The sequence below is a fragment of the Lethenteron reissneri genome, chromosome 30, assembly GCF_015708825.2.
Source record: "Lethenteron reissneri isolate LAM-NWPU_2019-01 chromosome 30, ASM1570882v1, whole genome shotgun sequence".
Classification (NCBI taxonomy): Eukaryota; Metazoa; Chordata; class Hyperoartia; order Petromyzontiformes; family Petromyzontidae; genus Lethenteron; species Lethenteron reissneri.
Window position 1 is genome coordinate 4,216,244 of NC_083808.1, and position 288,358 is coordinate 4,504,601.

Consider the following 288,358-nt stretch of genomic DNA (forward strand, 5'->3'; position numbering starts at 1 on the left):
ATGACACTCAGTGGAACCTTGTTAGACATTCACCACTCACACCACAGTCGATCTAAAAATGGATTCGTTTTAACGTCGTAGTAGAAATTGAGCGGCTGGTGGGAGTTCAAACGACTATGCTTATACGCGATTTGATTTTACACGTGGTGCTACCCGGGCAGCAATGGACGAGTTTGTGGTGTGTGTGTGTAAGACGTTGAGTGTAAATGCAGTCACGAAACATTCTTAAGCCGCACGTGTTGGCTTCGCTCGTGGCCTGTTTTACCTCCCGTTGGTGGATCGCACAAAATGTCGCGAAACTCCCTGCCCGAGGTCGCTTGTAATTCGCCCTGGAATGCTACAAGTCGTCAGGGGCCGTCCATAAATGACGTCACGCGATTTTTGACGATTTTTGACCCCCCCCCTCGTCACATGGCGTCACAAAAAGCCAGACCCCCCCCCCTCAAATATGACGTCACAAAGCTCTGCCCCCCCCCCCCCAAAAATAAAACATGCTTCAAATCGCTTTAAACTATTGTCATTGTAGTGCGTATTTAATGTGGCGCTGCACTCTGATGTTGTAGGAGAAAATGTATTAAAAAGTCTATTTAATAAGTAGAACGTGTTGTCTATATTTATTTAAAGTTGCGCATTTTGATGTGACGTCACATTTCTCAACCCCCCCCCCCCCCCACGTCGTCACACATCGTCACAAATGTCTGACCCCCCCCCCCCAGGTGCGTGACGTCATTTATGGACGGCCCCTTAGTACAGCTAAAACAACGCGGACTTTCCCCTGTATCCGTCTGCGCGGGATAGATTGGCGTTGTCTCCCTGGCACCGCCTGGGTTTTCTCTCCTCCGAGTGCTCAAACATCTCCTCTCACGTGCACAAACACGCATTCATTGGCCGGTGAACAACTTTATGCTTGTAGGACCGCAGAGCTAGCAGTCTCCTCCTCCTCTCTCAATCTCTGTTCGAGAGAAAGAATAGTGGGGAGGCGGCTGCTTTACAAGTGGACATCATTTGTTAGCATCGTTGTCGTCTGTCAGAATTTGTGTTGTAGTACGGAGTTAGACTCATGGCTTTAATCTAAGTTGTCTTGTGGTTGTTGTTGTTGTTTGACTTGCATCCCACTGGGATTTTTGCACAGCGTTGGTGTACGGTGTTTTTTTCTGTAAGATTTTGCAGTTTTTTCCTGGATTTTTCTGTTTGCACAGGGTCACTTTAAGATGTTTTCTTGTTCATGTTTTTGTTTTTTGTTCGTTGCGGTTGCACCCGATTCAAGAGCCGAATGGCTCACAGGGCTATACCTAATAAATGCAACTAAAAAAACTGTGTCCATCTTAAATACATATCAATGTAAACGTGACAACCGTATCGGGTGATTGGAGGTTACAGCATAGCAACGATACCGCTTTTTTTTCATCCCCGGAATAAAAACCAACAACATAACCAACCCCGAAATAATAAAAAATAAAACCACCCTCACCCACCACCATGTTAGTATCAACCCAAACACAACGTTTTTTTTTATATCTTAATTTTGGAGCTTTCGTGACTGCACAGAAACGACCCCTCTCTTTGTGCCGATATGTGTCCTCTCTCTGTGTGTCCTTGTGATGTCTGTCTGCTTGTATGTCTGTCTATAGTTTTCTAGTTAGATTTTTGTTGCTATTTCTTTCATGCCTGATGATGATTGCTTGTGTTGCAATCGAAACGTCGTAATATGCTATTATTTTAATTTATTATTTCATCTTTAGACGTGACTCAACCGAAAGAACCAAAGAATACGTTTTTTCAAATATTTATACAGCTGCCGCCACTCCACGCAGGCACCTTGGGCTTGTGCTGGCAGCGCCACGGCCACCTAAGAGGAGGCGAAGTCGTGGGGGGCGGGGTGAAGGGGGGTGAAGGGGGGCGGGGTGAATGGGGGGGGGGGAGGGGGTTGGGGTCCTGAGCCTCCCGCCCACAGGCAGCAGCAGCAGCAGCGAGCGCCGCTCTCCGCCGTCGTCACCGACACCGTTCACATGTCGACCGCGGCGAGGAAGCGCTCCCGTGAGTAGCCCACCCACCACCACGGGCAGCTAGCGTCTCCCAACACCACCCACTCACCCCCTTAACACACCCAGCCAACACCACCGCTCTGCCCGAGTTTTGACGGTGTGTGGTGGTGGGGGGGGGACGCGGCCTGGTCGCGAAGGCTTCGACCTCGTTTCCTTGATGCTCTAACATGGCGGACCCGTGTGTGTGTTTGTGTCTTTTTTTTTCTCCCTCCACACCGTCTCGGCTCCGGGCCTCTCAAGCCGCCGTGTAGTCGGGCACGGCTCGTTCGCGCCGGGATTTTTGTGTTGCCGACGAATGCTCTCGATGTTGTTTGCGCGGGTTGTGTGACACCTATCACGGTTGTACCCCCCCCCCCATCACCACCCACACCATCACCACCACTGCCGACTACTACACATCCACCGGCGGTCATTCGCTCCCGTTCCTTTCCATCACAATAGACCGCCTGATTGCTCCCCACCCGTTTCGTGCTCTCGCCGCGAGTTTAAGGTAGTTCGTGGTTGGTGGTGGTGGTGGGGTGCGGGGCAGCAGGCAAGGGAGAAAAGGAGGCGTTTTGAGTGGCGATGTTATCGGTAACGTGGGTGAGTTTGTCTGAATGCGTCGTTTAGGTGGTGTGTGCATGTCCGGGAGGGCCTCGGTTGAGTCTGCTGCGAGGAAGTCGGTCCTGCGTTGCTATGTTTGGTCAATCCGTGTTTCATTATTGGACATCTTAGTATCCGTAGAAAGCCCGCCGACACACAGGACCCCGGGGGTGGCACTCAAATGTCCGTACAGACGGGTGCATTAACCCATTTGCCGTATTGCAATGCCCTGACCAGCTTGCAACTCTGGGGAGTTTTTAATATTGCGTGATCCATAAACTATTGCCGCCAAAAGGCTGGAGTTTACTCGTGTTTGCTGTTGTGTACGAGTGTAGGTCATATAATTCGTTGTGATAAAAGCATAAAACTTGTTTTATTCAAGTAGCAATTTTCGTCTGCCGATGACTGCCTCTTTTACAATTGAATGTCTTCAGTCTCGCTTTTACCACTGTCATTGAATTTCGCCCTATTGTCTTGTAATTATTTTCCTATCCGCTTTGAAATGAATGTCACTGAAAAAGGCTACCCTATTTAAACAGCGCCTTCAAGAGAAGTTATGTAGTTGCTATATGAATCCAAGTTGTATTCAGATTAACATTGCACTGCTCGTTTTTTGTGGCTTTACAGGAAAGAGCGGGTATGTGGAAGGGACGTTTGTGTGAATGACCCTTTCAAGCAAAGAAAGGTCATCGCTTGAAGGATTAATCAACTGTGTATATATTTTTATAATATTAAACACTGCTAATGATTGTGATAGTATGGTTTGTATTTCTACAATACTCCAAATGTAGACAATTGTATTTTAAAGTCTAAAGTTCTTGCTTCATTAAACTTGTACTATAAGTATGCGGACGGAAATGTACATTTCTTTGAGACCAGGAAAGTGCCCTGGAAAGTAATTAGGCAATTGTTATGTTTATTGGCCAGTGTGTCATGTTCACTTGCGTGAGCCTCTTGTGTGTGTGCGTGTGTGTTCCCACTGTGCTATTTGTTTTTTTGCTCGCAGCTCGGAACCGACCTGGGAGCGACAGTGTCGCTGTCGTCGCCGCCGCTGCCATGAAGCGCGGAAACCCTGATCGGGGAGGGTCCCCGTTGAAGGGCAGCAAGAGGCCCCGAGGCTTCAGCGACGACCGTGAGGGCAGAGGAGGGGCAGGGACGGGTGGGGGCCCCGGCCACAGGGGGTCATCCGGCGGTGGTGGCGGGGGCCCTGGGTTGCTGGAACGCGGCCGCAGGTCGAGTGCCGAGCGTGGAGGAGACAAGGGCCCCCGCCGTGACGACAGAGATTATGCTTCCTCCGCCCTCGCCGGGGTTCGCACAAAAAGAGGTGATGGTGGCGGTGGCGGCGGTGGTGGTGGTGGTGGTAACGCAGGTGGTGGTGGTGGTGGTGGGGGTAGCAGTGGCCGGCCCTCGGCTCCCACTGCGGAGTACAAAACGCTGCTTATCAGCAACTTGGGTTCTCAGCTGTCAGACGAGGAGATCGAGGATGGCCTCTTCCGCGAGTTCAAGAAGTTTGGTGATGTGAGCGTCAAGATCACGTTAACACCGGCCGAGGGCAGGGTCGCCTATGTGAACTTCCGGCGTGCGGACGACGCCCGGGACGCCCGGCATGCCAAGGGCCGCCTGGTGCTCTACGATCGCCTGCTCAAGATTGAGGCCGTGTACCTCCACCACCAGCCACAGCAGCAGCCGCAGCAGCACCACCATCACCACCACCACCGGCGGCGCAGCCCGTCGCCTCCGCCCACTGACTACGGGCCCTATGGGGCCCCGGGTGCGTATCCTTACAGCATGCCGCCCCCGCCGCCGCCACCACCACCCCCGCCCAGGGGTCTGTCCCCCAGCCCGGGGGCACGTGGCATGCGTGAGCCGAGACCCCGGCGTGCCAGCCTTGGGAGGGAGGAGCCACTGGCACGTGACAGGGGAGGAGGTGATTGGGGAGGGGAGTACGGGACGTACGAGAGCAGGATGAGGGGGGGCAGTGGTGTGTACCCGCCAAATAGCGGACGTGGCGCGCTGCGGGACGATGACGACCTGCACATACTGCCTGAGGATGACCAGAGGGCGACTCGCACGCTGTTCATAGGCAACCTGGACACGGAGGTCACCGGCGCGGATTTGAAACGAATTTTTGAGCGCTTTGGCGTGGTGGAGGAGGTGGACATAAAGCGCAACATAAGGGGCCACTCGTACGGGTTCGTCAAGTTCCAAAACCTGGATATGGCGCACAGGGCCAAGGTGGCTATGTCGCACAAAGTGATTGGCAGGAGTCAGGTAAAAATCGGTTATGGTAAGGCTACGTGCACCACTCGCTTGTGGGTGGGTGGATTGGGCCCTTGGATCCACGTGGGGGCCCTGGCCAGGGAGTTTGACCGTTTTGGCACCATTCGTTCGATAGACTACAGGAAGGGCGACAACTTTGCTTACATTCAGTACGAAAGTCTCGACGCTGCCATGGCCGCCTGGGCACAGATGCGTGGGTTTCACATGCCGGGCTCTGATCGCCGGCTGCGCCTAGATTTCGCCGACATGGAAGGGCAGATTCGCTACCCCGACCCGCAGATACACCCTTACCAGCCGCCCATTGACGCCATGCCGGACGGCTACACGAGCCACTTTGATAACAGGGGCCGAGACCGAACTAGTCCTTTGATGGCAGGCCCACACTACAGAGGAGGAGACCGTGGCTGGAACCACCAGGATGGAAATTGGGGGAGCCCCAACAAGGCCGGAGGGGGCAGAGGAGGAGGAGGAGGAGCAACCTTCGATGTGTATCCTCAAGCCGATCGCGGCCGACACAGAGATAGCTGGCCGCCGAATGAACGGATGCGCGAGTTCGGTGGCGTTCCTGGCTGGGAGGACAGGCGCCGCCGCAGGACACCACCACCCATACCGCCCGATGGCTACGGCCATCGTGACCGCTCTCCATTTGAAGAAAGGAACCGCGGCAGGCGCCGTTACGGCTCGTTGGATCGCGGCAGGGATGGCGGTGGGCCCAGTAGTGATTCTGAACGTCTGGCAGGTCCTGATGGTGTCCGCGGGCCTGTTGAAGACAAGCAGCGAGAACCAAACGGATGTGAAAGCGGCAGAAATGCTTCCCAAAATGTTGAGCGCTCCCGCAGAACTAGTGATAGTGAGCACGAGGGCAGGAATAGAGTGGATAATTCCTTAAGAACAGAGAGTGGGAAGACCCCTCAGGTGCTGTCTGAATATGCTCAGATTCTGAACCTTGCTTGGCAGGGTGTACTCGTCCTTAAAAACAGCTCGTTCCCAACGAGCATGTACCTTGTCGATGGCGACTTGATCCTTGCGCGAGGCCTGCTGCAAGACAGCTCGTCTGGAGCACCAGCGACGCAGTTAAAGATCACGCAACGCTTGCGTCTGGATCAGCCGAAACTTGATGAGGTGACTCGACGTGTTAAACAGGCGGGGCCTGACGGCCACTGCGTCCTCCTCGCTTTGCCCTCCCGTCCAAACTCGAACGAGGAGGCGAACAAATCGGGCGACCCGAGGCCGCTGCGCAACCTGGTGTCGTACTTGAAGCATAAGCAGGCGGCGGGAGTCATCAGCTTACCCATTGGTGGAGGCGGAAGCAAGGAGAAGGAGTCTGTTGGCGTGCTACATACTTTCCCGCCGTGCGAATTCTCCCAGCAGTACCTTCAAGAGCCCGCCAGGACGTTGGCCAAAACGGACGAGGACCATCTCATAGTCGTCATCGTTCGGGGAACCGCTTAAAGCAACAGAAATAGAAAAACAGCAGAAAAAGGCCAACGTCGAAATCTTATTTTTCCACATCATGACAATTTGTTATGCATTCAAATCCAGTTGTCTAAAGAAAATACTCCCACAAAAAATATTAAACAGAAAAAATGCCTGTCTGCATATCAGTGGAAATTGATTATTGTTTCTGAATGTCTAAATTTTGGCTACAAGGCTTTTTTTTTAACTCTGCAAACATTCAGTTCCGATAAAACAAAAGTTGTTAAAGCTTGTATGTTGTAAGTGTCAAAAGGTGTGCTTCTATTTAGTCGTATTTGTTTATTCGCTGATATACAGAATTCTGAAAATATGACGGGCAACTTTGAAGCATTCTTGGTTGCATGTATTCTGTTAAATATTGTCCACAATTGTAAAATGGTAGTTAAAAAAGTATGGTGTACAAACATTGTGCAGTTGTTAATGTTATCCATTTTGGGCACTGAATAACTTTAAAGAGGAAATTGTGTTAATGTAATATTGGCACACCTATGCTATATTAATCCAGATAGGGTCATGAAATTCCTTAACATTTTGCTAATTATTTCTAAATGATAACTCATTTAGTTTTATGTATACAAATAATATTGTGGGTAGATACTGTTCTATAGTGCCTCCGTGAAAGCTCAACAGTGGATTTGCTTACCTTTAAGAATTTGAAGCCAAGTTCGATACCATTTGCAAGAATTTTGTTTACTGAAATTTTGAATCTTCACAAGCAACCAATCGACGCCACAAAGTTCTGCTCTGTCCCATCAACATGCTTCAGTTTGTTTCTGCAACACTCTACGCCAGTGAAAGTAATGCCTGTTTGTAGTCCTGCCCTCCTGCTCTTCTGCTTGCCCACAACACCAAAAAGCATAGAAACCTATGGCTCAAAGAAGTGAAACTTGCCTTCATGAAGAAAGAAAAGTGCACGTGAAATTCAAGTGAAATAAAGTTATATTTCATTCCTTCCCCAAGTGTTCCAACATGCCACCTGTAGTTCTTCAAAAGTGAAATGCGTTCTCCCAGAAAGCCTGCGCCACTCCGTATTGCTGTGATTATTGATGAACTGTTCTACTGCCAACAACCTGTGCTTGCCACAAGGAGCAAAGCTGCATCTTGATGCAACGAGGATGACCCCACCCAAACCCAATCAGCGGTGCCCCAGAGAGCAAGGTGGTGCATCCATGCGACTCGCACCCAGCAGCAGACCGTGCCAGCGTCGCCTTGAGATGCCGCCGTTGGATGCCGGGAGTGTCGGAGACGTCCGGAGTGGGTGACCGGCAGTCAACACATCCAGCCACACAGGTGGGATTTGTCGGTATTTATTGTGCTTGCAGCTGTTGTACTTGCGCAGAGTGTACAGTAAAACCGGGCCACTGCTACATTGCACCCACACTTTTAAATTTTACTTAAAAGGGTTTTTTCTCATTTTTAAGTTGGCACTTAGTGCATTTGTGACTGCTAAATGTCAGGTCGCTACCAATGCAATTACCATCGCAAACCTTGCATACTTTTCACCGAAACGATTTAACCTAACACCCACCACATTGGCTTGATTGACTCTCTCTGGGCTAATTTAAATTTAATGCATGACTTTTCAGAATCTTTCATTGCAGAGAAATCTAGATGCTGGAAACTTGGAAGTGTGGGCCAGCTTAACTTGGGGGCTGCAATGCCACACAGCCTGGTAGTTGATTTGGCATCAATGCCAGAATGAGCAAAGATCCAGTGCCCCTCTTTTTCTGAGAGCTGTTGTGGTAGTTGCCTGCAATTTGAAACGAGGTGCCCCGGTGAGTTGCCAGATGGATGCTGCTCGCATAAGAGTTGTCGCGGAGGATTACAATGCGTTGAATAATGGGTGCATAAACGTTTGTTTTTTGTTGACAGGCCCGCACATGTTCCAGTAATAGTGCTTAAAAGCATCAGGTTACATTAAAAGTGTTGTATGAGTTAAAGAGTTATGTCGGTTACTGTGATAAACACTTACACTGGTCAACACACTTTTTCTGGCATAAGGTATTCCAACGGTTTTAAGGTAATTTTGGGATGCTGATTCCAAATCTGGCATCAGTTTTTGTCTTATCACATCAGGTTTTTGAGATATCAAATATTGCATTTTCAATAAAAACTGCAGAAGAAAAATATTAAATAAATGTGGATATCTACATAAAATTCTATTATAAACACACTATCCTAAAAATACAGCACCATATTTTAACACTAAAGCAGTCACTGACTCGCAACTACTTGCAATTAAGTGACAGAGTTAATTTTGGGTAAAATCAATGAAAATGGAGTATGCCGATAGCATATAAATGAGATGTGATAGAGCAAATCTGAGATCAGATTTGGAATCAGCACCCTGAAATTGGTCTAGAACAGCTGCAAAAGTCCAGGCCAGAAAAAAAAAATTTTGTTGACCAGTGTGATAACTTTCGATTTAAAGCTTTCGTGACTGCAGGGATTAATCTTCTTGGTTCTTTCGGTAAAGTCACGTAGAAGGGAAATAATAAAATAATAAAAATTAAACATAAAATAATTCTCACGACGTTTTGGCCACAACGCAAGCAGCCGTCCTCAGGTGAAGAACAGGTCTGTCGGAAAGACAGTGTCTGTTGCCAGTGTTATAACATCAAGAACATTGCAAATGAAAGTTTACTGAAATTAAATCTTGAGGGTGCACCCTGTCTGATTCGATATTTCCTCACGTGTTGCCTTTCATTGCAGGGCTGTCGCCGACGCTCACCCCGAGGCATCTCCCCGCAAGCGGCAAAGTGTGTCTGCGTCCACCGCAGCTTGCCAGCACCAACAGTTCCGCCGGCGAGCATCGAGTCGACGGGCGAACAGCTGATCCCAACGCACGGCTTCTCCGAGGCCCCCTCCTGCTGCTTTGCGCAAGAATTTCCTGCACCTCCGCTGCATGTGATACCACTTTGTTAGTCCAGTGTGAAGAGACCAAGCACGCGTGCAGCGACAGATTTCGAGTTTTGCTTGTTCCGCGTTGGAGTGATCTGCAGCGATTTTTGAATACAGCCTTCTACCAGGCTCTCTCCGCTCTAGATGGCTGTGCGGAAAAGTTTGTAAGCCTTGTCCAGTCAGCTGTGCACAGAAGTTGGTAGTAGAATCAAGTTCATCAAGAGGTACATCTTATTTGTTCTTACGCTTAAGGCGTCTAATTCATAATAATTTGCATGCGCAATATAAATATTGGTCACTACAGCTTAAATTCTGCTTCATTCAGTTGCATTATTTTTTTTTTATTCCTTTTTCAATCAGTTTATTGCACCTGCTGGGAAATACTAGCTCAAGGTGGAATGAAACATACACATTTAAAATTTTTTATTTTGTTAACAATTTAAAAAACACTGCAGTTGTGTTAGCCTGTTGAAAACCGCATTCACCATAAACTGCACGGAGGGACGAAGGGAAATTTTGCGAAATTTGCATTCTGTTTGCTCAACTCCAAAGACTTCACGTTGATGTAAATCGAAACAACTGCTCGACCATTGATGGCACTTGTGTGGTGGGGGTTCTGTTGGCCAGCAACAAGGTTTGTGTGTGTGGGTGGAGGGGGGGGCAAAAAAACCCATCCTTTTGTTCCAGCTTCCATCTCAGGTGAAACATTCCTGGAGCCAAGGTTCACGTGTGGCAAAAAAAAAAAGTGAAAAATCCAGCACGTGGATGTAGAGAGAAGTGTTTCATCGTTGATGGAGAGGAGATTTAAAGAGGGGCACGGCCGCTTTGCAGGTCTCATGTTTGGCCAGTTTGCCCTCCCCGTGTCCTTTTGCCCCAAACAACAAAAAGCTGATGTGCGGTCACACTCCTCGCCTGGGATGTCGCGAGCGCTGGCCGCTGTTGAAAACAATAACAAAAAAAACTTAACGATGCGAAATTGGGCCCGCTGGGGCCTACTTTTAGACTGAGAACAACCAGGAAATACTGCCGTGCCCACCCAAGATTTTCAACGCGTTCATTGAACTAATTCTCGTGAAGCCAAGGGTCAGGTTTTGACAAAGGATGATTTTATTCACAAATTTGCTGTGATGTCAACAGCAAAGCAGAAGGGCAGGTGTCTTGATAAAAAAAGTAGTTTTTTGATTTGTAGTGATGTTTTTTGGTACCTATGTCTTCATATTTACATACTTTTTTTTAATTGTACTTGATATAGATTAAAGACTTATAAACATTTTAGTGATCACGTCTAAGAACATGAACGGTTGTGGGTTTTCTTTAGCCCATTTTTGGCAAGTTTTCCACTTGTACAAAGTAAGCGACACCTTAATCTTTTCTCAAGTTCGAAGAACGAAACTCAAAGGTTCTATGGAATGACCTCGCGCCCCATCTACAAAAACCGATGGAATTTGTGCAACATTTCGAAGACATTGATTTTGCAGCCATAAACTGAGCGTTTATGATTTTTCAAACTATTTCCTCTTCAAAGTTGCAAAGTGTTGATGCTTCTGACGATAGTTGATACCGGACGTTGAAACAGATATGGAACCGTTTATGGCTTGAGGCTGTAGTTATTAAAGCCTGATGTTGTCTAGTGGTTTTGATGCATTTGTACTGCTTGATTTTAGCCCCAGTGTTTAGAATCCTCTGTAATAATGTGTGGTTTTCTTTGTTGCTGTACAGTTAAATGCAACTATCAGATGAATATTAACTCACAGATTGAAAAGATTTCATCTTAGTATACAAACCGAAATAAAGATCATGCAGGCAGGAATTCTGGAGTGATGAATGGTTGAATTATTGTACACATGTAAAATGCACCTTATGGCTTCAGTGTCACAAATCACTTAGCGCTCACATTGTCACTTCTCCTTTTGTGTGGCATTTGAGAAAAGTCTGCAATTGTATTTTAATGTAAGCCATTCTGCAACATCCATGATAGCTGAGTCGAGTACGCTTGTTCCACTAAAATTTCCGCGTCGTTTTGGGCAGTCATCAATGATGTACGCCTGATGAGTTGCACCTTAATGCATTCGCAAAATTGGCAAAGCCCTGATCTTCCATTTATGGAGGAAATATCCACCTTCCATGTGTGGGTCACTGACTTGTTCCTGTCAACTTTTGGACAGTTAAATTTCAAACTGGGGATGGAACAATACATTGATGGAATTGATTAATATTGATTATGCTTACGATACATGCATTCATTGTGTAAAAATCGGTGTGGTTTTATGTTTTAAATACTAGGTTCATGTCACCCATGCAGCCATTAGAGGCGCGAGCACTGCAGTGAATGCAAATATTGCATGGAATCGCCACCCACAGTTTTGACTTGTATCAATTTCCCGCGTGGTTAATTTCTGCACCACTAACATTGAATAAATAAACAAATCTTAAGTTGTACATTGTCCGTACACCTTTTCACATGCGGGCAAGGCAACATTTAAATATTGGGCTTTCTAAAAAAATAAGATTCCACTGACAATACAGGATATAAACCTTGCACTGCCCATGACGACCTGGTAGACTTCCCTCAACTGAACCCCAGTGACATTTGTCACATTTTCGTGTATTTCGCCTGAAGCTAAATTGACTGGTAAATTAAATTTTAGATTCATTAATGGAGCTGCCCTTTCACACCCTGGTCATGTGGTAATTTCGAATGAACAAAGTTCAGGCTCGCCGAAATCCTACAGCCGAAACAGCATCGTTCGACATGATCCCCATCCACTGCTGGATGAAATCCCCAAACCGTCGCAAGAAGCTACCAAACAAGATTGAATAATATAACGACGACATCACACGACAAATGTAGACTTAGTACCATGATGTATTTTTTAAAGTGAAATTCGCAAAGCGATTGTTAATGTAGGTATCCTTCCAAGCTACACTTTAATACCATGAACCCTGAATAAATTATTGTATTTACACAAGCCATTAAGTCGAACGCTCAAGTGTTATATCGTCAATGGTTAACTTTGTTTTTCATATTCACGTGCGTTGCTGCGGGGTCACGGGTTGCACTTGTGGACGCCCGTGGGAGTGGGGATGTTCCTTGCATGAAGTCCACTCGATGATGGGCGCCCAGTGGCCGTCACATCCCAGGTGAAGCCAGATTGTCAGCATTCGGTCCTCCCGGTTACCTGTTAAAGTATTCGTCGGAACACGTGGACGGACCAATTGCTGCCCCACTGAGTCTGCAGTGGTTGGCGGCGGTCAGCATCGTAGCGTTGGTGGGCCGACGGGAGGCAGTCTCCCCCTTCTGGTTGTTCAGCCGCCCCCTCCAAAAGAAAAAAACCCAATTATTATATCTTATATCCCAGTGCAAAGTATTGGTATAATATTTGTACGATGGTGGTATGTTTTTTTTTTGCATTTGGACGCCACCGCCGTTCCTCGTTATAATTAGCAGCAAGTGAGAGAGAGTGTAGAATGCACGATAAACCAAAGTGGATCGTATCGTTAAATCACTCCCGACTTAAACGACATTCACATTTGTTAAGCTTGTTTAACATTGACTGTGTTGTGCTGATTCCACCCCCCTCTCTTCCCCACCACCTCCAGTGTCTGTGTACCCCCCCCCCCCACCCCATTTACACAACAATGTATATCTCTACAAAGCTGGTTTCAACTTCCTTAAACTGACCTCCCCGCGTTTTGTTAATGTGTTTTTGTGAACAAAAAAAAAACAACGTTGCAGCTTTCGGGAACTCGAGCATTATTTCACAACCTCTTTCCAGGGACTTCCTCGTCGCCTTGAGAAAAACGAACGCCATGAAACCCGCGTGGCGAGCTTTTAACACGTTGCACACGTGCCGCGGACCTGAATGCTAATCCACTGCTGGATGACTTGGTAAAAGTGGGGGGGGGGGGGGGCATAGACGTTGTTGGAGTATCGTACAACAATGGATTGCGTTGAACTTTTTTTTGTTCTGCTAGTTTAACACGTAGGCTTTCGCGACCAATGTTAGACATAATAAAGGGTTTTTTGGGGCGAGGGTTACATCACGTACATGTGTCGTTAAACCCCGCCACCACCTGACAGCCAGTAAGCTTTGTCAGCTAAACAAAACGTAACAATCACTTCACCAGCACACACACGGTGTGTGTTGGAGCAGTAAAACCCACAACAATTTACAATTCGAGTACGTTTCGCTGGCGATTACAACAACAGCCACCACCACTAGCTTCGTCGGGCGACAGCCAGATTTGTGAAGGAAGTCTTCCTGTCACCCACCGTCTTTGTGCTCACGGCAGCCCCGCATCTGTTTCGTACGAGACCGTGGGCACAAATGCAAGAAGCTATCCAAAGGGCAAACCTGCTCAGCTTCTTGACGATCGGACGGATTGGGGCACTTTCAGGATGGATGATTTGGTCATCATTAAGCCGATGAGATAATAAAAACAGTCTTTACCTTTTTCTGCCAATAAAACAGGGGGCGTTCAGATGTTCACACGACTTTTGCAAAGGATCAAGTTTGCATTAACCACGCATGTGGCACAATAATCAAACAAACATGGATTGTCTTTGAAACCGATTGTCCTGCACCAGAGACAGCCTTCTTGAGAACGGGTTAAAGCCTATCTTGATTTGAAGCTTTCGTGACTGCAGGAAATCCATACCCTTTGGTTCTTTCGGTAAAGTCACGTAGGTATAAAATAAATCACGACGTTTCGGGCGCAACACAAGCGTCCGTCATCAGGTGGGAAAGCATGGTTTGCTGCCGAGGCAGACTGTTTTAAAAAGCCGACTTTTGTGCTAATTTTTAAATCCTTTATATTAAGTTCGCTTGCTTGCGTGCTTGCTTGCTTAGGACCGTGCAAATCTTTCGGTCGTTTTTTAACCCACTTCCCGTGATCCAATCGAGCTGACATTTTGCACACAGACTCGTTGTGCGTGACAATTAATTTTCGTGAAAAATTTTTTCCCAAATTTTACACTGTTTAGGGAAAAAAATATTTAATTACCAATTGCTTAATGCTGGCAGACAATCATCTGACCCATAGGTGGCAGCCATCTCAAGACAGAGGACGAGAGGACTCTAGCCGCCCCGATGCCACGCATATAAAGGATTTATAGTGAAAAACTTTGTTTTTACGGCTTAATTTTTTTCCCATTATTTTGATACCGGCAAAAAGAGGTCCCATAGACAGCAAATACGCCCTCTACTGTCCGCGCTGAGCCATGCATCTACACGGCGGCGTGGCTGCTCTGATGGGTGGCAATCTCGATTTGAAGTTTGATGGGTGGCAGTTTTACATTTGAACACACCGGTGCTGTATCGCACTGCGTGTGAAGCGCCTGAAGACTTGTCAATCGATGAATTGCCAGGATTTGAGGTTGATGTTGAAGAATGGATCACACTCTTTCAGAATCAGAATATGTATTTATATACTGGAGGGATCCGATGAGCGATACCGTTCTTTCATTTGTATCATCTTGTTTGTATTGTTTGTTTGTATTGCCTGCTCTGCACGTTGTCCCATTCATTTGTTATCGTAAAGCGATGCAACATTTTTGTGTGCGCCATTTGCTTTAACCGTAATTGGGTCTCACACTCGACGCTGCGCATGGCGTGTCTTGAGTGTAAGAGTGTATAAACTCATTTATTTGTTGAAAACATCTTTATTTACAGATGACTGCAGAGCTTGAGTAAATGTCGTTAGCGCCGGCTCACCACCGCGTGGCTGCTTGCTGCCTCTCAGCTTCGTCTGTGGTTCCTCGGCGATTGCAATATTCCATTTGCATAAATAATTAACATATAACTTAACGTCATTTCAACCGATCCATTGTTGTACGTTGACTAGGTAGTAGTAGTCGTAATAATCTGTGGCATAGAATAATAATGCACAGCCCTTTGTCAACCGACTGCGAGACGAAGGGCTTGCCAACGCCGTGACGGTGAAACTAATTGTTAGAGACCAGAACTTCCCCGGCGTGGTCAGCGGGGACAGGGGATGGATGAGGTTCGGAACCACTGGCAAAACCAGTGGGGGGTCGGGTGGCACGTCCCCCCCCCCCCCCAATGATCCGATCGAAATCCCTAATTTCGAAATCCCTAATTTCGATCGGATCATTGGTTTTTTTTTTCAGTAATAAATCGGCATTTTGCGACCCCCACTGCCACTGTGTAGCATAATATTACGTGGCCAGGGACTGTATGAGATGATAGGGCAATAGTCTGAGTCTATAATTGGCAATAAGTAACGGCAAATCGGTTATAAGTGACTCAGAATTGTGCGCAGTTGCGTTTACAGTACACGACTTCCCTGAAGGCATTCACCTTCAGCGAGCGCGATGCCGATCACACCACGCGGCTCGAATTCGACCCTCGATCGATGGCTGCGCCATCGCCGTACACGCGTCGAATAAAAAGCAAGGGACAAGCCCTTACTAACAACTCCTCTATCATTTTTCATTGCTGGAGGGGTTGCCCCCCCCCCTACCTGAAAATCTCGGCTCCCTCATTGCTCGGAAGGATCCTGTTTCACATTTCACTCGCCAACGATTTGTTGGTTGTGGCCAGGAATCGTAACTCGGATTTCCGAGCTGTAAACCCATTACAGCAACCCTGGCCATTCGTGTTGTACGATGCGGTTGAGTGTGAACATTGTATACTTCGTTATAAGTATGATTCAAAACACAAAACATGTTGCGTTGCTAGAGGTAGACAAACGCAAATGACAACATTCGTCAATGCCTTAAAAGGAAGAGTACTGTATATAATAGTTGACGTTTCGGGCAATTGCCCTTCACACGAGAAGTATCATCGCCCAAAACGTCGCTTGCTATCTACTGTTCAATTGCATGAATACTAAAAGCTATAGTTTTATCCGTTCAGAAAACCCAGATTAAGGAGATGGTTTATCTTTAACGAGGCTTAAGGGTGGTGTACATGGAATCGACGCCACGTTTTGCGAGGGGTCGTGGGAATCCCATTGGAAAGTGACACAACTGAGAAGAATCGAAGTGACATTCCGAGGAGGTTCAGTGAAATCTTGGAGATCAATAACACGTTTTAGTTCCGAGGCCTTACCTTGAAAGGGACATCTCCGCCTCCACTTCGTTTTCCAGGATCGTGGCTGAGAGAGGACCTGGCAACACGGGTCTTGACACGGCAATGGTTTCACAGAACCAAAATGTTGAAGACGTTTTGGAATTATACTCCAAGTTCAGCGCTCTTAATGTTTTAATGTTGCCGTTCCAGTGTAGCCTGGCCTAAAGCACTCTTTACTTTCATGCGTAGCCTTTCACGACCAATACGATTCGTGTTTTGAGATGTATCGTGTGGGCACGCTGCTAATTTGGGCTGTGCGTCTTCCACCAGCTGTCACAGCCAAACAAAGCGAGCGTTAATGTCACAATGTTGTGCGACGTATGTGTTGAACTTCTTTCGCGCCGTACGTAGCCAACCGCGCCAATCGGAGGTGTGGCAGCAGCGGGGGGGGGGGGGGGGCAATAACACACACAAAAGCAGTCCTAAAGAAATGACTTTCAATCCAGATTTAAACGTGCATCGCTCCCAAGAGCTCAGAACTCAATTGAATGGGCTTCCCCATCTGGGTCCTTAAGTCGGTGCCCTGATGTCATCAGAACAGCCCCTGCAGGTGAATCGGTTTAGATAATAGTCAAGAGTTGATTGCAGATTGATTTCGCCAGATCCATCTGGCGCTCCGACCAGTGCCGGATTATCCTCGTAGCATAAGTAGCTACATATGTAGTCAATTCCGGTTCAGTGATTCTGCACTTGCTCTATTACTATAGTACTAGACTGCCTTCAACTTTTATGAACGACTGGGTGTTTCAGGTTAGCGATTTGTCGTATTATCTGTATAGCAAATGAAAAAATACAATTACTTTACTATGCAAGTTAAAAAAAATTGTGTTATAATATTTACGTGTTTTTTTTTTTATTCAGGGCCCCTTGATAACATAAAGCTACAGGCCCCGCACTAGCTTAATCCGGCACTGGCTCCGGCATGACAACTGCAACAAAGATCCGCCTCGACAGGGTGGTCTAGATGTCTTGTGACCCCCAAATCAATTCAGCCCTAACATTTTTTTGTTCCTTTGAATATTAGTTTCTGTTTTAAATGCACCTTACTTACAATATATATTACGTTTTAGATAATTAAATGTCGGGGGGAGGGGGGGTCACAAGATATCCACAACGGCGTACAGGCTGGCACAGATGTCACACGAGTCGTGTGACGTTCCTTTTAATTGAAGTCAGCGCACGACTCCTGGTATAGGGCCGTCCATAAATGACGTCACGCACCTGGGGCAGGGGGGGGTCAGACATTTGTGACGATGTGTGACGATGGGGGGGGGGGGGGGGTGAGAAATGTGACGTCACATAAAAATGCGCAACTTTAAATAAATATAGACAACACGTTCTACTGAATTAAGTAAACTTTTCAATAAATATTTTCTCCTACAACATCAGAGTGCATTGCCACATTAAATACGCACTACAATGACAATAGTTTAAAGCGATTTGAAGCAAGTTTTATTTGGGGGGGGGGGGGCAGAGCTTTGTGACGTCATATTTGAGGGGGGGGGGTCTGACTTTTTATGACGCCGTGTGATGAATGCGGGAGGGGGGTCAAAATTCGTCCAAAATCGCGTGACGTCATTTATGGACGGCCCCAATGTCTCCGAGACGCCGCTCAGTGACAGTGCCACCGAGCCAGAAGCCGAACGTCTACGGCCTTCGACAGACACCCACCGCGCTCACTCCAGCGAAGGACATCACTGACGCCGTGGGGGGCGGGGGGGGTACCGCCTTCACAGAGAGCGTGCCCCCCTCCATCGGCGTGTGACACGTTCAGCACCACAGAAGACTTGGGGGCTTGGGGCACGTTACCCCATGGCAGAGGTCGCAACCGGGTACCCGATACCCGTACCCTACCCGATACCCGGCTACCCGTACCCGGCCGGGTATGGGTACAGGTAGCCGTTTGCGACCCTGGTGCGGCCGGGTACGGGTAAGGAATCAAAACCCGTTTGCGACCTCTGCCCCAGGGCGGTATGCCTCGGTGGGATCCCAACACCAGAGAGACCCACCCCCACCGCGCACGTGGTCACCGTCGACGCCGGCGGCGGCCAACCACCGGGTGCAGATCTCCAGCCACCGCCACCACCAACCACTGCCTTGTGGGGCTGCTTCTCAGCGTGACGTTACGCCACGAGGAGGTTCAACGCAGCTGGCAAGCCATGCGGGTTTATCCGTATTCTTGTACAGGGAAATGTAGTTTTCAGGTCCATACGGTGTACAGCCGTTTCAATGCGGGCAAAAAAACGAAGTGTTTATTTTTTGTATTTCTCCCTTGTGATGGGGCTTTGTCGGATAATTGTTGAGAATTTATGGAACGGTGGTGACCAATAAGATCTGAATTGGTCTGTCATAAGGTAGGCACTGATAAGGGGTTGATAATGTATGGGTTCATCGCACCTGATTGATGATGATGGTGATGCAAATTGGTTTTGATTTACGCCATGGTGACTAGATGTTAGCTCCCTCACCTGGTATACAGGTCGTGGGTTCAATCCATATTGTATATTTGGAGTTTGCGTGTCCCTCTCGGTGGTCGGGTAGATTTTTCTCCGGGTCCTCCGGTTTTCATCTCCACATTTAGAATCAACGTCACGCGTTCAGGGTATTTGGCACATGGTCTCATCGAAAAGAAAGCAAATTGTGAAACGGACTGTAGTCTGTTATTGCAAAACTAGTCAATTCCTGTGAAATGTCATACTTGCAATTAAAGTCCCTGCCCCCAAAAGGGTCCATTTGTCTACCACCGTAACTGGATTGTTTCATTTTACAAAGCTATTACCATCATAAACTCTGAGCTATAATATAAAAGCTGGAAGGGGAAGAGAGTTGATAAATATATAACATTGTATACTCGATTAGAGTGGAGAAAAGTCGTTATTTTTTACACCTAGGTCAAAGGTTAACTCATAATCAATTCCGTAGGGCCCCTGGTTCCTTTCGGTCAGAGCGAGCCCTTCCTTGACTCCGTACGACACAAAAAATGACAAATGCCGTTTGGCTGACCTATTAACAGGCGAACAAATAGTTTCATATCATGCGGTATATGGTCTGTTACCGCACACACACACACACACGCACGCGCGCGCACATCGCTCATCCGCGGCAGGTAATGTTCACGATCCCCGCAGTTGGGATGGCGATGAGTCGTGTGAATTCGCCAACGAACAAGTTGACGTGGCAGCTGACGTGATGGATGCATTTTCCAGGGAATAGTGTGGAACGCGTCCAAGATGGCTTCCTCCGTGGAGGAGATGCGGCGAAGAAATTCATTTTTTGGGTGCAGAGGTGCCAGGTGGAACAAACCTTCCCCCCTCCATGTTCAGCAAGTCATCTCGTCGCTCACCAGTTTCCGATCCTCTCTTCAAAACTCACCTTTTGTCCCCCCCCCCCCCCGAGCTCACCCCAACGACCGCTTAAATCTCCCCCTTCTAACCACTAACGCCGTTCCTACTCCCTCTTCGAAATCTCTCACTCATTCCCCATCCATGCAATTAATTCACCATAATTATGTCAATCTAGCTTTGACTTAATTCACGCATCACAGGTTCGCCCATTACTCCCTCCCATCAATTGTATTCACCTCACCTTCACCGTTAATACATCTGTAAAGTGTCCTCGTCGTGAAGGCGCTACGTAAATGACGTGAAGATAAGGTGGATCGTTACATCGAAGGGTGGTGGCAGCAGCGGCATAGGGAGGCCTTCATCCAGCAGTGGATTGACCATGGCTGATGATGTTATGGTCACTGCTGGAGATAAGATACAGACCACAGACTCCAAACCCCTTGAAGAATTTTTTTTTATTTTGTCATTATTTCGTTGTTTAATAACCTTTAAGTTAAAAACAACCACACGTTCACAGTGCAACAGTGTTAAAGGTTACAGTAGGGTAAATTTACATAAATTAAGACCTACTAAGTTATTTTTAGTCCACTGAGTACGTTAAAAACCCATACAAATTGACAAACAGACGACGTACAATGGCTAGATTAGAGGTTATTTTTCTTTTTACATGTGGTAAATGTAACATTAAGCAGCTATATTTAGGAACAATGGTGAACCACATGGCTCAATTTAATTTGGGGTTATGGATAGACATCTCACATTAGAAATATGTACTGTACAGCATATTAAAATCTATGTCACAAGGGTTAGGGAATTTATGGTCCCGAATGGAGATCAAGGAAATTTATTTTTGACGTCTTTTAAAAAAAGGAACTGTGCATTATAAATAAACCCTTATATTTCACAATGTTACCATTATGTACACACACAGTGATTACTTGTGCAGGCTAAAAGGGAAAATTGTGTTAATTTTGCTCCCAAAGTAAGTAATATACATCGCTATTTAAAAATGGGGGGGGGGGGGGCAGTGGGGGGAAAAAACACATGACTAATGTTACAAAAAGTCATATAGACCCTATTAACTCCTCGATATAGATCAAAGTTAGTATACGACCAGCATAAGAGGCGAAATTACGCCACGCATTTACAGAGCATCATTAGTAGTGCCGTCTAATTACGCCGATCCACCAACGGGTTCACCGATTCCCTGACTTTTGAAGCGGCTGCGTTACCAACTTGGACGATTTTAGTTTTTCCTCCCTCCCGCCCTGGCTTGCGGACGTCGATTTCCGCTGCCGAATGGATGATCCCACGGTAACCACGGTAACCGCGGTAACCACGGTAACCACGGCAACCACGGTAACCACGGCAACCACGGTGCAAAGGAAACCGATTCACTCACGAACGCGCGTTTGCCACTCTGTCGATTTTTTTTCCCCGTCTTGTTCAAAAAGAGACGGAAGGGAGGCAGGGAAGAAAGGAAAACAAATAAAGAGGCCAACTGCGTTGGCTACCTTCGTGTGCCGTGGTCGACAGCTGTAAACAAACCCTTCTGGAACTGCACGCGCTCCTTCGCAAAAAAGCAACCTCTGCCCGTCGCGGACGGGCGATCACTGCGAATCGTCTGAACGTGCAATTATAATATTTTTTTCGCGACTGGCTGCAATGGCAACGACTAAAACTCCCCTGGCTTCGGACAAGGGGTCCCCCGTTTCGATTCTCAAACCGTCGATGATCGCCCTTGCCCCCCCAAAAAAAAATAAAAAATATTGCATCGAACTCGTCGCGCGGCGTCGCACGAACCGCTATCGCTTCGCGCAGGACCCGGCGAGTTAACGCCGGGCCGGCTGCGGGAGGACGGCCTGTTTGCCCCCGGACCTACAGCAAGTCGCTCACTTGGCCGATATTGTTCTGCGACATCTTGCGTGGCAGCGGGCTGGGCTGCCGTTCCCCGTGCGGCTTCGCGGCACTCTCACTGGCCCTGCGGGCGTTCGTCCCCGCGCGCCCGCTTGCCGGCTTTGGCGGGAGCGCCGGCGGAGTCCACGCCGTTGCCCGGCAGCGAGACGCTGCGGAAGCCGCCGTGGCTGGGGGACTGGCGGGGGTGCACCGTCCCCTCCGCGCCGGTTATGCGATTGGGCTCCGATAGGCTGACGCGCACCGGCAGCTTCGGAGGGCGGTCGCCGTCGTCGTCGTCGTAGCCGCCGTCTCGGTCGTTTAGAACTTCGTAATCGTCGTCGTCCTCGCTGTCGTGAGCCACGTACGTGCCGCCGGCGAGCCCGGCGCTCCCGCCGTCGCCGGCGGACGCCGCGCGGCCCCTCGCCGCCTCGTCGCGGCCGCACGGCCGATGGCGCGGCGCGTACTGCGACGCCGGCCTCGGCAGCGGCGGGCCGCGGGGCGAGGGGACGCGGGCGACGTGGCCGGGCAGCGGCGGAGTCTGGGCGCCGGGCTGCGAGAACGCCGCCGCCCTCGCGCGACCGTGGCTCCCGCCGTTGAGCGAGCGCGGGTCGGTGGGGGAGGCTGGGATCGTTCTGAGGGGTGACTGGTGGTGGCAGAAGAGGTGGGTCGGTGGGGGGGGGGGAGGGGATTTGTTTGGACAAAAATGGGGGCAAATTACAAAGCTGAAAGGTACGGTTCGAGCGTGTGCCGATACGGAAATACGAGCGTCTGCCAACGGGGAGACGCCGCGCCACTCTACCTTTTTTGATGACCTCAGCGGGAGGGCGGGAGGACTTTCGCCGATGGGCAGGGAATCTGCAACGCAACGAGAGGCCCGAATGGTTATTCAGTGGCCGTCCGCGTCCACACGCGGCAAACCACTTGCCCATGCCACGCGGTTCATGGGGGTCACGTACTGGCTACAACGCGCAGCACAACAATGGATGTGCTGCACTGCCCTCTGCTGCCCACTACCTAGCCCCGCTGCTGATAACAGCCAGTCGCGCACGGTGTCCACCCAACACGAGCAACCACTAACCGGGTCTCCGGTTCTGCTGAGCTTCCGAGATCTGCCGAGATTGGGAACGTTCTGGGCGACAGACCCTTGTTCACCCAACACGGTGGCAATGTTAACTATCTCGCCTGGTATACAGGAGGTCGTGGGTTCGATCCCAACCCCGACACCTGCTGCTGTATATTTGGAGTCTGCGTGTCTCTCTCCCCGTGGTCGTGTGGATTTTTCTCCGGGTCCTCCAGTTTTTCTCACCACGTTAAGAATTACAATCGCGCGTTTAGAGTATTTCGTTGCTATAAATGTCCACACGATTGAACTATAATTTGTGATGACCAGGTTGCTTCTGAAAAAGAGCTATACTATAGCTTAGTGGGATCTAGGTAAAATAAAAATATAGATGACTCCCCTGCCTGCTCTGATGAGCCCAGTGTGCCTGATCCCATCGATGCAACTGGCAATGCCGTCCAGAACGTCAGGATGTCGCAATGAATGATGCGAGGGAGGGATGTGGAATAAATATTTTATGAAAAAAAAAAAATTTTGTTTTTATTTTAACTCTGTAAAAGCGTGAACGGCAGCCACTTTGGGGAGGGGGGGGGGGGTCGCTGTGCAGGTCCTCGCCTGGTGTCGTCGCGGGCTGCCGTGGGGGCACGGGGGGTGACCCCGGACCCAGCTCGGCATCCGTGCGGGCGAACGCTCGCGCGGGTTGTGGGGTCGTGCTCTTCTCGTCCAAGCTCCAGCTGCTGGGCGCCGGCGGCATCGCTTGAGAGGAAACGACGACGAGAGACATGGGGGGGGGTAGGTCGGTACGGGGGCGGGGGGCTGTTTTATATTTACATGGGAAGTTGCACTGCTCCGTGAGAGATCCAAACGGATTGCTCGGTCTCAGGAAGCCAAGAGTATGATCGGAATAAACAAAAAAAACGCGTGAAAAAAAGCACGCAGTATTTTATTCCAGAACATTTCAAGAGGCGCCTTCTCAGCCTTTACCTTTCTCGCCGGTGGAGAGGTTGGGATCGCTGCACGGTTTCATGGCTCCGGCCACTTGCTGCAAGCTCTGCTGCAGACGCACGGCACATGCAGGCACGCAGCGGCACGCATGTAACAGCCTCATTACATTCAGCACGAGCAGCAGCATCAAAAGACGAACTGCATGGGTTATTGCTTTTCTTCAGTTTTCTCGATTCATTTCTACAGTGCATGGACAATTTGCCACGCCATTGCCGGCAGGCAGCAGCTGACCTTCAAGTGGACTTTGTTTTACTCCCCTCCACGCACTCTCCTATCCCTCTCCCCTCTCATCTCAATCCCCTATACGCGCTCTCCTACCTCTCCCCTCTCATCTCACTCCCCTCCACGCACTCTCCTACCTCTCCCCTCTCATCTCACTCCCCTCCCCTCCACGGACTCCCCTCCATGTCCCCTCTAATCTCACTCCCCTCCCCTCCACGCAATCGCCTACCTCTCCCCTCTCATCTCACTCCCCTCCCCTACATGCACTCTCCTACCTCTCCCTCTCATCTCACTCTACTCCCCTCCACGCACTCTCCTACCTCTCCCCTCTCATCTCACTCCCCTCCCCTCCACGCACTCTCCTACCTCTCCCCTCTCATCTCACTCCCCTCCACGTACTCTCCTACCTCTCCCCTCTCATCTCACTCTACTCCCCTCCACGCACTCTCCTACCTCTCCCCTCTCATCTCACTCCCCTCCCCTCCACGCACTCTCCTACCTCTCCCCTCTCATCTCACTCCCCTCCCCTCCACGCACTCTCCTACCTCTCCCCTCTCATCTCACTCCCCTCCCCTCCACGCACTCTCCTACCTCTCCCCTCTCATCTCACTCTACTCCCCTCCACGCACTCTCCTACCTCTCCCCTCTCATCTCACTCTACTCCCCTCCACGCACTCTCCTACCTCTCCCCTCTCATCTCACTCCCCTCCACGCACTCTCCTACCTCTCCCCTCTCATCTTAAATCGTTTCTCGCTTCACGCGGCGCCTTCCAGGAACGCATCCTGCTGCCGCGTTAAACGAGGAATCACAGTCGTAATAACGAAGCGTTACAATGTACGGCGGAGCGCCACCGCGGCTGTGAGTGTGCGTGGCCACGCCGGTGGTCTCACCGGCCGCTGCTTGGAGCTGGGCAGCACGAGGGCACTGAAGGGGCGGTCGCGGGGCAGGGGCAGCACGGACGGCGTGGGGCCGAACGTGAACGACTCGCGGATCTTGTCCGACAGCGACGGGGAGCCTGGCGTACACACGCACGCACACGTACGCACAAGCACGCGCACACGCGCACGCCACACGCCGGAGATCGACGAAAGGTCAGAGGGAGGACGTGTAACAACGCGGATCGATACGGCAAGTATCAAAGTCGGTGGGGTCTTAAATTACACTCCCTTTATTTTAAATAGCGGATTGCCAAGCGTGGTGATAATTGCATGACGTGCCGTTGTGGGGGATCGTGGGCGATACGATAATAAAATAATCGGTACACAAACCCGGGTTTGTGTTACGATGGCTAAGAGGTAAAGGCGCAGGCATGCACACGCTACTGCCGGCGGACGGGACTTCAACCAATGGGAGATCTCGAGGGTATTTGGCCTACTCTTCCACGCTGGACAGACGTTTTTGTAATGAGGTGGGTGGTACACCCACACTTTAACCCCCCCCCCCCATCACGTAACCTGCTGTTCGGCTGTCTGTTTTACGGCGAAAAGATAAAAACAAAATAACAACATTCATTCCGAGGTATCCTGCAGCCGCCACGGTTTGTGCAGTGGATGCGGTTCAGGGTGGACCAATGTTCATAAAAGGTGCGGCACAGAAGCCAAAATATAAACCGGAGCCGATAAAAAAAAGCGAACCCTGTCACGTGAAAGAAGAAATAAGATAAACACGGTGCATTTAAATTCCTCCTCGGGACGAATTTGCTTTCGAGGTGGGTGAAAGTCTCGGATGCAATCGCCACCTCTGACGCTCGAGGGCGCCGGGCAGTAGATGCACGCCGGCGCGGAGCGGGTGGAGCTCAGGCTGGACGTGGAGGGGCTGCTGGCCTGTTCACCCCACACAGAGGTGCCGGCGGGGGGTGGGAGGAGAAGAGGAGTTCACGCACGTGAGCTCGCTGTGTGTGTGCGCGAATTTCTTTCGCGCCGTGGTGCGGGGGAAGGACAACAAACTAAAAGACAAAAAGCAGTCGTAAAGAAATGAGTTTTCAATCTAAATGTAAAAGTCCACCCCCCCCCCAACTCCCTCCCATTCACTCGTTCCACGCTGCACGCGCCAAATGATCGTTCAGCACCTCCCACGTGATGCGCTGAGCGGGTTAACGCTTTATTCAACCACCGGTCAAATCTCTTGTCTGCTACTCGCCTCGCAGGCACCTTGCTGGACTTTGGAATTTATTCGGGCCCCCAGAGTGCAAACGGTTCCCTCTCTCCACCCACCCAACACCGCCCCTGTCTGGTCCACAATGATACAATGGGCTCATTGTATGTGCACTGCACTTCGTATAACATGGTACCTTTTTTGCCAGTATCAAAGTATGAAAAAATAAGAATCGGTTTTTCACTTTCTGGCAATAAAACAGGAGGCCTTAAGATGTTCAAACACCAATTAGAAACATCTTGCAAGGACAAGGTACTTGGTATGTACGCTGAACTTGTTTCACAATGTACGTAGCCAGTTTAGCACGTCGGCTTTCACGACCAATATCATCCATAATAAAGGTTTTTTGCGTTAGATCGTGTAAATATATAAATATGTCGTTAAAACCCGCCACCACCCGACACGGCCAACTAGTAAGGGTTGTCACGTAAACAGAATGTGCCAATTCGTCACTAGTACAGCACACTGGTGTGTTGAAGGGCCAAGCCTCAACATTTACAATCTGAGTACGACGTTTCGCCAGTAATTACAACTAGCTTCATCAGGCGACAGCCAGATTTGTACTGTAGCCAACTGCACCTAATCGGAGGTGCGGGGGGAAGGACAACAAACTAAACACAAAAAGCAATTTGAATAAAAATCCATAGCTCCAGTGACTTCCTAATATCCGAAGGAAGAGCGTTCCAGACGGCCGCAGAAGAGCATCTGAAAGCGCTCGATGCGGTGACCGCCTCTGTTCAATGGTGAGCCAAAAGCCGCTGCTGCGATGATGATCGGAGTTCACCCTCTGCTGGTTTACGTGTTCCTTGACGGGATCACCAAGGTATTATATTGTGCTTCATTTGTCGCAACAACATCGATGTTTAACGCAGCGGACGAACGACGGGGTGTCACCGAGCACGGAGGGCACCACTCCCACCTGCATGGGGACCGGGAAGGCCTCGTCCGGGCCCTCGCTGGGCGCCCCGTCGCTCGTCCACGGGAGGCCCGCCGCCTCCACCGACGCCTGGGACGACAGCGACGACCCCGAGAGGCGAGCGGAGCCTTCGGTGCTCAGCGGGCTGCGGAAAAGGACGGGCGTTTGAACAAAAACGCCACACGCACGGCGTCGATAATGGTGGAGTCTTAACGCGGCGAGTAAAGCGAGCCACGACACGATGTCCTTTCACCCTTTTACCCCCCACCGGGACTCTCCGAGCCAGCACGAGGGGGGGGGAGGGGGGTCTACGATCACGGTGTGAGTGATTTTCACGCTGGATATTTGATGTGCCCGAGCCAGAAGCGATCCGTGATCCGCCGGCCTCACGAGCCATCTGAATCCGGGCTCACGGTCGCCGTCTATCCATAGGCCACTGCGGTAAACTTAAGACGAGGCTTTTTGTTGCGTGCGTGATACGGGAACGGCAGCCACGACACGCTGGGCATGTGGGCGATTCGCTTACCCTTGGTTGACCCTGCCCGCCCAGGGTCTTTGGATAGAGAACCTCGTGGATGGAGGAGGTCACGGGGTGGGGCGATAGGCCTCAATGCGCCGTGGTGGTGAGATGTTAGCGACCTCGCCGGGTATACAGGAGGTCCCTGACGCTTGTATATTTGGAGTTTGCGTATCTCTCTCTCTGTGGTCGTGTGGATTTTTCTCAGGATCCTCCTATTTTCCCCTCCATATTTAGAATGAACACGCGTTCAGAGTTCTTTGGCTGCTATACATTTCCACACGATGATAAGCCACTTCGTTGAGCTATCATTTGTGGCCAGGTCACTTCTGAAAAGGAGATATCTAGCTTAGTGGAGCCTAACCTCGTAAAATAAAGAAATCGTAGTGTTTAAATAGTTTCAATGGCTGCATCAGATCGACTCTTATGGTCACGACTTGGGTACGGGAAGGGAGCTCGCTAGGGGGGCTTTTCCAGGAGGAACCCGAGGAGAGGTTGGTGACAGTGGGTGGATGCTGCTACCCACCGATTTTTACTGCGCATGCTCCCAAACGTGACCTAACACAAACGTACACCACCATGACCGTTCAAACGATTCCCATTTAAAGTTGAAATGCAACTCATGACCCTGCCACGAACGGGCTTCATCACAAGGGGAAGCGGTGTCAACACTCCACGGCAATGTTCACGACATCACCACGATCGAATATTGGGGGCAGGCCGCAGAGGCAAAATAGTCACCGTTTACGTAATTCGCAAAAGTCCACGAACGCTCACAAGGGACCGTGAGATTCCACAATCAGTCATGGGTGTCATGTCTCTGGCGTGTGGTGTGCACTTGGTGTTTTGAGGGTTTTTTTAGTTGCGGAACAGGTAGTGTAGCGGTTAGCGCGCTGCGCTTACAAACCCGGCGACCCGAGTTCGATTCTCGCTCACGGTCCAACACCAGTGATGATTATCTGAACCGGTCATGGGCCTCGCCTAGGTCGACTCGGCCTCAAATGGGTACCTTGTGCGGTGTGAAAACATTACCACTAGGGAGACAAAGCCGGTCGGGCGTGGTGCTGGCCACCCATCCCCTCGTGTGCTGTTCCGGCCTTCATAGGTGCTTCGCTAACAGCACTTACCCTAACAGTCTGTTAAGGCTATACAGGGGATCTTTGTCTTTGCACTTGGTGTTTTGAGTTCGTACGGTTGAAAACATCTTGTCCACAATACCGATGGGAAATGCTTCAAAAGATGACACGTGCTCATTTCTGGATGTATTGACCACACGCGTTCTACGATTGACGACTTTAAGGTGTGGGCTTGCCAAGTGATGTTTTTGGCCATATTTGATAGAGGCCTCCCGCGGTCGCACGACAAGACGGTGTGTCCTGTCACGTGATACTCGTGACTCCCTGTGATTTGTCATCGCCGCGTTTAAATTAACTCTTTGCATTGCCCATGAAGTGTGAAGCGGGATGGGATGGGCGACCACCAATGTGCAAAATTCCAGCGCAATAAAAGTTCAGTAGGCCAGTCAAGGACAGTGCAGCGAAAAACCCATCGTTGCTCCACACCCCCTCCCCCCCCTTCACTAACCGACACTGACCAGCGTGATGAAGTATGGTCAAACATCCCTCACGGCCCCCCGCAAGGCGAGATGGCGAGGTCCTCATCCGGCACTGGATTGACAAAACGCTCTGCGGGTGTACTACTGGGTAGGAACCTAAGAACCCCTCCTCTCTCCTGACCGCCAACGATGATGAAGACTGCGCAGGACGAACGGAACGCTTTACAACGGCCGCCCGCCCACGTGATCGTTGCGATGTCCTTCACAGCACGACGAATTTTTCCTTGTGGGCGAGCGACACCGTTGCCTGCTGAGGGACGTCGGTGCAAAATAGCAGACAGGGCACAAGGTGACCGGGAGAGGGAAGAGATGCCGGGAACGGAAAGTCCCTAAGACGGACAAAGAGCACACATGGCTCAAGACAAGCAGCAGGAAGAGAGAAGGAGGAGGACCGGGCAGGAAGGGGGGGGAAGGCCGAGATGTCAGGAAATGAGAGGGACACGAGGAGATACCTTTGCCTGCTAAGGAACTTGAGCATGTCGGTACTGATGGGGACAGTTGACGCCCGTAGCTCCGCGACCCATCCACACCGTCTCCTGCGGCCGCGCAACAGCACACACGCTTTCAGATGCACTTCTGTGGCCGTCTGGAACGCTGTTCCTTCCAACATTAGGAAGACACTGGGAGCTATGGCACATTTAAATCTAGATTGAAAACTAATTTCTTTAGAACTGCTCTTTGTGTGTAGTTTGTTGTCCTTCCCCCGCACCACCGATTAGCACGGTTGGCTACGTCCGGTGCGAAAGAAGTTCAATAGAGTGAATTTCCCATCCAGTAAAAAAAAAACCCACCGATAATAGGATTAACTTGGTGCTTTCGGGTGAGACGCTCCTCTTATTCGTTGTACAACACACGCGGACAATACGTAGAATCATCCTCGGCTATCAGGGGGCTCCTGCAGATCGAGTCCGCGACACACGGACAATGTGCGTAGCGGACAAGGGGGCCGCAGACAAGGGCGCGTTATCGCCGCACCTGCTCGGCCAGGCTGGCGCGCATCTTGCAGAACTGCTCCACCAGCCGCTTGTGCAGTGGCTGCATGTCGGGCGACGCCACGCGCTCGTGCACCTCCAGCCCCGTGTACAGGATGTGCACCTGCTCTCACACACACACGCACGTGCACGCAGGGGAGGGCTGTTCTGTTATTCCCCTTTCTTTCCCACGAGGCACATGCGACCCGCGACAGCGTGGGGCCCTCACGGCGCAGGTTTACACTGGCGAGTCGCAACCAAACGGTGATACGTTTGCTGGCCTCGCAATGTTGTTGAATCTGGCTCAGGCAGGGACGGCCGTTCTGTTATTCCCCTTTTTTTCCGCTGGGAACATGCGAGCTGCGACAGCGTGGGGGGGGGGGGCCCTCACGGCCCAGGTGGTTCTCGGGCCGGCTGTTTACACTCCCCAGGCCACGTGTACGCTGGCCTCACGAGACTTTTGAATCTGGCTCGGGGCCAAAGCAGGGCCAATGACTCATTGATTGCGTGTGACGTCATCAGCTCGGCTCGGTTTTTGCAGTGGATAAAACAACTGAGCCGGAAAAAGGTGTTTACCGTCCACCGGAGGTGGGAAACTATGTTGTTACAAGAGACAAAGGTGACTTTCGGGTTCCTTTGGAGGGTCACATATCGACCAATACCAAAGTGACGGTGACGTCCCCACGTTTGCTTGTGCCAGGCCAGGTGCATTTTGAGGCCACGTAAAAGTGGCGAAGGCTCGCAGACAAGAGGTCACGGGATAGACCCAGGTGCCATGGGTTGACTGAGTTGACTGACAGATGCACCAGCTGTGCCTCCTACTGTGCAAACTTTCTGCATTTTAGCCGCTCGGTGCTCCGCTCGTTGTTGCGAGCGTCGCTCCTCTGCCCTCCGTTGTTTTTGAAGGGTGACTGCCTCCAACAGAGTGATCATGTGTGGCTAGATCGCTTCTGAAAATGAGCTATATAGCTCAGTGGGCCTTACCTGGTAAAAGCAAAGTAATTTTTAATAGTTTTATGTCAGTATGTTGAACTTCTTCAGCGGCACCGCACCTGTTCCATCATCAGCTCCTTCAGCCGCAGGACTTTTTGCCAGTCGTCCAGGTGGCTCTCCAAGTAATCCTTCATGAAGAAGGCCTAAGGGGATCAAGGTTTACAGTGCATGTCACACATCCACCACACAACCACTACCGCTATCAGCAAACAACCATGCCATAGCATGCAACCACCACCACCAAACCACCACCACCAGCACGCAACCACAGCCACAAGGCCACGAGAGACGAGTTTTCCCATCGAGGGTCCCGTCGAGGGTCACCCCGTCTCGTTTAGGCACCACACCTCCTGGTAGCGGGCGATGCCCCCGTTGACGGCGGCATCGATGACCCCGTTGAGGCACATGCTCAGCGGCTGCACGCTGGGAACGCCACCTCCTCCTCCGGCGCCACCGCCCGTCGCCCGCCCGTCCGCGCAGCCCTTGTATTGCGCGATGAGCGCCCGCAGCTCGCGAGCCTTCTGCTCCAGCGCCTGCACGGCGTTCTCCAGGGGGCTCAGCTCCACCTGGGCGACACCCGCCGGGGGTAGCGGGCAGCGAGGGTCACCGCGCGTCGGTTCGATTTTGTTGAACGCTCCCCCCCCCCACTCCCCCGCCCACTTCCCCGAGTTGGGGCCGAGGGCGTTCGCGCGCAAGTTCCGTCCGTCCGTTCGGTCCGCCGCTGTCTGTCCGTGAAAGTGAGATTCAAGTGTTCGTAGAAAAAAGATGATCCAAAAACGATTCGACTTTGGTGTACGGTCGTGTTTCTCGTAGGGACGCAGCCCATTGCAAAAGTGGCGAGATTGATCCCCGAAAGGATTGCCCAATATTATTTCGTTAGTGTCAACTCAGTCAATCGGATTAATTAGAAAACAGACACTGCAGACTTGCTTGGAAAAAGGAAAACATCGAAATATCGCAAACTTACCACTTCCCTGCTCTCCACTTCGAACCAGCGGGAGATGCCGGGCAGACAGTGCGTCAACTTTAGGGTGGTCCTCTCGATCCACAGACTCTGTTGGGCGTCAGAACGGTGACACGGTGTGAGATGGCTGTGTGGAATCGGGTGGGAGTGGGGGGGGGGCTAATCCCCCACGTAAGAGACAGCGAGCCGGCACCGCCGACATGCTGGGTCAGACCGCCCCGTGATGATTGTGTGCGGCGGCAGCTACAAGCGTGGCCGACTCAAAGACGCTTCCAAGGCATCTTCACCGAACACGCTCTCTCTCCAGGAGGGGGCTTCTCTCCGGAGCTCGCTCCTAGTTGGGTGGCCGTTCCACCAGCGGCGTTGCATCGTCGTCAGCGAAGCTCGGCCCCGGGGCTCTCCGAACCTACAAGCGGTTTGTTTTTTGTGCTCAAAACGGATGCTATGGGGGGGGGGGGGGGGCTTCACCTTGAACTCGTTATCGCGGTCGCGCGGCCCGCGCTGGAAGGGGCGGTCGTAGCGGAAGCGCTGCACCCAGTTGGTGCGGTAGAAGAAGCGGATGCCTTCGTGCACCGCGTCCGCGCTCAGCGGCGCCGAGTCCTCGGGCACCGGGCTCACGGCCGACATCTGGAGGTCTGCGCCGAGCGACGGAAACGGAGAGAAGGCCGAAGCTCCCAACCACGCGGCCTTACGCAGGCGAGCGCTCGATTAAGGCCGGCACGGCGCACGATGGGGGTGGGTGGAGGTGGCCGGCACCACCCCCGGTCGTCTTTGTCAAGCTAATGCCAATGTTTACACATCGCACCGGGTAGCTATTTGAGGCTCAGTCGACCTAGGGGAGGGCCCAGGACCAGTTCGGATAATCGTCGCTGGCGGTGAACGGGAATCGAACTCAGGTGGCTGGGGTTCGTAGCGCAGGGCGCTAACAGTGGCGAGCGACGCACACTCACGCGCGACGAGAAACACGGCAGGGGAGAGAACGCCGTGCCTCACCGCCGCGCGTCAAGAACGCCAAAGCCGTTCGGCGATGAATGCGTTAAGGCCCGCGACGCACGTGGAATATCGTCCGTGTTAGAATCGGTTGCGCGTGAATTATACACGTGACGTGCAAATGCTTTGCCGATTATATACTGATGTGACATTTGGGGATTATTTAAGTGAACAAAACTGTAAAAAGGAAGCGGGGGTGAAAACGTTTGGAATGGAGATGCTGTCAAGAAAAATAAAAAGCTTGGCTGCATCAAGGAGCTTAGTCGAGTGGATTTTGTTGAACCAGGTGAGTAATCGAGATACCAGGATGAGTCTCGTTTGCCAGAGTGGCCCTGGGGCAGAATGTATGTGTGTGTGCACGTTCATCTTCTTTCGCACCATACGTAGCCAATCGTGCTAATCGGAGGTCGGAGGTGTTGGGAAGGACAACAAACTAAGCACAAAAATAAGTTCTAAAAAAACGAGTTTTCAATCGAGAATCAGTAGGTGGCGATGCTTGCTTGCTGCTGCAGTGTTATCCCAATTTAGTCATTTGCGGTGTACATTTTTTTAAAATTTGGCAAATTTGAGACCTGACGCTGGCACACAACTCCTTGCGAACGACGTCGGGCCATCTTTAACCTGCACCGCGAAGCAGACGGGCAACGTAAGCAAGCCATTATCACCGAATACATCATCAGATTGCGGTTATTACGTCACGGTCATAAAGTGGGCGTGCCCCTGTGAGCGGTGGGCGGGGCCAGTATGCGAACAGCCAATCCGCTCGCTGTGGGAGGGGGATAGTTAGTTAGGTGGGCGTGGCAATTGAAAAGTGGGAGGGGCTGCCAAGAAGGGGGCTGACGGGGGGGGTTTGACAGGGCGGGGAGGAGACTGACAGAAGGGGGGAGGGGCTGGTGGGGGGGGAGGGGGGAGAGGCTGGCGGAGGGGGGGCTGGATGGGGGGGGGAGGGGCAGGCGGGGGGTTGGGGGGGCTGGAGGGGATGGAGGGGGGGGAGGGGCTGGTGGGGGGGGGCTGGTGGGGGGTGGGAAGCTGACAGGGAGTGAGGTAGAGGACTGATGGAGATGGGACAGGATGGGGGGGGCAGGATGGAGGTGGGACAGGGTGGGGGGGCTACCAGATCAGTACCACGTCCCCTGGTTGAGCCCCTGGGAGGCAATGCGTGGTGGTGTTTAAGCAACGTGGGGGGGGGGGGGGGGGGTACCACACTCACACTGCGTGTCCGCCTGCTGCAGGCCGGCGTCGGGCGTGCCGGCCGTGGTGAGGATGGCGGCGTGCGGGAACTCGCCCAGCATGCGCTGCTGGAACGTCTCGAGGCGCTCGTAATCGTGGCCCCGGCACACAAACTCCTTGTTCTGCGCGCAGTGAGACACACACGGGGTGGGGGGTAAAGTCACGCACACGAAGACACAAAGATCACCCGTATAGCCTTAACAGACTGTAGGGGCAAGTGCTGTTAGCGAGCACCTATGAAGGCCAGAACGGTACACGAGGGGGTGGGTGGCCAGCACCACGCCCGACCGACTCTGTCTCCCCAGTGACGATGTTTACACACCGCACCAAGTACTCATTTCAGGTTGAGTCGACCTAGGGGCGGCCCAGGACCGGTTCAGATAATCGTCACTGGGTGTTGGCCGTGAGCGAGAATCGAACCTGGTTTGCCAGGTTCATAGCGCAGCGTGCTAACCGCTACACTACCGCTCCCCACATGGAGACACGTGCACGGAGACACCCTGTGTGTGTGTGTCGGCGCGCAGCTGCCTGTGGTCACAATTCACCGGCAGTGGCACCCGATTTCTCATCGGATTGTGGAAACCAAAGCAGAGTTGAGCCCGGGCAGCGCTTGGGCGGTCGATCGCCGTGTACGCAACTGTGTGTCGGAGGCAGGAGCACCCCCACACTCACCCGCAGGAAGAACGGGAATTTGCGGCCGTAGAAGCCGATGCGGAAGAACTCCGGCTCCAGCCTCGGCTGCTCCATGATGTGGTCGTAAAACACCGCCTCGGTTTTCTGTGCCCACGGCAGAGGTCGCAAACGAGTTTTGATTCCTTACTCGTACCCGTACCCGGCTGCACCAGGGTCGCAAATGGGTACCCGTACCCGGCCGGGTACCGGTACCCGTTCCCTACCCGTACCCGTACCCTACCCGAAATGAGTGACAAACGGTTACTCACCAGTGACTCACGGCCTACCCATACCCGTACCCGGCCGCACCAGGGTCGCAAACGCCTACCCGACTACCCGTACCCGGCCGGGTACGGGTAGCCGGGTATCGGGTAGGGTACGGGTATCGGGTACCCGGTTGCGACCTCTGGCCCACAGCAAGGCGGTGATGATGGGGGGGAGGGGGGTTGGAGCGAAGTGACGAGAGGAGATAACGCAATGGAGATGTTTTTATAGTTGAAAGGTGAAATCCGACTGGGTGGCAAGATCGAGTGGGGTGGGGGCTTAAGGGGTGTGAAGTTCGTCTTCTGTAGATGTAGTTTCCTTGATTCTCTTGCCCCCATTATGTTTCAACCGCGCTACCAGCTTCGTGAGCTGCGGGAAATCTCCTCTCGGAACCGGACAGCTCGTAGGTGCATCACCAACGCCCCTGTCAGATAGCCGCAAGGAGATGATATCGCAGAACTAAACTTAAAAAAAAATTTTACCAGGTAAGGCCCACTGAGCTATGTAGCTCTTTTTTTAGAAGCGACCTGGCCACAAATGATAGCTCAACGAAGTGGCTTATCGCAGATATATTTATAGCAGCCAAAAACTTCTAAACGTGGAGGGAAAAACCGGAAAACCCAGAGAAAAATCCACGTGATCACGGGAAAAACACGCAAACTCCAAAATACAAGCGTCAAGGGTCAGGATCGAACTCACGACCTCCCGTATACCATGCGAGGTAGTTAACATCTCCTAGCCACCGTGGCTTCTAAAAGTTACGTCGACAGACATCGTTACCCACACGAAGGGCCACACAACCTTTCGTTAACCTTCAAGAATCGTCCGTCATAAGTCTGTCAAACTCAAAAACGCTCTCCTCCGACCGGGAATCAGTCAAATTAAATGAGACCACAAATGTAACCTCGCAGCGTTTCGCTGTTGTGGTGTGGACAGGGCAGAGGTCGCAAACGGGTTTTGATTCCTTACCCGTAACCGTACCCGGCCGCACCAGGATCGCAAACGGGTACCCGTACCCGGCCGTACCCGTACCCTACCCGGCCGTACCCGTACCCTACCCGTACCCGGCCGGGTACGGGTAGGGTACGGGTATTGGGTACCTGATTGCGACCTCTCGGATGAAGCCATGTTGCAGGCGCGGGTGGGTTGATTCTAGGAACTTGAATTGTGAGAAGAGACAAGACGTTGGGAAATGAGTGACAAACAGTTACTCACCAGTGACTCACGGTCTACCCGTACCCGTACCCGGCCGCACCAGGGTCGCAAACGAGTACCTGTACCCATACCCAGGTCGGGTACGGTTAGCCGGGTATCGGGTAGGGTACGGGTATCGGGTACCCGGTTGCGACCTCTGGGACAGGGCCGAAACGGACCGATTCACTTTGCTCGAGACACAGTTTAACCATGGGGCGGCCTGACACCCGGGTTCGATCCCAGGCTTCTCGGCGGTGGCGGTCCCAGCGCCCTGGGCCTCTGGGCCACCGGGGCCAAGTGGGAGAGATCGACGCTACGGCACTCACCCGGATTTTGCTGAGCTTGCGATACTCGTAGCGAACTTTGTATCGATCCGCGAGCTCCTCGCATAGCTGAATGCCGTTTTCCCAGCTCTGCCGAGAAAACCCAGGGAAGCGTAAACGCCAAGTCCTCGCTTAACGCGCGGTGTTTCACACAGCGGGTTTTAGCTATGACGCAGTTCCTTCCGTGAGGGAACCGCATGATACGAAACGTGCACCGTTGAAACGCGGTTTCTGAGTGGTTGACAACAAACGACTGACTTGAGATGCGCGGCTGAGCGGAATGATGCAGTACGTGGAATGATACAGTATGTGGAATGATGCAGTATGTGGAATGATACAGTACGTGGAATGATGCAGTACGTGGAATGATACAGTATGTGGAATGATACAGTTTGTGGAATGATACAGTATGTGGAATGATGCAGTATGTGGAATGATACAGTATGTGGAATGATACAGTACGTGGCAGCGTATCCTCATCTCAGTTATTTGTCCTGCCATGGGGATGACTGCAGGTTGATGTTATCATGCAAATGTGATTCAGTAACTCCGCAATTCCTCGCTTAACACGGTTTTTGCTGAATGCGGCACTTTTCAGGAATGCATCTAGCGCGTTTAAACGAGGAATTACTGTGTTTGTAAAAAAAAAACAATGGTTGGTCGACAATAACGGATGGCGGAGCGGCACCCAAAAGCCGAGAGAGTTTTCATCCACCGCGGAGATGGAGCGACAAAATCCGCCTCCGCTGCAGGAGCCAGGTGGATCTCGCGGCGCGAACGGTGCCGACCTTGCCACACTCGAAGAGGTGGATCATGTCGAGCAGCAGCTGCTCCTTCCGCTGCCACGAAGTCTGCACGGGGTAGTGCAGCAGGGAGCACAGCAGCTGCTCGTCCCAGCGCAGCAGCTCCGAGTAGAGGTTCAGAGTGAACGCCGCCTCTGTGGGGACACGAATCACCGTCACCACTACGTCACCACCACCACCATGTCACCACCACCACTACGTCACCACCACAACCATGTCACTGTTATCACGACGTCGCCACGTCACCGGCAGCACCACGTCATTGTCATCATCACCATCATCATGTCCACGTCACTTTCGCTGCTACTGAAATCACTCACCACGTCACCGTCATCATCCACATTACTATCACCATCATCTGATCATCATCACCACATCACCATCATCACTACATCACAATCAACCCCTGGACTATCACCATTATCATCATCGTCGTCAACATTGTTACGTTAGAGGAAATTTCCACTTGGAACTCTAGAATAGCTAACCGTGAATTGCCCTGTGTCAGAGACCAGCCTTTGACAATTACATAAAACAGAACTCTTTACGCACACTTTGAGATATATATATATTACATGAGGATTAGTTTGTTTTAAATATGTATAGCATCGTCCATGCAAATTGCATGTCATACTGAGTAGGAACCTCAGACAGCAGCTGGAAGGCTACCAGCCGAAGAGCCGGCGCCACCAATTGCTCTGCAGTTCTCTATATGTTAAGATGTTTTTTTCTTCCAGCCAATCAGTGAGTGTTGTTCGTACGTGTGGGAGGAAACCGGAGCACCCCGAGAAAACCCCACGGGTGGGAGGGAGCAACACACTATCCCATACAGAAGGGGACCGATCACATCGGCCCACAATCCACCGCCGCATTCTGCCGGCGAGCCAGGGTTATGGCTCCTCCGGTGCCCGCAGTGAACGGAGTTTCGCAACGTTCATCGTTCGCGCGGCGATCCGCCAACCCTCGGCCGCCTCCGCCGGCTCTGGATGTACGGGGCCGCGGCCCTAGCCACCGCCGGCTCGGCCCTCGGGGCGGCGCGTTTAGGACAGCCCAGCGCGGGAGGGTTCGTCGTCGGGCGTCGAGCGTTCGTCACCCGTGAAGTTGTTCGCCTTCCGGTGGAGCTCGAAGAGCTTGTGGATGTAGCGCACGTACATCTCCTCCTTGTTGATTTCGTTCTTGTAGAAGTTCTGCGCAAGCCCGGCGCCGACAACAGGCGAACCCGCGGGGGGGGGGGGGGGGGGGGGGGGGGGGGGGGGGGGGGGGGGCGTTCGTCAATCGCGTGTCGTGACCCACGTGCATTACAAATGATGATCACGTGGCATTGAGTTGCGATGTACTGCGAATGTAAATCGATCGAATGCGCGTGCACTACTTTAATGTAATTTCGCGTGACGGACGGACGTTTTTCAAGTTGCATCGTCGTGCACTGCGCATGTGCATCAAACATTGTATGCATCGTAATTATTGCATGCATCATCGTCATCAGCAGCAGCAGCTGATAATGATGATGATGATGTGGGGGTGCGTGGTGAGCGGGTGCGTGGTGAGTGCGTGCGAGCGAGCAGAACCGAGGTCCCCATGGAGGATGTGAACTCTCACCAGCAGACTCACGGTGCAGCCGATCTTCTTGTCTTCTGCCTCATTGTCCGTCATGCAGTCCCTGGAAAGCACGGGACGGAAAACCTCGATCAATCACCGCGCCGCTTACATCCAAACCTCCGACTCTCCCCTCCCGCCTTCCCCCCCTCTCTCTCTTTCTCTCGTCACGGCGATCGCTCACCATCGACCTGCGCACCTCGCTTATCACTCCCCTTCGTTTAACGCCATCAATCCTCCTCCTGCACGGGCGCCCTCTAAGTCCCGCTCGTGACACGTGGCAGCGCAAGGCCACCGCCGATGGCGATTCGTCAGCGCCCATTCCGGTTACGCGTCCAAGACGCCTGCGCCGTTTGTGTCCGCTTCCTTTGTTGTCCTTCCCCGTGCTTCCGATAAGCACGGTCGGCTACGGTCGGCTACGGTCGGTGTGAAAGAGACGTACATCCTCTGATCCGTCACACGAGCCTACCGGTAATCCAGTAGCCGCTCCATGAGCCGAGTCACCGACGTCACAAAAGACACCCCGCTCTCCCGCCACGCCTCCTGCTCCATCTTCTCCAGCAGGCTGCAAGTGCACACGCACCACACAAAGACAAAGGTCGCGCGCATAGCCTAATCAAACTGTTGGGGCAAGTGCTGCCACGGCACGCGAGGGGGTGGGTGGCCAGCACCAAAGCCAGGCCGCGTTCGTCTACCCCAGTGGCGATGTTCACGCATCGCACCAGGTACTCATTTGGGGCCGAGTCGACCAAGGGGAGGCGACGACCGGTTCAGATAATCGTCACCGGTGTCCGTGAGCGGGAATCGAACTCGGGTCACCGGATTCGTAGTGCGGCGCGATACAAGCGATAATACCGCTCCACACTCGTCTCTCACATACACACACAGGGGACAGGCACGCGCGCACACTCGCGCACGCCCACACACACGCACGGGCACCGTGTGCCCTACTGCCAAACCAGCTGAAAACGCCACGCACGAGGAAGCCTGCCCCTTACCTGGGGAACGGCCCAAACAGCAGGTTGCTGCATCCGGGCGGCATTGAGAGAGACAGAGAAGAGGGGCGGGGGCGGGCTATCAGCGCGCGCACACTCGAGTGAGAACACAACAGAGCGGCACCACACGGCGCACGCAGAGGGGATTCTACCGAGCCAGCAGGCGGCGGGGGCAGGGATACGGGGGGGGGGATAGGGTGGTGGAGGTGGGGGGAGGTGCGGTTGCCACTCACAGGAGGGAGAAGAGCTCCCGGTAATTCTCGTCGCCCTTCCCCTCGGCCACCAGGCTGTCGAGTTTGTCAATGAGCTCCGCCTCCACCTGCTCGCCGCACGGGTCAGTTCGTTCGTCAGTTAATTCATTCGCTCGCTCGTTCGTTCATTTACTCACTCTTTTGTTGGTTCGTTCATTAGTGGCTTGCAGCGCAGGGTAAAACTCGTCACACAAATTATTTTGGATCCCCCCCATCCCCCCCACCACCCACTGTGCTGTCGGCGCCGCGTCACGAGATGGAATATCATCGATTTTGGCCCACGGAAGCGGATATCGCAGAACTGCAGCTGAGATTCCGTCAAGCGACGCCTCGTCCCCAACAGGGGAGCGCTGCGCTTCCCCAACCGCCCTACCGCAGAAAGTCGCATTCGTCGCATGGCAGCGAAACGGATATTTGATTTCCGGGAGCTGGAATGTAGCATCAGGGCCGTATTATCCAATAGGCACAGAAGGCACAGGGGAACAATTTCCCCTGCGCAACAATTCAGTTTCTCTCCATCTCCGTGCGCCTAACGAAGAAAGCTTTCAATCGGCGCACATCGCCCGCTGTGGCGTGCATCGCAGACGCGCAAAAACATCAAAACCGAAACGCGCAACATCAAAGCCACTCCGTGATCCCTCTCTCTGTTTATCGAGCAATTCCGCCTGTTTGTTTGCATGATGCCACAACCCACCGGGCAAATTTTTCGAAAATTTTTAGGGTCAGTTTAACACGTAGGCTTTCGCGAAAAATATATCAGAAAGGTTTGTCACGTAAAAAGAACATGCATGGCACGTTCTGTTTACGTGACAAAACCTTACGAATTGGCTGTGTCGGGTGGTGGCGGGTTTAACGACACATTTGTATATTTACGCGCTCTAACACAAAAAAAAGAACCTGTATTGTGGATTTTTAGGGTCACGTGCGTGAAAAAAAATTCAGTAAATTTTATTGGTCGGGCACCAACCAAAACGGCCGAGTCGGGGGACAGTGGCAGGAACAAGAGACAGAGGGGAGGGGTAACGGCGTCGCGCGACCGTCGCTGTGTGTGGAAGGGCGGCTGGAGAAAGAAAAGGCCGTTGGCAGCAACCTGCTTGAAGTTGCCACGGACCCGCTGCTCCCAGTCCATCATGTCGTGGAAAATGGGGATCATGACTCCACGCAGCTCGGCCTGAGGGACCAGCGTGATGCCGAGGAAGGGTCCGATGAGGCCCGGGATGAAGTGCTGCTTGTTCTCGCCTTGTGGTGCAAAAAAGTAGACGGAGTGTTACCGAAGCACAGAGCTGTGGCGAGTTTTCTTGTTGCAACAGCAAAAAACTGTAAAACAATAACTGTACAGTTAATCGATATTTCGACATTACGTGAAGGGGAAAGGCAACAAAAGCACACGCACAACAGCGGAGTAGAAATTCACACACCCCCTGGCGCTTCTATGAATCATCGAAATTAGTTTCAACAATTCATGTTTTACCTTTTGCAGCAAACGTAGCAGCTACATTGCGACATCTACAAATCGAGAAAAAAAATAAAAACCCGCGTGTCCTTTACCCAGGCGTGTCACGGAGATCGAGAATAATCGACGCCGGATCGGCGAACCCCCCATTCGCATCGTTTCACCACCCCCCCCCCCCCCCTCACTTTGACAAGCCGCGCGGGTTAAAAAAACGCACGACTCTCGAGCGTGAGAAAACCCCTTGGACAAAAGACGGCCCACAACCCGACAAAAATGCGAATAAAAACAAAATGGTACAGCGGAGGGAGGGGGGGTGGGGGGCCGCCGCACAAGACCGCGGGTGGAACCGCAACGGCACCGCAACGTTGAAACCGAAGGACACGGGGTCAGTCGCTCGGTGAATAATTTCAGGCAAAGCGGCGGCTGGACGTTGCCCCCCTTTCGCGTGGCCCTCCCTGTGTCCGCGGCTGTCAGCCGTGCGACGGACGACAGCCGTTGGGCGGGTGGCCTCCTGGCGCCGTCCCTCATCTCGGCCGCGGCGGGGACAGCGGACGGGGTTTTTCTGTTGCGACGAAAAATAAAATTGACGACGGACTTCGGGGCTCACCGAGGTTCTGCCACATGCTGAAGAGTTCGTAGCCCATCATGACCCTCATGTCGTCGTACCTTGGACGGGCGAGGGTGGCGGACACACACGCGCGCACAGGGACGCGTCAGGCGGCTTCCGAAATTAAAACGCGGGACGGTTGGCGGGCGTGCCGTCACATCTGCGGCTCGCGCGGAGTGGAGCGCACTCCCGCTCGATATTCGCAAAAGGAAGTCCCTTCCACTGTTTATGTTCCATTTAAACACCTTTTTGTTTACTAAGGCCTTTAATTGAATTGACCTTGGTTTAGGTGTGCTACGTGTCTTGCAAGAGGCAATTTTGATTCGTTATTTAATTGCTGCTGTCTTACGTAACGTTGCGAGATGCAGTTTTGCATGAAGGACGCAATATAACAACATAACTATTCTTTATATCAGAACGCAGATGACCCGGACATCGCATCCGATAATTTTATGAAGCGTTACCGATGCTCTACGATATCAAGATGCTCGTGATCTGATGCTCGTAAGAAAATCTAAAGTGACCGTTGCATTACACATGGGTTAAAATGTTAACAACGATCACAAAAATGTACAGGCACACCGAATGCAGTGATGGTAATGGGGGGGTTGTTTGATCCTACTTCACCGCTCTGATCAGTGAAGGTGAAGGGGCCGAGGCCCAGGGACCACTTCAGCTATCACTCGCCACTGATATTAGCCATTGCCGGGAATCAAACTCAGGTTTCCAGCGTCACAGCGTATTGCGCTATGCACTCCGCCGCCACCACCTCAACCCGAGTTATGATGTAAGGTATAAAAAAACAACGCATTACATTGTTGCTGTTTGAGCTATTGCCAGAAGGTTCGTGACATTTTTATATCAATAGGAAATGGGTAAACGTTTCAGCCGACCACCTTTATAAGTAACGTGGGAGTATCTGCGTGTTTGCACGCGCCCACTTATTTATTCCCTAGGTCGACTCAGCCTCAATGAGTACCTGATGCGGTGTGAAAACATCATTACTGGGGAGACAAAGGCGACCGGGCCTGGTGCTGGCCACCCACCCCCTCGTGTGCTGTGCCGGCCTTCATAGGTGCTGCTCGCTAACAGCACTTGCCCCAACAGTCTGTTAAGGCTACACGGGGGATCTTTGTCTTTGAGTGCGCGTGTGCCCCTTTGCATTCGTCGCTGTCGGGTGATGTCCTACCGATCCATGATCTTCTGGCGCTTGGCCATGGTGAAGGCCTCCAGCTGCAGGCTCGGCTGGTTGATGAACATCACGGCCAGATTGAAATAGGAGCTCCACACCTGCTGGGCAGAGGGCATAGGCGATACGGCACGGCGGGACTCGGTACGGGAAAACCGCTTACAACAGTATACCACACAGAGCACCCTAAACCAAGTGATTTGACACTGTATACCTAATACACATGTATATATAACACAGAATGTGCTATAGAATGTGACTTGACATGATATACCCTATACAGCGTTATACCACACAGAGTACACGATACAATGTGATTTGACATAGTATGGCCTATATAGCAAGTATACCACATAGAGTACCCTATACAACGTGATTTGACACGGTATGCCCTATGCAATGGTTTACCACACAGAGCACCCTATAAAACGTGAGTTAATGTGGTAGAACTGATACCATGTGATATCACGCCACGCGTACTTGACAGTGTAATTCCGCACCAAGTTCAAGATGGTATCACTGCCAAAGCTGTCATTTGACATACTGATCCCAATACACAGGCATAGACCACCCATTGACAAGGCCTAACCCGATCGGCTATACAATTTCTGATGCAATGCCCACGAACAAAATCGCCCACAATGCCACAGATCTTGTCAAATCCTGGAAGCTAACTGGGGTTGAGCGGCGAGTGACATCTCACATCTGAACCGGTCCTGGGCACCCCCCTCCCCCTTCACCAACCCGCACTGACCGGCGTTGTGAGGTATGGCCAAACATCAACAATAACATCACACAACGTACATTACCACCGTTCGAACTCGCAAACATTCTGATTGCGAGCCGCGTGCTCTGATCCGCCGCGTTGGGACAGATGAACGGTCTGTAGTCCTGTGCCCAATGGCAGATCTTTGGCTCAAAACTCCCTCCCTCATCCTGTCCAATCTGGAGATTTCTGATCTGGAGATTTCTTCTCTCGTGTCATTGCATGGTTCCCCCTTTCCATCAAGTCGCGGAGCTGCTTTCCCGTGTCTCCGCCAGCTGGCAGGTGAATGGTGCTGTGCGCAGACACGATGACAGGCCACGGGGGTGCGAACGATGCCCACCTGAATGTCGAACTCCTCGCCGGCGAAATGGCTGTGCAGCGCGGAGGAGAGGTACTGCATGGCTGTGATGACCACGCTGGGATCGGGAAACGGAAAGAGGCATCAGCGGTCGGAAGTAACAAAAATAATAAACTAAACTTTTTTTGTTTTACTTTACCAGGTAAGGCCCGCTGAGATATACAGCTCTTTTTTCAGAAGCGACCTGGCCACAAATGATAGCTCAATGAAGTGGCTTATCACGTGGAAATGTATTGCAGCCAAATACTCTAAATGCACATTGATTCTAAACGTGAAGCGAAACACCAGATGGACCCAGAGAAAAATCCACGCAACCACGGAGAGAACATGCAAACTCCAAATATACAGCAGGTGTCAGGGTCGGAATTGAACCCATGACCCTCCTGTATATCAGGCGAGGTAATTAACATCTTGCAACCGTATAGTTGCACAAGGCTATCCCTGAAGACGCTGTGTTTCACAAACAAGTACGGTCGGTCAAATAGGTTGGGGGGGGGGGGGAGGGGGCATGTTGCAACGGGGCTAAGGAATGTGCGAATACTTTTTCTACATTTGGACCGTGACGCTGCAGCTGCTCGCCTCGTAAACGCGAACCTCGGCCACGTAATTGCCCGTTTAGAAATAGGAAAAAAAATACAAAATCAAAATCTCATCTCGACAAAGCGAGAAAGTGCTGTAAAAAAAAACCCAGACGGCAATTTTTTGGACCGTCACGTCGGCACACCAGAACACACACGGCGCCCACCCTTGTTCCCGAACGGCGCCACGGGCTTCACGTCCGCTGCGAAGCAGACGGCGTGTACTGCCGGTGTACTTGCGGTTCATACGCCGGCGGTATCAGCCAGGGCAGCCGCCCTGGGTCGAAACCGCGAACCTCTTGACGCTCAATGGAAAATGTGCTACCGCTCGGCAATATCGTTGTCCGTTTAGAAAGGAAAAAATGTAAAATCACATCTCGACAATGCAAGAAAGTGCTGTAAAAAAGCTGCACCATGCTAGGCTGGCAACATTTTTCATTAAAACTGCAAAGAAAATAACACACTTGTTGAGATGTTCAAACACCAAATAGGCACCTAATATAAGCCATCAAGTCTGCATTAACCACGCACGCATAACATAAATGCTTTGATGATGTACGCATTGTGCTTGAAACTGACTGGCCTACACCAGAGACAGCCTAGTGCATGGCTTTGCCTCACTGGTGCTGGAAAGCGCGGTGGGCTACGTACGGTGCGAAAGAAGTTCAACATACAAAGAACACAAACAGGTGAACAGCACAAGGACAATGCAAACGCCAAAGCAGACAAAGCCTTTTTCTAATTTATTTTTTGTCATCTTAATACTGGCAAAAAAGCATCCCATAGATTAAAATCTTCAACTCACTTGTTGGTCACCATTCGCATCAGCATCCAGTCCCGCGGGTAGATATCCTCCCGGAGTAAATAATTGAACACGGCAAAAATCTGCAGCATGAAATCCTGCAGAGAGAACATTGCATTACAGGGAGGGTACGCGGGGGGGGGGGGGGGGGGCCGTTTGACATTCTACTCACGTTGGAAAATCAAGAAAATCGCAATGATATTCTTGAGACCTGCCACGGGATCCTGCGGACGGCTGCACACAGCAGCACGGCTTCAATTCACCTCGTGGCGAATGTTCCGTTCTGTGTGATGCAATTTATTTTTTGGACAAAACTTGCCGACGGAGGAGGCCGTCACCAAAACCGGAGCAAACCGCCAAGGCGACGCGTTTTGTCCGTTTTGTGAACATGTACATCTGGTCCCATTATAATAATGTGTAATTTCCTGTAGTTTTCCAATTAAATAAATAGTATTTTGAATATATAATCCCCCCCCCCCATCCACCCCAATTTGTCTCGATTGCACAATCGGCATCATGTCACAAGAAGAACAACAATCCACCCTCCCAGAGCTCCCATTGTGAGATCTCCCATTGTCAGATCTCCCATTGTCAGATCTCCCATTGTGAGATCTCCCACTGTGAGATCTCCCATTGTCAGATCTCCCATTGTGAGATCTCCCATTGTGAGATCTCCCATTGTCAGATCTCCCACTGTGAGATCTCCCATTGTGAGATCTCCCATTGTGAGATCTCCCATTGTCAGATCTCCCATTGTGAGATCTCCCATTGTCAGATCTCCCACTGTGAGATCTCCCATTGTGAGATCTCCCATTGTGAGATCTCCCACTGTGAGATCTCCCACTGTGAGATCTCCCACTGTGAGATCTCCCATTGTGAGATCTCCCATTGTGAGATCTCCCATTGTGAGATCTCCCACTGTGAGATCTCCCATTGTAGGATCTCCCATTGTGAGATCTCCCACTGTGAGATCTCCCATTGTGAGATCTCCCATTGTGAGATCTCCCACTGTGAGATCTCCCATTGTGAGATCTCCCACTGTGAGATCTCCCACTGTCAGATCTCCCATTGTGAGATCTCCCATTGTGAGATCTCCCATTGTGAGATCTCCCATTGTGAGATCTCCCATTGTGAGATCTCCCATTGTGAGATCTCCCATTGTCAGATCTCCCATTGTGAGATCTCCCACTGTGAGATCTCCCATTGTCAGATCTCCCACTGTGAGATCTCCCACTGTCAGATCTCCCATTGTGAGATCTCCCATTGTGAGATCTCCCATTGTGAGATCTCCCACTGTGAGATCTCCCATTGTGAGATCTCCCATTGTGAGATCTCCCATTGTCAGATCTCCCATTGTGAGATCTCCCACTGTGAGATCTCCCATTGTGGGATCTCCCATTGTGATATCTCCCACTGTGAGATCTCCCATTGTGGGATCTCCCATTGTGAGATCTCCCATTGCAATATCTCCCATTGTGAGATCTATAATTGTGGGATCTCCCATTGTGAGATCTCTTATTGCGATATCTCCCACTGTGAGATCTCCCACTGTGCCGTGCATCGTGAGTTTGCGTCGTCGTTGCTGTGGCGCGCTCTCTCTGGGAGCTGGGGGCTCTCACGCGAAGGTGCTCTCGGCTGGAGAAGCTGTCGAGGAGTTGCTGGTAGTGCGTGTCCGACATCTGCCTCAGGAGCGACAGCAGGCACGACACGTACTCGCCCTGCATTACCACACGAGGCCACCGCACAGGGACACCAGGACTCGCCGTGTCACCAACACAAAATAAAAAAGATCCCCCGTGTAATTCTTTGCAGACTGTTGGAGCAAGTGCTGTTCGCGAGTAGCAGCACCGATGAAGCCCAGCACGGCACATGAGGGGGTGGTGGGGTGGCCAGCACCACGCCTCGCCGCTTTTGTCTCCCCAGTGGCGATGTTTACACATCGCAAGAGGTACTCGTTTGAGGCTGAGCCGACCTAGGGGAGGCCCATGACCGGTGCAGGTAATCATCACTGGTGTTGGCTGTGAGCGGGAATCGAACTCTTGCTGCTGGCTTCGTAGCGCAGCGTAGCGTTAAACGTTACCAATACCGCTCCCCCAGTGCTTAGTGCTCGCCAACACAAAGACAAAGATCGTTGTCCTTGTGTTGCCAGGCCACATGGACACTCCGATTGGGAGCACACAGACATGCCATGGCGGGTCACATGAACACACAAAGTCACCAACACAGACACGCCAAGGTAGGACACATGAACGCATCATGTGAGGACACACAGACGCATCGTGCCACGATCACATCGACGCACACCCTGAAGACACGTCCACGCCGTAGACACACAGACACTGCATGCCACAGAAACGCCACAGAAACGCCACAACACAATCCCGCCCGACACACAGCACCATAGACACACAGACTATGCCAAGCAGATCATTTAACAAAATCAGACACTATTAATAATAAATAAATAACCCCATAACAATTCCACTAAATGCGATGGTTTAAGGAAGACGCAACCAAAAATACAAACAGCTCTTACCCAGCGAGAGACAGAGCGCACGCAATCCGTGGGGTGGGGGGTGGGGGGGGGGCTGCCCAACGTTAACGTGTCAAACGTGAACGTGTCAAACGTTAACGTGTCAAACGAAGCGGTCAATATGGCACCCCGGTGACGTCATTACAACGTCGCTACAACGTCGCTACAACGTCGCTACAACGTCGCTACGACGTCACCCCCCGCTCGGATTTAAACGCAGCAGCGGCGCGGCGACGTCACTCCGGAGCGCTCGGGCGACGAGACCGACCGCCGTGGCGCGCCCACAGCTCGCGCGCCGTCGCTACCCGTCTTGCCAGCGACCCGTCGACTCCACGGCGACGTCGCCGCAGGAGAGCGCTCTGGGAGCGTCGCGGCGTACCCACCGTGATGTCCTGCGGGAGCTGCTGGGAGAGGGGGCGGCGCAGGGAGCCGTAGGCGAAGCCGAAGGCGTGGACGTGCGGGGAGATGGGGATTGCGCCGCCGGTGGTGGTGGTGACGGCGATGCCGGTGCCGGCGTTGGGGTGGTGGGCTCTGCTCGTGAGCTCCAGCAGCACCAGGACGAGCGAGTGCAGGAGGCTGCCCACGAGCATATCGAGCTCCTCCGACACCGGCGCGCCCTTCTGCTGGGCAAAACAAAGCACGAATTTGTCACCTACCGCTTGCCACCTTGCCGTCGATTCACAGGCGAGGTTCGGAGCGTTAATGCGTCTGGCTCTGTCCGTCTGGAGGTTCCTCCGTCGCGTCCGTCGCGTCTCGTGCCATCCGTGTGATTTCCAGGCAGCGGTTGCGACCGCAGCCATCGGTCCCTCCCAGAATGCCCTGCACGTCACGTGACATCGCCACGCTGTGTGTACAGCGCGCTCGGCCTGGTTTCAGACGAGCGGTGGCCGTAATTATTTTAGTCAACAGCAGCAGCTGGACGAGATGACTGCGTTACCGGTTTCATCCTCATCGTGAATCGTCAGTGCGGCGTAGCCATCATTGCCTCGTGTCTCAGGGGCTTTAGATGCACAAGCCTGCCCCGATGACTTGTGTGGACAGCTGCGGCAACGCGACACCTCAACCGACTCTAACGCTTTTCTGTAAATGATGAAAAACTCAACGGACAGAAGAGTGCGTGCAGGGCAGGAAACGAGAGTGGTCATAGCTAGAGTATAACTCGAGTAGTTTAAATAATTATTATAATGCACACGATCTCTAGACAGTGGTGCAGCGTTACTGTGATTTAGCGGCGGCTCGCGATAAGTTTCCACCGACTGAAAAATGAAACACTTTTAACAATGCTTGCCTGCCCATGATGAAAATTATAACTGCACACACTTCACTCCCTCTCGTCGTTGCTATGCCCCCCCCCCACTCTCCCCCCCTCACACATCTGGCTTCCTTGCCCCCACCAACGCAGTCGGCCACCGGCCGCCACCACTCTCATTCGTTCCGCAGCCTGCGGGCGAACGATTCCAACCTGCTGTCCGGTTTGCCGGGGGGGGTGGGGGGGGAGGGCGGAGTGCCATCGTGAACCGCTGGCGCGCGCTAGCGGGGGGGGCCGGGACGAACGCAGCGCGACCCCGTTGGGTCGGTTACGCACATCCTTGTCCCTTTTGACGAGCGAGAAGATGGTGCCGAGCACGGTGGCGCAGAGCGGCAGCTCCAGCTGGTGCTGCAGGTGCATCTGCATCGTACGCAGCACCACGGGCAGCAGGATCCAGCGCGGTTCTGCGGCGGCAACAAAAAAAACCCGGCGCGGTGCAGTCACTCTCACCTGAGCGGTGTTTTTAGTTTTGTTCTCCTTCACCGGCACCTCCGGTTAGGGCTGTTGGCTACGTGCGGTGCAACAGAAATTCTAAATGCAATGCATACGCACACAACAGGGTTCACGTGACATCGTGGCCACGAATCTGTTCCTCTTGTTGATCTCGCTTTTATAAAAAAAAAACCTTTGTCCCTTGCTTATTTCTCGGCGGGCCACAGCTGAGCTGGCCACCCCAAAAGCGTCCCCGTGGTTACGTGTGGCACGCGGACCGCCAGTTAAAGAACCCCCGACCCTACAGACTCAAGCGACGTGCGTTTCGTAAAAAATATTTTGTCATCCGAGCTCACGGCCCCAGCTCCCTTTCTGGAAGCGAGCGCCGGGTGCCAGGCGTCGTATCGCTCAGTCGCATCGCGTGCGGGGGGGGGGGGGGGGTCCTGGGGTCGTGGGGTCGTGAGGTCGTGGGGTCGCGCGTGTGGGGGCCGGGGGGTGGAGGGTGAAAGGGGGGAGTACCGGGCGTGTGGAACAGCTGGCTCTGCGTGGTGAGCGTGACGCACTGCAGCTGGGTGGCGCGCAGCGTGGGCGCGATGCGCATCACGGGCGGCAGGCAGCCGAGCGTGTCGCGCACCAGCGTCGCCACCTCCCGCACGCTCAGCATGCGCAGCAGCTCGCCAAACAGCGCCGGGAACGAGCTCAGGAACGCCGCCTGCGCCCAAAGCAGCGGGGGGGGGGGGGGGGGGGGGATGCACGACGAGCGACGTTTGCGCCACACGCGACGACATGCCCCCCGCGCTTTACAAAACTCGTAGCGTGCGACCGCGGCTACAAACACAAAACCGTGGACCGCGTAAACTTTCGCACTGCCCCAGTTATCACTCTGGTGGCTAAATCGCTCAGAACTGAACCTCTCTACCAATCGCTCTTCACCGGCCGTACGAAATCGCCATCGGCGCTGTAGTGCGGTAGCGGCACGAGCGCTGGTGCAAGGGGGTCAAAACAATGCGGTCGCGCATCCAATTCCGCCCTTTTCTTCGTAGCCCAGCGGCTGTGCCCCTTCCGTCTCGTGGGGGGCCCGGTGCAATTGCACTGCTTGCACAATCGACGGCTATGCCACTCACCAAACCATGAACACCTTCGGGGCTCCAGAGAGAAAAAACAAACTAAAAGTGCCGATATAATACGATCGATTGCCTGTGCCCTGCACCGTAACTCCGTGAGCGCTGGAATGAGCTCACGCGCGCTTGCACGTGTTCATCTCCAAAGGCCCCGCAGGCGTGCATGAGTGCGTGAGTGCGCTCACTCACTAGTCGTGATTACTGGTGAAACGTCGAACTCGAATTGGAAATGTTGTGGATTTGCTCTCCAACACACAACCGGTGTGCTGTACTAGGAAAGAATTGGCAAAGTTCTGTTTATGTGACGTGTTGGGTGGTGGCGGGTTTAACGACGCATTTATGTTTACACAATCAAACCCAAAAGACACCTATATTATGGTGTGCGTCACTGCAACGACGACCGCGGCGGGAGGGAGAGACCTGCGTGTAGGTGACGGTGTCGGAGCCCTTGCTCTCCTGCGAGAGGCTGAACTGCACGGAGCGGAAGAAAGAGTTCACCGACTGCCGGAAGTCGCCCTCGTCCTGACCGCCCGTCGCCTGCACGAAGAGCCAGCGCGACTGCACCACAAACTTGAAGATGTACTCCAGGGACTGCAACGCGGGTACGGGGAGCGGGGGAGACGCACAGAGATCCCCCGTGTAGCCTTCAACAGACCGCCGGGGCAAGCGCTGCGAGTGAGCAGCACCTACGCAGGCCGGCACGGCACGGGAGGTGGGGTGGCCAGCGTCACGCCCGGCCGCCTTTGTCTCCCCGGTGACGATGTTTACACACCGCACCGGGAGACACACGCATCCTGGGGAGGCCCAGGAGCGGTTCAGATAATCGTCACTGGTTTTGGTGGCGGTGAGCGGGAATCGAGCTCGGGTAGCGCAACGTGCTCGCCGCTGCACTGCCGCTCCCCGGCGGGGAGAGGCGCAGAGACGGGCGACATAAGAGACAAGCGGTCGGACGGACGCTCGGAGAGAGGGGAGAGCGCAAGAGAGATAACAAAAAGAGGCAGGCAATCGAACTGGTGGACTGGCAAACAGATAGTTAGATTGCCAGACAGACAAGCAGCGATAGGCAATCAAACATGCAGATAGACAGATAGAAATACACACACACACAAAATAAAACAAACATGCACACAGGAAATCAGACGGAGACAGGGGGGGACACTTAAATGGATAGATGACAGACATTCAGCCCCAACGAGAGACCGATGCACTAGTAGACAGCAGAAGAGATGGAGCGACAATCAATCAAGTAGACAGACAGACAGGTGGGGAAGCTAAAAAACATACCCACATACAAAGAGACGGCAAGACATCGTGTCTGACTTTATGAGAGATAAGAAGACACAATCGCCAGAGTGTGCAACTCACTCGGAGCATCTCCTGGATGTGATCTTGTTTCTCGGCTCCGACGGAGCGGTCCATGTACCACTGCAGGCAGCGTAGGAGCTCCCTGTGGGAGACAGAAGCTCGCTCGCTCGCTCACAGGGCAAGGACTGCAATGTCTACACTCACTCTCGTGTGTGTGGTGTGTGTGGTGTGTGTGTGTACGCGTGCTATGTGGAGCGGTGGATTACTGGTTAGTGCGCTGCACTACGAACCGGGTGACCCAAGTGAGATTCCAGCTCACGGTCAACACCGGTTACAATTATCCCAAACAGCCCTGGGCCTCCCCTAGGTTGACTCAGCCTCAGATGAGTACCTGGTGCGGTGTGTAAATATCGCCACTGGGGAGACAAAGGCGGCCGGGTTTGGTGCTGGCTACCCACCCCCTCGTGCCCTGCTCGCTAACAGAACTTGCCCCAACGGTCTGTTAAATGCTATACGAGGGGTCTTTGTCTGTCGTGTGTGTGTGTGTGTGCGCAATGGGGAGCGGTGGCAGAGTGGTTAGCCCACTGTGTTGCGAACCCGGCGACTCGAGTTCGAGCCAACATCAGCGGCATACACGTGAACCGGTCGAGGGATTTTCCTGGGTCGACTCGGGCTTAAACGAATAACTGGTGGCAGGGGCTTGGTGCTGGCCACTCCATCCCTTCAGGCCTTCACGGGGGTCTGCTGGACAGCCCTTGTATGGGTGAATGTTGAACTTCTTTCGCACCATACGTAGCCAACCATGCTATACTACTAAACAATTTCAGATTTTACCAGGTAAGGCCCACTGAGCTATGTAGCTCTTTTTCAGAAGCGAGCTGGCCACAGATGATAGCTCAATGAAGTGGCTTATCGCGTGGAAATTTATAGCAGCCAAATACTATAAAATGCATGTTTCTAAACGTGGAGAAAAATCCACGTGACCACGGGGGGAGAGAGAGAGAGAACACGCAAACTCCAAATATACAGCCGTGTCAGGGTCTGGATCGAACCCCCGGCCTCCTGTATACCAGGCGAGGTAGTTAACATCTCGCCACCGTGCTGCCCCTAATCGCAGGCCTTTCGCCAACAGTCGACGTGGACTACACCGGCGCCGTAGTCGGAGCGTGCGACGAGCGCGACGCGCGTGTGTGCTGCGTGCTGCGTGCGTGCTGCGTGCTGCGTGTGTGCGTGCTGCGTGCATGCGTGCTGCGTGCGTGCTGCGTGCGTGCGTGCAGGGACCCACTTGTAGGCGAGGGCTCCGCAGAAGTGTTTCTCGATGTAGGTGTCCATGACCGGGCGGAAGTGCTCGAACCGGCTCTCGCGCACCAGGTTTATGATTTGCACCTGCGAACACAAATCACTCCCCTTTTGACCGAAACGAGAGCACGGTGCCAAGGAGATGTCGCGCTCAAGGCGAGCACGTGGGTCGTGAGCTCTCTTCGCCACCCTCAGCGGGCGGCGTGTTTATCTCACGGCGTGCGCTGCGCCAGCTACCCTGACCCCCTGCGATTACCCCCGAGGGCGATTATTCCACAGCTGGAACCGGTGCACCGATTGCATCCTCATTCATATCTCGAAAAATGTTTCTAGAAAATGTGCTTGAATTTGTGCGCGTGTGTGTGTCACGGTTGTCTTTGAACTACACTTCAATTTTTCTTCTTGGTTCTTTCGGTAAAGTCGCGCAGAATGGAAATAATAAAATAATAAAAATAAAACATAATAAAATAATTCTCACGACGTTTCGGCCACAACGCAAGCAGCCGTCCTCAGGTGAAGAACAGGTCTGTCGATAGGACAGAGTCTGAATGACACGTCCTAGGCTTGGAGCGTCTATTTAAGCTGGGAGGGAGGAGGAAGAGCGCCTTGACAAAAGAATTTGCACGTCGCGTGCAATGTGAGCCGAGTGCCTACCAGAGACTGGAAGACGAGACGACTGTACTTCTCAGGGGAGTCGTCCAGGATGGAGAACAGGGCGTCCAAGATGTCCTGCAGGAACTGCAAAGAGGCGAGCGGGGAAACGGTGTTTAGACTCGGACATCATCTGTTCCAGTCTGGACATCATCTGTTCCTCTCGCCTGCTGCCAAGTTCACGGATTCACGGCCGAGAGTGCGCGGATCTATTGTTGGGGAAACGGTGTTTAGACTCGGACATCATCTGTTCCAGTCTGGACATCATCTGTTCCTCTCGCCTGCTGCCAAGTTCACGGATTCACGGCCGAGAGTGCGCGGATCTATTGTTGGGGAAACGGTGTTTAGACTCGGACATCATCTGTTCCAGTCTGGACATCATCTGTTCCTCTCGCCTGCTGCCAAGTTCACGGATTCACGGCCGAGAGTGCGCGGATCTATTGTTCCCATGTCTCGTTTACAACCGTCTCGTGCAAATATGTTTTTTGTTTTAGTAATTCTACAATTTTCCAGCCGCACCACAAATATTTTCTGAAACATTTCAATTTCTTGTTGTTGTTGTTGCTGTTGCTGCAAACAACACAAAGCAGGAGGTCCCTGCGGAAAAGGAGCCTTGGTACTAAGCGATTCCTTTGTATTGAAGAAAAATAATAACAATTTCTGTCCTCGGTAAATACAAATGCATCGGCCCGGTACGCGGCAAAAAAAATTTGCGCATTGTGTGACTTGCTTTGTCCCCCCCCCCCCCCCCCCCCCCGTCTCGCTCTCACCTTGACGATTTCCCCGCTGTGCACACCCTTGAGCTGGGGCAGGATGTCAACCACGTGGTTGGAGTGTGCCTTCCAATTCAGCAGCCCAAGCAGCACGCCTAAACGGCGGACGCAACACAGAAAGAAACAAACAACACGGACGTGTTCTGCGTTTGCGATTGACCTGCTGCGTTTTAACCGCCCGGTTATGGTATGAAACTATAAACTATTTCTTTTTATTTTACCAGATAAGGCCCACTGAGCTACATAGCTGTTTTTCAGAAGCGACCTGGCCACAAATGGTAGCTCTACAAAGTGGCTTATTGCGTGGAAATTTATAGCAGCCAAATAGTCTAGACGCGTGACGTTGATTCCAAATGTGGACGGAAACACCGGAGGACCCAGAGGAAAATCCACACGACTACAGGGAGAGAGACATGCAAACTCAAAATATACAACAGGCGTCAGGGTGGGGATTGAGCCCACGACCTCCAGATGAGATAGTTAACATCTCCTAGCCACCCCTGTCTGGCTGCTGACTTCCAGATGTTTCTGTGGTTCCCCAGCAATTGTGAGGTCTTTGTTACAGCTGCGAGCGTTGCTCCTACACTCTGCTTTGTGACAGGAGGATAGCTGCCTCCCGACTGCCCAGCGGCGTCTTTTACGAGATGCCGCACAGACAAAGTTCCCCCTTCCCCCATATAGCCCACATGGAACGTCGTGGCAAGTGGTGTTCGGAAGGACCTGGTGTGTCCAGTGCCCTACGTGGCCAGCTTTGTCTCCACAGGACTGATGCTTATCCACTTCACACACGGCACTCGGTACTTATTAAAACGACGAGTTGACCGAGGGCAAGTGCAGGACAGATTCCGATACCCCTAACGTCTGATGTTAGCCGTGTTCCTGACTCGAACCCAAATTGCCCAAGTTCGCCGAAGGCTGTTGGCGAGCAACTATAAAGGCCGGCATGGCACACGAGGAGGTGGCGCAACCCAGCAACGTGGCCCGGCCACCTTTGTCTCCCCCCCCAAAGCTGATGTTTACACACTGCAGCAGGTGCTCATTTAAAGGGGGGGCTGAGCCGACCCAGGGGAGGGGGCCCGGGACCGGTTCGAGATATCCGTCACCAAAGTCGGAGGTCGTGGAGCGGGGGAAGGGCCTCGGGTCGCCAAGTTCGCGACGCAGTGCGCTCACCGCTGCGCCACCCGCTCCCTGCTAAGTCGCGCACGCACGCGTATACAGGCAAGCACTCACGCACGCAAAGACAAAGATACCCCGTATAGCCCGAACAGGCTGTTGGGGCAAGTGCTGTTGTTAGCGAACACCTATGAAGGCCGACACGTCGCAGGAGGGGATGGGCTGCCAGCACCACGCCCGGCCGCCTTTATCTCCCCAGTGGCGATGTTTACACACCGCACCAGGTACTGATTTGAGGCCGAGTCGACCTAGGGGAGGCCCGGGACCGGTTCAGATAATCGTAACCGTTATTGGCCGTGAGCGGGACTCGAACTCGGGTCGCCGGGTTCGTAGCGCGGGGCGGGCTAACCGCCACTACGCCGCCGCTCCCCCACGACGCACGCACACGCGCACACACAAGCGTACGCACTGTTCTGCGTGAGCTTGCTGGAGCAGAGCAGCGTGGAGATCCAGAAGGTCTCGCGCTGGCTGCGCTGGAAGGGCCCGTTCTGCAGCACGGAGGGGCTGGGCACACTCTTCTGGTAGTCCTTGGAGCTGTGCAGGCCCAGGTAGTTGGCGTAGGCCGACAGGTCCGTGTACTCCTCGCACTGCGGCGCCCCGCGCAGAGAGTCGGCAGACAACACGCAACTCACGTCACGGGCGCGGGGTGGAGAGTCCAATTCCGTCATGAAAATGTTTAAATGTCGCGTTTGTTGTCGGTTATCCCTCGTTGTACGGCAACTGAACGTAGGCAAAGTCGTTCGAACGCGAGTTCTAAATTAGGGAACGAATTTGATATAATGTTATGTCGTACTCAGATTGTAAATGTTGTGGATTTGCTTTCTGTTTACGCAACAACCCCTTACTAGTTGGCCGTGCCGGGTTGGTGGCGGGTTTAACGAGACATTTATATTTACGAGTTCTAACCCAAAAAACCTGTATTATGGATCCCCCAATTACATAATCGACCTTAAATGAAAAAATGGGGGCTCGCTATACAAATTTTCTCTTTATGAACAACTTTTCAGGAACGTATCTGTTTCGTATATCGAGGGATGCCTGTATTATTATGAATACTACTACAACTACGCGATTTGCTTTTTCCCGATTGCTCTTTCGGCGTCACATTCACGAGATTCTATTCTTGCGCATGACGACAGCGATGTGCTCAGGAGCTCGATGCCAGGGTCGAGGTCTGCTGCTAGCGACCACAACAGGAGAGAGAGGGAGCCCATGTAGTTCTGCTATTCCTCGTCCACTGAAGGAGAGCATCACGAGATGAAGAATCCACTTGGTTCTTTCGCAGAGCACTGCAAACCTTCTGTGGCAGTGAATGGTCCACGGAAGTGGATGTCACAGATCTACCTTCTAGTGTCCATTAAAACTCCTTCTGGGTCCACAAAATAGTGAGCAGCACTCTGACCACTCACTCTGCCACTCACTCAGAGTAATGGTGACCGTCCGGCAGTCAAACTCATTTTTATTTCTTGACTTACAAGCTTTCGTGACTGCAGGAATTCGTACTCTTTTGGTCTTTCGGTAAAGTCACGTAGATAGAAAAATAATTAAAAAAATCACGTTTCGATCGCAACACAAGCAATCGTCCTCAGGTGAAAAAAAATATAGCCAGACAGCTGCTGAAGCAGGGTGTTATATAGGCCGGAGCAGATGGGTGCAGCCCAAGGGTAAGTGGGCGGGGTTAGAGAAGGAAGATCGAGGACACCCCAAAGCTGTTGGGCTGGCCCTTGTATTGTGAGAGATTCTCAGTAGTGCCACCTCAGCGCTCTGACCCGGCCACCTCGAGCAACAAAACATTAAGCTGGCGACCCAGGGGTCACCGCAGCGCTCGCACGAGTGGGCACAGCGGCCTCTCCGACTCTGCGTTAGCGAGAGCAGCGCAGCGGCCGGGATGCCCGCGGGACGCCCACGGGACGTCCGTGGGATGCGTCCGTGCGGTGCCCGTGTCCCCGTGCCGCGGTCACCTTGTAGACGTAGAGTTCGTGTGTGGCGTCCGCCAGGGTGCTGCCGTCTTCATTCATGAGCGGCGTGAACGCGAAGCCAAACAGCTTCCGCTCTGCCTTGTCCTTGGCTGCTCCGCCGCACCGAGCACACAGGACATAGACAACGTTACCCCCCCCCCCCCCCCCACATTAGGGCCAAACGGACCGCTGGGGCAAGCAGTTGTTTGTGACTAAAACTCAGAATGTGACACTCAGTATCTCAGCGGTTCTGGCTCAGCATCTGTGACCCGCGAACCATCCAGCTACCTGTAAAGGGGGGCCGCGGTGGTGGGATGTTAACTACCTCGCCTGGTATACAGGAGGTCGTGAGTTTGATCTCCACCCTGATGCCTGCTGTATATTTGGAGTTTGCTTGTTCCTTCCGTGGTCGCGTGGAATTTTCTCCAGGTCCACTGGTTTCTCCCTCCACATTTATAATCAACATGCCTTTAGAGTATTTGGCTGCAATACATTTCCACGTGATAAGCCACTTCTTTGAGATATCATTTGTGGCCAAGTCGCTTCTGAAAAGGAGCGATATAGCTCAGTGGGCCTTACTTGATCAAGTAAATAAAAATCAGTTTAGTTTAAATTTCATCGCTCCATCTCCGTGGTAGTCGGAACCCTCCTTTGACTGCCATTCCATCTCACAAAGCGCCCTGGCCCAAGCCCACTTACTTTGCTGAACAGTCAACGTGATTGCCTCTAACTTGCGTCTCTAACCGTGTCGGCTGTGGTCAGTGCAGGTTGAAGAGGTGGGGCAATCGAGCAGGATCAGTTCAAATATCGTGCACGAAGTGAATAAAAACAGTAATAGTGATGAGGATGATATTGTCAGAATCAGATTATGTATTTATACCGGAGGAATCCGATGAGCTATAAACCTCTTTTTCATAGAAATCCAGGCAGGCAGGTAAGAAGGAGTGCAGAGTATAGAAAAGGAAAAAAATCACCAAAAAACATACAAATAAAACGAAACTTACATTTCACAAGTGACCTGGCCACAAATGATAGCTCAGCAATGTGGCTTATCACGTGGCAATATATAGCAGCAATATAATCCAAATAATAACACAGCAACTGGAGCGGTGATCGACGACGACGATGATGACGATGATGACGGTGGTGGTGGCGGTAGTAGCGGTAATGGTGGTGGTGACAGCAGTGGTGATGGCGGCGGTGATGATGGCGGGTGACGGTGACGGCGGCGGTGACGATGGCGGTGACGATGGTGGTGACGGTGACGGCGGCGGTGACGATGGCGGTGACAATGGCGGTGACGATGGCGGTGACAGTGACGGTGACGGCGGCGGTGACGGTGACGATGGCGGTGACGGCAGCGGTGATGATGGCGGTGACAATGGCGGTGACGGCGGCGGGCAGTGCGCAGGCCTCACTGGAGCAGTGGCGGAACTCGAAGCGGATGTGCGCTCCGCGGAAGCGGTTGACGGCGAGCGGCAGGCGAAGCGTCTCTCCCCAGCGCGGGACGTTGTTGTGGTAGAGCACCAGCGAGCGGAACTCGGGGACGTGGCCGTCCCCGCAGCCGGGGCTCACGCAGTCCTGCGGGCGGCGCGGCGACATCGTCACCATCGGCGGCATCACAATTGTTCACCCCTTTCCCGGTCTGACGACTTACATGTACGTCGTCAGTTTTTTTTCCGATTCCACTCCATCGTACACGTACGTGGACGTCAATCGGAACCGGAAGTAAAAGTGAAATAAAATAACTTTGTCGGGACTGCATGTGCCCACGTTGAACTTCTTTCGCACCGTGCGTAGCCAACCGTGCTAATCGGAGGTGCGGGGGAAGGACAACAAACTAAACGCAAAAAAGCAAATCAGTTTGGCACCAGAGTGCGGTCGTGTCGTGGCAGTTCTCTGCGGTGAGTACGATGTCTTTGAAAACAACGGCGAATACGCCTCTCTAAATAAAATTGACGCTAACCGCTTGCGCGTCCCGAGATTCGGAACGGGAAAGGGTAAATAAAGCCATGATCAGCATTATCATTAGCAGCGGCATGGCGATAATTGATATCATTGTATACACGTGATTTTTTTTTCTCTATAAAACTACGCGGTGTTATTGACGAATATGTTGAGTGTTTTGTAAACAAGAAATATTTCCTCATTGAATAAGCGATTGAAGCTTGGCCATTAACAGTAGCAGTATCGTCATCACCAGCAACATCATCATCAGTATAACCATCATCATCATCAATAGCACCATCATTATAAGCATCATAATTATTAGCAAAAGCATAATCATCGGTATCATCATCATCATCAGCGGCAGCAGCATCGTGACGATCACCATCGCTCACCGTCACCACCTCGCCCTCTCCGTCCACCACCACCATGGTGACCTCCACGTTTTTCTGCACCGTCTTGCCGCCCCTCTCGAACTCGCCGCGTTCCAGCGTCACGTAGAGCTCGTTGCGCATGTCGCCTGCTCTCGGTCGAGACAAATACGGCTCCGTCGTGGCGTCTCGAAACGTTACCGTCACGGAGCGCCTCACCCAATGCCGGACTCGATCCACGCGCACGCGCTCGCTTGCACATACGCACGCGTGCTCGCTCGCACGCACGCTCGCACGCTCGCACGCTCGCACGCGTCACCGGTGTAGGGTCGAGAGCGCAGGCGGTGAAACTGCACCGGGCCCCCAAGGGCCGGAGGGAGGGGGGCCCAGGCAGCGGGCTACGAAGCGCAGGGAAATTGGACAAGGAAGGCCCTCCTGCCCCACAACCCCCCTGGCAACCCCCCACCCATCCCCTCCCCTACACCCCCCCTCCCTCATTCCCTACACCAGGGGCCCAATGCCAATCACGTGACCCCACACAGGAGCACGCACAGCTCTTTTTCTTGGTTCTTTCGGTAAAGTCACGTAGAAGGGAAATAATAAAATAATAAAAATACAACTATTAAATTCTCACGACGTTTCGATTGCAACACAAACAATCATCATCAGGTGTGATTATTTCCCTTCTACGTGACTTTACCGAAAGAACCAAGAATATGAATCCCTGCAGTCACGAAAGCTTTAAATCGAAAAATACAGCTGGATGAGGCCCTCCCCACGCCATTGAGGTGGGGGGGGGGGGGGGGTTATTTGACCATACTTCCCTACGTTAGTTAGCGATTGGTTTGAGCGTAGACGCGAGGACATATAAGTATGGTACGACAGCCTGGTATTGCCTGGTATTGCGTGGTATTGCCTGGTATTGCCTGGTATTGCCCGCGGTGACCTCTGCCGAGAAGGTAACCCTGCAAACCGACTTGTGTGCCTGTACCAAACCGACTCCCTCTCCCCTGTTCAAGTCCAACCTACAGACCTTCCTCCTTCCCCAGCCCCACGATACACTGCGTACGCTGAACTTCTTTCGCACCGTACGTAGCCAACCGTACCCCACGTGCATCGGGACCAGAATCCTCACTTAGACCGGAGGAGGAATCCGATGAGCTACGAAGCCCTTTTTCACAGATGTCCACGGTGTGGTTCGGGTCAGCGACACGGTGCCTTGAGGCGCGACGGCACTCGCACACTCCGCTGTGCGTCCGCATCGCACCGCACCGTGGCCGCCCCTACGGATGAGCCTTGACCACGTGGAGGTGACGCGATGACACCGGCTCGTGTGCAGGAGCGAGACGGACGGTTGCATCGCGAGTCCGCGACAGATGGCGATGGCTCGGAGACGCCTTCACCTCGTCGTGGGTCGAGCATGGCTGATGATAACGATGATGATTAAATGTACGTGAATTAGATTTCGCGTTGGCCTGAAAACCTTCACGATTTTCCGGACGGATTTTGACCGGCGAGGTCGGTTGGAGTCGCTACACGGGGGGAGTGCCGGCCTGTAGATCACAACCGCCGTCAACGTCACCTCCGTCATCGTCACCGCCGTCATCGCCGCCAACGATCACGACGGCGACAATGTCGGCAGCAACGCCGATGACGGTGGCGACGGCGGCGGCGACGGCAGCTAACGCCGCCTTCGGTTCAATTTAGCGCGACGTTTGCAGGAAGGACTGCGGCGGACGATCACGGCGGTCGCGCGGTCGCACACGAGACGGACAGACGGACAATTGCGTCGACCAGGCGGCGAGGGGCCGGCCCCCCGGACCGCTGCCTCTCAGCGCTTCAGGTGGCCAGGGCGACAGACGCACAGCGGCTTCGCGGATTGAAAAGGCCCCGGCCCCGCCACCCCGGCCCCCCCCCCGCTCCCCCCCGCCCCCTCTTCACCGTGTGCGCGCGGCTAATTAGGAGCCCGGCGTCGTTAGCGCAGCTATTAAGCGTCCGCTGCGTGCGCCTAACAAGGCGCGCGGCGTGATGCGGCGGCGGCGGCGGCGGAAAGCGAAGCTCCGAGCACTCGCACAACAAAGGGAATGGCTAATGACCGCTGAGTGTAGGGATTATTTTTTTTATCAAAGAAATTTTTTTTAAACAAAATTATATATATATAAAACGAGAGCGACACTTGAAAAGGAGTCGACTGTTAAAAAATTAAATAAAAACGAGTCGAGGCTAAAAAAAAAATAAAAATCGGGACACGTCGACTGAAGGGCAGCCGATAAATAAACTTGAAAGCGGCGCTCCTATGTGAAGCTTCGTCTGCGGCTGCGGCTGCGGCTACGCACGACGCCGTCGCGATGGCCCGCGGCGCCGCGTCCGGGGCCAAGGGACGGGCGCGGCACGGACCGCCACCCGGGGGGCCGCGCGGGGGAGCTGGATGCGACGAGGGTCATCGAGCGTCACCACATTAGCGCTCCCCCTGAGACACCCACGGCTGGCTCAAGGAAGGTTGGGTTCTGATTAGGACGGCTGCTACTATTGTTATTCTGCCGGGTAAGGCCCACTGAGCTGCACAGCTCTAGTTTCAGAAGTGACCTTGCCACACGTAATGATAGCTCAAACAGAACAAATACTCTAAACGTGTGATGTTGATTCTAAATGCAGAGGGAAAAATCGGAGGGCCCGGAGGAAAATCCAGCACGGTCACGGTGAGAGAGACGTGCAAACTCCAAATATGCAGGGTTGGAATTGATGAATCCACGACCTCCTGTGTAGCAGGCAAGGTCGTTAACATCTCGCCACCATGGCACCCTGTGCGTGGACGTGGGGGTGATCGTGTGGTTCAGAGGTTTAAGAGCGCCGAACTGGTACTGCTGAAATATCCTGGGTTAGTATCCAGGTTTCATCCGCACCGTGATTAAACCGGCTTCTCAAGTTGTGACGAGTTGATGGTCCCATCCTGGTCACCAATGAATGCACAAATAAAAACGATAACCTTAAATTTGGTTGTGCACTTAATTTGGCTAAGTTCCAGCTTTGATGACAAATACAAATTATTTTCAGATGGGTTTTCGTTGTCCTACGATGTCAACTTATCTCTGTGGCAGGGCAGGTGGGAAACGCCACCCACAACGGTGTGGACCAGAGGTCACTTGAAAGAAACTCAGAAGCAGTTCTGTGGTATCCGCTTCCGTGGGCCGTTCATTTCATCGGCCGCACCCTGTTCGCTCAATAAGCCCTCACCGCGTTGCTGCTACCGCACATTCGGACAAGTGCTGGCACAGACTGACCACTGACCTCCGAACTGATGGACCACGGATGTATGCATGCATGTACGCTGAACTTCTGTCGCACCGTACGCAGCCAACCGTGCTCGTCGGACGGGCTGACCTGGCATGATGACCTCCGCCGCACCGAGCTTGCGCGCGATTGAGACCCCGCGACCCAGCGCCAGCGGGTTCTCCCGGCGCACCACTTCCATGTCCCCGTGGAAGAGCTGCAGGGACACCAGCAGGCCTGGCCATGGGAGGCACCCGACAGGTCACGAGGTCACGCATCAGAAGAACCGTTAAACTAAACAAAAATCAAACGAAACTATTTTTTATTTTACAAGGTAAGGCCCACTGAGCTGTACGGCTCTTTTTCAGAAGTGACCTGGCCACACGCAATGATAGCGGCTCATCATCACGTGGAAATTTATAGCAGCCAAATACTCTAAACGCTTGATGTTGATTATAAATATGGAGGGGGAAAAACCGGAGGACCCGGAGAAAAACCCACGTGGCCATGGGGTGAGAGAGAGAGAACATGCACACTCCAAAATACAGGCGTCTGGGTTGGGATCGAACCGACGACCTCCTGTATACCAGGCAAGGGAGTTAACATCTTGCCACCATCTCACCCTGTCATGGGGTTACAAGTCAAAAAGTCTCCCGGCTTCATCGAGCAATGTGCATGGACATCATCTCCGTTGAGGGCGACGAGTCATCATCAGCTACTCGTGTTTCACCAACTGAGTTGGTGAGAAAGGGGGAGCGGGGAGGGAGGAGGACCCGAAAACGGTTAAGATATAATTCGCCACTGATGTTGACCATGGCTGGGAATTTAATCCGGGTCACTGGCTTTAGAGCGAAGTGTGCTAACCGCTGCGCCACCACTCTACCCCGTTGGGAAAGTTAACTTATATAACCGAGTTGCTTGACAATGGAATAACATTGGACCACGAGGTAGCGAGGGGGTGGTGTACGCAACTGCGCCATGAAGACTGCAGATTTTTGGGCGCTAATTTACTGCAAAGGTGAAATTCAGTTTTCAGAATTCGTAACGACTTCAAATAAAAACAAATCAATTTCTGTCAAGTGTATTTTCTTCTTCTCCTTCTCTAACAGAACATGTGCCCGCGTTTGATTAAATACAATGAGTAGTTGTGCACGGTTTGTTTCTGTCCCCTGATAGGAGTTGTAAGCGGTAATTAAAACCCACATCACAAGGACACGGACTCCACAAACGCGAAGCGTGCAGATGGCGAGCCATCGCCGTTCAAGCCCCCCACGCCGCACCGGTGTTCAAACCCACAAGGGCATGCGAGAACCCTCATCGTCACCATCGTCTTCATTACAGCCATGACTCATCCACTGCTGGATGAAGGATTCCCCCCCCCCCCACCCCCGCCAACTTGCACCCCAAGCTGTCGCCGTCTCTCACGTGCTCGCGACGCGACAGCCGCCCACCCGGCACCCTCGCGCACGAGCTCACTTCATGGCTCCTCGTGGTCGTCCTCATTCGGCGTGTGCCCTCTCCTTCGACTGCCATTCTGTCACGAGTCACGACCAGCGGCCTTCAACCCTTCTCGCAAAGTGTCCTGCCCAAGCCCACTTACTTCTCTGAACGGTCGCTGTGGTGTCTCCTCATTTGTGTTTGTACTCTTAACCACGTGCTCTCCTCTCCACGTCTCTCAGTGTCATCCCAAAGCGTGCTTCTCGGCTGAAGAGGGCACACGAGTTTTTGTGCCCTCTTCAGCTTGGGTTCCATTTTCCCCACCGATGTTCGCGTTTCTGATCTTTATCTCGTCGCAATCTCTCCATGGCATCTCCGCCACCTCTTCTCGCCTCTCTCGTGCACTTCGTTCCCGTTCTCTCGCTCTCTCTCGCTCTCTCTCTCTCTCGCTCTCTCGGTCCCTCCTTCCCCTGTGCCCAATCTCGTTTCCGATGCTTCTCACTCCTGGCACCCCTCCACTGGAATTCACTTCTCCTGTACATTGAGCAGCACTGCCCGTAGACTCAACACTGCCCATAGACTCAACACTGCCCATAGACTCAACACCGCTCACAGACTCAACACCGCCCCTGTACATTAAGCACTCCACCTCCGTAACCTCCTTCCGTTCCTCTCTTAAAGCCTCACCTCTTCTCCATTGCCCATTCCCTTCCTCTGCCCTCGCCCCTCCACTCTGTCCCGTCCCTCCCCTGTAGCCCTTCCGTGACCCCCACGTGCCCTCTGTTATGGTCACCTGTTCCTCGGCCCTTGCACGCCCCTTGCCGCCTAAATCACTCGGTTTATATGACCGTGTATCAACTATGCAAATTGCCCTGAGGCTTGGGTGCCCTCTATAAATGTAAAATAAAGCATCTTATTTATACCTACAGAGCTCCATCTCCGTGGTAGACTGCCATTCTGCATCTATGTATTGCTCATCACGATCAGTTCAAGCCTCTTGTCCACCTCGTTACTTCCTCACTTTGATCCCAGTCCACCACCTTCAAACGACAGCGCCGGGTACGACACACACACACACAGCTACGTGTTTGTCATGTCAGAGCGTTCCACCATTAGTATCCCCTCCGACAACGAAACGCCTCTGCTTTGCCGAGCTAACTCGCCACACGAGAATTCTCTTTTTGCTCACAATCATCCCCCACCCACCCCCACATCGCTCGTCATCCTGACTTCGAGCTGGCGCCGCCGCTCGGCAAGCTCCACACCGCCTGCCAGCTCGGTCCGCGGGCGGCCGACCTCCCTCCACACCGGGGGGGGTCAACGTGACTCCATGACCACGCGACCCCGTGACCCAGAGTGACCCCGCTCCGTGGACACGACCAGTGACGGACCGTGCCATCGCACGCTGCCGACGAGCGGCCCCTGGCCGGACTCGACGGTGTCTACATATGTGTGCACGTTGAACTTCTTTCACACCATACGTAGCTAACCGTGCTAATCGGAGGTGCAGCTCAGTGCCACGCTGCCAATGACGCGGCTGCCGCCTGGCTCAGCAAGAGGGGCAGAAGACGATGATAATAATGTCTTGAGCCCCATGAGCCCCACTCTATATCCTCCTTCATTTTGACCTGCTATCATTTCCTGTCGTGAATTCCCGTTGGTCACGAGCACCTGACGTGGACATCACAGGCGCTACGACAGCGGTCAGGAAATCAAGCTCACCGCGTGTCTGCATCGGAGATGGAGCCCGACTCCCGCAAGTTTAAAATTCCCATCAGCCAGAGGACAAACGAAGCTCTATATATCGTGAAGTAGTCACAGACACCTTCTGGCACAAGAGAAGGGGGAGAGAGGACTCTAACCTGAATAATTAAAATTTAATTATTCTAAAGGCTGAGCTGCGAGAATTCAATTGAACTCTAATGGGAAACACACAGCCGAGACACATCCACTCTGAGCCCAAAGTGGTCTGCCGTGCTCATGTACTGATTTATTGACGTTTCATTTGGCGAATTAACCAAAAGTGGCAAAGCTGAGAATCCCACAGTTGGTTTCGACCGCATTATCCATTACCCAATGTGTACTTCAGCAGCGGTGGAACGACGCATCGATGAACATCGATTCTTCAGCTTCACGATTCACCTGTCGAGCAGCATGAGCAAGAGGCAATGCTCTTTAAAGATTCGTAGATGTTGTACGTCATGGGGATAGGTCGCCCCTGCAACCACTAGAGGCGCTATGATATACTGCAAAGTAAAAATAAATAAATCCATTCTTGAATGAAATCGTTCCACTCTCGACTGACCTAAATTCCTAGACTGGTGCTGGATTCATAATTTTCAGCACTATGTAAGAGACCTGCTCATGCTGTGTTGGCCATACTTCACCAGGCTGGTCACTGCGGGTTCGCGGATTATCACCTTCCACTGATGTTAGCTACAGCAGGGAAGCGAACTCAGGTCGCTGGGTTCGTATGCCAAAGCTCCTCTGATCGGAGTAACTAACACTCCAAAGGTGTGCTGACACATCAGGAAGGCACAACTCTCATCACACCTTACACGCATGTCACGTGACCACCACATTGTATGTGCAATGCTCTCAGCCTTGTCGAAGCCACTAACTCGGAAGAGCTGAATGCATGGGCAAATTTTTATTTCGACCACCGACCCAAAAAAAGAGTTGAAAAAAAAGAGTTGAAAAAAAAGAGTTGAAAAAAGAGTTGAAAAAAAGAGTTGAAAAAAATGAGTTGAAAAAAAAGAGTTGAAAAAAAGAGTTGAAAAAAAAGAGTTGAAAAAAAGAGTTGAAAAAAAGAGTTGAAAAAAAAGAGTTGAAAAAAAAGAGTTGAAAAAAAAGAGTTGAAAAAAAAGAGTTGAAAAAAAAGAGTTGAAAAAAAAGAGTTGAAAAAAAAGACGTGGCCGTCCCAACAGGCAGACAGTGATACAGTGACAATTGTAGACCGAGTTCTTCCGTATTAGGACTCATCAGCAGTGTCCAGTCATCAATGTACTATGGGGACCCCCGCGTTGGCACTTGCCAAGAGGCTACAAGAGCCTCAATCCAACACTTTCTGTACATTCGGAGAAGAGCCATCGCAAGCAGGAGAGCGCGTCGTGCAGATTCCCTCACCGAGAATCCCACTCGCGAGCATCGCGGGGCACACTAAAGGCAACGCAGCGATGCCTTAATTGAAAAGGAACACTTTCAATTAGTGACTTATACATTATTTATTGCGCTCCAATTTATTTACCAGTCATACGATGTTACTAATGGGTAAAACACCATATACAAAGCCGCCAATTTCAATAGAATTTACATAAATAAATAAAAATGTAAAAAACCTTAACTACCGCTTCAAATGGCATGTTTGTGATTTACCTAACGCAAATGTCCATAATTTATTTCCTACTTAAGCTAAATTAAAATTTCACGAGGTTCCATTACTTTCAGTTTAGAGCTAATGAAACTAACAGCAAGCTGACGGTTCAGACAAAGTAATCGTTTTTTTTTTACACACTGCCTATTTCTCCGTCCCAACCGATGGCACAGCTGTCAACGAAACAGAATGCACCGAGCCGTATCCCACGCGGGGATCTGGTACGTTGTCTCCAAGCTCAACCAATCGCCGTGGAGATGCGCATCTGGACACAACCGCCGTCTCAAGCCTGCGACGGAAATGTGAAATTCCGACGACGGAAATCAGCCTGTCCACAGCACGACCCACCGGTGGTGACCTGCGAAGACTGTAACCCAGCGAGTGGCGGAGATTGATCCAGGTGATGCTCACTGCAAGACCCCCCCAGGAAGACGGACAGATGGATGACCTTTGCTGAAAGCCCACTGAGAGTTCATTGGGAATACGTCTTCCTTTGACGAGGGGCCTGATCCGCAGTGTTTGCCGCCGAGGTCGTAACGGGATTTTTCATTCTTGTCGTCCCATACTCCGGTACCGTTCCCGTTCTGCTGTAGTGTGCACTTATGTCACAGGCGGGGTTTGACTTCTATATTTGGAGGGGGGGGAGGGGGGGTTAACTTTGTCCCTCACAAGAGTAGATCATTCATTTGTTTAAATATTAATTGTAAACTACTGAAGATAAATTCATAAAGGTGCCCAGTTTGGGAGGGGCATTTAAATACGATTTTGACTTCCGTTTATTCGGGACCCCGGGGTCCCGCCATAAGGTTCATATGAGGGGGATACAAAAATGTAAACGCGGGCACAGATTGAACCGAGGCATAGTTTGGGTGGCCGAGTGGCTCAGAGTGCGGAGGTGGCACTGCTGAGATGCCTGCATTCGATTTCGGACAGCCGCCTGCGATTAAACCGGGTTCTCAAGTCTAGCAAGACGATGGTCTGGACTTGGCAGCCACCGTTGACTTGACCCAGTCACCACGTCGTGAGTTCGATCCTGACCATGACGCCTGTTGCATACTTGGAGTTTGCATGTTTCTCTCCCCGTAGTTGCGTGGATTTTTCTCTGGGTCCCTCCACATTGAGAAACATCCATTTAGAGTATTTGGCTGCTGCTATAACGTCCTCGTGATAAGCCACTTTGTTGAACTATCATTTGTCAAAAATAACTCTATGGCTCCGTGGGCCTTACCTGGTAAAATACAAGAATAGCTTACAGTTTAAAGAGTTTAAATAGACTCATGGTTCTGTGCTAATTTTGGCTAAATTCCAGGTCGGAGAATGTAAAATATCTCATTGAGTATCATACAAGCAACATTTCTCCCTGTGGCAGGGCAGTGCCGTCCCCGCAGTGTGGATCAGAGGTCACTTGAAGCAATCTGTTCTGTGATATCCGCTTTCGTGCGGTGTTCTTTAAAACAAAACGGGTTGTGGTACTGCTCTCCGAGAGACTCAAATGACTTTTCCGACATTACACCGGTAGCAAAATTAAGATTAAAAAAAAACGACATACGAAATTTTGGAATAAATCATAAACACTTGTAAATGTATGCGTGTTTGAACTCATTTCGCGCTGTACGTATCCAACCGAGCTAATCAGAGGTGCGGGGGAAGGACAACAAACTAAACACACGCAGTTCTAAAGAAAGATTTTTCAATGTACAGTCTAAAAGTGCTTAAGCTCCAGTGGTTTCCTAACATCGGAAGGAAGAGCATCCTAGGCGGCGCAGAAGCGCACCTGAAAGCGCGCGAGGCAGAAACCATCTTTGTTCGATGGCTACAATGACACTGCCCGAGTATTCAAATGACGACACCGACGCCGATGAAGTCTCACCGTAGTTGGAGCTCACGGTGTTGTACTTGCTGCTTGACTTACGGATGATGTTCTCATGGATCTGATGCCAATCGTTCTCATTACTGCATCTGAGGGGGCCAGAGGCTTCAATAAAAATCACGCAAACATCGATCGCGCATCGCCGTCCGTCGCAGGCGTCGATAACCGCGCGCTCCGCGTCACGCAGATGCCTCGGGCGCCCCGCAATGCATTGATTTACATCTATTTCATTATTTGCTTGCTTGTTTACATCCGAGGCAACCGCCGCCAGCGTTAGCGGACGCAACATTTGCTCGAACGACGTCAGCAAAAAAATCTACGATGAATGCGCAAGCTGCGAAAAATAATTGGCGAACTGAGCAAGACAAATAAACGGAACGGTCGATGTTACGCATTTATAATAATAGTAGAATACATTAGCGCCAACGACGTCCGGAAGACTACGATGAACGTGCAAAGTTCAGAAAATAACTGGCGAATTGAGCAAGCCGAATTAACGGGATGGTCGACGTTACGCACTTATAATAATGGCAGGAGTAGAATAACGCCCTTGGCCTACACAGGAAAGAAATTCCCTAGCCTAGAGACTCGAGCCTGCGAGTGTCGCTCGCCGCCAGTGGTGTAGCGGGGTTTGGCACGCGGGCCCCTGGTGGTGCAAGAATAACTTCGGCCCCCAAACCCTCTGTCAAAATCACCCCCCCACGCCCCTCTCTCGGTAGCCAGGGGGTCATTGTTTTCTGGTTAAACATTCAGGCTGCAATCCAGCACTGTGGAGGCGAGGGTTGGTGGATCGCACAAGAGACAGTACAGCAACATTTCGGACTCCTGCCTGAGATCGACAAAATGTCCTCCCTCGCATGCGTGGCTTTTCTCCGGGTGCTCCGGTACCCTCCGACGCGTAAACACTCATTTCATTGGCCGATAACACCTTCATACACATCGAGGACGGCAGAGCTTGGGCACAGTTATCGGCGCCGGCTCATCGCACGGCCGCCTTCCCGGCTCGTCTGCGGTTCCTCCCTGGCCCCTCCGAGACGTTCCCTCTCTCCCTCCCTCTCTCTCTCTCTCGCTCGCTCTCTCTACAACAGCGAACGAATGGCGGCGGCGGCGTTAACGAGTCGATGTTATTTTCCGTCGCAGACAACGCGCCGCCGGCCCCGCACGCTCGATAGCGGCGACGCCGCCGGGGCAGCGCTGCGGCGCTGCGGCGCGCGACTCACGTGTAGACTTTGAGCATGAACTCGCGCTCGGCGCGCCGGCAGGAGTCGGCCTCGTTGCTCGCGAGCAGCTCGGCCACGCTGAGCACCGCGCAGCCGTGCGGACGCCGGTACGGAGCACCGGTGGCGGCGCGCTTCGAGTCCGTCAGCATTCGTCCTGCGGGGCGCAGGGGCAGCGCCGGCGATTGGTGAGTTCCGTTATCGGTTCAATGTGGGGCAGATGTTACAAACGCCGGACCATGAGGCTGGCACACATGGCCTCTGTTTTTAAATAACACCACGAGGTATTTAACGTTGGCGCGCAACACCCGCAGTATTAACCAGGGCGGCCGTGGGGCTCGAACCGCGAACGTCCACAATAAAGCGGCAAAGGCGCTATCTCATCCTCACCATCACCGCCCTCTTCTTGATTGGCCAACGTGGAGACATCGGTTTCACCGCTAGGACAAGTTGGATTGGGCCAGGGTGCGTAACAAGTCCCAGGAACTACACAGCGTGGGGAAGCGCATCTGAAAGCGCGCGCGATGATTGACACGAGGGCTGCACGTACATGACACACAACATGTTGCATACGACCTTGGAGGGGAGAACTCCAGAATAAACATGACAAGCTGGAGAAGGCAGAGCGCTCACTGGGCACTCAGCGAATTCGCTTTTCAGACCGACTTCGTCAAACGCCGCGCGCGAGTTCATGCACGCCGCTTTGTTTTCACGGCGTCACGACATTACGTTGATTAATTATTTCACAGATCCAGCGGAGTCGATTCGGCCCTCGGCGCCCCGTGCGCCCCTTCCGCTGATGGGAGTCAGAAGCGGAGGCGGCTTGGTGTCGCTCTGTTGTTTACCGCGGCTGCTCTGGGCATAATGGATCACCGGTGCTTTGAATTTAATATTTCTAGATATCATTTTTTTTTAGTTCTGAGACAGGTGTGAAGTGCAGTCTCCAACTCATAATCACTCGACCTCTCGAGCCTCTCCGTGCTGCTGTGAAGAAGGGCTATTGCCCGAAACGTCACCTCCTCGGACGTTTTTTTTTATTTTGTTCACTGTGCTCGTGCACTGTCGCCAACGCAGCAGCACCACGTCGCCACGGTGGCGAGATGTTAACTGCCTCGCCTGGTATACAGGAGGTCGCGGGTTTGATCCCGACCCTGACGCCTGCTGCATAGAGACTGCGTGTCTCTCTCTCTCGCTCTCATCATCATGACGGTGGCGAGATGTTAACTGCCTCGCCTGGTATACAGGAGGTCGCGGGTTCGGTCCCGACCCTGACGCCTGCTGCATAGAGACTGCGTGTCTCTCTCTCTCTCTCATCATCATGACGGTGGTGAGATGTTAACTACCTCGCCTGGTATACAGGAGGTCGCGGGTTCGGTCCCGACCCTGACGCCTGCTGCATAGAGACTGCGTGTCTCTCTCTCTCTCTTATCATGACGGTGGCGAGATGTTAACTGCCTCGCCTGATATACAGGAGGTCGCGGGTTCAGTCCCGACCCTGATGCCTGCTGAAATAGATGGAGACTGCATGTCTATCCCTCTCTCTCTCATCATCATGACGGTGGCGAGATGTTAACTGCCTCGCCTGGTATACAGGAGGTCGTGGGTTCTGTCCCGACCCTGACACCTGCTGAAATAGATGGAGACTGCGTGTCTCTCCCTCTCTCTCTCTCTCTTATCATCATGACGGTGGTGAGATGTTAACTGCCGCGAAACATTTCCACGCGATAAGCCACTTCGTTGAACTATCATTTGTGGCTTCTGAAAAAGAACTACGTAGCTCAAGTGGGTCTTACCTGGTAAAATAAAATATAGTTTAATTTGTTGAAGATTTAATTGCTTCACAAATAACACAACGATGATGATGATGATATTGAATGATAATTACGATGAATATAATGATTTATGCATGTGTATAGCAGTGCCAAAAAATAACAATGAAATTCCAAAAGTGCATCCGGCACATACAATAAAATTGAAATCCATGCAGATTTGATCGATTTATACACAGTGCATTATAATGCAATGCACTGCGAAACAATCATGACTGATATACTAGTGGCCCACAATGCATTGTAATACAATACAATACAATCATGATTTGTTGACCACCAAAGCAAGCAAAAGCATTACAATTCACGCGTAAATATCTGGACAAACACTCAATTACGATTCAACACGCAACAATAAAACTATATGTACAGCGCAGTACGACACATGTGCCGCAATGTATGTGTGTATGTTGCACTTCTTTCGCACCGTACGTAGCCAACCGTCGTGCAAGTCGGAGGTGCGGGGGAAGGACAACAAACTAAACACAAAAGGCAGTTCTAAAGAAATTAGTTTTCCATTTAATTGAAAACACGATAATGCATTGCATTATCGTACACAAAATAAAACACACAAAATGCCAAACATGACGAAGGACCGTTCTATAATTGCATCCCTAACTCTATTAAAGCAACGCGATACAACGAATGGGATGCAATTAAATTAAGACGCCACATTTGCAGAGGTACTTCTATTGAAAAGCACGTAAAACTTATTTCCAGTGCTCCATCAAAACCGAGAGTGCTTACTTGCAATTAAAAGTACTACATTCATTTCAAGTAATCCAAACAAGCCGAGAAACTTAAAATTTATAACATGCAAACGAGCCGAGAGACTTTGATGTGGCTGCACAGAGCGGCAGGGGATAGCGATCGCAGGCGCAACTCTCTGCCGCCCGCTAATGTACCCCATCGGGAGGAGCCTGGCACAGCGGAGCTGTGTCGGCAAGGTGTGCAGGCGAGAGTTACGAGGCGGAGAACACAGCGGCATCGATTCATAATCAGGAACCCGGCTAGCTTCACACGCAGCCAACAAATGTCTCCACTCTCAACGGGCGCACGGCTGCGTGGGAGGTCGGGAATTATTAACATTTTAGTTTTTTCCCCCCAACCCTGAGTTTTATTCCGATTATATTATCGGGTGCCGTGTCGCGAAATGAAGAAACTCTCATGCAGGGCGTTGCCTAAACAAACCTGTGTTGGGAAACGACCCGTGGAAGGTGATATCATAGAACTACTGCGTTTAATTCACACAATGGTTTGGCTGACAATATCGCCTGCTCAGTGCTACCCAGACTGTGTACACCAGAAGTCATCGGAAGAGATCTCAGCAGTAATTCCGTGACGTTCGCTTCTTTGGGCCGTTCTCAAACACAGAGCGTTGCTGCTCTGGTCTCCCCAGACACTGCAGAGGACACTTCGTCTCATAACATGACGCTGATAGAATTGTGACATGAATATTTCCGTGGGTGGCTGGCTGGGTGGGAGGGTGGGTGGCTGGCTGGCTGGGTGGTTGGGTGGGTAGCTATGTGGGTGGATAACTTGGTGAGTGGGTGGGTTGATGGGTTGGTTGGTGGGATTTGGGTGAGTGGGTGGGTTGGTGGGGTTGGCTTGGTTCGTGGATTGCTAGGTGGGTGGATTGGTGGGTTGGTGGGTGACTGCCCAGTGTGCGAGCACCACTCACCAACGCGGATAACGTGCGCCACGACGTACAGGTCCTGTCTCAGCTCGCTGCTTCCCAGGTCCTGCACGAGAAGCGTACACAACACGGGAAGCGACACATCACGAGAAGCGACACATCACGAGAAGCGACACATCACGAGAAGCGACACATCACGGGAAGCAACACATCACGGGAAGCGACACATCACGAGAAGCGAGCGCGTGTGCTCGTGCTCGTGCTCCCGCTGAGGACGACGGGCATCCTCAACGGCAACGGCTGTGGCCTCACAGCGGCAGCAGCGGTACCAGCGGCGGTGGCGGCGGTGGCGACAGCAGCAGCAGGTCGCACGGCGAGCGGCCAGCGGCGTTTACTCCGAGCTGGGGTCACGAGGGTCGGCTCTGCGATTGTGAACGCCCGTTTCAGGCGCCTTAAAATCACCACGTGGCTCTTCACTTGGGCACGGTGTAACAAACTAGGGCCAAGGGGATATCAGCTGGGGTCCACGCAGCCAAACGTATTCCGATGGTTGATGAAATTAGATGTAAGATAATCACTACCGTTTCGTTGCATATTCACCTACGAGGCCGTCGTGGCAATGAAAGCTCTCGAATGAGTGAGTGCCTTGCTTGGGACGTTCAACAAGCTCCGTCAAAGAGCCATTATACCCCAAAAGAAAGATGTACCCGGAGAAAACCCAAGCAGGCCCAGGAAGATCTTTCAAAAAAACCACACCTACTTGCTGTACCCGCCACCTACAGGCGAGCATCACACACGTCGGTGGCTTCATCACTGCGTGATCCGCCGACCCTACTTCGACGTTGCTGTGGCCGACGGATGTGCTCCCTCCACACGACTCTAACCGGTGTGCCTGATAACCGGGTGACGCTTTCACCGCGCGACTGCGATTACGCGGCGAGCACCGCCCTGGCTATAAATTACGATGTGCGACTCTTCCCGTGACAATGATTGGCGTTGCTGCGATTGATGAAGTGTTGATTGGAAATATTATTACACAACCGAGGGCCGTCGAGGTTTTGTTCAATGGTATCGCTCAGGTTAATTTGCGCTTAAACTCTCCAGCATGCCTGGAGTGCGATTACTCCACACCTCCTTTTGTTTGTTGTTGCCAGGGTTGTCAGCCACCCTTCGAGAGCTGGGGAAAGTGTTCACACGCAGAAAGGCTGCTTATGTAACATTTCCGGTCTCACACAGACAGGTATGGGCTCAGTTGATGCCCACTGCGTGTCTGTGTGTGTCCGCGTGTTAGTTAGTGCCTTTGTCTTTTGTGTCCAAGTGTGTAGGGGTCATCACGTTGAGCTGCGAGTCTGGCGACCCGAGTTCGATTCCCGCTCCTGGCCAACACCGGTGAACGATTATCTGAATCGGTGCTGGGCCTCCTCTAGGTCGACTCAGCCTCAAATGAGTACCTGGTGCAGTGTGTAAACATCGCCACTGGGGACGCAAAGACGGCCGAGCATGCTGCTGGCCACCCACCCCCTCGTGTCCCATGCTGGCCTTCATAGGTGCTCGCTAACAGCACCTGCCCCAACAGTCTATTAAAGGCGATACGGGAAATCTTTGTGCTTCCGTGAGTGTGTGGGAGATATCGTTCGCAAGAGTGGGCCATCGAGTGCCGGCGTCCTCTACTATAAAAGCCCAGCGTTCCGTTTGTCCGTCAACTAAATTATAAGAGCCTTTCAGAAGGCCTGAATCAAAAAGTTCTAGAAAGTAGACCCCCTCTGTCCGGATGTGGGGGATAAAAATTTGATCCAACAGGTTTACAACAATTGTCGACCCCCCTCCCCCCCAAAGAAATGTATTTTGTAGGAATATATGCCTACACACCCTACATACAATAGAGAAATTCTAGCGGTTCAAATTTGCCAGATTTGAAATATTACCTGCAAATCACTCAATTGGGACTATCCAGTACAGCGTAATCGTTGCCGCCTACTGCCTGGAACTTGGCAGCGCCCTCCTGGAAAAGAGCCACGAGACTCAGCGAGGCTCTCCTGGGTGAAGAGGTCTACAGACGCCGCATGGCAGGATCTCTGACTCCCCGCGTGCCAAAGCCATGGCGCTGTCTGCACGGCGCCCGTTCCTGTCACACGTCAGAATTTGTTGTGCAGCGCCGAGCCGAGTTGACATTAAGCCAAATTAAATCCACACGGCTGCACGGATCACTCCGGCACCCCACGAACCGCACTGCCTGCGTCGACCCCAGACTTCACCCGACTCGCGCTGCCAATTATTATAGCCACACACAACTGGCAGCAGCAATCGCCGCAGCAGCAGCTGTAGCAACAACAACAACAACCGCCATTCGCCACTAAGTGGCGGTGATGTCACCACGGCGCTTGTGCCAGGCTATGTGCACGTTAAGGCTACACGTGAAGTGTCAAAACAAGCTTCGTTCTATATTTTTTCACGTGGTTTAGTGGTAGACAATTGAAGGTGGAGGGGTTACCAGACCCTCGCACCCATCCAGCTGTAGCAGCAGCAGTAGCAGCCACAGCAGGGAACAGAAGCAGCAGCTTCCGCAGCAGCAGTAGTAGCAGCAGCAGCAACAACAGCTACAGCAGCCACAGCAGCAGTAGCCGCAGCACTACCGCTGCTGCTGATGGAAAATTATAGACACGGGGCGGGGGGTCACAGGGGGTCACGTTGGGTGCAGACAATTTCCAGGTCGACTCGAGCCACACAACGAACTCCCAATCACTTGGGCTGCTGCTCTACCGCAGTCTTAGTTGAGAGACTAGAATACCTGAGTTCACAAAGACTAGCATGATGAATCCCTCCAAGCCACTCCGCTCGCTCCCATATCTGACTGGCTGTTCGTGCGTGCATCACCACTCATTTCATCATCTTCCCAGGCTCACGCTTCTAAAGCCGAGTAACTCGCCATCGTGTGCTTTTCGGAAGCTTATAATCCACGCGCAGAAATATATAATGGACTGCATTGGCAGCGGGGGTACACAATTGCACGCTGACACTGTCACCCAACCGTCACCCACACTGCAACGAAAATATGTAAAATAGGCCAATGTATCTGGATAATTGCCCTTGTATGTATGCATATCGAACTTCTTTCGCACTGTACGTAGCCAACCGGGATAATACTGGTAGGAACCTCCTGGTTACACCAGCCCACAGGGGATTATTGTATCCGTCCGTCCGTCTTGCAGGAAGGGGCTGGGTGGGGAGGGAGGGGCTGGGTGGGAGGGGAGGGTGGGGAGGGGCTGGGTGGAGAGGTTTGGTGGGAAGGGGAGGGTGGGGAGGGGCTGTGTGGGGAGGGTGGGGCTGGGTGGGGGGTGGGAGGGGTGGGGCTGGGTGGGGAGGGGCTGGTCACCCCGTGGTGCCCTTATAAAACTCAACGTTTAACCTACTCACTGCCGGCTTGTGCCCGCCCTCACAGTCGCGCATTTTTGCAGAATACACCATGCCGCCGTTGGCCCTGGCCATTAACCGAGCAACCCAACGTTCCTATCAGCTCCCTCCGCAGGAATGTGTTATAAATGGAGTGGAGAGTAGATCGACTGACTTCACAGTTCGAGATCACAGCCACCATCACCGCCCCATCCACTGTCAGATGAAAGCTTTCCCCCAAGCTGTCGCCATCCCCCAAGTTCACTCGCAAATGTCGCAACCCATGCGGTTCCCACACACCGATCTCAGTTTATTGCTCCATCTCCTCGCGAACGGGTCACCCTCCTTGCTGCGTTGCCGCGTTCCCTCCTTTGGCTACCACTTAGTCTCTTGGTCACCGGCCCTCATTCCTTCAGGCGACGAACTACGTGTGTATGTACGCATGTTGAACTTCTTTCTCACCGTACGTCACCGACCGTTCATAGCCAACTGTGTGGGATTTCACAGTAGGATTTTCATTGCTGGAATTTCACCGTAGGATTTCATTGCTGGGATTTCATTATGATATTTCTATTGCTGGGATTTCACTGAGGGATTTTCATTTCTGGGATTTAATCGTGGGATTTTCATTGCTGGGATTTCACAGAGTGGGTTTTTATTGCTGGGATTTCACCGTGGGATTTTCATTGCTGGGATTTCACAGAGTGGGTTTTTATTGCTGGGATTTCACCGTGGGATTTTCAGTGCTGGGATTTCACCGTGTGATTTTCATTGCTGGGATTTCACCGTGGGATATTTTCATTGCTGGGATTTCACGGTGGGATTTTCAGCGCCAGGATTTTAGAGAGTGGGTTTTTCAGCGCTGGGATTTCACCGTGTGATTTTCAGCGCTGGGGTTTCACCGTGAGATTTTCAGCGCTGGGATTTCACCGTGGGATTTTCATTGCTGGGATTTCACCGTGGGATATTTTCATTTCTGGGATTTCACGGTGGGATTTTCAGCGCCGGGATTTCACAGAGTGGGATTTTCAGCGCTGGGATTTCACCGTGGGATTTTCAGCGCTGGGATTTCACCATGGGATTTTCATTGCTGGGATTTCACCGTGGGATTTTTATTGCTGGGATTTCACCATGGGATTTTCATTGCTGGGATTTCACCGTGGGATTTTCAGCGCTGGGATTTCACCATGGGATTTTCATTGCTGGGATTTCACCGTGGGATTTTCAGCACTGGGATTTCACCATGGGATTTTCATTGCTGGGATTTCACCATGGGATTTTCATTGCTGGGATTTCACCGTGGGATTTTCATTGCTGGGATTTCACCGTGGGATTTTCATTGCTGGGATTTCACCATGGGATTTTCATTGCTGGGATTTCACCGTGGGATTTCACCATGGGATTTTCATTGCTGGGATTTCACCGTGGGATTTTCAGCACTGGGATTTCACCGTGGGATTTTCAGCGCTGGGATTTCACCGTGGGATTTTCATTGCTGGGATTTCACCGTGGGATTTTCAGCGCTGGAATTTCACCGTGAGATTTTCATTGCTGGGATTTCACCGTGGAATATTCATTGCTGGGATTTCACCGTGGGACTTCACTGTGTGATTTTTTTTGCTGGGATTTCACCATGGTGAAGTGCTCTATACAAGCCCACTTCACGTTTCTTAACCGTCAACGTGACATCTCTAATGTGCACGCGTTGTAGGATCCTCGTGTCTTTCTCTGTGTCTCTCACCGCACTTTCCAGCGTGCACCCCTGCTTACTTCTCCACACACTTGTCCGCTCTCTTTTCATATTTTCTTTGTCAATGTCAATGCTTCAGAGCCATGCCAAAAGCAGGCAATTAGGGCTGATTTAAAACTTTCCTTTCAGGAATATTTACAACATTCTTTGCATTATGTTCACTTTTACCAAAGCACTCAAATATTCAACCATTCGCCTACTTTCCTCACTCTGATCCCAGTCTGCCTTTGACAACTGTGCAAGGCATACTCCGGATATCTTTGATAATTAAGAGATATCGTTTGTACGCGACCTTTGTTTTGCTTGCGTTTCTCTCGAGCCTAACTTTGCCGTCTCCTCATTTATAACCTTCAATCATTATTGTGCCCCGAGATTTTTTATTTATAAAATTTTTTTTTACGACGTTATAAAGCTGACGGGCCAACAGTTTGACATTGACGTGTGTGTGCGTGTTTTTTTCAGGAGCAGACTGTCAACAGTAAACATGTCAAAATAAATATATAAAACGGCTTTACAATATAGATTTTTTTGCAACGAGGTGGCGTCAAAAGCAAACGTGGTGGGTTTTTACTTTTTTGTTGTTCCTATGACGTGCGTGTTTCTCATCAAGTTTTACTTAATTTCATTACAATAAGCATAGCAGCTGTTGTTTTTAAAGACATTGTCCTCACCGCAGAGAAATGTAGAAGGCAATGCTGGGAGGGCGTGTCACAGAGTTTGACACCAGCTATCATAGAGTGCGATCGTGTCACTACAGTTCTCTGCGATGAGCACAATGTCTTTAAAACAGCGGCGCTACACCTCTCTGAATAAAATTTACGCCGAACCGCTCGCACGTTCTGCGATTCAGCGTTGGACGGGACACCCACCCTGCAACTTCCAGATGTCTCTGACCGGCAAAGGGTTAAGATGTTTCTCTCAAGACTGTCCAGTAGTATTCATGATGCTCTACGGACACGAGGACAGGGAGACCAGCCTCTGACGGGGGGGCCCCTTCAGAATTCCGGAGTCACATTCCCACGTCTCTGAAGATCCCTGCACGCAGTCGTGGACCGACTACCTCGCCCTCGCACGAATCTCCGCGGGACGGCGACAACTGACGGGGGCCAGACTCTCTGCAGCGACGCTTGAAACCGTCCGTCGGTCCGCCAACACGCGGAAGGCGTGGACGTACAATCCGCCCCCTGCGCCTACCCCCACCCCACTCAAGCCTGCCGGATCGTTTCTCTGGGATCGTTCGCGGTCGCGATCGCCGGCCGCGCCCGCGGCGAGTCGCCGAACGCGCCGCCGGCCGTGTGTGCGGAGACGCCCGTTTGTCGGTGCGCGGGGGCGGTGACTCACGGTGAAGAGGACGCACTGGCGGTCCAGCCGTTCGCAGCACTTGGGCATCCCGTTGCGCTCGATCCGAACGAGGAAGCGCTCGCTACAAGGGGGGGGGGGGTCGGGAAAGGGGGGGGGGGACAACAAGACCGGGAGCTCGTAGATTAGGACGGCGCAGGCGTTCGTCGCTTCTCCCTGCATGGACACGACTTGGGTCAGCGATTAAAGGTCGGCATCTCGGTCGTGGGTCCAGCTGCTGACATACGGGGCGAAACGAGCGGATCGCACTCGTGCCCTCGGAGGACGCATCGGAGATGTTCCCACCGCACGCCGCGGCGATCGCAGTGCCACGGTACTGAGTAGGGATACCGCTGGGATTCGGCTGATGAGTCACGAGCATCACCATTCTACCCGTATCATTCCTGTACCTAAAGTCAGGTCCACAGCTGAGCGCTCTGCAACGCAATAAATGTTTGTGCGACTGCATTGGCAGTGGTCTTTGAGCACAATAAGCAAAAACTCAAAGGAGGGCAATTGTCTGAAACGTCACATTATATTTTGTTCATTGAGGGCAGTGCTATTGACAGAGATGTCTTGAGTTTTAGTTCAGCAACCAAACCGCACTCGAAATCGCGAAATTTACCCACAATGCCACATCCAGAGTGAGTAGTTGCGCAACAAAGATTTTGAACGGCGCATCCATAATTGGACCAACCCCAGTTCGACGAACGTGTCACTCGGTCATGAAACACGTCGATACAATTTTGCCATGCAGATTGATGCTTGGAAGTCGAGTCAAGCCTCTGCTGGGAACAACCATACTCTTTGGTTCTTTTGGTGAAGTCACGTAGGTAGAAATATAATAGAATAAAACAAATCACGACGTTTCGATTGACAACGTCGTGATTTGTTTTATTTTATTTCTACCCACGTGACTTTACAGAAAGAACCAAAGAGGATGGATTCCTGCAGTCACGAAAGCTTCAAATCAAGATGGGAGCAACCAGTTGCACAAACCAGTTCGCAAATAGTTGCAGAGACGTTCACGCTTGGGTGCACACATACAAGTCGTTCTGTCGCATGCAACCGGAACTGCTTGTGTGTACCTGGCCTAAGAATCCCGACGACGAGTCGGGGGGGAGTGGGGGGGGAGTGGGGGGGGGAGTGGGGGGGGGGAGCATACGACGTTGGCGGCTAACCTGATGGTGCGAGCTTCGCGTGAGTCATAGAGCGAGAACAGGACCTCGGCCTCGTCCCCGAACACGTTGCATGTGAAGTTGCGCAACGCCAGCTGTAGGTGGTGCGATGCCGGCGGCCGGGGGCCCTCGGGCCGACGGAGGCGGCTCTCCGACTGCCGGGAATTCCGGTTAGAGGGGAGGGGAGGGGCAAGGGGGGGGAACGGCACACGGTTAAGGAGGTGCCCACAAGTAAACGGTGCGATAGAGAAACCCACGGAGATGGCCCGCGGTGACACCCCAGGTATGAACATCCCATGGTGAAATCCCAGATATGAAAATCCCATGGTAAAATCTCGGCAATGAAAATCACACGGTGAGATCCCAGCAATGAAAATCCCGTGATGAAAATCCCACGAAATCCCAGCGATGGAAATCCCATGATGAAATTATTCTTATGGCAGTACCCCGAGTATACCAAATAATACAAAATTGCCGAGGCAATTAAATATTGTATTTCTGGGACACTATTTTTTCCAGGGGTGTACTTAACTCCGCGACTGGGGTGCCAGTCAATTCGAAATCAGTGCTCCTCCGCGATGTCAAAACGCTGCGAGGACGATTGCGCTGAAACCCTGAAGGCTCGTACGCACTGGAGCGGTGCATCGTGTACAGCTCGTCGAGATGAGTCGATTGCCGCATCGCCGACCATCAACAGGCTAAAAATTGCTGCATCACAGACATTATGCGAGAATCGGGGTACTATGGTACCCCAGGATACCGCCATGAGGTTCAAATCCCAGCAAAAAAAATCCCACAGTGAAATCCCATGGTGAAATCTCAGCAATAAAAATATCCCACGGTGAAATCTCAGCAATGAAAATCCCACGGTGAAATCCCAGCAATCAAAATCCCACGGTGAAATCCCAGCGATGAAAATTCCATAGTGCAATCCCAGCAATGAAATTCCCATGGTGAAATCCCAGCGTTAAAAATCCCACGGTGATATCCCAGCAATGAAAATCCCACGGTGCAATCCCAGCGATGAAAATTCCATGGTGAAATCCCAGCGTTAAAAATCCCACGGTGATATCCCAGCAATGAAAATCCCACGGTGAAATCCCAGCAATGAAAATGCCACGGTGAAATTCCAGCATGGTTGGCTATGTATGGTGCGAAAGAAGTTCAACGAAACATGCATACAATGAAAATACCACGGTGACATGCCAACATTGAAAATTACACAGTGGAATTTTCAACGATTGTACCCACACTGACAGATGCAGATGCCACAAAACACATGAGCACACAAAGCCTGTGTGGTCGCACAAACACGCAAGCTTGCTATCAAAGTGATGGGCTAAAATAAATGATTTCATGGTTACACTCCAAATGTTTTAGTTAAAATAAAAAAATGTACAACTAAAGTCGTGTAGACAACCATTTATTCTGCGTGTCATAAACTGTCATATAATGCTTAGTTATTGACTCTTAAGTTGTGTTAAAGTGCCTTCATAGTGATCCGGTGATGTTTCTGTCATATAATTCTATTCACATCAGTGCCATGCTACAGCATTGTCACGCGTCAGATGTTTCATAAACCAGAAAACAAAATAATTGAAGGTTATGGTCGAGTGTGTAATCATGTCACCCGAGTGACATCACTCCAGTAACCGTTTCTCTACCGTCGATGCAGTGACATCACGAAAGCAGAATCTTGCGTAAGCGCTCGATTGTTTACGCGGAAAAAATATTATTACCACTACGCAAATGCGCGCACTGATGCGTGAACGGACACACACCCAATGGCAAGCCCGAGAGAATCACCGCTCTTTGTTCCTGAACACAGAACGCCACAGCATTCCACGACAAAGCGAAAGCACATGGGGGGGGGGGGGGGGGTGGAAAGGGCATGCACAGAATGAAACCGTGCTCGCGGTTAGCGATGGAACAGGAACGGCACAGCCGGCGTGTTGACGACAACATACCCGGCCGACACAGTTGCGCACGCGGCACCGATTGGGAGCATGCTTGTGCGCGAGCAGGCATGCCCGTCGGGGGACCGTGGAGGGAGGGAGGGAGGAGAGAAGAAAGGAGAGGTCATCCCGAGGGACACGCAAACAGCGAACGTGTCGCGCGATGACAACAGCAGCGGCGGCTGGCGGCGGCGGTGTGACACTGACAGGGCCATCGTAGCTCGCGCGGGGAGGACACGGTGGGCGTTTAATCCCGTCGTGTTTGGACGGCTCCCGCTTGCGCCTGGACCGCGCCGGTGCTGCGTATTTCCACCCCCCTGATTTTAAGAGCGACCCATGGGGATCGTCTCGTCTGAGTATTAATGGATTCTCACGGGCATGGCTCGTCGTACGTATCGCGAGCGTAAGAATCGAGTTTAATCGACGAGTGGGTTAACCGTTACACTCCCGAGGAGGCTGTACGTCTCTGCTTTCTTTGCAGTTTTTTTATGTCATTATGCGTACACGTGTACACGATGGCAACCCTCCTGTGTATCCCCCTGCCAGAGGAGTACCTCTCCGTTCGATCGTAACTGTGCCAGTGCACGCGGGTGAAGGCGGGCAGCATAGAAGTAAGGTACAACCACAACGGATTTTGCCGCGCCGTCCTCTGTTAGCGCTCTTACGCAGCAGTCGCACCGCCGCCGCCACCACCATCTCTTGCATTTCGAGGGAATTCATCGGCGGAGCTTCTTGCATGCGGCACCATAAAATTGAAATCGGCGACACGGGAATTCGACCACTTGCAGGCGCGTGGTGACGGCGTGGTGCCCTCGCTCACGGCACGCGCCTGACGACCGTGCCTGGAACGCGCGCGCGCGCACGTGGTTAAAACCGCGTGCGCGCGCGTGGTTAAAACTGCGTGCGTTCCGGGCAGCTGATCGATGCCACGGAGCACACGCACACAAAGACAAAGATCCCCCGTATAGCCTTAACAGACTGTAGGGGCAAGTGCTGTTAGCGAGCACCTATGAAGGCCGGAACGGTACACGAGGGGGTGGGTGGCCAGCACCACGCCCGACCGCCTTTGTCTCCCCAGTGGCGATGTTTACACACCACACCAGGTACTCATGTCAGGCTGAGTCGACCTAGGAGAGGCCCAGGACCGGTTCAGATAATCGTCACTGGTGTTGGCCGTGAGCGGGAATCGAACCCGGGTGGCCAGGTTCATAGCGCAGCGCACTAACCGCTACACTACCGCACACACATACACACAGAGGCACACACACACGCGCACACACACGGACACACACACGCAAGAGGGTTTTCCAAAAATATCGGTTTGACCGAGATCCACCGTTGCCTGCAGTGTTAGTAAAGCATAATACAGTACAGTATATACAAAAGATAAAGACCCCCCCCCCACGTTATAGCCTCTAACAGACTGTTGAGGCAAGTGCTGTTAGCGAGTAGCACCTACGAAGGCCGACACGGCAAACGAGGGGGGGTGGGTGGGTGGCCAGCACCACGCTCGGCCGCCTTTGCCTCCCTAGTGACGATGCTTACACGTCGGACCAGGTACTCATTTGAGGCCGAGGCGACCTCAGGGAGGGCCCAGGACCGGTTCAAATAATCGTCACTAACCGCGACACCACACACATGCGCGCACGTGCACACGCGAGCATTAAAACCAGAAGCCGAGGAGGAAATGCAAAGAGGGGGGTAACGCAGTGGCAAACAAGCTCGTGAGATGTTCACGAAAAAAACCGCAGAGTTCCATCTTCTCTATATTTAAAAAAAATATCTCACCCGCTGTGTGTGTGCGCGAAGGGAGGCTGAATAATATCACGCAAGAAGGACAAAAAAAACCCACCCGAAAACCAAGGCTTCGTTTCCATATCGAATTATGAATATAATCAAAAGTAGGTCGTTTGACGGTTCGCTCTTGTGACTGCCGAGATGGCACAGGCCACAGTCAGGGCAGCTGGCGGTATAGCGGCACCAGCATGTGTGGCTGGCAGCCAAAAAAGACCTTTGTAAAATGTGCAAGCGCAAACAGAAAGAGAAAACAAAACGCACCACGCAACAGGGCATAATCGCTACCGTATTTTCAAATCCTTATGCTCCGCTGCTTCGACTAAGAGCCACTTGTGCCAGCGAGAAGAATAAAATATAGAGACATCTATGAACGTGCATTTGCGAGTCCCCTTCTTGTGAATAAAATTACGGATGTAGCGGAAGCGGCGGCAGCGAAGAAACGTGATGCTTGCGAGAGAAAAGATTAACTAACAGCCGGCTTCAGCCGCCTAACAAACCGCACTGGTTAATTAAGCCGTATGCAAATGAGTTAAACAAATAAACACCCAAAAGATATAGCAAATAAACCATCATCATTCTTAACTTTAAATTAAACTTTTAATAAATAGCCAACACAACGAATACATAAATTTGCATGTTTTTTTTTCAATCATAATTTTTGAACATTAAGGTGAGTAATTACGACAGCGGCTGAAGTGTGTAACCATTTATATTCCGCCTACAAACAATTCGCCCAGGACGCGGCCAGATCCTGCTAAGATTTGGGAAGCTAAGCGGTGTTGAGCCCGATTAGTTCTGGGGTGGGAACACTGCCAGGGAACGCTCCGCGTGATAATCTTGAAGCTGTGAAGAGGCCAAAGCCAACGGAGTCTTGTGTCCATCTGTATGGAGTTGCGAGTGTTATGCACCATTGGGGTAACCGTGGTTTCATCCCACGGGAACTAACGGCACCAAGTAGTGGCAGTGGCCAAACATTCCAATGCGGGGCCATCGTGAAAGTCTTGTCGCTCAGTGAGGCTTTTCCTGGATAAATAAAGGGCACTGTTAACATTATTTATAAAGTGGTAAGAGGCCCTGTGAGACACAAGGGCACTTATCAGCATCTCTCACAACGTTGTCACAGCCTGCGTTGAATAATGGCCTCCCCGGTCCACACTGACGCTACTTGCCAATGTTAAACATATTTAAACGCGTATCGCCTGTATCATAAGTTGTCATTTCGACGTATGTGTTTTTAAAAACCGTTTTGCACTTTCACGCTGCATCAGGTGTCGTATTCGCGCGCCGTGCGTGCGCTTTGCTCGCACGGATCTCGTTTGAATGTGACGGCTGTGATTGAAGTGGGCTGTCACCTGCTCATGACTGAAGCGTTCTGTCTGCCTGCCTGGTTGCCCAAGGACACAAACATCGTAACAAAGCTCCCACCTTGGGATGCTCCGAATATTTAATAATAATCCAAATGTATTTCTACACAGCGCCTCTCATCGGAAGATCACAAAGCACCGGTACGTGCGAACATTTCAAAATACTTCCATCGAAAACGTCAATCGGGGTGGAATCCAAAGATGTGAAAAACAAAAAACGAAAAAGGTGCGGCGAAAAGACGTGAATGAAAACGGAACGCTCCGAGCCACTGGGTCTAGGCGCTCCCAAAAATTACGGGATGGACAGACGCGAGTTTTCAGTCGTGCCTCAAGAACATCAACAACGGCCCCGCCGGCTCGCGGATTGATATCACGGTGGAGGAGGGAGGTCAACAGGTCGTGGTGGGTGGGGGAGGAATCAGAAGCTGCACTGCAGAAGAAGTTTCCGGGCCCCCTCAGGATGACAAGCAGAGGCATCCCGTGGAGCACAGGTTTGTGAGGTGGAACACACATCCATAAGAGTTTTTCGGTTAGATCGTGTAAATATATAAATGTGTCGTTAAAACCCGCCACCACCCGACACAGCCAACTAGCAAGGGTTGTCACGTAAACAGAACATGCCAATTCGTCACTAGTACAGCACACCGGTGTGTTGGAGAGCCAAGCCACAACATTTACAATCCAACGCACCGGTGCGCTGTACTAGTGAAGAATTGGCCACGTTCTGTTCACGTGACAAACCTTACTAGTTGGCTGTGTCGGGTGGCGGCGTGTTTAATGACGCATTTATATATTTACGCGATCGAACCCAAAAACCTCTATTACAGGTGATATTGGTCGCGAGAGCCTACGTGTTAAACTGTAACACACAGAGTGATGCCAAACATGTCCCAAACATGTGGATGGGTGCTAGACTCCACTCACTCGCCCTTTCAAAGTACCACCTGTCGTTGTGGGTCTTGCAATGGGATATCGAGCCATCTCAGAACACACAGAGCCACAGTGGACGCAGGTCATCCTTGACCTTCGCATCCCACAACAATCCCGCTGTGCAAGGCGTAAATTCAATCAAGCGCCATCCAGGCTCAACCCGTGCTTAGCTTCCAAGACCAGGCACACGATCACGCGCATTCAGGGCGATTTCACAAATCGTCCCCACAAAGTGAACTGATCAGACGATCGCCCACGTACTGAACTCCTGCCGTGAGAGATGCATTCCCGACGGCATGGCGACCGCTCACTCTGCCTCACCTGAAGCCGGTGAACGGATCGCTAGCCTGGACATCGAGCTAGAAATGCTTCCCCTATGAGGAGGGAGGGGGGTGATTTGGTCATCGGAGTTTCCCCCCCCCTCCCCCTTTAAAACGAACACCGTGATGTCACGACGTACCCAAACGTGCGATGAAATGATCGTACGTCCGTACAACGTTCAACGGCACCCCACACGTGACAGGGTCACCGCAAGCCTGCGCCATTATTCTACCGTGAAGCCTCTCTGCGCTGAGACTCAACTGAAACGATCTGCGTGTGTAAAAAAATAAAGCAATGGCAGTGCAAAAAATTTGCTATCCCTGATTATATTGAATGGGCGCGGGGGGTTAGTGAGGATACAATACCCGCCACCTACGCTCACAAAAAAAAAAAAGAGAAAACGCATCTCAATTCCAAATCGTGCAAAAGGCGAAATTGGGCTGCGTTTATCGAACAACGGCTTCGGTTGTGCACGGCGCTACGGCGGCTGAATTCCACATTCAGTCAATCCCAATCAAGCGTGGCTTCGAAGACGCGCTTTTGTTTTGCTCAGTCGAGGGATTCGGGGGGGGTAAAAAAAGAGAGCGGTTAACACGCGTTAATTTTGTGAACGAGATTCGAAGTGATTTTCCCGCCGCTCCAAATAATGAGCATTGAGCGGAGGCTTTGTAGCTGCTCTGCCCTGCCGGAGAGGATGGTGGAAATCTTCCAATGGTGGAGGGGGGCGAGTATTTAATTGGTACGGCTTTTGCGACCCCCCCCCCCCCCCGAGGGATGGATGAGGCAGAGTGGACTCCCCAACCTAGGATGTGAGCTCGCAAAACGTTCCCGATAGCGAGGGACTCGCTCAGCCGCTGAGCCACTCGGCCGGATTCAAAATGGGCGGTGGAATTATCCGTCGGTGTAGCGTCGTTATTTCAGCGTCCGATGACCATGATGAGCGGGCAGAAGTTATCAAGCGTGAGGATGACTGCGTCTACTTCCCACCCAATAGCACGATTACCATCATTGACACACCCGATACCACCACCACTACCATCATCATCCACCCATCAACACCACCATCATCACGTGAGTGCCTTAAAAAAAACACCCCAAACATGCAGCAGGGTTGAGGGTCGGAATCGAACCCACGACCTCCTGCATACCAGGCGAGGGAGTTAACGTCTCCTAGCCACCGTGGCGCCCCCAATCAAATGAAGGTCGACACACATTTCCTGCATACGGCTCACACTCCGCCGCTCGTCCTACAGTAGATCTGCAATGAAGAGCCCCCCCCCCCCTTTGCCCCTGTAGCTGGAATGTTGCTTCCCCCCCTCTTCATTGCACGGTATTTACATTTCACTGCCTGGTGATGGCAACGCCGTTGATGTGGGTGTGGGTGGGCCGATTTGCGAGGCGGCGACCGTATGAACCTGCCAAGTCCCGGACCGGCCGAGCGACAGACCGTCTCACGTGAAATAATTGGCGACAGGAGGCAAATAAATAAACAATAAACCCTCCACACCTCCGCAGCCTCTCTTCCCCCCCCCCACCCCCCAACATTGCCTTGAAGAAAATTGCATCGTCAAAGCCGCCCGGAGTCAGCATTTCGGAAGCCGCTTGGCGATTGTCATAGCGAGGTGTTTTTTTAAAGTTTTTTTTCCTTCCACCCGACCACACAAAACACGGCAAAAAGATGAACCCACCAGCAGACAAGTTTGAGCCACACACACACACACACAGTACCTTGCGCCTATGTCTGCGATCCACCACTCAAGCTTGTCATCATGGCCAAAATGCAAGTGCGGGCGAATTTGGCGTTAGCCGTTCATTCAACTGCTCGGCCAATTCGTCGATGATCTCTTATCCGCGAAAGGCAAGAGCTTGGCGAAAACACACGCGCACGTACGAGGGGGAAACACTCAAAAAGCTCGCACGGATGGATTCAATTAACTTGGGTGGACTGCCATCTCTTGGCCACCTCGCGATCCAGTGGGTTTGAGAGACCCTGTACTCTAATACGGCCCACGAGATTGAACTTTGTTACGGGAAGGGGAGGGGGAGGATGATAACCGGTGGTTGAGACGAGCGATGAAGTGGCAGCCAAGAGGGGCTAACGCGCCCGACGGGACGTCAACCGGGGAGGGAGCGATGCAATCAGCTGGAGTGCAGGTGCCGGGGGGGGGGGGCAGGAATTGTCACGTCGATTGTTCCATCCTCCTGTGGAAGAGGCTGGCAAAGGACGCTGCTGGGCCAGTTGAAGGCAGTCGCCCCCTCCAACAACAACAACAACGGAGGGAATAGGAGCGGCGCTCACAACAACGAGCGGAGCGGCGGGTGCGGATAAAAAAACACAAGCAAGTTGACACAATAGGGGGGCACAGCTGGTGCATCTTGACAGTCAACTCAGTCAGTCAACCCACAGCAGCTGGGTCTGCCACATGACCTCCTGCCAGCGAGCCTTCCACACATCAAATGGCCTCGGAGTGCACCTGGCCGGGCACAAGCGCCGTGGTGATGTCACTGCCACTTGTTGGCGAACGGCGACTGTTATTGTTACATCGTAGAACCGTGAGAGACGGCGACAACTTAGGGAGGGCCTTCATACAGCAGCGGATAGATCATGGCCGACGATGATGAGGCGGAGACAGGTGGCAACACTGCCGGTAACGAGACGGGCGTGGTGGCGCACGCCTGGAGGAGTAGAGTTGGTGGATCGTGCGAATCTGTGATGCTCCTAAACCCCCCGCTGGTCCACGAGGTGGTCAGATCACACAGCACACAACACGCTGATCGAATCCATCTGTGCGGCGCTGTTAGCGTCACCCCTCCCCCTCGTACGTGGGAGTTTTCTCAAGGTACTCTGGTTTCTTCCCACGAGTACAAACGCTCACGAGCGGAATTTACCAAACATCCCAACGCAGGACCCGCCTGAAAACTGGCCAGGTGGCTCAGCCAGGTGGTCTTCTTCTTCTTCTTTGCTATGGCTGATGCAGAATAACAACTACAATTTCACATTGAGGCGGTCAAGCCAGGCGACCGCATCAAGAGCTGCGGAGTGCATCGCCGCGATGTCTCCTTCGTATTTGTGGATCGGGCATTGCGTCGTTAGACGTTGTACGCTCTGTTCTGGATCACCATAGTAGCACACTGGAGAGTTTTCAATTTGTGCATCAGGGTATCCGCATCTGCTGCCACGGTTTTTGCAGTGGATGCGGTTGAGGGTGGCTCAGCAGTGGAGGGAGCAGGACCCTCTGCCGCTGACTGCCCAATTTTGCTTGAGGGTTGACCGAACTCATCTATCCAGGGAGTCAATACCACACACTGTGGGTAAGTCAATAGTGGCTGTCCTATGTATAGACTCGCAAACCCGCCACGGGAATGCAAACAACACTTCAACGCTCGGATGAGCAGGAAATGACTTTGTAGGATGCAAACTCACTGTTTTCGCTGAAAATAAGAATCCGATTTAACCCTTTCCCGGCACTAACACGGGAGTTGTTAATATGTTCAAACAACAAACAGGCACCGATTGCGAGGCATCAAAGCTGCATTAACCACCCGTGCTTGTGGTAAATCATGCAATCAAACATGCTCTGATAAAGTCCACATTGTCTTTGAAACTGATTGACCTACACCCGAGACGGCAGCTTGCTTGGTGGCCTAGTCTCACCACCGGCGTTAGGCCCGAGAAGGCCACAAGACAAGAAGGATAAAGGCAATGTAAGTATCAAAGCATGGATAGCTCGGGTCGAGCAGTTATATCCAAAGCCTTACATTCTTTCTTTCCATCATTCTGACACTGGCAAAAAAAGGTGACGCAGAGGCCGTTTTCCTTGTTGGGCCTTCAAGTGCGCAACTGCGCGTTTGTGCACAGCGCCAAGGGCTGCTTCTCGGGTTGTCCTGCGTGGCTCTCCGACGCATTTCCGCGTCGGATTCCTCGAAGAATTTCACGACAACGCGTGCAGAGCGACAGCGTCTGGACGTCGCTATCCGGCGGCGCTCCGGCAGGGTTCACGTGCGCCTGTCGGGAAATGTCCCCGTTTGCCCGCGTTCACTCGGCAAAGAGATCGACCGAAGGCGAGTTTGGACCGACAACAGCGGAAATTACGTCCACGATAGAGGGTTTTTTGGGTTAGATCGCGTGAATATAAATGTGTCGTTAAACCCGCCACCACCCGACACGGCCAATGAGTAAGGGGTTGTCACGTAAGCAGAACGTGCCAATTCGTTACTAGTACAGCAATACCGGTGCGTTGGAGGGTAAGCCCCACGACATTTACAATTCGAGTATCGTGACGTTTCGTCGGTAATTACAACAACCAGCATCATCAGGTCGACAGCCAGAGTTGTGAAATAATCCTCCTGCCTCGGTCTTAAATAGAGGTGGTAAAAACGTGACGTCGTCGCTTGTGAGCCAATCAGGTGTGAAGACCAGATGGGGGAGGGGGGGGAGGGTGCGGAGGGGAGGAATTTAAATGAAAATGGATATGCATTACCAGTTATTCATAGGGTAATCAACATCCATAAATGATAGTGTTCTCATTGATCTTTGAACGGCTCCCAGAGGCGATAATTTGGTCCATTTATTTACATCAGATGAGAAAATGCGCTCGCCCACCACCCCCCCCCCCCCCCCGTCTGCTTTAGGAAGAGAATGGAGGAAATAAATAAAATGTTAGTGGTAAAAAGTTAGTATTTAATAGCTAAAATGTCACAGCGCTAATTATATTTGTAAAACATACGTATATAGCATTAAGGTTGCTTTAGTGCGTCACGCGGCAAATGTCTAACAATCATCGGGGTCGTGCGACGTCGAATGAGTGAATTTGAATTGGGGGTAGATCGGTAAAAACGCAGAAATACATCGTTTGGAATATCCTGACTCTCACTGTGTGTTCCCACTCGCCGACAGGTTGAATGCTAACAATCCGAGCGTCTGTTGGCGACACGGTCATTAGGCGTGACTCAGGACTGCTGAGTGATGAGGACAGAAACCGTTTCTTTTTTTCAAGAGGAGCTCCCGAACAGCTGGCGTGTTTCTCACACGACCTCCACTCTCGCCGGCACTGCCGTGTTGGCCCGAAGCGAAAAAACACGCGGGGGGCGGGTTGGGAAAGATCGAGCTTCCAAATGACCTGGCAGGCAAAGAGCCCGCCGTGCTGGAATCTATTTTCAAATACGCCTCGAACACAAAGTTTACACTCAAGGTGGCCTGAAGCTCCCTCTGCATCCTGGCATCGAGTGCAGAGGGAGAAGTGAATCCTTGGCTGGAAGGGTTAAAGAGTTACCACCTGTCCTGATTTTCTTAAGATTGTCCGCTTGTTGAGGCAGCTGTCCTGGCAAGTCTAGGTCTCCGCGGGACAGTAAGAATGTCGTGTTTCGGTGAGCGGCTTCACACCGCTCGAGACGAAGCATTCGCATGCAGTTCTCTGTCCTCCTCCGGCACTCTGAAACATTCTTCCTCCCGCGATATGATTTGGTCAGCAGGTTGGTAGCACAGCAGTACAACCAGCTGTGCCTTACAGCGAGAAGAGTCCGAGTTAGATTCCATACTCAGACGCCTTTATATACGGATAGAGTTCGTATGTTCTCCCCCCAAATGATAGCTCCGCGAAGTGGCATATCACTTGGAAATTTATAGGAATCAAATACTCTAAACGTGTGACGTAGATTCTAAATTTGGAGGGAAAAACCGGCGGACCCGGAGAAAAATCCACGGCACCACGAGGAGAGAGACACGCAGACTCCAAACATGCAGGCATCGGGATTGGGATCGAACGTGACGACCTCCTGTATACCAGGCGAGGGAGTTAACATCTCGTCACCGACCAGAGGTGGTTACCCTGGGTCAGGGCCCATGGGTAGATAGGTAACCAGGGCAGGCGGCCGCAGAGTGCCTGTCTCAAACCTCTCCAAGCCCGTACGGGAATCGCCAACGCCATAAATGGGAAGGGTCATGTGGACGCCAACACCGATGTGATAAAAAAACGATCATTATGACCACCAGCTTTTTCAAGACCAATTTCACTCCACCCTGAGGCAATTCACACGGCCGTGACAGCGTGACGATGGTACGCCGTTACGTCGCGCCTAGCCGCGGGACGCGTTTAACGATCGCTGGGTAACTAGTGCGGTATTGCCGTACGTGCAATGGCACTGATAGATGCATGGAAGTGTGTGTGTATATATATGCATGCGAATGTATTTATGATTTATGCAAATCACATGCAAATTATACGCTAGCGTTGCATTTAGCCTACCTACTGGAGCGGATAAACCTGTGTACACACGCGCACACACACACACGCACATAAAAACGACAAATACCATAAAGAAGACAGTGGTAACGGGACAAAAAAATTATGGACTCTTGAATTAAACCGTGACCCCGAATCTCGACAATTTACTCGAATTGCTGTCGCGTTCAACGCGCTACATGCCCATCAATAAGTGTTGCCACTCGTGCATAATTAGTGCGGACGATTTCAGATTTTGGATAGGTCTGGCTCAGCACAACTGTTACTCTTGACCCATTAAATAGCTCGCATGCAGCTTCACACGGTCGTCACACACACAAACAAAGGCATTTTATCCAGGACATGTGACTTTGACTAGCCAACAAACAAAGGCAGTCTCCGCATCACGTGCTTTTGGATGCGATTTTGCGACCGTTTGGAACCCCCTTCGTCCCGATATTAGGAAGCTACTGGGAGCTACGCACTTTTCAATCAAGATTGAAGACTCATTCCTCTAAAACTGCTTTTTATGTTTAGTTTGTCGTTCTCCCCCCCCCGCACGTCTGATTATCATAGTTGGCTATGTACACTGCAAAAGAAGTTCAACATACGTACATTCATTGACCCTTCATTTCGTGATATTTGTCCATAGTTTGTCGAATCCAAAGGTGGCAGCCCCCATGCCAATCACGATTGTGGCCAGCGCGGAGGGCACGCGGGGGAGGGGGGGGGTGGTTGTGGTCTAGGAGGCGCCGCCCCCCTCTGCACGGTGGGTGCCAGTGTGTTGTTTCTTTCTTCTTCGCCTTACCAGCCGGAACAACTCGGTGACGCTGATTTCGTCAGGGTCGACCATCCGGAACTCCTCCTGCCTCGGCACCAGGTCCAGGCCCAGCTGCCTGGTCGCGCGCACACACACGGCCATGGGCAAGTCACCCTCTGTCCGTCGCCTGGACGGCAGTCGATGATTTCGGCATTTGTGGGGCGCTTGTAGTAGCAGCAAAGGCAGCAACAGCAGCGACAGTGGCAGCAGCAGCCTGTGCTGTTCTCACACACCACGATGCTATTGAGAGCGACATCTCTACTGTTTATCATCCTCCTTAAGCACGTAACACAGTGACCGTCAAAAGTCAGGTGATTGTGTGGGGGGGGGGGGGGGGGGAGACGCTCATGTCTGCCGGTAACTGTGAGCTGGTGGTGGAAATTCCACCAGGCTGCGTCGATATTTGCCAATGGGGATGTCTCCGTGACTGTTCGCTGCCATTCCTAGATTGGGGCGCATAAATTCGTGCATTCTTTAATCCGTTACTTTTTTTATTTTGTATTCATCACGGTTTTGCCGAGCAAAGGCCCAAAGCGCCGAGCGACCAGCAACACATAGAACTATTCAAAGTCGAATAGATAAAAGAGTTCATACATTTCTCTTGGGAGTGAGCAAGGTTATTATTAGGACATTGGAACAATTGACAATATGGGGGGGGGGGGATTCCAAATTAAAGCAATGCGAGCGGAGAGCACTGGTCAGTGGGTGCGTGAGTGTAATGTGGTGAGTGGGTGGGTGTGTGTGTGTGTGCTGTTCTGACCTACGATGTGGTGGTTGGGTGAGTGTGTGGTTGTGACAATGCAGCGTGGTGAGTGGGTAGGTGAGTGTGTGTGCTGTTCTGACCTACGATGTGGTGGTTGGGTGAGTGTGTGCCTGTGACCTGCAATGTGGTGGTTGGGTGAGTGTGTGTGCTGTTTTGACCTACGATGTGGTGGTTGGATGAGTGTGTGGTTGTGACATGCAGCGTGGTGAGTGGGTGGGTTGGGTGAGTGTGGTTGGTGACCTACAGTGTGGTGGTTCAACACAGCGTGAGACGAAACGGTCAGTCTTGGAAGACCAAATCCTCAGCAACTCAATGAGCGAAGTTCATGGGAACGGTACCCGTGGTAGTAGTGACGGACGAGTGACAAGGACGCGACTGACGGTGACTAGGTCAATCGACGTCATCCGAGTCACAACAACCAATAAGCATTCATCACCTCCCTCCTCTCCCTCGCTGTGGATAAACTGAATCTCGAAGCACAACTGCCATAAAACAGGAAGCGTACTCATTACCACGAGCGGATTCTCCCTCGTAAGAACAGACAGTGGGGGTCTCAGGGGGGCCATCGGCCCGATACAAAAACAAACAACAAAAAGGAGCACCATGTATTGCCACGGTAACATCCAATTAGCGGAGCTCTCAAACATGCCGTCGAAAGCTGCCCGGACGTTTCAGATGTCCGGGTGACCGGCATGAAATGTATCTACGCATGTATGTTGAATGTCTTTCGCACCGTACGTAGCCAACCGTGCGAATCGGAGGTGCGGGGGAAGGACAACAAACTATGGGTCTCTGTGTAAATCTATGGGTCTTCGTGCGAGTCTATATCTGTATGTATGTCCAAATTCTTTCGCACCGCACATAGCCAACCGTGCTAATCCCCGCTATACAATAGTGCGCAACGAAAACAAACGTACGGAATAATTTCCATTTTAATTTTCTCAAACTGCAGTTGATGCCACCCCCCGCACCTTTGCTGCCAAACGCTTTCTGCCCCGCTGCCAGACCCCGCAGCCGCTGCACGAGCAGACGCACGGCGACCCGCCACACAGCCCTGGCAATATCCCACCCGTCCGCTCCCGACGCCTTCCCCCGAAGGTCGCCGGCCCCAGAGGTCGCAACCGGGTACCCGATACCCGTACCCTACCCGATACCCGGCTACCCGTACCCGGCCAGGTACGGGTACGGGTACCCGTTTGCGACCCTGGTGCGGCCGGGTACGGGTAGGCCGTGAGTCACTGGTGAGTAACCGTTTGTCACTCATTTCGGGTAGGGTACGGGTAGAAAACGGGTACCCGTACCCGGCCGGGTACGGGTACGGGTACCCATTTGCGACCCTGGTGCGGCCGGGTACGGGTAAGGAATCAAAACCCGTTTGCAACCTCTGGCCGGAAACTCGCGGAGGCCGCCCCCGACGGGGGCCGCCTGGGCAATCGTCAAACTGCGGTCTGCAAAAAATAAAACCCGAATGCAAAGGCTCGGGAGCCGATGCCACGGTCGATGCCAAGCGCTCGTTGGCTAAAAATAGGTCGCCACGTGAGCGCCGCATCGCAACGACCGTGACGAACAAGCAACCACGGAACGGCCGCGCCGGCAGATGCACGTGCCGGGAAGAGGGAGGTGGGGGGGGGGGATGGAAAAAAAAACCTACAGCAAACCTGCGACCTCATTAACCCTTGGGCGCACCTATGATCCTGACGAACGCGGTTTACACAATTATTAATATTCGTCGCCCGTTCGGGAAAAGCCTACGGGGGTGGAGGGGGGAAGCATCCCAAACCGCCACGTGTGCCGCGCGGGAAGGGAATATTAAAAACGGGCGAAAGGTCTCGTGATTTTCGCCGCGCAGAATACCGCCGAGGTATTTGTTGCTTTGGCGGTGACGGCGGCGGCGGGGGGTGAGTTAAAGAATTAAAGAGTGGAATGGACGGCCAGGCATTTGTAAGGAAGCAATTTCATAATAGCGGCGAAGCATTCCCCTGCCCATGACGCCTCGGCCCGTGCTTTATCTTTGCACCGTGGAACAGCCGGCAAGTCGTCGTTAGCGGCAGTAACCGTGAGCGGCGGCACAAGCGAGTGCGTCGTGAGTGAGTGCGAAGCGAGCGCGGCAGCGCGTAGCGAGCGAGCCAGCGTGTCGGGAGCCAGCCGCTTTTGAGCAGCCACATCCAACATGTGCGAAATAATTTTGAACGCAGCGGCTTGGCTTCAGATTTTTCTATTCTTTTTTTTACTCGCTCTCACTCTCTTTTGGGCAAATTGGACTGCCTTCAGATTTCCAGCCGTGCAGAAAGGCTCCACAAGGGCGTATGCGTGCCGTCGGTGCGCTCGCCGCTTACCAAAGGAATACACGAGCCAGAGTTCACTCCCGCGGCTTCCCAAAATGTTCCGAAACGTAAGTGGCGCGCACGCCACGGATCTCGCAAATCTGCGGCATCACGTGAGCATTGTGAAATCAGAGCGGTTTCATAATGTTTTTTTTTTATGTGCAGCATCCAAGCAAGGGCAAGTGCGCCAATGAAGAGGATTTGGTCACAAGACTTAAAAAAAGATGGGTTAAAGTCATCAACATAACTCGAGATTCACAATGCACGCTTACCACCAATCGTGTCTCTCTACACTTACCAGCCAATTGAGGTGAAAGGGTCAAAGCAGCCCACGGACTGCGCAAAAACCCACCATGGATTCCATTCACCTTTTACATGCAGATAATTTAGAATTCGGACTGGCGCACCAGCATTAAAATGGGAATGAGGAGCCACTTTATGGGGTCCGCGGTGGTGAGATGTTAACTACCTCGCCTGGCACACAGGAAGTCGTGGGTTCAACCCCGACCCTGATGCCTGTATGTTTGGAGTTTAATGGGATTTTTTTCCGGGTCCTCTGGGTTTTCCCTCCACATTTATAATCGACTTGTGTTTGGAGTATTTGGCTGCTGTACATTTCCACATTCTACGCCACGTTGCTGAGCTATCACTTGTGGCCGGGTCGCTTCTGAAAACGAGCCATACAGCTCAAGCGAGCCTTAACTGGTAAAATATAAAATACATCATTGCTGGTGGCCCATTTGTCGTAAACCCACATTCGAGTACCCTATTGGGTAGACAAACGGCTCGGTAGCGAGTGGGCGGACCGCTTGGCCATCCAGCATCTTGGGCAGTCACTTTTGTCGACGTCTTCGGTTTAAAAAAAAAACACAACTGTCAAAGGAGTTGCTCTCATTGCCCTGCCGCTACTCACCGCAACCTTGTCTTCTTCACTCTCAGCCGCCACCCCCCCCCCACTCTCACGCAGATCGATATGCCTCGCCAACTAATTGAAAAACGCCTCCGCGCGAGAAGTTCGATGAAACGTCGTCGTCGGCGGCGATCGGGGGAAGACGCGCGCACGTCCTAATCGGGGGGGGGGGGTGGGGGGACATTCCCCTGATGCGCCGTCTTATTCAATCTATTAGGGCGCTACGAGCATTCGCTCCCCAGGGGAGCCGGTGTGGGGGGAGAGAAATGCAATATCCTTCCGCGTGGACATTCCACCATCGTCGGTCTCTCCGCGCTCGCCAGCCGGGCCTAAACTAAAACTGAGCTACAGTGGTCCCCTCGGTTAACGTGTTTTAAACCGTTCCACGAAAACTACTGTTGAGCCGAAATAACTGTTAGTATGGGAAGAGAGCTGTTTCCACTGCGAAAACAGGAAACGTAATGTAAACGAAGCCAGTCGAGGTCTAAACGGTTCACAAATAGGCACCACTGATTGGCTGAAGGTATGGCTCGCGTGCATCACGTGAACGTTCCGTTAATCAACAATTTTGACTTTAGTCGAAACCATGGGGTCCTATGGGAGGAAAAACGTTAATCGAAAAACCATTAACCGATATCACTGTTAACTGAGGAACTACTGTATTAAACTAAACTATGTTTATTTTACAAGGTTCAGGCCCACTTGGGCTGTTATTCTCTTTTTCAGAAGCGACTTCACCGCAAATGATAGCTCAACGAACCCGGAGAGAGCCACGCAAACACCAAATATACAGCAGGCGTCAGGGTCGGGATCGAACCCACGACCTCCTGTATACCAGGCGAGGTAGTTAACATCCCCCCCAAACCCAACGAGCATTGCCAGGCTGCTCCCATTTACGGCCACTCTACACCACCGCCACAATCCCGGCTCATTCCTGCTCCACCTACGACTTCGCTCTCCCCCTCCATCTCGTATGACCCCCCCACTGCCTTTCATTGGCCCCACTGCCCTCTGCCCTCTGGCCTCCGCAGGGAACATCTGCCATGGCGGCAGACACGATCCGGGCAGGAAGCAGACGGGAACGCGTGGGACGCGCACATTTCGCGAACTGCACGGCAACGCTGAGTAACGTCCTACACGAAAATAATAAAAAACCCGTGCCAAACGTCCAAATACGTGTAAGCAAATAAATAAACGGCCGTTATTAGACGGTTAAGCGAGTACGAAAAACAGTCGTTCGAATGTCATTTGCGAGAGAGAGAAACAAATATCTGTGGCATAATACCAAAGGATAAGACGTGATGGCTTATAAGAGGACAGCTTATATATCACGTTACATAAGCTGCTACTGCTGCTGCTGTTCCTGCTGCTCAAATGTGTTAATTTTAGCGTTGGGGTTTTGTTTTTTTTCCGGTTACCACGGAACAAATTGTGAAGCCATATGGTGCTGCCCTGCGGAATGCGGCATCTGGCGAGTCAGCAATTTTTCCTGCATCCGTGACTTTTACCCCAAACTCCTGGTTGCAGGAGGCTCAACTCTTCAAACCCCAAGACAAACCCTGCCAGGCCAACAAGCCATGCATGCCTACACCCAATCGTCGTCATCACCACCACCACAGACTCGCTCTTTCTCCAGCAGCCCACCCCGCAGACACTGATGCGCTCACAAAATTTAAGGCTGGACTTACGCTCGGTCACAGCCCTCAACTCTGACGGTTGCGTCTCGTCTGGGCTGAGTTCAACCACCACGTCTGCAGGTCACAACAACAACAACTTCTCCCCTCTCTTCAGCCTTCTCGCACTCCTCCGCTTGGGAATTACCTCCTCTCCCCGCCCCCTCCCCCCCCCCACCGTCCGTCATCCCTTTCGCAAAAGCTCTTCGAATAATAACAAATAATCCCAACGGTTAAATCTTGACTTAAAGCTGTCGTGACTGCAGGAATTAATATTCTTTGGGTTTTCGGTAAATTCACGCAGATAGAACAATAAAATAATAAAAAATAAAGATGAAAAAGTGAATAAAAAATTATAAAAATATCACGACGTTTCGATCGCGACACAAGCAATCAGGTGAAAATTTTGTATTATTTTTTTATTCACTTTATTTTAATTTTACATTTTTATTATTTTATTGTTCTATCTACGTGACTTTACCGAAAGACCCAAAGAATAATCACAACGGTCTTGCTCAATTTCTCGTCCGTTGCGACTTTGACGGGGTGCCGCTAACATCGCGCGGCCGCTTGCCACCACGGGCCCGTGCTTGGGTGTTTGTGTATCGTCGCCTTCACCCGTTGCACGCCGTTCTCGAGCTCTGCCAGCCAGAGCCCTCGAAACCTCCGACTTTAGCGCCGCGTTAGAAACGGCGCTCAAAGATGCGGACCGACACCGATATCCTGAGCAAAGCACCCGATGAACCGATCCCGCCGAAGAATCTCTGGGATTGATGACGGCTTGTTTGCCCTTCTGCGGCCCGCCCGGTACACTCTTCCTCTTAGGAGATTAGGAAATCACGGGAGCAGTGCACCTTTACATTATCATCTAGTAGAGACTATGTCCCACGTCGTGTCCAGAGACACTGTCCCACGTCGTGTCTCCCAGGGACGTACCGTGGAAAGAACAGCATCGCACAATAGCCAAGAGAGGGGTGGGGAGAGCTGTGTTCTAAACACAATGCGTGGAGCGTGATACGGTACGGTATTGTTCAGCAACCGAAAAAAATAAACGGGACTTTTAATGAACTGGGAAGACTCGCAGATTTCCCTGGGCAGCCACCTCAACAAGAGAATGATGCTGGAAAAGCCAGGACAGGAAGCAACCCGACCCCCCACTGCCCCCTATCTCACACTCACTCATTACCCCAGCCCTGACCTCCGCTGCGCTAATGCCCCTCTCACTCATTAACCCAGCCATGCCCTTCAACGCCCGATGCCATACTCATTTCCCGAGCCCTGCCCTCCGCTGCCCCAACGCCCCGCTCACTCAATACCCCAGCCCTGCCCTCAGCTGCCCCAACACCCCTCTTACTCAATACCCCAGCCCTGCCCTCAGCTGCCCCAACACCCAGCTCACTCAATACCCCAGCCCTGCCCTCAGCTGCCCCCACACCCCTCTTACTCAATACCCCAGCCCTGCCCTCAGCTGCCCCCACACCCCTCTTACTCAATACCCCAGCCCTGCCCTCAGCTGCCCCCACACCCCGCTCACTCAATACCCCAGCCCTGCCCTCCGCTGCCCCAACACCCCGCTCACTCAATACCCCAGCCCTGCCATCCGCTGCCCCAACACCCCGCTCACTCAATACCCCAGCCCTGCCCTCAGCTGCCCCAACACCCAGCTCACTCAATACCCCAGCCCTGCCCTCAGCTGCCTCAACACCCCGCTCACTCAATACCCCAGCCCTGCCCTCAGCTGCCCCAACACCCCGCTCACTCAATACCCCAGCCCTGCCTTCAGCTGCCCCAACACCCAGCTCACTCAATACCCCAGCCCTGCCCTCCGCTGCCCCCGACGATGCCCCCCACCCCCCCCCCCCCCCCCCGCTCACTCATTGCCCCAGTCGAGGCGTGCCGTGGAGTGGCGCTTGACGTCACGGATTTGCTCCTGGGTGAGCACTCCGGAGAGCAGCTGCCGGCGCAGGTCCAGCAGCTCCTGAATGACGTGTCGCAGCCGGTGGAACAGATCGCCGTGGTTCCTCTGCATGGCCGCACGGAGACACCCACGGACGTGGGAGGAGGGGGGGGCACTTGTGTTAGTATCGTCGTAGTTATCGTTGGTCGTGATCGTCGTAAAGATTCGTAGAGATACGTAGATATTTAGACAGATGCATGGAGACTCATAGAGACTCACAACGATACGTAGAGATTCACGGAGATTCGTAGAGACTCATCAGTTTGACTCCTGGTCCGCTATCAGTAATTACCCAGAGTTCACAACAACAACAACAACCACCATTCGCGGTGACATCACCACAGTACTTGTACCGGGCTACGTGCACTTTAAGGCCACATGAAGTGTCAAACGCCTGCTGGCCGGAGGTCATGGGACAGACCCAGGTGCCATGGGTTGACTGACTGACTGACAGATGCACCACCTTGTGCCCCCTACTGTGCCAACTTGCTGTGTTTTAGCCGCCTTGCGCTCCACTCGTTGTTGTGAGCGTCGCTCCTCTGCCCTCCCTCGTGGCTGGAGGGCGATTGCCTCCAACTGCCCAGTAGCAGCGCCCTTCACGAGCCTCCTCCACAGAGGCCGATCTTGACACCGCTGGTACCAGTCATCGGAAAATCCAATCAGCTTCACATCCTTTGTGTGTTAGTTTGTTGTCCTTCCCCCCGCAACTCCGATTAGCATGGTAGGCTACGTACGGCGCGAAAGAAGTTCAACGTACATACACGATGTCGTCTACACTCGACGAAACGTGCACGTCGCGCGGTAGATCAGCCCACTCCATCTCTTCTCTAGCCCGTGCCGTGCCCGTTTAGCCCCCTCTATCCGGCCGAACAAAAGCCGTTTAGGCACGCGGTGGCTGGGCTGTATATATACACACACACACGATATATTGTCTCAGTTCCATCGCTGGCTTATCTCATTATAAAACCTAAACATCAATGGGCACTACGATGCCGAAGCGATTACGCGCGGGCCAGCCGCCCCCGCGGTGGGCGATGAGGCGGCAGCACAGTAAGCAGGTGGCCAATCCCAATCTGTTTTGAACCTCAATGTTTTTTGTACCTGGTTGAATAAAGGTGAAATAAAAAATGAAAATAAATATTATGTTTGTTGCGCTCTCCTCCCCCCACCCCCCGAAAGAAAAGTTTTTCTAAATAAAGCAATAAACACATCAATAAATAAATAGACAAATAAGTCGTGCCCGGGCCCTTTTAAAATCACGGCACCATGGTGTCAACAGGTAAGGATCGCACAGGGAGGAGAGTGTGACACGATCAAGTTCACGACATCATGAAGTGACCCCCCCCCCCTGCCCCCAGCCGCAGCAGGTTGCGATCTTGGGAAAGAGAGACCAAGGCACTCGGCAGCGAGAGTGATATTCATATTCTTAGGTTTTTTCGGTAAAGTCACGTAGGTAAAAAAATAGAAAATAATAAAAATAAAATAAAAATCACGACGTTTAAAAGGCAACACAAGCTTCGTGCCTCCGAAACGTCGTGATGTTTATTTAATTTTTATTAATTTTAATTTTATTACCTACGTGACTTTACCGAAAAAACCTAAGAATATGAATCCTTGCAGTCACGAAAGCTTAAAATCTAGAAGCGAGAGTGATGTTCCGCTTTCAACGTTTCATAATTGCGGCCGAGTGAGGCCACCGTCGCTGTGACTTCCTTTTCACAGCTCCAAATTCCGAGAATTAAGAAATATCACGTTGAGTGCGACACGGTGACTCATGCTGTCACCGCACGGCTGCACGAGATGGAGAAAGCACTGCCCCCACCGTGTGGACCAGAGATGACGTGGAGTGCATCTCGTGTGTAGCCCTGCGGTGCCCGCTTCCGTGTGACGTTCTCCAGCTCAAGGGTTCGCGCTGCCGTGCGAAAGATCGGAATGAACGGATGTTTTTTTTGCGTCGCCATACGACACCGATAAATAAGAAAAATGGGAAAAGTGTCTTTTCTTTATACTCTTATCCCTACTTGTGTCACGATAGACCCTCAAGAGACCACGAATGGACACAACACAACAACATGCCCAGAGACTAATTTCTCAATCAACATGTTCAAGGTCGCTCGCAGACTAGAGCAGGCATGCGACTAGTAACCCCACAGCCGCAGCAAGGGGTACACTTGATGTGGTATGACAAGGTGAGGACATATTTTCAGGGCCGCCGACCCAGACAGACCCGGCCGAAATGAAGCCCTGAACGTCTCCAAGCCAGGGCGTGCCAACACCGCAAAGTTAACACCACGGCAAAAACGCGCTGTTTATTTCAGGACACCGGAGGATCAGAGTAAATTGAGAGTTAAAAAAGGCAGTGGCTGTGGTAGTAGGCCGGCGGCAGATGATAGCAGTGGTGTGTCTCTGGTCAGCGTCTTGGCAGGAGGTCGCTTGCCCCCCCTTAAACTGCAGTATGTGTGTATGTTGAACTTCTTTCGCACCATATGGTGCCAAGCGTGCTAAATCGACGACAACAGAGAGACGACAGGGGCAGCTTCCTCCCCCCCTTCCCCCCAAACACGCAGAGCACCCATTCAATGATCGCGGGAGTCGGGGACGATAACAAAGTGGGACAGCCAGCCCCCCCCACCACCCTTGGCATCGCTGAGCGACTGCGGCCACAATCTGATGTCTCTAATTATTAAGATTAGCGACAGCGGAGTGGAAGGGTAGGGAAGCCGATCGCGCGACGGTGAATGCGTGCGTGCAGGATTGTGGTGTTTCCCCAACAGGCCACCCTTTTGATTGTTTTTGTCCGCGCGCGTGCATGCGTGTATCGGCCAGTCATCTCAGTCAGTCGACCCATGTCACCTGGATCTGCCCCGTGACCTCCTGCCAGCGGGCATTCGACACTTCACGTGCCCTTAACGTGCACGTAGCCTGGCACAAGCGCCGTGGCGACGTCACTGCCACTTAGTGGTGAATGGCGGTTGTTGTTGTAGCATCGCTTCGTCGCGAGCCCCACTTTTGTTTTGCTCCGTGCGATCGACGGCGGCGCGCAAAATAATCGCGCAGGGGGAGACGGTGAAACATGACCAAAGCCGCACACCCAACTAATATTTGCATATGCTTCCAATTTTTCTTAAATATATTTTTTATTACTAAGAAAAAGTATATATTACAAAAAAATTTTTTACTTTGCGTTCGGAACACACACACGCACACACAGACACACACGTGAAAATAACTTGTGTCAGTTTGACGTTAAAATATGCACGGCCGGCAACGGAGATCCGGCAAAACCGAGACAACTCAGCGGGGCTCGCACCGCGCACCGCCAGCCGCCCGGGCACTTCAAGTGGGCGGGAAAACAAAACGTGACGGCCGTTCTCACGATTGGCAGAACGGAACGGACAAACGCGTCCCCGTTGTGTCTCGCGCAAACGGAAGACGTGGGTCAGGAGAGCTGCCGCACGACGGCGCTCGCTCGGCGGTGCCCTGCATCTGCGGATTTCTACGCGAGCATTGCATCGCCCCCCCGCCCCCTCACCCCCCACCACTCCCCCCCTTCCACCTAATGGGGTGGTAATTGAGATGAATTGCGCCGCTGTCCACCGTCCGGGCGAGTCGCGTTTTACCGGCGGTGATGTTTTGTCGCTGCCGCGTGGGTTTGCGAATCGCCGCCGTGCGAGATGGGGAATCAAGTGTGGGCAGGCAATTATTTTTAAACGAAGGAGGTGTTTTCATATTCATGCGATCTGTTTTTTTCATCATTTAGCCATGGGCTGCGGTATACATTTCAACGCTGAATATTACACACTGCCAGCGTTTTGATGTGCCACCGGTCCACAAAGAGAATTTAAAGTGGGATATAAGTACAAAGACAAAGATTCCCCCCCCCCCCCACACCGGTGTAGCCTTAACAGGCTGTTGGGGAAAGTGCTATTAGCGAGCACCTATGAAGGCTGGCACGGCACACGAAGTGGTGGGTGGTGCCTCTTTAGCCCGGATTTCGACACTCACCGTGGCCACCTCAAGAGTCCCGGTCATTTACGTCCCATGAAATATCGAGCGCGTTATGATTTGCATCATAATCATCATCATTATTTTTGGTCCATAAACACACTTACACTTTCGCGACCAATATTATTTATTGTAACGTTTTTTTGCGGGGTGAGATCACGCAAATGTAAATGTGTCGCAAACCCACATCCGCCCGACACGGCCAATTAGTTACTACTTCAGCACCACCGGTTGTGTTGGAGAGCAAACCCACAACAATCTGGCGATCGCCTGATGACGCCTGTTGTTATAAGCACCAGCAAAACGTCCAAGTACTCAACGCTCTTGCGGGTTGTTGCTCTCCACACTACGCACGCAACCGGCGTGCGCCGAAGCAGTGACTAATTGGCTGTGCCGGGCGGAGGTGGGTTCGCGACGCATTTTCATTCACGCGATCTCACCCCCCCCAAAAAATAAAACACTTCATTACGAACGTACAGAGGCGTGCGCCACGCGCACCAACGCACGCTCACCAGGTAGAGCTGCTTCCACAGGAGGCCCCACTCGCGCAGCGTGCTCGTCACCTCCGCCACCGTGGGGTCCTCCACGGCGGCCACCGTCTCGTACTTCCTGCTCCGCCACACACAAAGGTACCCGTGAGGACTTTGGGTTTGTTTTTTTGTGGCCCGTAGCAAACACGCGAGCCCGACGCAGCACGCCGAACGGCTCGCGTGACCGGGTATCGCAATTCACATGGAGACAGTCCCCGACGCAACTGGACTCACATGAAGGAGTGGGGGGGGGGGGGGGGGGGGGGAGACGGTGAAAGGAGGGGGAAAGGGGGCCCACGCTGCCCCAAGCAAGTGGGGGACACCACGTGGAGGGAGAAGATGAAGGTTTAAATGGGGAGGGGATAGCCCGGGAAGGGGGTAATGGTACCCCGCGTAGCCTCTAAGAGACCGTTGGGTCAAGTTCTGCGTGTGGACACCGATGAAAGCCGGCACGGCGACCCAAAACGGGCACAGTACAGCCGGCACCATGCCCCAGCCACCTTTTTCTCCCTAGAGCTGATGTTTATGCATCACGCCAGGTACTCATTTAAGGCCGAGTCGACTTAGGGGAGGAGGCCCAAGACGAGTTCAGGTAATCGCCGCTAATCTTGACCGCCTGATGATGATGGTGATGATCACATGCTGAATTTGTGGGTTAGCAAGCTCTCACACTAATGCCATAACGTGTCTTCTTTATCCAAACTCACACAAGACCATAATACCATAGACATACAAATGTAATGACACACACATATATATATATACACACAGAGAAACGCACACATATACACACAGAGAAACACGCGCGAACACACACACAAACCCTGTGTGCACACCATATACGCGTGCGTGCGATTTATACACAGTCCGCACACCATCCTGATACAATATTCTAATTAAAGCGCCGTAAAGCAAAGACACGCAAAAGGCGCGTTGCTTCTCCCTATAGGGACGCTGATTTGCATGGCGGCCATTGACTAAGGTCCTGTGAGTCACACGGCGGAGCCGTACGTCTTCCATGCAGTCATTAATTTGCACTTGTTATCCGCAACCAAAAATAAATAAATAAAGACCCTCAGAATTAATTTCGCCGTGCGGCAGGGGGGGGGGAGAAAGTCGACCGAAGCTCGTGCAGCAGTACGTCACGGGGCCCGACACGGGAGCGGTCACTTACAAGGGCCGAACGTTCATCTCCGTCGGCTTGAGAGCGCCGTTGTATACAAACGCACTTGAGGCGTCCGTGTGACAATCTTATTTTGAAGAGAAACCGTTAAGATGGACAGCCTAATAAAACGTCCTCGTGGCGTTCGGCAATAGGAATGTGCCCCGGCAGGATTAAATAGTGCTGCTGTTATATTTGCCTCAACAGCTCTGGAAATGAAACCTAATTCTCCGCAAGCACTGTTGAACAATTGCGAAAATTTTAACCACTTTTTTTTGTTTCAGAAAACTTTTACCGTAAGCCGAGGATATGTGAAAATTAAACTTTAAGACAACCCGCATCATTGTCTCTCCATGCAGTGCGAGAGTTTTTTAAGCTCCTGCCCGATAGCAAATCCTCCTACCGTCGGCTTAATTCGGTGCCAAAATTCTGACGGGCCTCACGTGTCCTGCAGACGTAGAAAGGCTACATGAAAGGCCTCGTGGAAAGCCTCGTGAAAAGCCACGTGAAAAGCCACGTGGAAAGCCACTTGAAAAATCACGTGAAAAGTCAGGTGAAAAGCCACTTGAAAACCCACGTGGAAAGAGTATGAGGCACATTTTTGCATCCGTAGACCCCGTGATGCCGCATGCGCGACCTGATCAAATCAATTCGTGTGCAGATACAGCCATGCTGGAACGGGCAAGCGGGCGCGCGCACGCACGCACGCACGCACGCTCGCCGCGTTGCCACAATGAGTTCGTTAATGAGGTGACGCATCCTTAGAGGAGGGAACCCGCCCATTTAACAGACCAAATAAGCAGCACATAAAGGGGGAATGGTGATTAACTTCTGATGAAGACGAGCACTGCATTCAACAGACGGGAGAAGGGGACAGTGCCGGGGCAGTGGCTAGCAAGCTCGCCCTACGAATCCAGCGAGTTCCATTTCCCAGCCACGGCCGACCGGTGACATCTGAACTGACCCTGGTTTCCACACTTCACCAACCCTCACTGGCCAGTGCGGTGAAAGTATGGACAAACAACACACACAAACCGAAAGCATGCGGAGGCTTTCATCCAGCCGTGGGCTGAACAAAGGGCTTGAAATTATTCGTGTTGTTATTATTATTGAAGAGAGGTACCAATAACAAAAACACGTAATTACTCACACCAGCTGGCTGTGGAGGATTTCAGAGGCGTCAGTGTGAACCCATTCGAAAACAAACGTGACCCCCTTTGGAGAGCAAGAAATGTTCTTGCGTGGAGGAGGGGGTGTGCCCCCCCCTCATTTAAATACTGACCCTGGAGGGGTCACTCCTGCAGCATGCACACTATACTTTGGCAGAATCGAGCCAGCCGCCGTCCAAATCTAAATGCTCTTCCTCCCACTACGCCAGGCTGGTTTCGCCGTGACGTCAAATAAGGAACGAGCCACAAGCCCCGCCCCTGGCCCTGCTTGGCCCCGAACCAGGTCCGGGTGTCTTGGCGTGGCCGTCGTATCGCGGTTTTTGTTCCGGTTCAGCTCAACAAACGGCCAAATCTTCTTGGTTCTTTTGGTAAAGTCACGTAGAAGGGAAGTAATAAAATTATACAAATAAAAATATTATATTATTTTATTATATTATTTTATTGTGTTTTATTTTATTATTTTATTACTTCCCTTCTACGTGACTTTACCGAAAGAACCAAGAAGATGAATCCCTGCAGTCACGCAAGCTTTAAATCGAAATTTAAACAGCCAAATGTAAAACTCCCACAGCGTGAGGGACCCCACGCTGGTTCGGCTCGGATGTGCCAGTGGAAAATGGGGTCGCCATGAGGTCGTGGGTTCAATCCCGACCATGACGCCTGTATATTTGGAGTTTGCGTGTCTCTCTCCCTGTGGTCGCGTGGATTTTTCTTCGGTTCTTCCGGTTTTTCCCTCCACATTTAGAAAGATTAGAAAGATGCGTTCAAGAGTGTTTGGCCGCTATGCATTTCCATGTGATAAGCCACTTCAATAAGCCATTATTTGTGACTAGGTTGCTTCTGAAAAAATAGCTATATAGCTCAATGGACCTTCTCTAAAAAAATATAAATAGTTTAGTTTTAGTATTAACGACATTCGCATCACCTCTTTGAAGGGGGGGGGGGGGGGGGTTAAAGTTCACGCTTGCCCTCACTGGCCGCCGGCTTGGTGAGGCCACGAAAAAAAAGATCCCCATGTAGCCTTAAAAGACTGTTGGGGCAAGTGCTGTTAACGAGCAGCACCTATGAAGGTCGACACTGCACACAAGGGGGTGGGTGGCCAGCTCCACACCCGGCCGCCTTTGTCTCCTAGCGGCGATGTTTCCACACCGCACCAGGTACTCATTTGAGGCTGGGTCGACCTAGGAGAAGCCCAGGACCGGTTTTAGATATTCGTCACTGATGTTAGCCGTGAACCGAAATCCAACTGGGTAGCGCAGCACACTACACAAAGAGAAAAACCAAGATTCCCGATATAGCCTTAACAGACTGTTTGGGGCAAGCGATGTTAGCGAGCCCCCATGATGGCCGACAAAGACAAAGATTCCCTGTATAGCCTAAACAGACTGTAGGGGCAAGTGCTGTTAGCGAGCACCTATGAAGGCCGGAACGGTACACGAGGGGGTGGGTGGCCAGCACCACGCCCGACCGCCTTTGTCTCCGTAGTGGCAATGTTTACACACCGCACCAGGTACTCATTTTAGGCTGAGTCGACCTAGGGGAGGCCCGGGACCGGTTCAGATAATTGTCACTGATGTTGGCAGTGAGCGGGAATCGAAACCCGTGTCGCCGGGTTCATAGAGCAGCGCGCTAACCGCTCCACTATCGCTCCCGACACACACTTACACACACACGCGCACGTGCGCGAGCGAGAGAGAGCGAGCGAGGCAGCAAATGTTGGCCGAGATTCCCGACGGCTTCCAAGCGCGGGGTGGCTACTCTTGGCCCCTCTTTCAGGAACGCCGGCCGACCGCTAAGCGCCGGGGGTTGGCTTGACATTTCGTATCGTTTCGCCGTCGTAATGAAGATTCTTAGCCTCCCAGACCCCGGCTTGGCGAGAACGCGAATGGCTTTGTTTCTCACCCTGGGTTCAACGTAATCGGCGCAGCGCTGCCTTATCTGCGACCTATACATGCATTAGCATTAGGGGGGGGGGGGGGGGCGTCTGACGGAGATGAACATGAATGTCTCGGCACTTGCAAGGGGTAACCCGCTCGCGTAGGGAGAGGCTCGGCCACTAACGTTCGGAAACGTTTCGCCGGTTGCCGCTCATTCGCTGCGTTCATTGTACGCGCGGCCCCATTCAGGCCTTCCCCACGCCGTGCGGCTCCATGGGCCACCATGTGACGATGCCTCATCGCACCGGTCGCAGCGGTTCAGCGAAGGCGAGAAGCGCAGGAAGTGGGAGCGTGGAACTACCCTCCGACGATGGATTTCACTACGCTGGCTAAATACGTCGCCCCGCTGCCTCTCGCGACCCCGTTTGATTGCGGCGGCTGCTCATGCGGGCAACTATCCACAGGCTCCAAAAAACCCTGCTAAGCTTCCGAGATCCGATAAGATCGGGCGCAATTCCGGGCGATTTGCCCATTGGCGCAGTGCAAATTCGAAGTTGAGCTGCCAAGGGAAGTGATGTGGGTCTGCGTCGGGGACGCGCGCTTCTGAAATAGCACACTGTGACCCGCGTTGGATTCTTTCAGGTCGCTCCAGCGAGAACGTGAACACCTCTTGTGGAGTCAGGAGCACCCGGCAAATATAGATAGTCAGGCCGCTAAGAAAGCTCAAGCCATTTGGACTTTTTTTTTTATCATGGCACTTCTGCAGTTTGTTTGACACGTGTGCAGCCATTGGGGAGATGTTAACTCCCTCGCCTGGTATACAGGAGGCCGGGGGTTAGATCTCGTCCCTGGCGCCTGCTGTATATTTGGAGTTTGCTTGTTCTCCCTGTGGTCGTGTGGATTTTCCTCCGGGTCCTCCGATTTTTCCCCTCCACATTTAGAATCAACGTCACGCATTTAGAGTATTTGGCTGCGATAAATTCCCACGTGATAAGCCACTTTGTTGGCTTAATGATGTGCACGCCAAGATGAATTGCCTTGCAATGTGAGGGGAAGAGGTGCGTTGTGTTGTGTGTACGTATGCACAATTGTATGTTGAACGTCTTTCACACCGTACGTAGCCAACCATGCTTATCGGAGGTCCGGGTTTAAGAAGATCACACTGAGAAATGGCAGCCCTTTAAACGCTCCGATTAGAGGTGCAGTACAGGCTTACAGGTTTCCGATCACGATAACAACCTCGAGCTCAGTGCTCTTAGGGCATGAGTGGGGGCATCCTCTGCTCACCGAAGGCCGTGTAGGGCTTGTCGAAAAAACTTTGTGGCGGGCGACAACACTTCGGTTCCCACCGCGCCTCTGATTAGCACCGTTGGCTACGTGTGGTGCCAAACAAGTTCAACGCACCTGCACTGAACTCCGATCGCGCTGTGGCCGCACGTATCCACCGCGAGCTCACAACTACTTGAGAGGCAACGCAAATTTCCAGCGTCGTCAGCTCCCCAGCATTGATTCGAGCAAGGCATTCCAGCAAGGCATTGCCTCAGCGTTTGTCGAAACTGGGACCGAGTTTTCTTTTTCCTGAAACAATGCTGCCGACATTGTTGCACTGCCGGGAAGGCCGCGGCGGCCGATGGGGTTGTGTACGAAATACTTTTTTTTTGCACGTGGAGAAACCGAAACGTGAAGGAGACGAATTGTCCACTGGCTCATTCTTGAAGACAAACGGGTGACTGAGCATGCCAAACTTGTGTTTGTCAGGCAAATGCTTGTGAAACGGAGGTTTTTTGTAGGCCAAAACTACGATCGATATTTGTTTGTTGATGATAGCCAACGGAGTAGTTTTCATGCCAAAACTGTATGGGTTGATGACATATTGGCATAAACAGCGCAGTGCTATGTGGACTAGCTTAAAAAGGAAACACGGATCAAGCAGAACCTGAGTTGTCAGGAGTTGTCAGTAGAAAATGTTCCCCTCTGATTCACCCCAATTAGTCTGGTTAAAATGCTTGCAATAACAGACACCCGCTCACCCACCCACCCAGCCACCCACCCACCCAGCCACCCAGCCAGCCAGCCACCCAGCCAGCCAGCCACCCACCCACCCACCCAGCCACCCAACCAGCCACCGACCCAGCCACCCACCCACCCAGCCACCCAGCCACCCACTCACCCACCCACCCACACACCCCACACCCCCACCCACCCAGCCAGCCACCCAGCCATCCACCCAGCCATCCACCCAACCACCCAGCCACCCACCCAGCCACCCACCCACCCAGCCACCCAGCCACCCACCCACCCACTCACCCACCCACCCAGCCATCCACCCAGCCACCCACCCACCCAGCCAAAGCCACCCACCCACCCAGCCACCCAATCACCCACCCACCACTCACCCAGCCGACTCACCCACCCACCGACCCAGCCAGCCACCCACCCACCCAAAAAGGTGCAGTCTCATCTCACCCTCTATTGCCGACGGTCGCTTCCTTCACGTGAATGTGGGAGGCCGGGAAAATCCCCTGAAAGAAACAAACATGACGTTATTCAGAGTGCAACGTACAAGTCATAGTGTTTAACCACAACACAAAGTGTGTTCATAGCCACCCGTCGTGGCCAGCGTTGACATCGATGTGATAGCGCAGATCGAAGGTCATCAACCACCTTCATCGTTATTGAACATTGCCTTGTAAGTGAAACACAGGGATATATTTGGGGTTATAACGTCCACAGCTCAGGTGGTTAAAATGGTTAAAACCTTTCAGCCCTTTGCCAATCTACCGCTGGATAAGGGCCTCTCCACAGTGTCGTTAATGAGGGTTTATTTGAGCATGACATGCATTTTGGCATAAACACCGCAGTACTATGTGGCCTAACCTAAAAAAACAAACAGAGATCAAGCGGAGCCTGAGTTGTCTGGTAGAAAATGTTCCCCTCTGATTCCCCCCCAATTCGTCCGGTTAAGATGCTTGCAGTGACAGCCACGAAGCCCCTCAGTCTCTCACCCACTCACCTACCCAACAACCCACCCACTCACCCACCCACCCACCCACTCACCCACCCACCCAGCCACCCACCCACCCAGCCACCCACCCACCCAGCCACCCACTCACCCACCCAGCCACCCACTCACCCAGCCACCCACCCACCCAGCCACCCACCCACCCACCCAGCCACCCACCCACCCACCCAGCCACCCACCCACCCAGCCATCCACTCACCCACCCACCCACCAGCCACCCACCCACTCACCCACCCAGCCACCCACCCACTCAACTGTACACCCACCCACTCGCCCACCCAAACACCCACCCACCCAGCCACCCACTCACCCGTCCACCCACCCAGCCACTCACCCACCCACCCAGCCACCCACCCACTCACCCAGCCACCCACCCACTCACCCAGCCACCCACCCACTCACCCAGCCACCCACCCACTCACCCAGCCACTCACCCACCCACCCAGCCACCCACCCACCCACCCACTCACCCAACCAGCCACCCACTCACCCACCCAGCCACCCACTCACCCACCCAACCACCCACACCGATTGGTGCGGGTAGGTTAATGGGGGGGGCGGGGCCTGGGCTGGGATCATCAAACTCAGGTCGCCAAGTTCATAGCTCGGTGTGCCGCCCCATGTGACCACCGCTCTCCCGCCCCCTCAGTCTGTAATTACTCTTGAAGCCAAATTGGGCAAAGCGTACCGACGAGGGTCGAGAACCGTCTCATCTCATTTCTTGTGAAGCGAAATTGGAAAAATGTCTGCCGGGGGAGGGTGGAGGTGGGGGGGGGGGAAGGTGGGGGGGGGAGGTGGGGGGAAGCTGAGGGGGGGGCGGGAAAATGGGGGGGGGGGCTCACCTTGGCGTCGGGATTCTTAACGTTGAAGCCCCGGTACCAGCCTGCTCGCAAACGACAAGACACCTAAAGTCCCGCGAACAGCGAACACAACGCGCTCCCCGGACGGCGTGGTTCCAATGGGCATTTTAAAAACAGGGGGGTCAATTTACATTTCATGAATGTGCAGTGAGGGACGCTGCTGCTGCTGCTGAACGCATTTCCATACTGATGCGATGGGGGTAGCTCATTTCCATCAGACCGCCCCGTGCCAGAGTGTTGGCCAAATGTATTTACAAAAATAAAATCTCATAAACGCACCTGGTGCATTGGCTCGTAAGCAAAAAATAAAACGCCGCCTTTGATGCATAATGTCTCGGTGAATCGTCAGTGAACATGCAGTGCTTCTCACGAAAAGATGGCTAAAGATAGTTGTTTTCTTTATAGATTAAAAAAAATAACTCATTAAAGGCAAAGTTTCAGCTTTGCAATTTCTTGCCCACACCTTTTCCGATGGAAGGGGTTACACTAAAGGGAGCTCTGGGGGGCTTTTTCTGGAGGGTAGTTGGCCTATTCCTCCATATCCTGGCCTGGAATAGGTGGCAATAGCCACACTTTACCCCATTACACGTGACCTGCCGATCAACTGTTGCGTACCCATTCACACAGGTGGGCAGACAGAGGGTTGGGGAAATTTAAGAAACGAGGCACGTTAAGTTCAACTTCCTCGCCGGGAGGTCAAACCGGTGAGCTCTGCCCAGTAATTCCGGTGCGCTAACCATTCCACCAGGGCAGCATTCCTAAATTGCTCGTGTCCCGGTTGCATGCGATATTTTTAGCGGACAATGAAGTTTTTACAAAAAAAAATTAATGTTTTTTTTAATGATGGCTGAAGGTAAGCGTGTTAGAAAAGGGAAAATGGGTGAGATCTCTCCAAAAAAGTTGCAATAAAAAACCGAGCCACTCATTTCACAACTGTCACATTCAATTAGGTCAGTCGTGCATTTGTAACATTAATAAATTACCCTGTTAATTTACGTTAAGTCGTTTAAAAAAAAACTGTATCGAATCAATTCTATAAGGAGCGGCAAGAGATTGATATTCACCGCTTGCGGTAGACATCGCGAATCGAAATCTGTTTGGCCAAGCGAGTCACCACATGGGTGAATTAAAAAAGAACACAAGCTATGAGTTTGAAACCCCGCGGAACGCTGCATCACACTGCGGGACGAGATACATTTTGTTCTGCATAGAAACTGCCAGAGAACCAGATGGGTGTTGAAATCAGGCACGAAAATGTAAGATCTCATTAATTCTAACTGTTGTGTGGAGAAACTAGCACACCAGTGACTGCTGCTGAGAATCCCAGATATGAAAATAAAGAACTGAAATAAATAAAAAAAATACTCGCTTCCTTTGCCGCATTATGACTCAAACCATTTCAATCTCTCAATTCTCCTTTTTTTATAGCTCAAAGATAAAAATAACTAAACTTACCCACGAGCTCACCATCTGTGCCGACTAGTTCTTTTTTAAAAAGCTGCTTCAATTAAAAAGAAAAATCATCATTATTTTCATTCCTTGAATCAGGGCGGTGCTTTCAATTGGCATTGGCGGCAACTGAAGTCAAAGCCAAGAGACTCTCACCTCCCTCCCCCCAATCCCGTTACCTGCGCTCAGAGACGCTTGTCACGTCATGGGCGGAATATAAATGCAATCTCATCTCCATCACCACCACCAGCAGCAGCAGTCCACTCTCGGAACTCACGGAGCATCTACACAAAGCCACTGTGGCCAGCAGGGCCTCGTCTGGTCACCAGATGAGGTTGGGGGAGTCGTGTTTGTGTGTGAGTGTTGGTGAGTGTGTGTGAGTGTGGGTGAGTGTGTGTGAGTGTGGGTGAGTGTGAGAGAATAGGGGGGGGGGGCAGGGAGGAAGGCTCGTGGACACTCACCATCACTACCATTCGAAAATCTACACGGCTTCTCAATTACATTTTAGAAAAATCTTCCCTCCTTTAAAAAACACATTCTTTAATTCCCGAATCAAGCCGTCTTTTTAAATTGGCTCCAACCGAGGCCATATCCCCTCGCAGCAGCGGCAGCCACAGCGGTTCCCGAAGAACTCTGCACTACATCGGCACATTGTCAAGCTGACCGGCACAGTCGGTGCCGGTCAGCCGAGCGGCGGCGGGGGAGCAGTGGGGCGGTGGGGAAGGAGAGCCGACACTCACCGTCGAACCGTTCCAGAAGCTGCACGCCTTCGCCGATGTCCAGGGCCAGCCCATGGGGCACGCCGCCGGAGAAGCTGCAAATGACTGCGCGCGGCAAACACGCACAGAGACGGCACCGACGGGCACGGTTGAGTCCGCGTCAAAACGCCGCGGCCTCCACGCCGAGCCGCAGTGCCCCGGGCTCCAGGCCGAGAAGCGACGTGCCGCCGCGTGCCAACGCCGCGTGCCAACGCCGCGTGCCAACGCCGCGTGCCACCGCCGCGTGCCACCGCCGCGTGCCACCGCCGCGTGCCACCGCCGCGTGCCACCGCCGCGTGCCACCGCCGCGTGCCACTGCCGCGTGCCAACGCCGCGTGCCACCGCCGCGTGCCACCGCCCACGTGCCAACGCCGCGTGCCAACGCCGCGTGCCACCGCCGCGTGCCACCGCCGCGTGCCACCGCCGCGTGCCACCGCCGCGTGCCACCGCCGCGTGCCACCGCCGCGTGCCACTGCCGCGTGCCAACGCCGCGTGCCACCGCCGCGTGCCACCGCCCACGTGCCAACGCCGCGTGCCACCGCCGCGTGCCACCGCCGCGTGCCACCGCCGCGTGCCACCGCCGCGTGCCACCGCTGTCTCCGTATCGCCGAGGCTGCCACGGGCTGCCCGGGCGTCTCGTCGCGTTTTTTGGCTTTCGGTGTTAAAACGTTGCAAATTCGTTTTGGGGTTTTGTGTGTTTTTTATTTACTCACGCAAGGAAAGTTTCTTTTTTCCCCAAGGGTTTTTATTTATTATTTATCTCACTCAAGCTAAATGCATTCTTGTAGCTGGTTTCACGTTGCGTAACGCGCAAGTATTTTTTGACACCTCGCTTGTGCCCTGTTGGTTATCAGGGTCCTTTGGTCAGTGTGGGTTGATGAAGGGGGGAGGCAGGAATCGGTTCAGATATCGTTCCTGACCGATGTTAGCCGTGGGATGGGAATCCAACTCAGGTCACCGGGTTGCAAGTGCAGTGAGCTAACCGCCACGCCACCACTTCCCTCATTCGGATAATCAGGGGTATATTTTTGTGTCACAGGCACACATTAATGTAGGCATGCCGTGGGGGAGGGAGGGGTGGCACAGCGTTTAGCGCACTGCGCCATGAATCTAACAACCTGAGTTTTATTGCCGACCGTGGCCAACATCACCGGTGAGCGATAAGTGGACACGACATCAAAGACAAAGATCCCCCGTATAGCCTTAACAGACTGTAGGGACAAGTGCTGTTAGCGAGCACCTATGAAGGCCAGAACGGTACACGAGGGGTGGGTGGCCAGCACCACGCCCGGCCGCCTTTGTCTCCCCAGTGGCGATGATTACACAAGTACTAATTTCAGGCTGAGTCGACCTAGGGGAGGCCCAGGACCGGTTCAGATGATCGTCACTGGTGGTGTTGGCCGTGAGCGGGAATCGAACCCGGGTCGCCGGGTTCATAGCTGAGCGCGCTAACCGCTAGACCACCGCTCCCCACCCACACACACCCCGCACTCCCCTCCACCAACCCGGCACTGACCAGCGTGGTGAAGTATGCTCAAACAACGCCCAACACCGATACGGTGTGGGGCAGAGCCTTCAAGGCAGTGGACTGACAATTATATTATTTGAGTCATCCATTTTGCACGGCGCAATCTGTCACGCCGAAAAAAGACGTCGTACGTTCCAAACTTTACCCAGGAAACCTCAATGAATCACGAGCACTCGTGTCCAGGAAGGCCTGGCCTTCGCGTTGTTGAGCCAATTCCCTTTTTTTGAGTAACCGCTTGCGTGCCAGGGGGGGGGGCGGGTGAAGTAGCCGGGCACTGACGCGCGTTCTCGCTGCGTTGCTGCAGAGGCTCGCGATTCGAACTCCGGCGGCCGCCCTGGTTAGTACTACGTTGGGGTGAAAAAAAACAGAATAACCAAAGAATTCCACGCCGTCCGTTTCACGGCGGACGTTCAAGGGAACCCCCCGACGTCATTTTTAAGAGTAGGCTATTATTACGTTGTCTGCGCCAGGGTCAAAATTATTTTTTAAATTCCAAAATTCCCTGTAAATGACTCAAATTGGATTATTCATAGCAACCAGCGCCCTCCCCCCCTCCTTTCTGGTAGACTAATGACCGTTTGCAGGCCAGGTGCCGAGTCATCTTGCATCTATGACGGGGTGACAGCTGCCACTGGGGGTTGCCTCTTCGAGTGTTTGAGATGAGACGACAAAGAGATAATTCTCCTTATCAGGGAGAAAGCCATCGTGGCCACAAAAAGGTCACACGCACACACAACAATACCCGCCGCTCGCCACTAAGTGACGTTCTCACGGCGCCTGTGCCAGGCCAGGTGCACTTTGAGGCTGCCACATCAAGTGTCAAAGACTCGCTGACGGGAGATCACGGGACAGACCCAGGTGCCATGGGTTGACCGACGGAGATGACTGGCACATGCACCAGCTGTACCCCCTACTGTGCCAACTTGCTGCGTTTTTGCCGCCCGGCACTCCGCTCGTTGCTGCGAGTGTCACTCCTCCGCCCTCCGTTGCTGTTGGAGGGCGACTGCCTCCAACTGCCCATAAGAGGCCGATCTTGACACCGCTGGTACCAGTCTTCGACAAGTGCACTCAGCTCCCCATTTTCCCGTACCGCACAACAACAGTCACGCACACATTCCACTTCACCGAGCTCTACATCACACAGACAGATGTTGCTGCACATTACACATGATCCTCAACTGCAGACATAGGCTGTGGCCTAGTAGCGTCGTTGGCACGTGCCCTTGTGCAATGAATAATAAAACGGAGGCCCACACTTTGTTCCATTCCCCCCCCGCCACCTCACTCCTTAGCCCGGCGCCTGGGCCACTCCAACCTCGGTGCAGTTTCACCGCCTGCACACCCGGCAGCTACGCCACTCCCCTCGGGCATCTGTGCGCGTATTTGCGCGAGCATCTGTTTGTGGGGGGTGGTGGGGTGGGAAACCGGCTTTATTTACTATTTTCGTTAATTCTAGATTTGAAGCTTTCGTAACTGCAAGAATTAATATTCTTAGGTTTTTTCGGTAAAGTCACGTAGGTAAAAAATTTAAAATGAATAAAAGTAAAATAAAAATAAAATAAAAATCACGACGTTTCGGAGGCAACACAAGCTTCCGTCTTCAGGTGGAACCGTCACAGCACGACTGCTGCATCAAGTCAGAGAAATTCCAAGGAAACAGTCCTTGTATATATACAAGGACTGTTTTCTTGGAATTTTTTTACCTACGTGACTTTACCGAAAAAACCTAAGAATATTTTCGTTAATTACAACAGCAGCAGAGTTAGTTTTCAGTGAAGCGCTCAAAGAAACATTAGTTTGAGGGTCATCGCCGGGTATCGCGCAGTTCACCGTGGGATGAAGCCGGACAGTGCACGGTGCGAACTCCACCCAATGCCCTTGCTTGTGTACCCCCCCTTCGCCAGCCACAGGACGGCCAGGGCTTAGCCGCGGGTACATTACGTAAAGATGACACGGCACGGCACGCACCTGAGGGACGCGTTACACATCCAGCCAAATTAGAATACCATCTCATCACTTTGGCCTGGTGCGGGACACCTTGAACACCAATTCTAATGAAGGCAAAGGTAAACGCGCAGCCCTGCATTGCTTGCAGGGCTGCGTTTTTACCGTACAAGCTGCACATTTCTTGTGTCTTAATTACCACCATTTGAATTCACTGTCAAATTGAGCGAATTGTAGATTAAAGCAAACAAACGTATCGTGCCAGCTGCCTTAACGGTTTTGGATAGTAGACAAAAAACCCTGAACATTAGGGGGGTGGAGGGCGGTCAGGTCATCATCGTGGCGCTCGACAGCACCCACAAAATGGTGCCACACGGAATGACACGGCGGTGGTCACTTTGCATTGCGACGGAAATTAGCGAACGGGGACATTTCTGTAAAATGACACCGACGAAATAACTTCTTCTTCTTCTCCGTGTTGTTGTGTCACAGTCGCTGTGCATCACGTGGAGACGCGTAGCGGCAGAGCGGGCGGGCGACCGAGGTCACCGGCGATTTGATTTCATCGCCGTTTGTTTAGCACAGGGGACTCCAAAAGGCCCCCCCCCCCCCCACCTAAAAAGGCCGGAGAGTTTTTTTAACCGAGGGATGTTATGAGAACTTGGCGGGTGGGGGAAGAGTCGCAATGACATGGAAGGGAAATCTAAATTGCTGCAGCGAGACGGAAAAGTGTCTTGACCCTCGGTGGATTAGAACGAGGTGCGCACGAAACCAAAATCATCGTCTTGCAGACAACAACAACAACAATCACCACCACCACGTTGCTGAGAATTGAGCAACCGCAATCAACCAGTGCATATGTTTTCAATCGGTGGATATTACCAGCAATCATTCTAAAGCAAAGACAAACAAAAAACACGTGAAGCTGAAAGCACGTCGGAGAATTGGCGACACATGTAACCGAACACCAATATCGAGAACGAGAACACCAATCCCCACTTCCACTAAAGATGCTCCTCGGGCATTAAATCTATTCCCCAAAAGCGACGGTGCACGTCAAATCGCGTGCGGGTGTCTCACGGCAGATCCGCCCACTACCTTCCCGAGTGAATTCAACGAAAACCCCCCACACCACCCGAGCCCCCCCCCCGCCCCCCCAAGTCGCAGAGCCACCGACCACACCACGGGACCACACAGCTCGGTGAAGCGCCGTGAACTCCCTAAATTCAACGGAGGCACCGAAGCGGAACCACCGCACATCATCAACCCAAGCCGTTTCCTGGATAACCAATCTCGCCAAGGAATTATAGTTTGCCATTCACGCTGTCGTATAGAAAGGGAAAGTGAAAGGGAGGGGGGTGGGGGGAGACAATATGCAATATGGATCTAAAATCCTAGCAAGTGAGACGACGGGAGGGAGTTCCAGAGTCGGACCGTACAAGAAAGGCAACGAGGAACGGAAACTTCCTGAACGCCACGTGGCCGACCGGTCCCTCTGACAGGTACCTACGCGGGCGATGGACCGATCGATGGACCGATCGATCGAGTGAAACACGCGGCAACATTGTTGGGCTCCCAGCACGCAGAGCGAAACGTCGGACATCGTTACTGGACAGCACACGGCACAACCCAGAAACGCATCGGAGAGTCCGCGCGGTAGCAGCAGCAGCACAGCAGCGACAGCCAACGCAGCAGTGGCAGTACCGCGGGCGATGCCGCTGCTGCTGCCGCTGCTGCTGCGGCTGCTGCTGCTGCTGCGGGAAGGGACTGGGAATGGGAAGAACGAGGCAGGGTGGGTGGGGGGGGGGGCTGCGGGGTGGGGGGAGAGGTCGCAGGACTCGAGGTATTGCCGCACAGCGCCGCAGTGGCGCGTGAAGCGCGGCGCCTTCAACTTTTATTAAATTTTAGCGCCCCGGACCCAGACGGGGGTGGACCGCTACGCGGCATACAAATCGCTCCTCGCTCCAAATGTCAACTGCCGTCGGAACGCCGGCGGAGCGAGTCCGGCGACGCAGACAAATACTGGGGCGGGAAACAGCAACCGGACATAGACTAAAGAGAAGACGAGATGTGTGTGCGCGTGTGTGGGGAGAGCAACGGAGGACAGAGGAGCGACGCTCACAACAACGAGCAGAGCGCCGGGCAGAGAAGTTGGCACGTTGGAGAGCACAGCTGGTGCATCTGCCAGTCATCTCAGCGGGTGAACCTCATGGCACCTGCTGGGTCTGTCTCATGACCTGCTGCCAGTGGGCGTTCGACGCCCCACGTGGCCTCAAAGTGCACCTGGCCTGGTACAGGCGCCGTGGCGATGTCACCGCCACTTCATGGCGAATGGCAATTGTTGTTATTGTTGTTGTCGGGCAACGGTTAAGTGCGCTGCACCACGAACCCGGCGACCCGGGTTCGATCCTCGCCCACGGCCACTAAAACCGGTGGTGAATATCTGAACTCGTCCTGGGCTTCCCCTAGGTCGACTCGGCTTCAAGTGATTGCCTGGTGCGGTGTGTAGTTAACATCGTCGCTGCGCAGACAAAAACGGCCGGGCGTGGTGCTGGCCACCCACCCACCCCCTCGTGTGCCACAGTGCCGTCCTTCATGGGTGCTACTCGCTAACAGCACTTGCCCCAACAGCATTTGGAGCGGTAGTGTGGTGGTGAGCGCACTGCACGCTATTTTTGAGGCGAGATGCCAGATGTTGAGCGTTCCGACACGCGCCCCGGTGTACAGACCGCACCATCAAAAACAAATCCATTATTGTGACTCACCCGGTGACCACAGTTCGATTCCTGCTCACAGCGCGCATTGGGGACGAATATCTGGACCTTTTCTGGGGCTCCTTTAGGTCGACTCAGCTTCAACTGGAGAACCTGAGCACATTGCGCCAACATCACCGCCGGGGAGACAAAGGAGGCCAGGCCCGGTGCTGGCAACGCCATCCCGCCGTTTGCCATGCCGGCCCATCATAGTTGCCAACGACTCTAAAAGGCTGTAACAGTACACGGGAAACCTTTTGTCGTTTGTGGTAGAAATAAAATATTTTTCATGCACGCTACTCAAACGCGATTGCTAAACAAAGGGATACTTTGGCGATCCTCATAAAGCGCGGTACAGTAATTTGGTGTTACAATCATAGAAAAAAAAATTTGGATTTTGGCTCATTTAAAACTTCACAGCCCGCGGAGTCCCCGGGAGATTGCCGGGACGCGCGGCACCGCTGATGAAAGTGTAGCGGAGAACGCGGACGCCTCCCGCCGAGTGACTCGGGCACTTGGCCATCTGCGTATAAGCGGCTCGGCGACCGCTCCGGCACGCACACTCGTTCCACTGCACCACCCGAGCAGCCCGCCCTCCTGCCTGCCCGCTCCCTGGGATGACCTTGCTTTGCCTCCATCCCCCCCGCCCCCCCCATCTCAAGCAGCGCAATCCAGACCGACTCAAAAGCCCCTCCACACCTGTCTCCCACCATCACCTACCCCACCACCTCCTCCCCCCCCCAATCACACTTATCCCCTCCTCCATCCCCACCTGCCCCCCCCCCCATTGCATCCTCCACAAATCCCAGTGAAGTGCCACATGCTCCGACAACAATCTGAGCAGTCGCGCTCGTGGCAACGATGCCCATGACGACTGACGACCATTGACGATAGCGATGGTACAATTTAGAGCCATACCATGTCACCGTAAACACCTCGCTCTCTCCCCCTCCCCTCCCCTCACGCTCTCTCGCTCTGTGTGTCTTATTGAATTAATATTCAGAACTCTAACCCTTTCCGTCCAATTCAGCTTCCATCAATCACGCCACCACTCGCTCGCCGCTCCCAAGAAGAGGCTGCGGATTTCAGCAGGAAGCGCATTTACATTACAAAGCGGCTTCCCTAAGCCCGCTTCGCAGCTAAACGCCGCAGAGCGACGCGGCAAGGAGGGCGCCGTTAGGAGTGGGAAGCGTCGATTTCGTTTGTTTCGTTTGTTTTCTCCTTTCCCAACGCTGTGTGCCACACCGCGCTAAGCGATCATGCGACGGGCAGCGTTTTTTTTGCCACGCAAACCCTGAGGCGGCGATCGATCCCACACCCCAGCCATGCCTCTCTCTCGGTCATATGAAAGTGACGAGCAGATTGCTGCCCCCGGGCGCACGCCAACCTCCCTCCACCACCAACCCACCACCACCACCATCAACCCCCCTCCACCACCAACTTTCCACCACCACCAACCCTCCATCAACTGCCCCCCCCTCTCCCCCCCCCCCGCTCCCACCGGTCCACGACTTCTCGTGCCAATGGAACGATCATCGCCTGGCAACCGTTGAAGGAAATGAGGCGGCATCGCAGACCCAGGGCTGTGTAAACTTCGGCTGAAATGGGACCTGTTCTCAGTGGTGACCCCGGGGGTCGAGCGGCTTGCAAGCGGGGCCCGTGTGCCCAGCTCGCAAGCGGCACGCGGTTTGGAGTGCATTTTGCAGGAGGGGAAGCAGGAAGGTTCAACGAGGGGGGGGGCTGATTTTTATTGCTTTTCCCACTGAACAATAATTGTCGTTTTCTTTTAACACAGTCCAGCTTTTGGAGTGGTGGGATGGGACGGGTGGGGTGGGGTGGTTGTAACCACAACGTTTGTCCAACGCAATTGCGGGTCTGGTACGATTGAAACGGACAGAGAGAGACAAGATCCTGAATAGAGGTTTTCTTTGGGTTAGATCGCGTAAATATGTGCCGTTAAACCCGCCACTACTCGACACAGCCAATTAGTAAGGTTTGTCATGTCAACAAAACGCACCAATTAGTTACTACTTCAGCACACCGATCAGTAAACCCACAACATTTAAAATGCTAACTCACTGCCGGAAGTGTGCCACTCACACCACTCGCTTATTTGCGTACATATGTACGTGTATTTAACTTATTTCGCACTGTACGTAGCCAACCGTGCTCATCACGAAGGTGCTGGGCGAAGACGACAAAATCAACACAGGAAGCACTTCGAAAGAAAATGTTTTTTCAATCCAGATAATTTAAAAGTGCACAGCTCCCAGTGGCTTCTGAATATCGGAAGGAAGAGCGTTCCAGACGGCCGCAAAAGCGCATCTGAAGCGCGCGATGCGGTGACCGTCTTTGTTCGACGGCGAGCCAAACGCCCGCTGCTGCGAGCATCACCGGAGTTCTTGACACTCTAAATCAGGCGGCTCCCTTCCAGGTTCCCAACCCCTGGAGGTGGCGATCAACCTGCTGCTGCTGCTGCTGTTGCTGCTGCTGTTGCTGCTGCTGCTGTTGCTGCTGCTGTTGCTGCTGCTGCTGTTGCTGCTGCTGCTGTTGCTGCTGCTGCTGTTGCTGCTGCTGCTGTTGCTGCTGCTGCTGTTGCTGCTGCTGCAGCCACGAGGACACGGGCGTTCCCCCTCGGCCTCCTCCTCCAGCCGGGAAGGAACTCCGGGTCAGAGCGTCTGCTCCTCACTTCCCCCCCCCCCCCCCCCCCGCTGGGTCAGCGTCTGGGAAGCGAGCCACGTGGCTACTGCAACAGCTGCAGCTGGCGCTTCCGCACCGGGCATGACGAGGGGAGTCGCCCCCCAGTTGGCAAATTCCAATGGATGGTTTGTAAGGAAAATCGTCATCCCACCGATAACCCGCCAGCCCCAAGATCCAGCGCAGGGACCTCCTAATGACGGCGTTCAGCCAGGCCCTCGGTGAACCTTGTCAGCGTCACGGTCTCAGCTCTGTAGAGCAGGTCGGTGACACCAAAGACAAAGAACCACCGTAGAGCCTCAACAAATTGTTGGGGCAAGTGCGATTATCGAACACCTATGAAGGCAGGCACGGCACATGAGGGGGTGGGTGGCCAGCACCACGCCCAGCTGCCTATAACCCCCCGATATTTGCACAACGCAACCAGGTTACTCATTTGAGGCTAAGTCGACCTAGGGGAGGAGGTCCAGGACTGGTACAGACAATCGTCACCGGTGAGCGGGTATCGAACTCGGTTCGCCAGGTTCGTAGCGCAGTGCACGAAAACGCTGCACCACCGCTCCCCCGCCGCCAGGTAACACCGGGGCACTGAACGACGCGCCCCTCCGTCCTCCTGCTCGGCTAGCGGGAGCGCCGCCACAGCGCTGTGGTCGAGTGCCTCCATCGCGACGTGGGAAGGGCCCCAGGAGTCTTGCAGCGTTCAGGTTGGAGACACTCGTCACTCTGCGATGACACTCCCAAGGTAAGTTGAACTTCCCGAGAACTTCAACCTCCACCCCCCCCCCACATGCTCGGACAGACTGCATTGCAACATCCAAGAGGGGCGAGGAACTGCCGCATCTTGGTCTTTCATCCAGGAGATGTGCAACCGCGAAAACTCGGCCTGCGATTCAAATACCGCGGAAATCAGCGCAACATTGTTTAAAAAGAATCATGTGCCACGATGGCCCCGGGCTGATAACCCCACAGACAGCCGGTCCATGCGGGTGTTGAATAGCGTGGGGCCCAAAACACAACACACACCCTCCCCCTCACCCCGGCAGTCAGCGGGAAGACGTCAGCGGTACCTCCACCCCACTTGGCAGCACTCATGGACTCTGAGAACAGGGCGGAGGTCAGACCAGCAATGCCTTCAAGAACTCGACGGAGTCGCAGGGCATCTTGCAGGGCCGCCTAGCGCACCGTGTCGAAGGCCTTCATCGGGTCTATGAAGGCCGCAACGAGCACCTGCCTGTACACGCTGCGAGCACTCCGCCAAGACCTGGAGAGCCAGGACCCAGTCTGTCGTTGAACTCTTTTGTGTGAACCCAGCCTGCTGTGGCCTCTGGTGCTAATGCCTCTCGTGCATGGATTTTTCTCCGGGTCGTCCGGTTTTTCCCTCCACATTTAGACACAGGCATTTCGAGTATTTGGCTGTTATAAAATTTGCACGTGATAAACCACTTCATTGAGCTATCATTTGTGGCCAGGTCAGTTTGTAAAGAAGAGCTATATATCCCAAGTGGCCCTGACTTGGTTAAATAAAAATAAACATTAAAAAATATATATACAATTTATAATTGTTAATTATCTGATGAAATGTATGTCGTTAAGACCCTCCACCGCTCTAGGTAACCTAACGAAATTAATTTTCACGTGTAGAAGTGTTTAACGGCATGCCAATGATGATGATTATTACTCATTCTTATTACAGCTCTCAGCTAGCTGAACAACAATTCTCACAACCAAATGTAGCATTATCTAGTTGTGTCGCAGTGCTCAGCTTGCTTGTGGAAATCATTTTCAACAGTGAGCTGAAACAATTATAAATGGCGGGTTGAGTGACAATGCAACTTGTTAAGTTGTGTTTGGCAGTGAAGGGTCCCACAACCCGAATATGACCAAATCGCTAGTGGGCGAACGCAAAAAATCAATTACGAATCAGAAACGTGGGGGCTGTGAAAACACAACGTGTTAAGTAATCGCAGCTAATGTTAAGATAAGCGCACCACCGTGGCAGCGCAGGTCCAAAGAGCTCCTGAAACAACGTTCACAAAAAAGCAGGCTGCAATGTCATCGTCTTGCTAGCGAATTCACGCGTGCCAAGGGGTGGCCACAAGTAACCGAAATGGCGGCATCAAAGGAAACGGAAGCATCGCCGCAAAAGGAGCCGATGCGACCGAAACGAAGCCGCCCGTTTACGAAGAGGTGACACGGGAGACGGCAGGTGTGTACATCATGCGGTTCCTTTGGGGGGGGGTAGGGGGGATTGTGCGGAAGGTGACATGTTTAGAGTGGGACACTCTCCGCTAAAATGCCGCAATCGAGCCAGACGCGTGACATCTCGAAAAAGAAGAAATCACTCGAAAGGAAAACGCTTACATTTCAATGGGAAGCATTATGATTGCACGCGCTGTGACGGGCAAATTTCACTTTTCTGAGAGAGCCCTTTGGGGTCAGGCTAAATAGGTCCCATTAGCCTGCAAGTATCTGGCTCTGTGTTCTATCCGATAAGCGTGTCACTGTGCAAATGCAACAAAGTTGGCGTTTAGGAATTCTGCAATGATGGCGGGGGGGGGGGGGGGTGGATCCTTTTGCAGCAATAGCAACAGTTGCAGGAAATTTACTGACAGGAAAAGAGGTTGTTTATAGATAAACAATCCCTCGCGGACGGTGTAAAAAACCGTGACGGCAATTTTAACCGCCGCGAGGAAAGGCGAATTATTTCAAGCAATTATGACCGCGGCTCGGATCAAACGGCCCAGGAAAAAGAGCGGGAAAAAGCTCACGCCATTGAAACCCCATTAAGGGGGGAGGGAGGTTCTGCAAAGAGTGATGACGTTTCCCATTACACTCCCTCCACATGCTGCGCTCCGAGTGAACTCCTGACCTCCTGAAACGCCACAAGCGCCCCAGTCCATCCGGTGGTCTGAGGTCCTTCGTCAACGCACAGCAACGGTGACCCACGGGCACGGCACGGCGTCTCGACAAATGGAGCGGAACAGAAGCGAAGCAATATCAATTGCACGCTGCCTCGCCACCTTTATTTTTGTTTTAGCACCTGAAAAGGCTTCAAATAGTCTCAAAGGCTCAGGTCATTGGCGGCACACGGACGAGGCATTCGGGAGCGTTCCGTTTTTCCGTTCGTGGGGGAACTTGAAATCGGTGTGACGGCAGCAAAAGCCAACCACGCGCATGAGGCGACGAGAGTGGCAAGCGCTGCAGTCACATTCGAGAATCCAACGCTGCACTGACATCCCCTCGGCGCCCTCGTCCAGCAGTGAACGGACAGAATCGGCTGCACATGGGCAACATGGTACAGTAACAATTATACTGATGCTTCGTTAGCGATGGAAATGGAAAAAAAACCCGACTGCCAGGACTTAAGACCCATTTTTTTTTCGTTTACAAAGCCGCGCCGCGCCGTCGTCACAGAACAGACGCAGGAAAAGATGTCAGCACATCCTGCCCATGTTGGTCTTTCTCACACAATCCCACGCCAAGCCGCCGCTGCAACGAGACGAGGGATTTAGCATTCATATTTTTAAAATGTAATCACACGAAAGATAAAGATACCCCGTCTAGCCTTCACAGACTGTTGGGGCAAGTGCTGTTAGCGAGCACCTATGAAGGCCGGCACGGCACACGAGGGGGTGGGTGGCCAGCACCACGCCCGGCCGCCTTTGTATCCATAGTGGCGATGCTCACACATCGCACCGGGTACTCATTTGAGGCTGAGTCGACCTAGGGGAGGCCCAGGACCGGTTCAGACAAACATCACCGGTGTTGGCCGTGATCAGGAATCGAACTCGAGTCACCAAGTTCGTAGCGCAGTGCGCTAACCCCTACACTACTGCTCCCCGCACACACGCACGCGCACACACGCGCGCGCACACACGCGCGCGCACACACGCGCGCGCACACACACGCGCGCTCACCTATCCACCCAAGCACGCACGCACGCACAAATCGCGCGCGCGGCCGAACGGCAGGGCGAAGACTTAAAAACCCAGGCAAGAGGACGCGGCGGAGTGGCGGAGATGTTGCAGGCATCACGGCGTCACGTGCGAAGCTGCTGGTCACGATTTGTCGAGTCAACACTCGAGGGTTCTATTGTGTTGTGCCATCCCTGGTAAGGATGAACGCGCCCGAATTAAAACAAAAATGCTCACCCGCAGCATGCGCACCCCCACCCTCTCTCTTCCCGTGAAATCCGCCAGCAAAGTTTGACAGTGCGTGCCGCTGCGTTCTCTCACCTGGGAGTTTAATACGCCGTGCCAGTTTGTGCAACACCTGACTGCATGATGAGGGAGCTAATGCGCGTAGTGCGGTGACCTTTAGAGCATCCACTGACCGAGGCAATGCGCATATTTCACAGAAGACTTCAGATGCATGCAAGGAATCGGGTATCATCGGCAGCAGCTATGATACATCCCACCGCTGGATGAAGGACTCCCCACATAGTCGCCTTCTCTCGTGGTTCAAGTGATGCAACAATCCATCTAGCCCCTGCACGGGAGTTGATTTCATAGTTCCAACTCGGCAAAAAGCACGTCCTCATCAGTCAGGCTCCCTCCTTTGGCTGCCACTTTGTCATTGGTCGCGACCACCTGCTAGCGACGATTGCTGCCCAGGCCCAACTCCCCTTTCGTTAACACGGTGTCTCTAACGTGCGCGTCGTCTCCCATCCACGTGTTCTTCTCGCCGTATCCCATGTGTCATCACCAAGCACGCACCAGCCGTGCTTCTTTATGCCCTGTTCAGCTTGTATGTATGTTGTACGTATGTGTGTTGAACTTCTTTCGCACCTTACGGAGCGCCAACTGTGCTAATCGGTTGCTTCTGGAATCTAGTGTCGGGCAAAGTAAAATGCCGTACGGTGGGCGTGTGGAGCATGATCCATACAACCTATTCCGGAAAGAGCACTGGAATGATATTTGCTTACTTCCAGCATGTTTAGACGTTTGCCCTCTGTGTTCTGTGTGCTGTGTGATGAATTTCCTTATTTCCAGGTCTCCCTCGAGATGTCTGGTTGGTCACTTACATGATTGCCAAGGCTATATATTCAGGGTGCTTCAATTTTTTTTTTATATACTTCTGAGAATTTTCAACAATACCACGAGAAATGTGCCTCCGGGACTCTGGAGACCACCTGGAGAAGATTCCAGGCACGTGTTGACAATGATGACGAACAAGTGGAGACTCTTTGACGTTATGAAGCTGTGAACATTACATTTGTACTGGTAGGAACCTCCTGGTTACATCAGCCCACAGGGTATTATTGTGTCCGTCCGTCCGTCGTGCAGGGACGGGCTGGGTGGGGAGGGGCTGGGTGGGGCTGGGTGGGGAGGGTGGGGAGGGTAGGGCTGGGTGGGGGGTGGGAGGGTTGGGGCTGGGTGGGGAGGGGCTGATCACCCCGTGGTGCCCTTATAAAACTCAACGTTTAACCTACTCACGCCGGCTTGTGCCCGCCCTCACAGTCGGGCATATTTGCGAATACACCACGCTGCCGTTGACCCTGGCCATTGACCGAGCAACCCAACGTTTCTACCAGCTCCCTCCGCAGGAATGTGTTTATCACGTTAGTGTATTATCCGTTCTTTTTCCATTAAAAACTATCGTCCCATATAAGTGTTAACAAAAAAATTGAAGCACCCTGTTCTGTATATTTCATAGCGTGCAATAACCTCTGCAGACCTTTGTCAATCAACTGATGAAGGCATCCCCAAGCCGTGTTAGTCATCGGGGTTGCTTGACCATGCTTCACTGTGCCGATCAGTCGAGGATGGTGAAGACGGGAGGGTGCCTAGGATCGGTTCAGATATCCCTCGCAAACTGATATTAGCCGCGGCCGGGAATCGAACTTAGATCATCGGGGACAACAGCGCAGTGCGCTAAACCACCGTGCCAATGTTCCCCAGCCTCGTGCATGGATTATTTCAGGAAAAATGAACACAGCAGCGAGCATGCGATAACAGTGTAAGGTATGAGATTGTGATGCTCTTTCATAAGCGTTGTATAAAGTCAAACATATTCACAGTAATCCCTCGTTATTCGTGAGGGATACGTTCCCGAGATGCTCATGAAGAGCAGATTTCACGGATAATGATACTGGCCTATGGATATCGTAAGCGAAACATCTGCAGATGCTTCTAAAGCTTCGAGAAGTTGTCTCTCTTGATTCCTCTCATCTCTTTATCTCATCACTTTCTTTCATCACATTCTCTCTCATCTCTTTATCTCATAATTGTCTTTCTCTCTCTCCCTCCCTCCCTCTCTGGATGCAGTCGTGTCGAGTTCCAGATGCGATTCGCGGAGAGCCAAAATCGCAGATAGCAAGTTCGTGCATAAGGAGGGAATACTGTACTCAGCGCTTGGAACACGTGGATTGAATTACATCATCATTGTGCATGTATGTTTCCGTTAAAAGCCAGAGTGATAGAAAATACAAATCAAGCAGTTTCTGTAATGTAAACTTTACAATTCAGTGAAAAGATAGGTGAAAGACAAAATCTACATCACTTATTAATAATAAAAAATGCACGCCCACAATCTCCCCAAACGAAATTTTCCAAGTTGCAAAAAAAAACACACGGTAAACAACGGTGTCGAAGATGTCGCACGAAACAGAGATAAATAAGCAAATGTCTTTAAAATCCGGTAAATTATAATAATTTCTATTTATTTCAGATTTTACCGGGTAAGACCCGCTGGGCTATGTGGCTCTTTTTCAGAAGCGACCTGGCCACAAATGATGCCTCAACGAAGTGGCTTATCGCGTGGAAAGGTATCACAGCCACATAATCTAAACGCACGTTTCAAAAAGTGGAGGGAAAAACCGGAGAACCCGGAGGAAAAATCCACGCGACCACGGGGAGAGAGAGAGACACGCAAACTCCAAATATACAGCAGCAGGCGTCGTCAAGGTCGGGATCAAACCCACGACCTCCTGCGTACCAGGCGAGGCAGTTAACATCTCCGAGCCACCGCGGCGCGCTGTCAGGCCGCACTCGTTATCAATTACGGCAGGGTTCACGCGTTCCTGCCAACTTTGCTCGCGGGTGCAAATTAAAAGCCTCTGCGCGCCACGGTGCGCCTGTGACAATCCTGCCCCACCGAAGAAAGCCTCGATTGCTTGGCGCGTTCATTTGCATGAACGCGGGGCCACTATCTCAGCATGCACGCGAGGGGGAGTTTGAGACGACGGTGGGTAGGGGGTGGTGGTGGCGTTAATCTCCTGGGCAAACACGCAAATGAATACAAGCGGGTGGCAGCAGTAGAAGCGTTCATAGAAATCGACTTTCGCGGTAGGGTTTCTACCGCGCTCAGAGGCGAGAGACCACACCAAGGCCGGTCCCCAATTAAACGTCCAAGGTGTTAAAGTCTCGCATGGGCGATTGGGGTCGAGAGAGGAGGTGAACATATTTGTTTGGGGGATTTTTTTGAAATCTGGCAAATCAGCTGGCAAGCTAGAACAGGGCACAGGGTTTTCAATAGATACTCTCAACAACAAAGAGGAATATTGAAGACCCAACCCCAGGGGTTAGCGCGCTGCGCTTTGAACCCGGTGGAAGGTCAAGTTTGAGTCCTGGCCACGGTGAACATCAGAACCGGTTCTGCACCCCCCACCCCCCAACTTCACAAACCTGCATTAGCCAGCGTGGTGAAGTATGGTCAGAAACTCCCATGGCTGACGTGGCAGATGGCGACAATTAATGATTCATTAAGCATCATCCTGGCTAAACGCTAAGTGGCTGGGGGGGGGAATCAGGCACCTGATTGTGAGGGGTATACTCTGCGCGTGTGGTGCAGATATTCCAGTGTTCCTCACTAATTTGCACTTTCGCCGATAAGACATCATCAGTGTGAGGGCCGCCACGCGTTTGAAACCATTGGGTGTTTGACAGCAGCACGACGACAACGATGATGATGATGATGATGGGGAGGTGTTGTCACGTGCTGCGTATTGTCGGGGACAGCACGTCAGGGGCCGCACTAAAGGCCACCAATTGCCCGCCGGTTGGCTTGCTGGCCACGCAATGAAGAACACCGAGCTATTCGCTAACCTTCTAGGATATCAGCGTGGTCGCATAACTTTCTCCCAAGGGGTAAATACTCCCACGTGTAAACAAGATAATGTTTTACGAGGAACAACATACACTGCATTTATTCCACTGGGAGTAAAACACTTCCAACGGTACCACTTTATTCACTTGCGTTACAACAGTTGTAAGCTATTTCGACGAGTCGGCTGGGGGGTAATATTTGGTGAAATAAAAAAACACAAGATTTGCCAGCCGTGTTGGTACCGATGTGAAATATGTGGTGTAGACCGATGGATTGTTCGGTGTGGTGTTGTTTAGTTTTACCCGCTTGCAGTGTCTCTACACTTTGTTGTTACTGTCCTTATGGTTTTCCCAGCGTTAATTGTAGCAGTGTCACAATTTGCTGAAGTCGTAACTATTTCCCCCCCCTCCCCTCGGCGATTAAATGAATTGCCGGCGGTTCGACGCAGGAATCTATTATTACAATTAATTTTTCCAAGATTTTGCGCACAATGTTGGGCTGGAAAACATTTTCGAGAAACTGCCCCTAAGAGTTCGGGACCACCGAGTTTCGTCTCTCGGCATCTCCATTCTACCATCTCTGTCCTCGTTAGAAAGGACTCGATTCAAATCACTAAAGTTTAAGCGTCAATGTAATTTTACAACGTAAGAGCTGTTATACATTTTTTAAAAATCTGTAATTGTGGAATGCTTTGATGTTGTCTGCTGGCCGAGTCACCCTTGGAAAAGAGCTTATTAGCTTCTCAGGCTTTACTCTGTAAAAACACTTTTGATTCAGATTAATATTTTTTCTAACAATGTGGCGAACGTAGCAGCCACTAGTGGGGCTGCAGGAGTCATGCGAACCCATTCCCGTCTAGTAGTAGGTTTTTACCCTTTTAAACTGGTACAAAACTGACACCTTTATTCAAGGCATCATGTTTGCAATAACCCCAACACAAGCAGTCAAAAAAGCAAACAAAAAGAAGCAACTCTGATAATGATAATAATATGCACTGTCCTTGAAGTTGATTGGTCCACACCAGAGACGGCTTTCTTTAGAGCCTAGTCCCCATTGGTGTTGGACCAGATGACACCAGAAGGCGTATTTTATTCTTGCGTATGGCAGCACAATCTTCAGGATATAAATGCCCATGTCTGGAGTCTGCTGGCCAAGACGAGAGGGCTTCGGGAGAGAGTTGGTGCCGTTTTTTTTACATTCCTCCGTTGAAGGAGCGTCGACTATAGCGGTTTACTATGATGATCAATAGTTTCCATTGCATGGCCACAGTCGCACTGCTATGGCTTGTCTTTAGTTTCCCATCAGATTGGCGCATACAACAACACCCAACGCCGCCTGACCGCATAGCCTCGTGCAGAGTGAACTCAAACCGCGTGCAGCTAATTTTGGATAGAAACAGGTTAGCAGATCGCACAAATCGAACCCGCAAAAAGCGAGGGAAACTTGCAATGATATTTATTTATCCTGTAAGGCCTCAATGCATTTCGAGACACTTTCTGGACTGGAATTGTGTTTTTAGTTCGTTCACTGAGATGTTTGGTCAATGCCATTTCACGGAGTGTTTTGCACACGGAAGGAAACTGGAAAACTCGCGTGCTCTTTATTTATTTCTGTAATGAAAATGTTTTACCGGCTTCAATGGAGGTCGGGCAAAAGAAGAGTAGCGCAAGCACCAGATGAAGAGTCCACAAGGCAGTGTCTAAATTTCGATTTAAAGCTTTCGTGACTGCAGGGATTCATCTTCTTGGTTCTTTCGGTAAAGTCACGTGGAAGGGAAATAATAAAATAATAATAAAAACACAATAAAACAATTATCACGACGTTTCGGCCACAACGCAAGCAGCCGTCCTCAGGTGAAAACCAGACGCTGTCACCTCGACAGACCTGGTTTTCACCTGAGGACGGCTGCTTGCGTTGTGGTCGAAACGTCGTGAGAATTGTTTTATTGTGTTTAATTTTTATTATTTTATTACTTCCCTTCGACGTGACTTTACCGAAAGAACCAAGGCAGTGTCTGTCGACGACTGGCCCCTTTGGAGTGGAAGATGGCAGCCTTCACGCGGTCCACTCCCTCGAGTGAGAACTCACGACTAATGCCTTTCTACCTGGCTACCGAACATTGCTTCTTATTCGGCGGGTATCCAGAGCAACAAACAACTCAAACCACCATAACGGGTCCATGTATCCCGACAATAACGTGCGTGTGTGTGGTTTCCGAAACTATACATGATTTTACCAGGTAAGGCCCAAGGAGCTATATAGATGTTTTTCAGAAGCGACCTGCCCACAAATGATAGCTCAACGAAGTGGCTTATCACGTGGAAATGTATAGCAGCCAAATACTCTAAACGCATATTGATTCTACAATTGATCCTTATGGCGGTACCCTGGGGTACCAAATAATGCAAAATTGCCGAGGCAATTAAATATTGTATTTCTGGGACACAATTTTTTCGGGGAGTGGAGGGTGGGGAAGTAGAGTAAATCGTTGCACCCCTGAGGATAGCGATTTTGTTGGGGTGTATTGTGGGCTACCGTGTTTGCAAGAGTGCCGCTAAATGCCCTTTGAAAGATGAGTGAGGCTCGCTGCCTGTTGGCCATGAACTGTGCGTGTGAAACGAAAAAAAAAGCGATATTTTGTTCTGTACAATTTATTTCAAGGTCGTAGCGCCATATGCCGAGATGAAGAAGCTATTTGGAAGTCTCAAAAGAATTGTTATTATTATTATTTCATGCAGGATGTCTCACAAACTCGTGGTCGAAATCTCCCATGCACCCTGCGATGAGTTTTTTTTTCCCATGAAAGTCAAACCGTTGTTTAAGCTTTCAATGCTGGAATATAGCCAAAGTAAGTGAAAACCAAATTAATGTGTTTTGTGTACGAAGTGTGTGTGCAGCCATGATATAGTTTTTGCTCATGACAGATCTGCTATTCAGCCAAATGAAATTGAACATTTAACCTGTAATTTTTTATACGTATATAGTCATTGGTGACTGGACTTTGACCATCAAATGCACTTGAGAACCCAGTTAAATTACAAGTGGCTGTAAGCCTAGATTAAAACCTATATCCCAGTGATTCTGGCTTGGCTCCCTGAACGATGAAGCACCTATCATTTAACAGTTGTACAGGATAATTTAAACTTTGAATAGTGCATCGTGTACAGCTCGTCGAGATGAGTCCATTGCCGCATCGCCGACCATCAACAGACTAAAAATGACTGCATCACGGACATTGTGCAGGAGCCGGGGAACTATGGGACCCCGGGGTACCGCCATAAGGTTCAATTGGAGGGGAAAACCCGGAGGACCCAGACAAAACTCCACGCGACCACGGGGAGAACATGCAAACTCGAACTCACCACCTCCATGTGAGGTAGTTAACATCTCGCAGGATATAAGAGCCAACGTGGTGGGCCGTGTAACCGCGTGGCTGAGACAGATCAAGCAGGTCACCCGGCTGCCAATTGCCACGGCAAGGACTCGTGCATCAGACCGGCAATCGTAGAAGGTGGACGCTGTGACCTCGCAAGGCCATGCGGCTGAGTGAGCGAGTGAGGTAAGATGTTGCACGCATGTGCAGCTCTCTGGAAGACGGTGCACTTGTCCAGCAGTCATCTCAAAGTCCTTAGAATTCACAAACAGATCGTTCGATTGGAAAACTCAACACATTTGTCGATAACACTGTGGCTCTTAAAAGGGAAAAAAATGCAACATGCGACGTTTCGGGCAACGGCCCTTCTTCATAGCACATCGCTTGAACCCTCAGTACATGGTTGCAAAGTGGCAAAATGCCATCATATCCAACAGACACCGTGTGAACCAAAAGCCTTGGTTTACTTTAAATATTTGCAAGCGATGTTGTCTCTTATTTTCAGGAGCTATCCACTGTGCGTGTGAGCACCCAGCCCAATGGAGTGGTCGGCGATCACAAGCCAAAATGTATTTGCATGTCCTAGCAAAGAGAGTGCTCATGCAAATGCACTATTATGGATGTAGCCTACACCCATAATATCCATTACCTATTAACTAGTGGGGTTTATCAGTCGTGTAACAAACCATTTGGGAGGGATCTTGAATATCTGGTCACTCTGGCAACGCCAAAGCAAGCATCCAATACAGAGATGGCCGTGTAGCCTTCACAGACTGTTGGGGAATCGCGTTAACCACTACACCACCGCTCCTCACACGGCCACCACCACCAATACACCCCCCACCCCCCCAACAGCGTATACCTATCTACTGTTTGATTTTTAAAAGGAGGGTGCAAATCATAAGCAAATCATAAGTGATATTGCAAATGGTAGGGCGGGTAATCAGTCCCCAGAGGCGATAAGCCAAGTGGTGGGGTCCAAGGTCAAATTGTTCGTAATGTCAACCGCGTTTGCATAATCTGCACAGCATAAGTTTTCAATTGACTCATCATTCGTTGACCTTGGTGGCGCAGCATAGGAGGAGTTCATTGGAGATATGGATTCAGGTTTGTTTTGTGTAGCCCAGTGAAGCCCCCAAGAAGGCCAGGATGGGTAGTTTTCAAGAGTGATCTGTAACATACGTATGTATGTATGTTGAATTTCTTTCACACGGTACGTAGCCAACCGTGCTAATCGGGTGACCTGGGCCACCATAAATGGAACACAAATAAAATGCTGCAATACAACAATGAAGCAGCTATTTAGAATACAAAGATCCCCCGTATAGCATTAACAGACTGTTTTGGCAAGTGCTGTTAGCGAATACCTATGAAGGCCGGAACGGCACACGAGGGGGTGGGTGGCCAGGAACCACGCCCGGCCGCCTTTGTCTCCCCGGTGGTGATGTTTACGCACCGCACCAGGTACTCAGGCTGTCGACGTAGGGGAAGCCCAGGTCTGGTTCAGATAATAGAATCATCACTGGTGTTGGCCGCGAGCGGGAATCGAACTCGGGTCGCTGGGTTCGTAGCATAGTGCGCTAACCGCTACACTATCGCTATTTAGAATACATACAGATTAGCCACTTATATCATAGAAAGCAACAAAAACAATCTGGTAACCCTTTTCCTTCGCTGCACAATGCACACAATGCACACACTTGTCATTATAAATAAAAACTCCCTATCGACTCTTGAAGATCAGCAATCACGGGATTGATTAGAAATGAAAAAGTGTAAAAGCTGATCCAGCCATTCACCAAGGCACTTGACACTCTGACACAGTGACTAAATAGACACCATCTGCAAGGTTAATGTTTCCAGAGTGGTGAGTCGCGTTATTGCGACACACTGAAACACGTGGCACACAAAATTCCCAGAAAACGTCCCAGCGATCTGTCACTTGCGTGCAGAGCTGTATTGCCAGTTCCAGTGTCATCCTCACAGCGGCTCTTTGGCTAACCATCGGACAAAGACGGTGGCTGCATCGCGCTTTCGGATGCGCTTCTGTTGGCCGTCTGGAACGCTCTTCCTTCTGATAAGTGATATTTGAACTGGTCCTGGTCCACTTTCCCACCTGACCAGTGACCACAACCGACATGGTTAGAGACGCCAGTTAGAGACAATCACATTGACCAAAGAAATGTAAGTAGGCTTGGGCAGGAGATTTTGTTAGAAGGGTTGAAGGCCGCTGGTCAAGACTCATGACAGAATGACAGTCAAAGGAGCTGTGCACACCCAAGAGGGTGACTACCGTGGAGATGGAGCTATGAAATGTAAAGATACTAAACTAGTTTTTAATTTACCAGGTAAGGCTCACTGAGCTATGTAGCTCTTTTTCAGAAGCGACCTGGCCACAAATGATAGCTCAATGAAGTGGCTAATCATGTGGATATTTATAGCAGGCAAATACTCGAAACGCTCATTTCTAAATGTGGAGGTAAAAACTGGGGTACCCAGAGAAAAATCGACGCGACCACGGAGAGAAAGACATGCAGACTCCAAATACACAGGCGTCAGGGTCGGTATCGGACCCACGACCTCTTGCCTACCGGGCGAGGTAGTTAACATCTCGCCAACACGGTGTCACGGTGGAGGTGCCGAACGGACTGCTGCATCGCGAGCGAATGAGAGATGGTGACAGCTTGCGGGGAGAGGCCTTCATCCAGCGGTGTATTGACAAGGGGATGTGAATTATTCCATATTATTTAAATCGAGTGATTGTTCTGTCATCCAGGCCAGATTTTTTTAGTTTTTTCCCCCAAGAATAAAATGATTCATGGTGTTGAATGCTTTACAAAAGTCAATAAAGATAGCACCGGAGTGGTTCCTTGGTCCTGGGGAAGCAATAGATCATTCTACAACCTTTGCCCAGACGGCCTTACTTGAGGATTTTACGGGGGATGCCAGACTGATTTGTAGATAAGAAATGTGTAAGCTCATCATATATCATCACAATTTCATTTCATAGACACCTATTGTTCCAATTATTTAAAATGAAATAGGGAGGAAATTAATTGGTTTAAAATTACGAAAATACATTACTTCGTGTCTGTTTTCACACTGCAGGAACATGTCCCAGTTAGGATGAAATGTTCATTGCAATATGTGAAGAGCTGAACTAAAGCAGGGTGTCCTCTTTGGTTCTTTCAGTAAAGTCACGTGGGTATTAAAATAAAATAAATCACGACGTTTCGATTGCAACACAAGCAATCATCATCCCCGGCTCTCTCGGTCTCCCACTTCCAGCCCAGCCCAATTCCCCCCGTCCAGCCTCACGTCCCTCTCCTAGCGTCCACCTTCCTCTCCCTACCCCCCCTCTCTCTCCCCTGTTGCCCCTCCCCCCTTTCTTACCTATATAACCTCTTACCACGGCATCTCTCTCTCATTTCAGCAAAAAAAAAATATTGCTGTGGTTTTCCCACCTGATGATGATTGCTTGTGTTGCAATCGAAACGTCGTGATTTATTTTATTTTTATACCCACGTGACTTTACCGAAATAACCAAAGAGTATGGATTCCTGCAGTCACGAAAGCTTCAAATCTAGATTAAAGCAGGGTATGTTAATTGAAAACGTTTTGGGGCCTCAATACCATCTGGTCAACATGCTTTACTAACCTAAATGCGTCGTTTCCTCAGGCATTCAAATATCAGAGAGCCACGTTGGGCCAGTTACTGGTACGCACTGGGATAGGTCGTCTATTCGTTGAAGCGTGCGGCTCCGCGAGCAAAAGCTTTTTCCTTTAATCACAATATGGACATATCTGTTCCATGTCCCGCACCTCCGATTAGTACGGTTGGCTACCTAGTTCAACATACATATATACAGGAATACCAAAAATTTAAGCCTTGAGCAGTAATACAATTAATCACTTTGCAGCAGTACATTACTGAGTTTAATAAAATGCTCATTGAGAACTTGAGGAATTAAACAAATAATTGCTCGTTAATGGAAGCATTACTTTTTAAGAAAATTCTGCCCAAACATCCTAGTGGTTTTGAGAATCGGTGAAGCTTTGCTGGGTATTATCATTTATTGGTCTTATCATTAGATGTATTGCGGATGCATCTGTGCGTATTTAAAAAAAGACGTTTCCTAAGCTGCATAAGCTCAATACAATCAGGAATGGCCCATTTTACGATGAATTTGTCAAACCACCCAGATACGTTTTAATTGGTGCATGCAGTTTGCAAACAGGAGAGAATTCATCACCAAAGCAATTAACGCCCAGATTTATGTCAGAAATGGCCTACAAATGGTCCCAATTAATTTCCATTGTCACAAATACAATTATTCAGATTAAATTATGTCAGAGCAGCATCACGTTCCAGACCATGTGGGTGGCTTTCGCATGCTCTACTTTATCCACAACATACCGCTGCTAAAAAAATATCTGGCAAAACAACCCCTGCTTGGCCACCATCCTTTCGAGTGGAGCCAAGTTGCGATACCGAATAAGACATGTTTTGTCCAGCCTTGCGGTGAGGTCTCGTCGGCTCGGCTATTCATTGATACATTTGTTGATGCGATGAGAAATGTCTCTACCCACGGCTACACCACGGGAAGTGGAGTAGAGTCGAGGATATAATAGATTGGGGGGGGGGGGGGGGATGAACGGGCAAGAGGGAGAAGAGAAAGAATGGGAAATACCAGGGAAGGGATGGAGTAGCAATGGTAACTTGGGAGCAAAGGTGTCAGCAGTGATGAGGATAAGGAAGTTGTTGAAATGTTCACGAGCTTGCCTCGTATACAGGAGGTTGTGGGTTAGATCCCGACCCCAACACCTGTATATTGGGAGTTTGCATGTTCTACCCGTTGTCGTGTGGATTTTTATCCGGGTTCTCCGGTTTTTCCCTCCACATTTAGAAACATGCATTTAGTGTATTTAGCCGCTATGAATTTCACGTGATAAGCCACTTCGATGATATATCATTTGTGGCCAGGTCGCTTCTGAAAAAGAGCTAAAGAGCTCAGTGGGCCTTACCTGGTAAAATAAAAATAGTTTTTAGTTTGGTTTTAGTTTTTCTGCCACCACAGCTAGCAAATAAATAAATAGGATGATTATGTTATTTTATACCTACGTGACTTTACCGAAAGAACCAAAGAGTATGGATTTCTGCAGTCATGAAAGCTCCAAATCAAGATAGGATGATTATGCTTATGCTTACAGGATAATTTGTCCTGCAGGTAATGCTAGCCATCACCACAGCACAGGAATGTGGACTTTCAACAGATGAATATATTTAGCGCTGAGTGTTCGCTTAAAAAAAAAAGACGCGTTCACGTTATATAACTGAAGTAGAGATCATTTACCAAAGACGTGCATTACAGGGCATGCAAAAGATGCCGCTAAGTGATGTGTTTAGAACAATGGTATAAGCGGAATTGTAACGCTCCATTCAGATAAGAAAAAAAAACAATACGAACGAGAAGGTCAAAAAAACGAGACGAGAAAAAGAAATGGATACTTGCGTTGAATTGAATCGAGGTCCGATACAGTATCCTGACCATCTATCAAATCGCTGGGAGGTCAAAACCCACCTCAAGCGTTGTGTACCGTATTCAGATTAAAGATTCAGCGATGGAAGGGCAGATTGAAGGAGGGGAAGGTGGAGCCAAGAGGGAGGAAATTGGAAGTGAAATGTCACCGCCGTGACCTGTTAACGACTACGGAACCCGATCTCGTCAGATCTCAGAAGGTAATCGGGGGGAGGAGGGGGGGGGCTGAACCTGTATAGTGCTTGGATAGGCACACATCAGGTGTTTGTCATTGGTCGCAGTGCGGATACGTTCTAGGCAAGTGGACACTGCAGAAAATTCCATTGTTGTGCTGTACTGTGCTCCAACATCTACGCTTCACCAACCTGCTTCCTGACCAGCGCGATGAATCGTGATCAAATCACCCCCCAATGACTACGCACGGCGTGGCGAGGCCCTCATCCAGCAGTGGATTTCGTCTTCTTGCAGATGGGCTTGTAATAGCAATTCTAGATTTGAAGCTTTCGTGACTGCAAGGATTCATATTCTTAGGTTTTTTCGGTAAAGTCACGTATCAAGTGAGCTATTGTGCTGTGACAGTTCCACCTGAAGACGGAAGCTTGTGTTGCCTCCGAAACGTCGTGATTTTCATTTTATTTTTTATTTTACTTTTATTAATTTAAATTTTTTACCTATGTGACTTTACCGAAAAAACCTAAGAATTTGTAATAGCAACCCCCACGTGCAGGTCTGACAATTGCCAACGCACAGTCTCGTGGGAGTGGGGGGGGGGGGTGCAAGCTGAATGGACGTCTTCAATGCCTTCCCCTGAATTTCCCAGGATCACCGTAGTTCAACGGGCGGTCAGGATTTCCGCAGCGACATGCCGGGCACTCTCGGATTTAACATTTTTATAAGGCCCGTACACGCACATGCCTCCCAACACAGCAATAACAACTAATTCTAACCTCTCTTTTTTTTTCTGGTCAACCGGGGCCCTCTCGCCCCGGCTGTCATGAGGCTGCATGAGAGCATTGCTGGGGCCACTCTCTAAGCGCTTTAGCTGGAGGATTATGCCGCATGGCACCCCGAAAGCTGCATGGTGCTTTGGCAGCGCAGGACAAGTGCCGTTTGGGCGTAAGGACACGTGCTGCTGATCCGGGCTCCTACACGTAATTGCGCTTCAACGAACGTCGGAATGCGGGCTTGCGGTGGTGGTGGGTTTTTTTGGCACTAGGGTGGTGTCACAAAAACACGAGGCTGTGTCTCTGTAAAGCGTCAACATAAACGTGAGAGCGGGCGTACAAGCTGGCACCAAAAGTGTGTGATGGGCCGCTCCAAGGCTTTGCACATTCACGCACATACACACACCTGGCCAGCTCGTCCGTACACAATACGTCTTCGATGTCATGCGCAGAGTTATGTCCTCGAATGCAAAACGCTAGAAAATGGAATTGTACGAACGTCCCCGATTTTGGGCCAGCTTAAGATAATAAAAAACCTTTGAACCTACAATTGAGGCTTTCCTCAATAATTAAAGGTCATTATTATGATTATCGATTGGGAAAGAGTTGTTATCAAACCGCACTATGAACCCGGCGACCCCAGTTCAATTCCCGGTCAAGGCGTATTATGTAAGTGGTGAGCAGGGCTTAATCTCAGCTTGATCTGCAGGGGAAAATAGTTTCACACGCGGCATATGCCTCTCCCTATGCCTGTGGCTACGGGTCTGGAAATATAGATGTTCCTGGGGCGATGACCCGGCATAACCACGGCTGAAATGAAGACCTGCTACCAAATGATGTAGTTGACCCTGAGTGCGAACTGAGCTCAGGTCGGCCTGGTTTACAGCCTCAAGTCACCACCTCTCAGCCGATAAGACTCTCGCCCGCCTTTGTGTGTGTAATCTCAAGGACAACCCATGCTTCGACCATATCAGGGCTACAACGTCAACAATGCAGGGGAATGTACACACGACAGAATGACAAGGGTGTATCTTATTTAGAAAATAATATTTTTAAAAAAATCCTTGATGGATCGTGCGCTAAACGCTGTGATGTGTCTGTGCCTACGCTGTGATTCCGTTGCCGAGGAATTGACCTAGGCAGTACAGTGTACCCGGCGTGGTGGTGAAGGCCACCTATGGTTTGTTTGTAGTCTTGGCATGAGATGAGATAAAATGTGTATCATTTAAAACACAAATTATTTGATAACTGCATTTTTTTTTTACGAATGGGATTCGTCAAATGCACTGGCTTGAAAGGATTAACGATATAAAATGCGACGTTTCGGGCACACGGCTTAAGCAGTTACGAGTGCCACGGACAGCGATTGAGATATCAATCATTCAAAATAAGGCAGTATTATTTGACGAATGTGTTTACATTCCTAAAAAAACTAGGCTATTTAATCACAAACGCAGGCTGTTATTAAATATGCATCGTTGTACTCCAAAGCACACCCCCAGTGCCTCATAACGGTAAGGTACGGCCTGCAAGTGTTACACGTGTGTAAATGGTGTTCATGCACAAGCCCTCTTGTCAATCCACTGCTGGACGAGACGTGGGACCTCCAACACTCAACTCGCACCGCTTCAGCATTGCTGGACAGCGCCTCAAGGTGAAGCGGTGGACCAAAGGGCGCGGGAGCATAGAAGTACCGTACAGCACAAGTCTGAATGTTGCTGCGCTGCCCTCTGCTGCCCACCACGTAGCACCCCCCCCCCCCCCACCAGCACCGATAGCATCCCCGTTTTGTGCACGGACTGCTCAATGCACGTGCTTATCCAGGCTGGAGCGCTGCTTAGTTTCTGACATTTGACGAGGTCATTCGCATTCGGATCGATTTGTGGTTGCACTGCGCGCGTCGTATTCTGTGGTCACGCTGCGTTGTTTTGTTGTTGTTGAGTCTAACTTAAAAAGAAAAACGAAATGTCAAAGCGCTACTTGGATTTACAGAATTACGGCGGCTCAACGCACAAATCGTGGGGTTTCTTCAAGAGGAGTGGGATGCGACACGAAGCCGCCGTGATTATTGCTGTAACAACAACAGAAGATGAAGAGACCCGGGCACGGGTTGAGCATCTCCGCGGAGGGGTAGAAAAGAACTGCGATGGAGATCAAACAGATTTAAACAATTCCCTCTCCCCGATTCAACGCGTTCTGTTTACGAATTTGTTCGTGTTTGTGTGTGTGTGCGTGCGCACGTGTGTAGCGTAGCGGTTAGATGCTCGCTCCCCTAGGTCGACTCAGCCTCAAATGAGTACCTTGCACCGTGTGTAAATATCGCCACTGGAGATACAAAGGCAGTCCGGCGTGGTGCTGGCCACCCACCCCCTCGTGTGCCGTGAGGGCACTTGCCCCGACAGTCTGTTAAGGCTACACGAGGGAGCTTTGCCTCTGCTGTTTATACACAAGAACGTGTTTAGTCAATTATACAAATCTCCATGTGGTCAGCAGCCACGAGCCCACGAATGTCCTAGATAATGACACGAAATTAAATACTTTGCGTATAAAAAAATATTGACACAAATTAAGAACTTATTATTATTCCTCGAAGAGTGAATTAGATTGAAATCTGGATGGATCTGGCAGGCACAGACGGCACGGCGAACAGGCAATAACCAGAGGTGTGGACTCGAGTCATGTGACTTGGACTCGAGTCAGACTCGAGTCATGAATTTGATGACTTCAGACTCGACTTGGACTTGCATAACAATGACTTTGTCCCACCTCTGGCAATAACCACTTACGAAACGTATCACCCGCACACGTTTTGAATAATCAACTTTTGTTGATTTAAAAAAAATTGGCACAATTCATAGTCCTGTCATGACGATGAGTGTTGTTCTTTTGTCGCTCGCATTATTTTCTATATACGGAGGAAAATCGCATTTAAATCGCGATGCCCTAGGCAAGAACACTCGTAGAACAAACGACGCGACTCAACGTGAGTTAAAAAAATTAACCCGTAAAAACAAAGTTTTTCTCTATAAATCCTTTATATGCGTGGCGGCTAGAGTCATCTCGTCCTCTGGCTTGAGATGGCTGCCACCTATGGGTCAGATGATTGCCTGCCACCATTAAGCAATTGGTAATTAAATATAAAAAGAATTCCCTAAAAAGTGTAAAAGTTTGGAACAAAAAATTTCACGAAAATTAATTGTCACGCACAACGAGTCTGTGTGCAAAATGTCAGCTCGATTGGATCACGGGAAGTGGGTTAAAAAACGACCGAAAGATTTGCACGGTCGTAAGCGCGCAAGCAAGCAAGTGAACTTAATATAAAGGATTTAATAAAGACTTGAGTGTAAAAAAAAACGTGACATTTCTGAACGCTGTTATTGCAAACACCTTTTCACGGGTGAATGGGATTAAAATAACGTCAAGTCATTTTGGACCCATATTCTGCAAACTAATCGTATAAAATACGCAATCGTACAAAAAACATCACGTGAAAATACTTCATGTGTTCAGCGTGTCTCTTTCTTAATTAGATTCGGATTTTTTTTTATTTTTAGTGGTGGAAACAATTCACTGATATGCGCATAAATGTTGTGATTTCAGAGGTGCAATGTGAATTAATAAATAGGTTAATCTAAAGATCAAGTGAATTAGTGCAACACAAATGAGAGGGGGAGCGAAACGCTGCGTGTCTTGTCAGCATCGGCAGCATCATTTATGATCACAAGCAACATTATCATCATCATTAGCAGCAGCCATGATCAATGCACTCCTGCATTAAGAGCAAACGCAACACTTTAGATCAAACTCAGTCAGCATGGATAAACTCAGCAACATAATGGCTAGATGTGTACGCAATACGCCATGTCCAATAAGTTAATCTGTTTTAAGGAGAGGCTGTGTTTTCGTATCAACACAACCATCAGCATGCAGCATCATCATCAGCATCACGACCATCATAATCAACAGCATGCAGCATCAGCATCATCATCAGCATCACCAGCATGCAACATCATGATCAGCACCACTAGCATCATCATTACCAGCATCATCATCAGCATCACCAGCATCGCCATCATCATAAATCCCACAACTGCATTCGCTAGCAACCACTGACTCACACAAAGGTGGGCTGTACACATCTCCACTCTTACATCCCAGAGCTGCTGCTAAACATTCCACATTACAATCACGAGGACCAGTCCATCCGTAAACCGACAACAGCACTCGCAACAACAAAGCGCCAAAGTTGTGTACAGACATACAAAGATCACCCCAACCCCCCCCCACACATCCAACATTCCGACACAGACTGTTGGGGCAAGTCCTTCACATGACCGTGTAACATAGTTGCGAGCACCGAATGCCGCGGTGTTGTGGCAAGAACCACGCCCGGCCGCCTTTGTCTCCTCCAGTGGCAATCGTTCGTAGTATTCGCCAACTGACCGAACTCCGCTTCAAACCGCTGGGTTTGGAGCGCAACGCGCTCACCGCTGTCCCACCGCTCCCGAGAGAAAAACACACGACAGCGAGCGAGGAGGGAGGGTAGGAGGGAGGGTGATGCATGGGAATGCAAGCACAGATAGAGAACGAGAAGACTTGCAGGGGGCGAGTGGGAAAACAAAGAACGCCACCGAGATTACATCCACTCCATCCCCTCCATCCCTGTCCACAGTTGCTCGCTCACCTACTCCCAACTTCTCTCGCTCCGTAGGCGACCACATGGCGACCCCGGTCCCGGTCCCACTCCCCCACCACCACCACCACCACCTCCCCCCCCCAGCAGCTCTGCGGCTCGACTCGGCTCACGCAGCCCACCCCGGGGGGTGCTTCTTCACTGGTGCCGCCGCCGGTACGCCATGCTGCTGCTGCCGCTGTCAACGCCGCCGCTGCTACTGCTGCTGCTACGACTTGTCACGGTGGCACGCTCGTGTTTCTGAGTCTACCCGCTCGCTCTCCCCTCTCGCTCCCTCCCCTCCTCCTCTCTCTCTCTCTCTCCCCTCCCTTCCCTCCTCTCTCTCTCTCTCCCCTCTCCTCCCTCCCCTCCACCGCGCGTGTGTCGCTGTGCGTTGCAATGTGTCAGTGCGTGGAGACGTCGCGTGGGTCTTTGTGACGTCATTTTTTAAAGAGCAGCTTCGCTTCGACGTCACCGCAGCGGCAGCAGCGACAGGGGGGGGCGTGAAAGTAAAACACGGGTGACGTCATAAGGCAGGGTCGAGTTGGGAAATGTTGGCAAATCGCCTGATGAAGCTGGTTGTTGTTGTTGTTGTAATCGCCGGCGGAAACGTCGTTAACTCAAATTGTAAATGTTGTGGGTTTTACTCTCCAACACACCGGTGTGCTGAAGTAGTCACTGATTTGGGGGGCGTCCATAAATGACGTCACGCGATTTTGGCCGATTTTTGACCCCCCCTCGTCACACGGCATCACAAAAAGTCAGACCCCCCTCTAATATGACGTCACAATGCTCTGCCCCCCCCCCCCTTAAAACCATATTTCCATTTTGAAAATAAAACATGCTTATAATCACTTTAAACTATTGTTGTTGTAGTGCGTATTTAATGTGGCGCTGCACTCTGATGTAGGAAAAACATTTATTAAATAGGAGGCGTTGGAAAGCTGAAATTTGCATAAAATTCACTTGAAAATATTCATCGTCTAACTAAAACTGCAAATGTTCAGAATATTACATTGAAATGTTCTTATAATTATAAAATATTAAAAGTAATTATAACTAAAATACATCTTTAAACTTTGGAGTAGAACGAAGCAAAATGGAGAGTACAATTATCAAATCACAAAATGAAAAGCCCTGGTAGAATGATTAAAATCTAAATGTTTAATAACAATCATTCAAAAAATGCTCCTTCATGGAATAAATAAAAGGTGACCTTAGTAAATTTAAATAATCAAATAGTTAATAATGGAAATTAATTAAAATTAGTGTTGTTTTCACAATTCTATATTTATTTAAAGTTGCGCATTTTTACGTGACGTCACATTTCTCAAACCCCCCCCCTCTCCCCTCTCGTCACACCTCATCACAAATATCTGACCCCCCTCCCCCCCCTAGGTGCGTGACGTCATTTATGGACGGCCCTTTGGCACTTTTTGTTTACGTGACAAAACCTTCCTGACCGGCTGTGCCGGGTGGTGGTGGATTAATAGCTGAATGGGCTTTACCTTGTAAGATTTTTTTTTAATCTTTGTTTAGTTTTATTTGAAAAAATTTTTTAAGTTATTTATTTGCATTTCCTATACTTTGCACTCCTATCGTATTTTTGTTGTGCGACCCCCTACTGGACATCTGTGAAAAAGAGCTTCATAGCTCATCGGATTCCTCCAGTATAAATAAATACATATCAATGATAAAAGCTCTGATGATGTCACTAATTGGCACGTTTTGTACACGTCATTATGTCGTCACGCGCACGGTAACGCGGTGACGTCACCGCGTTACAGTTTCTCGAGCGGCAACGTCACCACCCCCACCCCCACGCGAAGTGACGGAATGACGTCACGACACGCGTTTGCATTTCGTAGAGCGCATAGGAGCGCGCGCGCGCCCCCACCTCAACGGCGGTGGCGGTGCGGTGAATCGCGCGTGTCCAGAGTGCGATATCTAAACGCTCATTTACAACGCTGTCCATCGTCCCCGGCACCACGTGCGGACGCGTTAATTGGCTTCGTTGATTGATTACGAGGAGGAGGGAGGAGGAGAGAGGAGGGGGCAACGCGTGACAGCACCATGGCTGAGGGTGCCGCTGCCGTTGATGAACCAAGTATGAGCTCTGTGTCTTTGTCCCATTGTCGCCTTCGCGTTTTAATCCTGCGGACGGGGTTTTGTAGAGAGACAAACAACGGCACGGATGTTGAAAGCGAGACGAAGACGTTGAGAAGATAGCGCACTCGCGAGGGGCAGAGGCGAGAGGCAGACACGGGGACAGAACGCATAGACGCAGCTACAGACAGAGGGATGTTAAGAAATGTAGTAAATGCGGCAGACACGCGTGTATACTGTATATAAAGATACGGTACTCAGACACGGAGAGGCAAAGATATAGACACGGTGGGATACGAAGAGAGTTGTCAAGGGAGACGCAGAGAGTGTGCATTTGACGCACAATTCAAGAGACCGGGACGGGCAACAGATATACGAATAGACACGAGCAGACAGACGGTGAGAGAGACATAGACATACACAGAAGCATGTCCCGAGCACGTTATCGCTGTCTTCCAGTGAGTCTCCCTGGCGCCGAGAGACGCAGAGCGGGCAAGAGACTGCACAAGGCCCCATAGGCCTCGGATAGTTTGCCCTGCCGGCCAGCGCGCGCCTCGGGCGGCCGAGGCGGGCGAGGTCAGCGGCCCCCTGTGCGGAGTCTGGGAAACCCGTATAAATGTTTCAATTAAACCATTCATCTAAAAAAACACATTTAGCACCTTCTATGTCGTAAATAGACACATATGTGGTGTGTGCTGGGCTATCTGACGCGAGAATTAGGTTTCGTTGAAAAGAAAATTACTTTAAAGTCGGTAAGGGCAATGATGTATTTGTTTTACAATGGAAATTACGATGGGAAATGCTGTGGCAACCTGAAAGTGCACACGTGGACCATGGCCTGAACCATGGCCTGAACGTCAAAGTGACAGATCATTAAAGATACGGCAATTGGGCCTTCATACTTCATTATCCGCCAATAGCACGGTTACTGTTGCCATATAACCAAAGACCTTACAAAGGAAGACGCCTCTTGGTGTGGCACTCACATGGGATATCTTTGGGTGGGGAAAATATCTTTATAGCTCATCGGATTCCTCCGGTGTAAATACATATTCTGATGATGAAGTTCACGCATGTGCTGTGTCAATGACCTGGGAGATAATCCGTGTCGTCATTTTTCAGTTTTTTGGTTTGGCCATGTTTGTTGTAGTACGGAGTAAGGCTTTAATCTAAGTTGTCTTGTGGTTGTTGTTGTTGTTTGACTTGTATCCCACTGGGATTTTTGCACACAGCGTTCGTGTACGGTGTTTTTTCTGAAATATTTTGCTGTCTGTTTGCACTTAGTCACATATTCACTTTAAGATGTTTTCTTGTTTTTGTTTGTTGCGGTTGCACCCGATTCAAGAGCTGAATGGCTCACAGGGCTACACCTAATAAATGAACTTGAACTTGAAATGAATGGCATCGGCACAATCATGGGAATGTGGAATTTCCACGACTGGTTCTTGGCTGTAAAGGCGAGAGGTGCACCAAAACACGTTTGAATTCACTCATTTGTCAACGGTGACTTGTAAAGGGCACTGCATTTCCTTTTACCAATGTAACCCATATACACAAACGCATGCTCTTTTTACAATGTAAACACAGTGGAAACAATGTCTAGAAATATACCTACGTGACTTTACCGAAAGAACCAAAGAGTATGGATTCCTGCAGTCACGAAAGCTTCAAATCAAGATAGAAATAGGCCGTTTCCCAGATGCGTGAGAAATTGGACGCAGGATACGTATAGCGGCATATACGTTTGATTATGGCACTGCAACATTGTGAAATTGCACTGACGCACTATGATGGTCGGCACAGGCTCCCGTTAGATTCGTAAATAAATGTAAAACAATTTAACTAACGGAGAGAAGGTTCCGAGAAACAATCCCAAAACTCGACATGAAACGTTCAGCAGTTCATTAATTCCAACGTTCTGAGCCACCGCATTTTGTGGCGGCATGGATGTAGAACAAATGAACAATGCACTGTTTCATATCACCTTTTACAAACGTGACATGAAAAATTGATGTTTCTCTTTGCTAATTGGCTACAGTTTTTCATATCGTGGAAACCAGCGGGAAGACAATGACTGCACTGCATAAAAGGTGCTCTGCTGTTTTGATTGATTTTTTCTACCCTCCCAATTTACGTACACCGATTCGAACGCTTTCTCTAAAATAGAATAATGCAACGCAGACTGGAAACAGTAATAAATACAAACAAAATGTGATTTATGGACAGCAAAGAGCTACAACTATCTTGCTGCTGCTGCCTAAAATAAAATGGCCACAATTTTGAGTTGGTCATTAAAAACAAGGTTTGATATGCCTTTTATGGTCTCTATAGAGAAGGGCTGTTGCCCAAAATGTCACCTATTGTATATTTCCCTCTGAGGCCACAGTGTTATTGACGAATGTGTTGCAATTGTGTTTGTTATTGTGCTGCGCTGCCAAGAATGCCGCATCACCGAATGGTCTGCAAAACAAGGTTGTGTGCATTACACATGCGGTCCAGTGGTGCCACGTGATATGCCAGGCATCGTGAGAGGATTGTGCCTGTGGTAACAATCGCCCTTTAAAGGGATATTTTTAAAAACAGATGTCGTAGACATTTGCTTAGGCTGTTTTACCCTGGGTTGTGAAGCATATGTGTATAGCTACAAGACGAGATACTGTATATTTGTTTTTCTGAGGTTCCATTTTCATGTAATGCACCCTCGTGATGTTTTACATTGCTACGACTGTGCACTGTGTAGAGGTGCCTTCGCATTACGACGCTACATAAGCATTACTGTCAACCCCTTATCAGTGCCCTAGCTTATTACAGACCAATTCAAACCTTATTGGTCACCCCGTGCCCTTATAAATCTAAACGTTCGTCCTACAAAGTCCCATCACACGGGAGAAACACAAACAAATACTATATATATATTTTTTTGCCCGTATTGAAACGGCTGTACGGCGTATGGACCTGAAAACTCAATTTCCCTGTACAAGAATACGGGTAAACCATATGGGTTGACATGGTATGCATAAGACAGCGTGCTGCACTATGTTTAAAAATTTGGACCACTCTTGAAGACGATGTGAATCACAGTGGCGCTGTTGTTAGCGCCCTGCGCCATGCACTCGTTTCCTGAGTTCGATTCCCTGCCATGGCGACAAACGTCAGTGATTAGTGATATTTGAACCAATTTTGGGCCTCCCCTTGGTCCAGAATAGTATTCATGTGCATGTTAGCTACTGGATGAACCATGCTGTCCATGCTGTGTGTATCATGAGCGTTTATTTTACCAAACTTCACCATACTGGTCGGTGCAGTTTAGAAAATTCGGGGAGCATAGATGTGGGGGCATAGGAGTACAGTTCAGCAGTCCTCTATGTATGTCTGTTGAACTTCGTTCGCACCGTACGTCACCAACCGCGTTAATCAAGGTCCAGGTGAAGGACAACAAACTAAACACTAAAAGCAGTTCTAAAGAAATTAGTTTTCAATCTCGATTTAAAAGTGAACGGCTCCAGTGCCTTCCTAAGACAATGCTGACAACATAGCCCCACAGCAGCCCTCAAATAATTGTCTGCATGGTGATTTCCCATCTAAGCATTATCCAGACTCAAACCTACTTAGCTTTAAAGCTTTGATGAGATCTGGTGCATTACTGCTGATTTAATCATCGACCAGTGGCTTTATAAAAAATGTATGTTGTACATATATTGTTGAATGAAACCATATCTTCATAATCTGAATATTTATACTGGAGGAACCCACTGAGCTATAAAGCTCATTTTCACAAATGTCCAGGATGGACGTGACGAGAAACATTACACATATATCTTGTTTGCCTGGCAGAAGATGGATGGCACAGCGACTGCGTGCTGGAGCCGCTGAATCTTCCGGAGAGTCCGGCGGGCGCGGCGCGGGAGGATGGAGAGGCTGGCGGGGCCGGGGCGTCCGTGCCGTGCGCCCTGTGCGACCACACCGAGACGGACGGCCCCGGCGTCTTGCGACACATGCTGCTGCACCACGACCTGGTGGTGGCCGACGTGAAGCTCGTGGCCGACCTCCCACGGCAAGTGGCATCACGCCGGCAGGATTTTTTAAAATGAATTGACTATGAAAAACGAAATTTTTATTTTATTTTAGCAGCTCTTTTTGCAGAAGCAACCTGGCTATGACAAATGAAAGCTCAACAAAGTGGCTTATGATGTGGAAATGTATATCAGCCAACTAGTTTAAACCAGGGGTCGGCAACCTGCTGCTCCGGAGCCGCATAAGGCTCTTTACTGACTGCTTCTTGACGTAACGTGTATGTGTGTATTCACGTGCATTGCAGCTCTTGAAATAATGAGTTTTGTACTGAATTCGAACAAAAATTGCTATTCTTGTTATTTTGGTTGCCGACCCCTGTTCTTAACACGTGTTGATCCTAAATTTGGGGGAGGAAACCAGAGGGCCCGAAGAAGAATCGATGCGACCACGGGGAGAGAGACATGCAACTTCCAATATGCAGCAGGCGTCAGGGTCGGGATTGAACCCACGACCTGTATACTAGGCGAGGCAGTTACCATCTCGCCACCGTGGTGCCCACGTTCAAATGACTTTTCCATACCCTATTACTTGCATTCTAGCAGTATTGAGTGCAAATACTAAGATGTGAGACCATAAAGATTCTCACAGCTGGAATGTTACAAATTATTGAAAAAAACTACGTTCATATGAATGTGCTTTGCACAGTTATTTGTGACTGGGCTGATAGCATCTTTTCTTTCCACTTGTATTCCGCACCTCCGATTAGCACGGTTGGCTATGCACGGTGTGAAAAAGTTCAACATACATACAACATACATAATCACAGGTGGTTCAAACACAGATTCAATCCCAGGTTCTTAGCAGTGCTGGTCACCCCTTTGACCTCACCACAACCTTGCGTGCATATACAGTAGCGTACATACCACGACTTCGATCAGAAGTAGTAGCTTTTAAGAAAGCAGTATAAGAATTTGACAATCCACCCTGCACTCATGATGGCAGAGGGTAGGAAAGTTTAGCTAGCTTGTCTTGTTAAGAGATTTTGGTCTAGGCCAGGCACAGGATTAGGCTTGTCATAAGACACATAATGACGCACCATCAATCAAGCTACTTGCATCAAATTGTGTATGAAAGAATTTAATATTTACTGTTTATGAGAACGAGAAATGTTGCTCATGTTACAATGAGGCTAACTAAGTGAACGGGGCTGTACGAATGAAATATTCAGAAAAAATTTACATTGGTAAACAGAAAACAATCGATTCTAGAAATGAATTGTGACCCAGAATCTGCATGGGGGGGGGGGGGGCGTAGGAGTGGGGGGGGGGTAATCGTATTTTTACGATTGTGGTTAGCGAGAAAGGTTAGACTTCAAAGGGTTCGGCTAATGCTCGCTTTGAGAGCAGTGCTTTTTAATAATGCTAATCAATATAAAAACTACATGTGCTTATGGATGAGGTGACAGGCAGGGCTTGGCATTTGACCGTGGAAATTGATTTGAATCGTGTGTCTGCGCACTCAATTTTTCATTATATTGCAGAGCTTACTGGTTTTTTTTCTAGTGGGCTGATAGTGTGGTACAGTATACAGAAATATCAGTCACACAAATAAAGGTCAAATTTTTCAATACATGTTTTTACTTGGTCAGTTGTCCCAGACTTTAGCGTGTTTTATATTATATACACACTTTAAATAGCTCTTTAATGTCCCTGTGGTTCTTTTGAATGGCAGTGATCAGATAAAAAAAAGGCCTGTACTAAAAATGTTCTTTTGCCAAATAAAATGTACACTCTGTTACGATTTAACTGCCAAATATCTTTGGTTTACTTTTCCCCATAGATACCTTCTATACTGGAAAAAGAGATTTAAAGAAAAACCAATTAGTGAGTTTTGCAGCGTCATAAGAACAAACACCCAAGCGGCTCCAGGTACGCAAGCACGGACGGACAGACGGACGCACGGCACGCGCTCTTTCGACCACGACTGCCTTCACGCGAAGAGCAGCGAGCGATGATGCGCAACAAAAACTTCTCGGTCCTTGAAACGCTATCGGATCATAATGGGCAATGTTCAGCTCCATTTCCACGTTTAATTGCAAAGCGATTGGAACGAATTATACGAAATGCAATCTCTTAGGCAATTACGATCATTAATTTGTGGGGTTTGTGTTGACTTCTCTCACTTGCGGTTGCCCTGTGTAGTGCATAGTTATGACGGTACAAGTTTTAAGGTCGTTTCAAAATATTTCGTGTTTATTTTTGTGAGCGCCTTTTTAAAAACGTGTTGCCAAGGTGTGCCCTCGCTTGGGGGTTCGAGATGTCATTTTTACGAAGCTGCAATATAACTTCTTGAATTTTCTTCAGGCGACCAAGAAGATTTCCACTTGCTCTGTGACGCCCTTCCTGAAGACCGTCAGCTCAGAGAAACACTGCAACAGAAACGACTGGTAAAACACGACATTGTTTCAACACATTTCTTATGTTTATTCACAAACATTTAGCTCACGTGTTCACTTGGAAGCATCTTCAGGATGTGTGTAGTATGTTTATGGCTGTGCATCGTTTAAGAATATCGTCTTAAAACGCCGCTCGTTGTATGCTTAGATAAGATGCATAATGGGATGTGTATTTAAAAAAGGATCTATAAATAATGCACCACACTTGTCTGGAGCTTGACAAGAAGTGTTATTTTGTTTTGCCATCAGAGAATTAATTTCAACAGCGCCAGTGTCGAATATCCCGGAGGAGACAAATAACAATTTTAAACTTGTCATCTAATTTCATAGATTTTCGTTCTGTTTGTACTTACGCATTCGTTATTGTTTATTTATTATTACATAAAAATACATAGGAAAAGTTAAGTACTCGTGCAAGGAGAGGGGGAAAAAAAACACAGCAGAGGATTAAATAATTCAAAACCCCAAAGTGCACTGCAAATTCACTGAACACGCATCATTTACCTGCAGCTGTGACCAGTGCAGCTGAAGGAATATTGCCCTGTGGGGCTCAGCCAGCGCAGTGGAGAGATTGCCCGGCGGTCTGCTGGAAACATCCAAATATAGCCATCACTCGCTAATTTTTTTTTGCAAATAAACAATTCCAGCCACTGCAGCCATTTGGAGCATCGTTCTCATTTTGCATCAGTCCAGTCATCCATTTCCTCCGCATTTCATGAAGGCCGATTCGTGTGCACTGAATATCGTCTCGCACGAACGGCATGCAACAACAACAACCGCCTTTTGCCACTGAGTGGCGGTAACATCACCACGCCGCTTGTGCCAGCCTATGTGAACTTCGAGACCACGTAAAGTGTCAAAGGTTTTCTGGCAGGAGGTCAAGGGACAGACCCAGATGCCCATGGGTTGACTAATATGACTAGCAGATGCACCACTTGTGAGCCTCTACTGTGCCAACTTGCTGTGTTTTAGCCGCCTGGCGCTCCACTCTTTGTTGTGTGCGTCGCTTCTCTGCCAAGTAGCGTCCTTCACGAGCCTCCTTCACAGAGGCCGATCTTGACACCGCTGGTACCAGTCATTGGCAAGTCCACTCAGCTCCATATCGTCCTTGACCGCATCGGTCCATCTCTTCTCTAGCCTGTGCCTCACCCATTTAGCCCTCTCTATCCAGCCAAACAAAAGCTCTTTGGGCATGCAATGGTTGGGCATGCGGGCTACATGCCCCAGTCAATACAGCCTTGTCTGCCGGAGGAACTCACTAATGGGATTGTGTCCAGATCTTCTCGAACTACGTGGTCGAAAAATATATTAAATAATGTATGAGCGAGAGGACACGCCTGTCGCACCCGAAGGTGAACAGGGAATGGCTCGGACTCTCGGCCACGTGGTCCTCGCACAAATGCCACCCTCCCTCAGCAGTTTGCTTGGGAGATCATCTCTGTCTGGTGCTTTTCCTGATCTCAGACTCTCGATTGCCTTCCATACTTCCTCAACAGGTGGCACCTCAGCCAGCCACTCACAGGGGGTGACTACTTCCAATATTTGAGGTACCGCAGCCCCAGCAGGGCCACCCCCATCTTGTCGATAGATATCATCTACTCTGAGGGATTTCCTCTCCCCTAAGACCTCAAAGAAATGGTCAGCAACCCTGCGAACCTGTTTCTGGAGGTCAGAGACCAGATCACTATTCTTTCACCTAAGGATGGTGATAGGTGTGGCACTGCAAGTTACAGAAATTGAATTTTAAGAGTGATTTATGATCACGAGCTACTGAGCAACACGCAACTTCCAGTCATCCTTGCGGTGCTGCACGACTCTCCGAACCTTCGAGTTCAGGATGTGGTAGAGGCCTTCTCATTCTGCGAGGTGGGATGCTGTAGACGATGGGAATGGGCCTATTCCTTTTTGTCAGCTCTCCGGAATGACTCTTGTCAGCCAGGATTTCTGGAGAGGTCTGGACGGTGTACCCAAAGCAGACATTGCAGCTGCTTGAGCCACAGTCCTAAACCTCACCATTTCCCCTCAGCATCAGAGGAAGGGGGGGGGGGGACGATGAAAATTCCAGCTGCAAGCGATGATTAAATTCTCACTTGCAACTTTCTTCGACTAGCTGAGACCAGGCCACTTTGGCTTTGAATGGGGTCTTAGGTGGACACCCATCTCCACAGTGGAGAGTTGGCAGATTAGCTCCACAGTAGGTCCTGGTGTCAAGGACATGGGCCCGCATCCGCTGTTCCGTCGCTATATATTTCAGATGTTCTTGCTTGGATCCGGTGTGCATCCATGATGTGTGGATGCACCGATGCCGGAACAGTGTCTTGGTAATTACAAGCCCATGAGCTGGACATATGTCCAGCAGCCAGTTGCAGTGTTATTTTGCACGGGGTAGAGCGATGGTGCAGTGATTTGCTCACTGTGCTATGAACCCGGCAATCAAGTTCGATTCCTGGCCCTGGCTAACATCGCTAGTGAGTGAAATCGGAACCGATCCTTGGTTTCCCCATTCATCAACCTGAAGTGACAGGCTTGGAGGGGTATGGTCTGACAATAGTAGACTGAGAGAAGGGCAGTTCGTAGTTTTATTTATTTATGCTTTTGTATAGAGGATGTATGTGGTAAAGGCATGATTGTGTAAAGAATATTTTCGAGCGTGAATGGCATGACCGTGACTCAGTCGGCATTGGTCAGCTGCAGAACATCTGACTTGTCACTTGCCAAAACCTCACATGCATGGTTAATTTCTTCCCGTTCTGAGAGCCCTTCTGTAATTTTCCACTTCAAAATCTTGCACGTGCTCAACCTTCAACCGATTTAACGAGCGAAAACTCGGGAAACTTTACAAAAACAAAGTGGTCATTGAAAGCGCCTTTAACAATTCGGCCGTTGTAGCTGGCGCTGCTCGGCTCTATCGCCTCTTGATGTCTCTCGCTTGCCCCGCAGACCGAGGTGCTGGAACAGCAGCAGAGAGAACGCACGGACTGCACCGTTTCCCGAGATTGCCTCTTCTGTAACGAGCACTTTTCTGGCAACAGGTGCCGTTCCCTACGCGCACGCATAGAACACAAACACAGCGGAGCGCGGGGCACAACGTTCGCACGCCGCTTCGGCATTTCGCGTCCCCACTCCAACCCGACATTTCGGTTTGCCGCCACACTCTCGCCGTTTGTTTAACTTTACGACCCCCGCCAGATGACGGCGGCGGCCGCGGTGTTCTTTGCGGATACCCATGAAAGCCGTGCTTGGCCTGCGTCGGTTTATGCACCACAGGTCGCTGCTGCTTAACCACATGGCGCGGGAACACGCTTTCAGCATTGGCCTGCCCGACAACCTGGTGTACTGCTCCGAATTTCTAGACCTCCTGCAGAGCAAATTAGACAGGTTCGCCAATTTTGCACCACCGCCGCCACCACCACGTATTAGTTTGGGCCATAATTGTATGTCCTCTTTAATCCGATGCGCAGTGTACAGGTGCCTGTTAGCAGCGCGTGCTGTGCCAAATTCATCCTCCCCTCCGTGTTCGCACTGCACAATTACCACTGCCTTGTTGGAATTTAATTATGCGCACTTTTAATGAGCTGTGAATGTTTGAAAAAAATTATACAATTGTTTGGCCTCTTGCCCGCTGGCGGGATTTTCTGTTTCAATCACGTTTACCCGTTTGCCGTGTCCTTTTGTCCGCCGATCTCCATGGCCCAACCTTTGGACGACGTGGCCACAGTCTGTGCTGCCTTTACTGCGGAAAAACCTTTCGAGACAAGAACACATTGAAGGATCACATGCGCAAGAAGCAGCACCGAAGGATAAATGGAAAAAACACAGAGTTCGACCGCTTCTATGTCATAAACTACCTGGTAAGAAGAGCGTGACGTGCCCGCACAGAGCTCAGCCATTAGATATTTCGGTCGTGTAATGCATTTGCTAAATAGGCGAATCTGAAATTGGTAATGATGTGTAACAATTTCAATTAAACGTGTACTTAGGATTTCAGCTTACAGCAAACAATGCTATTCTCTGGACGGCGCCTGCTTTTTTTTTCTCATATTAACATAAAGTCCTAAATTTACACGGAAGAGTCTGTGCTTTTAGTTCACGTCAATTTATCCCAAGTCATGGTGTTAATTTTCACAATGATGTTTCTCATCCTGTGAATTTGAATACATTTTGTCTTGAAATGGACTCTTACCCGCCCACTAATAAAGCAATTTTCACATCAAGCATTGCAATGGCTTTTAATGTGTTGAAACGGCGAGACAAACCTGATCTCATTTTTATTAAATTTGCACACTTTCTGTCTGTTCCATTGCTTTAAGTACCTCTTGGGGTGGAGGATGCGATGAAAAAGAGAATTTATTTATGTTGTGTCTTCATGACAAAAAAAATCATAACGTAATTAAATCACAAAGCTTGTCAGGCACAATATATGCCACATTGCATGTAGAAACTTGCAGGTTGCAGCTGTGAAACCTCAACATCCCAGCCAGAATTGTAATCAAGGTCTTTCGGCTCATGTCGTTCCACTTTTGAGCTATAACGATGACGTGTTTTTTTTGTCCGCAGGAATTTGGAAAGAAATGGGAGGAGGTTCTTTCTGAGGACGCGACGAGAGATGACGCGACTGACGAGGCGAATGACGACGAGTAAGCGACACCTGGAAGAGCGTGCGACGGACAGCGAATGTGCTCTCACAAACAATGTTTGATTTTTTTTTTTTGCGTCGGGGTAGGGATTGGGGCGTAGCTGTTGGCCAGACGACGTATCGGTTTAGGGGAGGGGAGTAAACAAAGTAAAAATAAATCACATGGTGCACATCGTAGTGCTAAACGCAATTATCGGGCCAGTATCCCATGTGGATTGTACTGACTGTACCACTTTAATTACCTTCTGGATGTCGGGAGCTAATTGAGGATTTGAGGTTATTTTTTTTTATAACGCGATGCGGTTTGCATTTGCTCGCTGGCTAATGACATGAAAAGCTGCTTTTAATGCAGCTGACAAAGCGGAAACAATATTCCGTTCAAAATAACTGATGTTTCAAGAATACGGAGCATAAAATTGACAATAAACTGGCCACTTCTCAAGTATCAAATATGCATAAAATCTGGATTAGCATTATTATCTATACACGCACCGAAAAAAAAACTGCAAACCTCTAGTGTATACAGTATAATTCATATAGTAAAACGAATCTACATCAATGTTTGAATTTAACATGTATATCTTGCAGGAACAATGGGTTTTTAAATGCCCATCTTTTTCACCTCCATAATTAACTCCATAGGGAATTTAATGACTCATTTTACAAATCGGTTGGAGTGGGGGAAAAAAAGCCTGGACCCTAGGGAGGCAATGGCGACAGGAGACCACTGCAGCAATACATTGAAAATGGTGGCTCCTCTCCAATGTCATCAGCCATACACCATGCAGAATGGCGACACACACACACACGTAGTTTACGTGGTGGAAGCAGCCTGTACTCGCGTTTGTAGGGATACAGCAGCCCCTGTCGGCAGTTTTTGGTGATGAGTGAATATGCGCTACCATCTCGAGTAAGGCAGCTCAAATTGGGTAACATCAAACACGAGTCGTCGTTTCACACGGTAGATGCGTTCCTGAAAAGTGCCGCTTTAAGCGAACAAAAAATTCCCCATAAATAACGGAACAATAAAGTTTGGCGAGATACGATGTAATACTACGCACACCACCCAGTCAGATGGCAGGACAACTGAGGTTACGCCGCTGCGTTATTGTATCATTCTGCGTCCCGTATCGCACCGTTCAGCCGCGCAGCTCAATAAAGTAGTTTGTCGACCGCTCACAAACCGCGTGATAACGGTTCGCGCTCCGCGTTATGCGGTGTCCCCGAATGGAAGAACCCCGTTAAAGCAAAAACACGTTGTGTGCGAACACGCGTTAAGCAAGGACTTACCGTACAGTAAAATAAAATGGGGTAAAATCAAAAATGGCTAGCCTTTTTTTCTTCTAACATTTCATCCCCCCTCCACCCGCAGTGACTGGTCCGACTGGAAGGAACACCCAGTGTGCGCCGTTTGCCTGTTCTGTGACCACATGACCGATACCACGGACAGCCTCCATCAACACATGCAGGTTGTCGGCCGTCTTATTGTTACGTCTCTAAACTTGTCACCGAGGGGAGGTCACCGCCGAGGTGCCACCTCTGGTTGCCACTGCTCAGATCCCGATTTTGCATTCAAGTGGCCGCTTGTGATTATAACTGGGTGCTCAAGTTTAGTCACCAATGACCGCACAATAAAATATCCCACATTACATTTGAATTTTGCACTTAATTAGGCTACATTTTCCAGCTCTGAGAATTAGATATATCCACTTGACCGTCATGCGACAAACATTTTTCTTTGTAGCAAGGTGGGTGGGAAAGTGTTCCCTCCTAGTGCGTGGATCAGAGTTCATTTGAAAGGCTCTCAGTCGTTTGCAGGCCGTTCTCGAACACGTGGTGTTGCACTGCAATGTGGGAGTTCCCAGTGGATTCTGTCTCACGACAAGATGCTGATACCACAATCGGCATAAAAATATGGGAAAAGAGACAAAACTAAATCGATATTTGATCAATTGATGCACCCTACCACCCCGAGTGAACGCCTATCGTGCAGTCTTCACGTCGCCCATGGTGTCCGATTCGTTCTTACCGCCCCCCACCCCTTCTCTGCCATCGTCTGCGCAGGAGCACCATGGGTTCGACCTTCCCACGGTGAGAACCTCGCTGGGCCTGCGCTTCTACCAGCAGGTGAAGCTCGTCAACTTCATCCGGAGGCAGGTGCACATGCTGCGCTGCTACGGCTGCGGGCAACGCTGCTCCTCGCGGGAGCAACTCCTGGAGCACATGGCGGACGTGGGTCACATGGCCACGCTGCCCGATCGCGGCGAGTGGGACCAGCCCCAGTGAGAGATTCCCCGAGGCTTTTACCCGTACATCATCCTCTTCATTATCAGCCGTTATCAATCCCCTGCTGGGTCACGCATTGTGACAATCCATCGAGCAACTGCACACGAGGGTTGTACACACCAGGGCAGCGGAGTGGCAGTCGTTCGCGCACTGCGTATATATTAACGCAGCAACCCCAGTTCAGGTTCCTTGCCACAGCTAACGTCAATGGCGAGTGATATCGGAAACTGTTCTAGGCGCCCAATCACCAATACACACTATCATGAAGTTAAAATGACCCCTGTGACCGGCACGGTGGGGGAAGGCCTTCAATCCAGGAGTCGATCGACAAAGGCTGTAAAAAAAAACAACTTCAAACGTTCACACTGGCCTAACTAAGCGTGACCTCGTGTGTGCGCGCGCGCGCAACCGCAGGTACTACTTCCCGACGTACGAGAACGACACCTTGCTGTGCGGGCTGCCGGACAGTGAGGACGACGACGACGACGGCGATGAGAGGGGAGGTCCGGGCGACGTGCCAGGTCATCGCTGAGGACAGGCCGAGCCCTGGAAGCGTGCGCAAGTGCAGCGTGCTCAACCAGCTCCTACGCAGTGCCGGCACTGCCGACGACTACTCGTAACCAGGGCTTCATTTCAACCAGGGGGGGCTGTCTGGTTCACTAAATATTCAACCCAGAAATTATTTCCACAAACCTGGCAACACCGTATCCAATGTACGTACCCTTTCGCTCGAGCTGATCATCGCGTGCAAACCTGCCAGCCACTCCGAAAATACTTGGTGACAAATTAAGCCCAGCTTGTGACACACCAGCCAATTCCCCCCGAATCATAGCAAGTGAACCGCAGTAGCAAAAAGTGCAATTGCATAACTGTGGCAGGCGACCATCAAGCAAAGTGTTTATTTCTGGTAAACCTGAACTAGAAACGAGCGATTTTTGAAACTATTTTGTTGATGTAAGTGGAAGATGAGCAATTTGGCTCTAATAGTGCACTTCAGCTGAAATGATGCGAGGCAAATTTCAGTGTCTGTAATTCTGACAATAAACATGTGGCCTTGCAGTGGCAACTGAAGCTCTAACTTCACACTGTCTTAATAATAAATGATTAATTGCCAACATGTGTAACGTCCTGGAAATTACTATTGTGTGTTCAATTACAACGTAGCCACAGAGAAGAATGGGATATTTTACAATGTTAACCACATTTGCACATTTTAAAATATACCACAAAAGCAATCATTGTCCGTAACCTTTATTCCAGGGCACAAACCATTCACAACACACACCGGGTACATGAGATCCAAAACCGTGAAGGCTCAACTCACATCAAGTCCAACCAGTCCGAGAACATTTCGTTAAATTAATTTTGTAACCTTAGCACTTTTTCAAAACGGGTATTTGTCAAAAACATTTTTTTACAAAGTGCTGCTTGGTCAACTGCACAACGTTTAGACTGGAGGCCCTGTTTTTAAGGTGGGGGGGGGGGGGGGGGAATGCCTTCATGGCTTATCCAGCAACCATGTCACACTATGGCCTGCTCCAGAGGAGACTTTAACGTGATCTTTTAACGCAGGGGCGGGAAGCCTTTTCCTTACCGAGGGCCGAGTACAACTTTAAGATATCTTTGGCGGCCAGTCAACTCATAAGCACGATTCATTCACTCGTCACTGCAAGAGGCCCTTGCGATAACTGTGGCTGAGTACACGAGATTTAGAAAGTGTTGTAGCCAGGTTTAAATTATCGATTAGCCTGACTTAAGAGGAGTAGAGTAACATTAAAACATATTTTCGGGCTGCTTCCAAGTGGTAGGCCATTCGCCCCTGTGGCCGTGGGCCAGATTAAATGACGGTTCTCAACCCACGTTTTATCACGTGTGTACTGTATGCTGAACATCTTTCGCACCGTACGTAGCTTATTGGAGGTGCGGGGGGGGGACATGCGCAGACGCAGCGGTCAATAACCCCACACGGTAGTGAGCCACTCCCCTCGTCGGTGGCATTCACCACAGTGCAAAAGGAGCTATTTGTTGGAAAAGGGGAAAAACTTGGCCTGAAGAAGAAACGAGGTCAACCGGTGGACAAGTTGTGTTCCCAAGATGCACAGTTTAAAGACAGGATCAGTATGTATGTGAGCGGCGTGTGCGTTTATCAATGATAAATAATTGTAAAAAATATAAACAAAGTAACCTCCATCGATGGAGTGAAGAATCTTTTTTTCATATATATTGGCACTTTTAGAATTTGGAGTCTATCGCTTGCAAGCCGCATTGTACAGCCTCACTTTTGCCTTGGGATTTTGTTTGGTATAAAGATGATAATTATTTAATGGGAATGTGAGACATCTCCTGGCAAGTGCACTTTGATTAATAACTAAGTGGTGCTATTAAAACCTTTACGTGTAGCAAACATCCAATGGCAAGAATATTAATGACATTCAGCGTGACGCTTCCGCCTTTTGACTTGCGATTTTAAAATGCATCAGAACTTTTGCCTTAACAAAAGGAGCCTCGGTGCCAAACACAAGTTGAAATTGTATTTTAAAAAAAGTTTAATCGCCCCTACAACGTAATATCCTGAAAGCATTTTCGGTAAAATATATTTTCTCAAACGCTTAGTGTTAACGCATGTATGTATGCATGCTGAACTTCTTTCGCGCCGTACGTAGCTAACCGTGCTAATCAGAGGTTAATGCCGGGGAAAAGGGCTGCTTTCACGTAAGGGTATGACCAATTGTGGATTAATTTAACGCCACTAAAAAGTGATGCATTGTAACATGATTTTGAAATAAAGTGGCAAATGTCAGATTAATTATAACTCGGGCAAAAAAATGGAACTGATAGCATTTGTTGCAAACCTACTTACCAATTTGGTGGTATATTTTGATTTATAAAAGCCCCACCATATTCTTACAAAAAAAAACAACAAAAGCAACCGCAACAAAAAACCAGTCATAGTAATTATTGTGCAGGGGACAAAGGAATATAATGAATAATACAAAACACAAAAACCCAACCACGCAATGTGTGATACGTGCAACACCTAAGGCTTTGCAAAAACAAGAAAGTGTTTAATTAGTCCTGCTTATGTGTGCCGCAGTGCAGTCGCTGGAACTATGCAATGAAACAAGCCTTGAGCCTGCCTTCTTAATTTGAATGAGATGGCCTCCGTAATTTTTATTTTCTTAACGCAGCACACTGTTGACGTGACCGCGGGTCTGAACATAGACCACAACAGACGCAAATTACAAACGCGCCGATTTTAAATACCAACAACTCCATTAAAAAGATAACCCTTCGGTGACTTCACTCCTTAAAACTTGTACAGAACAAACAAGTGCAGGCCAATTTATTCTTTGCGAGGAAGGATGGAAGAGGACTAATGTAGAAGAGCCCCGATTCTTTTGCAGCTGAACATCATGTTCTTAACATGAATTAATGACGGACAACATGAAAACTGCAAACAGAAAAAGATGAATCCGGCACGGTGACAAAAAAAACGTGCTTGTAACCAGTGTCCAAGTGCTCCCCCCCCCCGCTCCCTGATAACGCCAGGTGCCGCGCGACGACGGTGACGACGACGACCTCCTTAAAAATTGCACGCTCACGACTTGACGAGCTTGAAGCCATGTCCCGTGTCGAGCGCCGCCGGCGGGAACCAGCGCAGCTTGATGCGCCGGAAGCAACGCGAGCAAACCTCGCACAGCACGCCCAGGCCCAGCCCCAGGCCGAAGCCGCCCAGCCGGTCGCAGCAGGCGCACGACGCCGCTCGCACCAGCGGCCTGAGCGGGCGCGGGAAGTACGCCGATCCGGCGGCGGCGTCCTCCGGCACCCGCATGCGGTAGTCGCCCCACGAGGAGGACACGCCGTAGACGGCGCCCGCGCTGCCGCACTTCTCCTCCCACGTGGCGGCGCCGCCGCCGCAGTTGAAGTCGACCCAGCGGCGCGTGAACTCGCCCGGGAGCGAGGCGCCCGCGCCGTCCATCGTCACGACCGCGTCCGCGTCGCTCGCCGTCCGGAAGATGACGGCCGCCTGCACGGCGACGAAGCCCTGCGGGCCGGCGAGGCGACGCACATCGCGTGCCCACTGGGCGCCGCTCTCGCAGTCGAGCACCACGATGAGGCGACACGGGTGGGGCCCGCTCCGCTCCTTCCACCACTCGAGCAGGGTCTCCAGCTTCAGAGATTCTCCCCCTGCAGAATATCCACCGCTGGATGACGGCCTCCCTATACAGCGTGGGTCGTGAGGGTTTATTTGAACTAGTTCACGGCGCCGATCGACACAGGTTGGTCAAGGCGTGCAGGATATACACGGTAGCATAGCAGTACACAACAACAACAGTGGATTTTGTTGCACTGCCCACAAAGTTGTTGGGGCAAGGCAGCCTTGAGCCAAAACATTACAAAAAACATTGCACACACCTTACCCCACCACAGATGACCTGCCTAGTGACTGGCGTATCCATCATTTATGTCGCTGGGTGGAAAGAGGTAGTGGGATTTTAAAAAACCTACCCATTATTTCGACTGCCGTGCCAGGAGAACACAGAGAACCGGCGATCTCTGATAAGTCCTGTGCGCTAAACCATTACACCACGGCAGCAATCGTCTACACCTTGAGAACCAGATTTAAAACATCGGCAGCTGAAATCCAGCTTCAAACCCAGGTCCCAGGAGCAGTGCCAGCTCATCTCTCCGACCTCCGAGTCGCCCGAATTAATTTTAAATCAGTTCGCTGAATCATCTACAACAGGGGTCCCGGCAACCAAAATAACAAGAGCCATTTTTTTTTCGAATTCGGTAACAAAAAAATATTTCAAGAGCAGCACCGAGACGGTAACAAAACAACAACAGTCCTTAAATAGCCGCATGCGGCTCCGGAGGCGCAGTTTGCCGACCCCCTGACCTACAACATCATCATCATCATGGCACACCACGTCGTCGGGAAACTCACCTGCCAGCGCCCAGTCTCCCGTGCTGTGCGTGTGCCCGCTGTAGTAGAGGATGTAAGTGTCGTGCCGCGGCCCGTCCTGCGTGCGCATGTCGAAGAAGGTGCGCAGCTTCGCCTGCAGGTACTCGAGCGTGAGGCCGCTCGTGCAGTAGTCGCAGCCAAACGTCTCCACCATGTGGTGCGCAAAGAAACGCTGCACCGTGTGCAGCGTGCCCGTCGAGCGCACGTTCAGGCTCTCCACCAGCTCAGGCGGCAGCAGCAGAGGCTGCCCGTCCGGGCTGGCGCACGCACGGAACCAAAGGAGGTTACGGGGGGGATTAGAAGTTGTCGGTCGTCAACACAGCTGGTGACGAATAATAGACTAAGAATCGTCAACGACTACTTTTGCTCTGGACGCCCCGACATTCTGCCTCTCGAAGGTCGGAAACCTCCTAAAAGCGACGCCCATTATGACATGGCTCATGATGTTCATGTCACCAAGCCCACTCCATCACCAACTAACATTGCACAATGTTGGGCCTTATGAATGCGGCAAAGGGATCTCGAGGTCAAAAAAAAAAGGAAATTGCCATAAGAAGTGTTGCTTTTGAGCAGAGGCTCCATGTCAACTTCTCAACAAAGAGTGGATGAGCTTTCTCATTCGCAGCCCCAAGTCTGCAATACCCTCCCACTCCACATCCGACAAATCGACTCCATCACATTGTTCAATATAAACTAAAGACCTTTTTATTCATCCAGGCATATGCTGATGAATTGGACCTTTCACCGATCGGTATAAATTAAACTTTTGGCACTCCACCGCCCCATCCTGTGAAGGTTTCCCGGCTTGAGTGAGACAAGTTGGGATTGTGGTCTGGTATGCGAAGACCTAACGGACTAACTTCTCTGTTGTGATTACTTTGTTTTGTTGTGTGTGCATTTTGTTTTTGAGCCATTTCTTGATTTGCTTTTTCATTTTTTTCTGAGGGTTTTTATTTTGCTCGGGAGTAGCTGTCCATTGTATTTGGCCCTTGTATATAATTAGCGTTGTGAGAACAGCGTTGTGAATGACGCTATTGTTTGAAGTGGGTGTAAACAACAGCTCTCTCTACTTTGTTGACATTAGGGCGACAGTTTGAATATTCATAAACAAAAGAGAGAACCACGAGTAATACAGTAGCTACTCTTAGGCTTTTTTTCGGTAAAGTCACGTAGGTAAAAAAAAAAAAGTAAAAAAATTATAGAAATAAAATAATTACGTTATAAAAATATTTATTTTAATAGTAATTGAAATAAAATATTTATTTTATTAAAATAATTATTTCATTTCTATTATTATTTCTATTATTTGTATTATTACATTTGTATTATTTCTTTTTACCTACGTGACTCGACCGAAAAAACCTAAGAGTGTGAATCCTTGCAGTCACGAAAGCTTAAAATCTAGAATTAATACAGTACCTGCAGTAGGCAGTCGGGATGATGAGTGCGTAACCCACACAGGTTCCCCCGAGGCAGCTGCCAAGCTCGTGGAAGAGGCCAAAGAGGAGCGATTCCAGCGGCAGGATGATCAGGAAAGCAGCCATGAAAGTGCCGTTGTGTGCCTGCAATGCCATGCCACCGCAAACACACCACCACCGCCACATTTAAACTCACATTTGCAGTTCTATAAAAAAAAAAAAGAGGCAACCAAAATAGGTTGCCCGCTACTTTCAAGAAGCGACATCGAATGGCCCAGCTCAGTTTGTAACTCTCATGAGAAATCTAGTTGCTGCGTCTTATCATCTACATTGTCATCAGACACTATCCACTGCTGGATGAAGGCCTCCACAAGCAGTCGCCACCTCTCACGGTCCTGCGATACGACAATGCACTGGTTTCGATTTAAAGCTTTCGTGACTGCATGGATTCATATTCTTGGTTCTTTCAGTAAAGTCACGTAGAAGGGAAATAATAAAAAGAAAACATAATAAGATAAAATTCTCACGACGTTTCAGCCACAACGCAAGCAGCCGTCCTGTGCCCGCGTTGTGGCCGAAACGTCGTGAGAATTTTATCTTATTAGGTTTGATTTTTATTATTTTATTATTTCCCTTCTCCGTGACTTTACCGAAAGAACCAAGAATAAGAATAAAAATGCACTGGTAGAAAACTTTTGTTATTTATTCACGTTGGTATTTCGCTTTTTCTAACCAAGTTAAAATACAAATGTACAAAAGCACTCTCACCTGTTCTCAAATGATCCTCATCTACCTTCAATGACGGCTCTCAGTATTCAAAATCTGATGTTTTCCAGTTAGAAGAACATATGCCCCATATTATTAGATAATATACATTATTTAGGTTGCAAACGGGTAAAGATGCCGCCCTTGCATCTACCTACTCGCACCACTGCTGATGGAAAGGCCTCCACTGCAGGGAGCTCTAGAGGTATTTGGCCTACTCTACCCACACTTTACCCCACCACACGTGACCTGCCAATTGACTGTGGCACACCCATTCGTACTGCTCGGTGGACAGAGGCGGGAAGGGGAGGGAATTTAAGAAACTTGCACCATTGCTGCAACTGCTGAGTCGGCAGATCAAATCGAATCGGCGACCTTAAATTGCAAGTCCAGCATGCTAACCGTTACACCGCGGGCAACAACCCCATTACATTCATGTACAACTTATTTCGCACCGTACGTAGCCAACCGTGCTAATCGGAGGTGCGTGGGGAAGGACAACCAAACACAAAAAAGCAGTTCCAGTTCAGTACATTGGTTCTGTCCGTGAAACGAAACACATTAACAATTTGCAAACTGCATAAAAATGTATCACAGCGCAACCCGACCACCACATCTCCCCTTTACCTGCCAGCACACGGCCCCCAGCAGAGAGGTGGACATGAGGGCCCCGAACACCAGGCGCTCGGCCACCAGGCAGAAGTGACGCATGCCACGCGATGCCATCACGCCGTCGAGCCCCTTGCCGCTGGCGCGCAGCAGCGTGTACGCGCCCAGGCAGTCCGTCAGCTTGTTGTGGAAGGCCCAGAGCGACGCCACCAGCGCCAGGTGGCAGCCCAGCCACAGGATGCCAAACACCACGAAGCCCGGGATGACGATGTACCAGCGGTGCAGGTCGGCGAGAGCGCAGGCCGACAGCGCCAGGAAGAACAGCTCGGTCGCAGCCAGTGCCAGCACCGAGAGGCGACGCAAGCTGTTGCGCATCTATGGTTGGGGGGGAGGGGGGCGTCGCATCCACGGACACGCATCAGGAATTAATTTTCTTGGTTCTTTCGGTAAAGTCACGTAGAAGGAAAATAATAAAATAATAAAAATAAAACATAATAAAATAATTCTCACGACGTTTCGGCCACAACGCAAGCAGCCGTCTTCAGGTGGAGAGCAGGTCTGTCGAGGAGACAGACTCTGTCTGTCTACTTCTACGTGACTTTACCGAAAGAACCAAGAAGATGAATCCCTGCAGTCACGAAAGCTTTAAATCGAAACACATCAGGAAGTTTCGCGCACTGGGGCGGTCCAGTGGCTCGGCGAGATGATGTTTTGTGTGTACGTTGTATTGAGAACTTCTTTTGCACCGTACGTAGTTAACCGTGCTATTCGGAGGTGCGGGGTGGGAAGAACAAAAAAGCACCGAGCCATCAGCCGCCCGTGAACAGACTGGGTTCTCGAGTGTCGCGAGTTGATGGTCCCGGGCTGATCGCCAATAACTACATGTAGAAAAACGTCACACAGATTTCACTAAATTTGGCTTCGTCCATTTCTGAGAAATGAATATGTTGGTTTTAATGACGTGCGACACTTCTCAGGGCATTTCAAAGTTGCGCGCTTAGTGGGTAAAGAAGCCTGTTACATTCACGATTAGTTCCGCAATGTTATCTTTGGGCACCAGTCTCCAACAGAGCTCTCCAATACTCGCTGCCAGAGCTCCATTTAGAGACGTTTTTGACTTCAGGCACAGAGCTAACAAAGCCATCGTTACATAATTTGGAGTCAAAAAGTTAAAACAGAACAAGCTGCACTCCCGTGAGCCGCTTTGAGCACGGCACCAACCAAACATTCCCGGTGCAAGTGGCGAACGGCAAAGCGTGAATATTACACGACTTGCATCTCCCATAGGACCGGCCTGAAGCGTTTGTTAAGTGTTACAAATTTCGTCTAATAATGTTGCTTCACAACAATGCTTTATATCTGTTGCCCCGTTTAACATAAGCAGCGGAGATGGACACATTCAAAAACGTTCCAGCATTTAACATGAAGCTAGGAGCAGAAAAGTTGGACCTATAGATCGCAGCATTTATGATCATCATCGTCAGCGACTGGCTAGCCACTGCCACTGAAGGGAGCTCATTGCTCAGTCTCCTTGGTTGAAGAATGGAGCATAAAAAATCCAATAAGATCAATCCTGACGCGCGCACACATGTTACGCATGTATTCTGAACTTAAAAACCCATAGGGAAATTAACAAATGGTTATACCTCCAGCGCATGTACTGTTCATTGTGTTAATCCAATGCTGGGTGAGGGCCTTCCCATGCCTTTCGGGACATCATATTTGACCATACTTCAGGACACTGGTCAGTGTGGTCTGAAGTTGGGGAGAACTGCAAAACAATTGATTCTGCAGCACTTGCCATTCACAGTTAACTGTAATGGTTTCATGTGGCGCCTAAGGCTACTAGTGGCAGCAACATTCACCATCATCCTATTGAAGACACAATTTTATAACCATTATGTTGACATTGTAATGTGTTTACCCTATATTGCATTGCATTTGTATTGATCTCTAGATGAAATGCTTTTATTGATCTTCTTCTGAATAATTACTGACCGTTTTTATTGCTTATATATTACTGTTACTGTTGTATTTCTGAAGCGCCTTGTAACGATTTGTTGTGACGGCCACGATACCTAAAAAAAGATTGTTTGATTAAAGATTGATAGATAAGTAAAACACCATTGCTATATCCAATCACGACCCTGACTAGCGACAACTCATCGAATCGCAACCGTGGGTGAAATAATTCAACCTCTAAATCGGTATTAGCGGCACTGCAGGCTTGAACGGGGAGGGCACCGGCAAGCGCCGGGCAATCACCTGCAGGTACGGCTGCCAGCGCTCCGTCACCGACAGGCCGCAGAAGTACAGATCGAGCAGTGGGCCGGCTACGAGGCGGCCAAAGAAGCAGCCCAACGCGTACGGGTTCACGGAGACGCCCAGCGACGGGAAGAAGAGCAGCGCCGTGAGCAGGCTGAACGCCACCAGGTTGAGGGGCGCCAAGAAAGACTTCATGCGCAGGTCGGCGATGCAGAGGCCAACGGCGCACGCAAGCAGCACCACGTTGGCGCACTGCGGCGCCAGCATGGCCGTGCTCGCCACCGAGAAGCCGAGCAGCTGCAGCAGCTCGGCGCCAGTGACAAGCGTCGGCGTGCGGCGAGTGTAGCCGCAGACGCGCTCCACTAGGGCCCACAGCAGCTTGAGGGCCACGCTGGTCAGCAGCAGGTACCTGGGGAACAGCGGTGGCGGACGAACGTCAGCGGAAGGCCTGTTTGTTGGTGCCGTGCTCAAAGCGGCTCACGGGAGTGCAGCTTGTTGTTTGAACTTTTTTTTTTGGCTCCGAATTATGTAACGATGGCACTGTTAGCTCTGTGCCTCAAGTCAAAGATGTCTCTAAATGGAGCTCTGGCAGCGAGTAGTGGAGAGCTCTGTTGGAGACTGGCGCCCAAAGATGGCATTGCGGAACTACTTGTGAATGCACTCTTAACAGGCCTCTTTACCCACTATGAATGTATTCCGTTGCAGTCAACTCTCGATTGGCCTACATCCAACAACATCTGCAAATGATGGGAAAACCCATCACAACGGTGGAACGTGTACAGGCTGGAAACAAATACTAACAGATATGAGTTGGTGGCTGAAACCAGTGGTTCTCAACCGGGGTTACGTGGACCCCTAGGGGTAAGTGGCAATGTCCCAGGGGGTACGCGAGGTGATTTATAAATGTGTGAAATTATATCAAACATGAGTCATTGGTGTTTGAATCTGGCAATATAAAATAACTACGGTAACATTTAAATCCATAAGGTAACATAGAACGATATAACAGACATTTAGAAACTCATTGATCGCGAACAATGTGGTTTCCAAGAGTAACTAACAGGCCCAAACAAATTAACTCGTGCAACGAGTGTCTACTAGCTAGTTCGGATAATTAGCTAAATTGACAATTGGTTAAAAACATACTGATGTGAATTATTCATACCTTCATTTCTCAGAAACATGTTGGGTTGAAACAAAATTCAACACGGGGTTACAGTAGCCAAACAAAAGTTGAGAACCACTGGTTGAAACAATCGCAGAGCCACATTCCACTCTTGTGGTAGTGGTCTGAACGAAGGTAAGAGCAATGTATATGTAATGTGCCGATCACATGACATGCATGTCGTTAAACCTTCTCTATTAGCCGGGTTGCAGATTAACCATGCTCATTTGGAGCACCCTTCACGTGCTGCGCTGGTTCTCTATTTAGTTGTACCTCACTTGTGAATGGGCCAATGACTCAGTGCCCGCGTCAACAAGTAAACCTGTTACATTAAGAGGAAATAGAAACATACGACACATTCTCTGTTTTAACCCTGATGCCATGTCATTTACTTATCTTTTTCAATATCTGTATATTTTTTTCGAGCAACAGCTCTCCTGGCTATGCCCAGGATAATCAAGAGTTGACTGTAAATGTTTTGCCCACAGGAGCAGCTCCGAGTTGAAGTTAAAACAGAGCAACGTTTGTGCAACAATGCTGCTTTGTACATGTCCAGCCCTTTGGTCAATCCACTGCTGGATGAGGGCCTTCCCCCATGCCATACAGGTTGCGGGGGTTATTGGCTAAACTGGGTGGAGCCTTCTTCTTGGTTCTTTCGGTAAAGTCACGTAGAAGGAAAGTAATAAAATAATAAAAATAAAACATAATAAAAATAATTCTCACGACGTTTCGGCCACAACGCAAGCAGCCGTCCTCAGGTGAAAACCAGGTCTGTCGAGGCGATAGCGTCTGAATGAAACAGCACCATGCTTGGAGCATATATTTAAGCTGGGTTGGATGGGAGGGAAAGGGCGCCTTGACAAAATAATTTGCATATCAAGAGGTATTTAGCATATTTATGGGTTGTGGCCGAAACGTCATGAGAATTATTTTATTATGTTTTATTTTTATTATTTTATTACTTCCCTTCTACGTGACTTTACCGAAAGAACCAAGAAGATGAATCCCTGCAGTCACGAAAGCTTTAAATTGGGTGGAGCCTGTATAGCGCTGGCCTGGGTGATCACCATGCACAAGCAGGATGTCATAGGTTGCGTGGAAATGTGGAAGGTGGTGCAGAGACATCGATTGTTGTATTTTCCTTCTCGATCTCCCAATGTTGACTCACCTTCAGTGGCCCACACTGGTCATCGTGGACGAGTGAATGCAGGGAGCCTTAACATGTTGCTTATAACAATGATCGTATCTTTGTTGCTCAATTTTAATGAGCTGCAAGGCTACACACAATTGCAGTGTTTCATACAGATTAATGTACAGCAGGTGTAATTATTACCACACTTGCACTATAAAAGCCGGCCACTGGGGTTCGATTCCTGGCCATGGCTAACATCAGCGACGATTGATATCTGAACCTGGTCTGGGCCCACCCTTCTCAAAACCCGTCGTACACTGGCCAGCGTGGTGAAGTAGAGTAAAGTAGAGCCAAACAACCGCTGGCTGACGTAGTGTACGGAAAGCCTTTATCCAGCAAAGGATCGAAGTGAGGTACGACACTTGAAGAGAGCACCAAGCTAAGAGTAGAACATTTTCAAAGCTTAAATTCAACTTTCATCGTGAGTCACTCTGTCGTTAGATTGCTTGAAGAAAGCTTCCCCATTCTCAGTTGCCAGCCATTACGCCTTATGTGTCCCAACTTATAGGGCAGGTGTGTCCTCCATGCTCACTGCATATGCAGAGCTCAACACGTTAACATCACATACGTGGCAAGTATTTGAAGTTATGTTTGCCTTGTGGGCGTTGCACATTTTTTATGTATTTATTCAAACAAGCGTATACTGTATGTATAATTAATCAAAACATTGGCATCATGAGGCTAACCACAGCACTATTAAATTTTAAAGACATTACTTTGTGCACATTTTACTTGACGTGGATGGCCTTGCGATGCTCACTACGTGTCAATTAAAAGACTAGGCTGACGACATCGTACATTAATGACAGTACAGGAGGGAAATACTAAATATGTAAAGATGCATCAATTCATGAACTAAAACCAGTTCCTATGCTCGATACATTTATGGTACAGATGACATCCCAAGACAGCATTGATATTTGATCATCTTTACAAGAGTTATCGTGACCCCCCCCCCCCCAGATAGACGGATAGGCAGAAGGGATAGACGGACAAAGCTAATACATTATCGCTCACAACCTGAGTTAGCCCTCTGCATTGACCCTCCCCATATAAGGGGAACTGTCAACCCAGAGGACCTAACCCAGCTCATTATCCGTTCCCCCCCCTCCCGCCACATTCACCCTCCGTGTATGCCCCCTTCTGTAAGTGCCCGACATAAAATGTATTTGAAAAAATAAATTCAACCCGTGTTAGAACGCGACAAAAATAGTTGGGGCGATGGGGCGGCACAGCGAGGCACATCCGGCTCCGCCGTTCTTACCTCGTGGCCTCCTCCTTCACGTCCAGCGCCGCGTCCTTGGTGTCCAGCAGCGCCAGCAGGCCAAGCAGGAAGCCGAACCACAGGTTAGCGAGGCTCCCGCCGGCACGCTCCATGGAGAAGTAGTAGCAGAGCACGCACGCGAGCGCCAGCACGAGCAGGCCGAGCACGAACAGCACGAGCAGCAGCGCGTTGTCCGTGCGCTCCCAGCGCGCAAACAGCCCCACGCACACGGCAACCAGCAGCGTCACGTCAGCCAGGAGGCCCAGGTACCGCACCGACGCGCGCATTCCTGCCGCGTCGCCACTGCCAGCTCGGCCCGCGCCGCCGTCGTCGCCGCCCGCTGCCGCCATGCCAGGCGTTGCGTCCTGCAGCTTGGTCATGAGGGCGCGCAGGCAGTGGCTGACCAGGTAGCGGGGAGACCGCAACATGGACGCCAGCTGCGGTGGCTTAGCGGCGATCCAGATTGCATAACCCGCGTCCGTGAGGTGCCCTCACTTTGGCTGCTGGTGTGCTTTTTGTTGCTGTGGTTGTGTTGGAGGGGTCTTTTGTTGTTGTTTAATTCGTTTTTAAGATTCGGCGGCTTCAGTCCACCATGATCGCGTGGTGGCCCCAAGGTTCCTTTGCGACTGAAAATGCAAAACGCGTTATTTCGGTGATAAAAAGGTGAATATGAACAGAGGTGGCTGGATGGCTCAGGACAGAAATACGGAGTCGGCACCGTTAAGATCCCAGGCTCAAACATGGGTTTCAGTCACCCATGATTTAACCAAGTCCTAAAATGATGGTCTCATTAGCACAACCACAAAGTATATAAAATATTAGACTTAATTTTTAATAAAAACATTTTTTTTAAAGAAAAGTGCAACGAATGTCTAGGAAAAATACAATCACTTAAGGGATATTATAAGAATTTCTGTAAAAAAAATGCGCTCCTGCCAGTCACTCTCTAACAAAGTAGATGCGCTGGTCTGTGAAAAAGAGTTATGAACGGTGACGTTTAGCCAATAGATGTAATGTAAAACGAACCTGAAGCACATCAATCGTTCAACTAAATGCGCTGCTAATCCCTTGACACGCGCAGCCTTGCAGAAATATCTACAGCTGATTAATTTATGTGGGATATTGATAGGAATCTGAAAACCACGAAACCACAGCTATTGTTTACGCAATTGTATTTTTACACGCTTTTATTTAACTCACTCTGTCTGTTGTTGTCGTTGTATCCTCAAATCTTGTAACTCAATTTTAACCCACTTCCCAATGTGGTATCGACTGCAAACTTGGAGTCTTTCCATTACTAGTATGGTACATTTTATTAAAGCGTGTTTAAAAAAAAGTGCTTTTAAATATTACTTATTTTTTGTTAAACTCTACCACAGAGGCATGCAATATGACTAAGCCACACTTTACCCAATCCCACCAGGTTGAGCCTGTATAGTGCTTGGATAGGCAACCACCGTGCATAAAAGGGGTTATAGGCTGCGGAGCAAAGTGGACAGCAAACAGCCGTGCAGCAACATAGATCGTTGTGACTCTATTACTCTGCTCACATGTCTATGCCCCATAGCTTCACGAACCCGCACCGACCGGCCCGATATGAAGTCAAATAATCCCAGAGGGTGAGGAGGGCCGCGCTAAGTTGTTGTGAAATTTACAAGAGGGTTGTACAAAGTCAACAGGTTATCAACGGCCACTACTGTCAACATGACCACACCTCAACATTGATTCCTTCCGTCTGCTACAATTGTGCGTCAATTGTTCGACAATTGACGTACACAAATGTACCGGGTCCGTGAATGTATTCCAACACTGTGGTTGATTAAGTGGCAGTTAAAATACAAACTAAACTATGTTTATTTTACCAGGTAAGGCTCCACTGAGTTATTCATGTATAGCTCTTTTTCAGAAGCGACCTGGCCACATATGATAGCACAATTAAGTGGCTTATAACGTGCAAATGTAAAGCAGCCACTCTAAACGCACGTTTGATTTTAAATGTGGAGGGAAAAACCGGAGGACCTAGAAAAAAATTCCACGCGAACACGGTGAGAGAAAGAGAGACACCACAAACTCGAAATATACAGCAGCAGGCGTCAGTATCGGGATCAAACCCACGACCTCCTGTATACCAGGCGAAGTAGTTAACATCTCGGGTTAAAGTGGAGCGGCGGCTCAGTGGTTAGCGCACTGCAGTACGAACTTGAGCTAAATTCCCTGTCACGGCTAACATCAGATCCAAGTGATACCTCACCCGCTCCTGCGCTCCCCTGTCCACCAACCCGCAATGACCAGCGTGGTGAAGTATGGTCAAACAACCCTCTGATGATCAACATGGCGTGGGGGAGGCCTTCATCCAGCAGTGGAGTGTCAAATGGATCTATATTATTAGACAGCTGTAGAAGCAGCAGTTACGAGTGAAAATCAATACTTCAGCACAATACACGTAACTATAGCAGTTATATTGTGCGCTCTTAATAGTGCATTTATTATGCTTCCAGCGATACAATGACATTAATAAACACTCCAAAAATAAATTATAATAATATGACAATATACATATTTAACAATGCTATAATTATACAACAGGCACACGTAAAATAATTACTCTACAATAAAACAACTCTTGCGGCATTTCGAAAGAATTTGAACCGGGAAGTAAAGCTTTGAACCAAGCGCATAGTAAATCATCTTATCACGACCTCTACCGAGGGAAAAACGACTATAGTATAAGGTAATCTGAATAAAATAAATCGATTATAATTTGTATCAAAGTGAGATTAACGGCAACTCGGATAGATAGGCCACGTACTGTGGGCCTCGGGCAGTGGGTAGCACTTACTGTCGAACAGACCGCTTTGTTTCGCGTGACCATGCGCCTACCGTGACAACGATGCCGCTGATGTTGTTGTTGATGTTGACGACGACGACGACAGCAGAGGTCAGCTCGGGTTAATTGACGATAATTATTAATTAGCGCCTTACAGTGGAACCCCCATGTACAGTAGAGTGGCTGCCTCGGCCGCGTCTTCCGGCAGAGATCTACTGCTTCTGGAAGATGACTCTGCCTCTTCTGGAAGATAACTCTGCATCTTCTGGAAGATGACCCTGCCTCTTCTGGAAGATGACTCTGCCTCTTCTGGAAGAAAACTCTGCCTCTTCTGGAAGATGACTCTGCCTCTTCTGGAAGATGACTCTGCCTCTTCTGGAAGATAACTCTGCCTCTTCTGGAAGATAATCTGCTTCTTCTGGAAGATGTCTCTAACTCTTCTGGAAGATGACTGTGCCTCTTCTGGAATGCTCTGCCTCTTCTGGAAGATGACACTGGCACTTCCGGAAGAAAACTCTAGCACTTCTGGCAGGTCTCCACCTCTTCTGGAAGATGACTCTGCCTCTTCTGGAAGATGACTCTGCCTCTTCTGGAAGATGACTCTGCCTCTTCTGGAAGATGACTCTGCCTCTTCTGGAAGATGACACTGGCACTTCCGGAAGAAGACTCTAGCACTTCTGGCAGATCTCCGCCTCTTCTGGAAGAAATCTCTGCCTCTTCTGGAAGATCACTCTGCCTCTTCTGGAAGATGTCTATAACTCTTCTGGAAGTTGACTCTGCCTCTTCTGGAAGATGACTCTGCCTCTTCTGGAAGGTGACACTGGCACTTCCGGAAGAAGACTCGAGCACTTCTGGCAGGTCTCCACCTTCTTCACCTGAAGACGGCTGCTTGCGTTGTAGCCGAAACGTCGTGAGAATTATCTTATTTTATTATGTTTTATTTTTATTATTTTATTACTTCCCTTCTACGTGACTTTACCGAAAGAACCAAGAAGAGGTCTCCACCTCTTCTGGAAGATGACTCTGCCTCTTCTGGAAGCTGTCTCTAACTCTTCTGGCAGATCTCTCTAACTCTTCTGGAAGATGCATCTGCCTCTTCCGGGAGAACGTTCATCCTACAAAGTCCCACCTCAGGGGAGAGACACGAACTCTACAAATGTGTGCCCGTTTTGAAACTGTTGTACGCCGTATGGACCTGAAAATTAAATTTCCCTGTACCAGAATATGGGCAAACCAGGGCCTCTGGTTACCCTCTGGTAATCACGTGTTTGGTAACACACGGTCACCCTTCCACGTTCAGGGAAAAAAAATTAACCCGTAAAAAACAAAGCTTTTCACTATAAATCCTTTATATGCGTGGCGGCTAGAGTCCTCTCGTCCTCTGGCTTGAGATGGCTGCCACCTATGGGTCAGATGATTGTCTGGCACCATTAAGCAATTGGTAATTAAATATTTTAAAAAAATTCCCTAGTGTCAAATTTTGGACAAATTTTTCACGAAAATTAATTGTCACGCACAACAGGTCTGTGTGCAAAATGTCAGCTCGATTGGATCACGGGAAGTGGGTTAAAAAACGACCGAAAGATTTGCACGGTCGTAAGCAAGCAAGCACGCAAGCAAGCAAGCAAACTTAATATAAAGGATTAAATAAAGCACCTCACACGTTTGCTTTGATTTTTTTTTGCATAAATTGTAGAATTTAACTCGTGGGCTTTCGCGACCAACGTTATGATTGAGTTGATTTTAAAACGTTTGTCGTAAACCCTCCTCCACCCGACACAGCCAATTAACCAGGGGCGGTTTCTTCATTAGGGCGATTGGGCGACGCACCACCAATGTCATTGAACCACAGAGTCACGCTAGCCGTCACTGCAGCCTCTGGATATAGTCCAATCAGCGTCATGTCACGTTCTGTGGAGTACCGCCTCTTTTTGGGCGATTTCACTCCGGCTGAGAATCGCCCCGAGTGGCCCCATAGATTCTAGATTTGAAGCTTTCGTGACTGCAAGGATTCATAATCTTAGGTTTTTTCGGTAAAGTCACGTACCTACGTACCTACGTGACTTTACCGAAAAAACCTAAGCTTATGGCCCCATAGACTTACATTCAAAGATGTTTTTTTTCGAACGGCGGGCGCTGCAATGCATTCTCTATGGCTTCCGGGAGGGCTCGCACTAACGTGCTTACGTCATCATACGTAAGCACGTTTCAGTCAACAATATTATTTGTCGCCACCTAGTGGAATATTTAATAAAATAAACTGAGTGGATTGTAATAAGTGAGTATAGAAACAAACAAGATGTATTGTAAGAGTTACTTTATTTTTAATTAATATTAAAGAAGTGAAGTTGCCTTTACATGCTTAAGCTGTTAATTTATCCATTGCATGAGTGGACCTTATCCTTATCAATCATCCAGACATTTGCCCCCCCTGAGAGATTTTGCAGGAGCCGCCACTGCAATTAACGGAGTCGTTACGTCAACAAAAGTGCCAACAATGAGCATGCGTACAAAGTGTTAGTGCGTCAGCACCACCCGTGTGTTTGAGAGTGATGTGACATTTAACAATTGGGTATGCCGCACCGTCGATAGACCCTACTTTCACGACACACATTCTACTACTTACACGATCTCCACAAAAAACGATTGTCACAGAATGTTTCTCATTGATAATTATGATTAATTAGCTTGTTTTGCTCGTCCTAGGACGGAAGCTGTAATATTTACGAAAAATTGAGCAGAGTATAATTGTATCTTGTGTAAATTTAATGGCAGTGAATCTTGCACAAAACTGTCATCAAACACCTCACTTCATGTCACTGTAGCACTGTTAATAACCGACCTTCATTCAGACGCTGTCTCACCGACAGACCTGGTCTTCACCTGATGACGGCTGCTTGCGTTGTGGCCGAAACGTCGTGAGAATTATTTTATTATGTTTTATTTTTATTATTTTTATTGTTTCCATTCTACGTGACTTTACCGAAAGAACCAAGAAGATGAATCCCTGCAGTCACGAAAGCTTTAAATCGAAATTTGACCTTCAATTTGTTCAAATTCACTGCGGATACTTTATTCTCTTCTGCTTTCGGTCGCTGGGGTTGAAATAAATTGGAATTCGATACAATATCTGGAAAATCACCAAGAAATGTCCATTTTACCATCATGTAGAAGCATCAATTAGACTTACCTTTGGTCTCAAGTGCTGAAGAAATAAATAAAGACACCAAATCCACTTTGTTGCTGCGTAGAATTATTTATTAGATTCATTTTCAATAAAGAAACGTCAAACTTAAAGCGATTTTTTTTTAATTTCCGCTCGACCTTCCGCTTGAGTGCAAAAATCCACCCGCTCATGAATATTAATGACGTGGTAACGTCACTCGCGTTACACACAAACATTCTTGGCTCATTGTCGGAGTAATACAATGTCTGCCCAGGAAAGCCCGAGTCTCCGGGCTCTTTTCTTTCAGGAGGGTCCTGCCAAGTTTTGGCAGTCGGGGGTTGACGATTGCTTAGCATGTGTGAAAGAGCTTCATAGCTCATCGGATTCCTACAGTATAAATAAACATTCCGATTCTGATTGCAGTGTGCATTCTAATTGAGTAATTTCCAGGTCGTCATAAAAGTACCCAAATTTAGCAAATTTGGGCCACGTCTGCACATGACAAAATTATTTTTCCGAATTACGCCACAGGGTCTTTTTGTCATGCTTATTAACACCCAGTGCTAACCAGGGCAGCCACTGGATTCGAACCACGTACCTCTTGCAACAAGCGACGAATATGCAACCACGAGGCCACGTCACCACCCTACGACTGCTTGGCGCACATCACTTTGTTGCCATAATGAAATCCAATTCGTAATCGTCTGTGCAGAATATAGTAGATGCTATTTCACGTTCCACCAGTTGATGGCAATGCAATTACTGAAAAATGATCATGCTGCCTTCCAACCAGGCACTTATTTAAAATGGGAAAATCAGGCGTGCAGACCTGGTGTATGCATTACTCTCTCAACCGAGTTGGACAAAATTACGAAAAGCTACTTTGGACAAGTGCTGTGCTACAATTCGTGAATATAACAAAATTAGAGCTCTTTGTCAATCGACCGATGGATCAACCACCTACCCCCGCGCCGTCAGCCATGGTCGTCGTTTTGACTTTTGACCATACTTCACCATGCTTGTTTTTTGTGGATTGATTAAAAGGAGTGGCCCAATACCAGTTAGCAGCTGCTGCTGCTGCTGTGAATTCAATTCGGGTCGCGATGTTCACATCAAACAAAAATACGCGAACCACTCCAACCACGGCTTAAAAAAAATAAGAAACGCACAAATTCACGCTCCCGTAATTTTCAGGAGCGTTGTTTTATTCAAGTGATTTATAAGAAGCATCTCAAAAATAAACCACGCGCACTTCCTCTTTTACACTTGGCACTTTTATTTAACATCTAAAAAAAACAAATGTCATGTCAAGGTAACACAGATTTAAATTCTATTCTAACACGCCGGTTTTTTTTTTAGCCGTGGCACATGTTTATATGCCAGAGGTCCTACCGGTCTTATCAAACTTAACAAAACACCTTTTTTTTCACGAAACTGTATCAGCATTGACATGTGAACAGATGTCAAATTTATACACATTTGGTTTGAAAATGAAAAGCAAATCTAGCTGCAATTTTTTCTCTTAAACATATAATGACACATTGCTCTCACCAATGTTAACAACCAATCCTTTAACTCTTAATGATACGTTTATGCATACTGAAGTGAACAAACGACTGTTATCACTAATTCCCCCCCACCCCCAACAATTATTTTAAGAATAATAATGACAAAGGACACAACGAGATGACCTGTGCAAATTTTTCACCGTTTCCCCAATTAACACGGTGTGGCTATTTGGACTATCATTAGAATGCCAGTTGTATGCAGCTGTCGTAAAGCATGCACCCTCCCTCTTTAATGTGCAAAATGAAGAAAATAGTGTTTTTGAAACACATTTAGCATGTTGCATACTGCACAGATCTCAATATCGTGCGTAACGCTCCCACCCCCCCCCCCGCCCAATGTATCATGGAAAAATACCCGCAGCTCAGAACGCTACTTTCAGATGCAATAGTTGTTAGACCAGCTAAGAAATATCGTGTCAGCAGCCATGTGTGATTGGTCCAAACATGCCAAGGTGAGGGGGGGGTAACCTGGCCGAAACCTAAACCTGTGAGATGGAAGAGAAAGGTAATGTAGCTTTGCACAGCTGGATTTGGATGTCCGCTTGTGAAACCAGATGGGAGATAATCGTTTTATTTACCGTTCTGCACGAGACCTGGTGAACTGTACCTTTGTAAGGGCAGTGCGGCGTTTCTTGTTGTCATAAATGCAGGCCCATTCATTTTTAAGTTGGGCTTCCAGCACACAATTTTCCTACACTTGCATTGACAGTTATATAAATGTGATGATAATCCAATGAGTCATGGGCCATTGCGTATTTGGCGCCAGAGCTCAGTCCAAATTAAAAAAAATGTTTTGAAAAGGAAACTGTTAAATTATTCAGTACCATGTTTACAAGCAGGTCTTCTGTACAGAAAAGAGATCATTTCAATGGCTTGTCACCTGGTTACACAACACATGATTTACTTAATTGCACATTAAGAGCACTGGTTTAGCATTTGCTGGGTAAATGGGGACACGAGCGAGCTGTTAAAAATCACCTCTTCATCCCAGTCCTCACTCAACGAAGGTCATCTCATGTGAGCCGAGGTGAATCCAAAAATACTGCAAATCTCCTTTGCCCAACCCAGCATAAAAAAATACGCTGCCCCCTAATCTAGTATACCTAGTATACAAACAAACCTAGCATCACAATATGGATTTTCCTAATTGAGTACGGCACGCTGAATTGGAAAAAAACACACGTGCGCCGCACCATAGCTGAAAAATATTCCACTTAAAAATGGTATTTTGAAAACTATCGGCTGTAGGTTTCTCACCTCTGCCAGGCGTTTCCTCATTTCAGTGCTTGTTGATTGTGTTCATCAGACGGCCAGCCCGAATTGGCCGTGTGGAACGAATAAATACGTTGTGCATCAATGCAATGCGGGCCTTTCAGTGACCTGCGTTCTTCATTTCCATAACGAGCAGCAGGTTGAACACCAAAAGCATCGTCTTGTAGTGGGACGTACGTACATCTCTGAAAGCACCACCATCGCAAGAGGCTGCTGCCAGCAGAGGACTGTGCAATTTAAAGAGAAACCTTTCAAACGACAAACCCATAAAGTATAAAGAGGGGGGCAGGGGAACCTTGAAAGTGCACCGACACACAAAAAGGCTCTCAAAAATCTCCTGGGCTTTGCAGTAAAAATTCTTATTTGTATATTTATTGCTTTGAATTTCAAAATGTTTAGCATGGTGGGTGGACAGAAGGGAACGACCATTGTCAGGAGCTTCTGTTTGTTTGCAAATGTGACCCTGCAGAATCTTTAAGACTTTGGCCACCACAACATCCCACAGCTTCATCTCTCAACTCGCAGACTTAAAGTGCTGCCTCTACTTTGTTTAAAGGCTAACAAAATTGCTGGCAGGGAAACAAAAGTGGCGCATTTTTATAACCTGCCCCGATTTCACGCACGGCAAAACTAAACGCAGAGATAATGAAAGAACCAGAGGACACGTCGTAGATGTGAAAATAAGCAAAAAAACATACATAAAGTGAAAACATCAAAAACAAGTCTAACATCTATATTTAGGCAAGGTAAACAATAGCAAACGGTGTAAAAATATTAGAAAACTGGCTACAAAAAGAAAAACTCTCATAAACCTTCTTCGGCTCCACTCTACTCTTACAACTTTCTTCCTATCGGAAGAAGAACACCATAACTCTTTCTGCTGCGGTGGAAGAAGGCAGCTGTATAAAGCACAATGACCAAGGGGAGAGAGGGGTGCGCGCATGAACAGAGAAGGCACCCACCTCCCCCGTCTACCCCGCCTCCTCTCGCATCAGGCCAATAGCAGGATGGGATCATCCATTTCGTGGAACTGCAACGAGCTCGCCTGGCTCTCCTCCGAGTCCGAGTCGTTGAGGCTCGCCGGAAAAGCGGCCAGATCCGGGAGCTCGGAGAAGCCGTCTGCCAAGAGCCTGTCCTCAAAGAGCGACCGCGCCGAGGGGTGTTCACCAAGGCCCATTTCGCCGCCCCCGTTCTCCCCGCGCTCCGTGTCCTCCCACGTGAAGTCCTGCGGGATGTACAGCATCTCCGGGTAGTTGTGGCTAAGCAGGTCGCTCGAATGCTGGTTGGTGACCTTCCTGAAGGCCATCAAGTGCATGTGCGAGGCCTTCACGTATCTGTCAGGACAACGGCAAAGGGGGGGAGGGGGGGGGAGAAGTGGAAATTACATCTCAAGAAGGAGCTATGGACTTTAGATGAGCTTAAAAATCGCTGCACATTGTTCATGTCATGTTCACAATGGCAGATCTCTGCACAGAAATAAGAAATGCACCATAGCACGTTAGGGGTAATGCAGCAACGTCAACTTTTGTATTGTACTTTTAATCTCTCACAATCTACGTTCCACATATACAACAGGCGTCAGGGTCGGGATCGAACCCAAAACCTCCTGCATACCAAGGAAGGTAGTTAACATTTCGCCACCGTGGGTGCCACGGTGGCGATGTATGACTGCAGTGAGCAAACAGCATTGAGCAGGGTAGTGGGTGAACACTGCAAATGACCCAAACCTCACTTTGGCAACGTCCCCACAAGACCACGTACAGCGTGATCACTCACAAAGCGTTAACAAGCCGTTTGCGTACTGCATGAGTTAAAATCCTCCAGCAAGAATATTTCTCATGCAAGACCTAAGGACGGTGAATATATATAAAAGGTGGTCATATTCAAAATGTTTGATGATTGAGTTTGTTTATTATGGATATTGGTCGCGAAAGCCTACGTGTCAAACTTGTTTCCCGTTGTTAAATCATGCCTAACCATGACATTATTAGCCTAATCGAAGGATGTTTAGAGATTCACATTCTGCGCCTAAATGTATATGCGTCGATACAATTAGATATATTTATAATTACCCAGAATGTGTTTGGTTTCGTCAGGTCTTATAAGCCAAGCCGGCTTGGGCCTGGATAGTGATGGGAATGACAACTAGCATGTATGAAAAAAAAATAAGGTGATGTAGGTTGCTGCAGGGCAACGTCGTCTACGGACGACAATACAGTAAAATACTTTATTATACTGTACAATGCTACCACATCTACGTTTGCCACCTACAAAATAAATAACCATCATGGCCAAACTATGACGTGGGGAGGCCCTGACCCAGCAGTGGATTAACACGAGGCGCTCTGCGAGGACAAAACACGAGGCCGCGAAAGGGTAACGGACGTGCGGCGTTGGCGGGGGCGGCTACCTCCAGCGCTTGAATCCCAGCGCCTCGATCGCCAGACGCCAGCTGCGCACCATGCCCGCGTGGCGACCCGCGTGGCTCGAGTCGGGCGTGACGATGAGCAGCAGGCCGTCCGGCGCCAGCAGGCCGTGGGCCGTCTGGCAGCAGAGCCAGCGCTGGCACGGCGACGGGAAGTAGGAGAGCAGCAGCGAGAAGACGACCGTGTGGAAGAGCTCGCGCGGCAGCGAGCGCACCACGGGGCCCGGCAGCTGCCGCAGGAAGGCGTCCTGGCTCTCGGGCGCCAGCTGCAGCGGCGCGTCCAACTGCAGGTTGAGGAAGTCGCAGCGGAAGACGCTCTGCGGAGAGAGCGTGGCGCAGGTGAAAGGACCGTCGCGCTACTTGTATGTCAATTCTTCTTCAACGACATCTGGCCCATCGTCTGATGAAGCTGGTTGTTGTAATCGCCACGTCACGGACTTAAAATGGTAAATGTTGTGGGTTTACTCTCCAGCACACCGGTGTGCTTGGAGTATTAACGAATTGGCACGTTCTGTTTACGTGACAAACCTTACTAATTGGCTGTGTCGGGTGGTGCCGGTTTTAAAGATGCATTTATATTTACGCGTTATAACCAAAAAACCTTCATTACAGATATTGATTATTTGTAGGCTGCATATGAGCAAATACATGTATGTTAAACTTCTTTCGCACCGTACGTTGCAAACCATGCTAATCGGAGGTACAGACGAAGGATAACAAATTAAACACAAAAAGCAGTTCCAAAGAAATTTGTTTTTAATCTCGATTATTTAAAAGTGCATAGCTCCAGTAGGCTTCCTAATATCGGAAGAGCGTTCCAGACGACCGCAGAAGCATATCTGAAAGGACACGATGCAGTCCGATCCTCTCAGACCTCAGAAGCTAAGCATGAGTGAGCCTGGTGAAGGCTTGGATGAGCAACCACCATGCACAAAACGGGTGTTACAGGCTGCAGGCTACGTTGTGGGCGGCGGGGGGCAGAGGAGATAAAGATATCGTCGTCCTGTACTTCAATTGCTCATGCCTCACAGCCAGCATGGTGTGGGGAGGCCCTCATTCAGCAGTGGATTTACAAAAGAGCCATAAACATTTGGCCATAACTGATAATAAATCAAGCACGAACAATCAGAGAAACAAAACAATTAAAATAAAAGTCTTCCCCATCCTGATCTGGAAAGCTCGCAACTTGGAGCTCAGCAACCACCACTTCAAGTCGATGGTACACATCGCAATTAGACACGGAGTGAACGCTCAAGAGAGTGCACGGCCGGTGGGTGTTTGTGGCTAAAGCGAAGAGTGGGGGGATTGCCATACGTCACCCGTGCGAATGGATGGCAACTGTGGACACAGCTGTAGCAGTGACATTGTGGTGAAGGTGAAACGAAGCTTTCGTTGTAAATTTAGTTTCGGCATCAATTACCTTCCATTGACAGAAAAGCTCAAGAGCATATCACTGTCCAGTGTGGAGAACTTGACCAAACTAGCCGAGATTCGAGGTGGCTTCTTCTTGCAATGGACTGAACTTAGCCCTTTGTTAAGCAAAGGCAATTTCGTACAATGATTTGCTGATGTGTGTGTTTAAGCGAACGCATAAAAATAACAGAGGCATGCACGCTGCATTGGGCGTTTTGTTCTCTATTCAATGGTGCCGTCAGTAGAATCTGTGACAGTCTTCCCCCTTAAACTTGTCAAAAATGTTTTGAAGCACACAGGATAATGGCACATTTCCACTGAGAAATGATAAATGACATTCAACTAAGAGATACCGAACATTTCCGCTCCAGGGGTGGCGAGTGATACCGTCAAGAAGCTCTTAACGGCAAGGCGGCGTGACGGAACGTGTTGACAGAGCGGACACAACACCCCGTGCCACTTTATTACCACGTCCTAAAGGACAAACTTCCATCATGTGGCACGTCTGCCGCTGGTCAACCACAACCCGGTGAACCCAAAAGTACTTGACGTGCAACGATGTAGCACACAGTGTACTAAGTGACCAGGGACAACTTTGGCAATGCAAGACCGTGTGCACGTGCGTGTGTGCGTGTTTATGGAGTAAGAGGAGAGGTAGTGTAACGGTTCGTGCGCTGTGCTACAAACTCAGCGACCCGAAATTGATTCCCACTCCCAACATCGGTGATGGAATTTTTGAAATCGTTCTGGGTTTCCCCTAGGTTGACTCAGACTCAAATGAGTACCTTATGCGGTGTGTAAAAAACATACCCACTAGGTCTCCCAAAGGCGGACGGGTGTGGCGCTGACCACCTACTCCCTCGTGTGCCATGCCAGCCTTCATAGGTGCTCACTAACAGCACTCGCCCCAACAGTCTGTTAAGGCATCGTTGCATGTCGCCGTGTGCGGAACTTACCTGGCCAAGGCACGCCACGCGACGTCCTGCCAGGATGCAGTACCAGCCCCGGGGTAAAGGGGGCAAGAAGGGGGACCCACACGAGGACCCCCAGAGGGGGGGCTGAGGGGACCCCGGGCTGGAGGAGGAACCTACGCGTGAGTCCGAAAAGAGAAGTGGCCGAGGGTGGAGGAAGCCCCGCACAGGGGGATAAAAAACCGATCCTCGGTGGGGATCGGGAGCGAGAATTGCGGTGAAGACGCTACGCCCAAGCCTGAAGAGGAGGGGGAGAGTAGGGTGGTTACCCCGTGGCGTGTGTTAGGTTAACTAGATCGGTGGGTTACCACCGTAGCTAACCGGGTAAAGGGGCCGCTACCCCTTTGTGTTAATGTTAATATACGTGTTGCCTCCAGAGCTCGACTGAGTCTCCGTTACACCCACCACAAAAGGCTGTACAGGGATCTTTGTTATCTTTGTTTGTTTATGGAGTGTGGGGAGCGGTACCATAGTAATTATCACACTGCGCCTGGAACCGAGCAAGCCTAAATTCGATTCCCAGGTATGGTTAACATCAGCTGTAATTATTTGAACCGGTTCAGCCCTGGGTCTTAACGAGGTCGTCTCAGCTTTCAATGAGTACCTGATGCAGTGTTACAAACATCAGTATTGGGCAGACAAAGGTGTCCGGGGCATTGCTCTGGTCACACCACCACCTCTTGTGTGCAGTGCCGGCCTTAATTAGGTGTTCGCGAACACCATTTGACCCAAGAGGCTATGGTAGGCTGCACGGGGGATGGCTTTTATTTTTGTGCGCCACAGTAGCGAGATGTTAACTACCTTGCCTGGTATGCAGGAGGTTGTGAGTTCAATCCCAACCCTGGCCGCATGTATATTTGGAGTTTGCATGTTCTCTCCGTGGTCGAGTGGATTTTTCTCTGGGTCCTCCAATTTTTTCTCTCCACATTTAGAACGAACAAGCGTTTAAGAGTATTTGGCTGGTATACATTTCCACACAATAAGCCACTTCGTTGAGCTATCGTTTGAGGCCAGGTCACTTCTAAAAAACAGCTATATAGCTCAGTGGGCCTTTCCTGGTAAAATTTAAATAGTTTCATGGTTTAGTTTTTTTGTTTATGGAGTGGTGAGACTGCACAAATTCACAGCTGGTGAAGCGCCAGGGTAGCGTGCCCATCACCTCGCGTGAGCATCAAAAGAGAATAATATACCGCATCGTCACCGCACCTGGACACTCGGTGCAGCAGAGAACAAAAAAATATAATTTGCACCTAAAAATAGCGCTGCAGAAAAAACTATAATAGGTGACCAACAGCAAGTGGTGTGTGAAGGTCATGTGAGGATAGGGGATGTGGTTATGGTAGGTTTGAGAGTTGCGATTATGATAATGTTCCGTACAGGGTTAAGGTACGGTTACGGTAGGGTTTACTCAGGTGAAGAAACTCTTCCTTCCCGAGGGCCGAATAGAACCTTTGACGATAGGTCAGAAATTAACACAAAGACACACCTTACTGTTCAACAGTAACAATGCGGAAAAAACATAACAGCTCACCTTTACCGCACTAATGCTTGCACACTGACTGCACGCTCACAACTACCTGAAAAACAACCGGTGACCGGACGCACTCAACTTTGAATTTAACCCGTGACACTTAATACTCGAGGCGACAGAATTTAAAGCTTCACCCGATGGTCCCCCTGCTCGGTAAGCGCGCAAGACACAGCCGTGGGGGACAGCGCACGTACATCCACGGCTGGAATGATGTCGATGCCCAGAGCCTGGAACTCGTCGAAGCACAGGAAGGGGTTGAAGCAGCTCCCAACGTCCAGGAGTCGGATCTTTCCCGTGTGCGCTGCGCCACCGCCCGGCCTGCAAAACAGCAGCGCCCCAACCTCAGCTTTACCTCCCCCCCTCGTTTGCCGCGTGCTGCTCACTACTGCAGTCAACTCTCGATTATCCATGCCAATGGGGGTGGGCCCAGGTGAAACTAAAATACGGACAATGTACAATAATACAAGAAGAAAATGTGCTGCACTGCCCTCTGCTTTCTACCACGTATCGTCCCTATAAGAACCTGTTGTTATTGTTAAGTAACAGCCGAAGACAACCTGTTGTGGGATGGTGATCACACTTCTAAGCACTATCCAGAATCAACCCTGCTAAGTGAATAACTCTCACGTGACCTGTATAGCATGGGGAGGGGCCCTCATCTAGCAGTGGATTGACAAAGTGGCTGAATAAGAACAAAAACTATAGCACAAACGTTGCACTGTTTAACTTCAACTCAAGAGTTGCTCCAATGGGCAAAGCAAATAGTCAATTTTGATTATATCGAGGGCATAGGAAGGAGAGGTGTTACAGATACAATAAACATTTATATTGCCAGGTTAATTTTAAAAACACAGATTAAAAAAACCCTACCTACAAAACCAGAAGCGTGAATAATACAGCGACACAAATAAAACACTCAAAAAGCAACAACGCAAAAAAAAAATTGGTGAATGCCCCTGTTTTGAATAATTAAAATACTTGCTTTTAATCAGCGCGATTCATGACTCACAAACAGAAACGCGTTGGGAGCGCTGACGGTCTTGACGCGGTGGGTGAACGCAGGTCACGTCAATCACGCGGCGATGCGTGCGAGGTTAGCGCCACTACACAAAAGGTCTCGTGCACAGCGACGTTTCGCCGTGTCTTTCGCTTGATTACCGTTGTATCTGACATCCGTGCCGGTGGCGCGGAGCCCCCGGACCTCTTGACTTCAAAAACTGCGCGGCGTGGAACGCGCACGCCGCTAATTCCGCACCAATTCCGAAATACCCTTCCCACGGGGCAGCTAACGTGCACGCACGCGTTCATTTCAATTATTTTAAAGACGCTGTAATTTTTTGGCCTTTTTTCATTTTCGCCCAACGCGCACACTCGTGACGTGACCACGGTCTAAATATATATACATGCATGTTACAAAATTATATTAGCAAGGGCGCAGATACAGCCCCGCTATCCTGGCCTTGCACTAAATGCCTCATTACCATTTTAATATGGTGTGCAAATACAAGGCAAGCCTCCAGGAATAAAGTGGGGCGAGAGGACACACAACACATTATTTATGGTCCATTTGATAAGCGGTCCAAATTAAAATAAGAGATTAATTTATTTGTAACATTATTTATTTATCTGCTTGTATGATTGTCTTCGTAACGAGGCACGTCTAAAGTGCGGCTGCATTTTCTCGGCAAATTTGTCCTGACCTCCTCGCGCAATAGCTGTACTTGAGCGAATGGTTATTAATGTGAGGTGTTTTGTCATTGTCAAGAATTGCATTCAAAAACAATAAAAACACAACTATCGGTTTTACCAACTTTCGCCAACACGTACTGATCAGAAAGGTGGAGTATGCTAAAAAAAATCCCCAATTCCGACAAGGCGTGGCGAGGCCTTCATCCAGCAGTGGATTAACAAAGGGGCTACACGTTTTATTAAATATATGCGTTGTATGCAATGGGTTGTCACATAACTATTCACGTTTGAGCAAGGCGCGAGGTTACTAAAATGTTTACGAAATCGATAACAGATTCCATAAACGACTTTTAATTAATGAAGTTAAAAAAGTATTCCTGAATATTTTCGAGAATATACATTTTTGGTAATATGCATTAAGACATTAACCTTTGGAAGCCAAGACGTGGGCAGTGAGCTTACTGCACTCTTTATCACGCATTCAGGCACTCCATCCACACCCATGGTACATATGCAGAGCTTGTATACTAACAAAGCATATTCCAGCTCAATTGCCAATCTCCGGCTGGATGAAGACCGGGTCGTGGAGGCTGTTTCACCAAACTGCACCACGGTGGGTCAGTGCAGACTGCTGCAAGGGAAGACCAAGACTGGTTCAGATATCACCCGCCAATTATGTGAGTCGTCGCCGTTAAGCTAACTTGGGTGACCAGTTTTGTAGTCTGGTGCACTACTAACCACTTCGACAACGCTCCCCCTTATTAGAGATTGTTCCCCTTGAAAAATACAACACGAAAGGACACAATTGTACAACCTGTTCATAGCCAATATGCAAAGTGTTAAAACAAAAATAACAAATGGCCTTTATTTTTAACCAGATTATGTAAGACTAACAGTTAATAATGTCAGATTATTACAGAGGAGGCTTCCGTGCAATATCTCAAAGGTTTCTGACTGCTCGCGCATGCGTGGAGTAATTTCTGACATCAGAATATTTATTTATATTGGAGGAATTTGATGAGCTATGAAGCTCTTTTTCACAGATGTCCAGTCGAGGCAGGTAAGAACGTTACAACAACAAACAATACAACAACACAATAGTAGTGCAAAGTACAAGAAAGGTAAACAAATCACCCTAAAACACACACAAATACAACTAAATCATCCCCATCCTAGCACACAAAGCTCACTGAGGTATCAACTTATTTTTCAAAAGCGACCTGGCCACAAATGATAGCTCAACAGTGGCTTATCGTTTGGACATTCATAGCAACAAACTAATCTCAATTAATCCGTCTAGACAACGTGTATATTGTAAATGTTAACTTTCTCAAACGTGTATACAGATATACTGCGGACCAACCCAAGAGAAACAATGAATTTAACGTTCTCTTCGGGTTATTCTTAAAAGAGCATAACATGAATGCCTGGCAAGACTAACAAATGCATTACCATTTTTTCTTTCAATAGCTAGATTCTGAAATAATGGTAGGTCATTATTTTAATGCTCGAAGCAGCCAACCTAAAAAAAAATACTAAGCAGTGTTTGGCTCCCGTTTGTGTAAACAACGTGTTTCAGCATTAAGTTGATAAGGTGCGCATTTAATGGGGAGTACAAACTTACAACACAACGACCACATCAACAACATGCCAAACAAATGTCTTGTTAAACAATAAGTGTCCCTAAATAACGTGGATGAATGCAACACAATGATAAGGCTCTCTCCTCATTACATAAATAAAGTATGTTATTTCAAGTCAAACCAATTTATTCTCCATGTAGCTAACTTTTCCCAGACCTCCCTCCTGCTGTTTTAGTTTTTTGTAATTGTGTTTTGTATCCCTCTGTGGACGTAAAATGTCACTCATGTCCTTGTTTAATACAGATCTCCCTTCAACTATGAACTTTTAGTCTCAAGGGGCTCTCACCTGGTTATACACGATTATGATGAGGACTATGACAATGCAGATGCTCCTGATTGTTCAAAGGCAGACACTGATGAGGATACTCCTAAAGTGAATGTTGTTGCTGCTGCTGACGATGATGATAATGATGCTATGATGAAGTTACTGATGTTGATGATCGATAATGCTGTTGCTAAAGAAGACTGATGGTGATGCTGATGTAGCTGATTATGAAGGTGGCAACGATGTTTATTAGATGTTACTGGTGCTAATGGCGTTGCTTCTAGTAACAATGTACATATACGTCATCAGTTTTTCTTCCAATTGAGTTCCAATGACGTAGGTGTATGTCATTTTTATCGGTACGTCTTCAGGTCGGAAGACGTGGCAAGGCTCCCACAAGGCCATGCGGGAGAGCGTGTGGCAGTTTGGCGCCAGCTATTATAGCGTGAGGTCGTGTCGCTACAAAACAATGGCACTCCGCCTCGCTAAATAAAATTCACACGAACCGCTTGCGCGTTCCGAGATTCGGCGGTGAACGGGACACCCACACTGCAACCTGAGAGACGTCTTGAATCGGGAAAGGGTGTCAAGCACAGGGGACAGGCAGGTGGCTGCAGACTCACTGGCGTCGAGGCGGCTGAAGAGAAGCCTCGAGCGGGCTACCGTACGGGGAGAACGCGCCGCTCGCTCCTCTGTCCGACGGACGCCATCGCTCGGACACGCTGCCCCCCATCCCGCCGCCATTGGACGTCCCGCACGAGCCGCCATCGCCCCCCCACCAAGGTGGCTTGGCCTCCGCGTCAACACTGCGGTGAGAATGTCACGGTCAACAAGGGCACAACAACATCCCTCTCAGCGGTCGCCTCATTTTCCACCTTCCGGCATTTATCCACTGCTGGATACAGGCCACTGCACGCCGTCGTCAATGCCTCTGGTGCCGCTACAACCCGCGCTAAGCTGCAATCCATCTTATTCGTGGTTGAGCCCTGAGAGTGAAATCGATATACTAATATCATGTTGCTTTACCGCAGCACAATTTAAAATATCTCCCCCATCAGCTCCCCAGGCCACCCTGCAATGTGAACGCTCTGTGTTGTAAGTTTATGCACATACACGAGGAGCGTCGTGTTTAGTTCCCACGACAGAGTGGCTCCCTCGACATCTTTCACGTAACTTGATGTTATCTGCCAGCTCACATAGCTCCCAGCTCTTGGTGACCGTCGCCAGCTGGAGACGGTGCGAGCTTTAATTAGCAGGGGGGCGAACTCAATAAGTACAACAGAGTTTGGATTGAAAAGCGGTGTAAATGTGCCCCGCTCATTTCAAGAGAGAAAAAGCCAGCGATTTTATTTCAAGAGGAGAAGCAGTACAGATGGCCGGGGAAAGAAAGTTCAAGACTATGTAGATTGAGCAAATGTTGACCGGGAGCTTCAGCAGAAAGTATTGGTTGTCGGAGCATAGCTTGTGTGTGGCAGGGAGAATCGTCAGATGAGAAGGGAGAGGTAAGCAGGGGGCGATAGTCTACGGAGGGTCTTGAAAACCATGGATGCGATTTTAGAAATTGATCCAGGGATAGCGTTGGGAGCTAGTGGAGGGATCGGGATATCTGGGTGACGGTGACGTGGAGCTCTCAAACGTACGTCCTCGCACTGGAGATGTGCCTGGGGCTGTAGGCGACCCGAGTAGCTGTGCCTTCTCCTCCACCGCAGCTCGTGACCTGCCTCCGCCGCTCATCCTTCGCCAGGGCCCTCTCCATCCCGCCGCTCAGAAAGTATTCCAGACAAACGCTGCAGGACAAAACCACGCACACAAACACACACAACGCTCACGTGTTTACAGACGTCGTCAGCGAGGGGGGCAAAGCAACGACACGGCACCAGCAGTGCCGGTAAGATCCGAAGGCCCATCTCGTAACATTCCTCGCCGCTTGGACATTAGAAGAAAAAAAACATCAACATTATCTGAAATGGATGAACACTGAAAATGTTATTATAATTGACATATAACGTTTTCAAAGACAGATGGAGATGATCTTAAATGCTATTTGAGGGAGCTGTTCACAGTGGTTAGAAAACTACATTACGAACCCGGCACTTTGGGTTCGATTCCTGTGCACGGCTAACATTAGTGGCGAGCGGCATCTGAACCGGTCCTAGCGGGACCTTCTTAACTCTCAGTAACCAATGTGGTGAAGTACGTTCAAACAACCCACAGAGCCAACGTGGCATGAGGACTTCATTGTGAAATTAAATGACAAAGGTCTGTAAATTCTTATTTTAAAATGTATTATAAAAAAATGTAATTCAATATATGCTGTATAGTCAAGCACCGGACATGATAATCAGGTCCTTACCCACACGAAACATGCATCGAATCGTGCTTGTAAAAACGATTTTATTCGTATTCATGCACGTTATATGCAAACGCAATGTTCATGTTAGACTTGGGATAATGCAGTGAACAAAACTGCACGACCGAGACAGGAAAAACAACAATAAATTAAGAACGCCAAATATATCCGCATGACCGAATCACCCGGCATGCGCCACCATGTCGTCAGATCTTGGAAGCTAAACGGGGTTGAGCCTGAATAGTGCTGGGATGGATGACTGCAATGCAATAACAGGTTGCTACAGGCTCTTGCGATGCTACGTAGTGGGTTGCAGAGGGCAGTGCAGCAAATATCCATTGGTGACCATTATTTACATGCTCCCGTGTGTATATACTTCCCATATTTACAAGGGGGCTTATTGTGTGCACGTACAGCTAAAATTAGGCCAAATATATACTGGATAATTTAATTGAATCGCTGCTTCAAATCGTCATCCGTTCATGCAGCTGGTGGGCGAAAAAAGTTTCATGCCGAGAAAACATGGCGACTACATTCATGCCAAAGTGCGTGTGTAAACCGTGCGTTCATGGCAGTTGGGCTTATGCCAAAGAAGGAAAAGTACGTGACAAATACATGGCAGCAGAAAGGACTGTAAAAAAGCCACGTAAATGAAATCACGATTCAGTTTGCTCATCATCTATCGGACTCGGGGAGCCCATGACATAGCAAGCCGCGACACCGCTGTGAGCCCTTTTGCTCAAAGGGGTGGAGGGCTGTCAAAATGCCTCCTCACTGGGGAAGCACACCACGCAGTCAAACGAAGGCTTTTCAAGAAAAGTTTACAGCAAAACGAATATTGCTTTGATGGAAAACATTTTGAGTGAACTCTGGCAGCTCCTTGCATAACGAACTTGGCCTCCCTCTCTCTCCCTCCGTAAACCGCAAAACAAGCAAACGGTGTAAACAAGATACAATTAGAATTTGGCTAAAGAACATGTGAAGCCTCCAGGGCCAATTGTTATTGGCATGGAGTCGGATTCATCTTTTTTTATTAATCAAATACGTCTATAGCTACATCCGGATTTTATTTAGGGATAATTATAAGTGGCCGTGAAAAAAACAAGAGATGGGGGTTTTTACTGGAAGAAGTTTTCTCTCTTTGTCTCAAGGTAATAATGAGACTACAAGGGGGACCATCCGTCTCCTCCAGCTCCAAGGCATTGGAACCGAAGTGCACGCCATATCTCCGACGCAGCACTTTTAAAGTTCCTGTACACAACTTGGCTATCACGTGCAAGATTATCCATGCATAGTAATCCGTAACTCTGTACGAGAGGTCACGTAACCAGGTGCACATTAAACCTGCCGCATTTATGGTTATACATAAAATAGGTTGTCACGTGAAACTCACTGCCTCTCGCAACTTCATTGTGGGATTGGCTGTGAAGTTTAAGCCTTGTCCTGTAATATGAATCCGTCTTACACAGCAACAGTACAATTTCTGCTATCTGAGGCCCTAATACCCGCCACTCCAGTTGCTCATGCCACCAATTAATCTGCAGAAACTCCCATTCGCGACGCAAAGATTCTTCTCACTATCCGCAATTGTCTGCAGGCAAGAGCAGCCACCCACCAAATTCATCCTATTGTTCATTGCCAAATGTGCCAATGTTAACATTACAGCCCCTTTGTCATTCCACTGGTGGACGAAGGCCTCCCCACCACACTGTGTCGGTGTTGTGAGGGGGTTTGTTTTGTTTCGATTTAAAGCTTTCGTGACTGCAGGGATTCATCTTCTTGGTTTTTTCGGTAAAGTCACGTAGAAGGGAAGCAATAAAATAATAAAAATAAAACATAATAAAATAATTCTCACGACGTTTCGGCTACAACGCAAGCAGCCATCTTCAGGTGAAGAATGAGACACTGCCAAGCTAGGAGCTTATATATAAGCTGAGTTGGAGGTGGAAGAAGAAGAGAGCCTTAACAAAAGAATGTGCATATCAAGAGGAATTTAGCATATTCATGGGAAATGCGTAGGAGGTGGGCGGGGGGGTTTGTTTTGGTCGTGCTTCATGCTGGCCTTGTGCTGGGTTGGAGTCAGGAAAGGAGGCCTAGGACTCAAGTGCAGCTGTAACAGAGTCAATTCTGCAGAAAATATTTCAACATGATCCAGTCAATAGCGGCTCCTCACCCACCCACCCCCACACACGCACCCCCAGCATCACCGTGGACTGCATGTTCAGAAGTCCTTCACGATTGCTTTGTTTCGATTTAAAGCTTTCGTGACTGCAGGGATTCATCTTCTTGGTTCTTTCGGTAAAGTCACGTAGAAGGGAAATAATAAAATAATAAAAATAAAACATAATAAAATAATTCTCACGACGTTTCGGCCACAACGCAAGCAGCCGTCCTCAGGTGAAAACATGTCTGTCGATAAGACTCTTATCGACAGACATGTTCTTCACCTGAGGACGGCTGCTTGCGTTGTGGCCGAAACGTCGTGAGAATTATTTTATTATGTTTTATTTTTATTATTTTATTATTTCCCTTCTACGTGGCCGAAACGTCGTGAGAATTATTTTATTATGTTTTATTTTTATTATTTTATTACTTCCCTTCTACGTGACTTTACCGAAAGACCAAAAAAGATTGCTTTGTTGTAACATTCTTACCCGCCCCTACAGACCATTTGTGATAAAGAGCTTTACAGCTTATCGGATTCCTCCAGTATAAATAAATATTCAGATTCTGCTAATTGACTAACGATGTCGTTTCTAATCAAAGCTCCTTTAAACGCACCGATTAAGGATGTAATTTTAAGATGAAACCCCTCTCCGACATGTGAGTGTCCCTTTTAACAACTCCACAGCTGCTGCCGTGCATACAAAATCTCCCTGGGTGGACATTTTCACTTAATGATGGCTGCGCATGTTTGGGCAAGAGCATTTTACTCCTTGAGTAACGAAGCACTAAATGCACGCTCTTGCTTCAACTTGGTATTCGCCTAGCGCACGAGATTGTGTCAATCTACGGGCACACGTGAAAAAAAATGCATAAATAAATCTTCGTAATCTTTTAACAGCAAGCCATTTTATAATTTGAGGGTTTTTGTTACACTTTAAAATGTACCCCCGGCGATCCGTCCGGAAAGAAAGTATAAGTGAGTCAATGCGATGAGCACTCTGTGTTCTGCACAACCGCTGAGATGCAATTATCCCAGAGTTGGCTCCATCAAATCGTTTGATTAATGCCAAAAAACACCCCTACCACTCATATTACTGCCAAAAAACCGACTTCGCTACAGCTATTGCCTTGCCTCAACGTTACTTTCCCCCATGTTATCGCCCGCGCGATGGTGTTTGTTCTAAATAGCATGCGGTGTGTCCACGCCCGTATACCAAAAATCAACACTCTCTTTTGCTCATGACGCTCCTTAAGACATGGAACGACAATGTTTCTGTAGCTCACGAGGTAACAATGGTGACCAAACCGGCTTACAGCAATCTTCTAAAGTAGAGGAGCAGCCCCGGCAGTTGCTCGCTCACGCCACTGCTGGCGGAAGGGGCTCACCCCCCTCCACCCCACCAGAGGGAGCTCGAGACAGCCCCTCGTATTTGACCGACTATTACGCTGGCGAGGCGTCTTGGAATCGATGGGAGTAGCCACACTTTACTCCACCACACGCAACCGGGCAATTGACTTACTGTGGTGTACCCCGCTTGGACCCAAAAAGTGACCAACGTAGACGGAAGAAAAAAAGTTGGACACATATACAGGATGGACAACAAAAGTAAAAATCCACGTAACCAAGGGGAGAACATGCAAACTCCAAATAAACAACAGGCGTCAAGGGACGGTTTCAAACTCACACATCGTGTACACCAGGCGAGGTAGTTAACATCTAGCCACCCCCCCCCCCCCGTTCACCCAGGGTGCGTCCGCAACACAGACAGTGCGCTGTGCGGCCACGAGAAAATGCACCCGCCACTGTTTGCTTGACCGTCTGGAGGCCACGTGGGGTCAGGGCAAGGTCTTGGCAGGGTCTGGGCATGGGCAGCACTGCTACTTATACAAGTGGGGGGTGGAGGGTGCTAAATTATGTCATGCCAGAGGGGGTGGTGGGGGGGGTGATTGGTCACCACGGGGTGAAGGGCTGAAGCTGTAAAGTATGGAAAATGAGGTGGCTCAGAGGTGAGAGCGCTGAGCTGGTACCGCTGAGACCTGGGTTCAAATCCAGGTAGCCGGCTGTGAATAAGTGGACAATTTTCCAGCTTTGAGAATTAAAAAAATATATTTTCCTGTCATGTGATGAACATTTCTCTGGATGGCAAAGTGGGTGGTAAAATGCTGCCTTCTACTGTGTGAAGCAGGGGACACTTACGGGGATCTCAACGAGAGCTCTGTGAGATTTGCCTCCGTGGGCCATTCTCTAACGTGAAGGACTGCACTGCTCCGTGAGAGTTCCAAATGGATTCTCCTTTTCATGACATGGGCACAGATTGCGTAAATCGGGATGCAATTTGAAAATTGGACGCAAAAAAGTGAGAAATTTACTGCATGCCTGCTGCATGGCAAGAGCTGTAAGTAGTCAAGGAGACAGAACACGAAGTGGCTTCGTTCAACGCGTAAACGATACGAATTCAACCCTCCCCCACTGCCTCTCTCAGATTCAGTTGCTTACTCAGCCACAGTGTAAAACATGTGTTAATAACAATAGTAATAACAATGGACGCACTTTCTGCTCTTCACATTAAGTCAACTGGATCCCACCTATGCTGTCCGTGGGGATTTTTGTGCGCGGTGCTTAAGTCTAAAGTTTGTTGGGGCCACCATGATCTGGGATGAACTGTCAGTGAGCGAATCAGACACGTGGGCAGGTATGGGTTGGTACTGAGATAGCTGGCAGCCATGGCACTGGTTGAGAAAATCACCCCACGTGTGGAGGAAGAGGTAAGGGTTCAAGTCTGGTGCTGTTTTTTTTTATTGCTCCAACCAATTCTGCCTAAACTTTAGAGGGTAATTTATTAGCAAAAGTCTACCACCTTTTCTTTTGCAAGGGACACTAAGCTGGTGTTAAGCCATCCATCTCGCAACCCCCCCCCCCCCCTCGCGCACACACGGAAACTAAATGAAAGCTCGCGTAAGAGAATAACGCCTTGAGATACCATTGTACTTGGATGACTTATGCATCCAAAACGGTAGTGGTGTCCTTGTGACCTGCTAGAGCAAGCCCCGCTGAGCAGCTAACATGTTATTTTAACAGCCTATGCAAGCTAGCAGGTGATACACAAATTAACTCATTAGAAAATAAACAAATTAAGTGAAGGGCAGACAAATGTGGGTGGGGGAGGCGGGGGGGTTTGGCGAAAAAGCAAGCTCGCTATTTCAAAGGAGTCATTATTTTTCACATGGTCTGGCCGCGGCTAAAAAGGTCACCGTGTAAGCCTATTCTCCCCGGCTCGGGGAAAGCTCTAATAGGGCTAAGCTGCGTTGCGCAACCGAGGAGGGTCTTTCCACCCACACATCTGTAAAAAGAGAGACCCCCCTAAACTTTATTTCAACTTTCTTATGCAGAAACACATGAAGCTGTGCCAAGACGCCGCTTACTGAGCCTGGTGTGCATCAATGGACTTTTACTGCTAACGAGCTGGGTACCACACAAAGCCATCATCCTCTCTACGTAGTTAGATTTAGGCTGCTGTTGCTGCTGCTGTTTCAGATTAAAGTGCAGGATACGCTTAATAGACTCCTACCGACTGCTGAAAACAGCGGGGGATGTTGTGATTGGACGGGAACTACACTAGCACTTTCATGATGAAGTAACACTATCTTGTTTTTTTGTTCTAGCATAAAATAAGATCACAATGTCAACCAAAAACTTGGACTGGCTTTTGCACAGAACTCAGCGAAAACAGTTGAGATAATTTTAGAATGAATCACACAAAGGCAAATTAATGTGAAATATTCCAAGACCTGTGCAAATGTTTAAATAGCATATTCTGTGAATGGTAGTCCTAACAAATTACATCTAAAATCAAAACATGGGTGAGTTTTCATGTTGCGTGTGTGTGTGTCTGGAGCAGTAGTGCAGCAGTTATCACACTTCGGTAGGAACCCAGTGACCCGAGTTTGATTCCCGCTCACAGCCAACATCAGTGTTGAATATCTGAACCAGGTCCTTCAAAGAGTACCTGGTGCAGTGTGTAAATATCAGCCCTGGGGAGACAAAGGCAGCTGGGATCGTGGTGTTGGCCACACACCCCCTTCGTGTGCAATACTAACCTTCATAGGTGCTCGCTAACAACACTTGCCCCGATAGCCTCATAAAGGCTATATGGAGGATTTTGTCTTTGTACATACGCAGTGTAATGAATTGTAATAGGGGGGACATGAGTCCTATTTGTTACGTTTTAACCACCATACACTGCTATTTACCAATAAAAACATCAATGAGTATGCGTACTGTACAAAAAACACCCAGCAAATCTATTTGATGTAACATAACTTTTTAAAGCAAAGACCACTTGATCAGAACGACAGAAATAATATATTAACCACAGGCTAATTTTCTTGCCAGCGCAGCGCGCTTTTTAACACCAATTTTAAAACAGCCAGAAGAGCTTCTCCCAAGCCAATTATACTGTTAACGAGCTTGCTCCAGGAGCTAATTAGAGTCCATTAGCGAACTCACAGTGATTAATAACGCTGACAATTCCTTTGACCAAGGCGCGCTATTAATATCCCCGCCACATTTCTCCATTAAAAGGCACGGGCAGAGAATGTGAATGCCAGCTGAGTGTGAACGCCAGGTTTGCCAATGGCGGACTGAGTCGAGCGGAACCACTCGTATCCGAATACGATCCAAAATAAAAACAGGCTTCAGAAATTCGATATTCTTATTTACGCGGGCGGCGGAGTTCATTTGGCGGCAGCTGCGTAAATATAGTTGCAACTTTTATTTTTTACCCGTGACAGGCGGTGGTTGTCCTTGTCGCTAGGTATTTGACACTCGCTTTACAGCAGAAAAGATATGCAACGGCGATTACAGGCGTTAATCACTGGACTGAAAGGGCAAATCTTTGACGAACTGTGCCCGATTCCTTGCACGCGTAGCAAGCACGTAGCACCATCCACCCCTTTAGCATCAACCCCGAAAGCACCGCTGCTGGCAAGCCCCCGAGCGAGCTGCCTTCCTACCCTCATAAGTCTCAACACGTAATGGTCAAAGTGATTCTCTAGCTCTGGGGTCAAACCAAGGATATGCCCGTAGCGCCGCAGTTGGCGTTTCCATATCATGCAACCAAGTTTAGCGTCTTTTAAAAGTGCGCTGTCAAGACATGAAATAATGGTTGTGTTGAAGCATTACAACGACGGTTTAATGTGCATTCCTGTTTAATTCTTAATCACAAGCACCCACCTCATTGTTATTAAAATCGTAAAACTACAATAATTCCAGGAACATGAAGATCCCTACTAAGCTGTGCTTATGGTATTTACTACTTTCTAAAATTATTCAACCCCCCCATCGTCGTGCACATGGATAAGAAATTACCCCCATTAAAAATGTTAATGGCAATCAAAACTGTGTACCATTCACAAAAGTTAGGTGCCATTAATTTTGGGAGACGGTAGGGAGGAGGTTAATTGGAGTTAAGTTGCTGCTGAAAGGATGACGACAATGATGGCGACTGACATTCAGAATAATAATTCCGACCGCAACGCTAACGATCTTCAAGAGATGTGTGGCGCATCGCTGACAACTTTTTCCATCACTCAACCTCTCGATTCGCCAATCATGCGTGCCGCTTGGAAAATTTTAAAACGGCTCGACAAAAAAAGCAAACTTTTCTCAAGCATTAACACGCCTGGCGATGCATCGCTGAAAGCGTCTTGCCCCCGCCAGTCAAAATGGACGTACCCGGCGACTCAGTGAAACAGACGACCAAAAACGGTAAACAACTAAGGTTAATCAATTTCAAGGCTACTCATAATAAACAACAAAATTACATAAAAAACATAATAGGAATGAGGCCAATTTTCCCAAAAAGGAACAGTGTGGGAAAAAAAATCTTCAGATATATTTGGGAACGTTCTGCCTAAATGGAGGGCTATTAAACTCCCCGTCTAATAATACCAATGTTATTATTATGTTATTATACTCGGTGTGCTATGAACCTGGCGACCTGAGTTGGATTCCTGACCAAGGCTAAAATTAGTGGCGAATGATATCCAATTCATTCCTGCCCTCCAACTGACCCTTTCACCAACCTGCACTGCCCAGCATGTTAAGGTACGGCCAGTCAAGCCTTCGTGAATGACTGTGTGAATAAACCTTCATCCTGCAAGGGATTGGCAAATGGTTAACTAAACTAAATAAACTTACAGTACAACATAACAAAGAAACTCTTTTTGCAATATAGCAATATATGCTAGTCATCTGTCAGTTACGCAAGTGTTCGTGCGCACGTACGAAGGCATTTGAAGGGGGTAGTTTTGCGAATACCATGCCTTTGTTGCCCCAGTGCTTATCTTTAAACACGGCACCAAACGCTCATGTGAATGTGGAGTACACATTGGCAGCGCCAAGATTACGTGTGCCACTGGTGTCGTTCACGGCCAGGGATCATGTTGGCAAGAGACCTTTGCTCAGTGCGCTAACCACTATGCCACCGCTCCCCGTAATCATGCACGTTTGAAACGAATGGCTTCACCCATCCACAACATTTTATGAAGTGTCACGATTCAGAGATGAGACACAGTTAAAGAATCTATAAATGTGTGTCTTGTTTAAACTTTCTTGCTTATATCTGTATTGCCCAGCTATGTCTTGATGGGATTATCCTAAACATAACATTTTCTCGTAATTTGCATAATTGTTCAATATTATATGCTCACGCACACAATCGCATGTGCTTACTGAGGCACAAGAGCTTAAGACTCGATTTAAAAATCGATTCCTACTCTCACGATACATTCATTGCATCTTGCCCAGCTAGACTCAATTACTTACTGCTATTTAAGGTTTCACCCTAATGTTACATTTAGACTGATGAAGTGAACAGAACTGTACACACGCTAAAAAAAATAAACAATGCAGCAAAAACAAGACAAAAAATAATTGATTCTTCAATTAAATTTCCACTCCCAAATCGTTAAAATTCATCCCTAGATACGAAAGGAGCAAACCAGTCACATTCACAGCCCTTTCTCAATCCGCCACTGGATGAAAGCCTCTCCCACACCATGTCAGTCATGGGGGTTGTTTGACTATACAGGTAGTCCCCGAGTTACGATGGTCCGACTTACGATATTTCGATCCTACGATGGCGATATGACAAAATTGCCATCAACAACCTAACATCGTTCAAGTATGCAGACGACGGACAGAATCTTGGCGAGTACAGTACAATATGATACGTTACGATACGTTCAATGCATGTATGATACGTAGCTTTAGCGATTTCATTTTAAGGTTACCACGATAAATGTCTCTGTTTAGCTAAATTATCACCATTCTTTAAGACTCCTGGGTAGGCTAGGCCATCTTCGACTTACGATATTTTCGACTTACGATGGGGTCGTCGTAACGCATCTCCATCGCATCGCCACTGCTGGACAGAGCGGGTTGGTGAGGGGGGATGACCAGAACCAGTCAAGATATGATTCGCCGCTGATGCCATCCATAATTGGGACTCAAAAACATGGGTCGCTGGGTTCATAGCACAGTGTGCCAACAACCGCGCCAAGACTCCATCACAAACCGTAACACATCAGAATGTATGTGCATACGGGCATATGTGTGTTTATATGCGAGCTAAAATACAAGTCGGGACAGTGGCGAGCACAATCATATTTGTCAGTTACCCATAACACCGGGGGGAGGGGGTGGGTCTATCTCATGACCTTCTGCGAGAGAGCCTGTGACACTTCATGTCACACCTGAGGCCTATTATAATTACATTTGCAGCAGCGCTATCAGCTGAAATTACAATTACATTTTTATTGTAATTCATTACGCATTACAAATTACAAATGAAGTTGACCCCAGGTCTGCTTCACGTGGCCCCAAAGCGCACCTAGCCTAGCACAAACCGCCCGATAAAGCCGATTGTAATCACCAGTGAAACGTCGTTCGCAAATTGTAGATTTTGCGAGTTGACTCTCCAACACAGCAGTGTGCTGTAGTAGTAACTAATTGGCACGTTTTACTGGTAGGAACCTCCTAGTTACACCAGCCCACAGGGGATTATTGTGTCTGTCCGTCGTGCATCCAAAAATGGGAGTGGGGCTGGGTGGAGAGGGGAGAGTGGGGAGAAGCTAGGTGGGGAGGGTGGGGAGGGGCTGGGTGGGGCGGGTGGGGCTGGGTGGAGGGTGGGAGGGGTGGGGCTGGGTGGGGTGGGGCTGATCACCCCGTGGTGCCCTTATAAAACTCAACGTTTAACCTACTCACGCCGGCTTGTGCCCGCCCTCACAGTCGGCCATATTTGCGGAATACACCACGCCGCCGTTGACCCTGGCCATTGACCGAGCAACCCAACGTTCCTACCAGCTCCCTCCGCAGGAATGTGTTGTTTACGTGACAAACCTTACTAATTGCCTGTGGCGGGTGGGTTAGTGGCGGGTTAACGACACATTTATATTCACGTGATCTAACCCAAAAACAAACACTGTTATGGAAAAAAATGCAATGCTCAAAAACTTATCTGCAAATTACTCAAATAATATAAACGGCCAACTTTATCTGTGATGAATATGATGAACGCTGCCCTTCCCGTCATTTTCATGCAGGGGGCGTTGCAAACCTCCACGCCCCGTGCATGAATCACGGAGGCGCCGGGACAGACGTTCGATTACGTTGGAATTGATCTGCGCACGGCAAGCTCTATGTCGCCTTATCTCGATCCCGCAATCCCAACCAGGTGAAAGTCCGCATCGAACCGAACCCCAGCAAGGACATCTACTTAATGACGAGAGAAAATTCACACAAAATGTCGTTTTCAATTAAGTCTTCCAGATGTAAAATTATATTTATATACAAACAACTTTCTCTATCTGTCTGATGAATATGATGAACGCTTGAGAGAGACAGAGAGAACGAAGCGATTCGGTGTTGATTCCCAAAATCAACTTGGTCCCCATCGACACTACTTTGCCATTTGTTTTGCGACGACGACAAATTCCCATTCTCCCCGCATATGCTATCACAATCAACAAGTCGCAGGGACAGGCGTTCCATTACGTTGGTAAGCGCACAACTTTATCTATCTTTCTATGATGAATACTAGGTTGTTGGGGGCCTTAGACACAGCAACATTACCCACCCCTGCAAACCCCCCCACAGAGTGCAGATACCTGGCAGGACCCACGTGGGTAAGCAAGCATAATATTAAATACAAATAAACAATAAGTGGCAAACCGTGGCTGTTGTAGCAGTTGTTTAAACTATTAAACTATTTTTTATTTTACCTGATAAAGCCCACTGGGCTAGATAACTCTTTTTCAAAAGCGATCTGGCTATCACAAATGATAGGTCAACGAAGTGGCTTGTCACGTGGAACCTTAAAGCAGCCAAATACTCTAAACGAACATTTATTCTAAATGTGGAGGGGAAAACCGGAGGACCCGGAGAAAAAAAAATCACACGACCACAGGGAGAGAGAGACACCGAAAACTCCAAATACACAGACATTGGGGTCGGGGGATCGAATCCACGACCTCCTGTATACTAATAGGGTTTTTCCCCTTTTTTCTGGCAACAAAACTGACACCTTTTGCAAGGACTCATGCTTACATTAACCACAATACTTGCAGTCAAATGCAAACAAAAAACAATACTCTGATAATTTATGCATCGTCTTTGAAACTGATTGGTCCACACCAGTATTGTGGTTAATGTAAGCATGAGTCCTTGCAAAAGGTGTCAGTTTTGTTGCCAGAAAAAAGGGGAAAAACCCGATTAGTATATTTTGGTACTGGTAAAGGAGGTCCCATGATGCTCTTGTATACCAGGCGAGGTAGTTAACATCCCGCCGAGAATGGCGGCCCCCTTGTTGTCGCGTGTGCACCAGCTGACCTGCGGCACCAGTCGATGCGGTTCTCCCCCTCACGGCGCTGGCTCCAGTGCTCCCTGGCCAGGCTGCGCATGGCGCTGGCGTACTCGCTGAGTGCCTCGCCATCTGCGCAGTGCTCGCGCCACACCCGCCCAAAGTCCCCCACTGCCGGGAATTGTGGGAGAGAAAGGAACGCAACAAAAATGAAATAAAACGACAAAGAACTGCATGTACGTGTGTATGTTGAACTTCTTTCGCACGGCACGTAGCCAATCGCGCTAATCGGAGGTGCGGGGGGGGGGGACAACTAACTGCAGGTTTAGCTCTGCAGAGAAAATTGGGTTTTCCAACGTATTTTAGGGCGAGCACGGCATTGCCATTGGAGGGAGGTCACTGTTGTTCCGTCGGTGTTGATGTCAACTACACTGGTGAACCAGGTAAATGAGTCAACCTAAACGTGGCACAGATCAAGTGCAGATTATAACCTGTTACTGATGTTGTGCATCAGTGCCAGCGGTAATGTAGCGGCTAGCGCGGTGCACTGCGAACCCTGTGACCCAAGTTCGATTTCCGACTCACGGCCAACAGCAGTAACGATGATAAGAACCAGTCCTGGGCATCCCCTAGGTAGACTCAGCCTCAAATGAGTAACTGGTGTATAGTGTGTGAACACCATCACTCGGGAGATAAAGGTAGCCAGGCGTGGTGCTGGCCACCCACCCCCTCGTGTGCCGTACTGGCCTTCATAGGTGCTCACTAACAGCACTTGCTCCAAAAGTCTGTTAAGGCTGTACGGGGGACCTTTGCCTTGTATCAGTGAAAGCTATTTTGTCATCATTCCATAACACATAAAACTACAAATACACACAAATATATTGGCCCAAAGGGGCAAAAATGCAAAACCAATTTTCAAAATAGCGAGTCTGCTGAAGGCCATATTCCAAAACCCTTTCATGGAGGTGAGACAGTGAAAGAAAATCTCTCCTCCAAACATGAATTCAAATATTATTCAAACTTTAGTTTTAAATTAAATAAATGTTTCAGTGGTTGTGTTGCCTTTTATGTGGATATATGTGCATGCAGGGTCTGCATTTTACAACCTAAAATGTTGATATGCTTTAATGACAAAAAGCCCTTCAGGTAACATTACAAAACATGTGCATATATGTTCGGTTCCTTTTTTTATTCTGAAAAACCTCTTTCATCATTTGATAATTTAGGCAGCAAATAAAATTATCCGAGGCTGCTGCCGCTACTCACACGACCACACATGATGGCAAAATGTGTTTTTGTTGTTGTAAAACACAGACCTACTTAGCAAACCTGTCTTGTCCAAACCTGTCGACAAAATGATCACACATGCACGGGGTAGCCTTAGCACAGTGCCAAACCCACCCCACCTCCACCCCGCTTCCCATCGCCGGCGGCCGTGATCACCCAGAGCCTTACCTGGCGGAGTCAGAGACCTGCACCGCAGCACCAGCTCACTCGAGTCGGGCAAATTCAAGTGACCTCGAGCAGCGCCGGTGGGCAGCGGTTGGCTCGCCTCTGTGCCCTCCACGGAGGCCCACTGCATCGTCGGGCCACCGCGGTCGCACATGTAACTCTCCGCGACGCACCGAGCAAAGCGGCCTGCTTCACGGCTAAGGCCGTTGGCACTGGCCCGCCACCGCGGGGCTTTGGGGGCGAGCTATCATGTAGCGCCGCAACACCTGCCTGGACCCAATCGCCGAGCGAAGTTGTGGCTTGAGCAGCGTGAAAAAACAAGCGTCGACCCCAACGTGGATAGAAAAGTTTTAGGCGAACGTGCACGCCTTCACCACCACAGCCCCGCCACCCCTCCCACTGCTTTCGCAGGCGAACAGTGCGGCCATTTAGTGAGAACGATACCAAGGGTTGTGCAAGCAAAGCAGTCTGCGGTAATCAGAGTGGGAGTCATGTGAGGGGCATGAGATTAGCCCAGGAGCAAAAGATTCCAAATCAACAACCAAAAAAGCAAGCGAGCTAATCACAAAGTTCAACATTTAAGAGCTGAGGAAGGCCACTGCTGCAGGTGTTTATCTCCTTAAATAGGTAATCTTCCTTATTGCCCTATTTGCGCAAACATGGCAAAATGCAATTCAGCAAAAAGTCAAATGTTGTGTGCACAAAACTTAAAGCGCAATTTATTTTCAGACTTTTGTCTGGTGACAAAACAGCCATTTTTTACAATGCTGATAGACTTGTGTGGTCCATTATGCAGAATTAAGATTGCAGACACGATCAAAGGATAGCACATGATGTACAGACAATTTGTGCCGCATAAATTGAGTATACATTTAAATGAATCAAGTCATCAGCTGATGGAAAACACCAAGGCGTGGTGCATCTCAGTGCAAAGTGGAATATTTAGTTTTATACGTAATTTTGTGTATGAATTGCCTTATTTTGTCACAATTAAAGGATAAGTGGTTATTTTGAAATACTTTAACTATTAAATGACTGCACCACTAAATGACTTTGGAAGTGAAAATCTAATTTACAATTGCAGTAAACAAGATTTACCCTTACGTCGACATATTAGCGAGCATTTAAACAAATCAGCAATTAAGCCATCAAGGACAAAAACCATCTTCTTAAGTAGTCAATCCTGTAGGGTAAGATATATATAATTATGCGGCTCCTATGGGATATTTCAATGGCTTATGCTGCAATTGAAAATGCTAAATAATTATGTACTATTAAAAAATAACGAACAAACGGGCTTTGTTTAAAGTGTATTTGTGATAGTTCACTCCCATTACAAAGGACAATGCCTTTGCGTGCCCATTATCACCGCCTATCCTTTCGACTCCCCTGATCTCAAGGGCTGCATGAGAGAACAACAAGCCAGTCACACTTCAACCGCCCCTCTACTGTGTTTAGTTTCTGCCTCGGCAACTCTATACGCGAGCCACCGTTATGATCTCCAACGCATCAACAACCACCGCGCACAGTTACACCGGCTGTGTATATGCGGCACCGCACACTACCCAATTCTGAGCATTCTGACATCCTCAAACACAAGCTGCCGGTTACCGCACTGCTTCTCCTTTATATGCTTGGTTAACTCGTCTTCCCACTAGATACTATTTTGAAATTGTCGGTAGATATAGACACCAGTCTTCAGCTATGCCTGTGAAAGTCCCAACGTAGAAGAACCCTGGGTTTGATCTTCTACAGAGCTCATGGTCCACCCTAAACCGCATCTGCACAAACCATGGCAGATGGGGACACCTGATGCACAAATGGAAAAAAATTAAATTCTCCAGTGTGCGACTGTGGTCATCCAGAACAGACCGTACAATATATAACGACGCAATTCCCGATCCGCAAATACAAAGGAGACATCGTAGCGATCCACTCTGTCGCTCCTGACGCGGTTGTCTGGCTTGACCACCGTGTGTGAAATTGTAGTTGTTGTTCTGCATCTAAAACAGCCATGCGAAAGAAGAACGAAAAAGCTATGCCTGTGTACTATACATTATAGATGTTTTTTGGTAACCAGAGTTCGATTACCAGCCACTGCTAACCTGTAATACGTGCCTTCTGACTGGTCTTAACCACCCGTTCACCAACATGCTCTAATCAGCGCAGTCAAGTATTGGTCATACAACCCCCATGAGCAACATGGTAAAAGAATGCTTGCATTCAGCAGTTGATTGACATAGGCGCTGCAAATCATTATTTATTATAGGTGTTTACTTCCACGCTGTTTTGAGAAACAGTGCCTCAGCCCTTGTGCAACAACATGCAATAAACAGCTTAAGGTATTAAAATGAAAATTATTAATAAAAACATCATTACCGTGGGCCAGTTGACACCAAAACAGGGCGGAGCGCCGCTGCACGCTTACGTGCAGTTCGGCACCCAAGGCAAAATTTGGCGATAGGGTAACATAATCGGCAGCACGACGGCTGAAACGTCGCTGCGGCCAAGGCCAGCGGGAGCGTGGTTAGCGCTTGGCAGCACAATCCTCAAACAGAGCGGTGGGCTGTTGCTTGAGGGCTTCGCGGCTCGTGCGAAACCGCTGCCGTGAGCAAAATAAGGGTCGGGCAAAAACACGAGCCCTCCAAAAAAATAAGTCAGCTTTGTTCGCAGCCTCCTCTGAACTGCTCAAATCTTTGGCACTGCCTTCATCAGTGGCGTTTTCGTTCGCAACGCATGACTGGCGAGCTGATAAGCCGTATGAAGCGAATACAATCCATGAGGGTGGTTCAATATAATATAATGATGTCATTTACAGCCCGTTTTGTCAATTCACTGCTAGACGAAGTCCTCCCCACGTCGAGGCGGCCACGGGAGTTGTTTGAACACGCTTTACAACGCTGATCAATGCTAGTTGAAGGAGAAGGTGGTGGCGGGGGGGGGGAGAAAAGAACAAGTCAAATATCATTCGCCACTGATGTTAGCCGTGGCTGGCATTTCAACTCGGAACTTGGGTAGCCGGGTTCGTAATGCAGTGCGCCAACTAGTGCACCAACTAGTGCGCCACATCGCCTTAACATACCGACACAATTTTTACTTGGGTATCTGAATGTATCGACTGCATCCACAGTGAAACTCCTCTTATCCGAGATATGATTGTCTGCTTGGCCAATTAGTCGTGCCCGCACACTCTATAAGAGATTTCTTCATGTTGTCCACATTTTTTATGGATAAGACAATGACTTGTAAATGGCGAGTAATTAATCCAGTTATCCACATTTATGCAAGAGTCATTTCAATTGGTCTCTCGCAAATTCTAAACTTATCCCATTATCCGCATCTTTTTGCAAATAACAGGAGTGACCGAAAAGTGGTAAATTAATCCTATTAGCCATGTTTATCTGTGGATAACTGCACAAACCCACAATTTCCGCAGGTTAACCCAAATAATAGGATTGACCAAGAGTGTTCTCTCAATCACCACCACGAGGGATTCACTGCATTACAAATCAAACATTGTATGCCGATTCCTTAGTATGTCATTTATTTATCCAGGATGGCCTCACTGAATATCAACATTTCAGCAGGGTCCTACATTGGGATGTTGGCCAATTCCACATGGGAGCACAACACCAGCGCATCCATACTCTTTGTTTTTTTCGGTAAAGTCACGTAGGTAAAAAATTAAAATAAATAAAATCACGACGTTTTGGGCACAACACAAGCGTCCTTCGCTAAGTTGTCCCCACCTGAAGAAGGACGCTTGTGTTGCGTCCGAAACGTCGTGATTTAATTTATTTTAATTTTTTACCAACGTGACTTTACCGAAAAAACCAAAGACTATGAATCCTTGCAGTCACGAAAACTTCAAATCTAGAACCAGCGCATCCAGTGAAAACCTATATATATATCAGGGGATAACTCAAAAGTCGAAACAGATAGATTCACATACCCACTGGCTACACGTGGAGTGTGATAAAACTGCGTGATCCACAAACCCCTGCCTCTGTAGAGCTGTATTAACAACGGTGTGAGTCACCCACAAAGCCTGGCTCAAAAACACGGAAAAAAAAATTTCGTTGCAATTAGCTGTGTCTCAGGAGCGATGTGCAATGCCGATATCACAGGTTACCAAACCGTTGTCCGCCAAACAAGCAGAAAACAACAAATGCTGCTCAATATGATGCAATCACACCGAAAGAATGCCAACGTTTCCAGAAATGTCAAGAGATGCGTCACCTAAGGAATGATGCTTAGCTTTCTGTCGCAACGCTGAACTGTAAGTTGAAACAAACAAAAACGCTCTTTTGCAATTAGTTTAATCAAATAACCTCAATAATCGTTGTCTAAATGTTTGGTACTCAAGTGTCAGTTCGCTCTTCAAGAAAGTTGGCTTCTTGGAATATATACTAATATACTGTACTGCATATACAGACTAATACTGCATACATGTGACACTTTACACAACTAGATGCGAACTCATTTGGATAGCTTTGTCCCTTGCGAAGCCTGTGACTAAGTCACCCGCAATGTGCTTGATCTCATTCGATCTTAGAAGCTAAGCGTGTTTGTTCCTGAACAGTACTTGAATGGGCGACCACAATGAATAACCGGTGTTATAGGCTGTGGGGCTACGTGGTTAATTATCAGCACAAGGAAATACATCAAAAATCCCTTGTACTGTGTTACTATGCTCCTGGCAATTTACAAACCCACACTGAGCAGCTTGGTGAAGTAAGGTGAAATCACTCTCACGACCAGCATGGCATGGGAAGGCCCTCATTCAGCTCTGGCCTGACAAAGTACAGCAAATATTGGCCCTTCACGTACGGCATTGTAAAAAAAATATATATTGTGCACACAATGGATACAATATTCTGGGATTAAATTTGAAGAGACTAATTGTTTACTAGGACAACTCTTTCATCAATCCACTGCTGGATGAGGGCCTCCCCATGCCCTGCAGGTCACCTGGGCTACGAGACCATACTTTGTTAAGCCGGTCGGTATGGGTTGACGACCTAAGATGGACATTATAAATTTGAATTATTATGATATCGAGGTAGAAGTACAACAGAAAGATGATTTCATAGCACTGCCACCTGCCAAGTGTTTTGTACACATACAAAAATCGATATAAACATAACGTAACATTCAAAACAATAGTACACCATCCCGTACAATGGACTCACAATTCGGCATACATTTTGCGTACGGTGTTTACACACTTTATGCAATGTTACGAGTATACTCTCCAACATACCACTTTGCTGAAGTTCTGTAGTAAAAAAAATTGGCACGTTTTATAGACGTGACAACCTTACTTAGGGGCCGTCCATAAATGACGTCACGCGATTTTGGACGATTTTTGACCCCCCCCCCCCCCTCGTCACACGGCGTCGCAAAAAGTCAGACCCCCCCTCAAATATGACGTCACAAAGCTCTGCCCCCCCCCCCCTCCCAAAAAAATTAAAACATGCTTCAAATCGCTTTAAACTATTGTCATTGTAGTGCGTATTTAATGTGGCGCTGCACTCTTGTAGAAAACATTTATTTAAAAGTATATTTACTTAATTAGAACGTGTTGTCTATATGTATTTAAAGGTGCGCATTTTGATGTGACGTCACATTTCTCACCCCCTCCCCCCTTCGTCACACATCGTCACAAATGTCTGACCCCCCCCCCCCCTAAGGTGCGTGACATTATTTATGGACGATCCCTTATCAATTGGCTGCTGCGTCGTGTGGTGGTGGGTTCACGACACATTTATATTTACGCGAACTTAACCCAAATACCGTTATTACGAATTGCACAGTATTTGCATAGCACGCAATACGCAACATAATTGTTCTCCTTTTCTTACCAATGCAAAAGAGCTCAATGGGTAAACTTTCATCCACCAGTATATTTTTTTTCAGAGCTGTTAATGATGGCCCATCGATATCTGTTGTGTAAGAGAGAGCCCAATAACCGCACATAGTCATCACATTTTTGTTGATAACCAAGTGGTTATTATTTTTTAAGTGTATTAGCTACAATGCGGGCAGCAGAGGGCAAAGCAATTGTTATACAAGTACTGTACTGTATTGCAATTGTCCCATACCTGCATGCCTAATGCTCCTCGTATTCTCTAATGATCTAATCCACATTAACCAGCGGGGTGAAGTATGGTCAAAGATCTCCCAATGACGCACACACGTGGATTGGCCAAAGCGATGTACATTTACACAGTAAATACCTGCAGGGCAGTATAGCAAATGTGGTAACTACACTTGCTGAATTGTGTAAAATGTGTCGGATATGATTACAGATATTTTGGAATTTATATCGAACAGGGTGGGTCCATGTGCCTTTTGTGACCCATATTTAATTCTCGAAAGTTTAATATTGTTGTATACCAATGGTTTTTAAAACATAAGTGCCATAAGCGTCATCTGGTCCAACACCAATGGAGACTAGGCTCTAAGAAAAGCTGTCTTGGGTGTGGACCAATCAACGTCAAGGACAGTGCATATCATTATCAGAGTTGTTTCTTTTTGTTTGCATTTTGACTGCTTTTGTTGTGGTTATTGCAAACATGATCTCTTGTACAAAAGTGTCAGTTTTTGTTCCAGTTGAAAGGGTAAAAACCTATTACTAATGTTAGGGGATAATTAATTGGGGGGGGGGGGGGGGGACACAAGACATATGGACCACCCTGTACTTTGACAGCTTCCATGATACGTGCATGTGTCTCTGAGTGAATGTGAAAGTGCTTTTGTTCGAGTGCCGTCTACATACAACATCATTTTATCTAATTCACTAAGGGAAGGCTTCTCTTACGACGGGGTGGGTAATTTGACCATACTTCACCATTCTGGTCAATGCTGTTTGGTGAATATTACCGATTTAGCAGTAAAATTTTGATTTAAAGCTTTCGTGATTGCAGGGATTCATATTCTTGGTTCTTTCGGTAAAGTCACGTAGAAGGGAAATAATAAAATAATAAAACATAATAAAATAATAAAAATATAAAAAATAAAAATTCTCACGACATTTCGACTGCAACACAAGCAATCATCACCAGGTGTGAAATCCAAGAAATGTTTTCATTTTTAAATGTTCTTGCTGTGGATTTCACACCTGATGATAATTGCTTGCTTGTGTTGCAGTCGAAACGTCGTGAGAATTTTTCATTGTTTGATATTTTTATTATTTCATTATTTCCCTTCTACGCGACTTCACCATAAAGAACCAAGCATACGAATACGGTAAGTACAGCTCTTAGTAAACAAGATAGCACGTCGTGTTCACCATCGCAATGCTTTATTACACCTCGCTAGGGGAGCAGTGGATAGAGCCGAGCAAACACAGCGAGGCCCTCGCACTCATCCGCGCTACCAAATCGAAACCCCGTCCTCCACCCGCCGTGTCGCCGCCGTCTGCCTCACCTTCCTTGAGCTTCTTCCTCAGGCGTCTGTGCACGCCCTTGACCAGTCCCGACAGCTTGTCCTGCTCCGCCTTGACCGCGTCCCGCTCGGGCTCGCCGCCTCCTCCGCCTCGTCGACGAGGAGCGCCGTGGCGAGGCGACGAAGAGGAGGAGGCGGCGATGTCGAGCGGCAGAGACGCCGCGGCCGCCATGTCGGAGTCGACTGTGGAATTCCCACAGCGGACGCGCTCCCCCTCGCCCCGCCCCTCAAAGCCCCGCCCCTCAACCCCCCCACTCAACTACCCCCACCCCGCCCCTCAAGCCCCCCCACCCCGCCCCTCAACCCCCCCACCCCGCCCCTCAACCCCCCCACCCCGCCCCTCAAGCCCCCCCACCCCGCCCCTCAATCCCCCCTACCCCGCCCCCAACCCCCGCCCCTCAAGCCCCCCCACCCCGCCCCTCAATCCCCCTACCCCGCCCCCCAACCCCCACCCCGCCCCTCAAGCCCCCCTACCCCGCCCCCCAACCCCCCCCACTCCGCCCCTCAACCCCCCCGCCCCCTAACCCCCCACCCCCCACCCAACCCCCCCACCCCGCCCCTCAACCCCCCCGCCCCCTAACCCCCCCACCCCCCACCCAACCCCCCCCACTCCGCCCCTCAACCCCCCCGCCCCCTAACCCCCCCACCCCCCACCCAACCCCCCCACCCCGCCCCTCAACCCCCCCGCCCCCTAACCCCCCCACCCCCCACCCAACCCCCCCACCCCGCCCCCCCAACCCCCCTTCAGCCACCCACCACAAAGACAAAGATCCCCCGTGTAGCCTCAGGTAGCCTCTTAGGGCAAGTGCTGTTTACGAGTAGAACAGTTACCTACGAAGGCCGGCACGGCACAAGAGGGGGTGGGGTGGTCAGCAAACCACGCGCGACCGCCTTTGTCTCCCCAATGGCGATGGGGTTTTTTTTTACACCGAACTCATTTGAGGCTGAGTCGACCTAGGGGAGGCGGCAGTAGCGGTTCGGTTAAATCGTCACCGGCGTTGGCCGTGAGCGGGAATCGAACTCGGGTGGCCTGGTTCGTCATACAACGCGCTCACCGTGTACCCGTGTAGCCTTAACAGACTGATGGGGCAAGTGCTGTTAGCGAGCACCTATGAAGGTACACGAGGTGGTGGTGGGGTCTCCCCTAGTGGCGATGTTTTTTTATGAACACGCACCGCACTCGGTACTCATTTGAGGCCGAGTCGACCTAGGCGGAGGCCCAGGACCGCTTCAAGATAATCGGCACCGGTGTTGGCCGTGAACGGAAATCGATCTCCGAATCGCCTCCAACGTCCTTTGTGCACCGTGCTAATCGCTGCACCACCGCTCCCCCCCCGCCCGCCACCACCCCCTACAACAACAACACACGCAGGGCTCGACCAATCACAATCATCCTAACGTCGCCAGTGGGGCGGGGGGGGGGTGTGATTGCGCGTCACTCGACGAGAGCGCGGCGCTGATTGGCTGCGAGCCGCCTTCTCCCACGTGCCGCTCCGCGTTGTTGCGAGGCGGCGATCGGAGGCCGTCGTTGGCCGGGCGAGGGCCGCGCTGAGCCGGCTCCGGCTGGACGCACGAAGTGGCCCTGCGGCTCCAGCTCTGGGCAACGAGCAGAGTTGGATTACAACTCAATTGGAATCTCCAGTGTGGAGAAGTAATTATTAGGGTAGATTTGAAGCTTTCGTGACTGCAATGATTCATATTCTTAGGTTTTTTTCGGTAAAGTCACGTAGGTAAAAACATAAAAAAGTAAAATAAAATAAAAATCACGACGTTTCGGAGGCAACAGACGGAAGCTTGTGTTGCCTCCGAAACGTCGTGATTTTTATTTTATTTTACTTTTTTTATGTTTTTACCTACGTGACTTTACCGAAAAAACCTAAGAATATAATTATTAGGGGCCGTCCACAAATGACGTCACGCACCTAGGGGGGGGGGGGTGGGGTCAGATATTTGTTACTATGTGTGACGAGGGGGGGGGGTTTGAGAAGTGTGACGTCACATCAAAATGCGCAACTTTAAATAAATATGGAATTGTTATAACAACACTAATTGATATAACAACACTCCTACAACATCAGAGTGCAGCGCCACATTAAATACGCACTACAATGACAATAGTTTAAAGCGATTTGAAGCATGTTTTATTTTTTGGGGTGGGGGGCAGAGCTTTGTGACGTAATATTTGAGGGGGGGTCTGACTTTTTGTGACGCGGTGTGACGAGGGGGGGGGGTCAAAAATCGTCCAAAATCGCGTGACGTCATTTATGGACGGCCCCTTATGCAATATAAAGGCAAAGGACCCCCCCCCATTCCTCCCTCCTTATAGCCTGAACAGACTGCTGTTAGCGAGCACCTATTAAGGCACCACGCCCGGCCGTCTTTGTATCCCCAGTTGCGATGTTTACACACCGCACCAGGTGCTCATTTTAGGCTGAGTCGGCCGAGGGGAGGCCCAGAACGGTTCGGATAATCGTCACCGGTGTTGGCCGTGAGCTGGAATCAAACTTGGGTCGCCGGGTTCTGTCGAGCAGCGCGCTAACCACTGCGCCACCGCTCCGCACAATACAGCATACAACACGTGTAAGGGCTTACTTGGATTCTACGACCCAGAACACATTTCCGCACCCACCCGGCACACCACATCGACTAAGACGGTGGCGAGATGTTAACTACCTCGCCTGGTATACAGAGGCGGTCGTGGGTTCGATCCCGACCCTGACGCCTGCTGCATATTTGGAGTTTGTATGTCTCTCTCTCTCCACGTGGTCGCGTGGATTTTTCTCCGGGTCCTCCGGGTTATCCCTTCACATTTAAAAACGCGAGTTTTAAAGAGTATTTGGCTGCTATACATTTCCACATGATAAGCCACTTCGTTGAGCTATCATGTGGCCATGCGGTTTTTCCCCCAATTTGAGTCATTTGCGGCGTTTTTTTTTATTTGGCAAATTCGGGATCACGCGGCTGACGACACAATGGCTTCGCTCTTCTTCGAATGACGTCACGGTACACGTATGACGTCCAATGTGAACCAGACGGTGCCAAGTGCGGTACAAGGTTTTTGTTGTTTTCGGTATTAATCGGAGGGTGGGGGGGGGCAGAACCAACCGCGGACTCACGACCACCTGGTCAATCATCCTCCAGAAGATGTTCTCTAACGCGCAGTGATTGTTCCACGGGCTCTCCGCGAGAGCATCGAATGCAGTGTTTTAACATCTCACGATTTGATAAAGATGGCACAATTGGAATATAAAACACATTCCTGCGGAGGGAGCTGGTAGGAACGTTGGGTTGCTCGGTCAATGGCCAGGGTCAACGGCGGCGTGGTGTATTCCGCAAATATGTCCGACTGTGAGGGCGGGCACAAGCCGGCGAGAGTAGGTTAAACGTTGAGTTTTATAAGGACACCACGGGGTGACCAGCCCCTCCCCACCCAGCCCCACCCCTTCCTCCCCCACCCAGCCCCTCCCCACCCTCCCCACCCAGCCCCACCCCTCCCATGTTTGGATGCACGACGGACGGACACAATAATCCCCTGTAGGCTGGTGTAACCAGGAGGTTCCTACCAGTAAAAAGTTTTACGGGGTGAGACGACAAATGGAAGACCTTGCGTGGAAGAAGAACAGCAACGAAGATGTCTCCTGTGCAAGTGTGAAACCCACCTTTTGTTAACGATCAATGTAACAGGACACCCACTGGCCCACAAAGTGATACTAATTTTATGGACCCAACGTGATGATAGGCTGAGCCGACCCCCGACCTGTATTGTAAGCCGAGTTTTATTAACACCCATCATTATCATCACCATTAGTCGTGGTCTACCCACTGGTGGATGAAGGCTTCCCCAAACCGTCGCCATCACGATTTTGCGTGCAATAATAAGCTTGCTCCTTCCTGCGCACGAGCCGATCTCATCGCTCCATCTCCTCGGTGGATGGACTTTGTGGCGCGTTGCTTCCCAGCCCCATTCACCAACCCGCACTAGGCAGCGTGGTGAAGTATGGTCACACAACCCTCCCCCCCTCCCCTCCCCATGACACCAAAACGGATTGAAGAGGACTCTCAAACAGGCGGTGGATTCATACTCTTAGTTCTTTCGGTAAAGTCACGTAGATAAAAAATTAAATGAAAATTAATAAAAAATAAAATAAAAATCACGACGTTTCGGAGGCAACACAAGTCTCCGTCATCAGGTGGGACCGTCACAGCCAGATTTGCTGCATCACCACTTGATGCAGCACCACTTGATGCAACAAATCTGGCTGTGACGGTCCCACCTGATGACGGAGACTTGTGTTGCCTCCGAAACGTCGTGATTTTTATTTTATTTTTATTAATTTTAATTTCATGTTTTACTTACGTGACTTTACCGAAAGAACTAAGAGTATGAATCCTTGCAGTCACGAAAGCTTCAAATCTAGAATTAGGCGGTGCATTGACAAAGGTGGCGAGATGTTAACTTCCTCGCCTGATATACAGGATGTCGTGGGTTCGATCCCGACCCTGATGCCTGTTGTGTATTTGTAGTTTGAATGTTCTCCCCGTGGTCGTGCGGATTTTTCTCCGGGTCCTCCGGGTTTTCCTTCCACATTGGAAAACGTGCGCGTGGAGCATTTGGCTGCTGCCGTACATTTCCACATGATAAGCCACTTCGTTGAGCTATCATTTGTGGCCAGGTCGCTTCTGAAAAATAGCTATAGAGCTCAGTGGGCTTACCTAGTTAAAAAAAATAGTGTTTTAAAAACGGTTGTGCTTCTTCACATGTACTATTGAGAAGGACCATTGCCCGAAACGTCGTCCATTACATAGTTCTCTGAATGCCACCGAGTGTTGCTGTATTGACTTATATATTTTGAGTATTGGTGTTGTTGTTGTGAGTGATGCTGCCAGCAGTAGCAGCAGCATAACCAAATAATTAGCTTTCATTGTTACTGCGCCTGCTGTATCGTCATTATGTTTCTTGAGCAGTGAGACACCGAGGGTCAGCAAGCACGCAAGTAGCCCGTGTAGCGAGCAGTGGTGATGCATTATTCATACACACGGCGGGTGTCATCCCTATTGGAGACTTGAGATGAAAGCGGCGTGGGAAGGCATCCACTCATTTGCTCATTGCATTGCGCCGTGGTGGTGATGATGATGATGATAAAATATAAGAGGTGAGTTTTTGGAAGGAGGTAAAAATTGTCTGCCCGGTGTCTTGGGGAGAAAGAGAGAGAGAGCGTGTGTGCGTGCATCAGTAAATTATCAGGGTACAATTATACAGTATATATAGACTGTACGTGTACTGTAATCTATTAAGACACACCATTTTCCTTCTCAAGGATCAAGCGGTTGTTTTGCAACAATGAAAGTTACGCTCATCTGTGTGTCCCTGTTATGCACCCTCTGCTTTCTGACTGACGGCGCTGTCATCACTGGGGTAAGTTTCTTACTCTTGCTCTTCATGATAATCACACGTGCTTGTTGCATGCGGCAGTGGGGAGCGGTGGCGACCCGAGTTCCATTTTCCGCACGCGGTCAAAATCGGTGATGAATGTCTGAACTGGCCCTGGGCCTCTCCTAGGTCGACTCAGCCTTAAATGCGTACCTGAACCGCATCAGGCCACCGGGTGTGATGCTGGCCATCCAACCCCCTTCGTGTGCTTCATAGGTGCTCGCTAACAGCACTTGCCCCCACTGTCTGTTAAAGGGTATGTGGTAGATCTATGACTTTGTTTGCATGGAGTATTCACTTCAATGTGCGTGCATGTAACTCCACCATCTGAAATATGAAACCCTTTAAATATGCAGCTGCTGCATTGATTCTCACTTGAACCTTTGCACTCTCTTACAACAACGTCTAAATAATTTAGAACCAAAGGATAGATTTTTGTTTTCTACCACAAACAACAACTTGGTTTTCTCTTTATCCACCGGCCACCGGAATTTTTGCATCCACCTTGGTGCGTGCAACCGCATTGATTGTGGCGATGTAATTTAGTTTATAAATACAGTGGGCCCTTGTATAACGTGGTAAACACATTCCTTGTAAAGCACGCCGCCGCCGCGTTACTGCATCATTCCACGTCCTGTATCGCTCCGCTCAGACGATCAGCTCAACACAAGTAGTTCGTTGTCCAGCGCTCAGAAACCGCGTTATAACGGTACACGTTCCGCGTTATAACGGGGTGCGTTCCAACGGGCGCGTTCCTCGTTGTAACGGCCGCGTTCTGCGTTGTGCGGAAATGTCCCCTAATGGAAGAACCGCGTTATAGCGAAAACACGCCGTGTGAACCACGCGTTAATCGAGGACTTATCGTACCCACAAGTCGTATATTTAAATAGTCCAGTATTTTAAAAGAGAGACACTCTGTAACCTTTAGACTGAAGCTAGCTCCTTTGTCACTATCAACACAGAGGGACCCGCCGTGGTCATAGTTCATTCTAGAAGTGTTTGCTAAGAAATTATCATCAATCTTATCTGCGTTCACATATCACTCGCCAATGTTAGCCGTGGGCCAGTAACCAAACTCGGGTCCCCGGGTTCATGGCGCAGTGCGCCTCCCGTTCACCAATCCACCACCGCTGAGTAGCCTTGCGAAAGTATGGTGAAGCAACCCCTCCGTGAAGCGACACGGAGCCGACAGGCCTTCTTTGTCCAGCAGTGGATTGACAAAGACACTGGAACATTATGATGATTAATATGATCTGGTCTATACCTAATTCAAGCGCTCGTGATCCTTATGTGCTCTTCACCATTTACAATGTTGTGTGTTGAGAGTTCAGCTTAGTTTTCTATTTAAAGCTTTCGTGACTGCAGGGATTCATCTTCTTGGTTCTTTCGGTAAAGTCACGTAGAATGGAAATAATAATTATTTTTAATAATTATAATAAATTTTTTATTAATTATTTATAATAATTATTATTTTATTTTATTGGTTCTTTCGGTAAAGTCACGTACCAAGAAGATGAATCCCTGCATTCACGAAAGCTTTAAATCGAAATTTATTATTTTATTATTTACATTCTACGTGACTTTACCGAAAGAACCAAGAAGAGTTCAGCTTAGGTTTAGAGAATGCTGCATCATGCACAGCGCTTCACAACCACGGAACAATTTCGCCTCTCTTCTTCCATTCGATGAATACTCACTCGCAATTAGGTTCCCGCAATAACCTCGATTCATCGTTTGGCAAATCTAAACGTGTTTATTTTTGTAGAATTGCATTCGACCTCAATTAGTCCTCATCTTGTTAAGATTGCCGATTTGTGAAAATATAATTAGCATTACAAATTGTGCATTATATCACGTACAATGTTAAGTGTTTATTGTTGACATTTAAATGTTTTGCAACTGCTGTGTTGCCTGCTTTATTTTAGTGGAATTTATAACCAAGTCTCCCAAGTTTCAATGGCTCTCACCTGGTCATTCATGAAGCAGTCTTGCCTGTTACCTGTCTGCGTACTCTAGCTTCTGGATACACGAGTTGTGGGCTTCTCGGTGTGTCTTTGGCTGCTGAGTGCACTCGATGTTTTGGCGGCTGGGTATGCCACGTGTCAGAGATAACCGGGTGTCGCGTGTATTGTTGCTGGATGTAACGAGTACTGTGTACAACATATGTTCATTATATTACGTGTTGGCTTTTCTGAGAATTACCATGTGCTGAGAATTGCGTGTTCTATATGTCACCGGCTGGCTGTGAAGGTGTACTTGGCGTACGATTTCTGGGTGCTCGGTGTGCAGTGTGTTGCCCGTTGACAATACTGTGTGCACTGGCTGCTATGTGGTGTCAGTGTATTGGGTGCGTTACGCATTGAACGTTGGCTGCTGGGTATGTTATCAGCTGCTGAGTGTGCCGAGTGTGCCGTGTTAGATGTTGGTGAGTATGTCATCTGCTCGGTGTTATTCTGTGTTGGCAGCTGGGTACGCTAGGTGCAGGGCGCTGGGTGTGCTTTGCGTTGGCTGCTGTGTGTGCGGGTACACTGGGTGTCAGATGTGTTAAATGCTAAATACTGGGTGTGCTGGGTACAGATGTATATACACTGGAGGAGCTGTGATGGGTCGTTGTGTATTGTGTGAGAAATCATCTGTTGTCTGCTGGGTGTACTATCTGCTGGGTGTGCAGGACGACTCAGCCTCAAATGAGTACCTTGTGCCTTGTGTAAAAACATCGCCACTTGGGAGACGAAAACGGCCGGGCGTGGTGCTGGCCACCCACCCCCTCGTGTGCCATGCCGGCCCCTTCATAGGTGCTACTCGCTAACAGCACTTTCCCTAACAGTCTGTTAAGGCTACACACGAGCCTGGGCGGGGGAATATTTGTCTTTGGGTGTGTGCAATGCTGTGGGGTTGGCTGGCCTGGGTGGCGAGATGTTAACTCCCTTGCTTGATTTACAGGAGGTTGTGGGTTCTATCCCGACCCTGACACCTGCTGTATATTTGGAGTTTGCGTGGCTCTCTCCCCGTGCCCGCGTGGATTTTTCTCCGGGTCTTCCCTCCACATTTAGAAACGTGCATTTCTAGTATTTGGCTGCGATAAACATCCACACGATAAGCCACTTCGTTGAGCTTTCATTTGCCTCTGAAAACGAGCGGTATAACCCAGTGGGCCTTACTTGGTAAAATAAAATAAATACTTTAGTAGACTGTACATTATAGGTGCTACTCGCTAATGGCACTTGCCCCAACAGTGTGTTACGACTTTTCGGTGGGTGATCTTTGTCTGTGTGCAATGCTGTGGGGCTGGCTGGCGGGGCTGGTGGTTTAGGAGCCATCCACTTAGTTCGTACGCATGGGGGGGGGGGGGGGTTAACCCAAACGCGTACCTTGCGCATGGGGGGTCTGCTGACAATGTGCGTACGCATAGGAAACGGGGGGGGTGAAGCCTCGATAATAATTTGTCTCCATTGGCCTTCAAATTAGTTAGATAGTCCGGCGGTGGACTATCCGTTTGCTTAAACACGTGCATATTATTAATCCTTGATCGTTTCTGCGTGAATTAAATATCGGCCGGGGGGGGGGGTACGTCAAGCGTACGTACGCAGATGGGAGTGGGGGGGTGTCTTCGTACTTGAATGTATGCCCCCTTACGCTACGCGCTGCGTGCCTGCTGTGTGTGTGTGGTGCAGGCGTGCGAGAGAGACTCTCAGTGCCCCGCTGACACGTGCTGTGCAACCAGCCTGTGGCTGTGGGGACTTCGCGTGTGCACGCCGCTGGGAGGCAGGCAGGACCTGTGCCACCCGTACAGCCACAAGGTGACGATACCCCCCCCCCCACCGCCACCCACCGCCACCCACCCATCACTGCTCTGGCTAGCTCCGTCACGTATTCGCACTCATTTTCATTTTGTTCCGGCCCTCCCCACTGCCAAAGCACCTTGTGAAAGACCACCGCATCTACTGCGCAAACCGTGGCAGATGCGGATACCCCGATGCACAAGTGCCAAATTAAGTGTGCGACTGTGGTCATCCAGAACAGAGCGTACAACGTATGACGACGCAATGTCCGAACCGCAAATACGAAGGGGACATCAACAGCGACGCACTCCGCTGCTGCTGACGCGGTTGTCTGGCTTGACCACCTCGATGTGAAATTGTAGTTGTTGTTCTGCATCTTCTACATCAGCCATACGAAAGACTAGCATCATAAACATCATCATCATTGTCGTACACAAAGATCTCCCAAATAGTATTTTTATAGACTTTTGGGGCAAGTGTTGTTAGCGAGCACCTATTAAGGCCGGCACGGAACACGAGGAAGTGGGTGCCCTATAACCGGCTACCCCACGCCCAGATTGCCATTATAATCATCATCACTATAAAATCACTGTCATTATTACGGCCGTCACGTGGTGCAATTAGCGTTATGGGATGCAATTAGCATGAATGACGCGAAATAAAAAGAAAGTATTATATTTTTTGTTATCATTACTGCCACATTTTCTCGACAACTATACAAATGTATACGGGGGCCTAATCATTCAGAAAGGAACGGAGGGAGGGACGGGGGGAGGGGTTTGGCCCCCTAAAGCCCCCCCCCCGCCCTCCCCCCAAAGCTGTGGGATTGCCCGCATGCACAGATCAGTGTTGAAAAGCAATTCTAACACTTTCTGTAAGTGACGAGGCACTCATCAGACAGGAGAGCGACAGGGTAATCGTACACGCAGGCGGTGGTTTCCAGACCATTGCCTCGCCTCGGTCCTCCCGTCATCCCGAGCATGTCACAGCAGTCGGCAGTGATGGATATAGTTGCACTGATGATTCCTAAACAAGGGTGAAACCAGTGGAGTCGCCTCATTACTTCCCCCCCCCCCCGTGTAGCCCCCAAACTCTTGAACTCTTCCTCCTCCGAGATGTCTTGCGAGACATATTTGTTTAAAAGCTCGTCTTCAAACTTGTTTAAAATGTTATCAAATTCGGCAAAATGGGTTATTATTTTTGTTGTCCGCGTCTTAGTTTTTCGTTTCACGAGTTCTTTTTCATGCCGAGTGCCTGTTTCTTTCCTGAACAGTGCGTTGAGATCCGCAATGCAAGGCGATTCATGTATCTAACATCATTGCCCTGCGCTGTCAAAATGGGAACACTTTTGTTGCTGTTACTATTTGTGGTCTAAATGTATATGCGGCTTGATGATATCATATGCCACACCAGGCATGATCATATTTTCGGCTGTAAATAAACTATCTGTTGTGGTGTCGTATTATATCTACTTGCACCGCTTAGCTCCTGAACATATTGACATAGACATGAATAGAATTGCATCATTAAGCAGGATCCTCTTAAAAAGAGTTAAGACTCAATGACTATTTCCTGGGTTAAATAAAGGTCATTATTATTTCTATTTGCTGCATTGTCCATTATACTTTCAAGATCATGGTTCTGCAAAAAAAATGTTGCACTTTTCTCGGCCAATTACCCATGTCATATTTCAACTAGAATTTTTCTAAATCACATATTCATGCGATGAAGTTAACATATGAAATACATTATAAGCACAAATTGCTAAATTCTAACCGCTTTCGTCATTAAACACCGCCTTGTAATAGGAAAAAAAACTCCACATGTAAGGCAGAGTTAATGATGAGGGTCGTTTTTTAAATTTTCTTTTTACAGCACTGCTAACGCGGCTTTCCTGATTTTTTTAATTCAAATTCTAGCGTTAATTAGAGCATTCATACATACAATATTGCTTAACACAGCTCTTTACAGCTCAGGCAAATTTGTCTGATATATATAAAAACTTTCTCTGTCAACAACCACAGGGCCTCATGAAAGGGGTTAGGTGTTCGCAAAGACCTGGAAGCCTTTTCCACGCGAACGCCTTTTGATAATTTCACGTGGGATACGATGATGAGAGTTTTATCTTGATTTCATTTTAACAACGTCAAGTATCCCTTGCCCCTGAAAGTACTGCAAACAGATACGATCAATTTAACACTCACCCTTTCACGACCAATATTATTCATACGTGTTTTTTGGTTAGATCACGTAAATATAAATGTGTCGTCATCCCACCACCATCCGACACAGCCAATTAGTAAGGTTTGTCACGTGAACAAAACTCTGGCAAATCGCCTGATGAAGATGGTTGTAATCGCCAGCGAAAAAGTCACACTCAAATTGTAATTGTTACAGGTTTACTCTCCATCACACCGATGTGCTGAAGTAGTGACTAACTGTCACGTTTCATTTTTACGCGATCTAATCCAAAAAACCTTTCCCATGAACATTATGTCAAATAAACTCAAGTTCACTTCACCAATCAATCTGGGAGATCGACGTATTACGTGTGTACGTTGAACTTTTTTTGCACCGCACGTAGCCATCCGTGCTGATCGTTGGTGCGGGCGAGCCGGGGGGTGTGTGTGTGTAAGGACAACAACATTAACAACGACGAAGTAAAACACCAAAAATCAGACGCGTCGACATTTGGTGAATTCTCACAACGAGACACCACCGGGGCTGAAACCACGCGAGCCTGTGCCACACAACGAGAGGCGCGCACACTCACACACACCGCGCGAAATGTGTGTCGCCTTTCCTCCACAAAGTTGGGTGACCTGACGATAATAAAAATAAAACATAATAAAATAAAATGTGAGAATTATTTTATTTTATTATGTTTTATTTTTATTATTTTATTACTTCCCTTCTACGTGACTTTACCGAAAGAACCAAGAAGATGAATCCCTGCAGTCACGAAAGCTTTAAATCGAAATTTGACCTGACGATGTTGTTCCTGCTGCTGCTGCTGCAACTTTACGACGTCTTTTTCCGTGAGCGTCGCAGGTGCCGTATTGGGGCCGACGCCGGCACCACGTGTGCCCCTGCCTGCCGAGCCTCGCGTGCGTCCGCTCTCCGCCGGTGACCGGCCGCTACCGCTGCTCCTCCAGCTTCAGCATCATCGAGGGCCTCATCTACAACTGACGAAGCGTCGACCGGGGCACGACTTGGCGGACAGCGGCTTGCGCAGCGCACGAAACGGCCACAGGGCACTTCGCTATGACCGCCATCGCCAGCCATCGCCTCTCCGACGGCTGATCATGAATCACTCAACTCCATATATTACTTTTCGATTTAAAGCTTCTTTCGTGACTGCAGGGATTCATCTTCTTGGTTCTTTCGGTAAAGTCACGTAGAATGGAAATAATAAAATAATAAAAATAAAACATAATAAAATACAATTCTCACGACGTTTCGGCCACAGCGCAAGCAGCCGTCCTCAGGTGAAGAACAGGGCTGTCGGAAAGACAGCGTCTGAATGACGCATCTACGGCGCAGTTGTCAATCCACCGCTGGATGAGAGCCCCCCTTCTTTCGCACCGCGCGTAGCCGAGCGTGCTACTCGGAGGTGCGGGGGTTAGGACAACACTGAACACACAGAAAAGCAGTTCAGTGGTCCATACTTCACCATTGCTGGCCAGCGGAAGGTTTGGCGAAGGAGGCGGGGGGGCAGAGGAGCACATATAGCACGACACACAAAATGTATTTTACTTCTCTGCCCTCTGCTGCCCACAACATAAACCCCTGCAGCCTACAACACAGGTTGTGCGTGGCGGTCGTCCATCCAAGGCACTGTATCGTGGTTCAAAAGACCTGCTGAGCTTGTAAGAACTGGTGAGATCAGGTGCATTGTGAGTGATTTAATCGTTCAATATTTATGAAGCCCTGTATGAGCAAAGCAGGCCACACTGGCTCATTAGGCGACTAAGCAATGAACGGAGTCGGTACAAAGGTCAGGTCACGTGCAGTTCAGTCACCTGTCGAGTCCATGCAGGTTCATAGTCAAGTGGTGAATTGGAAACTAAAATATAAAGCCATTTGAAGCCTCATTGTTAACCCTGGTCTATATGTACATTTATTTATATGCACAGTGCGTGTGTGTGTATGCGGTAATCGTGGAGCGAATTATATAAGCCGTGCCGCTGTTTTACGACGTCGAGTATTTTCTGCCAGTGGCGTTCTTGTCAGTCCGCAAGTGCGATCACCTCCAAGGCGTCATCGCCTGTCAAAAGGCGTTGATGCCATCGCACCTCAACGCCAACTCTCCCCGACCCTTCCGCCTGATGCCGCAGCCGCTGCCCCAGTGGCGACCTTCGAGATCAGGCCTCTCGCAGTCTCCCACCGCCCGCTCTTAGGTGTCCCCCTCCCCCCCTCGGTTGCCGGACTCACGGAGGCCACTCCGATGCTACGGCCGTCTCTGTGTCGGCTCTCCTCGATCCTGGACATGTCCCACCCAGCACAACCTTTTGTGTTGTTGTTGTTGTTGATTAATGCTATCTAAACGCTAACCTCCGATGTTGTCATTAGGGACTTTCCCCATTGCTTACCGCAGTATAACAGTAAACAATAATGGGGCGCCACGGTGGCGAGATGTTGACTACCTCGCCCGGTATACAGGAGGTCGTGGGTTCTATCCCGACCCTGACTAGGCTTGTTGTATATTTGGAGTCTGCGTGTCTCTCTCCCCGTGCCGGCGTAGTTTTTTTTCTCCGGGTCCTCCGGGTTTCCCCTCCACATTTAGAAACGTGCGTTCAAAGTATTTGGCTGCGACACATTTCCACGTGATAAGCCACTTCGTTGAGCTATCATTTGTGGCCAGGTCGCTTCTGAAAAAAAGCTGTATAGCGCAGTGGGCCTTACCTGGTAAAATAAAAATAAAAAATTAGTTGATACTGTGGTTTAGTAAATGCAGGAAGGAACTACATACACATTGTATCTGAATATCCAGACATGGGTCACCCCAAACAATATAACGCGTCTACAGTAGGCACAAGTACAACCTTTAAAAAAGAAAATCAATCCACTGCTGAATGAGGGTCTCTCCACACCGTGAGGGTTGTTTGACCATACTTCACCACTTTGGTCAGTGCGGCTACCCGAGTTCAATTCCCACTCACGGCCACCAACACCAGTGACGATTATCCAAAGCAGCCCTGGGCTTCCCCCTTGGTCGACGCAGCCTCAACCGAGTAAGCTGGTGTGGTGTCTGAAACGTCGCCACTGGGGAGACAAAGGCGGCAGGGGCGAGGTGGTGACCACCCCACCCCTCGCGTGCCGTGTCGGCCTTCATAGGTGCTTCTCGCTCACGGAACTTGCCCCAACAGTCTGCTAAGGCTATACGGGAGATCTTTGTCCTTGGAGCACAGGACAGTACAAGAATCGCACTGCCCTCTGCTGACGACCGCGTGGCCTCGCAGCCGACTTCTGAGTGACCAATCCAAGCCCTATCCAACCTCAACTCTGCTTATCTTAACCTGCCCTCCGAGCAAAGAATCACCCAAAATCTTGCCACGTATATACCGTGAGCACAGCAGTAAATAAAGGTTTCCTTGAACCCATTTAATGGCACCATTGGAACCTCATTCGCCAGTATTTTGCTAATGGCAAATGAGGTTCCAATGGTGTAAATGCTTACCCCGAGCTCTCATACTCTGATGGTGCATTGTCTTTGAGTTGTGCGCCTTTTGGCGTCATCTGGTCCAACACCATGCGAGACTAGGCTCGAAGAAAAGCTGTCTCGGGTGTGGACCAATCAATTTCAAGGACAGTGCATACATTGTCAGAGTTATGTTTTTTTTTGCATTCCGACTGCAGGTATTGTGGTCAATGCAAACATGACTCCTTGTAAAAAAAAGTGTCAGTTTTGTTGCCAGATAAAAGGATAAAAAAACAATTATCAACCCATTTAATAGGTTGAAGGGAACTTTGCATGTATGACTGATGTGCTTGTAAATAAAACTATTACCGGAGGCATGCGACCTCCTGGCATGGTTTCGTTTTGCAGCAACGACGACGACAAACAAACAAAACAACAAATCTCACGCGTGCCGGAAATATTGAATTTGTGCAAATTATACACCGAGAAACTCGCATCTGCATGCTGCGCGCAGCCTCGGGCAAGGACACGCGTGGACGTGAATGCAGCCTCCTTGCGTCTGGAACGCAACAAAGACAAAGGTCCCCCCCCCCCCCCAGTGTAGACTCAACAAACTATTGGGGCAAGTGCTGTGAGCGAGCAGCTATAGAGGCCGGAGCGGCACACGAGGGGATGGGTGGCCGGCAACCACGCCCGACCGCATTTGTCTCAACCAGTGGCGATGTCTACACACCGCACCAGGTATAGTTACTTGAGGTCGAGTCGACGTAGGGGAGGTCCAGGACCGGTTCAGATAATCGTCACGGGTGCTGGTCATATTCGGAAATCGAACTCGGGTCGCCAGGTTCGTAGGGCAGTGCGCTAACCACTACGCCAAATGCACACCCTCAACTCCCCAAATATCCCCCATATAACCCTTAACAGGCTTAGGGCAAGTGCGGTTAGCGGGCACCTATGAAGGCTGGCACGGTACACGAGGCGGTGGGTGACCAACACCACGCCCGACCGCCTTTGTCTCAACCAGCGGCGATGTTTACACACCGAACCAGGTACTCATTTGGGGCTGAGTCGACCTAGGGGAGGTCCAGGACCCGGTTCAGATAATCGTCACCGGTGTTGGCCGTGAGCGAGAGTGGAACTCGGGTCGCCGGGTTCGTAGGGCAGCGCAACCCCCGCCCCCACCTCCCCACGCACAACTTGCACAACCTGCCGATTCATCCATTCATTAATTTACCTTTGAACATGCCGAGAATTCTCCACGAGCGAACGTCCACTCGGGAACGATCACATTTGCATCAGAGCGAGCTATTCGCGTGGTTTCATATTTTTGTTTGTTTGATTTAAAAATATATTTAAAGAGGTGAACACGATATGCAGAATAGATGCGTCGTGACCCCGTGAAATGTGCACTCCGCGTGTGTGTACGCATACGGCTAGCCACTGATACTAAAACAGTTCACAGGCTTAATATTGATCATTTCCGCGGAGAGGGCAACTACACGATAATCCACTTCGTTGAGCTATCATTTGCGGCCAGGTCGCTTCTGAAAAACAAGTTAATAGCTCAGTGGGCTTTACCTGGTAAGATAAAAAAAAACAATAGTTTTGTTTCATTTGTATATATTTTAAAGTGGTTTGTTTACCTTTCCTATACTTTGCAATCTTATCGTGTTTTTGTATTGTTTGTTGTTTTAACGATATGACCCGCCCCGCCTGGACATCTATGAAAAATAGCTTTATGTAGCTCATGGGATACTTCCAGTATAAATAAACATTCTGATTGGAAAGCCGCATTGAGTCTCAAGACTCTTTTTCAAGAGGGTCTTGCCGAGTGTTCGCAAGTCGGAATCGATGCCCGCTGTGCGTTATCCCAATTGAGTAATTTGTGGGGTTTGTATTTGTGTTGATGTCTCGGTGTGTCAGCGCACACTGGGCCTATACTCTTCGAAGCAGACGGCGGGTTAATTTCACGGTTAATATAACCCGCAGTAATAACCAGGGCGCCCGATGGATTCAAACCTTGAACCTCTGCACCAGGCCGCTATACCGCTCGGTCCAGGGGTCGGCATCCAAAGTAACAAGAAGAGACATTTTTCGAATTCGGTAAAACAAAAAAACCCTCAGTATTTCAAGAGTCGCAACACACCACGTGGTGAATACGAGATGGTGATGGTTCCTTAATCAACAACGGCACGAAGCCGAAACCAATACCCGGCATTCGCCACGAAGTGACGGTGACGTCACCAAGGCGTCTGTGCCAGGCCAGGTGCACTTAAGAGGCCACGTGAAGTGTCGAAGGCTCGCTGACAGGAGGTATCGGGACAGACCCAGGTGCCATGGGTCGGCTGACACATCCCCCCAATGATCAAATATGCTTAAAATGTCCCCCCAATATATTGCTATAAACAATATTTAAAAAATTGCTATGCTATGTAAATTCAAACAACAATTTGCTAAACCTTGGCCACAATATCTGGACTTGTCTTCATATAACAATGCATAGATTTCTGTTTATATGATTGTGGTTATGGTTGTACTTTGACTCCCTAATCTCTGCCATTACATACAATGAAACAATAAAAGGTAAAAAAGAAAAAACAGCGCAATGTAATACAATACACTATTAGAAATTATTGTAAAAAATAAATAAAAAGTCCATCCTATGTGTTAGTGATTTTTTTAAATATTTTAGGCAAGAAATTCGTTTTCAAATTTAGATCTTTTCTGGGGGGGGGGGACCCCAGACCCCCTGGAAGATTTTGTCCCCCTCAATGTTGACTCCATGGCTACGGCCTTGGTGCATCCATGAGCGACCACCAGTGATGCACAACCAGGGTGCGTCTTGGCCAGCTGTGGTGCTATGCAACGTGATGGGCAGCAGAGGGCAGTGCGGTAGAGTACACTCACGTGCTGTACCGTTACGCTACCTGCCCAGCACTCACCAACCAAACCAGCACGGTGACGCATCAGCAATCACCCCCAGAGCGTGGGGAGCACCTCATCCAGCAGTGGATGAACAAAATGCAACCCCTACCCCGTACGCATTTACCATTGACGTAGCCCAACTCTCAAAACGTTGAAATGTACTCACGAACTAAATTGGATCGAACAAAACATGTCCACATTTAAACTTTCAAGAGGTCTCGAATCTCAACGACACGGGTGATGATGCGTTATCGATGTTCTTTGCTTCATTTGGCGAGGGAGTTTTAAGATGCGTCGTGTTTGAGATGCTTCGTGCTTTGCAAGGGAAATGCTGAGCAGTGTTGTTCTGCACAATACAGGGTGCTTCAAAAATACATGTGAACACTTCTGAGAATTTGCAACAATACCACAAGAAATGTGCCTCCGGGCTCTGGAGACCACCTGGAGAAGATTCCAGAATGTGTTGAGAATGATGGCGAATAAGTAGAGACTCTCTGACTTTTTGAAGCTATTAACATTAATTTGTTATCAAGTTACAGTGTATTATCCGTTATTTTTTTATATTAAAAACGATAGTCCCATATAATTGTTAACATTTTTTTAAAACACCCTGTACATGTAGACTTTTTTTGGGTCAGATCGCGTCAATATAAATGTGTCGTTAAGCTCGCCAAACCCCGACACAGCCAATTAGTAAAGTATGTCGCGTAAACAAAACGTGCCAATTCGTTCCTAGCACAGCACACCGCTTGTGTGTTGGAGAGTAAACCCAACAACATTCACAATTCGAGTCCCGTGACGTGTCGCTGGTATGGTGGCGGGCTTAACGATTTGACCCAAAACACCTCTATTGTGGATATTAGTCGCGAAAGAACTACGTGTTTTAAACAGTGCTGGTCTGTATATCCCACCTCTGTGCTCACCGCCCATGGACAGAACGTTTATGGGCATGTGAGACGAACCGTACAAGAGTACAAAAAATAACTACATAAAAAAAACCTAACACGCGCATTTGATTGAATACGATACTTGCGGCTCGTTTTGTTCCACCTACAAAAGTATCATGCAGTGGATAAAAAAAAAAACTATCGCCTGGAAATTAAATAGCGATTGAAAATTACCCGGATCAATTCTGTGGATGCAACTGTAGGTTCTAATTGAGAGATTCACCCCCCCCACACACCCGCCCCCTCCCCCTCCGTACAAGTCTGCAAGGGGGTACATATCCTGACGCATTTCTTCAATAGAGCTGCGTTAATGGATTGCCCGAGCCAGTCCTCTTAAGGCGCGCTTCTCATAAAATACACGAGGTGCTGGGGCGCAAGGTGGCCAATGTTGAGTTTAAAGCGAGCCACGTGGCTTTGGGATTTTTGAACGATTTAAATACTACACGCGCATCACGTTCTGCGGCGTCGCTTAAAGCAAGCGCCTTAATAACAGACGGGTGTCGAGATCATATTATCTCCCCCCCGCCCTCCCTCCCGGGGGGGGGGGTGGCTGCGAACCGTCTGTCAACGGAGCGAAGCTCAGCCCACTGACGCCACAAGCGTCCGCTGGAGACGCGATTACGACGACACCCGTTAACGCACCGACCTACCTGCCCCGAGCCCCCGGGACCAGTCCGGTCTCCACGCCGTCAAGATGGGGGGGGGGGGGGGGGGGTTTGACCTCAATGGGGCTTCTTATCAGAATGGGGAGGGTTGAGGGGGCATAACCTCTATTATGGATGATATTGTTCGCGAAAGCCTACGTGTTAAACGTTGTTACAGGTTACCCGTGTGGACGCACCGCACACCGAGACCACGCGTATTAAGTTAAAACCCGAAAGGTCTTTGTTATCGCGCCGCTTGCGGTGAGCGAGCGGAGCACGTAAACAACCGTTCGATGGCTCACGGGTTTTTTTGTGCGATAAAAAAAAGATGTTATAGCACGCGTCCGCTTTGGAATAATTCGTTTTTCGCTTCACGCTGCGAGAATTTGGGGTTCTGCCGCAAAGACAGCGCGGCGCCACGTGCGTCGTGCTGAACGTCCGCGATGTGCGATTCGGGTGGTACCCGCTGTGTTTGCTCGGCACGATGTCCGACGTTTCGCTCCACGTTCTGGAAGCTTCTTCGGCACACAACAAAGTCTTGCAGCGCGTGGAAGAGAAGTCCACATCACGACCGCGAACACCGACGCAGTCGTACGTCGATCCCGTTGTTTTCAACAAATCTCTCTACGCTAATGACGTTCTCACGTAGGGCTTGTGTTTGAAAAAAAGACTCGGACACAGTGACCGAGTGTGCGGGCGCGTGGAATTGGTGTGAGCATTTCACCGCAAGAGTGGCGACAATTTGACGACACCCCCTTGTTAATGTCTCTCACGTGGCCTTAACGCAGAGAGGGGTGGCGTTACCCACGGCTCACGGATCGTCTCACAATGGCATACGGTTCACGACAACACGAGGCCTTAACCCCTTTCAAAACGGCCCGCAAAAAAAACGATTCATCCGTCACGCCACTGCAAGCATCCGAGCAAAGCTGATCGGGCTACTAAATTATATTTTTTAAACCGGGAAACAATAATATTTGTACGTCCTCCTACTCAGCCCTCAGCAGGGAAAATATTTCCCACACCTGCCCTAACACAGCTATTCCCCTACGCAATAGGTTAGTTTAACATAGCCCTCATGGCCACCCTAAATTGGCTCGGGTTTAACCATGTAACATTAACGCTTCCCCCTACTCTCCTCAGCTGCAGGGCATACTGTGCGTGTTTCGTATGTGTGTGCAGCGGTCGTGTAGTGGTTAGCACTCTGCCCTACAAAACTTTTCCATCCCAGTTAGTTTCCGACTCGTGGGCAACATCAGCGGCAACTATCGGAACCAATTCTGAGCCTTCCCTAGGTCAACTCGTACCTCCGATTAGCACGGTTGGCTACGTAGGGTGCTAAAGAATTTAAACATACCAACTCGGTCTTAAAATTAGTACCTGGCGCTGTGTGTAAATGTCAGCACTGGGTAAATAAGAGTGTGGTGCAGGCCACGCTGACCTAAACTATAAACTGTTATTTTACCAGCTAAGGCACACTGAGATCTTTGTTGAAAGCCACCTGGCCACAATAGCTCAACGAATTGGTTTATCACGTGGAAATTTATAGCAGTCAAAGATTCTAAATGCATGTTCCTGAATGTGGTGGGAAAAACTGGAGAACACGGAGAATAACCACACGACCATGGGAAGAGACATGTAAGCTACAAATATACAGGCGTCGGGATCGAACCCCATCGACCTTCTACATACCAGGCGAGGTCGTTAACATCTCGCTACCGCAGCTCAAAGGTCGCAACCGGGTACCCGATACCCGTACCCTACCGGATACCCTGCTACCCATACCCGTTTGCGACCCTGGTGCGGCCGGGTACGGGTAGACCGTGAGTCACTGGTGAGTAACTGTTTGTCACTCATTTCCCAACGTCTTGTCTCTTCTCACAATTCAAGTTCCTAGAATCAACCCACCCGCCCCTGCAACATGGCTTCATCCCAGGGGTCGCAATCAGGTACTGGATACCCGTACCCTACCCGTACCCGGTCGGGTACGGGTAGGGTACGGGTACGGCCGGGTACGGGTAGCCGTTTGCGACCCTGGTGCGGTCGGGTACGGGTAAGGAATCAAAACCCGTTTGCGACCTCTGCTGCAGCTACCCCTACATGTGCTTTCGGCCTTGACAAGTGCTTGCTGACAGCACTTGCCCCAACAGCCTATATGGCTATGAGGATGGGGGGGGTTATTTGTCTTTGATAAAAGGGGCAACCGGGATATAAATTTGGCCATGGCGTTGCTCGCTCTTGAATACCGGGGCCAGGATTGCAAATTGAGATGCAGTGCCCCGCGTTCATGACCGTCGCCTGGCATTGAAGCCTCGTCAAGAGAGAGAGAAAAAAATCATGACAGTGAAACGTAAACGCTAGGAGGGAAATGAGCTAAACCGACGCGTTGGTGGTTCGCGAAGAATAATTGAGCGGGGAGGAGAAAGCTTTGCAGAAAAAAATAGGGCGTCCTGAAATAGGCTCCCATCCTGCGTTTAACTCCCTTAATAGTGATGTCCATCAATTTCTGTGCACTTCTCTTCCCGGATAGACGAACAGCATCTCATTGAAGACATCTTCCCATGAGTAACTTTTACCATGGGCATTCCATCTCCATTTAATTTTGGCCAGTTTACCCTTCATCAACCTTGTGATGCCGACAGTATGCATTTGGCTTTAAATTGTACACTTGCATAACATTTTTGTCAACCCACTGCCGCACAGTGGACCTAACGATGCCGTGTGGATCCGTGGGGGTTCTGTTGGCACAATTCAGAATTCTGGTTGGCAAATGGTGGGAGCATAGACGTTTGGTTATTGGTACAATACAATAACTGATTATGCTACACCGTCTTGTGCTGACAATTTAGCACTGCAGCAGTTTACACCTGTTTTACAAAAGGTGGACGCCAATTCAACTACTATCCAGGATCAATCCCGCTTAGCTTTTGAGATTTGACATGGGTTTCATTCAGTCTCACGAAATCAGCGAAGCGAATCCTTAATCGGCACTCATTGGGCATTATTATCACCTAGATTAATGTAATTATAAAGGATGAACAATCTTTTTTTTGACGCAGTATTTCACACACAATACCTCCAAAAATTACAAAACATCCCCGCGGAGATGGCCGCTCCGCAACATATTGCCAACAGCTGTTCCACTTCAATAAAGATCTCCTTGGCACGGGCCGACACCCATAATCAATGATCACGAAAAAAAATGTACGCGCGCCAATTCGTTTTGGCAAAGAAGGGGGCCGCTCATTGCTCCACCCCTTCATCTCCCGGCTCCGTTGCGCACACGCGCCTCGTTTGAATTTTTATTTTCTTCAAGCGACCAAATCAGGAGTATCGTCATCAATTTACGGCCAATTTACGACCGCGACTTTTCCCTCCTCCTTGCTTGCGGTTTCACAACCCACGGAATGATCACGCCGGGAACGTTTTGTGGCGGCAAACGACACGAAGTGAAATGCGGCGCTACAGGTATGGACGGGGGGGGGGGGGGGACAAGAGAAGGGATGAGAGGCGATAGGGAGTGGGAGGCATGGGAGTGGGAGGGATGACCCGCCACACGAAGCGCTCGATAGGGAGGAAGCAGCGGTGTTAATGATTGTTCTCTCCCACCCACCCAAACAACCCTCCCGTGATTCTACGAATTGTCACGAGTTAGGATTACCATTTAATTCAAGAATCAATCGTCCCAATTTTAATGCAGCGGCCTCGAGTGAACAAAGTGGGCCATGTGAGACAGCCCGATAAATTAAAAAGAATCATCACCGGCCATGAGGTTATCCATTGCTGAAGACCTCCACATCCTTGAGGGATGACAAAATAAAACGTACACATGGGGAGAAAACAAAAATCTACCTTTGCACCCGATATTCAAAGCGTGTATTGTGAACATTTAGATTTGATATTGATTGATGAATTAATGCCGATAATGGAGATGTTCGGAAGGAGATTTGGGGCGCCACAGTGGCGAGATGTTAACTCCCTCGCCTGGCACGCAGGAGGTCGTGGGTGTTGATTCCGACCCTGACGCCTGTTGTACAGTATTTGGAGTTTAGATGTTCTCCCCCATTTCGAAACACGCATTGATAGACTTTGGCTGCTGCGATACATTTCCACGTGATACCCACTGCGTTGATCTATCATTTGTGGCCAGGCCACTCATGAAAACAAGCTATATAGCTCAGTGGGCCTTACCTGGTGAAATAAAAATATTTTCATAGTTTTATATGAATGAAGAGGGGATGTAAGAACTATTGGAATGAAGTGCTATATGTACCCACTGTATAGTACAAGATGCGTGAAAGCATCAGGCTTACCTTGATGTTAATGATATGCCGATGATAAATGCACATTATTTTGTTGAAAACAATAAAAAAATTTTGTTTACGGATGTCAGGCCGCAGCAGGGAATGTTCAAGGATATATGCAAAAATATGAATACAAAAAATTGTCATGAAAAATCGAGAGCCCTTAAAATATAAATAACTTGATGATTTGGTGGAAAATGTTCATATCACAGGTGCCGTAACACATTAAACAATACAGAGAAAAAAATCACAATGTAGTCACCTAAGAGTCAAGAATGTAGCAGCTCATAATTTATATCTCAAACACACCCTTTCTGTGCAAACAATCATTTGTATTTAGACATCCAAAATACAAAGGGGAAAAAATTACGCTTAAATCATCATCATGAAGCTTTAGGGCATGGATCCTGTGGTTTTCTCACAGATCCAACCAAAGTCACGTGTCCAAGTAACCTTTTTAACGTATCAATCACAGCAACACATTTGCTCCTTTGAAAATGTTCAAAATATGCAACAGGAAAAATAAGGAACCCTTAAGTTTCTAAGAGTCGAAGAGATAAAACAAATTGACTGTCGAACACACGCATACGAGCACATCTTGTTCCTCTCTAGAATATAGCTACAGGGGGATATGTACAGTACATTACAAAGCTGCGAGAAATTAATCCATGTGTACAATAACGATTTCCCATTTTCGTGGTCCGCTTCTTGGCACTTGTGACTGCATGAGAAAAAAAAAAACCAACACGTTTTAAAGGCAGTATTTTTTGTTTCGTTTCAGAAAGTACATTGGGAGAAGCGCGTTTTTTTTTAAAGATTGCACGGCGCACCGTCCGTTAATTCCCGTCCCAGAGACGACGTCTATTCATTACAAAACAGGGCGAGCGTTGCCACCGCAATTGTCATTCAAGTGCGGTTGCCCGAACGATGTCACGGACGCATGCGCGCTACTAGGGGAGATGGGGGGGGTGGGCGGCCCTCGGAATGGCCCCGGCGAACAGCCTCACCACATTGATTGTGCAGTGCATCATAGCGAATGTCTGCCAGGGAGAGAATGCTCGCTCACACACACACATATACACACACGTGTCACGATGAGAGCTGTCAATGACCACCGTGCACGCGTACATACATGCATGCATGCCTTGCTTGGGCGCGTGTCCAAAAAGAATTACAAAAAAATAACAGGCTTGGGTTTCTTGCAGCGATCTCACACCCATTCCCCCCCCACCACCACCACCACTCCCCGTCACCAACCTCTGTTTTCAGTTCATTGATGAAATTGCCGTTCGAAGTGTCTTGGGACAAGCTTTGTTTTAATTACTGACCTTCTGCCAAAAGCGTACCAAACACTACAGTTGCCGTGTTCCGTCTCTTGAAGCTGCCGCTCCGGTGTCACCGTAATGCACAGTGGGATACGGAAGGTTGTCGATCAAAGCGGTGTACCCCCGTGGCCACCTTTGATGGGGTTTTTTTTCTTGTTTCAGTCAGCTCCGTACATTTCCCCTTCCAAATTTTCAATCATTATTATAATTGCACAGGCCGTCGAATGTCCGATGTTTTAGTTGGCTGCGTTTCTGCAGCATCGGTTAGCGTTTTCTTAATACTGTCGATTTTAAATGAAAAGCATGCATACTCGCACAACAAACTCAAGCACTCAATAGGTCATGACAGTGAGACGAAATAAAATACATGGATATCCCAAACAACAAGTAGAAACAGCAGCAGATAATTAAAAATGTGCATCACCCAAATGGAGACTGCACCATTACAGAAATAGTATTCAAAGAAAATACTCTAGTGGTTTCTTTCAATATGCATAATAGAATAAATTAAGACTGAACCGCATTAACAATAACATTATCGCGAAGGTGCTGATTATAACATGAATTAAAAAAAAACTGAAACGAATCATGATGCTGTACAAAGGGCGAGTTTTTCTCTTGCGAGCTCTGTTCATAAACCCTCCCCCGGTCAGTTGTTCAACCATCATCAACTTACCACCTCAAATGGCAGGCAAAAACGAGAAAACGTTTAAAAAACCCCACAACAACCGATCCTCCACCAACCTAAATCTAACCGACGGCTTTTCCACATCCCACCACACAAACCTTGATCCCAATCTCGGTCACGATCAAAATGCTCCATCTTTAAAAAACAAATGCACACGTAAATAAAACCCACCAATGAACGTACCAGGCCTCCTCCACTGTTTGGTGGGAGTGCACTTGCCAATAACATCCAGCAACTAAGCAGCATTAATAACAGGCCTGACTGCTCTCTGAAAGTGGAAACCTATCCAGTCTGCCCGATTACACGTTAAAAGCCTCTGCGAAAAAACCACACACACACACGGGGTCAGAAATGCCATCAGCTTACCCTCCAATGTTATTTCCCCCCCTCAAATTTATATTAAGGGACAACCATTACCTTCTCGAATATTCGATCACCGACACATCACCCCTGGGGCTAGCGGATCTCTTTGCGCGTGGCAAAAAAGACACAAGCCCACAACGGGACCCAGACAAAGCCCACCACCACCACCAAACCACACACACACCGGAGCGAGGGCTCTCACACGACATAGTATGCCTCGTGTGGCAGGCGCGGCTTGCGACAGTATGGGATGGCGCTATACAGACAGCGCCTGAGCTCCTTGTTAGACACCAAGCACACGAAAGGGTTGACGGCGGCCTGGGCGAAGCTGAGCCACACGGCCACGCTCAGGTAGGCTGGCGGGACGCTGCACGCACGCACGAACACTCGCCAATAGCACGCAACCACATAGGGGGCCCACAGCACCAGGAACAGCAGGGTCATGATGTAGAACATCTTGCCCAGCCGCTTCTCGGTTTTGAAGTCGTCCAGAACCAGCAGGCGCTTGTTCTGACCGCCGGCACCACCGCCACCGTTGCCACCACCACCACCTCCTCCTCCACCGGCACCACCAGCAGCAGCTCCGCCACCACCAGCAGCACCTCCTCCACCGCCGGCCCCTACAGCTGCCGAGGGCCGAATGCCCACGAGGGTGGGCGGCGTGGGACCTCGACCGAAGCCGGCGATCCAGTTGGCCGCCGCCTGCCCCGTGGCTCCGGGGCCGTGGAATGTCCAGTTCTGGCTGATGGCCGGCACGAGCTGCACGGGTTTCATCTTGCGGTGGTCGTAGACGAAGAGGATGAGCTTGAGGTAGACCACCTGGGTGGCGAACACGATGACCACGAGCATGAGCATGAAGCCCAGCGAGTCGTTCTCCTTGAAGTAGCGGTGCTCGAAGGTGCACTGGCCCTCCTCGGCGATGAAGGCGTACGTGCCCACGTCGAAGACGGGCGGAAAAGCCATCGCCACCGACAGGATCCAGGCCATGCACACGATGGCGGCGCAAGTCCACGATGTCATGCGCTTCGAGTAGAAGCGGTGGTGAGCGACGGCGATGTAACGCGTGACGCTTACGCAGAAGAGCATGAAGGCGGCGTGGAAGCAGAAGAGGACGCTCGTGAAGGCCAGATACTTGCACGGCCGCGAGCCGTAGCCCCACGCAGACGAGGACGACGGGGACGAGGACGAGGAGGAGGACGAGGCCGACATCGCGGCGGCCGCTGCCGACGAGGCCGCCGCGGCCGCAGCAGCCGCCGACGATGACGACGAAGACGACGACGAAGACGACGACAGCGAGGAGGAGGCCGCGGCGGCGGCCACCGCAGCAGCAGCCGCTGAGGAAGGCGCCGTAGACGAGGCTGACGAAGCGGCGGCCGCGGCTGCAGCTGCGGCCGCGGCGGCGGCGATCGAGATGGAGGAGACCACGGACGAGGCCGGCGACGAAGCCGACGAGGTGACGACCGCAGCAGCCGCGGCAGCGGCCGTCACCGGCGCAGGCGACGAGGTGATGGAGGCCAGCACGAAGGGGAAACACACGAGGGAGCGCAGGAGGTCGGCGGCGCACAGGTCCAGGAGGAAGTAGTAGGGCACCTTGCGCAAGCTGCGTTCGCGCAGGATCACGAAGGCCACCAGCAAGTTGCCCGCAGCGCCCACGGCCACGATGAGGCCCAGCGAAGAGATCTTGGCCAGCGAGGCCACGGCGGCCGTGGTGGCCGTGGCAGGGCCTCCGCCCAGCTGCTGGAAGCTGCCATTGACCGCGGCGAGCAGAGGGAGGGCCTGGAGACCCAAGCCCAGCAGCTGGTGCTGCTGGGGCAGCAGCAAGTGGCTGGAGTTCGCCATGGGAGGGCAGAAGGCAGCTTGCTCGGCCTTCGTGTCCACCACCACCACCACTATTGCCACCACCAGCAGCAGCAGCAGGCTGTTGTTGTTGTTGTGCACCTTCTGGTTCTTGGTCGTCCACGGCAGTGGCGCCGAGGTGCGATTTGGCAAATTGGTTGTGGCAGAAATCATGGAAACTGGATTCTGGCTCGCAGCGTGTTGATGTTGTTGTTGTGGCTTCCACAGTGGTGTTCTAGCACCATTGTAAAACTGTTATATTGTTTTAAGACTGCCTTTGCCAGGCATGAGTCTCGGTGGACTGTCGCCCGGGTTTATAAATACATTTTTATTAATTCATTGCCTGCGTTGTTATTATCGCGCCTATTTTAATAATCTCATTGTTTTCCTTATCTCGGCAGAAACGCGCTCCAGTGTTTTCGGAGCACAGCATTTGTCTCGGTGGCTATTCGTCTACCAGCCTCGCCATCACGACTACGTTACCTATACTTAGACGAATATTTAACGAAATAAACCGAATCCTTCTGCTCGACCGCCACTGATGATGATAAACGACAGCAGCAGTTGTAGCAGCAGCAGCTGAAACGAAGACGGAGGCTGTGGTCCAAAAGCATCAGCAGCAGCAGAAGACGACGAAGCCGGCTTTGGTTGCGAGCAGGAGGAGGAGGAAGAAGATGATGGGAAGGAAGAACGAGGAGAGGCGAGAGAATCTCCGAGACGACGCGGAGAGGAACGCGGCTCCAACAACTCCATCACAAAATGGTGCAGCGCCAAGCGATGCCGCCGTCTCCTCCTCCTGCTGCTACCGGAGTCGCCATGTCTCGCAACAGCTACATATCATCACACGCTCTCAAGACATCCTACTCCTTTTGTGCTTACAATCCCCTTGTTGTTGTTGTTTTACTACAAGATTGTGTTTGTCGTCGTCGTCGATTTGTATGCGATAATAACAATGTTGTTGTTGTTGGCACAGCGTTGGATATTGGTGGCGGTGGTGGTGGTTGACGCCTCGGCAAACAAAAAAAAACCGATCAAAACACATTCGCCAATAACGCCGCCCTTGAAACAAAAGGGAATTAAGCAACGACGACGACGACAAATATTCTAGCGGCGGTGAAAGGTGGGGGGAGGGGGAGACGTTCCGGGCAACGGCCCTTCTTCGTGACAAGAGTGGCGAGGCGAGGTTTGCTAAATTGCCGAGTGGTGGGTGGGTGGTTGTAGTGGTGGGGGGGTGGTGGTGATTGTGGGTGGTGGTGGTGTGGGGGGTGGTGGAGGTGGGGGTGGTGGTGATTGTGGATGGTGGTGGGGGGTGGTTGTGGGTGGGTGGATGCGGGGTGGATGCGAGGCAGGCGCAGGAACGCAGCACACGCGCCTAGAGGAATGGGGGGGGGGGACGCCGCTTCCGCCTTGGGCTGGGGCGCTGCGTCCCCTCTTATAGGTGGGGGGAGGGCGGGCGCGGCGAGCCCCCCCTCTCAACCCCCCATTAGCGACGCACTTTTTATTGCGCGAGTACAACTCGGCGGCCATGTTGGGTCAGGGCGTTTGTTTGGATGACGGGGCGGTGTCGCTGCTTCGCACGTCATCCAACGCCTGCCGTGAGGTTGTGTGGTGACGTCGACTTCCCGTAGTAAGATGGCCGCCGTGACGTACCGACCCCTCCCCCCCACAACCCCTACCCCTAGGACATGCCATTGGTCGATTGTCGAAAAAAATCACGTGGACGTGCGATTCGCCCGCGTGGCCAATCAGCAGGCGCAGCCCCCACCTCCTCCCACCGGGCTCGTGTGTGTGGGAAGAGGTGGGCGGGGTTGCTGAGGGGAGGGGCTGTGGGGGGGTGGAGGGGTCAGCACGTGCGTGCTTCGTACCGGTAATTGATCTTCTTGGTTCTTTCGGTAAAGTCACGTAGAAGGGAAATAATAAAATAATAAAAATCAAACATTATTTTAAAAAAAGATTTTTATTTTATTTTATTATTTCCCTTCTACGTGACTTTACCGAAAGAACCAAAAAGATGAATCCCTGCAGTCACGAAAGCTTTAAATCGAAATTTACCGGTGATTGATTTTCCTGTTACAGGTCATACTTCCCCATCCTGGTCATTGCGGGTTGGTGAACGTGGGGAGTACAGGACGTGGCAGCATAGTTCAACAGTGGAGTTTTCTACGTATTTATAATTCAGATTATTTTGCCGCACGATAAGTCACTTCGTTGAGCTATCATTTGTGCCCAGGTCGCTTCTGAAAAAGAAGGTAATATCTCAGTGGGCTTCATGTGGTCAAATAACAAATAAGTATAGTTTCATTTGTGTATATATTTTTCAGTGATTTGTTTAACTTTCCCAAACTTTGCACTCCGATCGTGTTTTATATTGTTTGTTGTAACGTTCTTACCTGCCCCAACTGGACATTTGTGAAACAATAGCTTCATATAGCTTTATACTCTTTGGGTCTCTCGGTAAAATCACGTAGATAGAAAAATAATAGATCACGATGTTTCGATCGCAACACAGGCACCTGAAGACGATTGCCTGTGTTGCGATCGAAACGCCGTGATCGATTATTTTTCTATCTACGTGACTTCTCTGAAAGACCCAAAGAGTATGAATTCCTGCAGTCACGAAAGCTTTAAATAGCTTTATAGTTCATCGGATTCCTTCAGTATCCGTAAATATGATTATCAGCTATTACCCATGATCAATCCACTCCTGGATGAAGACCTTCCCAATCTGGTGCCATCTCTGACGAGTCTGCGATGTAACAATAATTATCAAACTGGCGTCTACACACAAACCCAGGTCATCATCGCTCCATCTCCCCGTGAGACGACGTCCTCTCGAACGAGTTGCATTCGAGACGGGAATGCCAACCAAGGAATGGGCTAAGCCAATGCACGAATTTCCACGTGATAATTGTTTTTTTTTACCCTTCTATCTGGCAACAAAATTGACACCTTTTTTTACGAGGAGTCATGTTTGCATAGACCACAATACCTGCAGTCATAATGCAAACAAAAAAACATAACTCTGATAATGTATGCACTGTCCTTGAAGTTGATTGGTCCACACCCGAGACAGCTTTCCTTAGAGCCTTTTGGCGTCATCTGGTCCAACCCATGTGAGACTAGGCTCTAAGGAAAGCTGTCTTGGGTGTGGACCAATCAACTTCAAGAACAGTGCATACATTATCAGAGTTATGTTTCTTTTTTACATTATGACTGCAGGTATTGTGGTCTATGCAAACATGACACCTCGTAAAAAAGGTGTCAGTTTTGTTGCCAGATAGAAGGGTAAAAAAAACAATTATATTTTTTTTACTGGCAAATGAGGTTCCAATGGTGAATTTCCACGTGTTCATGGCGGGACTAGGATGGTCGCTTCTGTTGACTGCCCACCAAAGCGAGTTGCAGCGTCACAAATTAAAGGGCCACAAGTTTGCATGTTGCTGCCATAAAAATAGTCTAGTTTATTTATAACCAGGTGAGAACTCGAGAGACCAGGATAGTCTCATTTTCAGGTCACATGTGGCCTTAGTCTGCCAGTAGTGGGCGATAATTGCTATGCGTATTATCCCAATTGAGTCATTTGCGGTGTAATCGTCTAATTTAGAAAATATGTAAACCTGATGCCGGCAATGGCCATATTTCACAACTCTGGTCAGTACGGGTGGGTGGAAGTGGAGAGGCATTCCACGTTGGAGCAAAGTCGAACAACAAAAGATGTAGCGGCACTGATTTGCTGCCCACAACATAGCCTCGCAGCTTGCTTTGCGAGCTGTTGTTGAACTTCTTTCGCACCGTACATTGCCAACCGTACTCATCCAAAAACTATCCAGGCTCTAAACTGCTTAGCTTCTCGAGATCTGTCCGACAAGCTCCGGTTTATTCAAGATGCTTTGTTCATAGGGTATTTTTTGTTGAATGCATTGGTAAATGGCACAGATTTGAGAGCGATGGTGTGGGTGTATTTTAAATGTTTGTGTGTGGGGGGGGGGGTGTTGAGGGTGGAGGTATAGTGTTTAACTCACTCGGCACTATCCATTCAAAACAAAGGAACAATTCCTGGCAAAGGACTTAACTCCAGTGGAGGTGGAGTTCTTCTCAGTTGGTTCAGATTAAAATGAGCAGGTTCTGCAGTGGTGTAATGAACATGAGGATGAAGGCTTGTTGCTTTTGACATCATCACATCGCGTGCCAAGCAAGCATTAATAACTCATTGTGCCAGCCTTAATAATTAATAGAACATGCCTTCAGGGAGCTGATAGTGCCAGTCTTAAAATTGAGCCAAGTGTGCTATCTTCATAGTAGCTATAATTATCAGCCTCAATAGCTAGGAATAACAGCATGAATATGGCATATTAATAACAGCCTTAAAATAATAGAATGTAATAATACCATGTTTAAAAGGAGCTAATATATTGGCACCAGCCTGCTTCTTTCGTATGGTTGGTAGTTGACCAACAACGTGTATCTGGTCCTGTCGAGGTTGGTGAATGAGTCTGGACGGAATCAGGTGCAGACTGGTGAATATCTGACATTGCTGCCAGCCAATGATTTAAGCAGGCAGTGCGTATTCTGCGGTCTATGGTTTTGAGTGAGATTGGGGTGACCCCAGTTGTGGACTATTGCCAATTTCCATCTGTGTAGGATGTTTGATGCTGGCGGTTAAATACAGATTCATTGCGTACAGACAAGTTGAAATGTGGAGGATATTTCATGGAGGATTGGCGAATACGCGCTTGGTTATGGACATTGGCATTGCCTCAGGTTGCTCAGCATTTCTACGAGATAGTATGTAGGGGATAACAGAGCTAGTCTTAATATCCTTAATAGCAAGGTGTGTCCCAAAAGTACAACAGACCGTTAAATTGAAAATTAATGTGCAACTTCAATGCAGTAATGTCGCTTACAAAAGTGTTTTTTGTCTGTTATCCCATTTATCATCAACTGTAACGATTGTGAAATTGAATCAGGGTCTGCAACTAGGAACTTTGTAAAACAAATATATCGCGAAAACCTACGTGTTAAACCAAATATATAATAGGTGACGTTTCGGGCAATGACCCTTCATCATATGACATACCCAAAACATTGTCTATTTCAATTTAATTGAGTGTCTTGAGTTTTTTTGTTACAATAATTGTCCGTGTACACCACTGCCAACGGAACATCACCAGACAACTTGTTGCCATTTCAAACGGTCGTGTAGGCAGGCGTCTTCCTACATCGCCTGTTTAATTCCCATACTTTTGGGCTGGGCTGTCCAGGAAAGATGGGATGGGAAGGTAGTCAAATCTCGGGACATCTATCTCAGTCCTGTCTGTACTCGATTCAGACGATGGGTCGCGATTGACTGAAATAGCTCAATAATTGTAAATGAAAAACAGAGGCAACCAGCTTGCTCAATGTTTTGTGCAACGCTTAAAAAAACAGCAGGAAAGTTAGGGGCACGAAACGTTAACTTAAGTCTTTGGCAAATAATAATATATCCCTCGTCTTCTCTTAGGCTATTTGGTTTTTAGTCACGATTCAGGGTCAAAATTCAATGATGGGTTCTTCATCGTCTTGTTTGTAATGTGTTTTTTTGTTTGTACCTTCTCATTTGTACTGCGTGTGTACGTTATGTCTCGGTTTGTTCAGGCTCGCTCTAAGTGTCTCTTATGTTTGGTATAGTTACGTCTATCTAGTACTGTCTCCTTTGAATTCCTACTATAATGAGCCAAGAATATCTGTGTGTAACGCACGTGACGTCACTCTACATGCCGCACCTCCCGTCATTAATATTCATGAGCGGGTGGTTTTTTACATTCACGCAGAAGGTCGAGCGGAAATATTTTTTTTCGCAAATTCGCTTTAAGTTTGACGTTTCTTTCTTGAAAGTGAATCTAATAAATAATTCTACACAGCAACAAAGTGGATTTGGTGTCATTTATTTCTTCAGCACTTGAGACAAAAGGTAAGTCTAATTTATGCTTCTACATGATGGTAAAATAGACATTTCTCGGTGACTTTCCAGATATTGTATCAAATTCCAATTTATTTCAACCCCAGCGACCGAAAGCAAAAGAGAATAAAGTATCAGAGCAGTGAATTTGAACAAATTGAAGGTCAGTTAAATACAGTGCTACAGTGAAATGCAGTGATGTGTTTGATGACATACTTTCGTGCAAGATTCACCGCCATTAAATTTACACAAGATGCAATTATACTCTGCTCAATTTTTTCGTAAATATTGCAGCTTCCGTCCTAGGATGGGCCAACAAGCTCGCTATCAGATATGGACTGCAGCGTCTGTGCTGCCTCTATCTTCTCTTACCCACCGTCTCCATGCGTGGTCTGATCTCCGTTATATTATCTCATCTCTTCAGTCTACCGCTGTCCGCAACACAAAGCCCGTACCTATGCATTAAGATTATTTAGCTGCTATACATTTCCACACGATAAGCCACTTTGTTGAACGATCATTTCTGTCAACCCCTTATCATTGCCTACCTGATGACAGACCGATTCAAACCTTATTGGTTACCCTGTGCCCTTACAAATCTCAACGTTCACCCTACAAAGTTCCATCACAAGGGAGAAACACAAATAGACACAAACATGTTTTGCCCATGTTGAAACGGCTGTACGCCCTATGGACATGAAAACTCAAATTTCCCTGTACAAGAATACAGGTAAATCGTATGGGTTGACAGGTATGGCTTTACCTGCTAAGATAAAAAAATTGATTTAAAGCTTTTGTGACTGCAGGGATTCATATTCTTGGTTCTTTCGGTAAAGTCACCTGATGATGATTGCTCGTGTTGCAGTCGAAACGTCGTGAGGATTTTTTTTATTCTTTTATATTAATATTATTTTATTATTTCCCTTCTACATGACTTTACCGAAAGAACCAAGAATATAAAAAAATGGTTTAGTTTCATTTGTATGTTATTTTAAGTGATTTGTTTACCCTTCCTGTACTTTGCACTCCTATTGTGTTTCTGTTTTGTTTGTAGTTGTAACGTTCTGAGCCGCCCCTACTGGACATTTTAGAAACAAAGAGCTTTATAGCGCTTCGGATTCCTCCACCCTAATTATTCTTTCTGAACAAATACCTCTCTCAACAGGCGAATCGAATCGCTTGGTCCCACCTAGAGAATCGATTCCACGCCTGCGTTGCTTACGGTAGGGAATCGATTATTTGTTTCTAATCGTGCCGGGCTAGAATCTAGGAATCGATACGCGTGTTGTCGTCCCGGGGGCTCGGCAGGTCACCGCGGCCGTGACGTCACGCTCAGCTGTTCGCGGCAGTGCCCGACGCGCTCGCAATCAGATTCCGTAACGCGCACGCGCGGATCGCCCGCGCTCATTGGCTGCCGCTGCCGCACGTGACGGCCGACCGCGCGTTCCCATTGGAGGCCGGTCACTCGCGCCGTCTATCCGATGTATGAGTTTCAGGAGGGAGGCGGCTCCCCCCCCACCACCACCACCGCTTGTCGGGACCGCATAGCAATGGACGAAGCGGCCGCGGTGACGACGGTGATAGCCGCCGACAGGCCACCACAACAACAACAGCAGCAGCACGGAGACGCGGACGACATGATCGTGTTGGACGGCATCGTTGAGGAAGGAGTGCCCCTCAACTCGCCGTGGACCTTCTGGCTGGACAGGTACGGGGGGCATCTTCCTCTGCCTGGGCCTCCCAAACACCACCCACCACCACCACCCCCCGGCCCGCTCGCCTCCCACAACGATCGGGGGCCTCGATCGCCACCGAAGTCTGTCCTGTCGTCGTAGTCGCCGTTGTTTTAAGTCGGAAGCGACAGGGGGTTTCATGGCATTGTGGTCTACGTGTCTGCGCTTGCCCAGCGCGAGTTTGAAGCTTCGTTCGTGAGATCAAAAAGAAAAGTTCCAAAGTTGTGGTCAATGTTGCGCCGCTACCATCCATTGGCGCGACGCCAACGGAGATGTATTGTGGTTGTGACTGAAATTAAATGTTAAGTCTAGTTTTGTCGTTGAAACATTCTACGTGTGAAGTTTGCTACAAGTTTCCTCGTAGCCTGGCTGTAAAATGAGAAACAATGCGTCCATATTTCGATTTAAAGCTTTCGTGACTGCAGGAATTCATCTTCTAGGTTCTAATAAAAGAATAAAAATAAAACCTTCTACGTGACTTTACCGAAAGAACCAAGAAGATGAATGCGTCTATAGTCTTGGTTCTTTCGGTAAAGTCACGAAAGAACCAAGAATATGAATCCCTGCAGTCACGAAAGCTTTACATCCAAATTTAATGCGTCCATAATATATGGGGTTGGGGGGGTTATAAATGTGTCGCTAAACCCGCCACCACCCGACACAGCGAGTGACGATTTGGCACGTTCTGTTTACGTGACAAACCTTTAACAATTGGCTGTGTCGTGTGGTGGCGGGTTTAACGACACATAATTACGCGATCTAACCCAAAGAAAAACAACTTATGGAAAATATGTGGTCGCCCCTATACTACGTGTTAACCGACCCATGCGTGTTTGTGGGTTTCCCCATGAAAACCCATTAAACGGAACTTGAGTCCGTCGGATATGGTCATATATCAGAAAGTAAAACAAGTTTTGACCAGTGTGTACAGTGCTCGGGGAACCACCGTTTACAATCAGCCTGTTATATACTCTGGGGGGGGGGGGGGGGGGGTACGTGGGTTGATATCACAGCAACGCCGTCGTGATCTGCTTATGCTAAATCGTCTATTGCTTCCCACATTCATAAACCCGCACTGGTGAAGAATGGTCAAATAGGGCAACACGACCCGCATAGCGTGGGTGAAGCACTGGCCCAGTCGTGGATTGAAAGATGTGTACGTGTAGCATTGAGGATACTGAATAAGCCGAAGATATTATCTCTTTAGATTTGAAGCTTTCGTGACTGCAAGGATTCATACTCTTAGGTTGTTTCGGTAAAGTCACGTAGGTAAAAAATAAAATTATAATTAATAAAAGTGAAATAAAAATCACGACGTTTCGTGTTGCCTCCGAAACGTCGTGATTTTTTTTCTTTTATTAATTTTATTTTTTACCTACGTGACTTTACCGAAAAACCTAAGAGTATGTATTATCTCTTGTGATGTTTTAAGGGTCAATGGTGTCCCATTCAATAAAGGCGTTTGTGTCAGTGGTCTGTCATCTGGCTATAAATTGAATGTGTATGTGATAAAAGTAGAGTTCATAAAACTTTTATGGCGGCAGTGTATGTAGGTCACTTCGTTGAGCTATCATTTGTGGCCAGATCGCTTCTGAATAAGAGCTATATAGCTCAGTGGGCCTTACATTGTAAAATAAAAAAAAAGAGTTTAGTTAGGTCGTAAACTATCATGGCCATTTGTAATCAGCATTGTCAGAGTATGATGTCTTTCATAACAGTGACACAATTTCGAATACTTAAATTGTTATTCAAAATATACAAAAGTGATTAACTGAGTTTGGTTGTTATTGGTGTTGCGTGGCCTCAAATTAAGCAGGTCAGAGCACTCAAGGTAAGCTACTCTGAAAGGCAGACGGGGCTTGGCTGTTATTGAGTTTACAATGTTCAACATTCGGGATTAGGACGGTGACACACGCACACGATGGCTTTCTTTAAAAAAGGCATTGTGGGGTTTTTTTAAATTAACTTTTCCAGCAGCCTGAATATATTACCGGAGCGGGAAGGAAACACTTTTCAACCACACGGGCTTTGGGGTGAGCCCATTGACCATTGGGCTTTTCAGTGGCACTATGGTCATACATTATACTATAGACATTTTCCAAAAATGTATCCTTTTTGTTGCCTACCGTATCCCCCCAACATGTTGAACAAGGGTGGAATAGTGGTTAGCGCGCTGTGCTATGAACCCAGAGACCCGAGTTCGATTACCGGCCACGGCAAAAAAAAAATCGGCGAGGGATATCGGAACTGGTCCTGGCCTTTCACTAACCTGCACTGACCAGCATGGCGAAGTTATGGCCAAATAAACCCCATGACTGACATGCCATGCGTAGGTGTTCATCCGCTGATGGATTGAAAATGTCTGGAATGTCATATACTGCATTTACGTGATGAGTGAGGCCGCATGGAAGTTTATTTTGGCTTTTCTTGTACCAGGGAAAGGAGAAAGGGACAAGGAATAAATACATGAATAAATAAGTTGTCCTGGTTTAGTTGACTAGGATGAGGATGACTTATTTGTTGAGCTGGGTTGTGGAGTCTAGAGAAAAGAAAGTGTTCCCTGTTGCGTAGGGATGTCATGTCGACCGGCATGCCCCTGGTGATGATGATATAGCACTCTCAACTAATTTTACCTAGGGGGTATTTGAGATCAAATTACATGACGCTGCAAATTGCATTGAAGCTGCATAATGCCTTTAGTCCTCAATGCTATTCTCTACGTTAAAAAAGCCACATCCACCAGAATTATTTTCAATTAGTTTCTGAAATTGCTTTTTTACATTCGACTACTTGAAATGATAAGCTTATGATGTACGTGGTGTGTTTGGCACGTACTTTTACAAGTATTTTTTGACTATGTAATAAGTGCAGTGTTATACACTTTGATTACATATAACACTCAATTATGAATGTTACAATAAACTGGAGTACATGTTTTCCATCTAACAAATATGAAATTACTGGTAAATCACGGTGCCCTACATTTTATATACTATACATGTAGGGCCCATTTCTAAATCCACTCCTGCATGAGGGCCTCATTTCTGGGTGTTATTTGTCAATACCACCCTGGTCAGTGTGGGTTGGTCAAGGTTGGGAGTATAGACGGTGAGCATCGGAGTATTGTACCAACGTATTACCCTGCTCTGCCCTCTAACACTAGCCACAGAGCCCGACAAGCCCTATGACAACTTTAGTGTACATGGTGGTCATACATCAATGTACTAACCAGGCTATGAGCATAGGCTTTGAGGAAAGTCTTCTCTGTACATGCAAGCGTTGGGAATCTATGTTGATGTTAACATCCGAGCTATGTAAATCTACGAATGGTAAATTCGCATTGTGATTGCATTGGCTTTTATATGTATAATGTGGCTAGTTATTCTAAATAGTCAGTGCTCACACATTTGTTTAAACATTCATTTCAGTAATTTCCCAAAGTATTCAAAGAAGCCTTTCAGGATCTTTATCGGGCCTAAAATTGCTGATCCCTTTTTCAAAAAGTGATATTACAGCATCGTCATGGCCTGAGCATTTATGTAATCCTTATAATGTAATTGTTCTCCCACCGAGCTGTTTGTGTAAAGGAGATTAAAGGCATTCTGTCAAGGCCATGCACCATTCCAATATACAGAAAATGACAAATGCACTTTCCAAGGACGGTAAGTTTATTTTGGAGTAAAAATTCCCTCCTAGTGTCTCGCCGACAAGTCTACCATCTGGAATATGACCAAAATGTCACCTTGTGAGCTTTGTGTAACAATTAATAATGTAGCACGTACTTTAACTTTGTGTCGTGTAATGTTTAATGATTAATTTATCTACAAAATAAACGAATGTCACTTTTTGCTTCAAAACTGTATGTGGTATGATTTCTACGATCTTTCCACTGCTGAATGGAGTTCCCAAGTCAAAGCCATCCCTCGTGTTCTCTCGTAGTGCAACAATCCATCTAGTGTCTGCGGAAGTATACACTGATTGTTATGAAATAATTACACGACAAAACAAAGACAACCTCACGAATATTGGTCAGTAGATAGAAGAATTTAGAATAAACAACATCTAGTTTTCAAATGCCTAGAGAAGCAAAATGATGAAATAGATGTCACCAATAATTAAATGATTGGCATGGGAATGGACAGTATATTGGAAGTGTGGGGTAGGGTACAAATGCAATTTGGTAACGGGCTTCTGATACACAAGATGTGATGATGATGAAGAAGAGGAGGTCGAGCTGTAAGGGATGCGAAAGGCCAAACCAAAGATTTACGCAGAACCCTGAAAACGTATTAGGTAAAGAATTATACAAATGTTAAGAACATAGCACACCAATTATTGCAGACATAGCAGGGATGAGAGCACGAAAACAGCAACTATAGGTTGATAACAGGTAAATTCACAAACGATAGGCCATAGGGAGGACGATGGAACCATTACACGTGATTAGAGACAGAATTTTAATGTTATTGATCTTTCTTGGAATCAAGGTTGCTTACAGCAGAGTACTTGGCTGCATTCGGGAGTGCCTTGTATGACTTGCATTGCTACTGTTGTTATTGTGACCTACAGTAAAGTGATTATGAAATGCTGATTACTCAGTTTCAGTTGGCTCAATTGCTGCTTGCCAGAGTCGTATGTCTGTGCCGCCAACGATGGGTGGTTAAACTCGCAATCACGCCGACCTATTAATCTGCAACTACGGGACGTCAAAAGCAGCAGCTGTTACCAGGGCAAGCAGCGTGAATGGATTTTTGTATTCACTGTGCGTTTCCGGCAGGAAAAAGGCAGCATGGTTGTGTTTTTTTGGGGCCAAAAATTATTTTCTGAGATGTTCTGTGTGTGGGCTTGTTCACGAGAGGTCATATAACTCCCTTAGATACCGTGTCATTCATTCGATCTGCTATGAAGAAGGACCATTGCCTAAAACGTCACTGATATACAGTGGTACCTCAGTATACGTCGTTAATTCGTTTCAGAAGGTAGGACTTATACCGAAAATGACGTATACCAAACGAATTTTTCCCATAAGAAATAAAGGGAAAGGAAATAATACGTTCCAGAGTATAAGAAGTGATATTTTATATGGCTTATTACTAAAATGTATACATAAATTAAAATAAAGGCAGAAATAAATGTAAATAAATTTAAATAATAAAATTTAACATCACTTTACCTTGCTGAGAGGAGTTGATAGCCTTCGAGGATGGTGGTGAGGAAGAGGAGTCATTAACGGGGTCTACACGGGTACGCGGTGACTCATCCCGACCTATACAAGTTCTAGCAAGCGCGTCGTATCCCAAGACATTTTTTTCTCGTCAAAACACGACGTATACCAAATTCGACGTATTCCAAAGCGGTCGTGTACCGAGGTATGACTATATATATTTTCCTTTTAAGACAATGTTATAGACGAATGTTTTGAGTCTTTTTACATTAATTTGGCTGGTGCACCACTGCCCCGTGCAGCATCAGCACATTATTTGTTGAGATATAATATTGGATAGTTGTGCACTTATCACCAGGAATGTGAATGGATTCTGAATTTTGTTACAAACGAAGTTTGCTGCCATTCATGTGTTCTTTTGTTTATCGACACACTTTGATCGCGAACAGCAGCTGTAGTTTTTCTGTGAGTAAATTGGAACACGAGCAACACATTTTCACTTCTGAATATGAAACGTGCAGTGTATGTAAACATACATTACTCACCTCAGGTCGCAAGGATGGGTCAGCTTTACCGAGATTGCACGAAGAAAGTAACAAAATACATTGGCAGAAGAGGTGCGTGGACAAGGACATACGCTCTCATCAAAGTTATTCGCAGCGACATTAAATAATGCTTTCCACAAAATTTAATTGGAGAACTAAAAGTGCGTAAATGTGGATGAGAAAATTGTACCATTCTAGATTTGAAGTTGTCATGACTGCAAGGATCCATATATACTCTTTGGTTCTTTCGGTAAAGTCACGTAGGTGAAATAAATAAATAATAATGATTAAAATACTTTTTTACATAAAAATGAAAATAACGAAATTAAATCACGACGTTTCGGGCGCAACACAAGCGTCCGTCATACTCCAGCGATCGCTTTCTCGCTGTGGTTGTCCCCACCTGATGATGGACGCTTGTGTTGCGCCCGAAACGTCGTGATTAAATTTAGTTATTTTCATTTAAAATTTTATTTTTATTATAAAATTTTCACCTATGTGACTTTACCGAAAGAACCAAAGAGTATAAACATTCTACCAGTGCAAATTTAATGATATCGTAGTCCTCATTAGAACTCTAGATGTCATTTCCCTATTGTGATGCCCAGCAGTGGATGGAGCATGACCGGTGAGCGTGATTACACTTCTCACCTGTCGAGCTCTTTTAAACTGTTATCGATGTTCCAAAAAAAAGTTTTCTTAATTTATACAGCCATGTAATGCAGGAATGGCAAGTACAATAACAATAATATATATTTTTAAAAATCGAGTACTGTACTATATTTCAAATGCTGTGTCGTGTAGCAGCGGTATTTAAGCAGGCCAATAGTCGCTGGCATCCATCTCGTGCTATTAAAGTCTACGCTCTGAGGAGTGTTGTTTAGTTTGAGATGTGGATTCACACACCATTAGCACAATACTCAACGGAATTGTGTGCGGTTACCTACAGAATTACACTTGTTAGTTTGATTTATTTTTACCGATGCAGCCGTGTGGACGCATCAGACGATTTCCAATCATCCAAACAGGAAATAGTTTGTGCTAATGTCCTTGTGTGGCATTGACTTCGGCTGTAACCAGCAGCCAGTGTTTTTTAGTTTATTTTTAAACAAACATTTTGCGCAAATTGAATTGCACACCGGCGAGGCCGCTCCTCTGGCGCAGCGTGAGTTCGCTTATTGGGGCGATGTTGCATTGTTACGTGCGAGGTATTTTTGTGGGAGTGAACGTGCAATACCCAGGGTATATTCCATGCACTCGTGTATGCCGCCACATCACATTGTAAAAAAAAATTCGTGCCCCTTATTTCGAAGGAGGAATTGGTCACAAAAAAAATCTAGGCTTTTTATTTTTTTAATCGTTGCATGTTACCCGCCGTGACGTAACAGGTCAGAAATATAGACACGGACAGAGAAAATGGACCAGAAGCTGAAAGGTGTGCAGAGGCATGCGGAGGTGCACCCTTGAAATAACATTGAAACATAAATTTGAGAATATACATAGGTTTGACATCGTGTTGGCCGTTAATAAAAGTAATTGGGATTGGGCAGGACAGGTCACTAGAAGGGGGGATGATGGCCGGTGTGGTCGAGGCTAGTGACAGAGTGGAAGCCGAAGGAGGGAGCACAGCTGAGAGTGAGCATCTGCTGCGGAGATGGAATGATGAAATCAGTTCGGGATTTGGATGGATTGTGTGACTTTGTGAGACGTGAGGAAAGTAACAATGAGAAGTGGATTTTGTAGCTGCCAGGTCCACCAATTGACAGGAATGATGACGAGCATCTGGCCTGAATTTTTTTTTATAGACCGTGTGCCAGTCAAAGCCAATGTGGTTTAATATTGTTTCTTTTTACATCTGTCTCGATGTGTATTTTTGAGGGATACATTTGTTGATTATCTTAATTTGAACCAAATTGGACCGTGCGTGTCCAATACTTAACAACCTCGACAAAGTGGAACATTCCATGTTTGATTCCCTGCACATGTGGTCTGGCTCTCTACAATGCACGCTGCTGGCCCCGTGGCCTTGAGCAGTGACTGGAATAGCATTTTACCATTGAACTTCTCACCCCAACTAATACGGAGTCGTATTTGTTGAATTGTGTTGTGGGTTGTTTGTGTGTGTGTGTAGTGGGGAGCGGTAGTGTAGCGGTCAGCGCGCTTCGCTACGATTCTGGCGACCCGGGTTCGATTCCCGCTCAAGGCCAACATCAGTGACGATTATCTGAACCAGTCCTGGGCCTCCCCTAGGTCGGCTCAGCCTCAACTGTGTAAACATTGCCACTCGGGAGACTAAGGCGGTCGGGCGTGGTGCTGGCCACCCACCCCCCTCGTGTGCTGTTCTAGCCTTCATAGGTGCTCGCTAACAGCACTTGCCCCAACAGTATGTTAAGGCTATATGGGGGATCTTTGTCTTTGTGTATTGGGCATGCGAGTATTTTTTTTGCGTCTTAATTTTTGCCTGTATTGTCCATCGCCTATTTTCCATCTTATTTTTTTACCTGTCTCGTTGGTATTGTTTGTACCATTTGCCTACAAAAACGTTCCAATCTAATTTGAGTAAGTTTCGTAATTATCCATCTGTAATATTCCCAATTTGATCCATGTATATTAAGAATAATAATCTTTCTTTAATGAATGGATCCATCGTCCCATTCCGGGTGTGTACGTACTGTAAGTGGGCCTGGACCCAGTCGGGGCGACATCATAATCACAATAATAATAATAATTCACAACGCCTTGTCAGTCCACTCCTGGATGAAGGCCTCCGCACGCCATCGTGCTTGCCACGGAGGTTGTTTGACCATCCTGGTCAGTGTGGGGTCGGTGAAGCGGGTGATGGATCCAGGACCAGTTGAAATGTTAGCCATGGCCAGGAATCGGAACTCAAGTTTAGAGGTTTACAACGCAGCATGCTAACCGCCTTTCCACTCCCGCCACTGGCATTATATATCGGTGGGCAAAAGAGATTGGTGTTAAGTCCTGTGGTTTTCCACTGGTGGCATGACACAGGTTTAGTGTGAACGAGTCCGAGGAATCCAATTAACCCTGGATTACACGCAGCTCAGTGACGGAGGCTGGCTGGCGGTAATGTGCTGCGCCTTTCATTCCGTACGGTGAGGGCACCGCGTGTGTCTGGTTTGTTGTTGAGACGGTCACGAAGTGTCGTGTGGAGAGTTGCGGAACGTTTTGATGTGCTTATGACTCATTGCACTGTCGCTTAGAGTAAGAATGTCAAAGCCATGCCATGGTAGAGAAGTGCAGTGATGTTTATGGAAAACAAAAAAACTAATGCATGTAACTGTAGTAAATATAAATATGATTAGAGAGTGAAGCATAACATTGAATTGTTGGTTTGCAGCGCTTTTAAACCATGAATTGAGCATGAAAATTGTGCACCTGCTCATAGCAGTAATATATAGTCGTTGGTGAATGTGTATGTTTCAGGTCATTAAGTTGAACAATGTTATGAGTAATGCTCAATTCATAAATACTGTTCATTTGCATTCTAATTTGCTCATAAATTAAAGCTGCCGATGTAATGTTCTCAGATTCACATTGCAAGTGCATATTGCCCTCTGCTGTTTGAAAATGGGAACATTGTCAAGAATAACACTTCATCAGCATCCCAACAGCCATGGTCAATCCACTGCTGAATGAAGGCATTTCCCAGCTGGCAACATCACTCACAATTCTACATAGTTTTTTTTCGCAATTCAAATATTTTGTATTACTAGTTGTTGTCACAACGGCAATTTACTGCCCCGTTTTGAACCGTTACAATTCATTCAAGATGTTCAAGATTTGTGTTTTTTGTCATGTGTTTTTTAGGTCTGTTCGTGGGATAACGGTAACCGAATATGAATCCAATCTGAAGAAAATATACACAGTTCGCTCGGTGGAGGTGAGTTCGGATTAAAAAATAAACGGAGGGCACCAGCTCATTGATTAATAATATCCCTTGTACAAGAATAACGTGACCTAGCTTGTTTATGACTTTGTTTTTGCTATTGCAGAGTTTTCATGTTTAAGAATAGCTTCCCTTTCATTCCTTACCTCCGAGTCCCCAGTGAACAGGGATTACACTGTGAGTGTTTATTGAGACACTTCTTCCAGGCCAAGCCAGTACAATTATATAACTATAGATTTTTTATCGATATATTTTGGGTGAATGCTCGCACACTCAGTGCAGCGTGTGCATACATTGGTCCGTTCCATGTTTTTGTGTACACCTTTGAACAGTCATGTCCCCTGACAAAACGGAGGCTCTGTGTACCCCGTGGTTAGCCAGCTTGTCTTCTCCGTAATGTTGCAGATGTGCCTGTTGTGTAACACTGCTGCTGTTAACGTGTGTGAATCTGCTGCATTACACACAATGCAATTTTACATTTACAGTAAAACCTTGGATTGCGAGTAACTTGGTCTGCGAGTGTTTTTTAAGACGAGCAAATTTTTAAAATAAATATTAATTTGATAAACGAGCGAGGTCTTGCAATACGAGTACTTTAGTAAGTACAGTATACGCTTTGTCTGCCGAGCGTCACGTGATGACAACTGAGCCGATGGTTCTCTCTCTCGCTGCGGGATTGTGGGTAATCTTCTCCCATGCTCGGTCTCAGTCGGCGTGACTCACTCGTATAGTCAACATTCATGCGAGCGTATACTGTTTATTATAGTGTTGTGACCACGAGTGTGTGCGTTCTGCTCTTTAGTAACTGTACTGCAAGTGAAAGTCGTCCTACACAATAACCCTCCTCTCCCTCACATCAGCCACGATTAAATCTAATTAATTAATTAGATTACTTTATATTAAATTTAAATAATACAAATATTAAAAGGTATTTTGTATTAATCATTTTTTATATGAATACCGTATTTTTTGGTTGTGGAACGAATCATCTGAGTTTACATGATTTCTTATGGGCAAATTCGCTTTGATATACGAGTTTTTGGATTACGAACACGTTTCCAGAACGAATTATGCTCGCAATCCAAGGTTTTACTGTATTGGGACGGAGCACTGGCTCGCTGCATTATTCAATCTATCAATCTAAGTTCAATTCCTGGTCACAGCTAACGTCAGTGTTGAGCGATATCTGAACAAGTCCTGGTCCTCCCCTCTTCACCAACGCGTATGTTTGCATGTTTGTTTGTTGAACTTTTGCACTGTATGTAGCCCACCGTGCTAATCGGAGGTACAATATAAGTATGGCTCAACAACGCGCATGAGTGACGCAGCTGGGAGAGACCATTTAGCAGTGGTTTGACAAAAGGGCCGCACGTACTTCGTGTTTTGAGTCTGCGTTGGATTCTTTGTTCGCCTCGTTCTTTTGTAGGGGTTTTGGAGCGTGTACAACAACATCCCTTCCGTGGAGTCGCTGCCTGTTCGCTGCACGTACCACCTGATGCGCGGGGAGCGCCAGCCCCTTTGGTGGGTGCTGGGATCTCACCCGCGGTGCTGTGATGTAAAAACCGAGGAAGAAAATTCTGCATGCACGTGAATTCTGTAATGCTTGAGCGTAATTCCAAGCCACTCAACGAGATGTCAGACGTCATGATGTCATGGAGAGGGCAGGCACGTGATGCCTCAGCCTCCAGGGCACAGACGCTGAGTAGAAAAAAACGTTTTAGTTCAGTTTTTTTTGTCTCCCAGATTTTTTTCAAAGCTTTGATTTACTTTGGCCAGTTTTCAATAGGGTAAGTCCCGAATAATAACGCGACTTTATACAAATGTATATTTGATAATTCTTACGGGAGTTGTCTTGACCTCCGCCTACAGACAGATGGACTTTCAATCTTGGTTTAAAAGATAAACAAAATGATGACGCTCATGCCACGATATTTGTACTTTGTGCCAACTGTAGCACCTCTTGTGTGATCCGATTTACAGTCAGTGTATTTGCGTCAAAAGTACACGGTAACCATCCGTTGCATCAATCGTGAGAGTGAAGAATAATTTTTGTTAATCCATGAACCCATGCATCCTAAAATTCCGAGTTCACCCCATTAAACCAACCATTGCATAATGCTTAGCTGTAGTCTAAAACCCAATACACTGAGCGTGTGTGTGTGTTTTTATTAATCGTGTATTTTTTAAAAATTACAGTGCAACTACGCTTCTTTTATTGACTTCCTTTTCCCTTTGTGAGCCTGAGTCAGTCTTTGCCCTATCAGGCTGCAACCCTCTTTAGGATGACCGACATTCTTCTTGTGTCCCGACTTCTGTGCCTGTAGGGAAGATCCAAGTAATTGTGGAGGAGGCATTTGGAAGATGAAATGTACCAAAGAGCAGACGGTAAGTGGGTTTTGCTGGAGGGCTCCCTCTACTTGAGCGTAGTTTGTGGGGATCCAGCCTGTGATTGTGGATGCCACGCCGACGAGATGTTGAACTACTTCATCTGGTATGCAGGAGCTCAATCCCGACCGTGGTGACGCTTGTATATTTTGAGTTTGCATGTTTTCTCTCCCCGTGGTTGCGTGGATTTTTCTCCAGGTCCTCCAGTTTTTCCCTCCACGTTTAGTATCCACATGCTTTTAGAGTATTTGCCTGCTTCGTTGAGCTATCATTTGTCATAGCCAGGTTGCTTCTGAAAAAGAGCTATACAGCTCAGTGGGCCTTACCTGTTAAATAAAAAAAGTTTGATCCTTTAAATTGTGGGGGTGCATCCCCTGATTGTGCATGGATTGTGGGGGGGACCCTATGGTTGTAAGTAGTTTGTGGGGTGGTACGTTATTCAATGAGAGGACTGTGTGATTGTCAGCAGTTTTGTTGGGGCACCCTGTGGTTGTACGCAGATTGGCGGGGGGGCACCGTCTGCTTGTAAGTGGTTCGTTGGGGGAGATACTCGATTCATACTCTTAGTTCTTTCGGTAAAGTCACGTAGGTAAAAAATGAAATTAAAATTAATAAAAATAAAACAATAATTAATTTTAATTTCATTTTTTTACCTACGTTACTTTACCGAAAGAACTAAGAGTATGAATCCTTGCAGTCACGAAAGCTTCAAATCTAGAATTAAAGAGATACTCGATGCCTGTGAGACCGCCCAGCTCTGGAGCTGAGGCTGACGTCACGACGCGCCTCATGAGATGCTTGCGTGTGCCCTGTTGCGCAGATCACTGTGTGGAAGGAACTGTTGCTGGCGACGATCGGGGAGCAGTTTTCCGACAGTTGCGAAAAGGGTAATGAGCGCCGTTCGTACTTACCCGGCGATTTTGCTTGAGTCCCATGTCACCGAGGAGTCCACTAACAAAGCCAAATGGTCGTTTATGCTTTTGCCTAATGTGGATTAAGAGTCATCCGTGGGGGTCATGATATAATACTCGTTAAGTGGTAACTTCCAATTAATTTTTGAGTAATTGAGAGACATTAAAGAGGGATATGTATGGCATTGCTTCTTGTTTCCCTCAAGAATAAATAAACCATTAAACCGTTGACCTCTACGAAGAGGTCGTGCATAATTCATAACACGAACAAATCCCCCTTTAAGAGAGACATGCACACTACTTTATCAATAAAAAAAAGCCATGAAAGTGTGTACACTGGTACATTTCATTGGTGCGTGTACATGTGCAGCCCTTTGGTCAATCCACTGCTGGATGATCGCCTTCATATAGCGGGGGTTATTTGACCGTACTTCGCCGCTGATCCGTGTGGGTTTGTGAAGGTGGTGATCATATGTGTGTGGTATCATATAACTACAGTACAACAATTGGGACATTTTTGCCAGTAAGGATGAAGCCTATTCGTATTCTTTCAATACAACAATTAATTTTACTGAAATCCCTTCCGCTGCTCATGACACCTTGCAGCCCTATGACAGCTTTTTTGTGGATGGTAAGCGCCCATCCAATTGCTTAGCCTTTGAGATCTGACAGAATCCTGGCACATTCTGGGTGATTTTGTGAGCGATGCGTAGAGAGGGATTAATAAAATAATTGATTAAGATTGGATATAACTTGACTCGTAAACGTGTCGTATTTACGATTAGACTGCTGTGGAAATTGGATATCGCATCTGATCTCATATAGATTTATATAGTGCCTTAATCCGTGGCACTTTACAACAATTATAAACCTGTACATAAGATGATAGTGGTTAAAATAGTGGGGTTATTAAAAGTGATGGTGTAGTTATGGTGACAGTTTGGAGGACAGGTGGGAGTGGTTAAGGAGCGGTTGGGGATGTAAAGTGTGCAAATATTTTAATCTATCAATTTATAGATCCGCTATGAAATTAAATGCCACTTAAATATCATTGATTTGACCCTCCTTGGCATAGTAAAATTTAACAGCAAACGTGATCCGCATGCGCTGTGCTTTTTGTTTGCCGTTAGGTGACTGAATATGTGCATACCCTGGCCAGATGATAGTGGGGAGCGGGAGTGTAGTGGTTTGCGTACTGCGCTATGAACCCGGCGACCCGAGTTCAATTTCCCGCTCACGGCCTACTCCAGTGAAAATGATCTGAAGTGGTCCTGGGCCTCCCCTAGGTCGACTTGGCCTGAAATGAGTAACTGGTGTAGTTGGTAAACATCGCCACAAAGGCGGCTGAGTGCGATGCTGGCCACACACCCTGTTGTGTGCCGTGTCGGCCTTCATAAGTGCTACTCGCTAAAAGCACTTACTCCAACAGTCTGTTAAGGCTATATGGGGGGGGGGGGTGGGGCTTTGTCTTTGCCCTGGCCAGATGACGAAGTGGTCGGAGTGAGCGTGAGTATCCGCGAGCGAGAAGACGTCATACAAGTGTGGAACAAGAACGCCCGCTTGGCTGACAGAGCTACGGTTCTGCCTAAGCTCTTTTCCCTCCTGCCGTCTGTCGGATTCAAGGGCGTCTTTTACAAAGGTGAGAGACCACGCAAAAGGTGGAGTTCGGAACGTCTCTGTGTATGTATGTGTATGTTGAACTTCTTTTGCAAACGATTGAATGGGGAGAGTGGCATTACCGTGCGATCCATGGTTTGCGGTCGGTGACCTGAGTCGCACTGTGTGCGTCTGTGTGTGTGTGCGCGCATGCTTCTGATTTACCAGAACACGAAGAGCACGATGCGTTTGAGCGAGGACGGACACAAAGGCACCATGGTGGTGGCGGCGGCGGTGGGGGAGGCTTTTACAGGAATCACGAGTGAGATGGGTGCCTCGCACACATAGGAAGAAGAATCGAGGCGGTTGTTCTTGGCCGCGTATGTTTCGCTCTGCCGTCCACAGATGCATTATCTTTCTCTCTCTAGCACGCGGACACAGCGGGCTCGGGGTAACTGTCCCGTGTGACATAACTGCACATGATGGAGGCGCGTGGGATGCTGCTTTGTTTTCACAAAATTTGTACCGTGAAGCAAAAAAAAAAAACAACCATTGACCACTAAAATTTTACCCGAGTGTCAATTTTCGTAGGATGTTATTTTGGGAAGCAATTGGCACTTTTGTAACAATACATCAATTTAAGTGGTGTAGTACTGATGAGAGCGTGGTACAGATTAATACGAGTGGGACGTGTACCGACGCAAACCCATTGCCACTTTTTGCATTCACGTCATGCGCAGATGCGCGTTTGGGTCACCTTCAGCCGAGGCAAGATGGAGCACGTAAAAAAATGTGGGCCAAAGAGGAAGAAGGATTTTTTTTGCACATTTTTGTCAAAGTTTTCCATAAAAAAAAAACCCCGGATTGTTTTACTGAGCCGGGATGTTATTTCACTTTGACAGTTTTTCGAGTGAGTTAGGTAGTGTGGAAAAAAGAGAGTTATATTTTCCTTTAGGGGGCATCTGTTTGTATATCTTTGTTGAATGCAGCGCAACAAATACGTATGGATGGTTTTTTTTTCGATGAGTTTTCAACTTTGTCGTTCGGTGATCTATCTTAAATAGTGAAGTGTAAAGCCTGGAGAGAGGTCACTGCTTGAAATGGTGCTAGCATTGAACAGATAATTTGTTATATTACTTAAAACAGTGTTAGCGATCATAACTTTTAATTTCAGTTGACATAACTCACCTCTCAAAACATCACGCGTGGTTTTATTCTGAACATTATTTGCCGGACTTCTTTAACCTGATAATCTGGTCAATATGCTTATTTGGGGCTTCACCATTTCATTTTGTGTTTGTCAGAGTAAGGCTTTACAGACTGGTCATTTGTACAGCCAAGAGAGAGTTTGTATTGGTAATCAAAGACAGACAAAGCTCTGGGCAGAAGGATTTAAGCTTTTTGACGAAAACATTCTGCACTTTGTTTGTAGGTGGATCTGTAAATGCTACGTGCATCTGCTAAATCAACAACTTTTTCAGTGATGGTGACTTCTCCTTTAGTAATAGCACTTTTCACTTTTAAATAATGTTTTGGTGTAACTTTTAAAGGTTAAACACACACACTTTACCACTACCACGGTGCATATTCATTTGAATCTTGCATTAGTTCATAATATAGGGGAATGGAGTTGACTTTCAACAACATGCAAGACATGTGGAAGTGGATCAGTATCATGATGTTGATTTCATAAAGCCGGGTTTCCATGAAATAGATTTAGCATTTTAAACAAATATTGCTCTTTCTATAAAAAAGAAATAAAGATTGCAGCTATGCATGTAACATTTAACGAATGCAAATGAACATGGGTTAAAATTGCTCTCTGAAAGTGAGCCTCCTTGTGTATTTTGTACATAACTTCGTGTAAAGTTGTCATCCACGCTGGCAGTTTGTGTTCACGAGCAAAGGTTGTACGGCGCAAGTCGGGTCTGTCACGGCGTGGGATGGCACTGAGCCTCGCTCCACTGGAGTGTGGGTGCCGTCGCAGTGTCGCCTGCTGCTGCTGCATCAAACGCAACGGAGTCGCAAGGCCACGACTTGCAGAGCGCAAAAAATCATCACGTGCCCCCATCATCGGCAGCCCACCCACGCCGGTGCACAGCGCCGGTTGTTGGGCACGACGTGGGTGCTGGCGTAGCGACCGAGCGTGCAGGCGGTACAATTGCGCTGGGGCCCACGGGCCGGAGGCACCCAGGTGCTTGGTAATATGGAGAAGGCGGTGGGCTGGGGGCGGGGGGGGTCCCCATTTTATTAATTGCACCAGGGCCCATGTAAACTACGCTATGCCACTGGCCACGAGTTGCACTATCAAACGCGTGTGGGAGAGTGCCAGCGGATTGTGAATCTCCCACCGGCGTGTGCTACCACGTTTGCTGCCCAGCAGTGCAGACATGGCACTGCAACCATGAGCAGCAAGGGACGGTCTCCTCTCTACCGTAGATGCACAGCGGTGGCGTAGTTATTGAGTGCGCAGGCTGTGCAACTGCCCCGGGCCCCCACAGTCCAGAGGGCGTCCAGGAGCCAGAGTCATTCTACGAATAGGGGTGGGATATTGGCCACGTCTTACACCTGGGCCCGTGCCAGCTAAGCCACTGCACAGTCACCTGCCTCTCGGGAAAATGGCACTCCTGTTTACGTACGAACGCAACTTCGCGTCCCGTCTCGGCATTCCGCCTCCCGAGTTGTGAAAGCTCCAAAGGACCCATGTATTGCCTCACCGACACCCTCGCTGCCTTAACGCTCGCCAGGGCAAATGACCGCTTTGAGAAGCCGTCAAAAATCCCAGGCGAAAGATAAATACTATTTTGGCCACATTGTGATGTGCATATCTACTCTTGGGTTTTCATTTTTTTGTTCGAGGGACTGTGAACATTTACATGATATAGATTTTAAGTGAATACATACATAAATGAGAAGCGTATTGGTTGTCGATGTTTGCTGAAGCCTGAGCTATCGAAATTATCAACCGGGTAGCATTCTTCATATTCATCAATTACAGAATCCGATGTTCAACTGAATCGAGCATATCTGCAAGTAAATAATAAGGCTCGGCCCATTTGTTTTCTCAGCCATTGACTACTTGTATCGTGTATTTGAGATGTTTATGGATGACTTGTCACGAGTTTTACCTGTGTCACACGCTTCGCTGTGTGTGTGTGTGTTCCTATTGAGTGCAGGGAATCTGATCTGAGCATAAATCATGCTGCCAAGATGGGGTAGTTGTCTTGCCGGCACTGATGCTTCCTTGCCGCGTGAATAATGATACATGCAACATATAGTCTGTAAACGATGGCAGCAACTGCAGATTTTCTTTTCTAACATTGACAGTTTTGTGGCCTTCAGTAAAGGGTGGGGGAAGGTTACAATGATATAATGACCTTCATAATCAACGTTTTTGGGTTAGATCGCGTTATTTATAAATGTGTCGTAACCCTCCACCACCCGACACGACCAATCAGCAAGTGTCACGTTGACAAAAGACAAATAGTTCACTACTTCAGTCCACCGGTGTGTTGAAGCGTGAAACCACAACATTTACAATTTTTGATTACGACGTTTCGCTGGTAATTACATCCAGCATCATGGGCAATTCGCCAGAAACGTCGTACTCAAAAATTGAAAATGTTGTGGTTTCACGCTTCAACACACCGGTGGGCTAAAGCAGTGAACTATTTGTCTTTTGTCAACGTGACACTTTTTTGCTGATTGGCCGTGTCGGGTGGTGGAGGGTTACGACACATTTATAAATAACGCGATCTAACCCAAAAACGTTGATTATAAATTATATTGGTCGCGAAAGCCTGCCACGTGTTAAACTGATATAATGACCTACTGTACTGAACTCGTGCAGGGTTACACCGTCCATAGAGTGGCACTGCGACTGGCCGACTGCAAGTTTCTCCCGCGAGGTTTTGTTAACGCAGGTGTGTTTTTACAACTGAATAAAGGTATGTTACAATGTAAAAAGGCACCGCTCAGCTTGGTGTCATTGTGGTGGTGGTGGGGCATTGCAAGGTAATGCCATGCCACTTTTGCATGCCTGTCAACCCCTTAGCAGTGCCTACCGTATGACAGACCAGTTCAGACTCTTATTGGTCACCTCGTGCCCTTCTAAAGCTCAACGGTCATCATACAAAGTCCCATCACAAGGGAGAAGCACAAATAGACGGAGTAGATTTTTGCTCGTTTTGAAACGGCTATATTGCTTTATGGACGTGAAAATTCAAATTTGTCTGTACAAGAATATGAGTAAACCCGTATGGGTTGACAGGTCTGCTTTTGGGTTTGTGGCCTGTAAGTCAATCTTCTGCCGGATGATGGCCTCGTGAGCCGTAGCGGTTATTTGACCATACTTCACCACCGTGGTCAGTGCGGTTTGGTGAAGCCAGCGAGCGTGGACGTTCGAGCCTAGTACGGCACAACAATTAATCTTTCTTGCACCGCCTTCTGGTAACGTAGCACCGGATTTCAAGTCTGGCCATTTTTTCTTATGCGCCGCATTATGTTCAAACACCCATATGCCACCTACAATTATACCCGAGCGGTTAATTTATTTCATTTCATTTCGTAAATGAATCGATGAGTCTCGCAGCCGTGGCAGCAAGTCAATGCGTGTGGCTGGCGAAGTCATCTCTCTCCATCTGCCTTTTCGTCAAGTCCCTGGAGCTAAAACTAGATTCGAAGCTCCATGCTGTCATGGTTCTCTCACACACACACACACTGGACTTGCAATCCAGAGGTCACCAGTTCGAAACAACGGTGCAAGCCTTTCGAATGTCTCCACTGCCTGTCACATCCAGCGATATAAATGGGTACAACCACAGGCAGGCCGCGTGTGGTGGGGTAAAGTGTGGGTACTCCCACTTTTTCCAAGACGTCTGGCCAGCGTTGAAGAGGAGGCCTAAATATGATCTTGGTGGGGCTCTGGGGCACCTTCATTCAGGCAATTTCGTCAACAGTGGTGGCATTTTTGTCAATGTTGCACTGCAAGGACTCATACTCTCAGGTTTTTTTCGGTAAAGTCACGTAGGTAAAAAAAATAATAAAAATACAATAATAATAAATGAAAATAAATCAATTAAATAACGACGTTTCGGAGGCAACACAAGTCTCCGTCTTCAGGTGGGGCCGTCACAGCTAAATTTACTGTATCAAGTGAGCTATCACCTATTTGTTATTCCAGTACAGCCAAATACCAAGGAGTACAATTTTGTTTCGAATTCGGTACAAAATTAAATAAAAACCAACATTTTCTTAAGAGCCGCAATGCATGCGAGTACGAAAGGGTCCTGAATAAATAACGTCACGAAGAACAGGGGTCCCTTCAAGAGCCCTGCATGCCGATCTCGAGCCGCAGGTTGCTGACCCGTGGTCCATGCAACCCGGTCAGTGTGCTTCCATGCAGTATGCAGCCAGACGAGCTTGCACAGGAGGAGCGACAAGCCGCTGTTGTTTTTGTTGTTGTCGAAAAGCCACAAAGTCCAAAACATTTCGATTTAAAGCTTTCGTGACTGCAGGGATTCATCTTCTTGGTTCTTTCGGTAAAGTCACGTAGAAGGGAAGTAATAAAATAATAAAAATAAAACATAATAAAACAATTCTCCGAAACGTCGTGAGAATTGTTTTATTATGTTTTATTTTTATTATTTTATTACTTCCCTTCTACGTGACTTTACCGAAAGAACCAAGAAGATGAATCCAAAACATTTATTCTAGTTTTGAAGCTTTCGTGACTGCAAGGATTCATATTCTTAGGGTTTTTCGGTAAAGTCACGTAGGTAAAAAATTTAAATTAATAAAAGTCAAATAAAATAAAAATCACGATGTTTCGGAGGCAACACAAGCTTCCGTCTTCAGGTGGAACCGTAACAGCCCGACAGCTGTATCAAGTAAATGAGAGATTACAGGAGATACCACTCCGTATATATAATGGTTGAGGGGGGGGAAGGGCCAGAAATGGGCCATTCCTGGCCCTTCCCCCCCCCCTCAACCTGTAATCTCTAATTTACTTGATACAGCTATCGGGCTGTGACGGTTCCACCTGAAGACGGAAGCTTGTGTTGCCTCCAAAACGTCGTGATTTTTATTATATTTGACTTTTATTGATTTTAATTTTTTACCTACGTGACTTTTCCAAAACATTTCTTGAACACAATGCAACGATAGGGGCATGGCACAGAGTTGCGAATGAGGCTTGTTATAATTATGGCTTGCTCGGTGTGTGAAGAAGAAGTAGACATTGTGACGTGTGCCTTACGGAGGCAACCTCTAATTATACGGCCGTGTACATTTTAATGGGTCTATTTCTTTGGGCACAAGCCCCATGTGTACTGAAGAAGGCCTTGTTTTTCGTGAACGTTTTCGATTTGTACACGTTACTGAATTAAAGTTTGTGACATGGAACACTCCACGCGTGACTGAGTATGTTTGTTGATTGGAGTGGTTGTTGGCAGTAATATTTTACGAATACAAGCTCGTCACATGTACAGTACTCCCAGAAGGCATAGGTTTACATACGGATGGTAATGGTCTATACAAAGTTACATTGGACTCTAATCAATACCACTTAAAGTGAATGCACATTTATAATATATATATATCCAAAACAATCTGATGTACGCACAATTGTATCCAGCATCACGTCACAAGTTTAAAACATATCCATTTGGATCTCGTACAGAAGTGGACATCATAGAGTTACGTCTGGGATACCTCAACGTTGTCTCTGTTCTCCAAAGTAATGGGCAACACATGCCCACCCACTCTTGACACATGATATTTATGTGTGTCGCATGGTACCAACTGATATTTTCATTCCAGAATTGAGTTAAATTAAGTGCAGGTCCACGTTTAATGTGATGGCTGTTTTGTGCATTCATTGGTTATTGGGTTGAGTCCAGCAAATTGCTACACTTGAGAATCCGGTTTAAACTAAACTAAACACATTTTTTCTATTTGACCAAATAAGGCTCATTGAGCTATATCAGAAGCGACCTGGTCACAAATGATAACTCAACGAAATGGCTTATCGCGCGGAAATTTTTAGCACGTTTCTGAATGTGGAGGGAAAAACCGGAGGACCCGGAGACAAAATCCACGCGACCACGGGGGTCTGGAGAAAAACCAAGCTCCAAATATACAGCAGTGTCAGGATCGAACCCACGACTTCCTGTATGCCAGACAAGGTAGTTAACATCTCGCCACCGCGGTTTAGTCACAGACAGCTGCATAGATTCGGACACAGGACCTCAGCGGTGTGACTGATCTCTGAGCCACTCGGCCACCTTAAAGGATTTTTTATAGCATCTACATTCCAAACATTCGCATTGTTAACACGTGTTGCTTTGCTCTGTTTTTACATCGGCGTGTGTAATGGGAAACTGCCCCTGCATGTGCATGCACTTTATTACTCTACAAACAGCTTTTAAATAGCCATGCAAACGGGTATGTGACACCGCACCATTAAACTGTGGGATACGTGGAATTTATATTCGGTTAAATCACCGTCGCAAAATCAATACGGTTAATGTGCCTGGCCCATAAGAATAAGTTTTGATGTTCAATGTAATCTTTGTTACTATTCTCTCTCTCGTTCCCTCTCTCTCATTGGAAACAACAATCGTAGATCTGCACTACTTACAGTACAATCCCATGGGGAGGTAGATCCAGACTCTCTTTTTCTTAAATATGACCCCAGGCAAATGATTAAACCTATTAATGGCCATAACATGCACGCATTAGATAATGGTGTACTAATGCATGATTATATGACGGCACAATATACGTATTGTACAGGGTCGTCCAGATGTCTTATGAACCCCAATTAATTGATCCCTAACATTTTTGTTTAACCTTTGCATATTAATTTCGGTTTTAAATGAACCTTACTTTCTTTCTATATTAAGTTTAGATAATTATAATTAAACGGGGGGTCACGAGATTTAGACCACCCTGTACATTTAGAATACCGGTATAAGAGACACAGCTTATGACCTTTGATCATCCAGAACGCACCCAATCTTTCCAAAGCTCAGAAGCTAAGTGGGTTAACAACTATAATACGAATCACAATACTCTTAGGTTTTTTCGGTAAAGTCACGTAGGTAAACATAAATAAATAATAAAAATAAATAATAATAAAACCCACCCTTCACCCGTCCTTCTTGGCTCCTCCCCCCTCCTCTTACCCTATATACTAATGTCCCATCACAAATAACTCTCACTACAGTTATTTTTCTGTGCCTTTTTACACCTGCTGAAGAAAGCTTGTGTTGCCTCCGAAACGTCGTGATTTATTATTTTATTTCTATTATTATTTCTATTATTTATTTATTTTTACCTACGTGACGAATCCTTGCAGTCACGAAAGCTTCAAATCTAGAAAGAATCACAATGTCAACGTGTAACGCGTCGCACGGTATCCGCTCACTCTCCGATAAAGAACGTCGGAGATGCGAGGAACCACAGACGAGCGGGAAGACAGCGGCCACGTGGTCAGCCGCCGGCAAATGTCCTTGCCAAGCTCTGCGGTCCTCTGTATATACGAAGGTGTTGCCGACCAATAAATGAGGACATATTTACACGCGGGAGGAAACTGGAGCTACCCGAAAGAAAAACCCCTAAACGTGCGAGGGAGAAACACTGTATCCCCTACAGATGGAACAGTTGGAGGCTACATTCGGTGTGCCGTCTTCTCCCGGCAAACCCCAACTGCCTCCACATCGCTGATGAGAGCCAACCACACCGCCCGGCGAAACCGCCCAGGTTGAGCAGCGCATAGCGATGAGAAGCCCCAAACGTTGCCTAGTAAAACACCATGCGGAGGGAGCTGGTAAGAACGTTGGGCTGCTCGGTCAATGGCCAGGGTCAACGGCGGCGTGGTGTATTCTGCAAATATGCCCGACTGTGAGGGCGGGCACAAGCCGGCGTGAGTAGGTTAAACGTTGAGTTATATAAGGGCACCTCGGGGTGACCAGCCCCTCCCCACCCAGCCTCTCCCTCCCCACCCAGCCCCTCCCTGCACGACGGACACAATAATCCCCTGTGGGCTGGTGTAACCAGGAGGTTCCTACCAGTACTATTGTATGCTTCTTTTTCTTCTTGACCAGGGGTCGCCAACCAACAAGAAGATAAATTTTTTTCGCATTCGGTAAAAAAACCCGAAATCTTTCAAGATCCGCAATGCGATGTGAATACGAGAAGGTGGCCCTTAATAAAGAACTGTCACGAAGCAGTCCTTCAAGAGACGCATGCGGCTCCGAAGCCGCAGGTTGCCGACTCCTGCGGCCATGGTAAACTGGACTTCCATGGTTAACTAGACTTCCATGGTAAACTAGACTTCCATGGTGAACTGGACTTCCATGGTAAACTGGACTTCCATGGTAAACTGGACTTCCATGGTGAACTGGACTTCCATGGTAAACTGGACTTCCATGGTAAACTGGACTTCCGTAGTAAACTGGACTTCCATGGTGAACTGGACTTCCGTAGTAAACTGGACTTCCATGGTGAACTGGACTTCCGTAGTAAACTAGACTTCCATGGTAAACTAGACTTCCATGGTGAACTGGACTTCCATGGTGAACTAGACTTCCATGGTGAACTGGACTTCTGTGGTAAACTGGACTTCCATGGTGAACTGGACTTCCATGGTGAACTGGACTTCTGTGGTAAATTGGACTTCCATTGTAAACTGAACTTCCATGGTAAACTGGACTTCCATGGTGAACTGGACTTCCATGGTGAACTGGACTTCTGTGGTAAACTGGACTTCCATGGTGAACTGGACTTCCGTGGTAAATTGGACTTCCATGGTGAACTGGACTTCCATGGTAAACTGGACTTCCATGGTAAATTGGACTTCCATGGTGAACTGGACTTCCATGGTGAACTGGACTTCCATGGTAAATTGGACTTCCATTGTAAACTGAACTTCCATGGTGAACTGGACTTCCATGGTAAATTGGACTTCCATGGTGAACTGGACTTCCATGGTCAGAGGTCAGCAACCAAACTAAAAAGAATAATTTATTTTTTCGAATTCGGCAAAAAAATAACCCCCCTCCCCTCAATATGTCAAGAGCTGCACTGCAGTTCCTTAAAAAGTCGGGTGCGGCTCCGAAGCCGCGGGTTTACGACCCAACCTTGACGAATGTTTTCGAGTTTTGATGACCTCCTTCCGTGAACGTGCCCGTGGCTTGACGAGGCTGCCTCGCTAGGTTTGTCCACGCGATGGCGCTGCTGCTGCACTGAGCTGGCAATGTATATTGTGCACGCGCTCAGGACACCAGGTGGTGCTGGTGGATCGAGATCCATGAGAGCATCGGGGCCAGGAACGTTCAGACAGGGTCCGCGACCTCTGCCTGCCCCCTTGCGTCAATCCACTGCTGAATGAGGGCCTCTTCACGCCGTGCGTGCGTCCTGGGGGTGTGTGTGTCGGGAGCGGTGGTGTAGCGGTTAGCGCACTGCGCTTTGTAACTGGCAACCCTGGTTCGATTCCCGCTCACGGCCAACACCGGTGACGATTATCTGAACCGGTCCTGGGCCTCCCCTAGGTCGACTTAGCCTCAAATGAGTGCCTGGTGTGGTGTGTAAAAATCGCCATTGGTGAGACAAAGGCGGCCGGGCGTGGTGCTGGCCACCCACTCCCTCGTGTATCGTTCCGGCCTTCATAGGTACTCACTAACAACACTTGCCCCTACAGTCTGTTAAGGCTATATGGGGGATTTTTGCCTTTGTGTGTTGTGTGTGTGTGGGGGGGGGGGGTTATTTAATCATACTTCACCATGCGGTTTCGTGGTGGTTGTTAAAAGTGGGGAGCTGTAGATGTGGGAGCATAGACGTGCAATACAACAATGCCATTTTGCTGCCATTCTCTGCTGACCACCACGTAACCCAACAGCCACCCCGAGTCAAGGGATTCACTTGAGTCGGGGTGTGTTCGGGGTCAGAGGACCCGGAAAACAATTCGGTAGCCGGCACACCACACTTCACTTTGACTCTCGCTATGGCAGGCAGCCACGTACTAATTCCAGTCCACAAGCGACCAGGAAAATATTGCGCGAGATATGAAGTCCGGCTCGTGATAACTGGGTCGTGCGCGGTTCATGGTGCACCCCATCGAAGCGCTTTCCAGCAAAGCCGTAAATATGCTCAAATTGTCCCCCCCCCCCAATATATTGCTATAAAATAGATTTCTGTTTATATGATTGTGGTTATGGTTGTACTTTATTAATTCATAATCTCTGCCATTACAAACAATGAAACAAGAAAAGGTAAAAACGTCCATCCTATGTGTTAGTGAATTTTTAAATATTTTAGGCAGGAAATTCGTTTTCAAATTTAGATTTTTTCTGGGGGGGAGGGGGACCCCCAGACCCCCTGGAAGATTTCCCCCCCCCCCCCCCACAATGTTGACTATATGGCTACGGCCTTGCTTGCCAGGGACTAAGCCCTTTGCTTAGCATCCGAGATCGGACGAGGCCAGAGTGCATCCCCGGCTGATGCTGCCAACGACGCGTGTCGAACACCAGTGGGACAAGGAATTCCACCACTGTGTACTTCACCGTGGCTGCCAAGCCAAAGCACACATTCGTGGAAACTCCTTGCCCGTGTGCGTAGAGGTCGCCATCTGTCCTGGCTTGGGAGAGTATGGCACTACAGTACAGCAAGTGGGTTGATTTGTTTGAATTTTCACGGGGATTTAGTGTTTTTTGTTCCTCCCTCGCAGGCGTGGGCTTTCTCCCTGTAGTGCGGGTTACTCCCACACGGATAAACACTTATTTAACGGAGTTGTCCAAACATCCTCATGTAGGACCGCAGAGCTTGGGAAATTGTTAGCGCTGGTTTCTGGTTGATTTTCCACCTGCCTGCCTCTAAATGATCCATCTATCTGATCATTAACAAAAACTTCACGTTACAAATTCTAAAATTTTAATATTATTTTGCATCTTTGAAGCAGGTATACGATAAACTTGCAAGTGATTTCTCGTCGGTGATCGCCATTTCAATTTTTTTATTTCCCCAAACGCATCACTTTGGTTGATTGGATTTGTGTAATTAGCTGTCACATTTTAATGGGCTGCTATCTGCTGCTGTTCTCTTTTCCCACTGCTCAGGTTGCAACACCAGCCAGGTCTAGTTTCATTCTTAACGGCTCTGCATCCGTGCAGCATTGCGACATTGCAACACGGTCCTGATGGTCGGTCACATATTAAGGGCGGTCGGGGTCTTAATGTCCTGAGGCCTTTACAAGTTTAAGGGCAATGAGTGACCGAGTGCCCATATATATGTCCCAGCACCGTTTTGTCACCTAACGCCTATCCCATTTAACCCCTTGCCATAAAGCGTTGACCCTAAAACCCCACAACACCGTATGACATGTAACCCTAACTCCGAGCTACACGCCATCATTCATTAATGGAATTGGCCGAACCACCCCAATGTGAGGCTCTCCTGCAAAAAAATATATTATTCGGGTACGTGCCATTATTATGTTATGCACAAACACAGGCATAAACGGCATTTGAAATTATTGTCTAATCTTTTTCAGGATCTGGTTTAGAGTACCGTATGTATGTATGTGGTGTCAAAAGTGGAAACACCTATTTCTAAATCAGACTCGCTCACGTGGTTGGTTGACCTCAAAATTGTCCATTAAATTTAGTTCCTATTTATATTCGTGATTAAAAAATAAAATCTGATGCGATAATGGAGCTGTAACTCTTAAATATCAGTTGCCTCTCCCATTTTTTTAATATGAGGACGATTGAGGCATCATTCCACGACACACGAATTTTATTTCCGTGTAAACATTAGGGGCAGATAGGGGCATATAAGTCCCTTAATTTTGTTTCAACGACTGATTTCGTTTATTTGACGGTGGCCATTTGTACCATCTGATCCAGGAAGGTTATTTTCATACTTCAAATGCCAGTGGTTGCTTCTTTCACACGTGCCATTTGGAACCATGTCATCTTAATTTTCGTGGATGCTGTATGCGAATGGCTCTCTGCTAGAGAGATCTGCGAAAAAATTGCTTCGCAATTGCTTTGCAATTTAAAAAATAATCATTCTCGCTCTATCAAGCGTTTTTGTTTCATCTTGCCAAGGGCAGGCATTTGTCATTAACTAATCATAAACCTCCCCCCATTCCTACTCTCGCACTGCCATTGTCTATTATGCTATCTTCATCGCCACTGTCTTTCAAATTCACTCTTTTTTTGACCAACTTCCGTTCGGTGAATGTGTTAACTTGTTTGGAAAATCGATAGCACGGATGAGAATACATACATACATACGACCTTCCCCAAAAAAGCCTGATTATTCTCGCGAACAAGTGAGACGTTTCCACCTAAGATATACGTTGTCGAATACAGTACATGCACTGTAGTTGGGAGCGAGGGAATTCATGTTTCGTCTGAGAATCCCGTAGCGGACTCTATTCGACCACACTTAGAATGAGGGCCATATTGTGGGAAAAAAAACGACGGGAAACGGATCTAATCCAATCGCAAATTACGTGGTGACGATACTGCTGCTGCTGCGACTGCGTCGGCCGTTGTGCACAAGCACAATTCGCAGAGCTATCTCAACAAGTTCGTTAATAAAAAAAATACACTCTGGCCTTGAAAGGAAACACTATCTAATATTTGACATTTCAAGCAGTGGTCCTTCATAAAACGTAAAACCATCTAATCATAGGCCGTTAGAATCAGTACGCTAATGCTGTTAGCGAGTAGCACCTATGAAGGCCGGAACGGTACACGAGGGGTAGGTGGCCATCACCACGCCCGGCCGCCTTTGTCTCCCCAGTGGCGATGTTTACACACCGCACCAGGTACTCATTTTAGGCTGAGTCGACCTAGGGGAGACCCAAGACGGGTTCAGATAATCGTCACTGGTGTTGGCCGTGAGCGGAAATCGAAATCGGGTCACCGGATTCGCATACTTGTCAACCCTTTATCAGTGCCCTAGCTTATTACAGACCAATTCAGACCGTATTGGTCACCCGGTGCCCTTATACATCTCAACGTCCCATCACAAGGGAGAAACACAAACAAATAGACAAAAAACATTTTTGCCCGGATTGAAACGGCTGTACGCTGCATGGACCTGAAAACTCAATTTCCCTGTACAAGAATGCGGGTAAACCGTTGTATGGGTTGACAGCTGTGGGTTCGTAGCTCAGCGTGCCTATACGCTCCACGACCGCTCCCCACATGCAGATATAAAGAAGGACGCTTTTGTTAAGACAACGCATTAATCAGAGGACACGACGCCACTGGTGACCGTTAACGAGGGAACAATTCCGCGTTGGGAAACGGAATGTAATTGTACCCAATGTATTGGAGTAAAAAAAAAACCCAAGCGATTTTGATAATGCTGCGTTAGAGAACAATGCGATGTAGAACAACATGTTGTCTTCGGCAACACAGTAAGGTTACTATTTTTTTTTCACAGGGGGGGGGGAGGGGGGGGGTCTCTATTTAATCACAACACGCTGTTGTATACTAACCCTTCTTCCATAATTGAGATTAATAATATTTGATGATTTTTATATATTATCTTTTTACTTGTTTTTTTAATGAGTGAAACACACCAAGCGCAGCAAACTGCAAAACACCAGGTGTTGTTAAGTAATGAACCGGAGGAGGGCTAGGATGGCAGAATTTACAACGTTGCTTCAAGGGAAGATAAGGCCTGATGAACGGGCACATGTCACCCGTGCAGGCGGCAGAGACAGTGGGAGTGTCAGCCAGACATAGTTAAGGCAAAAGCCCAATCATCCTGCATGGTTTTAAAGTAACGTCAAAATTCGAAATTCAACAACAGAGTAGGCTAAATTATCGATCCTCGCGCTCGCTCAAACTGGAGACCAGGCTGCGAGCTACATCAATGAACCATTGCCCATTTGCTAATCCAATACTGAATGTTAATATTACTGAAGTCAAAACGAATTCTATGACCTCAGCACATGGGCAAATAATAGGGCAGTGTCGACTCAAAGGCAATGGAAGAAAACAGAGGCGCCTTTGTCTAAATCACAACCACAGAAAGCCAGGAATCATCACTGATTGTGTGTTCAGGAATTCCGAGCTAGTTAGAACACGTGCACAGGGGGGGAGCTGATGTAAACAACCCTGCGCGTCTGGATGTGAGGGGGCCTTTGACCTGAAAGTAAGAATAACACTCCCAGAGCAGAAGGTTGGATGACCACAGTGAGACGAGAATAAGAGTGGTGTATATCTCTCAAGGAGGCAGACCCAGCTGAACAACAAGGCTGCGGGGTCACCAGAAGTTCGCATTCGCCTAGTTAAGACAAAAAGCTCAATTATTCTGTATTGCTATTAAAGTAACGTTAAAGTCGGAATTTAACAACAGGGTAGGCTAAAGTTATCGATATTCACACCCACTCCAATTAAACCAGGCCACAAGTTACGCCTACTGAACCATCACCATTATTAAGTCAATATGAAATGTTATTTCCATACTTCAATACTTTCTATACAATTCGACCCGAAGCATATGACAATCAGAACCTTCCTAAGTCAAAATTGAATCGCACCCAGACAGAAGCGAATAGTCAATATAAGGTTGAAGAGGGAAGGAAATCAAGAGCACGGCGAACTGCAAACGTAAGCAAAAAGCCGGGAACAACACCAGCCCAGCAACAGCGAGTGGGGCTTCGACAGGCCATAAAGTAGAATAATAACTCCCGGGGTCAGGGGACACAAGAAGAAGCAGGCAGACAAAAACCAGAACTGACTCCAAGGTTCAACCGCCCTCACCTACTCAGGGGTGACGGAAATTAATGAGGCCTTGAATTAACGGCAGGCAACAACAACGGCGAGCAGAGATAGGGTGGGGCAAAGACTGCGGGCTATGGAATGCAACTTCGTGTCAGTAAAGCCCTGACAAACAAGTTAAGTTAAAGACATCACAATACATAATATCGCACATAACATCAATGTTAACGCTATTCACCGTAAACTATATTCCGCTTATATAACCATCCAGGCACCAAGGAATACGAATTCCTAGGATCAAGAAACTTACCCCTTAACCTAAGATATCGGGAATAAATTAATAGTAATAAGTATATGCATGAAAAGACAAAAGTAAAACTTATGGAAAAGCCAGGATAACGGGATGAATCACCACCAGGTCGAATATAAATACATAATAAAAAAAAAACAATGTTAAACCCAGGGTCGGAGAGAAAGGGAGATCCCGGCCGTCTTTGTATCCCCGCAGCGCGGGATAGGAGTGTGTGTACGCTCGGGGAAACACCTACACTTGGGTCGGGAACCACGATGGGAAACGACAGACCTTAGGTTACATACAGAATCATAACTGTGAAATAGTAAGGGACAAATGTTAACTTAAAACTTTTAACCATTTCTTTGTGCGCCGGGTCGGAGAGAGTGTTGCCCCCCCTCCAGGTTGTGCAACACGAACAAAGACGCCTATG

The 288,358-nt window shown here is 49.1% G+C and overlaps 8 protein-coding genes across 10 annotated transcripts; 4 read left to right on the plus strand and 4 right to left on the minus strand.

The window, feature by feature from the left end:
- The first annotated feature begins 1,930 nt into the window (after positions 1-1,930).
- Positions 1,931-11,094, plus strand: LOC133349428 (RNA-binding protein 15-like). The gene is made up of 3 exons (XM_061562848.1): positions 1,931-2,037; positions 3,634-7,673; positions 9,096-11,094. The coding sequence occupies exons 1-2, from the start codon at positions 2,010-2,012 to the stop codon at positions 6,357-6,359; spliced, it is 2,754 nt and encodes a 917-aa protein (XP_061418832.1). The 5' UTR covers positions 1,931-2,009; the 3' UTR covers positions 6,360-7,673; positions 9,096-11,094.
- Positions 11,095-20,162: 9,068 nt separating this feature from the next.
- On the minus strand, positions 20,163-150,884 carry DOCK4 (dedicator of cytokinesis 4). The gene is given in 56 exon segments (XM_061562849.1): positions 20,163-21,762; positions 21,764-22,261; positions 22,418-22,473; positions 23,294-23,434; positions 23,663-23,732; positions 24,797-24,921; positions 25,645-25,729; positions 26,980-27,121; positions 29,561-29,604; positions 29,606-29,644; positions 30,084-30,203; positions 31,132-31,215; positions 31,420-31,638; positions 32,040-32,126; positions 32,505-32,671; positions 34,237-34,378; positions 34,929-35,033; positions 36,713-36,799; positions 37,498-37,646; positions 38,606-38,699; positions 39,112-39,172; positions 39,578-39,673; positions 40,107-40,133; positions 40,337-40,422; positions 41,445-41,593; positions 42,415-42,473; positions 43,604-43,704; positions 44,710-44,785; positions 46,111-46,205; positions 47,727-47,825; positions 49,024-49,260; positions 50,226-50,353; positions 50,901-51,093; positions 51,923-52,093; positions 52,868-52,949; positions 54,093-54,193; positions 54,761-54,844; positions 55,528-55,625; positions 57,113-57,290; positions 58,665-58,771; positions 60,080-60,242; positions 61,004-61,128; positions 64,361-64,486; positions 70,930-71,018; positions 72,150-72,303; positions 75,657-75,717; positions 82,093-82,174; positions 83,271-83,422; positions 85,235-85,276; positions 96,664-96,751; positions 104,220-104,368; positions 108,820-108,916; positions 115,512-115,567; positions 116,910-116,950; positions 119,117-119,200; positions 150,644-150,884. Coding segments are annotated over 56 exon segments (6,390 nt in total). The 5' UTR covers positions 150,681-150,884; the 3' UTR covers positions 20,163-21,600.
- A 1,675-nt stretch (positions 150,885-152,559) lies between these two features.
- ZNF277 (zinc finger protein 277) lies at positions 152,560-167,221 on the plus strand. The gene is given in 12 exon segments (XM_061562852.1): positions 152,560-152,738; positions 156,572-156,791; positions 158,591-158,679; positions 159,115-159,197; positions 162,147-162,238; positions 162,474-162,584; positions 162,925-163,057; positions 163,764-163,843; positions 165,215-165,311; positions 165,907-166,124; positions 166,543-166,648; positions 166,650-167,221. Coding segments are annotated over 12 exon segments (1,362 nt in total). The 5' UTR covers positions 152,560-152,704; the 3' UTR covers positions 166,749-167,221.
- Positions 167,222-167,363: 142 nt separating this feature from the next.
- TMEM168 (transmembrane protein 168) lies at positions 167,364-182,813 on the minus strand. 2 transcript variants are annotated; one of them, XM_061562851.1, is made up of 7 exons: positions 182,653-182,813; positions 179,773-180,398; positions 176,152-176,560; positions 173,905-174,261; positions 172,514-172,656; positions 171,077-171,351; positions 167,364-170,316 (listed from the first exon to the last, which is right to left on the minus strand). In XM_061562851.1, the coding sequence occupies exons 2-7, from the start codon at positions 180,198-180,200 to the stop codon at positions 169,727-169,729; spliced, it is 2,202 nt and encodes a 733-aa protein (XP_061418835.1). In that variant the 5' UTR covers positions 180,201-180,398; positions 182,653-182,813; the 3' UTR covers positions 167,364-169,726. The 2 variants fall into 2 exon arrangements, with proteins under 2 accessions (XP_061418835.1, XP_061418834.1); XM_061562850.1 differs by having other exon boundaries at positions 167,364-170,349.
- A 4,210-nt stretch (positions 182,814-187,023) lies between these two features.
- Positions 187,024-222,009, minus strand: BMT2 (base methyltransferase of 25S rRNA 2 homolog). Of its 2 annotated transcripts, none has more exons than XM_061562853.1 (7): positions 221,802-222,009; positions 212,948-213,089; positions 200,183-200,329; positions 199,166-199,348; positions 195,140-195,263; positions 191,016-191,347; positions 187,024-189,939 (listed from the first exon to the last, which is right to left on the minus strand). In XM_061562853.1, exons 1-7 carry the CDS (start codon positions 221,989-221,991, stop codon positions 189,597-189,599), a joined length of 1,461 nt encoding a protein of 486 aa, XP_061418837.1. In that variant the 5' UTR covers positions 221,992-222,009; the 3' UTR covers positions 187,024-189,596. The 2 variants fall into 2 exon arrangements, with proteins under 2 accessions (XP_061418837.1, XP_061418839.1); XM_061562855.1 differs by lacking the exon at positions 221,802-222,009 and adding an exon at positions 214,374-214,676.
- Positions 222,010-230,628: 8,619 nt separating this feature from the next.
- On the plus strand, positions 230,629-234,747 carry LOC133349593 (prokineticin-1-like). The gene is made up of 3 exons (XM_061563160.1): positions 230,629-230,652; positions 230,925-231,050; positions 234,084-234,747. The coding sequence occupies exons 1-3, from the start codon at positions 230,629-230,631 to the stop codon at positions 234,219-234,221; spliced, it is 288 nt and encodes a 95-aa protein (XP_061419144.1). The 3' UTR covers positions 234,222-234,747.
- An 11,024-nt stretch (positions 234,748-245,771) lies between these two features.
- GPR85 (G protein-coupled receptor 85) lies at positions 245,772-250,956 on the minus strand. Its single transcript, XM_061562856.1, has one exon. It carries the CDS (start codon positions 249,877-249,879, stop codon positions 248,068-248,070), a length of 1,812 nt encoding a protein of 603 aa, XP_061418840.1. The 5' UTR covers positions 249,880-250,956; the 3' UTR covers positions 245,772-248,067.
- Positions 250,957-257,141: 6,185 nt separating this feature from the next.
- EIF4E3 (eukaryotic translation initiation factor 4E family member 3) lies at positions 257,142-275,857 on the plus strand. The gene is made up of 7 exons (XM_061562857.1): positions 257,142-257,351; positions 266,917-266,989; positions 268,422-268,516; positions 269,320-269,380; positions 270,201-270,267; positions 271,775-271,930; positions 272,116-275,857. The coding sequence occupies exons 1-7, from the start codon at positions 257,194-257,196 to the stop codon at positions 272,211-272,213; spliced, it is 708 nt and encodes a 235-aa protein (XP_061418841.1). The 5' UTR covers positions 257,142-257,193; the 3' UTR covers positions 272,214-275,857.
- Positions 275,858-288,358: the final 12,501 nt, after the last annotated feature.

Coding starts and splice junctions, on each gene's coding strand:
- TMEM168 (XM_061562850.1), bottom strand. CDS start 180,200: ATGTTGCGGTCTCCCCGCTACCTGGTCAGCCACTGCCTGCGCGCCCTC. Junction 172,657..173,904: donor TGGGGGCCGTGTGCTGGCAG/GTAAAGGGGAGA, acceptor ATGGCATTGCAG/GCACACAACGGCACTTTCAT. Junction 171,352..172,513: donor ATCCCGACTGCCTACTGCAG/GTACTGTATTAA, acceptor TGCGTGCGCCAG/CCCGGACGGGCAGCCTCTGC.
- GPR85 (XM_061562856.1), bottom strand. CDS start 249,879: ATGATTTCTGCCACAACCAATTTGCCAAATCGCACCTCGGCGCCACTG.
- BMT2 (XM_061562853.1), bottom strand. CDS start 221,991: ATGGCGGCCGCGGCGTCTCTGCCGCTCGACATCGCCGCCTCCTCCTCT. Junction 213,090..221,801: donor GAGGAAGAAGCTCAAGGAAG/GTGAGGCAGACG, acceptor AATTCCCGGCAG/TGGGGGACTTTGGGCGGGTG. Junction 191,348..195,139: donor ACATCATTCCAGCCGTGGAT/GTACGTGCGCTG, acceptor CTCTCTCCGCAG/AGCGTCTTCCGCTGCGACTT.
- LOC133349428 (XM_061562848.1), top strand. CDS start 2,010: ATGTCGACCGCGGCGAGGAAGCGCTCCC. Junction 2,038..3,633: donor CGCGGCGAGGAAGCGCTCCC/GTGAGTAGCCCA, acceptor TTTTGCTCGCAG/CTCGGAACCGACCTGGGAGC.
- LOC133349593 (XM_061563160.1), top strand. CDS start 230,629: ATGGGGGGTCTGCTGACAATGTGC. Junction 230,653..230,924: donor GGGGTCTGCTGACAATGTGC/GTACGCATAGGA, acceptor TGTGTGGTGCAG/GCGTGCGAGAGAGACTCTCA. Junction 231,051..234,083: donor GCCACCCGTACAGCCACAAG/GTGACGATACCC, acceptor TGAGCGTCGCAG/GTGCCGTATTGGGGCCGACG.
- EIF4E3 (XM_061562857.1), top strand. CDS start 257,194: ATGGACGAAGCGGCCGCGGTGACGACGGTGATAGCCGCCGACAGGCCA. Junction 266,990..268,421: donor ACACAGTTCGCTCGGTGGAG/GTGAGTTCGGAT, acceptor GTTCTTTTGTAG/GGGTTTTGGAGCGTGTACAA. Junction 271,931..272,115: donor CAAGGGCGTCTTTTACAAAG/GTGAGAGACCAC, acceptor CTGATTTACCAG/AACACGAAGAGCACGATGCG.